We start from the raw sequence: 256,491 nt of genomic DNA, 5'->3' as shown, positions 1-256,491 counted from the left end.
GTCATGCCCCCAGGTGCCATTTAGGCCTGGTATGCCACTGCATCCATGACACAGAAGAACAGCCCCCTCTTTTTCTTTTGTGCAGGTGCACTAGAATTTCTGCACAATTACACTGAAGTGACAATTTTAAATATGTCTCTGCCTCCATTTTTACCATTGAGAAAATGGTAACCAGAACAATTCCTAAAGTGGGCACTATTATCTGAAGGAACTGAAACGCTAAATTCAAAATTCTCCCAAAGGAACTGGAACACGTAGCCCACCCCCACCACATACACAGCAAAACACATTTTTTTCAGTTACCGGAAATTAGAGCTTCAGTAACACACAATTGATACTGTGGCTCACTCCTAACTGTGTATCTTAATCTAAGTGTAACTGTGTATCTTAATCACAGTGTATCTTAATCTAAGATTACATCGCTAGTTCAGTGTGAAATTGACAAAGCTGATCCAATCATCCCTGTTTTTTTGTTTTTATGCATCTGTGCCTGAACATTAACATGGCAAACTGTATGAAATTGACAAAGCTGATCTAATCATCCCTGTTTCTTTGTATTTATGTATCTGTGCCTGAACATTAACATGGCAAACTGTATGAAATTGACAAAGCTGATCTAATCGCCCTGCCTCTTTCATCACAAGCTCTATGTGTAACTGACAAAGCTAATCTAATGTCACTGCTTCTTTGTATCATTGTGTCTATGCCTGAAGTTTAACATTGCAAGTTCTACTTGAAACTGACAAAGCTGATCCAATTGAAAGTTCCAGCTTGTATCACTGCCCAACTGTTAAGAATGCAAGTTCTATGTGAAATTGAAAGGCTGATCTAATCACCCATGCTTCTTTTCTCTGCCTCAATGTTACATCACTAGTTCAGAATGACAAAAAGAAAAAAAATAATATTCCTTTCAAAAATATGGCTTAAGGGCAGATTGGGTGACTACACAGGGGTGTGGATAAGGGCCAGGTATTTGATGTGGCAGAGAAATAAAGACTATTTCAACATGACTGCATGCTCAAACACTCTTCTTCTTTTTTGCTTGTAAGCATTTTACGTTTTTATAATAAAATCTTTTAAACATAACATGATCACGCACTCAAGGGAAACTGGCTTGAAAGCAGATAGAAAATATTGTGGTAAAAGTGCTCAGGAAAACAATGGAGGAAAAATGAAGAAAAAACATTTCTGGAACCAAATGGTGGGGGAAACATATGGAATTCAAAGGGAGAAGGGGGCGGAAGCAGCATTTGGTGGCAGCCTGTTGTCTGAAAATCAGATGTAATAGCAAGAGGTCCCTGGCCACTACCAGGAGATTGGCAACCCTATTTCCCAGAGTGTGGGGGGCAAAGATATTTGCCCAGGAGACCAATAATTCTTGGGCTTGCCCTGTAGTCATTCAGTCCGTCCCACTCTCCCAGTCCAATACACTTGATGGTGCTGCTGGAATTCCCTGGTTTCAATTTTTCCATCTGTAATGTTTGACTGCATTATGAGCTGTACACTTACACTACCCTCACCCCTGCTACTGCCCACCTCCTGCCCCACCCCCCATTATTCTGTGACTTAGGGCCCTTCCACACATGCAGAAAAATGCACTTTCAATCCACTTTCAATGCACTTTGCAGCTGGATTTTACTGTGCAGAATAGCAAAATCCACTTGCAAACAACTGTGAAAGAAGCGGCCACGACTTACCACGGCCGCCATTGCTGATGGGGAAGGGACAGCCTCCTTGGTGGCTGCCACCTTCCCTGGTGGCCTTGCGAGCTTCCAAGTGCTCGTGAGGTTTTTTTCCGGGCCCTAGGGCGCCTAGCAGTAACGCTGGGCGCCCTGATGTTGGTGGGGAGGTGGGCCTAGGCAGCCTTTATAAGGCTGGGCCTGGCCTACAACCTCCCCATTTGCCGGAGCTCAATTGTTGCCCACCCACCTCTCCCTGTTTGGCCTTATGTTAATGCATGCCTGTTTTGTTGGAGGGTTGGCGGTTTGCGCATCAGGGACTGATCTTTAGCTTGGTGTCAGTGGGTAAAATACCCGCTTTATTGGAACCTCCTTATGAGATTTGGGGTGGAGCAAGCCAAGGGGTAACCTGCCCAGACGTGGGCTTCTATGGCTTGCGCCCCTGGCAGCTAAGAGTCTTCAAGAAGTGGCAACCGCCCATCTGGAATCTCACAGCTGCTCCAGCGTGTGATAATTTTTCATCGGCAGGCGTGCTGAGAAAAATGTAGGTGTCTGGGGGACAGCACTCGTGCTGCCCAGCACACAGATCAGACCCTCATGCTGCGCCTTACGCTTTGTTTACCGTGAACCAATTTTTGTTAATAAAATGGCTATGGCCAACTTTTTCCCCACACAAAAAGTGTGTGTACTTTCATTTATTCCAGGAATGGCAGGGAGGCCTTTAGTTACTTCCCTCAAGCAGCAAAGTGTTGTCAAAGGCTTTCATGGCTGGTTTCAACTGGTTGTGGTTGGTTTTCCGGGCTGTGCGGCCATGGCCTGGTACAGGGATCTGCAACCTGTGGCTCTCCAGATGTTCATGGAACATGCTGGCAGGGGCTGATGGGGTTTGTAGTCCATGAACATCTGGAGAGCCGCAGGTTGCAGACCCCTGGTCTGGTAGATCTTGTTCCTACAGTTCTGCCTGCATCTGTGGCTGGCATTTTCAGAGTCTGTACAGACTTCTCTCTGCGATACACCTCTGAAGATGCCAGTCACAGATGCAGGCAAAACTTTAGGAACAAGATCTACCAGACCACGCCACACAGCCCGGAAAACCAATCACAACCCCTGTGAAAGTGGATTGAAAGTGTATTATTCTGTGTGTGCAGAAGGGGGCTTTAGAACATCAAAAGATCTTTTGCCTGCTTACCTGGAAGGCAAGATGCATGAAAGCAACCAGTACCATCAGTGCACATTTGGCAACACTGGGACCTGAGATTAGGATTGTTAAACTCCAGCTGCAGTCAGGAGAGCTTCGGGTGACAGAAATCAGATTCCCTGGGGAAAAAAAATGGAAGCTTTGGAGGGCGGAACTGGATCGAGATTCCAGCCTCCAGGTAGAGCCTGTGGATCCTCTGGAATTTCAGCTCATCTCCAGATTACCGAGATCAGTTCCCGTAATTTATGGCGTCATATTCCTGCCATTGTCCTGCTCCTCCCATAACTCTGCCCCATATCTTTGCCACGCACCGCCAGGAACTTTCCAATGCAGAGTTGGGAACTGTAGCTGGAATGGAGGTCTTGCAAAACAGACAGCCTTTTTTAAACGTTTGCCCAGCCCAGGGAAATGTGTTTGAAAGCCCATTTCAAACTGAGCCTGGCGAGTTTCACCCATCACTTGTTTTACCTCATGATCTGTTCTCAGTGTAGGCCAGAGCCTGGGATCACCTGATATTTGTACTGAATCTGGCAGACTGGAACTTTTTAATAACATCCTTGTGTTTGCTCCAGTCTTGAACTTGCAAGTGCCGGCTGGTGAATTGCAGTCAGGAACTCCCCCGTCCATCTGGGCCTTAAGAGTCCGTTCCAAGGCTTCCCCTTGCTGACCGATTCAACACACACGCCTCCTTTCCCCTTCAAAATGTTTACTTTCTGCCCTCATGCTTCATCACCCACCAGCATTTCTAAAGAGAGACCAAAAGCTATTATTCCCCATTCGTCTCAGCTAATGGCTCCATGACTTCACTTCTCTGTAATTCTTTGTTCTCTTTTCCTGCATCCAAATAGTCGCCTTGATGGCTCTTTCATTGGGGCCTGGTTTCAACTGGTTTGTTTCTTTCCAAATCAGTCATGGAATTGCTCAGAATTTACCCATGGTCAGCCAGATTCCCACTTTCTCAGAAACTGTGGCCCGGAAGGTTTCTCATGCCAGTTACCTCATAAGAAACCCTTTTGAGTGTGTAGCCAGTGGACTGGACCATATTGGGAACAGGGCCAATCTAAAACGTCCTCGCTGTGACTTGGGCTGTAGCCCTTGATCCTGGACTCAGGGATGGGGTGGTGGTGGTTTTCCATAGCGCCCCCCCCCCCCCCACTAACCTTGAACCTGGTGGCAAGGGAGACTCTGTCTACCTTATAGGATACTGGTGCAGTTGACGCCTGGGACCACCGTTAGAGGTATGCATTTGGCAAAAACCAGACCGAACCCCCCCTTGAAAAATACCTTATTCCAGGTTTTTTTCACCTGAAACAAAATGGCGTCAATCAAAACACAACCTAAAAGGCGATCTCCTAATCAAGCTGAATGTTTTTGGCAAAATTCAGGGGTCTGGATTGGTCTGCTGCCACGGGGGGGGGGGGTGTCCCCTTTCTCCCCCTCCTGTCTTTCTTGCTTAACTGCTAGCTACTGTTACTGCAGGGTAACGAATTTAAGAGAATTAAGCCCAAAAAGCTCAAGCCGACAATGAATAAAATTTAAGAAAAAATTTTATTCAGGCCAACGTACGGGCAAGCTAGTATCAGAGGAGCCACACAAAATGAATGCAGTTTCTTATTTTTATAGGTTACATCAGAACAGCATTTGAAAGAATACACCCCAAAATGCAACCATCATCAATCAATCACTGTAATGGGAGGGGATCATCCCTTTCCCCAAAACATTCAGGACAGGCAAGTGCCCTTATTGGAAGATGTCAGTATCCCACCCTTTGACATCCTGTGAACTAAGGCCCAGCCTCACCTTATCAGTATTGTTCTCTGTTGCCCTACTGTTCTAGACAAAGACAAAGAGCCTAAACATTTAACCATGTTCTTGCTCTGTATCAGAAAAAGGGCAGACTCAAGGTACTAGCAGGGACAATGAGACCTCAAAAACAACTTAGTTCACAATCTCTTACATTCCCATGTAGAAGTAAGAACAAGGGGCATTCTTCAGGGTTGTTACAAATCTAGTTAGCAACAGGGAAAAGGGTAAAGAGCAAAAAGGCCTGCATGTTTTCTTGTTCAGCAGCTTTATGGATGCCAACACCCCATCATAAGAAAAGGAAATAATGGGGAGAAACAGTCTTGCTTAAATTACCTATAGGGATTGGGGAAATCCTTTTAACCTAGCTCTGTGCCTACACTACTTCCAGTCTCCACATGGGGCTCGGAGGTGGTGAGTAACAGAACTGGATGCTGGCCTCAGCTGGTGTGCAGCTTTGCTGAGCCTGCCCATCCCCTTCCCCAACCTTCACGTGGAGTTCTGAAGAGGCGGGTAACAGCTAGTCAGCAATGTATGATACCACGGGGTCCAGTCCACCCTCCAAATCATCCATTTTCTCCAGGTTTCTGTTGTCTGAAGATCAGTTGCAATTCCAGGAGACCCCACCTAGAAGGCGGCAATCCTACTCACCAAGCCTTCTGCTAAAACGGAAGGCCTCCCGGTGGCTCCATTGACTCTGGACACTTGGAGTGATGGCAGGAGAGAGAGAGAAAAAACAGCAACATCCCCCATGTCACTCCATCACTTCCTGGTATAACCTAGAAGTGGCAAAAGGTAGCTTTAGGAATCATCAGAAACTCAATGGTAAATCCAGTTACTGGTGATTCCTATAGTGACTCTGTCACTCGTGGGTTCTGCTCAGAAGTGGCATAGCGACGTCACCCCCTGTGCCCCTGTGCCCCTGTGCCCCTGTCCCAGTCCTCCCACTAGTTGCTCTGATCAGCACATACGTGATGCCATTTCAGAGCTGCCAACAGGCAGTGGCGTAGGAGGTTAAGAGCTCGTGTATCTAATCTGGAGGAACCGGGTTTGATTCTCCGTTCTGCCGCTTGAGCTGTGGAGGCTTATCTGGGGAATTCAGATTAGCCTGTGCACTCCCACACATGCCAGCTGGGTGACCTTGGGCTAGTCACAGCTTCTCCGAGCTCTCTCAGCCCCACCCACCTCACAGGGTGTTTGTTGTGAGGGGGGAAGGGCAAGGAGATTGTAAGCCCCTTTGAGTCTCCTGCAGGAGAGAAAGGGGGGATATAAATCCAAACTCCTCCTCCTCCTCCTCCTCCTCCTCCTCCTCTTCTTCTTCTTCTTCTTCTTCTTCTTCTTCTTCTTCTTCTTCTTCTTCTTGGTGGCCTTCCATGTCGGGCACAGACTGCCATCACAGGCAATTGTTTCAGGTGATAAATAAAAGATATTTGGGATGTCCTGAACAAGTGAGGTTGATTAGAACTTGGGATCATGCCCTTTAGAGTTGTCGTCCTGCAGAATCAGCTCCCCTAGACACTTGACCTACGAGCCATTTACCGACAATACCAATTGAGCCTGTGAGTTGTAGTGTTTACAGTATTGGACGAGGATATGGGAAAGCTAGATCTGACTGCCCATTCTGCCAAGGAAGCTCACTTGATGACTTCGAGCCAGTCGGTCTCGGCCTAATCCAATTCTCAGCTGTAATCGGCCATGGGATGGCAAACAGCCAAGAATTAGAGGCGGATTACTGCACAGTGGCAACTGACCTCCAGCGCGGCCAACTTCCTTGAACCAGCATACAAGGAAGTTACTGCGTACAGGGAGCGTAAGTGCCACATGGCCTCCTGCGGAAAGCAAGAGCGCTTCAGGCACAGGGCTGATGCCGCAGCGGGGCAAAGAGGAGGCAAGCTTCCCCAACCGGAATCAGCTCATATGAATTTATTTATTTGTTTCTGCCATTTTTTCAAAGCTTTGTCCACTATATAGATTGGTCACATCTGAAGTAAAATATATGTGAAGTCTTGTCAAAGGCTTTCACGGCCGGAATCATTGGAGTGTTGTGGGGTTTCCGGGCTATATGACCGTGTTCTGGTAGCATTTTCTCCTGACGTTTCGCCTGCATCTGTGAAGATGCCAGCCACAGATGCAGGTGAAACTTCGGGAGAAAATGCTACTGGAACACGGCCATACAGCCCAGAAACCCCACAACACCCCATGTATATATTGGCAATACATTCATTTTTGATGTAGAAATTCTTCCAAGTCATGAGATTTTCAGCTCAGACCATTTCTGTGACTCCTCTGGCATCTTCACCCACATTGTTTTGTGGTTATCTTTAAATGTTGTTACCATTTTGTCTGGTTTAGTTTAACCCCAAATATTTAACTGGATTTGATGTTACTATGCATCCTGTGGTCCTTCTAATATCTTCCCCTTCCAGCTTTGTTAAAAACTTTAAATTTATTTTTATCTTTTTCATGTTGATTTTATAGCTCAAAAAGATCCAAACGGGTCAAGGTGTTCTATTATATATTGCATTTTCAAGTGACATTTATGATTGACAGCACCATACCATCAGCATAGCTTTTTATTTAGAACACTTCTCCGTCTAATTTCAATCCTTTAATGTTAGGGTCTTGTATGATCTAAGTAGCCGATGCTTACAGCAATAAAGAAGAAGAAGAAGAAGAGTTTGGATTTATATCCCCCCTTTCTCTCCTGCAGGAGACTCAAAGGGGCTTACAATCTCCTTGCCCTTCCCCCCTCACAACAAACACCCTGTGAGGTAGGTGGGGCTAAGAGAGCTCCAAGAAGCTGTGCCTAGCCCAAGGTCACCCAGCTGGCGTGTGTGGGAGTGTACAGGCTAATCTGAATTCCCCAGATAAGCCTCCACAGCTCAGGCGGCAGAGCTGAGAATCAAACCCGGTTCCTCCAGATTAGATACATGAGCTCTTAACCTCCTACGCCACTGCTACTCCTAAAATAGATAGAAAAGGTGACAATTAACAACCTTAACGTGTTTTTCCCCAGTTGGTTAACATTCCATTTCTTAGAATTGTTGCACACGGTTTTGTATAAAAATACTCTGTTTCAGATTCATAAATCAGATTCTTTATTGGTAAGTCTGGGATTGTTATTCTGAGTCCCCTTCCGCACATGCAGAATAATGCACCTTCAATCCACTTTCAATGCATGTTGAAGCTGGATCTTACTGTACGGAATATGAAAATCCACTTGCAAACAATTGCAGAAGTGGGCTGAAAGTGAATTATTCTGCATGAGTGTGGTATATGCACTCAGCTGGTGGAATATGTCTTGCGCTACGTGTTTTAAAACAACCTGCCCATGTCGTGATGCTGTTTCCCTTTTCTTACTCCCAAAATTACCAAGCCAGAGAGTTGACCCATTCCATACTTATTTAGTTCATCCTTTTTAACTAACGCTGCTCCCCATTCCCTTCCCTTCATTACCAGTGAAGGGGCCGCAGCGGGCAGTCTGTTGGATTGAACCTGTCTGTTCAGGATAGTCCACCCCAACCTCATCAGAACTGGAAGCACCAAACAGCTAACAAAGGAAGTTCATTGAGTAGGTCTGCAAAGCTCTAATCAATTATCTCACTGAATTATCCATTAAAAGCAGAAATTATAGTTTGATACTTTGTGGTATATCATCATTATGCTTCAAACAGTTCTTGATTGAGAAAGAAAATACTGTTTGGGCCTCTGCCACATTTGCACTCTGATGTCACCATGAACAAGCTAAGCAGATCTTTGGATTCCACCGATGCTAAAAGGTTGGCTCCATCGTGAAGCAGAGAAGGGTAATTTTTGTAGGGGACTGGTGGGAAAATCATAGGCAGCCCAATCCAAAGTGTGTAGGGCAGAGCCGTAGCGAGGGGGAACTGTGCTTGGGGCACGCGTGCGCCCTGCGCCCCTGCCATGCCCCCGCCCGCCCCGGAACGCCCCTGCCATGCCCTTGCCACACCCCCTCACTGGTGTGTGCCCAGTGCATCATGCCCCCGTCCCCTTGGCCCTACACCACTGGTGGAGGGGGATGGAGCAGTAAAGCACAAACCAAGGATGGCACCAAAGCATCACCTCCAAAGAGGCAATTGGAAGCATGGGTGCCAGAAAAATGGGGAAAAAATCTCTTCTCTCCCCAGGGAAGCCTATTGCTGCAAATGACTTATGCTACCCTTTTTAGTGTAAGTCTATGATGCAAAAAGGGGGCATTCCCAGGCCAAAACTGCACTGCCAGCTGGCCCAGGACCATGCCAACATGGACTCTTGCAGTGGAGAGGTGCAGGCACACAGCAGCTTCTGAGATTGGGTACCATGTAGTTGTACACCGCCCTCCCACTGGCATAATAGCCCCTCTGTATTTGCCCCTTACACCAGCAGAGTAGGTACCTGTATCGGTGCGAGCCCGTACTACTTCCAATGCTCCATTTAGTCGATTCCGCACTTGAGAATCGACCTAGGTTCGACTTGGGTCCCTGAAAAGTACTGACTTAGGTTGACTCCGTTGTTATTCCCCACAGCAGCCGAGGTCGTCCCGCCAGAGTCGAGCTCAGAGAGCGGGATCACCTCACTGCCTCTTTGCTCCTCATTCCCGATTGGCTGCTGTTCTACCACGGGAAATGTGAACGTCCCTTTTTTTTTTACGTAATGGCAACATAGCCACAAAGCAGTGCTCTATGTAGCTAAAAGCAGCATGTAAACGTGTGCTATTTATATGTATGACCGTTGCTTCGTATACAAGAAGGAAAATATTTTCTATAAGGCACACTTTTCCCCATCGCGAGTCTCCCATTCTGCGCATGCCCAAAACACTGAACTGTGATTGGCTGAACGGGAGAGTCGCGGTGAGGACGATTCCCCACTTTACCGGCTTCGACCTGAGTTCGACCTAGGTGGAGTTGGAAATTTAGTTCATCCTGGTGGAATTGGAAATTTGACAGTTAGAGGGGGCAAAGCTGGGACGGACTTGCATCAAACTCAGAAACTGTGGGGAATACCAAGGTTGAACCCAGGTCGAACCTAGGTTGATTCAGCAAGTGGGGAATCGACCTATGAGTTTCTAGCTGTGAGCTTAAAGGGGACAATCTAGAAAAGGCTTCACCACCTCAGTTAGAACCTACATGAGAATATGCAACTGCCCATTCTTAGGTGAAGGCAGCATAATTTCAATCTTCTTCTAGCAGTGAACTTTAAAAAGAACCTGATTAAAGACTCTGTAGAGGATGCCCTTCGGGGATGCCCTTCGGGGATCGGGCGGTATATAAATCTAAGAAATAAATAAATAAATAATGAATCTGTTGCATTCCCTACTCCCCACACTGATACCTGTAGGTTTCCCTAACAGAATAAACAGAAAAGGATCCGGGTTCAAATGCTCCCTCTGCCATGAAGCTTACTGGATGACCTCGGGCTAACCCACATTGCAGGTAGGGTGTGCGTTTGAAGAAGAAGAAGAAGAGTTTGGATTTATATCCCCCCTTTCTCTCCTGCAGGAGACTCAAAGGGGCTTACAATCTCCTTGCCCTTCCCCCCTCACAACAAACACCCTGTGAGGTAGGTGGGGCTAAGAGAGCTCCAAGAAGCTGTGCCTAGCCCAAGGTCACCCAGCTGGTGTGTGTGGGAGTGTACAGGCTAATCTGAATTCCGCAGATAAGCCTCCACAGCTCAGGCGGCAGAGCGGGGAATCAAACCCGGTTCCTCCAGATTAGATACACGAGCTCCTAACCTCCTACGCCACTGCTGCTCCTTTGGTTGGCAAAGCCAACCAAAAATTGTTATTTAGGGGAGGTTCCCCACACCCAAAGAAAACGGTGGCAATTAAGGGAGCCAAAAACTGGTTCCTACTGCTGAATGTTTTTGGCATTATATCAGCAGCTCTGGCCCCGTTACCATTTAAAAAAAATAAACTGAGGGGAAATCCCATCTTCCCCTCCCTCTCTGGCCCCACCCGCACATGCAGAATAATGCACTTTCAATCCACTTCCAATGCACTTTGCAGCTGGATTTTACTGTGCAGAATAGCCACATCCACTTGCAAAAAATGGTGAACGTGGATTGAAAGTGCATTATTCTGCATGTGTGGAGGGGGCCCCTGTCCCCCTCACTTACCTGCTGGCTGGCTGGGTCTTAGAGGCAACAGGTGGTGCAAAGCCGAATGCTGGACCTGACTGAACTGAGCCTATCGGCTCTGCCCCACCTGCTGCCTCCATGACCCAGGTGGAGTTCAGAGGCAGTTGGGATTTTCTGGGTCTGGGTTTAATAGGCCTTTTAAAAAATGAATAGGAAGGAAGTCTTCCTTACTGGTATGAAGATTCGGCTTTTTGGGGGAGGACTTTTCAAAAAAGTCTGGTGCGCACCCCTACTTGCAGGGTTGTTGTGAGGAGAAAATGAAGGTGGGAATAGCCATATATGCCACCCCAAGCTCCTTAACTAGGGTCGTTTCCCCACTTACCTGCTGCTGCGTGTTACTCTCCCCAAGTAGTGCGGGGTCCCCCGGCACTCCCCACTACAGGGGCGGCGACAACGCAGCCTCCCCAACGCTGACGCTGTCCCGCCCCCTCAGCGCGCGTCATTCCTGGTGCTCCTCAAAATGGCACCTTTTGATGGGAAGCCCAGGAGCGTGCCAGAAATGACGCGCGCTGGGAGTAGCGCAGTGGTGGTGAACCTTTGGCACTCCAGATGTTATGGACTACAATTCCCATCAGCCCCTGCCAGCATGGCCAATTGGCAGGGCCTGATGGGAATTGTAGTCCATAACATCTGGAGTGCCAAAGGGTCGCCACCACTGGAGTAGCGCGTAACAAAGGGTGGTCGAGGTAAGTGGGGAAACAACCAGGATGAGAATTTAATTAATGGAGCAAAAATATTCAGAACCCTGTTTTGGTTGGGCACTCGTTAAAATGTGCTTGTAAGACCCACTAAGCCACAAGATCGTGATCATGAGTCAGGGCCTCCCTTTCTTCAGATGGGTATCTCTGTCTTTACCTCCTCCCTCCCTACTCCTTTGTGCCCGAAGCACAGAACGTATGATTTTCCACTCCCTCATGACATCTTTTTAGTGTCTGTCCTTCTCTTTGGTCCTCTTCTGTTCCAGTGCCCATTGGCTGCAGTGCATGATTCTAGAGGAGGGGCAGGCCCACAAAACTATCTATAATAACAGCCCCCTCTAGCTTGAAACACTTCTGCAAACTCCATCAGGCTGTGCCTGACAGCTGCTTCTCAATTGGTGCTAAAGTGCCTGGATTTCATCCGCTGACCTTCAGAGTTGATCTGTCTCACTGCACAGGGGAAGTGTCTTCACTGCAAAAGATCCTTCTTGCGAATAAGCCCAATCTCCATTTGGACTAGAAAGGTAATGGAACTGATTTCGTGGCAGGGTTGCTGCCCGCTCAGGATTTGCACAGAATGTATTGTCGAAGGCTTTCACAGCCGGAATCACTAGAGTGTTGTGGGTTTTCGGGGTTGTATGCCTGTGTTCCAGTAGCATTTTCTCCTGATGTTTCGCCTGCATCTGCGGCTGGCATCTTCCTCTGAAGATGCCAGCCACGGATGCAGGGAAACGTCAGGAGAAAATGCTATTTGCACAGAATGTTGACCTTTGGTTCTTCCCAAGTACCTGTTGTCATGAACGGAGATTTTCTGTATTGGGGTCAGAGGCAAAATAGCGCATGCCTGAGGTAAATCAGTTATTCGAACTTCCAACATTTTATTTGAGGATCAAGGCTGGTTCCAGTGGCAAAAAGAACAGCAAGTATGCTTTAAAAATAAAGGAAGGTAATTGGTGGTAGGAAAAAAGGTATATCTTAATTGGTTACTAGATAGATCTGATGAGAGGCTGGTGAATGCTACAGGCCATTTTTGCCATGCGCACTCTAAAACTTGAAATGGTTGTGTACCGGTAGGAGATAAAGAGATGTACAATAGAAGAAGAAGAGAAGAGTTTGGATTTATATCCCCCCTTTCTCTCCTGTAGGAGACTCAAAGGGGCTTACAAACTCCATTCCCTTCCCCCCTCACAACAAACACCCTGTGAGGTGGGTGGGGCTGAGAGAGCTCCGAGAAGCTGTGACTAGCCCAAGGTAACCCAGCTCGCGTGTGTGGGAGTGTACAGGCTAATCTGAATTCCCCAGATAAGCCTCCATAGCTCAGGCGGCAGAGCTGGGAATCAAACCCGGTTCCATCAGATTAGATACACAAGCTCTTAACCTCCTACGCCACTGCTTTACCCACAGGCTCCAGGCACCAAATGCAGCTGTATTGTTAAAGCCAAGGGGGTCCAGTCCTGTTATCTCACTGGCTCTACTAGAAGTCTGCCAAGTTAACACAAATAAGACATTCTTGATTTATTTGGAGGAAAACCTTCAGTGATAATCAGGAGTTAGTTCTACCACTCTTCATATAATTTGTCCTACATAAAATTGATTTTTCAACTTGGCTTCCAACCCAGTTGGAGAAGCAAAATGACTTCACTGTCGGACGCTCTACGCCAGGAGATGAACAAAGGGAGTCTATCCCAGTTCATTCTCTGGGACTTTTCAGCAGCTTCTGATAACACGGACCACAATATCTTCCTGGATTGTGAGCACGGGGTACCGCATTCTGAAGAATTCACTCCTATTGGGTGGGTGGCTTCCAGATGGTGACGCAAGGAGACTAGTCTTCGGGCCCTTCCCCACTTTATAGGCGAATACTTACGAAGCGCTGCGAATCCGAAGCACAGCTGGAGTTTTGAAGCGCGCGGTCGATGTCCCCCACTTCTGAGGCTCCGTCGGCTCACTCTCTGAAAGAAGCAGCACCTAGTGCGAGCGTCAGGATGTTTACATTTCCCCGGACTGTCATGTCGGTAGCAGATGGTCCTGGTAGGTCAGGGCGGGTCTCCAATTGGATCGGTCCAGCGATGCGGCTGATTGACGGAACAGGTCCTGATCTCCGATTGGTCTGTTAGTTTGGTTTGGGGTCCGAACAGCTCGTTTCCAGCGGGACGGGAAAACGTACAGATGTCACAATGCACATTTGTAACTGGCCTTAACTACTAATCGCTTCTACTTGGCTTTTGCCAAGAAATGAGCGGCGACCTTGGCGGGTGTCTGTCCGTCATTTGGGAGAGAAAGGGAGGGGGTGGCCTGGAGGCCGGTCTCCCTACCCTGTCCCCCGGCTGCTCTGGAGGGCGTTTAGCCTGCTCGACGGCGGCGTGGCTTCTGCAGCCCATGCCTTCCCTCCATGCCATGGTGGGGGAAAGAGGCTGCAAGAAGCCGCCGCCGCCCGTCGAGCAGGCTGAACGCCGCATAGAGCAGCCAGTCAGGCTGGGCAGGTTAAAAGCAGCCATAATGGCTGCGATCGTTCGCGGGGGGGGTGAGGGCGACCTGGGCGGGAGGGAGGGAGGGTGACCTGGTGGCTGGTCACCCTGCCCTGTCCCCGGCGCTGCTCTGAAGGCGTTTGCCCAGCCCGAGGGGTGGCGGCTTCTGCAGCCTCTTTCCTGCCATGGCAGAGCTGGGGAACTCTCAGTGGCTCTACCATGGAGGGAGCGGCCCGGGCTGCAGAAGCCGCCGCCGCCGGCTCTGACCAGGCCAAACGCCCTCCAGAGCAGAGGCTGAGAAGCCGAAAGGCAGCCTTCTTAGCTGGATGCACGTCTCGCGGGGGGGGAGGTCCACTGATGTTGTAGGGGAGGGGGTGGCCTGAAGCTGGTCTCCCCTAGATAAATGAAGACACGTATAAACTATGCAAATGGCCGCGTGCACTCCAAGCCCACCCTTGAATAAAGGAAGAAACGCGTGATGCCTGTTCAAATGGCAGCGTGCACTTTCGAGCCAGTGAATAAGGGAAGAAGCGAGTTATGATACCCGTGGAATAAAATTCATTGAATAAGGGAAGAAGCGAGTAGCGATGCAAAGCGATGCAAAATGGCAGCGTGCACTCGGAAAACCGTGAGTAGGCCCAGCTCACCCGTCAAGAAAATGGGAAAGAAATGGGGGAAGAAGCCGATGCGCATACGCACGCTTCATACTTAAGCCTGATGGTGGACCAGTGGGTCCACGTCGCCTCTCAATTATGTGAAGTCCATAACCCCGAATTGACCACCCAGGCTTCCCCACAACCCCGCGCTGGCCTGGGGTTCTTCAAACTCCCTAGTTCCGAAGAGGGGCAGAAATGCCCAGCTAAGGAGCCGAGAGGAAGGCTGACTGCGATAGGAAGCTGACTGCGTGAGTCGTTGCCCAAGAAGTAGTGGGGAGCGCCCTTGGAGTTGTGAGTACTTCAGTGGATAAACGCGCGGTATAAGGTGAGTGGGGAAGGGCCCTTCATCTCCATGTGTGGTCCTTTACAAGGTGCTTAGGAGTTCAAATTTTATCCCTGGTGTATTGGGAGGTTAAAAGGCTTCAGTGTATATCGAATCTGGAGGAACCGGGTTTGATTCCCAGCTCTGCCGCCTGAGCTAATGGAGGCTTATCTGGGGAATTCAGATTAGCCTGTGCACTCCCACACACGCCAGCTGGGTGACCTTGGGCTAGTCACAGCTTCTTGGAGCTCTCTCAGCTCCAGGGGGAAGGGCAATGAGATTGTGAGGGGGGAAGGGCAAGGAAATTGTAAGTCCCTTTGAGTCTCCTACAGGAGAGAAAGGGGGGATATAAATCCAAACTCTTCTTCTTCTTCTTCTTCTTCTTCTTCTTCTTCTTCTTCTTCTTCTTCTTCTTCTTCTTCTTCTTCTTCTTCTTCTTCTTCTTCTTCTTCTTCTTCTTCTTCTTCTTCTTCATCATCATCATCATCCCCTGCGCTATTTAGCATTGAAATGAAACTGCTAGAGGAGGTTATCCAGAGGTTTGAGTGGGGGGCACCCTTCACATTGATAGCACCGTTTCATGTACTTCAGCTACAGCTGTGGAAATCCACACCAAGTGCTGTCAGTTGAGATTTTAGCTGTCTTATTCTGTCTGTGCTGAATGGGACTGCATTCCTCCGAAAGACCAAATTTGTATCTTTAGAACCATCATTGCGGAAGGCGGCACAGGTGACATCTGCTACTTGTTGTACCTTCCATGAGCTTCATTTGGTACACCGGCTGGGACAGAAATGACCAAAGTTATCCACACGGTTGTAATATCAGTGATAGTCTACTATAATGCCATATGTATGTGGGGCTGTCTCTGGCAGATTTCACACGGGCCCCTACAGTGGCCTCCCACCAGTATATATGATGCCAGTGGAGCCCCGGGCCCGTTCGGACGCTGAGGTGCAAGGGCGCCTCCATTTTCTTTCCCCACACTTACCTTCTCTCCCTGGGAGTTCCGTAGGGACAGGGAGGCACGCCCACTGACTCCCGGGGGTCAAAGGTCAGCATGAGTGTGCCTCCCTGTCCCTACAGAGCTCCGCAGGGAGAGAAGGTAAGTGTGGGGGGAAATGGAGGCATCAAAGTGGCGCCTCCGATCCGATGCCATTTGCATGGCGCCGGCTGGGAAACGCTGTTTCCCAAAAGCCTTGCTAATTGAGCTAGGCAGAGAAACAGTGGCCCCTTCCGCACACGCAAAATAATGCGTTTTCAAACCACTTTCACAACTGTTTGCAAGTGGATTTTGCTATTCCGCACAGCTTCAGAGAGCACTGAAAGCAGTTTGAAAGTGCATTATTCTGCATGTGCGGAATGAGCCAGTGTTTCTGCCCCGATGGGGGGAAAACGCACAGGGTTGCCTCAATGCAGATGTGGTAGCCATGCGAATGGCAGCCGTGCAAATGGGGACCATTTCTAGAGTCTACTTTATGTGTGCTTACAAAAGCATACAGATGTTTTGATTAAAATTTTAAAAACAAGCCATGTTTTCTGACATCTTGGTGGGTTTTCCTTTCTTCTGTGCAGTGGCTGGGTCCTTGCTTGGAGTGCAATCCAAGAGTGGGGGTGGAGTCCTGGAAGCAGTGTGGGGATGTGCCAATGCTGGTGCCCACCCTGCCAGTGTAAGCAGCAAGTATGCCAGTGCAGGGCCATTATGCCAGTGGCGGGATGCAGTGCAACTGTAAAGCACCCAGTCCAAAAGCTGCTGCATGCACTGGCATCCCTCTGCCATGGGAGCCCATGCCAGCCTGAAGGGGGTGGTCTAGGAGCATTCTCAGGGGCAGATCCAATTTTAGGCAGGTTCCAAAGGGCTTTTGGATTGCCTCTATGTCACCCAAGACGTCCTGTCACATGTTAGTGTCTCATACCCTTTGGACAGCAATAGGGGTTTTCAGGTTGGCCAGGGAGTGTTTTCTCCCCAAGTTCCTTGCACTGCTTGAAAACCCTTAGTAGACACCACATCCCTGGCCCCAATGGATCTACACCCTCTTTTGGTTTGGGCTATAACGTCTAAAGCTCCAAATTGATTGAGCATGCAAGGAGCTACCTTCACCTCCATTACTGTGCTGGTTAATTTTCATTTGATACCCTCCTCTGCATACCTCTGCGATAAAGTGGTGACCAATGAGAAAGGTGTTTTTTTTTTCCTGTAGTGAAAATCAAACTTTGGCATTCTATCTCTGGGCATATGTGTCTGATGTCACCACTGTTTAATGCTAAGCAGCCAGCCCAAATCTGTTTTGTTCTCTGTGGTGATGTTAAGGGCCCGGTTTGCTCCAGAGGTGGGATCCAGCAGGTTCGTACAGGTTCCCGAGAGTAGGTTACTAATTATTTGTGTGTGCCGAGAGGGGGTTACTAATTGGTGATTTTGCCACGTGATTTTTGCCTTAATTACGCTCCTCCTCTCAGCAGTACTTGAAGCAGTCTAGCAGGAGGTGCACCGGTGTGTGTGGCAGGCTGCACCTGCGTGCATTCGTTTCCCGCCCAAGGACCGGCACAGCGGCTGCATCCTTGCCACAGCCCCGCCCAGGAATGCCCAGCCATGCCCCTGGAATGCCCAGCCACGCCCCCATCATGCCCCGCCAGCCCCATTGGCACTACGCCACAGTTTGAATCCCACCACCATGGGAACCTGTTACTAAAATTTTTGGATCCCACTGCTGGTTTGCTCCCTCCTCCTCTGACTCTTCAGCCTTCTCATCCAATGAGGAGTCTGCCTACTTGTCAATGACAATTTCCTGCTGCTACCCTGAGTGGTGTCAGGAGAAAAATAAAATTTAAAAAATGGCTCTCAGACTGGCGGTGTGATGTCAATTTCAGGAAAATCTAAATGTGATCCTTTTTAGAAATTGCCAAAAACGTCATGGTTTTATGGTTCCTAATGAGGTGAGATGTCACTTTCAGGTTTCCTCAAAAACTCTAATTGGAGCTCCTTTGGAACTCTAATTAGCTGAGTGGTCCAAAGAGGGAAGAGTCTTAATATGGGCAGCATAGTTACTTCTTTTATGAATGGAGCAGCTTTTCACTGTATGTTTCAAAACAAAAGATTTTGCCATAGAGACTCTGAGTCCATATAAACAACCAATGGTGGTTTTCATCAGAGGTGGGATCCAGCAGGTTCTCACAGGTTCCTGAGAGTAGGTTACTAATTATTTGTGTGTGCCGAGAGGGGGTTACTAATTGGTGATTTTGCCACGTGATTTTTGCCTTAGTTACACCCCTCCTCTCAGCAGTAGCGCACAGAACTTGAAGTAGTCTAGCAGGAGGTGCACCGGTGTGCGTGGCAGCCTGCGCTTGCGTGCATTCATTTCCCGCCCAAGGCCCAGTGCAGTGGCTGGGTCCTTGCCACAGCCCCGCCCAGCAATGCCCCACCCCTGGAATGCCCGGCCATGCCCCATCAGCCCCGCCCATCCCCATTGGCGCTACGCCACAGTTTGAATCCCACCACCATGGGAATCTGTTACTAAAATTTTTGGATCCCACCACTGGTTTTCATCCAAAAACCTGAAGTTCCAACTTTGTGCACTGCTAGTCTTTGTCTGATTCTGTCAGTGACTCTAAATGTTTATAAGGTCCACCCATGTTCTGCCAGCCTCAGGGTAGAAGTTATTAACCCATAAGGAAGTCTCTTCTACTTAAGGAGTGTGACTGATTACAACTGGATCAGGGTCTTTTAAGCTGTGGCCCTATAGAATCAGCCCGTCTGATTTCTTAGGCCATATATGGAAAATTGAAAGTTGCTATCCCGCCCCAGAGCCCTTCTATCCCGCCCCAGAGCCCTTCGGGGACGGGGCGGGATAGAAATTTAAAGTATAAATAAATATAAATAAATAAAATAAAAGTGCAGCTGATATTGTCCTTGGCGTATTATTTTGAGGATAGTAGAAGATGGAGGCTTCCATTGGGCATGTAGAGCATTCACTATGAATAGGAGCAGATCAGCTCATAGTTGGTGTTAATATGGGCTTGGGTGGGGAAAGATCAAAGTGAGGGTTCCCTGAGAAGCATTGGCCTAGCCAGCATCAAATCTAAGGTTAGTCTTTAAATTAAATTTGATTAGTTTGATAGAACTCATTCTAGATAATAGCTACTTTAAATTTTTGGATGATTTCTTCTTACAAACTAGAGGATTAAGTTGTCTGCAATGAATTGAAGACCGCAATATTTATGAATGAACTTTTGTGATCAACTGCAAGAACATGGAATTTGAATGAATGTGGAAGTGTAACCCCCATGCCCAGAATGGGCTGAACCAGTAAGGGGGTGGAGACTCAGAGCAGCAGAAAGGCTGCAGAGCTCTTTGGAGAAGACAAGGCTACCAGACTCGGACCTTGATTTCTATAAGCCCTTAACACCTTGTTAAGGTAAACTGCAATATTGTTGGGAACTACTGGGAGGGTAGTTGTTTATTTTTGCTATGTTGTAAATGTTGGAGTTTATTGTTTCAGGGTTTCTTTTTGTGGTTGTAATGGGTGAGAGTTCTCCTGGAAACCTTCATCATGTTGCATCCTGTTCATCAAGCCCTTGGAGTCTTCAGGAGCTAACCCATTTGCAAAGAAGAATTGGACTTGGCAGTATCAGTAGACTGTAACTAGAAGGACTTGAAATGCAACCTGAACAGGACCTTGAATTGTAATGTTAAATGTTGATGTTTAATGTTATTTGTAAAGAAAAGTAAACTGTTTTGTTTAAATTTGGTTCTTTGCAACTCCTTCCAAGTACTGCCCCACAGAACCCACAAGCTGAGGTTACAGAAGCACCTTTGAAGGGACTGTTTATGTTTAGATGATTGAATAGAAAAAGAGAAAAATAATTCATGTGATGATACAACAGTGAATGATGAAATTCTGTTGATATGAAATAGATATATGATTACAATTACATGGCTGCGAACATCAACAAAAGCAAAAATGTCGTGGTAATGGGCGATTTTAACTATCCCCACATAAACTGGAAAAATGCATGTTCAGGTCATAGTAAGGAGAGTACATTCCTAGATATGCTAAATGACTGTGGCTTAGAGCAGATGGTTGTAGAACCAACCAGGGGAGAGGTGATCCTAGATCTAATTCTATGTGGGACCCAGGACCTGGTGCGGGAAGTCAGTGTTGTTGAGCCGATAGGGAAACAGCTAACCACAATGCTGTCAGATTCAGTATCTCTGCATGCTAACAAGTGACAACTAATAATGTAGTTACATTCCGCCTTCAGAAAGGGAAATTTCTCAAAGGTGAGGGGGATACTGCACAGGAAGCTGAAAGCGAAAATCAAGAGAGGCAAAAAATGTCCAAGGTGCTTGGAGGTTATTTAAAAAACACAGTCTCAAAAGCTGAGCCGGAATGTGTCTGGTGAGGTTAGGAAAGGCAGCCTTTAGTCCAAAAGAAAGCCACCAATGGTTAACAATAAGGGAAGCCGAGGAAACGATTAGGAAAAAAAAGATGCTCCTGTAGAAAATGGAAGTCCAACTTAACTGATGCCAAAGAAATAACAGAGAGAACACAAATGGTGGCAAAAGAGAAGCAAGTTAGCTGTAAGGGAGGCAAAAAAGGATTATGAGGAACTTATGGCTGTGAACATCAAGACTAGCAACAAACAGTTCTTCAAGTACATCAAAAGCGCTATACGAACTAGGGAAGCGGTAGTCCAAGTAGGATTAAGATGTAGCGAACGTGCGCCGTGTGCTGTTACGACAGGGAGATTGCAGAGTGAAGTTGAATGAATTCTCCGGCAATCTGTTCTCGAATTCAAGAGGAGGTGAGGAAAATCCCTGCACCTGAGTCAAGCTTCTTAGGAGGTGAATCTGGTGAACCAGCTTAAGATAGTGGTAGACAAGGAAGAAGTTCTGGCAGCCATTGATAAACTAAATGCTACCAAATCCCTTTAAGCCCAGATTGCATTCATCCAAGAGTTCTTAAAGAGCTCAAGCTAATGAAATTGCTGATGTTCTCACATTAATATGCAACTTATCCCTGAAATCAGGCTCCATCCCTGAAGACTGGAAGATGGCCAATGTCACACCAATCTTTAAGAAAGGTTCTAGGGGGGACCCAGGAAATTACAGGCCAGCCAGCTCTATCATCTGTTCCTGGTAAATTAGCAGAATCTATCAATAAAGATAAACCGCTGTTAAACATGTAGAAAAGCAAGACCTGCTGAGGAAGAGTCAGCATGGCTTTTTTAGAGGCAAGACCTATTCCTACAAACTTACCAGGAAGTTCTTTTGAGGTGCGTAAATGACACGTGGATAAGGGGGAACCAGTGGACAATGTCTACCGACTCTCGCAAAAGGCTTTTGACCGTAAAGTTCCTCTACCAGAGACTGCTGAGAGGGCAAACCCTGCGCTAAATGAACAATAAGAGGGGAAGTCCTCCCATGGATTACCAAAAAAACTGGTTGAGGAACAGGAAACGTAGCAGGTATAAATGGGAAGCCCGCACAATGGAGAGATGTAGGGAGTGCGTCCCCTACATCCGTTTTGTGGACCAGCGCTCTTTGAACTTATTCATAAATGACCTGGAAGTAGGGGTGGGTAGTGTGGTGGCTAAGTTTGCAGATGATACCAAATTATGTAGGGTGGTAAGAACCACAAAGGATTGCAAAAGAGCTCCAAGTGGAGCTTTGATAAATTAGGAATTAGTGGGCTAAGAAATGGCAAATGCAGTTCAATGTAACTAAATGTAAAGTGATGCACATAGGGGCAAAAAATCCAAACTTCACATACACGCTACAGGGGTCAGTGCTATCAGTCACAGACCAGGAAAGGGATTTGGGTGTCTTAGTTGATAGTTCCATAGGAATGTCAACTCAATGCATGGCAGCTGTGAAAAAGGCAAACTCTATGCTGGGGATCATTAGGTGAAAAGGAGTTTTCGATAATAAAACTGCAAGGGATTGTCATGCCCTTATATAAAGTAGTGGTGCGACCGCACTTGGTATCTGTGTTCAGTTCTGGTCGCCACTATCTCAAAAAAGGATGTCGAAGAGATAGAAAAAAAAGTGCAGAGAAGGGCAACGAGGATGATTGGAAGGGCGATTGGAGCACCCTTCCTTATGAGGAGAGGGTTGCAGCGTTTGGGACTCTCTTTTAGTTTGGAGAGCAGACGTCTGAGGGATAGGATTGAAGCTCTATGGCAAAATTATGCATGGGAATTTAGAAAATGTTGTTGACAGAGAGAGTTTTCTCTCTTTCTCTGTCAATACTAGAAACCAGGGGCATTCATGCCAGAAAATGCTGGGGAAGAATTAGGACTCAATAAAAGGAAACACTTCTTCACTAACGCAAGTGATTAGTGCTTCTGGAATATGCTGCCACAGGAGGTGGTGATGGCCAAATTAACCTGGATAGCTTTCAAAAAAGGGCTTGGACAGATTTTATGGAGGAGAGAAGTCAATTCATAATGGCTACCAATCTTGATCCTCCTTGATCTCAGATTGCAAATGCCTTAGCAGACCAGGTGCTCAGGAGCAGCAGCAGCAGCAGAAGGCCATTGCTTTCACATCCTGCATGTGAGCTCCCAAAGGCACCTGGTGGGCCACTGCGAGTAGCAGAATGCTGGACTAGATGGACTCTGGTCTGATCCAGCAGGCTAGTTCTTATGTTCTTATGTTCTTAATTGTATGTGATGAGCATTGTTCCTCAATATATAAGAAATACCAAACCTACATTGGCTGCCTAGTGGGTGACATGTTTAATGTGTTAGTGTTTAAACTGAGGACACCAATTTTTATAAATTTGTGGGATTTCTAGTCCTCATGGTGGTTGTCATTTGGTCAAGCCCTTTAGGAACAATAATCAAATGTGTGGGGTGTTGTGGTTTTTCCGGGTTGTATGGCCATGTTCCAGTAGCATTTACTCCTGACATTTCATCATGAAACATCAGGAGAAAATGCTATTGGAACACGGCCATACAGCCCTGAAACCTCACAACACTCCAATGATTCTGGCCGTGAAAGCCTTCAACAATACATTGTCTATACTTTACTTCAGATGTTACCAATCTATATAGTGGACAAAACATTGAAAGAATGGCAGAAACAAATAAACTCCAGTGATTCCGGCAGTGAAGGCAGTACAGTACAGTAAACCTTTATTAGGCATAAATTAAACCTTTATTAGGCATTCGACAATACAATAATCAAATTCAATACAATAATCAAATTCGAGGCAGTTCAATGAAAGCTGAAACATGCTTGGTGTCACTTCACTTTTTAACCCAGATTCCTCATTCTTTGTCTCCCTGCTACAGGCGACATCAAAACCTGTTAGAAGCCATATTTAGCACTTCATCCCTCAAGCACTCTGAATGAGCCTTTGGTTTCCAATGGGTACTCTTCCACCTCCTCTTGTCTTCACCTCTTGCTTGGCATGCCTCATCTTGAACGTCTACAGCCAGACGGCCAACAGTTTTGGGGAGAACCCCATCTCTTTTGAGGTCCACGGCCAAGATAAAGCTTACAGTCTTATCCAGCCAGGCATCTTCCTGGACACCAAAGTCGCCTCCAACCAGTCGGGCACCTTCCTCAGAGATGCCGTCACTCCAGCCCCGCCGGTTTCCGTCATGTGTGCAAAGCGGACTGAAATCAGGCATGCTTTTAAGTACATCAACAGCTTTGTGTCCTGCACCATCTTCCTGGTGGGTATCATCGGCAACTCCACCCTTCTCAGGATCATCTACAAGAACAAGTGCATGAGGAGCGGGCCCAACGTGCTGATTGCCAGCTTGGCTCTGGGGGACCTTCTCTACATCCTCATTGCCCTGCCCATCAATGTATATAAGGTAGGTGTCTTTGGCAAGGGTGGAGAAAGGGAAGCAAGCAACCCACCTTGGGGCGGGGGCTTACAGTGCCCGCCCTTAGAAAGCAAGGCTGTGGGGCGCAAGGCAATACCACAGTCAGGTCAATGGTTCTACCTCCTCATTTGGAATATTGATTTGCCCTGTCTGAGGCAGATTCCGCACAGGCCAAAACAGCAGTGTGAAACTGGTGTGAAACCGGTATGAAATGGTTTAAAACGGTATAAAAGGGTTTACACGGTTTTCACAACAATTTCACACCACTGTTTTTGACCCGTGCGGAATCCGCCTGAGTGTTCATTGGGAGCGACTCCAACCTGGAATTTTGCAGAAGGATCGCTGTTTTAGCGATTTTCGAAAATTCCGGGGTGAGGGAAATAAAATGGGGCAGACTCATTTTGGAGACAGGACCTGCACAAAGTACCCCTCCCCAAACCAGTTTATATTGTGTCCTACGCTCGTTGTTTTTGCCCTGGGTGGAATCTACTTCTGAAAAGGGTAGCCAATAAGTATGAAAGCCATTGTGCCGTAGTTGTCAGAGCATCGGACTAGGATCCAGGAAGATCAGGCTCAAACCCCCACTCTGCCATGAGGTTTACTGGATCAGGCCAACCCCACTCTCAGCCTAACCTACCTCACAAGGTTGTTGTGAGGATCAAACAGAGGAGGGGAAGAAAATGTAGGCTGCCCTGAACTTATTGGAAGAATGGTGTGATAAAAGAATATCAAATGTGTAATTTTAAGGGAAGACACAGACCATGAATTAAAGCCACCGAACTTAAGATGAATTAAATGTTATCGTTAAAATTCAGAGACATTTTTTTAAAAAAATCACCAGATAATTTATTATGAGGACATTCCTGGAGTCATTCCTTTGAAGCTTCTCTTCACTGTGCAGCATTCACTTTGCAGCTTCAGCAGTGCTCCCCCTAGTGGAAAAGGCTAGCTAGAGCATCCCTAGAGTGCTGAATGTTGAACTAAAGCTTATGGGTAGGACAGTGGTGGCGAACCTATGGCACGGGTGCCAGAGGTGGCATTCAGAGCCTTCTCTGTGGGCACGCGCAGAGTCCCCCCCCCCCCACATCTAGGCTGGCCTGGGCTCGATTATTAACACTAAACCTAAGACCTAGTTTTGGTGAAGCAGTGTAGGTAACCCTGTTCAGCGCTGTTAAACCCCACTGATTTTCATGCAAAGAACTAAAGCGCGATCCTTTACCTGGGAGTAAGCTCAGTTGCTGGCAATGGGGCTTGCTTCTGAGCAAACCCTCCTAGGGTCATGACTCCCCCGTTGGAAGAGTTGCAAAGGTTACTTCAAAGCAAAGCCACCGACTACCACCAAACTTACTCTTGAGTAACACACACCTTCTAAACTAAAACCTCAGTATTCAGGTTAAATTGCTGTGTTGGCTCTTTGCGATAAATAAGTGGGTTTTGGGTTGCAATTCGGGCACTCAGTCTCGAAAAGGTTCGCCATCACTGGGGTAGGAGATGTCCCATAGTTCACAAATACCAGATAGGGAGGGGTAAAAATAGCAGTCTGTTCTACAAATGTTGGGAAAATGGTCTTGCAGAGGCCTAGTTGGGGAAAACTGAGCCCAGAGTAGACTCTGTGTTTTCCACCCCCCAATGGGACTCTGTGCTGCCCCCGCCCCCTGCCCCACTTCCTGGTGGGGAGGGTCACTCACTGAGTAGCATGCCACGGAGGAGGCTGGAGCGGCATGGCCCTCTCTTGGTGAGCCAGCCACGCTGTGGCCACTCCTTCTGCCCAGCTCTTGCGTCGTGGCCATCTCTCACTCCATGGCTACTCAGTTGGGCACAGGGGGTGGTCATGGTGTAAGGGGCGAGCAGATGACCTGGCCATAGCACGGAGCAGGTGCCACCCTGGCAGGCCTTGGCCCGCCCATTGGGCAGCAGTTGAGCCAGCCGAAGGGCCGAGAGCCCAGCCTGAGTGGTGCCTGGCTGCTCCACACCATGGCTGGGTTGTCTGCTGCCTGAGGGGCAGGCCAACGACCCGGCCACAGTGCAAAGCAGCCAGGCGCCACCTGGATAGACCTCGGCCTGTCCCTCTGTCAGCAGCCAAGCCAACCGACAGGTTGAGAGGCCTGCCTGGGTGACGCCAGGCTGCTCTGTGCCGCATCCGGGTCGTCTGCGGCCCAAGGGGTGGGCCAAGGCCTGGCTCTCAGCAGTGGCATAGGAGGTTAAGAGCTCCTGTATCTAATCTGAAGGAACCGGGTTTGATTCCCAGCTCTGCCGCCTGAACTGTGGAGGCTTATCTGGGGAATTCAGATTAGCCTGTGCACTCCCACACGCGCCAGCTGGGTGACCTTGGGCTAGTCACAGCTTCTCGGAGCTCTCTCAGCCCCACCTAGCAGGAAATTCTGTGTAAATATATTTGTTGTAAAAAGTTTTTTTAATTGAACAACATTGCCCAAGACTTTCAGTAGTCGTGTTGTGTTGGTGTGATAAATGCCATCAAGTTGCTTCCAACTCATGGCAACCTTGTGAATTAATATTCTCTAAAACACCCTATGGTTACCAGCCTTGCTGAGATCTTGCAAAGTGGCTTTCTTCATAGAGCCAATCCATCTCATGCTGGGTCTTCCACTTTTCTTCCTGCCTTCAGCTTTTCCTAGCATTATTGTCTTTTCTAGCAACTTGTTTCTTCTCATCATGTGACCAAAGTATGATAGCATCCGTTTAGTCATTTAACTTTTAGTGATTGTTCAGGCTTGATTTGATCTACAGCCTACTAGAGCCAGAGAGGTGTAGTGGCTAAAAGCAGGTGGATTCTAATCTGGAGAACCGGGTTTGAATCCGCACTCCTCCACCTGAGTGGCAGCAGCTTGTCTGGTGAGCCAGATGTATTTCCGTACTCCTGCATTCCTGCTGGGTGACCTCAGGCTAGTCACAGTTCTCTCAGCACTCTCTCAGCCCCCCTCCTCACAAGGTGTCTGTTGTGGGGAGAGGAAGGGAAAGGAGCTTGTAAGCCACCTTGAGTCTCCTTAAGGAGAGAAAGGTGGGATATAAATCCAAATTCCTCCTCCTCTTCTTACTTACTTGCCCTTTTGGCCATGCATAGTGGATTAAAAAGCCATAAATCAAGCACCAAGAACACCATTAGGCTGAAAATCCTAAACTTTATGGCCAGGGGTTGATTGGCCTGAACCTGTTAACCAATCAGATCTATGACTGGTGATGTCAATTAGTCATGTAACTCTGACCCACATAATCAGAGTGATATAAAATGGTGCGATTTACCTGGAGGCTAAACCCTCCCATTTCTCACAGGTTCCATAATTTCTGCTGCTTATTAAATAGAATGTGGTTTCACTCTTCTCAACCTTGAAGTCTTAGAGGGAAATCAAAATAGTTACGGCTGACACAAGGGAACTGATCTCTGGCAGCTGAAGAACATTTGGAATTCTGGGAGATCTCCAGGCCCCGCCTGGAGGCTGGCAACTCTAATTCCTGGTGTTCTTCCAAGCGGAAAATTCCTCTTTGAAGCTCCTGGATGATCTTTCTAGCAGAACAAAGCAGTTAACAAGAGTCTAGAGCCAAGGGTTGGTCAGATGACAGAAAGGCACCCAGCGAGGCCTTGGCATGTGTTTGACTGGGAGGCCTCTAGGGCAAAATATCTGTAAGGGCACATGTGTTTTGGGCAGCCCTACTCACAGTACCAATTGTTTGGGGAGCAGCCAAGTTGTCTCCTGATTAAAAGCAGTTCGGAGGCATTTGGGCTTGGCTCCAAACTAGCCATGTGGCTATTCCGGGGGGGAGGGGGTGTCGGGGGGTTGCAGGTTGTAGTGCTAGAGGGTCATGCTTTGATCTCTGGGGTCTGAGATCTCATGTCTCTTTCTGGCTGGAGTGGAATTTTTAATGAAGACAATCTCCTCTTCGCTTTGCATTTCCAGCCTGCAAGCGATAACTACTATAAACTACCAAAGGGGGGTTACTACAAAAAAAAATCAAAAAGTGTCCCCCAAATATTTGGGGGTGGAAATTGGTTGGTTAAAAAACCAGTGTTGTTGGCGATGTATGCCTCAAATTAAAAGAAACAGAAATTTTATTGGGGATTCATAGAAATGTTGGCAAAGGTCAGCATTGTTGGCAACGGTCGACAAAATGTTAGCAAAAGGTCGACAAACTTCAACAAAGCTGTTTGCTTGTTAAAGAAAATACAAAACTGGGAAGCAAGAGAGACTGGAAGTTTGATCTTTGTATGATGCAGAGTTCTGTGATCCCCTTTCTGTGCTTTTCAATTTTTTTAATCAAATCCCAACATAGCCTGGGCAAAGGGTTACCAACTGTCAGATGGGGCAGAGAGATCTCTTGGAATCACACTTATCCACAGAATAGACAGAAAATTCCCTGAAAGGAAATGGAGGGTGACCTCTATGGTGTTATACTCTGAAGGCCCTCTCTCCCTAGCTCAGGGGTCTGCAACCTGTGGCTCTTTCAGCCTTATACTGCGGCTCCGCGTGGCCTGGAGGTTGGAGGGTAGCGTGGGTGTGTCCCTCCAGCCCCCCCCCAGAGCAGCACTGGAAGGAAAGGTGAGTGGAGGGGCCGAATTGGAGGTGGCTTCGTGCGTGAGGGTACTGCTTTTCGCGTCCCCTCCACTCACTTACCACTCCACTGCTCTGGAGGACTGGAAGGACATGCCTACGCTGCCCTCCGACCCCTGGAGAGCAGCCGCCATCCCCCCTCTGCCCCATGGAGCAGGCAGCTGCCTGCTCCGTCAGGCAGAGGGGGTTTTCCTGCCCGGCGGCAGCACCTCCGCCTCCCAGCGCTGGAAGGAAAGGTGAATGGAGGGGCCGAACCAGAGGTGGCTCGGTAGATCTTCAGGACTGTGGAAAACGGGTCCAAATGGTTCTTTGGGTGGTAAAGGTTGCCGATCCCTGCCCTAGTTGCTCTAAACCCAACCCCTGACTCCATTCGCAAAACGTTTAGATCAGGGGTAGGGAACCTGCGGCTCTCCAGATGTTCAGGAACTACAATTCCCATCAGCCCCTGCCAGCATGGCCAATTGGCCATGCTGACTGGGGCTGATGGGAATTGTAGTTCCTGAACATCTGGAGAGCCGCAGGTTCCCTACCCCTGGTTTAGATGTTTCCCAACCCAGACAACCCTATATGAGTAGGTTGTGTCTGAGAACAGCAAGGGGGGGGGGGCTTAATGTAAAGACTCTAGTGGTGTACCACCAATGGGGACTTGGGGTATCCCATGTCCCTGGGCGCACACCATTTGATCAAGTGGTGGGGGGACACTGGCCGCCAGCCAGGTCCTTGCACAACCCACCCAGGGCCTGGCTGCTGCCTCTGTGCTGCTCAGCTCCTGCACTCCTTGGCCTCCCTTCTGACAGGAAGGCTGGCTGCAGCCTTGGCGCCAACCTGAGCCACCCGCTACCGAGCCCGCCACTGAGCTGCCGTAAGTGGGCCACAGGGTGGGGGAGCCAGTCATTCCCCAGGCGCCATTTTGGGCTGGTACACCTTTGGGCTGGTACACCTCTGAAAGGCCCAGACCTTCAAGTCAAGCCAGGGGGTTCCGTTTTGGTGTAAAATAACTGCTGTGAACTCTTGTGATGAGAAAATTATTTATAAATGGGGTCCGTGATTTAAACTAATATCTGTATGAATATATGAAAAACTGTGTAATAGCTGTTAGACTTCACAAGATCCCAGATGGAGTAAAGGGAAGTTTTATTTGGAGACAAGATCACAGCATCAGTTGAAATGAGCCGTTTGTAATCTTGAGTATTTAGTCTTATCTTGTAAATAAATCATGCTGTTCCTTGGAGGAACTGTTCAAAACAGGTTTACTTGCTTTGTTACATATTTCAAATTAAACCTTTTATTGGCATAATAAACAATACAGATTAGTAGTATCTCAGAGTAAAACCATCATGGTTGCAACTTAATGACACAGCACAGGTACTTAGCCACCATTTCTGAGAAAGCGGAAAATCCTTGTTTAAAAGATTTTTTAAAACTTATAAAATGGGCGATATAGGAGCATATGAATAACAAAATCAGTCTGCTTCATGCTGCAGTTCCAGATTCTGTCCTGGTAGGGAATTTCAGTCGTCTTCCTGTCGTGACAGCTGAAGGAAGCACAACCTTGCGAAAGAGAGACCTCTTCGCTGGTTGTGTAAGGTTAATTGACTCAGGTATTTGGCCTCCCTAGCCATGTTAAAGGGAATTCCTAAAAAAAAAGGAAGTAAAATTATTGTGGTTACACCATCAGGCAAATTCACACTAGCCTGACAAGGACCTTTGATCTCCAGATAGGAAGCCTTTGAATAAATTACACAAAGGAAGCTAGGAAGCCAAACAGTTGTAGATAAGAAGAGGTTGATTTACAGGGGGGGGGTGGGGAATGGAGTTTACCTGAGAACCAAGGGAGGGAACAAAGGAGAATTCTGATCCAGGCCGGGCGGGCAGAAGAAAGCAGCTCCTGATCCCAGGTCTGAAACAAAATTTGCCTGGAACAATGCTATTGGCTGAGAAATCTCTGCATCAGAACATTTCTTATTTTCTGTTTTTTTCAATAAAATCTTTGGAAAACTCAGCAGTTTTGAGTATCTAGAAAAAAAAGAATCCAGGATTTATAAGACAGGCATGGTTCCCCACAATCCTGGTCTTGTGACATCTCCCTAGCGATGTTAAAGGGAATTCCTAAAAAAAGGAAGCAAAATTATGTTAAAACTCTTAAGGTGCTTTATAGAATCAAGGTTACTAGCCTTGTTTCTCCATCCCGCCATGTTCCAGGAAATAATCAGTGCAGACGTTGACGTTAAATTCGTGTTCCATTCTGGTTGAGATGTGCTTGAGGCGGCTTTTCTTTGAAGCATCCTTTGGTTAGTCTTATTCTCTGAGCCATCCATCGAAGGCATTGGGAGGCAACGGAGTTATTCGGCAAAAATTTTAACACGCGCATCGCTGTGGAAAAAAAAATTCCTCTCTTGGCTAAGGAACCCTTAGATTGGTTGTCTGTAGTTCTTCTTTGCCAGCATTCAATTCCCGGCACCTTATCAGCCCTTGCCAGTGCTCATGTTGGGAGGGACTGATGGGAATTGTAGTTCATGAACATCTGGAGGGCCACGAGTTTGACACCCCTGCTTTAGACTGAACAGACTTGACGGAATGCGTGCTGAATTAAATGATAAAATTACCTTCTGGATCGGCTTTGTACTCTTTAGAGATTCCACCGACGTCAGGTCAATATGTATGGTCTCTCTCTTTAACAGAGTTTTTAAATGAGTTTTGGCAAGCAGCCTGGAATTCCAGGCAGGTTGATGTCCTCTGTACTTACAAATGGCCAAACAAACTTTATTTGAGGAGAGCACAAACTGACAAGGCCATTTCGTGTCTTTCTTCTTCTTTTTTTGTAGAGAGGTACCTTAATTATGCCTATATCTGGGGCCTTACGGGTAGCAGGGCATACAGTTAGGATGCCATTTGCAATTGGGCATTTGGTAGAAGAGGCACAGTTAGTTACGGACGCCGTGGTTTTTTCGTGTTTGTGAGCAATTGGACTTAGAGTTTTTAGTGAATTGCAAATATACTCCATAGTTATGGCTTTCAGCTGACATAAGTTGAATGTCTTGCTCTCCCTAAACAACTCTTCACTAATGCTTCTGTTTTCATTTCATTAGTGGGTGGAGCCACGGTGCTAGTGTTATTATTTTCGAATGTCTCTTTATCTGTCATCTGCCCCACAATACTTTCTGAGCTGGCAGTCTCATCACTGTTTGACAAGGCAGGAAAGCGGTTCGATATAAACACTTGGTTTGCGTAAAAGTCTCCTATTTTTAATTGTTTGGCAACCAGGTGAGTACATTTCTCAGATACTAGATTCATTTCTCACAATACTAGAACCAGGGGGCATTCATTGAAAATGCTGGGGGGAAGAATTAGGACTAATGAAAGGAAACACTTCTTCACGCAACGTGTGATTGCTGTTTGGAATATGCTGCCACTGGAGGTGGTGATGGCCACTAACCTGGATAGCTTTAAAAAGGGCTTGGACAGATTTATGGAGGAGAAGTCAATCTATGGCTACCAATCTTGATCCTCTTTGATCTGAGATTGCAGATGCCTTAACAGACCAGGTGATCGGGAGCAACAGCCGCAGAAGGCCATTGCTTTCACATCCTGCAGGTGAGCTCCCAAAGGCACCTGGTGGGCCACTGCGAGTAGCAGAGTGCTGGACTAGATGGACTCTGGTCTGATCCAGCTGGCTTGTTTGTATGTTCTTATGTTCTTATCCCTTCCCCACATGCAGTATAATGCACTTTCAATCCACTTCCAATGCACTTTGCAGTTGGATTTTACTGAGCAGAATAGCAAAATCCAAACAATTGTGAAAGTGGCTTGAAAGTGCATTATTCTGCATGTGCGGAAGGGGCCTCAGAGTTTCTCATGCGTTTGCGTGGGGCCATACTGACTCTGATGTTTTTAGGGTGTTATGTCACTGAGCCAAAGTATACAAACTATCCAAGAATGTCCTTGCTTGGTCCAGTTGTGATGTTGAGGAATAGGGTACACAAGATAAGAAGCCCTTGAAGTGTATATCTTGGCGTGTATATCAGTCACCCGAGTGGAGTTCTTGCTCACAGCTGTTGAGTCACCGCCATCTTCAATTCTCAAGCTCAGCTCATAAAAAATTGAGATAAAACCCAGTTTGTAAAACAGTTAAGACAGCGCAACTCTTAACAGCTATACAGCTAAAAATAGTTAATTTTAAAAATTGATCAGTTAAAATGAGAGCCAGTTAAAATTAAAATAAGACCCAATTACAAACAAAGCCCAGTTAAGATGAGTCCAGCTCAATGGCTCTTAAGATACTTAAAGTAAAGCTCAGCTTGTTAAATAGGGCAGATAAAATGTAATTGTATAGCTATGCAATTAAAAACAGTCAGATAAGAAAATAAAAAGGTCTTAATGAGCCTAAACGCCTGGGATGATGCTATAACCTTGAAAGAGACATAGCCTCATGTCCAGCAGGAACGGGGACCACTTTGTCACCTATTAACAATTAGAATATGGTGACCAGACGTCCCGCTTTTGGCGGGACAGTCCCAATCTTTTTAAAACACGGTCCTGCGCCCCGCCGTGGTTTTTTTTTGAACCAGTTCTATTTGCATTCACTTCTGGGGCACGCCTAAAAGGCAGTAGCATAAATGCGGAAGTTTCGACGTGTTCTTCTGGGGTGCTCTGCTTTCCGAAACGGGAGCCTTGGTGAAGGCAGTGCGCTCCTGCGGTTGCATGCACATGTGCGCGCGGCTGGGTCCCAGTTTACAAAGGTGACAATCTGGTCACCTTAAATTAGAAGAATGCGTAAGTAGAATTGGCAGGCTCTTTTCCATTCAGTTTTAAATAGAAGAGAAGTAAGAGGAAGTAGAGTTTGGATTTATATCCCATTTTTCTCAACTGTAAGGAGTCTCGCAGCGGCTAACAAATTCCTTTCCCTTCCTCTCCCCATAACAGACACTTCGTGTGGTAAGTGGGGCTGAGAGAATTCAGAGGGAACTGACTAGCCCAAGATCACCCAGCAGGCTTCATGTGGAGGAGTGGGGAAACAAACTTGGTTCACCAGATAAATGTCCACTGCTCATATAGAGTAATGGGGAAGTCAACCCTGGTTCTCCAGATTAGAGTCCACCCCTCTTAAGCACCACATCACACTGACTGAAGATAGTGAAACAAAATAACTCTGCCATGTCCACAAGCAGAAAACGCTGGTGGAAATGGCAGGAACAAACACTTGAAAGAGAAATGAAAGACACCAAAAGAGCCCAACCACAACCAATCGACAAAACTGACAGACAGAAGCATAACAGATTGCAGCGGGTTTTCCGGACTATGTGACTGCGGTCTGGACCACCAGATTGCGGCCACACAGTCCGGATAACCCACAACTGCCAGTTGATTCTGCCCAGGAAACCTTCGACAGAAGCATAACAATTAGAAATTCTCCCACTGTGTACTGACCCTCCTTACAATGAAAAGAGTGTTTGTAGGCAAGGATGTATAAATGCAGTATCTTGGACAACATGTTCAGGATATAAAGGAAGAAGACAGATCATTCCAGTTCTTTCAGTATCTTCTTTATGCATTGTCTCCCTTTTATTATCGTACCAACCCAGTTTTTATTTATTTTGTACATAGGCATGTAATCAAATTTTCACCGTGAATCAAACTGAAACTTGCCAATCTACTCCAAAACGAACCGGTGCGATAATTAGATTCCCAACGGAGATGTTTCATTACGAGAATGGAGAATGTTTTGACCCAAAGCGTGGGTCAAAAATTTATCTAACAGTTTGAAATGCTTTGTTCTCGTGATTTCTGATGTTAAGGTTCAGGCTTCTAACGCTTGGAAGCGAATCACTGATCTCTTAATGGAGAAATGAAAATACCCTGAATGATATTATCGAGTATTTTAAAAAATCTTTGCCCAAATGGTAGAACACTCACTTTGTGTGGAAGAGGCAGCGCTGCTATTCTTTGGGGACAGCTGAGCCCAGTTGTAGATTATATTAGCTCAGACCACCGGGGCATCAAAATCAGTACTGTCTACTCAGATTATCAGCAACTCTCCAGCGTTCATACATGGGTCTTTCACATCACCTACAACCTGTTCCCTTTAACCGGAGAAGCCAGGGACTGAACTTGGGAGGGACCTGCCTTCTGCCCAGATCTCCTAAAATGTTTTCAGTCTCCCCCTTTTGTTCGCACTCGCCCCTTTGAAACGATTCCTGACCACCATTGTGTGATTTTTCCTTGGTTTTTTTAAGTTCTGTGTTGAATCAGTGCTTCAATGCTTCACAGCCTTGTTCTGCATTCTCTACTCCTTGTTGACTGGATGCTTCAAAGATAGGCTGACCAGCCGTCCCGCTTTTGGTGGGACCGTCACGCCTTTGGACAATTTGTCCTGCGTCCCGCGGGTTCTACAAATTGTCCGGATTTGGGGGAGGCTGCTGCGCTGCCTTGGGGGCGCAAGGCAGTGCGGCAGCCTCCCGTGCGCCCGGCCGCAGGAGCGCATGGCCTTCTGGGGCTTGCCGTTTGCCGCTCTGTCACAGGGTGGCAAACGGCGAGCCCCAGAAGCCCGTGCGCTCCTGCGGCCGCACGCACGCACACGCGGCCACCTCCCCGTCCCGGATCACAAAGGTTGCGTCTTCCCCACAAGAAAGAACAAACAGCTACACTCTTCCTGACTGAAAGATGACAGGAGATTTGGCCCTTTCCGCACGGGCCATTTAGAGCGGTGAGGGGCTGGTAAAAACACCGGTGTGGAGGAGGTGTTTGCACTGCTGCCGCTGCTGGAGCAAACAGGACCGGGTGGAAGGCTGCGTTTTCCCCGCATCACTTTTTTCCGCCTCTTACCTCCTAAGCCAGGGGACATGCCTCCTGGCTTCCGTCCCCAGACGCGTCACCATGGCCATGAGGGCATGTCCCCTGGCCTGTGCTGAATGACGGCAGCCGAGTGGAGGTAAGAGGGGGGGAAAGCAGTGGCCCCCGTGTGAAGGCAACCCCGTGGGCCGCTGGGGCACTGGGGTTGTACACAGGACAATGTGTGAATGGACCCGGGGGGTGCACGGGCTGCAAGTATGCTGGTACACCCCCACTCGCAAGGCCGATGCCGAAAGGGCCTTTGTGAATCAATTTGCCATTTCCTGAACCATCTTTGTTCGAGAATGTCCCGCTTGCGTCCTTGTGTCTTGGGGACAGAACTGGCTAGGAACTAGGACCCAAGCAGAACATTCTAGAACAAAGAATGTCCAGGAAATGGTGGATGAATTCACAAATCTCCTGTCATCTTTCAGTGAGAAAGAGTATACATGCTGCAAATAAACAGGCAAGAGGAAACCGAATGAGCTCAGAAGGTGGTGCCAAGGAGAACGTTCAGGGAAGAAGAGAAGCATGGGAAACTAGTCAAATCGCACAGCAGCTGAATACATTTTCAAAACATTTCAGCCAGAGAAGCTCTGCCAAAAAGCCATGGCCCTTCCCTACTCATGCAAAGTCCAAACCCAGAGGTGGGATCCAGCAGGGTCTCACAAGTTCCCGAGAGTAGGTTATTTGTGTGTGCCGAGAGGGGGTTACTAATTGGTGATTTTGCCACGTGATTTTTGCCTTAGTTACGCCCCTCCTCTCAGCAGTAGCGCGTAGAACTTGAAGCAGTCTAGTAAAAGGTGCACCGGCGTGTGTGGCAGCCTGCGCCTGCATGCATTCGTTTCCCGCCCAAGGACCGGCGCAGCCCCGCCCAGCAATGCCCCATTCTTGCCACAGCCCCGCCCAGCAATGCCCTGCCCCCGGAATGCCCGGTCATGCCCCCGTCATGTCCCGCCCAGCCCCACTGGCGCTACACCACTGTTTGAATCCCACCACCATGGGAACCTGTTACTAAAGTTTTTGGATCCCACCACTGTGACCAAACCCTCTTTGTTTCAGGAAGATTTGCTCTCTTAACATTGCTAGATGGCTAAATTTTCCTACAACTGGGCTGCTCACCCTGTAGTCTTTGCATGGTGTTTTCTGAGCTTTATTTTGTTTGGCTGCACTGTGTGCCCAGGGTCTGAACCACCATTTGGTTGGGTTGCACTGTGTGCCAGCTGCCTTACCCCTCTTCTTGGAATTCAGCACTGACATGGGACTCGACTTCTGGACCTACTCCTCTACAAGACAGAAGTCGCTATCACCCCTTCCCACAACGGCCTACTCTACTCCAGACCTATCCCCTCATCTCTTTCTAAATCCTAGGACTCCTGAAATCCTCTTTGTGATTGTGTTTTTACCATTGTGCACGTGTAAGTTTATTATTTTATTTTATAATAAAGATTGTTAAACTTTATTTTCTGACTCACGCAGATTTCTTATGGAGAGCCACTTCCATAAAATCTGGTGGCAAAGATCGGGGGTTACTAACACCACCCCCACCCCCGCAAAGCAAGGTCTGATCCTGCTAATTCCCCATCCCAAAAGGGACAGACCCTGCCATTTTGAGTAACAACACCATCCCATCCAGACTGGGGGCAGTGTTTTATCAATGCAAATATGTATATCTGGCCTGGATGGTCCAGGCTAGACTGATTTCAGCAGTCCTCAGAAGCTAAGCAGGGTCAGCCCTGGTAAGTATTTGGATGGGAGACCACCAAGGAGGTCCATGGTTGCTATACATAGGCAGGCCATGGCAAACCACCTATGAACATCTCATGCCTTGAAAACCCTGTTGTGACTTGATAGCACTTTCCACCATCGCCATGTACATAGTAGTAGCCAGAGGCATAGCTCCAAGGGGACAGGGGGTGCGCGATGCACCGGGCGCACGCCCCTGCAGGGATGTGGTGAGGGCATTCCGTGGGCATGGTGGATGGGGGGGGCGGATGTTGATGTGGCAGGGGCAGAGGATGCACCAGTGCACCAGGCGCTTTCCCCCCTCACTCCATCCCTGGTAGTAGCAGAGGAGGTGAGAAGGCACATGCAGGGGAACTAGAAACAGCAGCAAGCTGCACATGTACAGCAATCTGTACAAAATTTGGACGTAATGCCCATCCACGCATAGAATAATTGAGAATTCTTAATGCATCAGTTTGGCTTCAGAAACCATTAATTTGGCATTTCAGCATCCGTGTAGATTATTGAGATGAGAAGAACGTTGGACTCTCCTGTATCTCTGCCGGGACCCATTCCTCGACAGAGACGGCCTCCTAACTGTTTGCTTTCTTTCCTGCAGCTGCTTGCGGAAGACTGGCCCTTCGGCGTCCACGTGTGCAAGTTAGTGCCGTTCGTACAGAAAGCCTCCGTTGGCATCACTGTCCTCAGCCTCTGTGCTCTCAGCATAGACAGGTAACAAACTGCCCACAATCTCTCGGGCCTGGGTAGTCCCTTTGGCTAGCCGCATGAAGAGCCCTGTGAAAGTGGTTGGCCTTGATCATACAAGGATGCATGTTTTGGTATTTTAAGGGGTTGGGATCCGAAGAGTTTTAATTTAGGGCATCATCAGGATTCCTGATCATTGAGAACTGATTTCAAAAAGTCACCTTATTATGGGAGCAGTAGCTTTAGATGTGTAGTACACAGGGGGCGGAGTGGGATGTCTTGCCCCGGGCGTGCACAGGTTTGGGGGTGTGGCGGGGGTGTTCCAGGGGTGTGTCAGGTGCACACACATGCCTCAGGCGCAGTTCCTTCTCACTATGGCTCTGGTCCTGTGTTGGCATAGATTCTGCAATTTGTACATGCACCAGCATTCCTGGTGGTATGTATGAAGTCTACCTGCGTAGTTTGAAGATCAACTCTGGGTCAATGTGGAACTGAAGGCACATAGGTAGAAAGAACACATGTCGATTGGGTCAAAGGATTCATTTCCCAAACTTACCTATTCACCCACCCACCAACCCCCTACCTGCATTGATTTGCTTGTGTAAAGTCTCCTGCCAGCTAATTCGGGGGTTCCCAACCCTTTTGAGCCTGTGTTTGGAATTCTCACAGGACATGGTGGGTGGCAGCACCAAAATGGCTGCCAGAAAATGGCTGCCACAGGAGGCAAAGCTGAACTTCAGCAACACAGTGCAGATCCTTGCGCTGTGAAGGTAGCAACGTTTTAGAAAACATCCGCCCAACAAGTCAAATCTCTAATAGTCAATCAGAAGTCTTGCTGGGCAGAAGCCCTACCTGACCCCGTCGACTTCTTAGAATAAGGTGACCAGACGTCCCGCTTTTGGCGGGACAGTCCCGCCTTAAACCAATCTGTCCCGCATTTTTTAACTGTCCCAATTTTGCCTTTTGGGGCGCTCCCCTTTTCCCGCCCTGTCACAGGGCGGGGAAAAGGGGAGCGCCCCAAAAGGCAGTGCGCTCCTGCGGCCACGCGCGCGCCCCCCATTCCAGTTATAAAAGGTGACAATTTGGTCACTTCTTAGAAACACTTGGTGAGTGCCAGAAAAAGCGTGAGTGGGTACCGTGCTAATCTTCTGGCAATGTGTTCATCGTCAGTTGGGTGTGAAGTGGCCAATAGGCATTGCCTTCATTTCTTATGCTTGTTTTGGCCGGTGGCAGGTACAGAGCGGTGGCTTCTTGGAGCCGAATCCAAGGGATTGGCATCCCCATGTGGAAGGCAGTCGAGGTGACTCTCATCTGGGTAGTGGCCATCATCCTAGCCGTCCCGGAAGCCATCGCCTTCGACCTGGTGAAACTGCCTTACCGTGAAGAGACCCTCTGGGTCTGCATGCTGTCCCCCCAGCAGACGACCAGCTTCATGGCGGTGCGTCTTCACTCTTGAACCTGAGCAGCTGATGATCTTGTTATGGTCACTTATCCTTTTCATCTTGCCCACTTGAGCAGACATTAGCTTTAGTGTTGGACTAACATTTGGGAGATCCAGGTTCGAATCCCCATTCTGCCATGGAAGCTCGCCGGGTGACCTTCAGCTAGTCACATGCTCCCAGCCTAGGAGCAGCAGTGGAGTAGTGGTTAAGAGCAGGTGCACTCTCATCTGGAGAACTGGGTTTGATTCCCCGCTCTGCCACTTGAGCTGTGGAGGCTTATCTGGGGAACTAGATTAGCCTGTGCACTCCAACACATGCCAGCTGGGTGACCTTGGGCGAGTCACAGCTTTTCGGAGCTCTCTCAGCCCCACCTACCTCACAGGGGAAGAAGGAGATTGTCAGCCCCTTTGAGTCTCCTTTCAGGAGAGAAAGGGGGGATATAAATCCAAACTCTTCTTATCTTCTAACCTGCCTCACAGGGTTGTTGGGAGGATAAAATGGAAGCGAGGAGAATGATTATTAGCTGCTTTGAGTCCTCATTGGACAGAAAGGTGGGGTAAAAATGAAGCAACTTGCACTCTCAGGTTGAGGCACTTTGAAGCACCGGCCTTTATCTCTCTGAGCTGTCTTCTGCCACCATCACACAAAACAGAAGATCCGCTGCCCTCCCTCTGTGTGTGTTTGTGTCTGTATTTGTAAAGTGCATCAAGTTGCAGCCAACTTACGGCGGCCCCAGCTAGGGGCTTTCAAGGCAAGGGAGAAGCAGAGGTGGTTTGCCATTGCCTTCCTGTGCAGAGCTTTCCTCGGTGCTCTCCCTTCCAAATAGCGGCCCTGCTTAACTTCCAAGATCTGGTGCAATCAGGCTATCCCCCGCTGCCTGCCCCCATTCCCTACCTCTGCTCCTTTTCTCCTGTTAATGCCAACCACAAAGACATTCAGGGTAGGGCGGGACCCCGGGTGGGCACAGGATTGATGGAAGCTCTGCTCTAAGTGTTGGCATCCCCTTGCAAAACTCAAGAGGATTAGGTGGAGTTGGGATCAGTCATTCTCTGTCAGCTAACCTTCCTCACAGGGCTGTTGTTGTGAGGATGAGATGGAGAAGGGAGAATCGCACTGTGAGCCACTTTGGGTTCCCATTGGGGAGAAAAGTGGGGTAATCAAATAAATAGGAATAGGGCAGAATTTGGGACTCTTTAGTTTGGAGAGGAGACGTCTGAGGGGGGATATGATTGAAGTCTATGAAATTATGCATGGGGTAGAAAATGTTGACAGAGAGAAAATTTTCTCTCTTTCTCACAATACTAGAACCAGGGGGGCATTCATTGAAAATGCTGGGGGGAAGAATTAGGACTAATAAAAGGAAACACTTCTTCACGCAACGTGTGATTGGTGTTTGGAATATGCTGCCACAGGGGGTGGTGATGGCCACTCACTTGGATAGCTTTAAAAAGGGCTTGGACAGATTTATGGAGGAGAAGTCAATCTCTGGCTACCAATCTTGATCCTCCTTGATCTCAGATTGCAAATGCCTTAGCAGACCAGGTGCTTGGGAGCAGCAGCAGCAGCAGGCCATTGCTTTCACATCCTGCATGTGAGCTCCCAAAGGCACCTGGTGGGCCACTGCGAGTAGCAGAGAGCTGGACTAGATGGACTCTGGTCTGATCCAGCAGGCTAGTTCTTATGTTCTTATGTTCTTAGAAGCTGGAGCCCCAAATGCTGTCTTTTTAAATGAGGAACCCCCAAGCTTCCTTCTATACAGAAGTACTTTACTCAGTCAGAGATGATTCATGCTGTGTGAGACGGTCCCTATTCAGTGGATGTTATTCTCTTCTTACAGGGGTCTGCAACCTGCAGCTCTCCAGATGTTCATGAACATCTGGAGAGCCACAGGTTGCAGAACCCTGTCTTAACACATCCGACACATTCCAAGCAGTGGTGGGATTCAGCAGGTTCGCACCAGTTCGGCAGAACCAGTTGTTAAAATGGTGCTTGTAAACAACCAGTTAAATTATTTGAATCCCACCACTGATTCCAAGACAGGCTTGGTGCCTTTCTTCAGAGACAGAGACGACCAAGGGGATCCGCAGACACATCCCAGATCCAATGATCCTACGTGCTGCCGTTAGCATTCCCCAGATTGGCTAGGCTGTGCTCTCACCTCTTCCCTTCTCTCTCGGCAGTTCTACAAGAATGTGAAAGACTGGTGGCTCTTCGGCTTCTATTTCTGCTTGCCTCTGGCCTGCACCAGCGTCTTCTACACACTCATGTCCTGCGAGATGCTGAGCCAGAGGAACGGCATGAGGATAGCACTCAACGACCACATGAAGCGGGTGAGGGCCCTCGTGCAGGGTCTGAGGAGCAGGCCTTCTTCCAGCACAGTGTGGTGGTTAAGAGCAGGTGGATTCTAATCTGGAGAACTGGGTTTGATTCCCCACTCCTCCACCTGAGTGGCAGAGGCTTATCTGGTGAACCAGATGTGTTTCTGCACTCCTTCATTCCTGCTGGGTGACCTTCCAGTTAGTTTCGCAGTGGCGAATTTTATAACTCCAGATAGCTTTGATCATACAATTCCCATCAGCCCCTGCCAGCATGGCATTGGTCATGCTGGCAGGAGCTGATGGGAATTGTAGTCCATAACATCTGGAGTGCCAAAGGTTCGCCACCACGGGGCTAGACCCAGTTCTTCAGAACTCTCAGCCCCACCTGCCTCACCAGGTGTCTGTTGTGGGGACCGGATGGGAAAGGAACTTGTAAACCACCTTGGGTCTTCTAATAGGAGAGAAAGGTGGGGTATAAATCCAAACTCTTCTTCTTCTTGGCCAGGGCAGAAAGAATGAAACCCACCTAATCTGCCCTCTACGCATTCTTGTGTACTTCAAATGGCAGCAACTCCCTAGGATTTCAGGTGGGGGAGGGATCTTTCCCAGCCACGTGACTGGATTTTCTTCAGCAGGAAGTTTCAAGTATCTGATTTGGGAAGTAATGGCTGAAAAACATGTGTTTTGCCACATGCTGTGGTCTCTCCCATGCACTGCAGCAGGTTGCCCTCCACGTGGGTTAGCTAGGGGAACATTTTTGCTGATCATACCCATCCGTTACCGTTGACAGAGCCAGCGTAGCGTAGTGGTGGAGAGTGGTGGGCTCTAATCCAAAGAACCAGGTTTGATTATTCACCCCTGCACATGAGCAGTGGATTATAATGTGGTCAGGGGCAGGGAACCTGCGGCTCAAGAGCCGCATGCGGCTCTTCTGCCCTTGCACTGTGGCTCCACGAGCCAAGCCACCAGCCCCATCCTCGCCCGCCCTGCAGGCAGCAGGGTGGGCGCACCAACTGCCCACGGTCGGCTGGGCCGCCGGCTTCCCTTCTCGCTCGCCCCGTTGGAGCGGGGCGGGCATCATCCCCGTTGGAGCCCCCGGCATCATCCTTGCCCGCCCTGCAGGCAGCAGGGCGGGCGCATCCAAGCGCATCTCAGAATGAGCAATTGTTAAAAAAAAAACCTATATATATAGTGTTATCTTTATTTTAAATGTCAAAAATTATTTGCTGCTCCAAATGTTTTCTTTTCCCGTCCAAATGGCTCTTTGAGTGTTAAAGGTTCCCTACCCCTGAATGTGGTGAACTGGGTTGGTTTCCCTGCTCCTACATGTGAAGCCTGCTGGGTGGCCTTAGGCCAATCACAGTTCTCTCAGAGCTCTCTCAGCCCCACCCAACTCACAAGGTGTCTGCTGTGGGGAGAGGGAGGGAAAGGAGTTTGTAAACAGCTTTGAGACTCCTAACAGGAGAGAAACGGCAGTGGGCGGGTCTGAAGTTTGGAGATCCTGCTGCAAAGAACAGGGATTTAGAGATCTCCCACTCTTCATATAATCCAGTTGTGGCACTCTTCAACCTCCATACTTGTGCTTGTACCTTCCAGCGCAGAGAAGTAGCCAAGACAGTGTTCTGCCTGGTGGTGATCTTTGCCCTCTGCTGGCTCCCTCTTCACCTGAGCAGGATCCTCAAGAAGACCATCTATAACCCGCAAGATGTCGATAGATGCGAGCTTCTTAGGTAGGACGATGGATGGACGCCTCGTGGTTTCTCCCTAGAGCTGACAGAGACCTTCCATAATTTGTCAAAAGCAAAGGACAAGGTTGGACTATGACTTCTTGAAGTAGGCTCGGTCCAGAATTTGGGATTACCTTCTTATTTAATTGACACAAGAAAGAGAGAAGGTGCAGATCAGTTCAGACGTGGTGACCTTGTAGGGCCGTGGTGGCGAACCTATGGTACTCCAGATGTTCATGGACTACAATTCCCATCCTGTGGAATTGTATGTGGAATTCCCATCCAGTTGGGCCATCCAATATAAATTGTATGTGGAATTCCCATCCAATTGGCCATGTTGGCAGGGGCTGATGGGAATTGTAGTTCATGAACATCTGGAGTGCCATAGGTTCGCCACCACTGTCGTAGGGGGATCAAGATAAGAGCCATATAGAGATGGTTTGCCATTGGCTGCCTCTACATACCAACCTTGGAGTTCCTTGGTGGTCTCCCATCCAAATACTGGCCAGGCTAGACTGGGCCATCCAGGTCAGAGCATACCGTGTTAACTCACCTTTTAAAAAAAAATTTGTTCAGCCTATAAACTAGTCATCAATATACAATATTTGATCAATTATTTGCTACATTTATTACCAAAGGTCAAGCATTATTTGCCGTCCTGAAAATCACCACTGACAGCCAGTCAAAAATGTATAAGATTCCTAACTTTTCGCCTGGTTTATTGAATGTTAATTGCGCTGCAGACAATCATGAGACTTGAATTAGTTCCGCAGAGCCTGTAGAATGGAGCTTTTCCGCCAGGCATTTCCATCTAGCCCAGGGGTCTGCAACCTGCCAATTGGCCATGCTGGCAGGGGCTGATGGGATTTGTAGTCCATGAACATCCGGAGAGCTGCAGGTTGCAGACCTCTGATCTAGCCAGTCGGCCTGACCAGTACTATCATTGGCCTCCCATGGGTGCAGAAAGGGAGGGGGATTTTTCACCATCTGTGATTGGTTTTGCTGTCTTAAATACTGTACTGTTGGTTACTGTTGGTTATTTTATCATTGTACTTGGATCCTGTGTTGTTGCCCCCCTGAGCCCTGTTGGGGAGGGAGGGATGTAAATAGAAATATAAATAAAAAAATAAAGGTGGTGGTGTTCCACTTCATGTTATGAAAAACTCAAGCTGCCCATCTCAGTTAGAATAACCAATTCCAGCCCTGGAAAATTCCTGGAGATTTTGAGACAATGCCTGTGGAGGGAAATTGGGGCAAGGACTTCTTCTGGGTTCTATGGTATACCATAGAGTCTGCCCTCTGAAACTTCCATTTTCTCCAGGGGAACTGATGTATGTTATCTGGAGATCAGTGGTAACGCCAGAAGAACTCTGGGGCACACCTGGAGATTAACAACCTTAATTATCCACACATTAAACTTCTGTTAAAGAGACAGGACATTTTCCCCCTGTCCACTTAGCACCCTTCCTAAAGTAAGAGTATCTCTGCCAGGATCTAGGCTGATCCTATATTTCTAGGCTGATCTTGCATTCAGCAGGGAGTTGGACTAGATGGCCTGTATGGCCCCTTCCAACACTATGATTCTATGATTTGATCAGACCAAAGGTTCCATCTAGCCCAATTTCCATGCTAAACCCTTCCCTTTTAAAGTTTCTTCTCTAGCATCTTGTTTGCCCCACCCCCTTCAGGTATCATCAGTTTTGTTTTGACTTCCCCATTTAGCTTCCTCCTGGTCATGGATTACTTTGGCATCAACATGGCCTCACTCAACTCCTGCATCAACCCAGTGGCTCTCTACTTTGTCAGCCGGAAATTTAAGAACTGCTTTCAGGTAGGAGAACATCTCCATCTTTCAAGGACCAGGGCGTGCTACCACTGACGTAGTGAGGGGGGGCACAAGGGGGACAGAGCCCCAGGCGCCACTTCCTGAGGTGCACGTTGTTGCAGCCCTGCCCCTCGCAACCGTGCCCTGGTCCCATTCGGGATCAGCGCGGGCTACACTCTCGAACTCCACGTGGAGTTCGAGCGTGGGAGCCAGGCGCCTGGCCAAGTCTCCATGAGGAGTTCGGAACAGCCTGTTTGCTGCTGGCCTGGTCCAGCTTTAAACTGCAGCCTTTCGACCTACAGTTTAAAACTGTTCCCAAGCCTCACTGAGGGAAGCAGCAAACTGAGCTCTGAAGGCTGACTGGCTAGTTTTGCACTGTTGGCTCGGTCCCTCCCCGTCCTGTCCCCCAACCTCCACCTCCTTCCTTCCTTCCTTCCTTCCTTCCTTCCTTCCTTCCTTCCTTCCTTCCTTCCTTCCTTCCTTCCTTCCTTCCTTCCTTCCCTCCCTCCCTCCCTCCCTCCCTCCCTCCCTCCCTCCCTCCTTCCTTCCTTCCTTCCTTCCTTCCTTCCTTCCTTCCTTCCTTCCTTCCTTCCTTCCTTCCTTCCTTCCTTCCTTCCTTCCTTCCTTCCTCTAGATCAGGGGTAGGGAACCTGCTGCTCTTCTGCCCTTGCACTGTGGCTCCACGAGCCGAGCCGCCGGCTTCATCCTTGCCCGCCCTGCAGGCAGCAGGGCGGGCGCATCCATGCGCTTCTCAGAATGAGCTGAGTAAAAGGTAAAAAAACCCTATATATATATATATATAGCGTTATCTTTATTTTAAATGTCAAAAATTATTTGCGGCTCCAAGTGTTTTCTTTTCCCGTGGAAAACGGGTCCAAATGGCTCTTTGAGTGTTAAAGGTTCCCGATTCCTGCTCTAGATTCCCTAAACTAGTGACGCTCACTCCACACCTTGTGGAGAGCCACATTCAAAATTGCCCTCAGTGAAAGCTCTTTCCCACCCCTGGCAACAGGCCTGCACCTGAGGAAGGTCCGTGGCTTACCTGTTCCTCTCGTGCTGGCAGTTCCAAGATGGAAGAACCGCCAACCACAGGCCATACCAGGCTAGGGCCTTGCCCACTTTCCTGACACACAATGCAGGGGCCACATTGGGGAACAGTGTTTAGAAGAGCCACAAGTGAGAAGCACATGTGGCTTCTGAGTCACTGAATATCACTGTTGTAACCTCTCTCTGCTTTGTGTCTCCCAGTCATGTCTGTGCTGCTGGTGCCAGAGACCAGCCCTTGGCATTGTGCCGACAGATGACAAAGGTTCGGTGGGTAAGTGGAAGACCAATGGGCAAGTGCTGGGTCTCGACCGGAGCAGCTCTCACTTGAGCAACAAGTACAGCTCATCTTAGGCGGAAGAACAAGAGATCAAAGGTCAATCAGGACAATGGAGTTGACCATCCTGAACTAGCCCTGGTTTCCCAGAGTCCCTCTTGAGTCCCTCTGGTTTCTTCACCTTCCTCCCACAAAAACTAAGATACCAGCCAGCTCCAAAGGAAGCCACACTTGAAGGGGCACCTCTTGGACACCTCTTATTCTCCTGGAGTTTCCTCTCTAAGAACTATTCTTTTTTCCCCCTGTAAATCAGAAGAATTGCTCGGGCCATCGAAGTTGCTGCCTTTAGCTCTAAATTTTCCTGGACGTGTAAAGAGCCATCAAGTCGCCACCAAATTATGGTGTCTTTCAAAGCGAGGGAGCTTTCAAGGCATGTGAGAAGCAGAGGTGGTTTGTCACTATCTTCCTCTGCAGAGGTGGTCTGGTGGTCACCCATTCCTTGGTGGTCACCCATTCCAAGTCCTGACCCTACTTAGCTTTTGAGATCTGACAAGAAGGGGGTATACCACACCACTTTCCCTCCTTTCCTGGATACCAGTCTTTAAAAACCTGAACATGACTGAGAATCTTCTCCCTAGTGCATTGAGAGGGAATGGAATGTCCAGCGCAGACAATTACCTCATTTCCTGAGGCCAGGTATACAGAGCAGTAGCAGAGAGTCACTGTGTGGGGACAAGCCCCAGAGCTCAGCCATTATCATCTCATTTCCCTGCCTCCTCCAGTGACAAACAAGGTCCTTCTCCACTGTAGCCAGTGGTGGGATCCAAAAATTTTAGTAACAGGTACCCATGGTGGTGGGATTCAGACTGTGGCGTAGCGACAATGGGGCTGGGCGGGGCATGACGGGGGCATGGCCAGGCATTCTGGGGGCGGGGCATTGCTGGGCGGAGCTGTGGCATGGACGCAGCCGCTGCGCCGGTCCTTGGGCGGGAAACGAATGCACGCAGGCACAGGCTGCTACGCACCTCCTGCTAGACTGCTTCAAGTTCTGCGCGCTACTGCTGAGGAGCGGAGGAGGGGCGTAACTAAGACAAAAATTACGTAACCAAATCACCAATTAGTAACCCCCTCTAGTCACACACAAATAATTAGTAACCTACTCTCGGGAACCTGTGAGAACCTGCTGGATCCCACCTCTGACTGTAGCCTCACTAGGAGAAAGGAGGTGGCTGATCTGTGGTCATCCACCGAGCTTTGTAGAAAGTGGGGACTGGAACTCGGGTCTCCCCAAGTCTTGTTCTTGATGTACTCACAGATGCCAAGGGCATTGAGAGGGGACACCAGGGGAAGGAAAAAAATTCCAGGGGAGTCCTTGGGGATCAGGTAGACCAGCCAGTCACGCAGTTTGTTTCCATACAATGGTTGGGTTGGGTTTAGAAGAAGAGGAGTTTGGATGTATAGCCCCCCTTTCTCTCTTGTAAGGAGACTCAAAGGGGCTTTGAGTTATCCACACAACAACCTTGTGCAGTAGGTTGGGCTCAGAGTAAGTGATTCATCAAGGGTCTCCCAGTACGTTTCTATGACAGAGGGAGGAACTGAACCCAGGCCTCTCAAATCCTAGTCCAGTACTCCAAATACTACACAGGCTGCCTCTATGATCATAGAAACTCAACAATTCCCAGTTGCAAACAATGTCATTGAGGGATACAAGGAGACAGATTCATTACTGTGACTGAGCATAGAAGAAGAAGAAGAGTTTGGATTTATATCCCCCCTTTCTCTCCTGCAGGAGACTCAAAGGGGCTTACAATGTCCTTTCCCTTCTCCCTCAGCCACAACAAACACCCTGTGAGGTGGGTGGGGCTGAGAGAGCTCCGAAGAGCTGGGACTAGCCCAAAGTCACCCAGCTGGTGTGTGTTGCACTGGCTAATCTGGTTCATCAGATAAACCTCCACAGCTCAAGATTGGAGTGCACCTGCTCTTAACCACTACGCCACTGCTGCTTTCTGTCAGGAATTTGCTCAGATAGGGACCATACTTCATCAGTTGTTCATACCAGCATGGCCAATTGGCCATGCTGACAGAGGCTGATGGGAATTGTAGTTCCTGAACATCTGGAGAGCCGCAGGTTCCCTACCCCTGCTTTAGGTGGTAAGGAGAAAGAGCCTGGAAAGCGTTGTGGGTCGATAGAGGCAATTATTGGCCCTGACCCTGAGACCAGCTTGGCCCTAGATTGTCTGGCAAGGAAAAGGAGAGAACATCTAGAGTTGGTCATTTCTCTTCTGTCCCCAAAGGATTTTTCATTTCTGGTTTCCCATCCGTTGTCTGAATTACATTTGCCCTTTCTTCGTGGAGAGGTCTGATCTGGACTGTCCCCCTCCCCCTGTTTATATTTGCTAGCATCTGTATTACAAAGCAACAGATTCCAAATTACACAATCCTTTGGCAAGCAGTGGGATAGCTGATCCCGTAAACGCATTTCTGCAGCTGGAAGAATTTACGCCTACCGAGCTCAGCTTTCTTTATCTTGCCACTGAGACCCCATTTTTGAGGGGGGCATTTTTTGCTGCAGCAGGAAGAGAGAAACAAGATAAATACCTTTCTTGGTTTTTAAAAAGATGCTTGCTTTACCAATTTTACTTTCTGGCATCTGTAGTCTCTGAAGTCAGCATATGACTTCAACCTTTAATTTGCACTGAAACTTTGCTTTTTCTAGGCCGCTGCAAAGATAACTTTGTCCTTTTGTCCAAATGTATCCTTTTATTTCTGTAGGTCATGCCTAGTAGGACTGATGTTGTTCTCCTGTGTATCTTGTAAAAATCTGGTTCTCAAACTTCTGTCCACCTTCCCATGAATTTTCAGATGTGACTGTCATGAAATTAGTATTTCTTTCACTGGACGAAAACTGAATCGAACAGCTTCTCGGGACACTGTTTTCCCGTATCCGTCACTGCCACGTGTATATATTGTACAGAAAGTTACTTAGGCTGGGGTTTCATTTAATTAATAGTTAACAGAACGATGTAGCGTCTATCATGCATTCAGGATCAAGTCAGCTCTGAACTAGTCAAGGGAATGTTAATGCCAGGCAGGGAAAGTAACCAGTGCTTCCCTCCCAACATAATGTAACCGATCCTCAATCATAGCAGGCAGACCGGGGGGAGACCCAATACTATGTGGACCCAGGAGACCCGTGAATATAATCAGGGCCCCAACAAGCTAGTCATCCTCACTGCCACATGCCTGTAACTTCTTTTTCAGGTCTTATTTACTGGGTGGAGGGTGGGGAGGGATATTATAACGGACATGTAACAGAATGAATTTATCATGATTTTGCCTTTCCTGTAGATTATATAGCCATTAGTAATGTTGGATTAAAGTTCACTGACTGTGTCACAAGTTTGCTTATGGCTGCAAGGGACAGAAGAAAAAGAGTTGGATTTATATTCCCCCCTTTCTCTCCTGCAAGGAGACTCAAAGGGGCTGACAATCTCCTTTCCCTTCCCCCCTCACAACAACCACCCTATGAGGTCAGTGGGGCTGAGAGAGCTCCGAAGAACTGTGACTAGCCCAAGGTCACCCAGCTGGCGTGTGTTGGGAGTGCACAGGCTAATCTGAATTCCCCAGATAAGCCTCCACAGCTCAGGCGGCAGAGCGGGGAATCAAACCCGGTTCCTCCAGATAAGAGTACACTTGCTCTTAGCCACTACGCCACTGCTGCTCTTGCATAAGGTACGCCAAGTACGCCAAGCCAATCACTACCTTAGGAGAGGCTTCTTTCCAGCTTTGTGAAGTTCCTCAGCTGTTGCTTGAGACAGGGTCAAAAACCGGGGGCCTGTGCCTCTCGAGACGGCTGGTTGTCTTCCCAGATCTGCTTTCTATTTGCCGAAAGGATTGGCCTTTCATCCAAGAGAAAGTTTGGAGATGGTGTGTGGCACCGTGCTGCTGAAAGTTGCTGATACCCCAGCCGGACCACTGGGGCTCTGTGATGCACGAATGAGCAGACTAGACTACAGCATCCCTGGCTTTGCAGATTTTGAACTGACAAGCAAGAGAGGAATGTATTTCATTCTCTCCATTCATATCAGTCCTTCCTTGCAGCTCTCAATTGATCAATTTCCTTTAATACTGTTGCAAAAGCACAATGGGTCTGTGCATCCCCCAGTGAAAAACCTAAACAAAAAGAATGCAGCATTAAGTACATAACTCAGATCCCTGAAAAAAGAGTTTTTTTGGGGGGTGGGGGGTGCGACAAGCTTCTAGTCCTTATAAATACAAAAATAGGCTTGGAATCATGTGAACACTACAAGGCAAAATCAGGTGTAACTGATTTATGTTTTTTCCGAGGACAAAAGATGGCTCACCCTGGCCACTAGAAACAGAAGTGCAAAGTAAGTAAAAAAAACTAGAAAGCTCTTTAGTGTGCATGATTAGCAGGAGTTCACAAGAATTACTAGCTGGCAAACATTTTGATTATCCCGCCTGTGCTTATGTTGGTAATCCATGGCCCAAAAAGGAAACACAACAAAGGACCAAAGTTTGCAGCTTCCCTAGCTAGTCACCTGGTGGCAAATTCGTACCCAGGGTAACCAGACAAGTGGCTGTTTACAATCCCGAATTAATATTTCAGAATTCTGTCTGTCCGATGCAGATGGTTCGGTTTTCAGTACAGAGACCTGAATACAGAAGCAACCTGTGAGGTTCATCTCCACGGTTGTACCACTTTTCTTCTGAGGGTTGTCTGTTCCCCTGAAAATATATTGGTAGCTTGCTTTTCAACTACAATTCCTGCAGCAGCTACATGACTAGTAAAATGCAACTTTCTACTTAAAAGACAAGCATGCTTTTCAGTTCAAAAACTATAAAAGTGGACACCCATGAGAAAAAATTGAGAGGAGGAATCAGGGCGACAGTTCTTTTAAAAATAGAAATGTCCAAATTCTGAACTCAAATGTAAAACACGACAAAATGTAATTAAAACACACATGAAAATGGAAAACGCTGAAGAGGGGGACAAGCGGAAGAGGCAAGCCCTGAGCTAACAACAGGCAGGTGAGGGGGGATCTTTGCTCGTCTTTTTCTCCTGCCTGTAGGTCACAGGTCGGTTGGTCTTACAGATGAGCTAGGACAGTGATGGCAAACCTTTTCGAGACCAAGTGCCCAAATGGCAACCCAAAACCCACTTATTTATCGCAAAGTGCCAACCCGGCAATTTAACCTGAATACTGAGGTTTTAGTTTAGAAAAAACAGTTGGCTCCGAGGTGTGCGTTACTCAGGAGCAAGCTTGGTGGTAGTCGGTGGCTTTGCTTTGAAGCAACCGTGCAACTCTTCCAACGGGTGAATCACGACCCTAGGAGGGTTTACTCAGAAGCAAGCCCCATTGCCAGCAACCAAGCTTACTCCCAGGCAAAGGATAGTGCTTTAGTTCTTCGCATGAAAATCAGTGGGGTTTAACAGCGCTTAACAGGGTTACCTACACTGCTTCCCCAAAACTAGGTCTTAGGTTTAATGCTAATAATCAAGCTCAGTGGCCCAGGCCAGCCTAGATTTTTTTTGGCAGGGGGGACTCTGTTTGTGTGTGCTCACAGAGCGGGCTCTGAGTGCCACCTCTGGCACCCATGCCATAGGTTCGCCACCACTGAGCTAGGACATCTGCTTTGGAGGAGTCATAGGCAGGTAAAAATGTGGAGCGGGGAGAGATGTTGAGTGGAGAAATTGCTGGGGAGGAGGGCTCAAATAGCCCCTCCCCACAATCCGCCACTCGGCCTGAATCCACCTCCAACTGTTTTACAAGGTAAAATAAAACCCACGAGGGAGAAAAATAGTCACTAAGTTACCTGTAGTTGGCAGTTCCAGCGTAATCTTTAAGAAAAGTCACCCGAACTGTATCGTTGCCCCCCGTGACTAATGGCATAAGGATCAGGAGGGAGCCTCATTAAGGAATTCAGGGATCAGCAGACTTCCTGGCTGAACGCCAGCAAAAGCCACCAACCGCTGACCCATCGCCAGGAGCATGTCTGTCAAATTTGTAGGGGAACTGACTCCTGGCAAACAGTGACACTGAAGGCCTTTGCTCTTCTCCCAGCTCGGCATTAATAAAACATGTTCACATCCCAAATGCATAATGCCCTTCTTATTCTAACAAGGTCTAACTAAACACTTAAGGAGAAGAAGAAGAGTTGGATTTATATCCCCCCTTTCTCTCCTGTAGGAGACTCAAAGGGGCTGACAAATTCCTTTCCCTTCCCCCCTCACAACAAACACCCTGTGAGAGAGCTCTGAAGAACTGTGACTAGCCCAAGGTCACCCAGCTGGCATGTGTTGGGGTGCAGAGGCTAATCTGAAGTCCCCAGATAAGCCTCCACAGCTCAAGTGGGGAATCAAGCTTCCAGATTAGAGTGCACCTGCTCTTAACCACTGCGCTTAACCACTGCATTCCGTTACCCTCCATCATATGCTTCTGGAAAACACAGGCAACCCCACAAATCTGTGTGGCTGAAATATGAGGGACACAGCTGACTGCATACCCTCTGTGCAGGTACTGTGTGACCAAACGTTTGCAGCAGCTCCCTTGCCTTGAGCTAGGGGGTTGGCCTATCTGGCCCGGAATGGCTGGCTCTGGCTGGTAGGAACCCCCAGAAGTCTCTGGCTCTGACCAAGATCCTTCCGCAACTGCTGGTGCTGAGGATTGAACCTGGAACCTTCTGCATGCAAACCATGAGCTCTGCCATCAAGCTAAGAATCCTCCTCCCTACCAGGGTATGGAAACAACAGTATGTAGGTCTCCTCTGCTTATTCGCACCACGATGTCACCAGAGCTGTAAACATTTGCAGTATGTTTCAGGCCATCTAGGCCTCTGCTTTCTCCATTCGTTTAACCCTGCAACCCAAGGTAAACTGAACTCATTTTTTAGATATTTATACTGTTCCCACCCCCCACAGTGTGGCTTATCACATTGTCGTCTTCTCCATTGTTACCTAACAACCTCCCTGTGAGGTAGATTAAGGTTGAAAGAGAGGGATTGGTCCAAAGTCACCCCCAAAACTTCCACTCAGCAAGTTTTGATGGCAGAGTGAGGATTTGAACCTAGGTCTCCCATTTCCTAGTCTGATACTGTAACCACTATGCTACTCTGGCTCTCAACCTGGAGATATTTGTTTATTTGGGACTAATTCACCTGCCCCGCCTTGCTCTATTATCACTTCCCAGCTTGGAAAATTCCACAAAATGATGGTGGTGTGTGTGTGTGGGGGGGGGGGGGTGGTTGCAGCTGAGATTCTCAGGATGCTAAATTTTGGGCCCCAGTATCAACGTTACTTTTGTTCAATGCAGCCATTTGGGCAGCACAGAGATCTAAGGAAACTTTGACTTACCTGAAGTTATTGCCTTTCAATGAAAAAAAGGAGGAGTTCAGGCAAACTCCACAAGATTACACATAGTTTTGCGTTACTTTAGTTAAGCCTACTAAACGGTAGAACATGAATCATACTTTGTTTTTCTGTTTTGGACCAGCACAACTGCAAACAGCTTTTGACCATCCTTAGATGTCAGGATTAACCCCTGACGGGACAACCTGCTGCCTTAAAAAGATGCCCCTCTAAACATCAAACCGCCTCAACAGCCTCTGTACTCAGATTATACAATCAAACAAATCATGCCTGTTGTGTTGACAGAGTATCCACTTTGTTATTCATTCACCACAAAAATGATAACCAACATTAAATGTCAACAACCACAAGCAAAAAGACTGTCAACATTTCCCAGTGAATGTCAACCATCACTGGGGAAAGGACAGCCAGCATTTCCTGGTGAATGTCAACAATTGTTTGTTTTCAACCCACAGCAACATGTACGAGTTTTTAAAACCTATGCCAGTCACTTAACTCATGATTATTTGTTACAGAATGTGTGATTTTAGCATAGAATTTTCCCCAAAAAAACCATTTTTAACATACGCTGAGAATGAATGAATGAAGATTTGGATTCCATAATTTAGTTTTATTAGGAAAATCCACCCCAAGTCCATAAAAAATAAAGCCTTGCCCCCAAGTCACAACCCAACAACAGTCACTATGTACAATGCTGCTTGCCATGCAGCCTCCGCCAGGTTACTCCATCTTTACGTCCTCCTGCGCCTTGTATGCCTCCACGCTTGCCTGCGAAAACAGAAAATCTGAACGGTGAAGATGTGATCTATGCTCTGTGCACAACTCCTCTTGGGGGTCTTGTTTAGGAGATTCCAAGAGATTCCTGCACAGGAAATCCAATGCGCGGTATTTGCGAAGGAGACCCTGAATTTGAAAAAAGGCACCTTCCATGCCCAGGGGTCTTAAGGGATTATTGCCGCTGTGTTGAACAGAATGGGATGTTGTTCTTCTAGTTGACACAAGATCTCATATTCCAAGGGCAGCAAAACCCATGCCCACTTCTGACAGGGGAGAATCATAAACCTTTATCTGGGGAAGGGAGGGTAATCTATGAATTGACCTACCTCGAATTTGCTAAGCACATGCTGGCAGACACCTGTGAGTTCCTCCAGCCCCTTCTGGAATGCCTCGAGAGCAGACAGGCCTCCTGTAAGAGAAGGGAAAAAGCACTCAGACTGGAGGACTGAGATCGAATTGCGTTTTTATCCTATCATAGCTCCAAGAAGTTCCAAATGATGGACACTTTATGTTTATAGGCATAAAAAACAAACCAGAAAACTGCAGCTTAGGACCGTGGTGGCGAACCTTTGGCACTCCAGATGTTATGGACTACAATTCCCATCAGCCCCTACCAGCATGGCCAATTGACCATGCTGGCAGGGGCTGATGGGAATTGTAGTCCATAACATCTGGAGTGCCAAAGGTTCGTCATCACTGAGGTTTCCCTGCTCCAAGGCTACCCAGCAAGTTAAGTGGGGCACTGGACCTGGATCACACAGTTCCTAGTGCAATGCTCTAACCACTACACTGTGCTTCCTCCCTCGGACCTGTGCCCTGTTTAGCTGTAATCAAAAGCTACCCAGGAAGCCTAGCTGTTGCCAGGCAACAATCCACAACGATACCACTATGCTGCTGTGGTCTTCAACTGTCTAGAGAAGGTGTCCCATACATTTTTAAGTTTGTAGGCACCTCTGGAATTTTGATGCAGGGCACAGATCACAATCTCAGAATGGCTGCTGGAGCAATCAAAACCAGCCACAAAAAGTCAAGAAAAGAGGTTGCCAACTAATAATTCTTCTGCATTTCAGACAGAAACTCTGATAGAATACTTTTTAATCTGCACAACCAATCAGAAGCCCTGCTGGGGGAAAGCCCTACCCGCTTTCTGAAAACACTGGGGGGGCGGGGGAGGGCACCAGGAAAGGTGTTGGAAGGGGCCATGGTGCCCTCAGGCCCCGTGTTGAGGAAGCTTGGTCTAGACACTGCCAGGGGTCTGCAACCTGTGGCTCTCCAGATGTTCATGGACTACAATTCCCATCAGCCCCTGGATCTGTAGTCCATGAACATCTGGAGAGCGCCAGGTTGCAGACCCCGAGTCTAGAGGTTAGTTTTCTTCTACACAAAACACACTTGCTCCAATGACTGATGATTTCTGAGGGTTGTAAGAGGCCCAGAATGCCAAGAGGCTAAAAGGCAGATCTCCAGAAAGCCACAAAGGTCCTGGTGACAATGCTGGCTGCACATGGGGAAAAGTGTGCATATATCGTGTGGCTGATATCATGGCGGACAACCAGCCCATTCAGCACAGTTCAGCCTACTCTTTCTGGCAGTGGCTCTTCAAGGGTCAGGCTGAGAAAAGCCTTTCTTTGCATCCACAACCTGAGATCCTTTCAAACCCAGAAAGGCACTCCAGACTGCAGGCTTTACCTCTGGTCTGGATCCGGAAGTTGATTTTGCTTTCGGAAGGATGAGTGATGCTGTAGCCACAGAACTCCACTTCAGGACTGCGAAGAAGCAGGTGCCCAAAGAAGAGAGAGGAGACAGGGTGGAATCATCAGTGTGGGCTCGTAAGGGCCAGGGAGGCCAAGGTCTATAGTAGAACAAGAAGCTTCCCGAAAAGCGGGGTCACATGCATGGTACACTGAGAAAAAGTGTACATCCAGAGTGTACATCAACATCAGCTTCTACATCCAAAAAGGCGCTGAGCCTACCTACCTGTACAAATGATGCAAAAAACCCACCCGAATATAGCAGTCTAAATTGTAGAACAGCTGAGCCCATTAAAAATCAGCATTTTCAAAAGTCTGCTTGCTCAGATCGTAAGAGTGTACAGGATCTAATCCACCACGCTACTATAGCAAATCAAATGCCCTCCTTGCTTCTTGTCCAGGGCCCTTTGAAAGCCATCCAAGGCACTGTCTACATGAGCAGACAACAGAATGAGATGCATCACTGCAGAAAACAGTGGGTCGGGGCCATGTTTATAATGCGCTGTGTAAAATCTCCCTGCAAATTAAACACAAAACAGCACAGACCGTTTCTGGCTCAGCACTTTGTGTGTTGGACTAGTTTGCCATTCACAGGGAATTAGTAAGTGCAAGAGACTGTTGAATAATGTAATCTCTCCGCTGTAGTCTGTAATGGTACAGTCCATTTGACCACTTCAATCTACTGCATATTCTCTTTATTTATAACCCTCCTTTGTTATTGAGACTCAAGGCAATTACAAGATTAGAAAAATAACGCAATAAAGAAAAACAGAGAAGAGAGAGCAGAGGTGTCAAACTCTGACCCCTCCAGGTGTTCACGGACTATGACTTCCATCAGCCCCTGCCTACTGGCAGAGGCTGATGGAAATCATAGACCATGAACATCTGGGGGGCAGAGTTTGACACCCCTGAGATATACAAACCATACAACAACTGGAGGACAAAAAATGAGAAAACAGTGAAATAAAAAATGAAGTAATACGTACAATAAAGCGTGCACATAAACTACAACCCTATTCCCTTTATAAAAAAATACCCTCTTCGCTATTTAGGCTACAGTGGCTATCATCGCATCCCTGAGTAGGGAATTCCATAAACTGGAGTTCATTAAAACCCAATCACATAATGGTCATCCATTAAAACCAAAAACGAATAAGCATTTCCCTAAAGCTTCCTTGCCTGGCCATCTTGAGATGAGTCTTGTATTTTTTCAAGGAACCTTGCTACTTGCAAGCCAGGTGTACAACAGGCTTGCTGACATTCTGAGCCTGGTAGGAACCCGGGGGTCTGCCATGGGGTGCCTGTCATTTCGGCAAAGGCGGGTGTTCTCTTCAAATGGCGATGATTCTATTAAGCATCTTGCATTCCTGACCTCGCCCCAGATGCCCCCATATTTCTGCATGCAGAACCCGACTTACTCTTTCATGATCATGTACCGAAGGGAGTTGCCCAGGGTGTGGTCCTCGTTGTGAAGCACGAATGTGACACAGCTCTTATCTGCCCCATCAGCTCGTACCTGCCGAGGTGGGATAAAATACCCATCAGACGCTTGGAGGCCTTCCACACTGGAGGTGAGCTAGTGTGGTGTTGTGGTTAAGAGCAGTGGACTCTACTCTGGAGAACTGGGTTTGATCCCCCACTCTTCCACATGAGCGGCAGATTTTTAACTGGTGAATTGGATTTGTTTCCCCACTCCTATGCATGAGGCCTGCTGTGTGTCCTCGGGCTAGTCACAGTTCTTCAAAACTCTCCGAGCCCCACTTTCCTCACAAGAGGTCTGTTGTTGGGTGAGGAAGGGAGAAGTGTTTGTAAGCTGCCTTCACCTTCTCCTTACACAGAAAACGACGGAGTATAAATCCAAACTCTTCTTCTTTAAATCCAGCCCATGAGGATCTGGAAGACCCAGGCTGAAATCCCCGCTCTTCCTTGGAAGCTCTCCGAGTGACCTTATAACAGTGCAATTCTAAGCAGTTCTAAGCTATACTCTTCGACGTGCAGTGAAATAAACTCGCTTACAGTGCCGTCCTATGGAGAATTCCTCCAGTCGAAACCCATTGACTTCATTGGGCTTAGGCTGGAATAACTCACCATAGGACAGTGGTGGCGAACCTATGGCACGGGTGCCAGAGGTGGCACTCAGAGCCCTCTCTGTGGGCACGTGCAAACAAAGTGTTCCCCCCCCCCACACACACACACACATCTAGACTGGCCTGGGCTGCTAGGCTCGATTATTAGCATTAAACCTAAGACCTAGTTTTGGGGAAGCAGTGTAGGTAACCCTGTAAAGCGCTGTTAAACCCCACTGATTTTCCTGCAAAGAGCTAAAGCGCGATCCTTTACCTGGGAGTAAGCTCGGTTGCTGGCAATGGGGCTTGCTTCTGAGTAAACCTTCCTAGGGTCGTGATTCACCCGTTGGAAGAGTTGCACGGTTGCTTCAAAGCCAAGCCACCGACTACCACCAAGCTTACTCCCGAGTAACACACGCCTCGGAGCCAACCGTTTTTTCTAAACTAAAACCTCGGTATTCAGATTAAATTGCTGTGTTGGCACTGCGATAAATAAGTGGGTTTTGGGTTGCAATTTGGGCACTCGGTCTCAAAAAGGTTTGCCATCACTGCCATAGGATGACACTGTTAGAGAAGTGGAATTGTGTAACCATTGTGATTTCTCTGTTTGAAAACTATACAATTGGTTTGCCTTAGGTATTGTATATTGGTTTTATGTTATGTAATTGTTCTGTTGTCTTGAAATATAATAACAATAATAATGACAATGACAATGAATCCCTCATGGACGCAAGGGGCTTGCGTGCTTCGATGATGTTGGAAGCTATGCTAGAGGAATACTGCCAGAAGCTAGCTAGACAGATCTCAACCAAGAAATCAGACTTAGACTGTCCACCAACCCATACAATATGGTGAAACAAATAAAAAAGTATTCCATATCGCATCAGTCGTTGTGCAGGTTAACAAGGGCCACAATGCATGCTGAGGGCCCTGAGCATGCGACAACAAGTGAGCTACAAGTGGACCAACCATCAAAAAGAAAGTATAGTGTGCAAGAAAATCATGCCATCATGGACTGTTACTACAACTCAAGAGTTGAAAAAAAGAGGATACTCGAAGCAAATGCACGAACTGTGAGAAGGTCACTAAGTGCCATGATTCTAAAACTGAGATTCAGCCATTATAGCATAAAACAGCTAAGGTCGTCCCAGTGGTAATCCGCACCGGGGCGCCATTAAGAAAACACTGGGGTGGCACTTGAAACATCTTCAAATCAACAAAAGGAACATCTGTCAGCCCTGCTGGGAATTGCATGAATACTATGCCCATACGTTACAATTTCCTAGTTCTCTGGGGGAGGCTTCAATTGTAATGAAAAGCCAACCACCAGCTAAAGGACTGGCCGCTTAACAGCCCTGTTTATCCACACTGTAAAGTCTCCGAAGGGTGGCGCAACTGTCCCCTCCACGAGACCACTTTCCCGTCACCCCGACGGTCACCACGTGGAAGTCTTACACCGGCATCAGTAGCCCTAACCGAATCTGCTGATAGCTGAAGTCACACAGCCATAGGATCTGGGCGACCCACCAGGTCACAGTGACGATAATGCATGAAGGAAGGGCCCCAGATGTAAACATCACCCCCACGCTTCACCTGTTGAACTTCAGTCTACCTACAGAGACATCCCCCCTCCCTTCCCCGCTCTCAAACATCACCCACCATCTGCAGCACGCGCGGCTTCGCCGTGCCCTCCTCGTCGCCCATCTCTCATGCCGCCGTTCCACGCGCGAAGGACCTTGGGAGCCGTAGTTCGCAACACGCGCGAAGGATCTTGGGAGCCGTAGTTCGCAAGAGCCCTCAGTTCTACCCTCACCTTCGAAAGCCACGAATGTAATTTTGTCAAGATTCTGAGAAATAATAATTAAAAAATATCTTGTGAAGGGGGAAAAAAGGAGGAAAGAACGACTGAGAAAGGGCGGACGCGGCTTCCTCGGCCATACAAACCGGCTCTCTATCAGCGGCTCGTCTTCCGGGCAGACGTCCCGCGGACGACTGCAATTGCTCCCCCGTCGAACTCCATTTCCCAGACACCCTTGCGGTCGGGGGCGGAAGTTCACGTGCTGCTGGCTTATCCGGGGAGAGAGGCGACGCTAGTAAAGCGGAGAGGAACGGGGCTCCGGGTGGGCGCCCAGCCAGGTAGGGTTGGGGGGCGGGGGCTTCGTCGTCGGGGGGTGACAGTGAATGCCCCCATCCTTATTAGTTATAGCGACTGTTTGGTGCCGCTCCCGCGCGAGGAAAGGCCTTGGTGGGGTCGGGGGTGGTGGAGGGCAGGTCCAAGGCTCCTAGGCCAAGGAGGGGACAGCTGTAGTCATGGCAACACGGGGGGTGGGGGGTGTACAGGCCTCTCCTCGTTCCCAGCCACCACCCAGCAAGGCTATTGCAGGACCTCCATGGTCATTGCCTCACGCTCCCTTCCTTAGGGTCGTGGCTTTCTATGGGTACAGTTCCAGGTTCAGCCTTCTGTTCTAAAGGGTCTCAAGTAATGGGGGAGGATGAGACTTTACTCTGCTTGGGAGCCTGGAGAGCTGTGGCTGCTTAACGAGTTTGTCAGCTTCGGAGGGAGAAGAAGGGTTTGGATTTAGACCTTGTCTGTCTCTCCTGTGAGGCTTACAAACTCATTCCCTTCCTCTCCTCACAACAGACACCTTAGGAAATAGGTGGGGCTGAGAGAGTTCTGAGAAAACTGTGGCTAGCCCTAGCTCCCCCAGCAGGAATGTAGGAGTGTAGAAACACATCTGGTTCACCAGATAATCCTCCGCCACTCAGGTGGAGGAGTGGAGAATCAAACCCGGTTCTCCGGATTAGAGTCCACCTGCTCTTAGCCACTACACCATGCTGGAATCCATGCTTTTGGTGAGGGGCATGACCCAGTGGGGTAGAAAATGGTATGCCTTCAGGAGGCCTCTGTTTCAGCCCTTGGTAGGTCCAGTAGAGCGCTGGTTCCCAGGAATTTTTAGTATGGTGACCCACAAGCCTAAATGTACTGGGTGTGGTGACCCATTTAATGCAACAATGCATCATGCACAACTGATTAAAACTACAAACTCCTGAGACCCATTTCCCCAGGCTTTGTGACCCACTTTTTGCTTTGGGACCCACAGATTTGGGACACTACTTAGGGAATATTGGTGAGTAGGGGTGGTTGCTGCTGTGGATCTAGAGCAGTGATGGCAAAACCTTTTTGAGACCGAGTGCCCAAATTGCAACCCAAACCCCACTTATTTATTGCAAAGTGCCAACCCGGCAATTTAACCTGAATGCTGAGGTTTTTGTTTAGAAAAAAAACGGTTGGCTCCCTCTTCCTCCGCCCCACCTGCTCGAGCAGGGGCCAGCCTGCTCAAGCCTCCAGCAAGTCCCAAGTGCACCGCTCTGTGCCTCTCTAGCATCTCTGCCTCCGCTGCGCCCCCCCCCCCCCTCAGGCAGCAGCCACCTGGAGCACAGGCACCAGCCCCGTCAGCTGAGTCCTCCTTGCTCACCGCGGTGCGCGCACATTGTACTCAGTGGCCCAGGTCAGTCTGTGTGGGTGTGTGTTTGATTTTCCGCCCCGCACATGATGAACTCTGTGTGCGCGTGCCCACAGAGAGGGCTCCGAGTGCCACCTCTGGCACCCGTGCCATAGGTTCGCCATCACTGATCTAGAGAATGGCTGCTAGTTAGAGTGCACAAGGAGAGAACTAGATGTATTTATAATGTTGTTTTATAGAGTTTACGCCATGCCTTTTCACCCTCCTATGTCATTAGGTTCACTGACTGGGTGTAAGACAGCTTCATGCGTTCACCTGGCCCTGTTGCTGGTCTCCTGCTGTATTTCCATCAGTCACGAAGCTGTCAAAGAGCCAGTGTGGGGTGTCTGGTCACCTAAGACCTGGGCAGGAAATCAAACCAAAACTCCAATGTAAGCGTGGCTGTGTGGGTGAAAGAGAAAGGGGAGGGAAAAGAGAATCTCAAGGGGGTTTCCTGTGACTTGCTTTGACACTCATCTTTGGCATCAGCCTTGTAAATCCATTCTCTGCTGCGCTGAGGGGGCCAGCTTGAATTTGGGACAGAAGGAGAGTTGTGCTGTTTATTGGGGTTGATGTCACAGGCAACAGGTGGCTCTCGGGACTCTCGTGGCACCATGTGCTTATCAGATTGCAAGCACAAATATCCTACCAGCCCTTTCTTGAGATAATGTCTTCCAAGAAATGTGCAGCAACTTCGCTGAATAAGGAGATTATGTGGCAATGCTCTTAAACTGAAAGGTAAATATCATGCTGGGAAAGATCTTTCTTGGCTGTATCCTGTTGAGCAACAAAGCTCTCTTTAGCAGTTTGGGAGACAGGAGGGGAGACCAGAAGACAGTTAATGTGGTATTGTTTCTGTGGGCCTCTGTGCAAGAAGCACGGCTTACTGAGAGCCACGGCTGTAGGTCCTCCATTGTGGGACTTGTGTGCATCGAAGAGTACCTGGAATAGTAATAAATGTTAGAACCTGTCAAAAAGACATGTGTAGATGAGCAAAATCTATATGACAGATGTGTCCACCCCTAGACAGGTTCCATGTGCATAATCAGTGCCAAGTGCAACAATAGTAACGTGTGTATAACTGATAAGACCCGTACACCTGATTGGGATCTGTGTGGTATATAGTTAGCAAAAAGAACACAGAGGAGTGTGCCTGCAAACACCTGTTGTCTGGCGAAGCACTTTGATAGTCGTAGCAATAAATAGAACTTCTGCACCGTGGACTGTGTGTCTGTCAGTTGTTTCTGCATTGCATTCTACAAGGTGGTCTACTCCGAGTAACCGCTGCTTCAACAATAAATAGTAGGGTTCTGTTTGAATCAGTGAGAGAGAGTGTGTGTGTTTTCTTATTGCCATATCCGAAGGTTAAGACGGACTTCCTGTGTGTCCAATAGCTGAAGTTGTAGTCTCTGGGCATGCTTGGACATCAGCACCTCTTCTTGTTTTGAAATCTAGCAATGGAAAACTCACGTTTTACAAATGATGGTGGCAGTTTAATAAGACTCTGCTGCCCTTAAAGAAAATGTATATATCCCCCCCCCCCCCCCCACAAAGTCCCGGGACAAACTCTGAATACAGTTCTGCGGTTTATTTTCTGCTCTGTAGCAAACTGTATCATGACAGTAAAACGTTCCTACTGGCAATTGCAGTTGATGTTGTAAATCCATCCCCATTTTTTGTTAGGTGAAGGGTGAGTAAATAAATCTTTGTGTGCTTCTTAAAAGCAAGGTCAGATTGTTCATGTCTTGTAAAATGGGTGTGTGTGCAGAACTGAGGGCTGGCTTGCCAGTCCAGTGTGCAACTTTTTGGTATGCTTATATCACTGCAGATGAAGTCTTCTCATGATTAAATAATATAGGTCTTCATGCGTTTTCCTGGTTTTCGTTTTTCTGTGTTTCGTCTTGGAGAAGCTATGGCGAGCAGGATGGTGGTGTTTGTTCCCTTGGTAACAAAGTGAGTGGAGAGAGCTGTTTAAATGGCCAGTTCATCTGCTCCTGTCCAAAGATAAAAAAGGAAAACGCATGTGCTGATTATACAGTTCTAAAATGAATTGTGAGTGCAGGAAGGCCCTGACGACGATAGCGTGACATCTAAAGTCATTGGTTTGCAATAGGCTCGTTAGAGTAGGCTGCATAGAGATGTATTTTCTGTGGATCTCTTCTCCCTTTGCCAACCTCACTTAAAAGAGAATAATCGGTGCATCTGTGCATAAGAAAAGTAAATTAGTTGAACTGGATTGCATGGGAGCTTTTGGAAGTTAGGGAATGGACAAGCTAGATGTGTAAGTAATTTTGTGGTTGTCATGGCTTTTACCGCCAGAATCAACTTGCTGTGGTTGGTTTTCTGGACTGTGTGGCCATGGTCTGGTAGTTTTTGCTTGTAACATTTTGCTCACCTCTGTGGCTGGCACCTTTAGAGTCATGTCACGGTGCCACGGAGAGAAACAGATCTTACTATGGCATGCCTCTGAAGATGCCAGTCATAGATGCGGGTGAAACATTAGCAACAAAAACGATCAGATTTCGCCCACATGACCCGGAAAAACTACAACAGTCTTGTTTCCACAAAACTACTTTTGTACAAAACAACCACAGAATTGTTTTGTACAAAAGTAGTTTTGTGGCAACAAGACTGTTCAAAACCCAGCACTATGGAAGGCTGAGCAAAGGGGGGCTCGATTGTTCACTCCATGATGAACTTCTGTGCCTGTTGCTACTCTTGTGACTGGCTTTTTGTCTGAGCTTCGCTTGCAGGAGTTGCTCTGCAAGTATATTGAGCAGTCAGGTGATAAGCTGGCCTGAATCATGTGCTCCCTTCATGCCACACAGATGCTGCTTTGTAGGGCTGGAAAGGCACTTCTTCATCTTTGTCATGAAGGCGGGGGCGGGGGGGCAGTGGGTCGAGACCGAGTTACTTGCAAGCTGTAATTGCAATAGGGGAAGCTTATTGTAGCGCCACAAATACTCCGGCTCCTAAAAACAGTGTTGCGGTTGTAGTAGTACAGAGTAAATGGATAACAGGCTGGTGCTACAGCCGGCTTCTGCTGGTTCTTGAAAAGAGTCAACAAACGAAAAACAGGAAAACACATGAAGACCAATTCAATTTATTACAGTCAAAGACCAGAACATTCTCTAAAAGTTCACACAAGTTTGCAATTCTGTCGCTGCGCTGCTGTTCTATGTTTTATTGTTTTAACCGTCTTACCCCATATGTCCCAAGTAGGCCTCTGCGTTCTGCAGAGGCAAATTTACTGGTGGTCCCCCACCCCTCAGTGATGCGTTGAAAAGCCTCTACCTGGGCCAGGGCTTTTACGGCCCTGGCCCCTGCCTGGTAGAACACTCTTCCTCCAGCTGTCCAGTCCCTGCAGGACCTTGGTGAGTTCTGCAGGGCCTGTAAAACTGAGTTGTTCCACCAGGCTTTTGGGGAGGCTGGCCGCGGATTGCCTGCCCCCTCTTCATGCCCCCTGTACCATATTATATACCATCTTCGGCATTGCCGCTATTAAATGTGGGTATTGTGATGCTGCTGCTGTTTTTTATGGGATTTTAATGTGATTTTATAGTTTGTATTGTATACTATTAGTTTGTTTTTTGCTTCTGTACATCGCCCAGAGCCCTTCGGGGATTGGGCGGTCTATGAAGTACAATAAATAACAACAACAACAAGCTGAGTGTGGTGCCCCCTTTCTGCCCTTCTGCATCTGGGTAACCCTCCTATGGAGGGGTCCAGCCGTTCCCCCCTTTTTGGGGGAGGGTTTAAAAATAGGTTTACCGGAAGCCTTTTATCGTATTAACCGCTGTTTTAATGGAATTTTAGTAAGTTTTAATGATTATTTAAATTGATGGAGCCTATGTAATATGTTGTTGTGTACTTCTATGGTTTGCTCCCCAATCTAGTATTGTGTTGATTTTATGTTGTACACCGCCCGGAGCCCCCTGGGGATAGGGCGGTATAAAAATCTAAATAATAAATAAATAAAATTGTATTATATTTTGAAATTGTATTATATTTTAATTGTATTTCAACCTGGTTATGGGTTGTACACTGCCCTGAGCCCTTTTCCAGGAATGGGCGGCCTAGAAATCTAAAATAAATAATATATTTTTAAAAAAATTCTCAGCATAAATTGAATAAAAACATACAACATCGAATAAAATCAGTACCTATGCCTATTTCTAAATTATTCCACTTATTCATTCTGTTACTTAACATTAAAATGCAACTCTCACATTAAAATTGTTCATACATGCGTGGGCTTACCAACATATTAAATTATGGCCCGTCTTCCCTCCTATTTGTTCAATTCTGAATTTAAAAATGATTATGAAGCAGTATGTCACAAATACAGTATCTGCTGCCTCCTCCCTCATCTGCATTCCTGGATGACAAATATACAAAATTTGACAACCAATCTAGACCAGTCTGGATTTTCATCTTCTAGGAGCTTCTTTATACGTATATTTTCTAGATAGCCCCTCAGATTGTTTAGTATTGGGTCTAACGTCTTAGCTCAGGGGTGTCCAACTCTGGCGCTTCAGATGTTGGCCATGCCAGCAAGGGCTGATGGGAATTGTAGTCCATGAACATCTGAAGCGCCAGAGTTGGACACCCCTGTCTTAGTTCTTATTTCTCTGAAATGGGGGCAGCGGAGAAAGGGTGTGACCTTTTATATCCTTTTCCTCTAGATCGCAGGAACAGGTCTTTCCGAGACATATATTTAATAATGTACCATTTAATAATGGCCATTAATATCACGAAAATCTATTATATTAGAGATCCGTAAGCAGCTGGGGCTATTATTTTATTTGGGGTCACGATATAATAGCACGGCTGATTCTTGAAAACGTGCTGCTCGATGGCCCTTCACACAAGAGAAGAAAGCGCTTGATCGCCAAATACAAGTTTGTTCAAATAAAAAGCACAGGGGCCCGAGCAGTCTAACTGGGTCCTCACTAGTAAATTTAGGATTAGCTGTTCAGGGGGCTGGTGCTGCTACTTTTGCGTAAATTTGCATACCTCTGAATGCAGGAGATGGGAAGACTTTTAGCAAGGAGGTGGCTAATTGGAAGGCGACAGACTTTGCCCTTTCTGGCTGAACAGCCAGGATAGATGACTGCCCCAAGGTAGCTTAGCTGGTCCACCACTTCACCTTCACAGTTGCCAGAATGATCGGATGCTCTTCTGTGGGATCTGCCCTGCAGGGCTGAATCGTCAGCCTGGCTCCAGTCATTTTTGCGAATCGCAGCTGTCAAATGAGGGAAGTTTGAAAGTTGCCCTAAGCCCGTGGTGGCGAACCTTTGGCACTCCAGATGTTATGGACTATAGTTCCCATCAGCCCCTGCCAGCATGGCCAATTGGCCATGCAGGCAAGGGCTGATGGGAATTGTAGTCCATAACATCTGGAGTGCCAAAGGTTCGCCATCACTGCCCTAAGCAGTAAATTCTCAATTTACTGAGCTCCCAAAAGGTGAGCTCCCAAAGGCACCTGATGGGCCACTGCAAGTAGGAGAGTGCTGGACTAGATGGACTCTGGTCTGATCCAGCAGGCGAGGTCTTATGTTCATATGTTCTTGATTTGCTTCTCACATTCATGCACAGTGGTCACCGGGAAATTTTTAGTTGTCATGATTATTGTTGGAAATACTTATAACCCGCCTCCTCTCCCAATAAAGCTGCTGTGTGGGGAATATAATCTAGGAACATTTAATAAAAAGACAAGCACTTCACACCATCCTCAGGTGTGGAATGTGACCTCCCTCTGGTGGCAGTAAGTTGCAAGTGGTCTTCTAAGGTGGGCTAAACAGGATTGAGTGATTGATTGATTGATTGATTGATTGATTGATTGATTGATTGATTGATTGATTAAATTTGGTATAACTCCCACCCCCAAAGGGCTCTGAGCGGTGCACAATATACGTAATAAAACTTTACCGTTTAAAACCAGTTACAATAACACAAAACCATACATAGCCTATTGATGTACATAAGTCAGATGGCACAGATCACATTCCATTTCAAGTCACGAGGGTTGGTCCAGATGACATAACCATATCCAGTCGAAATACAGGTAGCTGGCAGATGTGGGGTAGTTATTCAGCCTACAGCAATACCGTCTGACCCCATGACTGTTTTTCGTAAGCAACTGGAACTCACCCCAGGATTACTGTGACTGTCAAGCTGAGCTGTCTTCTGGGATCTCAGTAGACGTGCCAAGATTCTGTTCTCCAAGACATAGAAAGGAATGTTGCCCATGTTCCAAGTCATCAGCTGGTTGGGATTATGTTTTTGACTGCTTTAATGCGTTTATAAATTGGTTTATTGTGTTTATACATTATCGTGAGCTGCCCTGAAGGGCGGCATATGAAACTAATAATGAAGTCTGATAGGCATTCCTGGTCTTTGACTGTCACACTAGCCAGCAGTGACAAATCAGATGATAGAGCCATCCAGGAGCCAGTGCCTGGTATTGACTGCATCAAACCAGTATAGCTTTGCGGCTGCTGACTTCCCTGAGTCAAGGTGTCTTAGCAACTCCCTTGAACTCAGCTCTAACTCAACGTTCTTTAGAGTAGATGCAAACACTGTTTGTTTTAGGTGAGGGGAAGGAAGGAAGCCTGGTTGCAAAGTTGTTCTTCAGAATTAGTAAGCCTACTGTGTGAATGTATCCCAGTGATGGCAAACCTTTTTGAGACCGAGTGCCCAAATGCAACCCAAACTCCACTTATTTATTGCAAAGTGCCAACCCGGCAATTTAACCTGAATGCTGAGGTTTTCGTTTAGGAAAAAACGGTTTTCTCCCTCTTCCTCCGCCCCACCTGCTCGAGCAGGGGCCAGCCTGCTCTAGCCTCCAGCAAGTCCCACATGCACTGCTCTGTGCCTCTCTAGCATCTCTGCCTCCTCTGTGCCCCCCCCCCCTCGGGCAGCAGCCACCTGGAATACAGGCCCCAGGCCCACCAGCCGAGTCCTCCCTGCTCACCGTGGTGAACACATGTCTTGCTCAGTGGCCCAGGCCAGCCTAGGTGTGGGGTGTGTGTGTGATTTTCCGCCCTCCCCATGACGAACTCTGTGTGCGCGTGCCCACAGAGAGGGCTCCGAGTTCCACCTCTGGCACCCGTGCCATAGGTTCGCCATCACTGATGTATCCTGACGACAGTTAAATGGGGCTGAACTATTTTTATTGTAAGCTGCCTTGAGTTGTAGAGATATGGCGGGGTATAAATGTAAAAATAATTAAACTTTTGGGTGCTGTGTGGTTTCTGGGCTGTTTGGCCGTGTTCTAGCAGCATTCTCTCCTGACGTTTCGCCTGCATCTGTGGCTGGCATCTTCAGAGGATCTTCTGAAGATGCCGGCCACAGATGCAGGCGAAATGTCAGGAGAGACCATCCTTCGACAATAAATTAAACTTTTACCTGACAACTGGAAAGGGGGAGATGGGCCCTCTGTGGTTCTTTCCCCATGCTTACACACTGACGATTCAGGAACAGTGGTTTGACTCTGGCTAAGTAATTGACAAGATGATATTATTGTTGCTTAGCTGTCTAAAAAAAATGGGGGGGGGGGCGACATCACAAGCCATCTCATATTCATTATTCATTTGGTTCTATTGTCACCATATGGGTAAGCTTCAGATACACACATTATCTGATGAAGTTGTTTGGCAGCGAAACAGGTGAGCTCCAGATTTTCCCATCTGCCACTTACCTGAGAGTTAGCTGCTTCAACTTTACATGTGAGGACGCCTTGGACATCCTGTATTGAGACTCCGGTGCCAGGACTATTACACATTCTGTACTTGCCAGTTGGCTTGCTTTTGACTTCCTGTATGCGATGTAATTGTTGCATTCTGTATGTTGTGCACTTTATTCACATTTATGAGACAGTTGCATTTAGAGCTGGTTTACTTGTAGCCTGCAGTCTAAGTTTGGTAGTTTTTTTCCTGTGTATTTGGGCAGGTGGCAAGCTAGGAGAGGGCCTTCTCAGTTGTAGCAAAACCCCGAACTCTCCCTGGAAAGATTCCTACGTCTCCTTCTGTTGCCATCTTCAACTAGCAGGCAAAGGGTTTTTTGTTTAGCGTTCCCTCAGTGATTCCTCCTTTCTGACCAATGGGTAAATGGTAACTGTTGGGCTTATACCCCCTTATATGCATTTTAACTCTGGTTTTAATTGTTCTAATGATGTCTGTGTGCGTGTTGGGGGGAGGGTTTTAACAAGAGGTTTTATTGTGTATATTTTAATTTGTTAGCTGCCTTGGTGGCCCTTGTGAGGCTGCCAAGGGGAGTAGGGGTGGGGAATATATATTCTGTAAAATAAAGGGGTGTTTGTATTCTCTCCCTGCTGTCCTTCTAGCCAGCCTGCAGCGATGGCGATCCTCTTTGCCGTTGTCGCCAGGGGCTCCACGATTCTGGCCAAACATGCCTGGTGTGGAGGGAACTTCCTGGAAGTGACAGAGCAGATCCTGGCCAAGACCCCTTCAGAGAACAACAAACTCACCTACTCACATGGAAAGTGAGTACTGCTCTCTGTGTGGGTGTGGGGGCGGGGTGTGGGAGTCAAGGAGAAGGCAAACCAGATCCTTCACACTGGTCCTGACTGTCAGATGAATGCACCTCGGTTGTTTGCTTTTCTCAGCAGCTTGCCAAACCTTTGCACATGTAGAACCATCTGACACGGCTCTAACACTTTTGGGGAGAAACTGCTGAAGGCATACTGCATCTGCTCCTTTTGCCTGTTGGCGGGCTAGACTCTTTTTTTTTAACCGAAAATGAACACCATTGTGGTCTCTAAAATTTGACTTTTTAAAGTGGAAAAACTAGCTGTGTTGGACATAAAATATAGTGCAGTTTGGCCTAGATTCTGCTGTGTTGCAAAACCTCTTAAGTGGAGTGTGGATTGAAGGTACTGGTGAGTGAAAAGTTTTGGTATAATTACCTGGGAATATTCTCTGCAGCCTCAAATGCTTGCTGAAATTCTTCTGCAAACTTCAGCTTGCATTTTGGACTGCAGCAGGAGGTGAAAAAGTCATGCTTAGTTGTTGGAACTCCTTGCAATCTGTGAAAGCACTCCAATGGAGCCAACCCACAAATTGACATGCCTTTTAAACATGACATAATGGATTCAGTTACAGTCTGGGCTCTGGTAGACCTGAGTTCAGATTCCCCCCTCCCATTCAGCTTGTTTGGTTAGCTTGGGCCTTTCAGCTCCTCAGCCTAGCCTACAATACTGGGTTGGTGTGGGGATAAAATGGAGAGGCAAGAACCACATATACCGCCCTGACCTTCTGAGAAGTAGAGTGGGTTAAAAATGTAATGCGGTTTTGAGACCTTCAGAATTAAAAGAAAAGGTCTGTTTGGTGACTGCAGGAAACTTTTACGCATGTGGAGACAAGAGCATGTGATTGGTGCTTGAAATATATGTTTAGCGCACGATGCAGTATGTCCTAGACGTAGCTAGTTTAAAAGATCTCTGCTCTGCCTATCTAGCTCCTGTAAACATGTTCTTGTATCATGTCTTGCCCTAGCTACCTATTCCACTATATCTGCGAAGACCGGATTATATACCTCTGCATCACTGATGATGTAAGTATGCAATAAAAATTGAGGTGTGTCCTATTGTGAATGCTTGCATTCTTTGAAATAGCTGGAAATCCAGTACAGGGCTAAAATCCACCGGATGTGATCTCCAGGGGATGAAGCAAGGTTTGAGCTCCACACTTAAGGTCAAAAGAGTGTCGTACTTCTATGTTGAACGTAGCTTGCCTTCGGTCCTCGAAGATATGTCTCTGTGTATGGAGTTTCTGTTTTAATTGTTCTGCGTAGTAACTGTTGATTTGCCTCCATCAGTTTGTTTACCTTAGTTTATCTTCTTCTGCCTTTAGAACTTTGAGCGTTCCAGAGCTTTCACATTCCTGAATGAAATCAAGAAGCGGTTTCAAAACACCTACGGTTCTCGCGCACAGACAGCTCTGCCATATGCCATGAACAGTGAGTTTTCCACTGTCCTGGCTGCACAGCTGGTAAGACTTGGTGATAACAGTTTGCTTATTGCATGAAGTTCTAAAATCCCCAATGAGTAGTCTTTTGGCTGGTCTTTCCATGCCATTTCTTTTAAAATCATACTTTGAAATCCATTTCACTTCTACACCCCAAAAGTATATACAGCTAGAATAAGTTACCTGATCCCTAAGGAGCCCATTTGCTATGGTTCTGTATGAGTTGCTGTTCTTGCAGCTGTGAGCTGACCATGACTTACGCTGAGACGTATCAGGCAGCTTCTTCTCTGTCAATGATCTGGCTTACAGGAGCCTTTAAGTTATTTCTTTGGTTGCACTAAGTTGTCCCCAGCACATAGCGTGGGAATTATGGAACTAAATACTATGCAGTGAAGCCCCAAGTTCGAATTGGAGAGCAGAGGGAGATAATAGGTGAACAGGAGAAGCAGCGGGGGGCGGGGGGCGCCCTGGCCCAACTCCCACTGTAGGGATTCAGCCTTTTCCTTGGAAGGTTTTTTAGACTGTGCTATGCAGGTTGGCTTCATCCTTTCCCAACCCTTCCCTTTGCCAGATTATACATTTGTGTCTTAACGGCTGTTTCCTCCTTGCAGAAACACCACTCTGAGAACAGGGGCAATGACCAGGTGACAGAGACACAGGCCCAGGTGGACGAACTCAAAGGGATCATGGTCCGCAATATAGGTATTTGTGCTGCTTGCGTGTAAGGATGCAGCCAGCCCCCGCAGGCGTGTGTGTGTGAGGGGAGGTAGCTGGGCTATGAAGTTCAGCATGCATCAGCGTGTTTCTGCCTGCCATCTGTCTTGCTTGCGGGAAGGAACAGTAAAAGAAAGGGGAGATCATCTGGCCTGGGAAAATCCCTGTGGCATGTGGGGTTTATCAGATGGGACAAAATACCAGGTTCATTCTGCTAGCTCTGTCCTTGCCCTGCACCAGCAGGCAACCCAATTGTTCCCTGGTCAAGCTGTTTGGCCCTCACTTGTCCCCTCTCTACTTTTAAAGGAGCTCTTATTTTCGGCAAACCTTCTGTGTGTACTTAAGTTCATCAAGACTTGGCCAAGGGACTGAGAGCATCATCTTCTGGGCTTAATTTCCTAATTGGCTGGAAGCAGGAGGGGAGCTTCTTTCCCACTCGGTTTCTCACTGCCGTTGTCTTCTCATTCTAGATCTGGTGGCCCAGAGAGGAGAAAAGCTGGAATTGCTGATAGACAAAACTGAAAATCTTGTGGATTCGGTAAGTTCCAAAAATAGGACAGGTAGCCATACATCTGAATCCCTCCGAGTTCCTCTCAAGAAAATGTGAGCATGCAGAAAATACAGGGCTGGAAGGGAAGAACACTCCACCCTTGTGGACATGTTCTATATATGGCTGTCACAACCAAATAGAATAGTAGTAGGGAAAGCTCCAGAAAGAAATTCCTTGGACACTTGGCTCCTAAGCAGATTGGACTAGCCAGTCTTTAAAATTCTAGTTGCAGATTTGCAGTATACTTCAGAGGAGCAAAATAAAGCAAACGTTCCGTGGCAAGGGCAGTGAATCTTCTGCTCTTCTAAGCAAGGTAGTAGTTGGCAGATGCCATCCTCAGATAGCTGGGTCTTGTGGAGAAAGCTCAACAGGAAAATATGTACATGCGTTTTGCATACTGGACAATAAACCTACTCCCAAATAGTCATGGAGTACATTGAAAGCCTGGCCAAGTACTTCTGTTGGTACCCAGCAGAGGGAGCCAAAATGCCTCTGCTCTGCCATGCTAGGTCCAATTTCCTGGTGTTACCTACTCTCAATTCTTTTGGAGGCTGTTGTGTGTTACATAAGGGATCCAGCTGAAAATACGCAGAATACACTTTTCTATCATGAAATTATTGTACCAATGTCCCTTCAAGGAATTTAGCATGATGCAGACACTAGGAGGTCACTTCTTGTAATTTTTGTAGACTGGCAAAGACATCCAGGTGGAGTTGCTTGTCAAGCTTGAAGGCATTTGGCTAAAATCATAAGAGTTGCCCAAGGGCCATCCAGTCCAACCCCCTGCCATGCAGGAACACACAATCAGAGCCCTCCCGATATATGATCATCCAGCCTCTGTTTAAAAACATCCAAAGGAGGAGACTCCACCACTCTCTGAGGCAGTGAATTCCACTGTCAAACAGCCTTGACAGTCAGAAAGTTCTTCCTGATGTTCAGGTGGAATCTCTTTTCCTGCACCTTGAATCCATTACTCCGTGTCCTAGTCTCTGAGGCAGCAGAAAACAAGCTTGCTCCCTGTTCGACATGACATCCCTTCACATATTTAAACGTATCGATCATATCCACCCTTAACCTTCACTTCTCCAGACTAAACATCCCCAGCTGCCTAAGTCTCTCTTCGTAGAGCAGGGATTCCAGACCTTTTACTATTTGGGGAAACTCGGGCTGTTTCTGCAAAACTCCCTAAAGTGTTTCTAAAATGTTTTCAGACTTACAACAATGTATGTCTGCAACTCACCCCCTCAAAACAATTCCAGGCTGTCATTACATGATTTTTCCTCTTCTATTTTCAGCCAGAGAATTGTTTTAAAAGGGGGCTCATTTAAAACATTTTGAGGCTGGACATAAAACTTATGGGGGTAAAAACAATGCAGAACTCCACAGAGGAAACGTTTTATTTCCTGCCTCAAAATTTTTTGAAAGGTTTGAGTGGAAAGGGCTTCCCCCCTCAGCCAGCAAAACTTGTCACTTGCTCTGGCTTAGCTTAATCTTCCTCTCAAGGGTTGTTGGAATAAAACGGAAGAGGGGAGAACAATGTTGCCAGCTGGTTTGGGTCACCGTTGGGGAGAAAGAATATAAATATTCAACCCCTACTTTGTGCTCTTTGGAACTTTTGATCTATAGCTAGCCGTTGTCAGCTGTCCTAACTGGCTTAAAGATGGAGCGTGAACATTTGAAACAGTACTTTAGGATTAACTTCAGCAACTCTCCTATGCCCTTTTTGCAGTCTGTCACCTTCAAAACAACCAGCAGGAACCTGGCCCGGGCCATGTGTATGAAGAACCTCAAGCTCACCATCATTATTGCCATAGTCACAATTGTAAGTTTTCTTGCCTCCAAGGGGTGGATGGAAGATTTCTGTGATTCCCTCTCTGGTTCTCTTCCCTACTATCATTACCCCCTCCCATATTTCCCCAGACTTTTCTGCAAAAATATCGTAACAAAGATGAAATGGAGCACACTGGCCCTAGAAAATACTGGATGCTTTTCATATCCTGGAGCCTTTAGCGTTACACTCCCTGCCCAAATGCAGGATACCTATCGCTTAGCAAGGCAGAGTACGTAATATCTCTTTTAGGTCATGCTTTAGGAATTCCCAAAAATCTCCATGATATAGGCTATAGAGACAGGAGGAAAAATTCTAGAACATCACTATGGAGGCATTGTCCAGCTATTTTTATCTCCTGCTTCTCAGTTAACGAGGGTTGGGGTTTACCTGTAGCAACAAGCCAATCTAGCTGAGGGCGATGGCTGCTCCTTAGAACACCCAATAATTAAATAACACGATTTTAGATATATTGAGATATATCCTATGAGATATATTCTGTGAATGCTGAATAGTTTTTATTGCATCTAGATTTTATCGTTGTTAATGAGAATTCTGTATGTCGTGTGTTAGAAACCGCCCCAAGCCCATAAGCGGGTAGGTGGTATAAAAATTAAATAATACTGCCACTGCCAACCTGGAAGCAGCCTTGGCTGAAATGCAACAATGCGGACTAACGAGGACCGTATACCCTGGTTGAAACCGCTAAGCCCATTCTGCCCACAGGTCGTCATCTACATCATCGTGTCGGCTGCCTGCGGAGGGCTTGCGTGGCCGAATTGTGTAAAGAAATAGCCATCAGAGCCAATCGGCAACATGTAAGAAGAGCACATGTGATCACGGACTTACGTGAAGGAATGACCCTCATAATATGAACTCAGACCTCCTTGCTCTTTCTTCATCCTTCCAGGACACTTGAGTCTTTTTTGCCTTATCACGCCCAAAAGAGTCTGCAGCCCCAAGTCACAGCCTTCAGGGGTGGCATCTCTTTCTATTAAAACCTACTTGAAGAGAGTGTCATTTGTCTTGACTGCAGAGCTTCCCCAGGTGGAGGACAGGCTGTTGATGTCGTGAGGGTCTATGCATAATTCTGTGTTATCACGCTTTGCACTTTACTGTCCCAAGGCCCTGGTTGAGGGGAATGGGAAGAGCTGAAGGTGACTTTTCCATAATTTGGTCACTGGGAGGGACAGGAAACCACTGGATCCAAACAGGTTCTTCTGACCATGTATTCTGGTCCAGATAGAAGTGATAATTGGTTCCCTCCATGCTTGCTTTCCCAGTGGTGCCTTTCCTAATTTCCTGTTTGGATATAATTTGTCTATGAGGAGGAGCCCCCTTGTGACCTAGGGAACGGGGCTGTCTATTCTTGGGCATGGTGGTGGGGTCTATTTTGTGAGTTAAATGGTGTCTGTAAATGTCTAATGTTGCTGTAACAATCTGCTTGTTTGTGGTTTTGAAGAGCTCTTCTGTTGTGCCTGATTTCTGTGTGTAATAGGGGGCTCATCTTTGATTTCACTAGCTGGGGCAAACAAGGGGGCTATAATGGTTGCCCCATTGGTTTAAATCCTAAAGGAAGTGCTACAAAATGCATAAGGGATGCATTTATTTAATTCTGAATACAAGGAAACTATGGAGCATAGCTGGGCAGGAGTAATTTCAGCTTTCCTGCCATAAGATTTAAGGGGTGGGTGGGCCATAAGCTGCTATGTATCTGGGGAATGGAGTTAGAGAAGCTGAGAGTGTTGAATGATTTGCGAGTCCATTTCAGAGAAACGTGCATGCTATTGCCATAGGTGGATAACTTCCAAAGTTGTGTCGAGGGCAATTTACTTAAAAGCGCCTGTTCAGATTCAAAGTTGCCAAACCTTTTAACTCAGATGCTTGATCCCTTTGGCCTTTTGGGGGAAGAGATCAGAACGACAAGCAGTAAGAAAACGAGTGTGGGAATTTCGTTAACCACATCCATTCTTTTTCTTCCACTGCAAATCACTGAGGTATGAACCCCACTCCTACTCACGGGAAGGTTTTTAGCAGTCCACTCTGCAACCTGTCCCCACCCCCAGCAGCGCCTTTCTGATACTCACTGGTGAGCATTGCGGTTTGTCTCACCCTTCCCTCTCTTCTCTGGTGGGAAGGAGTGATCTTCTGGCCCGACTCAACAGCCAAGCTCTGACACAGGCTTCTGTCTGAGAACGGAATTCGCCTCCTGTTTTGTCCTTCACCTCTCAGACATGTCAATGTTGAATTAATTGTGCATGTTTTTAAGGCTTGTTGAGTAACAATTTTCTATGATTTTGGTTGCCTTTATGTATCCTAAAAGAAATGGCTTTCTTCAGTTTTAAAAATGCACTGATGCATTGTTGTAAAATAAAGTTAACGTATTTGAATAAATTGATGGTTCTGACAACAGTTGATGTGAACCTTCTCATCAGATAGGAGTGGGAAAAGGCTACTGATTACGTTCTCTTGCTGTGTCTGCTTCCCTTAAAGACGATCCGTTCTTGGCCACTGCAGTTTTCCTTCCAAGGTAGAGATATAAGTTCTTAAAACTGCTTCAAAGCTAAAACTGCTTAACTCAAATTGGTAGTACCTGTAATTGAACATGAATTTCAGTACCCTTCTTGAAGCAGGGAAACTGAGGACTTGAAAGGAGACTGGTTCTACTACTACACACTATTTTTCAGGCTGCAAATTAACCCACATTTCCTTTCACCTAGTGCAGTGGACTGTATGGATATTTCTGTGTTGTCATCTTAATCCTTTCATCGCAGAGGCCAAAACCCAGTTCTGGTACAGCACTGTAAAAAAAGCTGATTTATCACTGTCAAATCATTCTTCCAAAGAGATGATGTGAACTCTGTGTTTTCCGCCCCGCCGCTACCCCACCACCAACACACATACTTATCTTCGTTCAGCTTGAAAGTGAAGACTGGAAAAAACGGCCTGTTCACTTGTGGCTGAAAACAGCCTGGTAGGAACTACACTTCCCAGGAGACCTAGTTCCCACCAGACCGTTTTCAGCCTCAAGTGAACAGGCCGCTTTTCCAGCCTCCACTTTTAGGCTGAACTAAAGTAAGTGTGGGGGCAGGGGGTGGGGGAGCTGGGAGGGGCAGGGGCAATTTTTCACACACCCTGGTGCAATGCACACCCCTCTGTCCCCTGGTAGCTCCGCCTCTGGTGAGATGTAACTAGGCTTAGAACTAAAGGGAAGACTGCCAAGGCCAATTACCTTTCTCTGAGCTGAAGTATGCACTAAGGTTATATAGCAGCTTCCAGTTTGAGTAGGGTTACAGTAATCAGTTTGTTCTATCAATTCAATTATATCAATTCAACCACTGCTGAAACCCATCAAGGAAGTAGCACCTTGTACATTGCATTTAAAGCAAGATTTGTAATTTCTAGGACTTCATAATTTCCCCATATACTGTGAAAGAAATTTGACCTCTTTTCTAATTTGTTTGTTTTAGTAGTACAGTTGAAGTTTCACTATAATCCTATCCCCCATACAGATTAACATACTCAAAAGTAATTTGAAGGCTTTTAAAATGGGTTTTAAGTCAGCCTCTTTCTAGAGCAGATTTCTACTCTTGCATGTTACATAATGTTTGGAGGAAGCTGTACTTAGTAATTAAGAAATAGCAAGGATGCTTCATATTAACCTGAAGAGCTTGTTATCCCCACAGCTCGGAAGGAAACTGAAACCATATTAAGTATTCATTACATATCTTAGTCAAGTGATTTTAATGGGTGAGCTCTGATTTTGTCTGATACAACCTTCATAGGCTGCTATTCTCCTTGCACTAAGGATTCTCCCCATACCAAAAAAGTGTACACAAAGATAACATGAAAGTGTCAGACCAGGCAGGAAAAAACTATTTTGCTTACATATCCAAACTGTTTTGTGTAAGGCAAGTTCTTTGGAGGATAAACCACCCCATGACCAAAATTACATTAGGCCAGTGAAAGAAAGAAGCAAGAGACACTTTGCTACTAAAGGCAAGGTATTACTAGCTCCTTCACATTTATTAACTACAATATCAAGTCACATTGGTGGCAAAAGTAGGGCTGGCAGGCCAGTTTGAATTCTCGGTGTGATTGTGATCTTCAGCAGCCACTGATTTAGTTTAAAAACCAAGTTCCTTCATTGAGAAAAAAAAACACAGTAGAAAAGATTTGTACAAAAGCAGAACAGAATGCTTTAGCATCTGGGATCGGGTGAGGACAACGGGAGAGAAATACCTCAGATGCGTGATCAGTTTTTGGGGGAAGTGGCACCATGCCGACACCAAGGCCTTGCCCGGTTCAAGAGAGAGCAAGTCAAGTACAAAAGAATTCACAACAACCCCGCGCACACAACGGCACAAAAGTCTCACTGGTGGTGGTGCTGGTTTGTGAGCTGTATTACTGATAGATATAAAAACCTGTTTCACTCCCCACAATAATAAAAAGTAGTGAAGAGACACCTAATATAGGACAAGTTTTTTTAAAAAAAACCTCTCTGAGTCTCCATGAGGAAAAAAAAAAGATGTTCCAGGTGACATTTTCAAGAGTAATTTCTAATTCTGCCCCAAAAGTGCCAAGGAATTGAAGCTTCTTGCTCGTACAAGAGCTGCAAGCCACACTGCTTTCCTCTGCAAGCACATGGAGAAAATAAGTTCAAGTGTACACATCAGGCTGCCTTATATACTTAAAATACAGACGCTACCATAAAACAGTCATCTGGGGCTCAGCAGCAAGAACGCAACAGCAGGAACAAAAAGGCAGTCCATTTCCACCATCAAGTTACAGCAGAGGCAAGAGGAGGTCTGAGTTCAAGTCAAGATTGTCCAAACAGTTCAAGTCTGATAGTGATGGGAAGGGAGTTTCCACAATCTTCTGCCCAGCCAGCTGGGCTTCGGTCCACCTACCTCCTCATCAACATCTGGGTTTCATCACCATTTCTTCACATTGGCTCAGTAACACCCGTCCTTCCAAGAGTCATCAACAGAAACACTGGCCTTTGGAAATCTGCTGGAACACAGATTTGGTACTTTAGACAACTCTTTTTTATTTTTAGAATTGTGTGACATTACTTCTATTCCATCTTTCATCAGAGTAGCATACATAGCTCTCTTCTCTGTTTCACAAGCCCATGAGGGGGGATAGGCTGTAAGAGATCAAGGTCACCCAATGAACTTCCTGTCTCAGCAGGCTATTAAACGAAGGTATGACAGGGGCTGATGGGAATTGTAGTCTATGAACATCTGGACAGCTGCAGGTTGCAGACTCCTAGTCTGATGGATTGTAGTCCAACACTATATAGGTTATACACACCACACTGCCTCTCAGAAAACAAAAGTTAAAACTATGGTGTTGGGAATTTATGCTCCAAACTTAGTATTGATAGGCTTATAGAATTTTCCTACACAAGTTAGTGCCTGTTAGCAGACTGGAATAGAATAATAATGCCACAAATGGGCAGATTTTCTAAAAATAATATTAAATAGTATTAAAAATACACAAGGTAAATTGCCAAAAGCTTTTTTTTTTAATTTGACGGACAATTTGGGTCTTGTTAACATATGGTTAACAAGGAGAATACATTTTTTCCAGAAAGACAGATCTTTTTCGAAAAAAAAGATATGATTTGTGGCATCTAAGATATCCAAAGTAGAAATCTTACCAAGGACTTTCAGACTATAACCATGTAAGCATGATATGTAATAGAAAACTGAACACTTTTAGATGGAGACTAAATGATACTCTACTTCAAAAGGACGCAATTGTACAGGTTTGTAAGGAAAAATTAAAAGATTTTTTAAAAAATTTAATTTGAATAAGGGAACAGCCTTGAGAATGATTTGGGATGCAAGTAAAGCTTATATGAGAGGTTACCTGATACAAGATCAGTGTGAGCTTAAGAAAAAGAGACAAGAGAAAATGTAGAAGGTTTGAGGAGATCAAACAAAAAGAGGAAGAGCTGAAAAAACATCCAAGAGATGACAGATTTTGCAACAAATAAATTTTTTACAACAATTGTCTATGTTAATAGTGAGAGAAAAGGAAACAACTGAAATATGCAAAGCAAAAGAATCTTGAACTTGCAAACATACTGGGAAAATGGTTAGCCTATAAACAGAAAAAGAAAGAAAATGATATTGAAATGACAAAAAGGGGACAATATTTTAGAGGGCAATGTGTCGAATCAAAAAACTATTATGATATAAACTTTTATAAGGGACAGGTGATTCCAGTGGTAAAAACAGAAGACTACCTTAGAAATCAAAACTTACTTAAGATTACAGAAGAGCAGAGGTATATTATGAATGGTACCATAATAGTACAAGAAGTGATGAAGGTTATTAAAAAAACCAGGAAAGCTCCTGGGTCCAGATGGCTTGTTGAGTTTGCATTATAAGTGTTTCGAGGTGAAATTTTACAACTTTCACAAAATACAATGAACTCCATCTTGCAAGGAGGAAAGACACTAGAGTCATGGAAAGAGGCGAATACAACATTAATACCTAAAGAAGGGCAAGACTTAACTTTGACAAGAAATTATAGACCAATAATGACTATAAACTGTTTACTACAATTTTAGCTTATTGAATTGTAAGAGGTTGTTCATGAAGATCAGTGTGGATTTTTACCTAAAAGGCAGTTAAAAGACAAGGTCAGAACTGTACTAGATATTCTGGAGTATTTGGAGAAGCATAATGAAAAGCAAACCACTTTGATTTTTCTAGGTGCAGAGAAAGCATTTGATAATTTGAACTGGTCTTTTTTTTAAAATGTTTTGGAAAATATGAATTTGAGAGAATTTTTACCCCCAATCCTCTCATCAAGTTTTTAGTCCCTATTCAGTACTTCCAGATGATTTTGATGGGGGTCTCAGAAAACACTAAGCTGCACTTTTAATGTCAAAACTGAAAGCATTTGGTGCATTAGCAGGATTTAAAATTAACAAATAGAAAACAAATGTTTTAACAAAAAATATGAAATTACAAAATCAAATCGAGTTGATGAGTAAAACAGCTTTAAGGTTGAAAAGAAGGTAAAAATATCTGGGTATTATGTTGACAAATATGAACTGTATGTTCCCACAAAGGTTAGCTTCACACAGCAGCACAATTCAAACATCCCTTGTTTCATTCATGACACACATTCTTCCATCATCACAAATATTCACTCCCTGTTTAAAACAGAATGATGTGAATGATACTTCACCTAGTTCAGCATCAGCAAAACTGATGGTTTACTCACACCTGCTGTAAGCTCCTGGAAATGAGCATTCAGTTAATATTATGGCTAAGCACAGAGAGTAATGCTCACTTTGCAGGGTCACCATCTTTTCACTTACCATGGCATGCTATTTGGTTCTTACCTCTTAGTTGGCTGATTTAGCTTGCTTTTTGGAGCAGCTGCTCCCCCTGCAGATGTTCGGGTCTTAGCCAGGGAATTCTTTGTTCCAGAGGGTACACAACTACTTCTAGCCACTGAACTGCTTGTGCCTGCAGAACCTGGGTTGAGGGGAGAAGGCTGCAGCTTTCGAACTCTTCCAGAAGGACTGGCATAGCCAGTGGCTCTAACAGGCTGCCGTGGTGGTAGGAGAGTACTTGCACAGGCACCTGCTTTCATTGGCTGTCGGACTGTTAAGGAAGCCTGGGCAGCACTGGAGGAATAGCGAAGCTTGCTTGGTGCCAGACCTTGAAATGGAGTGAGAAAGACGGCATAAAGAAGTCAGTAGGACTTTAGGCAGAAAAGCAAATGAATCACAAGAACAATCACAGCTTACTGCCTGAAGGTTGCTGCATCCTGGAGAGACGATTACCAGGAACCTGGAGATCTGACTCCAAGCTGCGGCTGTTCCTTACAGACTCCAAGGAACGCAGGCCTGTTCTGGCCAGGTTAGGCATGCTGTGACGCAGCTCCTCTGTGAAGAAACAGAAGTGATGAGGAATACATCTGCTCCCATTTATATTCTCTCTCATAAACATATACCCTACTGGCTAAAGCTATGCACTCCAGAACTGGGCAAACTTGACAACTGTTATCACAGACCTTCATTCCCAGAGTATTTCAGTTTGTCTTGCAGAGGGCTTTGCATTGTTCTCCGTGGGGGCCGAATCCGTGTGCCCGTCACCCTGTCATAGTCTGTGTTTGTGGATGGGGATTGGCACCGTGGAGAGCTGAGTGGGGATGGGGAGTATCTGTGGCTGCTGTGATAGGAAAGGGAACAGTCGTCATCTTCATCCTCCAAACTGTAGGTGTCGAAGTCCTGGTCACTGTAGGTGCCTCTGCGCAAAGAATGCAAGGAGGCACTGGAACTGCGCCGAGAAACAGAAGCGGAGCTGGACGCACAGTCCTGACGAAGACCTAAGAATGGCCACAGAGGACACAATGTTTGCTTGATCATGTTACCTGAAGTTCTCAACTTCTGCTCCTGTTCTTTTCCTGTAATCTATTTAGAGGGCAATTCAAGCTGTAAATAGAGGTTTCCTCAGTTCAGATTCAAGACCACAACCCAACCTTCTGTGCTGAAGAGTGCCCTGGCTCTAGAACAACTGCAGCAAGCTTGACAACCAATTTTTACCCAGCCTTAGAGATCATCAGGATAACATTAATCTTGTATTGTTGAAGGCTTTCATAGCCAGAATCACTAGGATGTTGTGGGTTTTCTGGGTTGTATGGCCATGTTCCAGCAGTATTTTCTCCTGACTTTTCACCTGAATCTGTGGCTGGCATCGTCTGAAGGTGGGAATACAGCCATACAAACCCGGAAAACACACAATATCCTAACATTAGTCTTCTTACATCCCACACAACAAGGACTTTTAATCAGCAAAGTCATTCAATTGTCCAGGCTAACTGGTAAGTTTGTGCAGTTATTTAAAATGAAACAGAAAAGAATAAATGGCAAATAAATTTATTTTGGCATATATGGGCTTAAAAATATCCTTGCTGAAAAAGGCACCCCTATTGTAGAAAAGCAATTAAATGGCTTTCACGTACTTTCTTCCTGTAGGCGGGCCATAACTTGGACATCAGTCAAATCCTGCAGTTTGTATCCCATTGATATGGAGTCATCTGATGTACTGAGTTCACTTTCAATGGAGGACTGAGAGCTTAATGCTGAATGCATACTCAAATAACCTTTCAGAGGTAGCAGGAGAGAAACAGAAACCAGTGTTTCAGACAGTGCTCTAAATATTCAGTCATAAGTAGCCCCCTACTAAATAAACAATCCGATTTTTAAGTGAAGTGAGACTTCAAAATAAACTAACCAAATTTACCAGTGGAACTATCCAGAAATGGCCTAAAAAATGCAAGGGTTTTTAAAAACTCAAATTAAGGAGGAGGAAGATTTCTATACATAACATTCTCTTTGCATATGTGATAAGCCCAGACGCTGTGGTTAAAAGTTCTTATCTCAGGACACTGAGAAAGGCTTCTACTTCCTATTGGGGCAGGAAACAACTATAGCTATGACAGCCCTGGGGAAAAACCCTAGAAAAACACCCAATACCCTCTTACTATCCCGCACTTTATTTTTTCAAGGGAAAACCTGGATATTTTGTGGCTCGTTAAAAGAACATCTGTATTTTCCCTTTCAGCATGGTCTCCAATTCAGGCTGTACTCAACTGAAACAAGATGCATGAAGATTTTTATTTCTGACTATCTACAACATTAGACTATTTCGGTACATACTGTAGACCCTAGTATTTAAGGATATATTTATTGTTTAAAAGTTCAAATTTACTGTTTAAAGCCACAGTGAAAAGTTGTAGCATATACAGTAATATTCAACAGTGCTCCAGCTCAACATTACAAAGTTTAATATCCAAATATGCTGCTAGTCTTATTGTGCCTCTATAAGACTGTTATTGCTCAGACACACCTTTTGGTGTGCTACAAAACTTGTTCCACTTTCAACTTTTTCCCTCAGCCTTTCAGATGGCAAATTCTATGGTAGAAAAGGATGCCGCAGTTTCCAGCTTTTCAGTATTTAGTAAATTTGCTCACAGAAAACAGAAGCATTATACTGTTAAATGTCATAATTATGTCACACTACAGTTTTAAATCCTAACAGTGTAATACATGAGTGGGGGTGTGTGTGTGTGTGTGAAGCTATTGTGGAAGGTGCATAGCCTTGCACTGACACGGATGCTCCTTATACCAGCACAAAGGGCAAATGCCGATGGGAGGGCTTTAGGGCTTTCGGCCCAGGAACACTCCCTATGCTGCCCATCTGCTGACACCATGTTTTAGTGTGGCATAGTTCACTGTGTGGCAATAGAGGTTTTCGGGTTGGCTGGGGACTTTTTAGTTTTCTAAGCTCCCTGCAATGCATGAAACCCATTAAGAACCACTGCAGAACTGCTCTCCCCCTCCCCCACCCCCAGTAGATTATAGTTATAAAACAAGCATTTTATGTTGTTAATACTGTAAAATAAGTTTACAGCTTGATAAGTGATTATTGCACATATTTCCATTTTTCTCCAGATTTTCATTCCTCTTAAAAAACAGGGGGGGGGGGTGCCCCTCCCAGGCTCCAACATTTAAAAAAGTTAACATCTTCAAGAGACTGCTAGAAACAGTTTTAGCTTGGCTACTTCATGCATCTCTCCAGGCAAACCTGCCTGCCCTTGGCCACTTTGTCATGTAATACGTCAGAGAAGGGACGACAGGCCATGAAGAAGGTTAGACAGGCCTGCAGTTGGGCTACCACATCACAGTGAAATTCCAGTGAAGATCCTAGCAGCTACTCTCACTGCCCACCCCAAGTACAAAAAAGTTTTCAAATGGCAGATGCTGCATTGTAAATTAAAGAACGGGGCAAAGCAGCATTAGCGATTTTTAGGGAGCTGATATTAAAAAGGGATCGTATTGTCATTTAAGAGCAGATATTTTCAAAGTCGAAGTGAGACATTTTAATATAAGTTGACATTTCATCTTGTATGTTACAAAAGACACTCCTCTCTTAGCCAAAGACAGGCATACCAGTACTTGAAAGGGACTAGCTCTACCCATCTAAGCTCCATGTCTGGAAGTGTGATTTCTATGCCTCCACTCATCCAACTGAAATGCTTCCCTATGAGGAACCAGGTCTCCAGGAACAGCATGAAGGAAAACCTGGGAGACCAAGTACAACTGAGCACAAATTGGCAACAATCACCCCTCTCCCTATGGATCTTTCTGACAGGATCCAACCCTAAAGTTTCCTGAGTTGTAGGAATTAAAAATCTTCTGCTGAAGTTTGGACAGGATTTCTTTAGATTATCTCCTCCTTTGAAATTGAGACAGAGAATGGACCAAGCCTAAGACTCAAGATTTTACAAGTGCTTGAGGGGGCATTTTTGGCTTTAACATCTACACTTACCAAGGAATTAAACATAGGCTTGCTGCTTGAGGGCAATTCTTACTTGTTACATACAAGAAGAGTGAGTAGCTATTTACCGAGAGCAACGATTCAAGGAAATGGGAGTTTGCTCATCAAGAAGAAACTTATGTTAATTATAAGGCAAGATCTATATCGAAGCAGGATGTGCATTTCACTCGTCTGATCAGTCTTAACTTTACAAAACCATTAGTTCCAGCAGCTGCTGTTATGTTGACTCCACAGAATAAAATTAAAATTGCTAAGGCTACATAGAAGCAGACTAAAAGGCAATGCATTGTGCTACCTGCACTCCAAATTCCTGCTACACTGGCAATGACAGAGCGTGCCAAATTTAGGAACAAGACTGTTTTTCAGTTTTCAGAGTTCTGTATATTAGTTAACATAGTTTCCAAATATTGCTACCATGAAACCTAATCCTAACTTCTTAATTTTCTTGAAATTATTGAGGCTGTACAAAAGTGTACCTGGTCTGGTTGTCATTGCTGCTAGACCCAAACTTCTCTCCTATTTCTGATAATTCCGTTATTGCTTTAAAAGCTCAGTCTGTCTGACTATTAGAGCCAGTATAGAAAGCAACTGGTTAAAAATGATTTTTTCTATCACTACTGAACACGTAAAGTCAACAAGTTTTGTAACACTTGTTGTTCACCGCCCAGAGCCCTTAGGGGATGGGGCGGTATATAAATACGATAATAAATAAATAAAACATACAAACTATGACAAGAACTTCTAGCATCTGCATTTTTATGCTACAGAACAAAACATTGTGTGAGGTGATCCAGCTTTGTACTTCTCACTGAGACACTACAATAAAATGCATCGTTAAAAATACTAGGTGCCATAGTGAAATTTCTAGGCATCATGGTGATCTAGCGCTTGGAATTTGTCAAGCCCTAGATTAGGAAAATCCAAATTTGAACACATCAGTCTCCCTCTCAAAGCACTTCAACCAACTCATTACTCATAAACCTGTCTTTCTTCATCTCTCCTAAATCCACAACATTAAACTAGAATTTGGCACAACAGGGCGAAGAGGCAGAATGTTAATAGCCTATTCATTCATCTCACTAATCCCTAAAACAAGCAAGAGGCAAACTTCCTATCCAGTACAAGTTTAACTGCAGGGAAAGCAAAGTGCCAAAGATCTGAACCACGGATTTAGCAGGCAAGCGAAAAGTCCAATGAAAGAATTCAGAAGAGTTTTCAGGAGCTCCTAATTTGCTTCTTGTACATTGACAATGTTTGCATACTGCTTATTAGCTATTAAAGACATTTCCAGAGTTAAGGTTGGCTCCTTATGGATATGTCCCCAACTCCTCCATCACTGTAAATGCCCACTGATCAGAGATTCCCAAGTAACTAGTCTCTTAAAAGACAATGTATTAGCATGTGCCATAAATGTCAGATTTTTATATTGCCTTTTGACCAAGGTGGTCTTCAGATGAAGTTACAAAAACAAAACAAGTACAGTGAAGCAGATATTTTGCTGCTTTTCCTGTATTTAAGATTGAGGCAAAAAAAAAAGAAAAAGAAGGATCACTATACATTCAAATACCAAAGGTAAGTGAAGTGACAATGAGATATCATAGCTTCAATGTCATTACCCGCCCCCCCCCATGCGTTCCTGACACAAAAAGCAACAAAGGAAGTTATACAATGGCTACTTTGACAGTAAAATCCCCATGACAGTCACTGGATTACACCAGTCCATCAATTTTTTGAAGCCTGCCTTGATCGCAAAGATCCAAGCAATTTTCTGGGAACTGTAATTATGAGCCTCTCTTTTGGTACTGGATTTTGAAAATCAAACACAGAAGAATGTAACTTTTAAATATCTGAACTAAGTGCAACTTTTTAACTCTAAATTAATTGCTCACCTGCATCTAGTAAGTGAGCATGCCAAGCATTGTCTTAAGGTTTACACCAAGGTCATCATTAGGAAAGTTGCATGGTTAAATTGCTGCAATGTGTACACAGTAATCACGCCTCATGGAAAAGCTAGTAACCAAGTATTTTCAAACCACCACCACCCGGCACATTTTACTTATTTGTGATTGCACTTGCCAAACTGATCCTCAAACACAGGAACTATTGTACATGCAAGTAATATCAACAATTCTTTGCACAAAATTGAAGCAACAGATGGCATTGAAAGAGCAGAAACCCCTGGCTGAATAGGCAATTCTGCCAGGGCTTTATCCTAAGGACCAATAAACACCCTGCGAATGAATTATAGTTTGCTGCATCCCAGTCATTTGAAGTTTTCAAAAGCGTAAGACAAAGAAGGACATTTGAGCTAGAAAGCTTTCCTGAAGCATTGGATGAACAGAGAACCTCAGTAATCATATGCAGTCTCACCTCTTCCACCCCCTCACCCGACCCCATGCATTTCCCACCTCCAATCCTCCAGAAGGGACCCCCGCCGGGTGCCATGCCATACCTGAGCTGCCACAGGTTAGTAGCGGTTTGTTAGTTGATTTGTAGTGCCCAGGAGAGTTTAGTGCATTACTACAGGACCCTGTGTCTGTATTCTGTTATAATAATTTGAGACGCTTAAAGGACTGCGCAATTGAAGGTGGGATTTGGAATTCTACTGGCTAGAGGAAGATATAACAAAGCCATGAAACACCAAGTTAAACACACGTACAAAGGAGAGGAGAGACGCAACATATCAAGTGATCATTTGCATGCATTACATGCCAGACGCACTCACCCCCTGAACCAGGATACAAACCAGTCATTAGATTTCCAACTATGACTGGCAGATTAAAATGTCTGCAACTGAAAGAAAGATGACAATTCTCAGTTCTCCACTTGTGGCTCTCTTCCTTAACATGGCAGGCCTGCAAATGTCAGCTTAACTACGTGGTTTCTATTGCCTTGTGTTACCCATCTCACAAGTCCTCCAGACAGCTTGATGGGCTACACTCAGACCACAGCTGTACTGCCTCTTCCCAGCCTTCCCAAATAACATACAGAAGGAACAGATGAAGACACTCAGTACAGAGATAACCAACTCATCTGCCCCATATAGGAAGCACACAACACCCCCTTCAAGTTATCCTTAAAGTAGAGAAAGACAACGTATGATTCCCAAGTAAGGTTGCCACCATTTAAACAGATCCCTCTAGCTTTTCCTTTAATATCAGTTTGATCTTCAGTATTGGTCAGGTGATGTTATTTAGCTCCACCCTATGAGAAGCTTTAATTGCAAACTTCTGCATATTAAACCTCTACTGAAGGGCCAGGATTTTTCCCCTGGCTAGTTGGTAACCTAATACCCAAGATGCAAGCAAGCCTCATTACAGTGCAATGAACATCAGTACTAGCATATAGTCAGCCTTCTCTAGGCAACTAAAAGCAGTTTTGCTCCTCTCCCCCTATGCAATATAAAAGAACTAATGTTCAAACACAACACATACTGTATGAGATGTAAAACATATGTACAGCTAGTGTTAATCAGCTATCCTACCACGCACTGGGACCACACAGTGCCATGACAGTTTCCTCTATGAACTCTGCAGGAAAGGAGTTTAGGCTGTCTCCTCTTAATTTTCTTTAAGGCACTTCCATTTAAAGTGCAAGAAATAGTTTTGGAAGAGCTGCTACCAATAACTACAAAAACCACATAGGTGCATGGCACACAGATGCTATATTAGAGCAATTTCCCATTGCCATCCATGGCTGAGACCTAAGAGCAAGAGTTGAAAGAGGAATAGCGTTATTAGACCATGGAATAAATCAGGGCTATATTCTGAAGAATCTTTAAATCCTTGGATTTAAAGCTGCAACCCACACACAGCATGGGCATTTAAGATTCTCTGGATGCCAACTGAATGCATTCTAGAGTAGCCAAACTGGCCATAAAATGGAAAGGAGAAGCAGAATACACAAACCAGCTTTTATTTTCTCCTGCTTCATCCTCCCAAGAATCCGGTTCCAGGGTACAAATACAGCACAAAAATATTTTACAATCTTCCCTTAAGCACCCACTTTGGCAGCACCAGTTGGAAAAAAAGGTTATGTTAATATTTTGCTATAAAGCACTGAGGGGTTCTACTACACTTCTGCTTCTCTGAACAGTCTGACATGATGACAAGTGACAAAAATAATCTAACGAATGCTTGAAAGTGCACAGATTAAGTCAAGAAATAAACTAACATGTGAAAAGAATTGATAAGCTTGTTTCAAGTTGTGCAAACACTCCATTGGCTGAAGTCTAATGTCAAAGTGAAAGTTCAAGAAAAGAAACGAGGGAGCTTTCAAAAACTGAGTAGAACTGAGTAGTTCCAAGTAGAGAAAAAACTTGATATACAGTATACCAGGACTGAAATCCAATAAAAAGTTCATCATCTTAATTGACACTTACATAGCAAGTGTCACAGTATAGTAGAACAACACTACAATTTCCAATAATATTATATAATTTACTATTCAAATTTACTATTCAAATGTATTGCTACTCTTTAATTACATTATATTACAGGCATGCCTATTTTCTGAGCTTTTGCCCTGTTTTCAATTTTCAAATAAAAATGCTAAGGTTAATTATATTGTCTCTAATTTTAATATGTAATTTGATGGTTTTATTTTCAATTTGTCTTTGTTTTAGCAGTTAGGAAAGTTATAAAAGGTTATTTACGATGTGGCCACATGAAGCACCCTCTCAAATGACTGTTGTCATTATCTATTATCTATTTTGAGGCAAATTAACTGCTTTCATTTAAAAGAGCTGTATATGAAGCAAATAGACTGCAATAGCTGTTGCACACGTGAAATCCATCACACAATGCTGTTGTTTCTAAATGATGACATATGAATCTTAAAACAACATTTTAGACACTGACTTTGAGAGGAAAACTATTATAATCCTACCAGAGTTTCCAGAGAAAGGCAACATGATCTTTCTTCAACAGAAAATATTTCCTTTAGTCGCTGCAGAACTTTCACTGCAGAACTTTCGCTGCAGAAATTCACAATTAACTTAATATTTCTGGAAATATCTGCCTATGAACGGGGGTGGTATCTTAGGGTCATTTTAACGTCAGAAATCCTCATCAGATTAGGAGGACTGTATCCAAGGATCATGCACACCATCTTTCTTACAGTAAGCTTACAGTAAGATTATCTCCATGGCACCCTGCCCAGCACTTAATGCTAATGCTATCTGGATTAGCCAGCTGCAGCAAGAAGTCTAGAGATCAAATCAAGAAATCAGAGCTTTTGGCTAAGCACACTCTACGCCCAAATTCAGAATATTTTACATGGAAAGAACTGAATCCTCCAATACTTTTCTCTAACCGCTCAGGATACCTTAATCTATGCTGCATGCTCAACAAATCCTATGATATGCTAATGTTAGCATTTTGGCCCTCCTGTTTCTCAAAGTGCACACAATACTACATAAGGGGAATCAATCAGTTCACTTACCTTGGTCAAGTCTGCTGATGAGGGTCTGGCAGGCTGCTTCTGTCTCAGGGCTTGGATGATCCAACACCTGCCTACACCATTTTAGGGGAGACTCCTTTTCATCTATAGATGCCTTTCTTGGTGAAACATACAACCTTAAGCAGGAGAAAGAAAGTTCAACGTCTTTTCAACAACCAAATATAATAACTTTACCAACACACCAAACCCCATTGAGTACTTTGGCTGGCCAAATGCATTATACTTTGCTTTATTACAGTCAACCAAAACAGTTTCCAAAACAGTTAACATGATAAAATTGAAACAGTAATAAACGAACGTATACCGGAAAAACTCCTAATCAAACAAAAAACAAAACGAATATGAAACATGGTAGAATAAACCTTTTAAATTTTACTAGCAAAGCAGGAAAGTTATTGCCCAGCTGTGAATAAACTTCCAAGGGCAAGGGGTTCTACAACATGATGGAGATCTTACACGAACCATACAGGATTTCACTGGTATTAAAATATGTGAGGGTTTATTTGGTAGCAGACACCTTCTAAGCTCATCTGGTCCCAGAACTGTAAAAGAAAACCAAGACTTTGACTTGAGACTGGAAATATATTACAAACCAAAAATGATGAAGCACAGATTAATCACTCTTTTGCTAATTTCCAGCTAGACAGGTGGCAGCATTTTTGACAAACTGCAGGTTCTGGACTATCTTCAAGGGCAGATCCACACATAGCACATTATACTGCTCTAATGTGAAAGGCACAAATGATAGTGGTCATTCTTCTTCAGCAGCAGGCATAGTTGGCTAATCATCTGAAACTTGACAGAAGGTATTTCTAGACAAAACCACTAATGGGCATTCCAAAAGGAGGATCTGGAGAACCCCAAAGTCAGGATCCCAATCATGCAGGAAGAGTGTAATTCTGCATAAGTTTCGCTAGCCCTCACCTACCTTACTGGGAATGCTACATATTCATCATGTGCTGCAGCTGAGAATTTCAGTTTGGAGGAGGGGCAGGGCCTAGAAGGTTCCATGAAGACAGGTCTGTTATTGGTTGTGGGAAGTCACCAGGTTACAGCCAATTTTTTCCATAAGTATAGCTAGTAAGAAGAACAGTTTCTTTTTCACTTTCTCTGCTGACCACCCACAACTTGTATTAAGCTCTGGAAACTTTATGCCTCATGAACCAACTATGCCTGCAGAATGTTAGGGGGCAGCCTAATTCAGAGGATGCCATGACTGGGGATGGCTCTGCCACCTGGCTGCATCCAGAGAGCTTTCAGGCTGCATTAGAAGGCAGCAAAGATAGAAAAAAGCCCCGGCCACTTGGAAAGCTCTCCATAGGAGTCTACAGAGTTATGCCACCCTTTTGAGTGGTGTAAGTCTGAGGCCCGAACCTCAGAGTTTCTGGCTCAAAAGTTGGCTCCACCCCCAGCAATGCTCCACCCCCCTTGCACTGACATCTGCTCAGACGCCAGTGCAGCTCCATGACAGTGCCCACTTCTGGGTTTGGCTGCCACACAGCTAAGGGGCACATTTGCTCTCTCCACAAGAATAGGTGTCCCTTATATCAGCAAAGGGGGCAAACACATTGGATTAGCCCTCCACCCACAAACAATGCCCCCCCCCATCTTGATCAGGTCGTTTGTTATTTTCCTATTCACTCTGTCATCACCAAACTGTATGCCGTTTTAATATCTTTTCAAATTTTCTCTAATAAAGCTTTTTTTTTTAGCTTTTCATGGTGTGAGTTTCCTGGGGCCAAGCCCAGGTGAGCATGGTTACATTATCACTCCACAGTTGGCCTGCCATAATAACTTGCCTCAAATGAAAGGGAAAAAATCTGGATGTCAACAACATATTAGTGCCACTATCCTTCAATGATGTCTCCTGCTGGTCCATGTAAATATGGTAAAAGTCTATGGAACCCACAGATATAGCCTATGGAGAAGAATAATATCTAAAGCACCACCTCCTGAGATCTACCCTGCAACTCCTCTCCCAAGAAAATCCTCCCAGAATTTAATGCACAGCATTTAACTCTCAGTTCCAAATCGAAAAGATTGTTCACAGTATTGGACAGGAATGAGATCCAGAACAATCAAGAGGGCTGCACAGTCTAATCTTTTCCCCTAGGGAAAACCAAGGTGACCAAAACACTCAAACTCAACTGACAGTGATCCAGATACAGGAAGCTGGAGTGGGCCTCTCATCATACTCTTAAATACTTAGTCTAAAGACAGATTAGATACTGGCCTTTAATTGCGTAAGCGTGGTTCAGAGGTGGATTGTCATTGCTTGTCTCCATGGGGACTGTGAGAATTCTGAGAGATTGGCCCAAGGTCACCCAGGAGACTTCATGTGGAGGAGTGGAGAATTCAACTTGGTTCTCCAGATTAGAATCCACTGCTCTTAACCACTACACCACGCTGTTTTCTTAACAAGGGCCGAATCGCTGCATCTTTTAAGGCAAGTATGACTTATTCCTCAGACAATGTTGTCTGCAGCTAAACTACACACAGACACATTTACTGCACTGCCAATTAAATAAAACAAAGGCCACTTAAAATATCTTATGTCATACTCCTTCCTTGTGATGTTATTGGAAACTGAACGTTTGGTAGAGCTCTCAGGCAAGTGTACTGCTGAGATGGAAATGATCTGGCTGCAGCTTTTCCCCACTCACACTGTTCATGGTTACAGCAGATAAGCCATACTGAACATGCTTCTCAGTAAGACAGGCAGGGACATAATGTTAAGTCCTCTTTAAATATAGGTTCAGATTAAGAATATAAAATTACTCATCAACAATTGCAAAGTAAAACACATCTACAAACAACAGGAGAGCTGTGGCATTGGAAACAAGTTAACTTCAAGTCACAATGTTGGTGCCTAGTTCTCTAAAAGTAACATTAAAAAAATTAAATTAAAAGAAATTTTTTTAAAAAATTCTTCATAAGATCACTGGAGGGAGTTAAGCATGGTCATAATGAAGAATTTGCAATTTTGCTTCCAAAAGCAGAATTGTCTACATTCGTAATTGAAAACGTAAAATGACAGATATCATAACTTAAAGATGAGTGCTATCTTCATGCCCCCAAAATACACTATCAATTTGTATTCGAATCAAATAGTATTCAAGAACTGGTATCCTGAAAAATAACTGAAGGGACAAAGAATAAAGATACATCCCAAAACCTAAAGGTTTTGGCTCAAATTCCTGACTTCTTGCTCGAATGGCCCGAGCCTCTCATTAGCTCAAATGTTTATTTTGCTAGTAAATAACACAATAAGCAAGGAAAACAGATGCCTCCTAACAATCATGTCTAAAATAGACATGTATTGAAAAGGAGCAGATAATGAATATGCATCTTCAATAATGAGTTAATCAAACCCAAACCTATTTGGAAGATCAGTCTCGGTGTTCTTACCGGTAGTTATCCATAATAGATCAATAAATACGACTGAAACTTTGACCCTCTTCCACACACCTAGTCATCTTTCAAATATTACAAAATTGCAAATTCTCACAAAAAACACAACATTCTTTTTACAACCAATATAGAGACCTATAAATATTTCTTCCACAGGAATGTTAATGTTTGAACTGCCAGATTACAGATGTTCACAACTCAGCAGAATGTATGTGCTAATCAGAAAAAAACTACACATAATGGACTCCCCTCTTTTCCCAATTACTTTGATCGAGTCATTCATTCATGAAAAAACTTGGCCACTGCACATGCTATATTTCAATGCAAGTATGACTGACACAAACAAGTCCTGAACACAACTGGATGAAGACAACAAATCTGGGAGGGGACGCTTAAACTTCTCATACATATTCCCAGTCAAAATCAGCCTCAAAATCAAGCTGAGGTTGGGGGGTGGGATGGTGGTTTACAGGCACAATATGGCCACTAACCTGGATAGCTTTAAAAGGGGCTTGGACAGATTTATGGAGGAGAAGTCAATCTATGGCTACCAATCCTGATCCTCCTTGATCTGAGATTGCAAATGCCTTAGCAGACCAGGTGCTCGGAAGCAGCAGCAGCAGCAGGCCATTGCTTTCACATCCTGCATGTGAGCTCCCAAAGGCACCCGGTGGGCCACTGCGAGTAGCAGAGTGCTGGACTAGATGGACTCTGGTCTGTTCCAGCAGGCTCTTTCTTATGTTCATAATATAGGTATCAGCCCTGCTCCCCCTTCCATGGGCCTAATAGTTGCTGGGGGAGAGGGTGGATGGGAGATGAGCACTGCATTTAGGAAAATGTGTGTGTCAAAGATGCTCTCCCGTGTTGCCAGTTCCCTCCTCCACTGGGCTTCTTTTCTATAACATATGCTATAAAACATCTGAGAGAGGTCTAGGCCCCAAACCCTTTGGCACACTCCTCCTTCACAATGATAAATTTCAACTTGAGTTTACTGTAAGCACCTCTATTTCTCTCATTACAGCCTGTTGTGTTGGCAGCTTTGGGGAAATGCTTGTGGTCTTCTTTATGGGTGCCTCCTGAGACCATGTCTCACTCCAAACCTATAGTGAATAATCACAGACTGATAAACTGCCGACATTATAGAAGGATCTTGGATTGGTCTTTCTGGTAAAGGCTAACAGCTTTGTTACTTTCATCTCATCTAAAAAAAACCTGCTTCAGAAAAAAGACAAGTAGACCAGTCCCCTCCTTTTAACATCAATATTTTGACACCCAGCATTTCATGGCACCTACCAGCTGTCCTCTTCATCAGCTCCATTCTCAAGCTCCAGCACTTCTACCTCATCCAGAGCTGTCTCGTTCAAAAGGTCTTCTACGTCTGTACTCTCTTCACTCATTCTCAGCATTGGCTCAGCACCTCTGATGGCAAAGTTTTCCACCTTCACTGTGCTGCTACAGTCCCAACTGGATAAGTCAGCGGTACCATCATCGCTGCTCTGCCTTTTTGCACTGCTCGCAAACTGTGTGTTGGAAGACTCTTTCCCAGGAGCAGTGGCACAGCTATGCTGCACTGTGGCCTCTAAATCTTTTTTCAGACATTCTTCTCTTTCTTCTGCTTCCGACTTCATTTTACTTAGTGCTGAGTGCAGGTCTGCCACTATTTGAAGCTCTTGCTTATCCATCAGAGCATTGAGGCTATTATTCATTTCCATCCCATTGAGCCTGGAATTGCAATTATCTACCCCAGCATCAGATTGGCTCAGCAATTTTGCCTCAGGCACACTTCGGAGGCTTCTAGTTCTCAACTGCTGATTCTGGAGCTCAAGTCTTCTTACAAGTTCCTGCAGCTTCCGGACCTCCTCCAATTCAGGACCCACTTGATCGGCAATTGGTTCTGCATCTGGACCCATTGAAGAACCTTCTGTTGAACCTCTGACCAGCTCCGTTCCAAGACTATGGTCTGGCTGAATTACAGGGGCACTCCCAGGAACAACCATCTTCACAGAGCTCCTGAAGAGTCTTGCTAGTAAAAGGGTTGTAAAAGAGGCAGGTTAAAAGTATAGTAAGCACACGTACCAACTATTCCAACAACTGCATGCCCTCAAAGCAACTGGTGTTTACATTGACAATACAGAGAGCCAAGCTTTAAGGAGTCTGAAGAATGCTTATGTTAGGCATCAACCACATTTGTCCAGTATAAACAGTCTTCCACACTGCTATGGAAAAAGGCAATTAAACTATACCCAGTGAGTAAGCAGTTGTCAGTAATGAGTGGCAATATAAGCTGAGTGCTCTGTTGTTCTACTGACTGCACAAAGAACTATCCACATAGAAGTGTTTTCAAGCAGGCAGCTTTAGTGCTATGAGATCAATTTGGAAAGAATAAATGCACTGCTAACTTATTCAGCATTTTTGCACAGCAAAATGACAAAAGCAAGCAAAAAAAACCACCAGGTGCAGACATTTCTGTAAGCTCATGCTGAATGAAAGACTGAGACACCAAGGAAATGATCTCTCAGCCAAATCCCGAAGAATCTTTAAGAGCCAGCATCTTGTAGTCCAGGTTTTCAGTATTTAACAGAAAATGCAATTATGACAATACATCTGTCTTGCTGAAGATATGAAATGCAGACTTACTAGATCAGACATTAAATACTTGAGTACTAATATTACATTTAATAACTGGAAGACAAAACACTGTCCAGTAATTACACAAAATGGCGATTTGTGTAACTATACAAATCACCATTTTGTGTAGAAACTACATCAGTCCTCTTACATTTAAAATCACAGCTTAGTACCTATACACACAGGGGATCTGCTACCAAAGCCAGAAAATGAATGAATTGTCTGTGTCAATGAAAATGCCAAACAGAAAGAGATGCTGCTTTCCTAAATTCTCACCCATCAGATATGCAGATATGCACCAGAAAGGCCCATAAACATGCCTCTGTAAAAGTTAACAAATTACCTTAAAGTAAAAGAAACATAGTTCACTAGCAGCTCAGTCACAGGGCTGTACATAAAGCTGATCATAGAAAATCTTTTAGTACACTCCCCCTCCACCCTCCTATGGCAATTCAAAAATGTCAAATGCTCTAGCACAATCAAGAGAACAAAGTACCTGGGACTGAACTTACAATGTACATAATGATTGGAAAAAACAAACATGCCTAAAACTTTATTGGTTGGTTTGTAGACATCTACACAGTAGTTATGTTTATACAGACATGGGTGTGTATGAAACTACTTGTCAATTAGCTTTAAACAGAGTACACAAGTATATAGACTCACATGAAAGCTAACAGTAATGCCCATAAGTATGTGCTAGTCTTTCATTATTATAATTCCCTGTTATTACAGAGGCTATGCACCACAAACTATGGTATGAGAAAAACCAAATACAATATCAACCCAAGCTTCTGTATATCCCATTAGTACTTAAAGTTACACACTGCAATCACACACCAGTCAAGAATGATACACAGAAAGAGTCATCAGAACATCTACTTACATTATTATAATGGAAAATAGCCTTACACTAGTAAAGTTTTTATAGGTTTTTCAATGTTTCTCTACTCAAGTTTACAAGTTTTGAAAGATAAAATGGATGCTATCCCTATGCAAAAGCTCTCAGTGACACTGCAAATTTTAAAAACCTTGCACAGCATGTGAAAAATCACTTGCCTCTTATTTTCATGATGGAAAACACTGCTCTACAAGTAAATTCATTATAAACAAAACATTTTTTTAAATAATACCTAATGTGTAGGGTAATCAGATTACTTGATAGATCAGTAGAAACAGCAGCACACTTACAGTTAAATAACACTCAGGAACAAAAAGGTTTAAAATAGGCCTTCAAATTCATATCCACTCTCTAACATTGCACCCCTACTCAGAAGTAATCTAGTCTAAGCCCTCTGGTTTCAACTAGCTCAAATGGAGAAACTCTACAGATCTGCACTGTAAGAGACTATAATTCCTGAGAGGTTCAACCGAACCCAATGACCCAGGAAAAATCATAGCAGGAGTTCAACCAATATCCAAAGGAGCTGAGCCCCTTTGATTTAAGAGTAAGGGAATCCCAATTACCGTAACTAGGGAGTAAGTCCCACTGAACTCAGTAGGGCTGACTGAGTGACAGCATTGTACATGGTAAGAGTGTCACATGAGACCAAGGTTGAAATCCTTATCTGTCAATGGTGTTGGATGACCCTGGGCCAGGCACACAGTCCCCACCCTATTCCACAGTCTTGTGGTAAGGATAAAACAGAGGAGAGGAGAATGATATAAGCCACTTTGGGTTCCCATTGGGGAAAAAAGGATGGGTACAAATACAGTAAAATAAAATGACACAAGGCAAAAACCAGTTCTACAGTTGCTGCAGATGACTGGTTTTATTTTGTTGAAATGTCTCCCATAAGGCCTTTCACAATACTTTCCACAGGATATGCCCCTCTTTCTTTGCCTATTTAACAGACACACAATATGAAGAAAGACCCTGCTATATTTGCGAAAAGAAATGCTTGAAAAAGAGCACTGATGGTCTCAAAATATTTGGGGACATTTTTTAAAAAAACTAGGAGCCAAGTCTAAGATTTGGCTTTTCTGATCCTAGATCTCAATGCCCACAAAAGCAGAAACTGGCAATACATTTCTGTTCCCTCCTTACGAAATCAACTGCAGCTCCTGGCACCCATCTCCTTATATTATTATTCACAAGCAGAAGTCCTTACCAGTGCATCTGTCAAAAAGGAGTGCAGCAGCCTGGCCTGGATCGATGACCTCATAAACCAACAGAGGGGGAGCAGCAGGAAGCTCTGAAGAGGAAACCCTCCAGACACAGCGAAGAGTAAATTACTGAGGGAAAACAGGAGCTAGGTCAGTCACCAAAGGTTGAATTCTCCAAAGTCCCTTCACAGGAGAAATGCAGAAGCCTTTTCTTCTCCCCACTCTTGCAACAACTAGGAGAGCAGGGCATCTCCCTCCCAGGACAAAACCCCTCAGCACAACCTTCTGTTTCCACTCTAGCATCCTCCCTTCCCCTTGCTTCTACTACATCCAAGAACCTGTCACTCAGTGCAATCGTAACAGCACTTCCCCGGGAGCAAGGTCCATTGCACGGACTTAAGTAGGTGCCTGAGCAGACCTGTCGAGAATTGTCCTCCCTATTAACTCAGTTCATATCCTTCTCCCTTTTACCCTCCCTTCTACCCTCTCCATGGAACTGGAGACTTGCTAGCTCCTCGGGACAGAGCACTTGCATCTTCGCTGGCTGCTCTTCCCTAAGCTCACATATGGCTTCGCTGAGAACGACCGCCAGAAAAGAGGGGCATGGGCCAGCCCCCCCCCCCCCTAGAGGTGATAGACAGGTACCCCTGACCTCTATCTTTCTTAAAGCATCAAAAGACGGAGGGGGGATTCTCCTCAGCAGGAAAGGAGGAGCACAGAACCGGGGGGGGGGGGTTCTGCTGGCTCTCCCCTCCTTTCCTCCCGCTTTTCAGGAAAGCTTGGGAATACCCAGGCAAAACCAAGTCCCCCCCCCCTACCCCACAGCACACACGATCAATGCGGGGAAGAGGCTGTTCTGAGGCGGGAGCGGCCCCAGTCAGGCAGCGGGCCTCACCTGCCCGTCCTCGGCGTCGGAGGAAGAGCCCAGGAAGGTCCTCCAGGCCCAACGATGGAGAAGCCAGCAGAGGACCCGACCCGCCTGAAGAGATGGAGCGCCCTCAGGGCGCATGCGCAGCCGTTGGGCGCTTTTATAGTCTCTCCATCCCGTTTCCCCTCCTCCCCGGTCAACAGCGCGCGCGCCCTACCTGCCACTCAAGCGCGCGCGCTGGAGCTCCCGTCGCCTGGCTGCCCTGCCTGTTCCCCAACCCCGTACGGTTAGAGTCTTATTTGCATAGAAGATGGCAGGAGGCCAGTCAGAAAAGAGCGAGGAAGGAGGGTGGGGGCCACAAACCACGCCCACCTCCTGCTTTTAATCTTGATCGGCTCGCGCTGCTTTCCAGCTCTGCGCTTGCGTGGATGTGTCGGGTGCAGGGTATTTTGTCAGTTAGCAGTCAGCCACCTGCTGGGGAGGAAGAGGGTGGGGGTTGCGATTGGCTGTGTACGAAACGGCGGGAAAGTAGCCTCTGTGTTCCTGCTGTAATCTGCTCATTCTTGGCTACAAACAGTCTCAATTGGAGGCCTGGGGAAAATTAAAATATAATAAAAATGACTGCACTCTGGCTTGTCAAACAAATATGAAATTGTATTGTCGAAGGCTTTCGTGGCCAGATTCAAAGGTGTATCAAAGAGGGAAGTCTGTCACACAGACTTCCCTCGATGATACACCTCTGAAGATGTCAGCCACAGACGCAGGCGAAACGTTAGGAACAAGATCTATCAGACCACGGCCACACATTTCGGAAAAAACCTGCAACAACCAAATATGAAATTGCTCCAACAAATTAACACACCTTTAATTTAAACACAACAATTTTATATCAATTAGAGATAATAGTGCAGTTATGTGTGTATATATAACACAACTCAATTATACAAAAACTTCATTGCCTTTGAAGAAGCACTCAAAATGGTCACAATGACTAACAGTACCCGGTGAATAAAGAAAAGTGAGAAAGTCCACACAATTAATAATGCAGGGTTATAGCACAATTCAATAGGGGTGGAGCTGCCAGAGGAACGTGTGGGGTCACATGTCTCTGGGCGCCACCCATTTGATCATATGGGGGGGCACAAAATCATGATCAAGCTGCTGCTGGTCCCCTGTCTCTATCGGAGGCTGCACCTGCCTCACTTGAGCAAGCCCAGCCTCCGATGGGGGGAGGGGGGGGGCCGCAGCAGCCAGTCTGGGCCATCGAGGCACCCTGCAGCAGGCTCTTGACCCGGCTGTTGCCTGCCACCCCCCCCCCGGCACCTCCATAGCGGGCATAGTCTCTGATGGAGGTGGGGGGGGTGGCCTGGCAGTAGCCAGCGCCAGGTCGGGAGCATGCTGTGGGTTGCCAAGCACCCCTCACTGAGCAGGTGCAACCTCTGATGGGGGGGGGCAACTTGGCAGCAGCCACCACTACTACCTAAGCCATGGCGAAAGGCTTTTGGAGGAGCGCTTTGCTGACTTCAGCCCTTTCTTTGGCCGCTCGAGTCCGGCCTTGGTGGTTTTCAATTGTGCCTTGGATCACCTGGAGCAGGACTGCTCACCTCACGCTTGGGGTGGCCACTTGGTAGTCAACAGCCAGCTGCAGGCTCCCCAGCAAAGCGACTCTTGGCTGCTGAAGCAGTAAATGGGCCCGACAAAATAAGGACTTGCCCCTGTACCATTTTCCACCAGTATGCCTCTGCAACTGAATTATACAAAATCTTCAGTGTTTTTCAAGAAAAGCGCTCAAAATAGTTACAGTGACTAACAGTACCCAGTGAATAAAGAAAAGTGAGAGAGTCAACACAATAATGCAGGGGTTTTTGTCCCGTCTGTTCTTCTGCATAGGTTGTAGCTGCTGACAGTCTTTCTTCAACTTGGGCTTGTAAAAAATTAAGCCATTCCCTCAGCTAAGCTGTGGGCCTTCCTTCTCCTGTTGCAGGCTGGATCAACTGAGGAGGGCGGGTCAGTGGTGGGATCCAAAAAATTTAATAACAGGTTCCCTCGCCAGCCCACTCTCAGCAAAGGGGGCAGAGGCGTACCTAGGCAAACCTGAGCCCTGGGCAAAACCTGAGTTGGATGCCCCCCCATGGGCAGCCACCCCACCACGACTCCAAAAATTTTTTTGCACCAGGTCATTTCTAAATCATCATCACATTATAGAAAATGCCCCAACTCACAAATCTGAACAGAGCAATGGTGAAACACACAGGTTCTTTGATAGAGACTGGTGAGATAAAAGGTACGAAAGGCTGAGAATCAATGAATTGCAGTACCTGAAAGGGATTAACCCAGTTCAGGGAGTTACATTATTAGTCGCAATTGCTATATGGAACCTTCACGTTCAAAGGCAGTATGCCTCTCGGGGAGATGAGGGCATGGCGATGGAAAAGCGGACCCAATTAGTAACCCCCTTTCGGCACACACAAATAATTAGTAACCCACTCTCGGGAACTGGTGAGAACCTGCTGGGTCCCACCTCTGGGGCGGGGGCTCTTGCAGTTGGTAATACAGCACTGCACATGTTCATTGAGCTCTTGCCCCCAAGATCCAACTAAAACACAAATACTAAAATGGCATGGGTTACATTGACATCCTCCCTTGGCCGGGCTGGGCTGTGGTTCAGATTGATCTGCGGACGTGCTCAGAGTCTTGTGGCATCATCAAGTCTGATTTATTGTGGCAAAACCTGTCGTGGACTGGAGCTAACTTCATCAGCCGTCATGAAGTTGGATGAAGCGGGTTGTCTTGTGCAAACGCTTCTGCCACATTAAATCACTTCAGGCTTGACTGTGCCTTCTTTTTGTTTTTTTGCAGCCGGGAACTGAAACGACACCTCAGAAATCTGTTGTTTTATTTTAACCAACGAAGAAAAATATTTGCTTTTTAACTGAAAGCTTCAGCGCTGGTTACGTCATGCACATCGATTTTGCTTCTCTGGCCTAGTAGCTCTTTGTGCATCTGCAAATCTGTTTTGCTCCCAATACCATTAATCCAATTAAGTCTGGAACGTGTTCACCTCTTGTGTAATGTCATGTTGAGACGCTTCAACAACAGACCGGGTGCTCTTTCTCTATCATGCCTTGAAACATTTCCCCACCCCTCGGTTTTGCACACACCTTGTGAAATATTAGCTGGTCCTAATAAGGCATTACATTATTTGGTTTGGAAATTGGCGAGGCAGAGGGGAGGTGATATGCATAGCACACTTCCTTGGGATGTATTCGTGTGGTAGTGCAGGCTGGCTCTAAAATAACAACCATGACTCCAACATCCTGTGCAAAGGTCTTTCTGCCCTCTCTATCAGGTGGGGTTACTCACAAGCAGAGGTGGGATCCAGCAGGTTCTCACAGGTTCCCGAGAGTAGGTTGCTAATTATTTATGTGTGCCGAGAGGGGGTTACTGATTGGTGATTTTGCCACGTGATTTTTGGCTTAGTTACACCCCTCCTTTCAGCAGTAGCGTGCAGAACTTGAAGCAGTCTAGCAGGAGGTGCACCGGCGTGCGTGGCAGCCTGCGCCTGCGTGCATTTGTTTCCCGCCCAAGGACCGGCGCAGCGGCTGCGTCCTTGCCACAGCCCTGCCCAGGAATGCCCCGCCCCTGGAATGCCCGCCCACGCCCCTGTCATGCCACACCCAGCCCCATTGGCGCTACGCCACAGTTTGAATCTCACCACCATGGGAACCTGTTACTAAAATTTTTGGATCCCACCACTGCTCACAAACCTCCCTAAAACAGTTTGTTGCTGTTATCCAGTAAATGCACACTTGGACTAGTGCACTTCTGTTGTGGGGAGGTCACATGTTTTGATTATTTGGGACACAGTTCCAAAGGAACAGCATTTTTCTTTGTGGTGGGGCATGTGTGGAGATTTCTGCTAATTCCCTCCTTCCACTTTGAACCCCTTCTTTACCTCTCATTGTGGTCCTAAGGGGTTGGCTGATCCCCAGGGAATAAATTTCAAGGAGGAGGGGTTAGTAGACTGCTGCACGGGAAAGGACAAAGTTTTACTAGACAGAATTTGTGGATGGTTGGCTATGCACCCATATTTTGTGTGTGAGAGAATACACTGCCATATTTCTCTTTGGTGGATAAAATATTTGCATCTCTTGCAAATCCTTTCTCTCCTCACCCTCTATGTAAAACTGTTTCTACTCCACTGTGAGTTCCTGTTTCCAATAACCAAAATTTGACCTCCATGCAATGGCGTAGCACCAACGGAGCAGGCGGGCACAACGCTCCAGGCAGAGCGGCGGCGGCAGCATGGCTGGGCAGTGGAGGGGGCATTCCAGGGGCGTTCCAGGGCAGGACAGGGGCACAGAGCGCACACGTGCCCTGGGCGCAGTTTGTCCTCGCTCCACCCCTGCCTCCATGTAGCTAACCAAATCCACACAATGGGGCCAGATACAGCCTATAATATAGGGTTCCTCTGGTGTTTGTAAAAGAAAACAACCCTCATGGGTCATGGAATGACCCTTTGACTGTGCCTGATGAACTGTCTCCTGTCCTGCAATCTTGCTCTTTGCTATGCCCCCTGACTGAGTTTCTTGGAGTATTGGGAATGCCTGAGAAGAGGGTGAACAAGCCAGCCGTTCCGTACACCCTTCCCACAAGATAACTGTGCATTTTTTCATTTGTTCTGGATTTATTGTTTTGTAATTGAAATCTTTCAATCTATGGTGGGTCACTGGGTTTTTTTGAGGGGGGGGGGTAGAAACATTGTAAATAAGTAATTTAAATAAACTTGCCCTCTGCCCATTTTATATCATTCTTCTTTAACCCAGGGGTCCTCTTCTATACAGTTGCAGAGTTCAAACAGTCATGCAGTGTTTGGGTTGGATTTTTCATTTTTGCAAAGTCACAAAAAGCTGCAAAGTTATTCCCCTTTCCAACCATGTTGCACCGCCCTGAGCTCTGCGGGGAAGGGCGGGTTATGAATCAAAAGATAAATAAAAATCTTACTTTTTTTGCTTTCCTTTCTTGGAACATTGCAATGGAACAATAATTTCCAAACATGCTGAGATTTGCAAACATTTAGAAAATGCTCACCAGGTGTTTCAGCTTTTCACTTTTTACTTCCCAATTTTGCTCCAAGGAATTCAAGGCAGCCTATGTTATTCTCCCTTTCTGTATTTCACAGTAGCACTGTGAAGTAGGGTTCGACCCAAGATCACCTTGTGAGCTTAATGGTAGGGTTGGGGGGGCGGGGGGGGTGGATTTGGATTTCTTTCTTCCAATTCTGAAGCCAATTAGAACAGCTGCAATATGAACTTGCCATTATTGTTATTAAGGGGTTTTTTTTTAGATTTTTGTCTTTCCAGACCACCAAGAGGTAAATTACACAACTGATTAAATGAAAAACTTGGATCCACTCATTGTGCATAACACTTTAATGTTTATTAGAACAGTATGTGGTTAAGAATTTATTTCAAAGAAAACAGACTGGCAAACCAAGACAATGAAGCTAAAATCTACAACGCCCTCCCCCCCAGACAGTCCCTTCCCAAAGCAGTTTATTGAGGGAATTAAGCAATCCATTAGTCAGCTTCTAAAATTTACCTATTGCTGGGAAAAAACACAAAATCAGATTTTAAAGGAGAGGGAGGCCTGCAGAAAGGAAGTCTGCCAAAATGGTAAATATTGACCAAAGATGCAAACAAGATGCACAGTTACTGAGCTTTTTATCTCCAAGGTCTGGTGATTTTGGATGTTCTGGAGATACCTTGGAAAGATCTGAAGACCAAATGAAAGGAGATCAAAGTTTTGTCTTGAAAACAACCATCAAAGTATGGCGGTTATTTCTGTCAATATATCATTTCTCCTTTACCAAGGACTCTACTGGAGTTTGGACATTTGTATGCCTGTTTTATGATGAGCCTCCTTGAAGGAAGAGAATCAGAGTTAAGCAGAGCTAGTTTACAAATATATGTCCAATGCTTGATGACCTTTGTTTCCGGCACACTCCTTGGCTTGCAGCTAGATGCCTAACTCAACTCGGTTAAAGCCACTGTGTTTCAAACGATGTCAGCTGAGACCCATGCGGGGGCCAGGGGAGGGAGATAAATGGGTCTACTTTAGTGAGACCTGAAATTGCTAAGCTACAGTTTCTCAGTAATCATAATTCTGATAAACGTTGCCCTTCCCCTGGAAACATAAATGTTAACCTTCCCCCGGAAACTGCACGCACATTACTATTGTTGGGTCTACTTATAAATACAGGAGTCTAGCAGCATCATAAAAGATAACAAAGTACAGTTGAGCTGCCTTCTGGACGCCTGGGTCTCCTTTTCCTCCCCATTTTCTCTGAAGTCCCTCCTAATTAGGAAACTACTCCAAGCAGCCAAATCACACCAGCTCCCTTTGGTGTAGTGTCCACTTTTGTGTACTCCAGCAGTCAATTAATGAGGACAGAAAGATGCCGAAAGAAATCCTGTCTGATGTCAAGTCCAATTACCAAGGATATCCAGGCAAAACACCTTTGGTTACATAAAAGTTACAAATCAGAGCAGTCGGCAAGCCGCGTTTTTCTGTTCGTCGCGATCTTGGCTCCTTGTCTCCAGGAGACAAGAACATTTATTCCAGCGTGAGCTTTCCAGAGTCACAGCTAGAATAAATACCGTTAGTCTCTCAAGTGCCACTGGGTTCCTGTTTTATTTTGCTGCAATAGACTAATATGGCTATGCTTATATCAATGCAAAAATGAAGGGTTTTTCCTCCTGCATGATTTTTGAGTGTGCATGCATGGAGGCAGCGATGGTGGTGACACAAATTGGTACTAGGCCCAGAAAAAGGACGCTGGAGCACTGCATGCCAATCACCTTGTGGGGCTTGAATCATCATGTGATGAACCTGCACAGCAACTAGTCTTACTGATGCTCAGCAATGCAGAAAATTTCTCAGTGGTATCCCACTTGGAGATTAGCAGCCTTCTCTGAGCTTAACTGTGAGACTGGCCAGCTGATCTTCTGAATTGTCTGATCGACTTGGCCATAAACACGCACGGTTCAGGAAATGGAGAGGTGGGGAGGCCGGGCACAGGTTTAAATAGGCCGCCCGGCCCCACCTCCCAAGCCAAAGCCTCGCAAGCATAGCGGAGCTCGCAAGGCAAGGGGGAGGGGGCAGCACCACGGAGGCTGTCCCTTCCCCATCAGTAATGGCAGCCGCGGTAAGTCACGGCTGTTCCTTCCCTTTTCCTATCAGGGGCTGCAGGACAAAACAGATATTGCAGGCCCAGGCCGTGTCAAAGAGATTGAGGAGAAAAGACCCAAACAGAGTGCAGTTGCCAGTTGAAACACTACCTATACTGCAAAAATATACTGTATATCTTTTTTTCTTCTTCTGCAGGGAGAAAAGCAGTTTAGGAGAGTGATTTGGATAGGAAAAACAGCCCAAGGGAATAGCACTAAGCATCTCTCACACCACTGCTCCTGTCAAATTCAGAGTTCTACCGCAGCAGTGCTAAAGCAAAATGAAAAACAATCGGGGGCCACTCTCTGGGGTATTCTGCTGTGCTGGTTTCTGAGAACGGCTGGGCACCACAAATCGCCCTAAAGGCAAATCGTCTGCCCAGTACCTTAGAATTTCAGCCATTTCTTTGGCAAGTGCCTCTCTTTTGTGTGTGTGTTTGTTTGTTTCTGTCAGGATCTGCCCTTATTCAGTAAACTAGTGGACGTGAATCACTTTCCCAGGGGAAAAGGTGGCAAAAAGATAAATCCTAAATGCGAACAAATGCTGCTAAGGCACTGGAAATATCCCGGCTCACGGTGGGGCTGCAGGCAGTCTTCTTTCTGGCTGCCACTTCTGACCAGGAAATCCTAAGGGGAAAAAATTGGAGAAGGAATAGATGAGCCGATCTGAAGATTAATTCCGCAAGCCATGGCTCAAGCCAGAAGAACAATGAATGGGGCATTACAGAATGGTGGTAATAGGCCACGGGCAGAGATACATGCAGTTTGTTGCAAAACCCATCTGCCACCGTAAACTGCCAGCCAAGGAAGGGTCCATTCTGGCTTATGCCATGAGCAGCGTAGGAGGGAGAGAAGAACTGGTGATTTTGGAGAGAGCAGCCGGAAGCATCCTCGCCGTTTGCCGCCTCCGTACAGATGTTTCTATATGACTTCTCAGAATGTTTAGAACGCTTTAGAGTGTTCAAAGTACGTTGCATCCATTATTTCAGTAATCCTTATGATCACCCAGCAAGGCAGGCAGGTACTATTATTTGCCTACTGCCAAAAGCAAGACTGAGCTATCACATGACCAAACACTACTGCCCGCAAAGAAGAGGCAGTTAGGAAGGCAAGCTGCAGCCGAAACTTAGGCTCATTCCGCACATGCAGAATAATGCACTTTCAAACTGCTTTCAGTGCTCTGTGAAGCTGTGCGGAATAGCAAAATCCACTTGCAGACAGTTGTGAAAGTGGTTTGAAAACGCATTATTTTGCGTGTGCGGAAGGGGCCTTGGTCTGGCAAAGCCCCAGCAACTCTGGTTTGGCCTGTAGGCTATTCCAGTGTATTCTTCCCCACCCCTGCCATGCTTACCCAAGAGCAGCCTCACTTACTTAGAAGAGCTTCTCATAGCACTTGTCGCAGTGGACAATGTCACGGTGAATAAAGATTTTGTCCAGCAGGTCTCCCATCGGTTTGTGGCAAATCCCACACTACGGACAGAGAAAGAGAGGCAGTCACACTTTAGTCACAATTTAGACATTGATGTTCTTCAGCAGGGTTACAACAGTTACCTAGCCCACAATACCAAATTCTGCATGGCTGTACCAAGTTCCTGTCATGATATATATATATAAAAAGATAAAGGTTCACTAAAAGGTCATCTTCTAAGTTAGCAGAAGTTTGCAAACCCAAAGGCCGGAGACAGTCAGTCTAGGGGCAAGAAGTAACGACAGTTAACCTTTAATATGATTGGTTAGTTCAACTGTAACTCTAGACCAATGAGAGGCTGATGCCTGGGCGGGGAAAAGTATCCTGTTGGATGTATGCATTGTAAATGCTATGTTAAGTTCAGATAGTTGAGATAGAGACTGTGTTGAGTCTAAGTTCAGTATGTGTTCAACTTTGTTATTGCTGAAGAGTTCTGTATAGTTTAATAGTCTTGTATAGAATAGACTTGTGTAACCTTGCAACTGCTAAAGTAAAACCTTCCTATGGAAATAACATCTTGAGTGAAGAGTATTCTTTTCCAAGTGTGGTAGAAGGTTGCAGTGAGTGCAAGAAGACTATTAAACCTTCGCATCTTACCAGAGTGACTCCGCTTTCAACTCCGCTGATAGTTCCAATGTTCTATCACAGTGATGGCGAACCTTTTTGAGACCGAGTGCCAGGGGCAGAGAAAGGGGAAGCTGCATCCAGGGCACACGTGCGCTCTGTGCCCCTGCCATGCCACCGTCCGCCCCCATCCTGCCCTGGAGTGCTCCTGGTACGCCCTTGCCACGGCCCCACAGGGGCATGCACCCAGTGCGTTGCACACCCCTCGCCCCCTTGGCGCTATGCCACTGCCGAGTGCCCAAGCTGGGACAACAGCATGCATGCCCACAAAGAGGGTTCTGAGTGCCACCTCTGGCACGCGTGCCACAGGTTCGCCACTACTGTTCCGTCAGATCTTAAAATGGGAACAGGTTTTCCATCTGGAGAGGGTAAGTGAATTTGGTTCCCAGCTCACTTCTCTTTCCAGCATCATTCTGCGTGGATTTTTACCCAGCCCGGGGACTTTGATGATGGGGTGGGAAACAAGTGTACAAATAAATACATTCAATAAACAAAAGAGGGCCCTTACCCGGAAGCAGAATTCATGGCAGCAAATGTTCAATTTCTCAATTTTTATCTTAGGGCAGTTGCGGATCTCCCGGCCGCAATAAGTGCAGATGTCTTCAGTGGGCCTGACAAGAAGGAGAAGGTGGAGCCCATGAGTCAAGGGACCACAACGATGTTTTTCATCAAGGCCTTAGCAGCATGGCCAGCTCATCACCCAAGTGGCTCCAGATATAGCTTAGAGAGCTACAACCAAAAGAAGGTGCCTGTTGCGGGCATATGGTTTGTCTTGCTCCCAGCTGGGAATGGTGTAGGACAGTGGTGGCGAACCTTTGGCACTCCAGATGTTATGGACTACAATTCCCATCAGCCCCTGCCAGCATGACCAATTGGCCATGCTGGCAGGGGCTGATGGGAATTGTAGTCCATAACATCTGGAGTGCCAAAGGTTCACCACCACGGGTGTAGGAGGAGGAGAAGAAGAAGAAGAGTTTGGATTTATAACCCCCCTCCTTACCTGCAAGGAGACTCAAAGGGGCTTACAATCTCCTTTCCTCCCCCCTCCCACTCACAACAAACACCCTGTGAGGTGGGTGGGGCTGAGAGAGCTCCAAAGAGCTGTGCCTTGCCCAAGGTCACCCAGCTGGGAGTGGTGTAGGAGGAGAAGAAGAAGAGTTTGGATTTATAACCCCCCTTCTCACCTGTAAGGAAACTCAAAGGGGCTTACAATCTCCTTTCCTCCCCCCTCAACAAACACCCTGTGAGGTGGGTGGGGCTGAGAGAGCTCAGAAGAACTGTGACTAGCCCAAGGTCACCCAGCTGGCGTATGTGCAGGCTAATCTAGTTCCCCAGATAAGCCTCCACAGCTCAAGTGGCAGAGCAGGGAATCAAACCCAGTTCTCCAGATTAGAGTGCACCTGCTCTTAACCACTACGCCACAGATGTCAAACTCGCAGCCCTCTGGAAGTTATGGACAACAGTTCCCATCATCCCAGTTCTGCCTGTTGTTCAGCATGATGCTGGCAGGGGGTGATGGGGACTGTAGTCCATAACATCTGGAGGGCTGCGAGTTTGACACCTATATGCCATGGCCTATGCCAGGGGTGTCAAACTCGTGGCCCTCCAGATGTTCATGAACTGCAATTCCCATCAGTCCCTCCCAACATGAGCATTGGCTATACTAGCAAGGGCTGATTGGAATTGTAGTTCATGAACATCTGGAGGGCCGCAAGTTTGACACCTGTGGCCTATGCCCATAATTGCATTGCAGACCTGTGCTATTACTAGGCCCCAAGGTCAGCCTCAGAGGCACTGTCCATGGTGCTGGACTCATCTTGCTTCTAGCGGAGTAGGAACAGCAGCCACGTGGCACTGTTGGGCACCTTCATGTGGCAGAAGACTTCTAGTTTGCCCTGTCCACTTTGCTCAGAAGCTCCAAGAGGGCCAGATGCTACAAGTCCTATGACTGGATATCCAGTATGGATGGATTCCTCCCTCCCCCCTCCCCGCTCCCTAGCAGCTCAGGGAGTTTCAATACAGTGAGGGAAAAAGGATTTAATTTCTCCCCTATGTGAGTGTTCCTGCCTTCAAACAGCCCCCTTAGAGTTGCTTTTCACCTCACTGCAGACGCTCTGTTCATTTCAGGATGAGCAGGAGACAAAAGGGGCCATTTGAGGTCAGGGAAGGAGAGAGGGCCGTTAAAACCATTCTTCCCATGCAGTCCAGATATGAATCCCAGAGTCTTTAGTTGATATAGAACGAGGTATGTGATGTGTTTTCATGTCTGAGTGCTAGGGAGGGCAGAGGGAATCTTTCGCCTGTGGGGTTGTATCAGCATTTGGCAGACCTGAGCCTCATCTTGCCTTATCTGGGAGGGCATAAGAGGAGACTGCTACACACTCATCATCCCCAACACCTTGCTCCAGGCAGGTCAAAGAAAAGACTTTTATTTCAGTGCAGCAGGAAAGCTTTCTTTCTGTGCAGGGCCACCAGCCCTCCCTGTCTCTGATTTGCAACTGCCCCCCGGCTTCTCTGCCTTTCTGCCTGCACCTCCCCCCGCCCCTCGCCAAATAAATCCTCTGAACATCTAAATATAGCAAAGGCAGCACATCTTGCCCCAGAAGAAAGACGATGAGAGTAGGCATGGCCGTGAGTGGCCTGAGAGGGAACGGGTATTGAAACGTGTGACGCTGCACATCTGTTCAAATGCACGAAATGCTATTCCTTCGCTGTAATAATGGTTCAGGTTTTGTTCTTCATAAGTGAGTTGAGAGTTGGTTTCTGCCCCATCAGTTTCACACGTGTGTGTGTGTGTGTGTGTGTGTGTGTGTGTGTGTGTGTGTGTGTGTGTGTGTGTGTGTGTGTGTGAACGACCCTCTTACCAAGTGGGCTGGCTGCACTGCATGTAGCTGCCGCTGCCGCTGCTGCACTTCGATCTCTCCAGTGTAGACAAGTCAACCATGCTGCGGCTGGAGACGGAAGGCAAGAAGACATGCGCCTCGTTTTTAATTTCGCTCCATTTGTACCCCACTTTTCTTCTCCCCATTAGGAACCAAAGCTGTTCACAATGTTCTCTTCTCCTCCATTTTATTCACACAACAACCTTGTGCAGTAGGTTGGGCTCAGAGTAAGTGATTCATCAAGGGTCTCCCAGTGCGTTTCTATGACAGAGGGAGGAACTGAACCCAGGCCTCTCAAATCCTAGTCCAGTACTCCAAATATTACACAGGCTGCCTCTATGCTCATAGAAACTCAACAATTCCCAACAAGTTGCAAACAATGTCATTGAGGGATACAAGGAGACAGATTCATTACTGTGACTGAGCATAGAAGACGAAGAAGAGTTTGGATTTATATCCCCCCCTTTCTCTCCTGCAGGAGACTCAAAGGGGCTTACAATCTCCTTGCCCTTCCCCCCTCACAACAAACACCCTGTGAGGTGGGTGGGGCTGAGAGAGCTCCAAAAAGCTGTGACTAGCCCAAGGTCACCCAGCTGGCATGTGTGGGAGTGCACAGGCTAATCTGAATTCCTCAGATAAGCCTCCACAGCTCAGGCGGCAGAGCTGGGAATCAAACCTGGTTCTTCCAGATTAGATACACGAGCTCTTAACCTTCTACGCCACTGCTGCTCCTACTCTGCTCACAAGTGGCCGATCTGTCTATCATTTGTTCACTTAAACACGGCTGAGCCATTTCTACAGTCCTGTGGAAATGTCAACCCATGCAGCCCAGTTTGGTGCCCAAATTACCCCAAATGATCCATTTAATCCATCCTGTTGCCCCCAAAAACTCACACAACAGGCAGAACTGGCATATAAATGCTTCTTAGCTTTATGTACGGCTGTGATTCTCATGAACCCACCCGTCCGTTCCCCTTGAGTTTCCTTACCTGTTGTAGCGCGGTGTGGAGGACATCTCTGTGCTGTTGATGGACTCCTTCACAAAGAGGAGAGCTTTGCTGTAGAAGAACAGAAATGGCTTCAGAGGTGGTTGCATCAGAGAAGCGGATATAGAGTGTACACACAGCATATGCATGGGTGCGAATCATTCAAAGGACTTCTGGTGGCAATGCATATCACAAAACTGTTTAGAAAGCCAATGGCCCCGTGTGAAAAAATAAGTAATTTTTTGAAAAAAATACATGGAAAAATTGAACAAATATTAAAGATAAAATTTACAAGGTCTCCTGAATTATATCTTTTAGGCTTAATAAGAAACAACGAAATGAAAAAAAACATAATTATCTAATAATACATTTAATTACTGCAGCTAGAATTCTAGCAGCAAAACAGCAGCAAAATTCTAGAAACAAAGAAATACACCAACTATAATGGATTGGTTACACAAAATGTGGTCATACATGGAATTAGACTTATTGTCTTTATCATTACAGGCAGAGAGGAGCAGGAAAGGCAAACAGCTATGGCAGTGGTGGCGAACCTTTGGCACTCCAGATGTTATGGACTACAATTCCCATCAGCCCCTGCCAATTGGCCATGCTGGCAGGGGTTGACGGGAATTGTAGTCCATAACATCTGGAGTGCCAAAGGTTCGCCACCACGGAGCTATGGAATCCTCTCAAATAATTTTAAAAAAATTACAAAAATGTATAACTTTAAGAAAATATACAACAACGAGAACTCATCTTGATACATTCATGTTTAGAATAAGGTATGTATTGGAATGGAAGTAAACCTTTTCTCTTTTTTCCCCTATCTTACCAAATATTATCTTCAGATTAACCATTTATTATTATTATCATTATTATTATCATTATTATTTAAATTTGCTATACCACCTACCCCCAAAGGAAATTAGAGGAAATTCATCTAGAATTTATTTACGCAAATGGTGCAATGATTAATCAGTTAAGACCTTGAGAAAATAAGTACTATTATTTAGTAGGATAGAGTTACGTTCAATTTCTTAGCCAACTGATTATCAGAAGTCACATTTTAGGTTTAGCAACAAGGATTTCTCTTCTGCACTGTTGTTTGTTTATTTAGTTTTTCTTTCTTTTTAGTTCCTATTTTGCTGTGTAATTACTATCGACTTGTGTATGTGAACCTCACGAAGTTTTATTTTAACGAATTGTGAAAATATCAAAATAAAGTTTATGTTTTAACTTAAAAAAAAAAGAAAGGAAGTCAAAGGCCGAGCTACGTGTGACACCCAAGTTCATTAGAACCCCATTTAGGTAATTCAATCAAAAGCAGCCATAAGGTGTCAAGTGGATCAATTAGGGCTTTGGCATGAAGCAAGGGGAAAGGCCTCACAGTTTCATGCTATTCCCCTCCAAAATCAAAACTGCTCCCCCTGGCTGTTTAAGACCCAGTGAGGTATTTGATCAAATAAATAATAATCACATACTTATGCAGTAACAGCTTAGCACGTGGTCGCTTCAGCTGCGTGGGGAAGGCAGTCACCTCAACTATCACTGCTCAAGCCCAGAATGAATTCCAGTGCAGCAACTTGTATATTGATTTCCTTAACCACAGACTTGAGAAACAGCCCTTCCCTCCCTCCCTCCCTCCCTCCCTCCCTCCCTCCCTCCTCCACTCTTTACCTTGATGTGGTGGGATCCGAGTCATAGCCAGAAGATGAGGGATACCTGGGCTGAGGGGGAGGGGTTGAGAAGCTGGAGGTGAATACAGGTCTCTCCTCTGGCCGTGGCAAATATCTGGCAAGAGAGAGGAGACTGTGTGAATGGAGCTATCAAACATTCAGACCAAGCGTTCTTCTTAGTGTGTACATTTTATTTATTTCCTTCGTTTACACCACTTTTCCCCCGTGGGGTGGGGGTGTGTGTGTGTGTGTGTGTGTGTGTGTGTGAGAGAGAGAGAGAGAGAGAGAGACAGAGACAGAGAGACAGAGAGTGAGAGAGAGAGAGAGAGAGAGAGAGAGAGAGGGAGAGAGAGAGAGAGAGAGAGAGAGAGAGAGAGAAACACTGTCAAGTAACTTCCAACTCATGGCAATCCCATGAATCAAAGTCCTCCAAAACATCCTAACTTTAATAGCCTTGCTCTGGTCTTCCAAACTGAGGGCTGTGCCTTCCTTTATAGACTCAATCCATCCCATTTTGGGTCTTCCCCTTTTCCTGCTGCCTTCCATCGTTCCTAGCATCAGGGGTCTGCAACCTGCGGCTCTCCAGATGTTCATGGACTACAATTCCCATCAGCCCCTGCCACCATGGCCAATTGGCGGACTGCTAGTGCGATGTAGTGGTTAAGAGCAGGTAGTTGTAGTCCATGAACATCTGGAGAGCCGCAGGATGCAGACCCCTGATTCTAGGTACTCTGACTTGACTAGCCCAGACTAGCCCAGTCTTGTTAGATCTTGGAACCTAAGTAGGGGGAGCCCTGATTAGTATTTGGATGGGAGACCACCAAGGAACATCAGGATCACTACACAGAGGCAGGCAATGGCAATCCAACCTCTGAACATCCCTCGCCTTCAGAACACTATAGAGTTCCGACTTGATGGGGAAAACGCAACAGCTCTGGATATGCTTGGGACTATATAAATGAGTGTGCTGGATGACAGCAGCAAAGAGAACAGGTGACATTAGAAATAGATGAAGCATGCTTGCGGTGGCTCAGAATCGGGGTTAATTCCTGCTCCAATCTTACCACATTTCATTAATCACCAGGGATCAGTTGTAAAAGAATTATACTAATTGCTCTTCCATTTCGGGAAACAATTTGAAATGTCCTGACTATTTGGAAAGCGAAGCACGTAAAGATCGGCTTGCTCCCATGCGAGCTGACCTGTGAATTGGAGACAATGGGCCTTTCCCCATTCTCTACGACCCCCCTATGCCGCGCGCTGCTCTTAGCGCGCAGCATCCCTGGTGCACGCCCGGGCGTCCCCGGGGTCATCAAAAGGCGCCATTTTCTCCAGCGCCAGGTATGCCGCGCGCTGAGGGGGCGCAACAGCAGCAGCATCGGGGCGGCTGCACTGTCACCGCCCCTGTCGTGGGGAGTGCAGGATAAGGTGACCAGCTGTCCCACTTTTGGCAGGACACTCACGCTTTTCCGCAATGTGTCCCACATCCCACGGGGTTTTAAAATTGTCCTGATTAGGCAATGCGGTCAACCGGGGAGCGCCGCAAAAGGCAGTGTGCTCCTGCGGCTGCCTTTTGCCTTTACTGCCTTCTGCCTTTTGCCTTTACTGCCTTTACTGCCTTCTGGGGCACTTCCCTGTTTCCTGACCGGGGAGCGCCACAAAAGGCAGTGTGCTCCTGCGCCCCCGTTACAGGAGTAAAAATCTGGTCACCTTAGTGCAGGGGGACCCCACACTACTTGAGGAGAGTAGCACGGGGCTTAAGGTAAGTGGGGATGGATTGAGTCTATAAAGGAAGGCACAGCCCTCAGTTTGGAAGACCAGAGCAAGGCTATTAAAGGCCCACTGTCTGCAGAGGCCCCAGAGGAAAGATGAGGCGAGGGACCACCAGGGACTGGGCCTTTTCCACAATCACACATTGAGTACGGAATTCCCTCGCACCAGATTTCTGCAGGGCATCTGATCTTGTTCGTTTCAAGTGCCGATTGCCGAATTAAGGCCTGCTTATTTGGTTTGGCTTTGATCTTGTTTCGGTATTCTATGATAGTGGTTTATTTGGAGAAGAGATTAGTGTGTGTGTTTGTGTTGTTGGCTTAAATGATTTGCTTCCCCGCCCCCATCAGTTGTTCTTGTTTGCTACTGTTGTTTATTTAAAACAGTGGCTCCCAACCTTTTTTTGCTTGAGTACCACTTGGTAGCCCATTTTCCTTAATTGTACTTCCATATTACAATTAGAATTGAAAACTTAAGTTCAAACTTGACTTAAAATGATTTTTTTAAAAACTGCAGTTCACAGAGAAAATGCAGAAGAACTACCTCCCTGAACACTGCACAAACAAGGAGGAGGAGGAGGAGTTTGGATTTATACCCCACCTTTCTCTCTTGTAAGGAGACTCAAGGTGGCTTACAAGCTCCTTTCCCTTCTTCTCCCCACAACAGACACCTTGTGAGGTAGGTGGGGCTGAAAGAGTTCCCCAGACCTGTGACTAGCCCAAGGTCGCCCAGCAGGAATGTAGGAGTGCGGAAACCCATCTGGTGAACCAGATAAGCCTCTGCCACTCAGATGGAGAAATCAAACCCGGTTCTCCAGATTAGAATCCACCTGCTCTTAACCACTACATCATGCTAGCAGTCCACACTTGAAAAGTTCACAAAGCAGAGCAGAGAGAGAGCCTGGGAAGAGGAACGCACACACTGCAGAGGTCGGCTCGCCAAAACAACAAAGCGAGGGATTGCAGGCTTCTCTCGGAGTTAGATGAAGAAAACTTGCACCGCCACTTGATAGAGCACTGAATTAATTTCACAACTTTTGACTTGTATTTTGTCTTACACTGCTGACATTCATATACCTTTCTCCTCCGCTATATAATTTTTTCGCATACCCGTAGATGTTCTGCCGCATACCGCTGGGGTACACGTACCCCAAGTTGGGAACCACTGATTTCAAGTATCCTTTTTACAGATGGTTTTAAATAGAAACTGTGAGTTAAAAGATATAGCATATGCATATTGGCAAGCTACTGCAAACCTGCAGCAGCGCATGGGGTGCTTTTAATAATTTTTTAGTGCCAAATATTATTTATTTACAGCATGACTAACAAAGGGCGTTTCCCCACTCTCGAGGATCCCCCCTATGCCACGTGCTGCTCTCAGCGCGCAGCATCCCTGGCGCACGCCCAGACGTCAGCGCGGGGTCATCAAAAGGCGCCGTTTACAAGAGCGCCAGGGATGCCGCGCGCTGAGGGGGCGCAGCAGTGGCAGCATCGGGGCAGCTGCGCTGTCGCCGCCCCTGTCGTGGGGAGTGTCGGGGGACCCCGCGCTACTTGAGGAGAGTAGCGCGGGGCTTAAGGTAAGTGGGGAAAGGCCCAAAATCTGCTATGAGCGTGGTATAAAATCAGCACTAGATGGACAGCCATAAAATGTTCCTATACAAGCCAGATTCAGCATACTTTTATTCATTTCTCTGAAGAGAGACAGCATCCTGGTGCCCTCCACCCCAGGGATTTCTCTGTTGGGAAGTAACAGAGACATGTCCTGTAATTGCAAATACCAGGGGAGAAACTTCCTCATTGCATCCAAGGTTCCTGTATGTCTGGGACATGGGGAGAAGTTTGGGGATGGGAAGCAGAGAGTGATCGGAGGGTGGACTCTCAGCCGATAGTTGGCATTCTGATCCCGCCCGCCCTTGGAAACTTGCTGGGGTGGCGGCGGGTAAAAGATCAGAATGCAAGGTCAAGGATCAGCTCCAGTGGAGCAGATTCTAGCCTTGGGATGAACAACTCAGCTCTGCTGCCTCGTATGTAGCGTAAAACCAAGAATGAAATCCATGTAATACCGTTTATTAGGGCTCATCCACATTTTACTAAGACCCTGTCAGGAACGGGCCGCTGACATCAAAGCAGACTGCAGCTGGGAAAGCAGGATCTATGTCATAAATGTCAAACTCGCGGCCCTCCAGACGTTATGGACTACAGTTCCCATCATCCCCTGCCAGCAATGTGCAGGGGATGATGGGAACTGTAGTTCATAACATCTGGAGGGCCGCGAGTTTGACACCTATGATCTATGGGGGGGTGGGGGGGGGGGGGGGTGGGGGGGGGGGGGGGTGGGGGGGGGGGGGGGTGGGGGGGGGGGGGGGTGGGGGGGGGGGGGGGTGGGGGGGGGGGGGGGTGGGGGGGGGGGGGGGTGGGGGGGGGGGGGGGTGGGGGGGGGGGGGGGTGGGGGGGGGGGGGGGTGGGGGGGGGGGGGGGTGGGGGGGGGGGGGGGTGGGGGGGGGGGGGGGTGGGGGGGGGGGGGGGTGGGGGGGGGGGGGGGTGGGGGGGGGGGGGGGTGGGGGGGGGGGGGGGTGGGGGGGGGGGGGGGTGGGGGGGGGGGGGGGTGGGGGGGGGGGGGGGTGGGGGGGGGGGGGGGTGGGGGGGGGGGGGGGTGGGGGGGGGGGGGGGTGGGGGGGGGGGGGGGTGGGGGGGGGGGGGGGTGGGGGGGGGGGGGGGTGGGGGGGGGGGGGGGTGGGGGGGGGGGGGGGTGGGGGGGGGGGGGGGTGGGGGGGGGGGGGGGTGGGGGGGGGGGGGGGTGGGGGGGGGGGGGGGTGGGGGGGGGGGGGGGTGGGGGGGGGGGGGGGTGGGGGGGGGGGGGGGTGGGGGGGGGGGGGGGTGGGGGGGGGGGGGGGTGGGGGGGGGGGGGGGTGGGGGGGGGGGGGGGTGGGGGGGGGGGGGGGTGGGGGGGGGGGGGGGTGGGGGGGGGGGGGGGTGGGGGGGGGGGGGGGTGGGGGGGGGGGGGGGTGGGGGGGGGGGGGGGTGGGGGGGGGGGGGGGTGGGGGGGGGGGGGGGTGGGGGGGGGGGGGGGTGGGGGGGGGGGGGGGTGGGGGGGGGGGGGGGTGGGGGGGGGGGGGGGTGGGGGGGGGGGGGGGTGGGGGGGGGGGGGGGTGGGGGGGGGGGGGGGTGGGGGGGGGGGGGGGTGGGGGGGGGGGGGGGTGGGGGGGGGGGGGGGTGGGGGGGGGGGGGGGTGGGGGGGGGGGGGGGTGGGGGGGGGGGGGGGTGGGGGGGGGGGGGGGTGGGGGGGGGGGGGGGTGGGGGGGGGGGGGGGTGGGGGGGGGGGGGGGTGGGGGGGGGGGGGGGTGGGGGGGGGGGGGGGTGGGGGGGGGGGGGGGTGGGGGGGGGGGGGGGTGGGGGGGGGGGGGGGTGGGGGGGGGGGGGGGTGGGGGGGGGGGGGGGTGGGGGGGGGGGGGGGTGGGGGGGGGGGGGGGTGGGGGGGGGGGGGGGTGGGGGGGGGGGGGGGTGGGGGGGGGGGGGGGTGGGGGGGGGGGGGGGTGGGGGGGGGGGGGGGTGGGGGGGGGGGGGGGTGGGGGGGGGGGGGGGTGGGGGGGGGGGGGGGTGGGGGGGGGGGGGGGTGGGGGGGGGGGGGGGTGGGGGGGGGGGGGGGTGGGGGGGGGGGGGGGTGGGGGGGGGGGGGGGTGGGGGGGGGGGGGGGTGGGGGGGGGGGGGGGTGGGGGGGGGGGGGGGTGGGGGGGGGGGGGGGTGGGGGGGGGGGGGGGTGGGGGGGGGGGGGGGTGGGGGGGGGGGGGGGTGGGGGGGGGGGGGGGTGGGGGGGGGGGGGGGTGGGGGGGGGGGGGGGTGGGGGGGGGGGGGGGTGGGGGGGGGGGGGGGTGGGGGGGGGGGGGGGTGGGGGGGGGGGGGGGTGGGGGGGGGGGGGGGTGGGGGGGGGGGGGGGTGGGGGGGGGGGGGGGTGGGGGGGGGGGGGGGTGGGGGGGGGGGGGGGTGGGGGGGGGGGGGGGTGGGGGGGGGGGGGGGTGGGGGGGGGGGGGGGTGGGGGGGGGGGGGGGTGGGGGGGGGGGGGGGTGGGGGGGGGGGGGGGTGGGGGGGGGGGGGGGTGGGGGGGGGGGGGGGTGGGGGGGGGGGGGGGTGGGGGGGGGGGGGGGTGGGGGGGGGGGGGGGTGGGGGGGGGGGGGGGTGGGGGGGGGGGGGGGTGGGGGGGGGGGGGGGTGGGGGGGGGGGGGGGTGGGGGGGGGGGGGGGTGGGGGGGGGGGGGGGTGGGGGGGGGGGGGGGTGGGGGGGGGGGGGGGTGGGGGGGGGGGGGGGTGGGGGGGGGGGGGGGTGGGGGGGGGGGGGGGTGGGGGGGGGGGGGGGTGGGGGGGGGGGGGGGTGGGGGGGGGGGGGGGTGGGGGGGGGGGGGGGTGGGGGGGGGGGGGGGTGGGGGGGGGGGGGGGTGGGGGGGGGGGGGGGTGGGGGGGGGGGGGGGTGGGGGGGGGGGGGGGTGGGGGGGGGGGGGGGTGGGGGGGGGGGGGGGTGGGGGGGGGGGGGGGTGGGGGGGGGGGGGGGTGGGGGGGGGGGGGGGTGGGGGGGGGGGGGGGTGGGGGGGGGGGGGGGTGGGGGGGGGGGGGGGTGGGGGGGGGGGGGGGTGGGGGGGGGGGGGGGTGGGGGGGGGGGGGGGTGGGGGGGGGGGGGGGTGGGGGGGGGGGGGGGTGGGGGGGGGGGGGGGTGGGGGGGGGGGGGGGTGGGGGGGGGGGGGGGTGGGGGGGGGGGGGGGTGGGGGGGGGGGGGGGTGGGGGGGGGGGGGGGTGGGGGGGGGGGGGGGTGGGGGGGGGGGGGGGTGGGGGGGGGGGGGGGTGGGGGGGGGGGGGGGTGGGGGGGGGGGGGGGTGGGGGGGGGGGGGGGTGGGGGGGGGGGGGGGTGGGGGGGGGGGGGGGTGGGGGGGGGGGGGGGTGGGGGGGGGGGGGGGTGGGGGGGGGGGGGGGTGGGGGGGGGGGGGGGTGGGGGGGGGGGGGGGTGGGGGGGGGGGGGGGTGGGGGGGGGGGGGGGTGGGGGGGGGGGGGGGTGGGGGGGGGGGGGGGTGGGGGGGGGGGGGGGTGGGGGGGGGGGGGGGTGGGGGGGGGGGGGGGTGGGGGGGGGGGGGGGTGGGGGGGGGGGGGGGTGGGGGGGGGGGGGGGTGGGGGGGGGGGGGGGTGGGGGGGGGGGGGGGTGGGGGGGGGGGGGGGTGGGGGGGGGGGGGGGTGGGGGGGGGGGGGGGTGGGGGGGGGGGGGGGTGGGGGGGGGGGGGGGTGGGGGGGGGGGGGGGTGGGGGGGGGGGGGGGTGGGGGGGGGGGGGGGTGGGGGGGGGGGGGGGTGGGGGGGGGGGGGGGTGGGGGGGGGGGGGGGTGGGGGGGGGGGGGGGTGGGGGGGGGGGGGGGTGGGGGGGGGGGGGGGTGGGGGGGGGGGGGGGTGGGGGGGGGGGGGGGTGGGGGGGGGGGGGGGTGGGGGGGGGGGGGGGTGGGGGGGGGGGGGGGTGGGGGGGGGGGGGGGTGGGGGGGGGGGGGGGTGGGGGGGGGGGGGGGTGGGGGGGGGGGGGGGTGGGGGGGGGGGGGGGTGGGGGGGGGGGGGGGTGGGGGGGGGGGGGGGTGGGGGGGGGGGGGGGTGGGGGGGGGGGGGGGTGGGGGGGGGGGGGGGTGGGGGGGGGGGGGGGTGGGGGGGGGGGGGGGTGGGGGGGGGGGGGGGTGGGGGGGGGGGGGGGTGGGGGGGGGGGGGGGTGGGGGGGGGGGGGGGTGGGGGGGGGGGGGGGTGGGGGGGGGGGGGGGTGGGGGGGGGGGGGGGTGGGGGGGGGGGGGGGTGGGGGGGGGGGGGGGTGGGGGGGGGGGGGGGTGGGGGGGGGGGGGGGTGGGGGGGGGGGGGGGTGGGGGGGGGGGGGGGTGGGGGGGGGGGGGGGTGGGGGGGGGGGGGGGTGGGGGGGGGGGGGGGTGGGGGGGGGGGGGGGTGGGGGGGGGGGGGGGTGGGGGGGGGGGGGGGTGGGGGGGGGGGGGGGTGGGGGGGGGGGGGGGTGGGGGGGGGGGGGGGTGGGGGGGGGGGGGGGTGGGGGGGGGGGGGGGTGGGGGGGGGGGGGGGTGGGGGGGGGGGGGGGTGGGGGGGGGGGGGGGTGGGGGGGGGGGGGGGTGGGGGGGGGGGGGGGTGGGGGGGGGGGGGGGTGGGGGGGGGGGGGGGTGGGGGGGGGGGGGGGTGGGGGGGGGGGGGGGTGGGGGGGGGGGGGGGTGGGGGGGGGGGGGGGTGGGGGGGGGGGGGGGTGGGGGGGGGGGGGGGTGGGGGGGGGGGGGGGTGGGGGGGGGGGGGGGTGGGGGGGGGGGGGGGTGGGGGGGGGGGGGGGTGGGGGGGGGGGGGGGTGGGGGGGGGGGGGGGTGGGGGGGGGGGGGGGTGGGGGGGGGGGGGGGTGGGGGGGGGGGGGGGTGGGGGGGGGGGGGGGTGGGGGGGGGGGGGGGTGGGGGGGGGGGGGGGTGGGGGGGGGGGGGGGTGGGGGGGGGGGGGGGTGGGGGGGGGGGGGGGTGGGGGGGGGGGGGGGTGGGGGGGGGGGGGGGTGGGGGGGGGGGGGGGTGGGGGGGGGGGGGGGTGGGGGGGGGGGGGGGTGGGGGGGGGGGGGGGTGGGGGGGGGGGGGGGTGGGGGGGGGGGGGGGTGGGGGGGGGGGGGGGTGGGGGGGGGGGGGGGTGGGGGGGGGGGGGGGTGGGGGGGGGGGGGGGTGGGGGGGGGGGGGGGTGGGGGGGGGGGGGGGTGGGGGGGGGGGGGGGTGGGGGGGGGGGGGGGTGGGGGGGGGGGGGGGTGGGGGGGGGGGGGGGTGGGGGGGGGGGGGGGTGGGGGGGGGGGGGGGTGGGGGGGGGGGGGGGTGGGGGGGGGGGGGGGTGGGGGGGGGGGGGGGTGGGGGGGGGGGGGGGTGGGGGGGGGGGGGGGTGGGGGGGGGGGGGGGTGGGGGGGGGGGGGGGTGGGGGGGGGGGGGGGTGGGGGGGGGGGGGGGTGGGGGGGGGGGGGGGTGGGGGGGGGGGGGGGTGGGGGGGGGGGGGGGTGGGGGGGGGGGGGGGTGGGGGGGGGGGGGGGTGGGGGGGGGGGGGGGTGGGGGGGGGGGGGGGTGGGGGGGGGGGGGGGTGGGGGGGGGGGGGGGTGGGGGGGGGGGGGGGTGGGGGGGGGGGGGGGTGGGGGGGGGGGGGGGTGGGGGGGGGGGGGGGTGGGGGGGGGGGGGGGTGGGGGGGGGGGGGGGTGGGGGGGGGGGGGGGTGGGGGGGGGGGGGGGTGGGGGGGGGGGGGGGTGGGGGGGGGGGGGGGTGGGGGGGGGGGGGGGTGGGGGGGGGGGGGGGTGGGGGGGGGGGGGGGTGGGGGGGGGGGGGGGTGGGGGGGGGGGGGGGTGGGGGGGGGGGGGGGTGGGGGGGGGGGGGGGTGGGGGGGGGGGGGGGTGGGGGGGGGGGGGGGTGGGGGGGGGGGGGGGTGGGGGGGGGGGGGGGTGGGGGGGGGGGGGGGTGGGGGGGGGGGGGGGTGGGGGGGGGGGGGGGTGGGGGGGGGGGGGGGTGGGGGGGGGGGGGGGTGGGGGGGGGGGGGGGTGGGGGGGGGGGGGGGTGGGGGGGGGGGGGGGTGGGGGGGGGGGGGGGTGGGGGGGGGGGGGGGTGGGGGGGGGGGGGGGTGGGGGGGGGGGGGGGTGGGGGGGGGGGGGGGTGGGGGGGGGGGGGGGTGGGGGGGGGGGGGGGTGGGGGGGGGGGGGGGTGGGGGGGGGGGGGGGTGGGGGGGGGGGGGGGTGGGGGGGGGGGGGGGTGGGGGGGGGGGGGGGTGGGGGGGGGGGGGGGTGGGGGGGGGGGGGGGTGGGGGGGGGGGGGGGTGGGGGGGGGGGGGGGTGGGGGGGGGGGGGGGTGGGGGGGGGGGGGGGTGGGGGGGGGGGGGGGTGGGGGGGGGGGGGGGTGGGGGGGGGGGGGGGTGGGGGGGGGGGGGGGTGGGGGGGGGGGGGGGTGGGGGGGGGGGGGGGTGGGGGGGGGGGGGGGTGGGGGGGGGGGGGGGTGGGGGGGGGGGGGGGTGGGGGGGGGGGGGGGTGGGGGGGGGGGGGGGTGGGGGGGGGGGGGGGTGGGGGGGGGGGGGGGTGGGGGGGGGGGGGGGTGGGGGGGGGGGGGGGTGGGGGGGGGGGGGGGTGGGGGGGGGGGGGGGTGGGGGGGGGGGGGGGTGGGGGGGGGGGGGGGTGGGGGGGGGGGGGGGTGGGGGGGGGGGGGGGTGGGGGGGGGGGGGGGTGGGGGGGGGGGGGGGTGGGGGGGGGGGGGGGTGGGGGGGGGGGGGGGTGGGGGGGGGGGGGGGTGGGGGGGGGGGGGGGTGGGGGGGGGGGGGGGTGGGGGGGGGGGGGGGTGGGGGGGGGGGGGGGTGGGGGGGGGGGGGGGTGGGGGGGGGGGGGGGTGGGGGGGGGGGGGGGTGGGGGGGGGGGGGGGTGGGGGGGGGGGGGGGTGGGGGGGGGGGGGGGTGGGGGGGGGGGGGGGTGGGGGGGGGGGGGGGTGGGGGGGGGGGGGGGTGGGGGGGGGGGGGGGTGGGGGGGGGGGGGGGTGGGGGGGGGGGGGGGTGGGGGGGGGGGGGGGTGGGGGGGGGGGGGGGTGGGGGGGGGGGGGGGTGGGGGGGGGGGGGGGTGGGGGGGGGGGGGGGTGGGGGGGGGGGGGGGTGGGGGGGGGGGGGGGTGGGGGGGGGGGGGGGTGGGGGGGGGGGGGGGTGGGGGGGGGGGGGGGTGGGGGGGGGGGGGGGTGGGGGGGGGGGGGGGTGGGGGGGGGGGGGGGTGGGGGGGGGGGGGGGTGGGGGGGGGGGGGGGTGGGGGGGGGGGGGGGTGGGGGGGGGGGGGGGTGGGGGGGGGGGGGGGTGGGGGGGGGGGGGGGTGGGGGGGGGGGGGGGTGGGGGGGGGGGGGGGTGGGGGGGGGGGGGGGTGGGGGGGGGGGGGGGTGGGGGGGGGGGGGGGTGGGGGGGGGGGGGGGTGGGGGGGGGGGGGGGTGGGGGGGGGGGGGGGTGGGGGGGGGGGGGGGTGGGGGGGGGGGGGGGTGGGGGGGGGGGGGGGTGGGGGGGGGGGGGGGTGGGGGGGGGGGGGGGTGGGGGGGGGGGGGGGTGGGGGGGGGGGGGGGTGGGGGGGGGGGGGGGTGGGGGGGGGGGGGGGTGGGGGGGGGGGGGGGTGGGGGGGGGGGGGGGTGGGGGGGGGGGGGGGTGGGGGGGGGGGGGGGTGGGGGGGGGGGGGGGTGGGGGGGGGGGGGGGTGGGGGGGGGGGGGGGTGGGGGGGGGGGGGGGTGGGGGGGGGGGGGGGTGGGGGGGGGGGGGGGTGGGGGGGGGGGGGGGTGGGGGGGGGGGGGGGTGGGGGGGGGGGGGGGTGGGGGGGGGGGGGGGTGGGGGGGGGGGGGGGTGGGGGGGGGGGGGGGTGGGGGGGGGGGGGGGTGGGGGGGGGGGGGGGTGGGGGGGGGGGGGGGTGGGGGGGGGGGGGGGTGGGGGGGGGGGGGGGTGGGGGGGGGGGGGGGTGGGGGGGGGGGGGGGTGGGGGGGGGGGGGGGTGGGGGGGGGGGGGGGTGGGGGGGGGGGGGGGTGGGGGGGGGGGGGGGTGGGGGGGGGGGGGGGTGGGGGGGGGGGGGGGTGGGGGGGGGGGGGGGTGGGGGGGGGGGGGGGTGGGGGGGGGGGGGGGTGGGGGGGGGGGGGGGTGGGGGGGGGGGGGGGTGGGGGGGGGGGGGGGTGGGGGGGGGGGGGGGTGGGGGGGGGGGGGGGTGGGGGGGGGGGGGGGTGGGGGGGGGGGGGGGTGGGGGGGGGGGGGGGTGGGGGGGGGGGGGGGTGGGGGGGGGGGGGGGTGGGGGGGGGGGGGGGTGGGGGGGGGGGGGGGTGGGGGGGGGGGGGGGTGGGGGGGGGGGGGGGTGGGGGGGGGGGGGGGTGGGGGGGGGGGGGGGTGGGGGGGGGGGGGGGTGGGGGGGGGGGGGGGTGGGGGGGGGGGGGGGTGGGGGGGGGGGGGGGTGGGGGGGGGGGGGGGTGGGGGGGGGGGGGGGTGGGGGGGGGGGGGGGTGGGGGGGGGGGGGGGTGGGGGGGGGGGGGGGTGGGGGGGGGGGGGGGTGGGGGGGGGGGGGGGTGGGGGGGGGGGGGGGTGGGGGGGGGGGGGGGTGGGGGGGGGGGGGGGTGGGGGGGGGGGGGGGTGGGGGGGGGGGGGGGTGGGGGGGGGGGGGGGTGGGGGGGGGGGGGGGTGGGGGGGGGGGGGGGTGGGGGGGGGGGGGGGTGGGGGGGGGGGGGGGTGGGGGGGGGGGGGGGTGGGGGGGGGGGGGGGTGGGGGGGGGGGGGGGTGGGGGGGGGGGGGGGTGGGGGGGGGGGGGGGTGGGGGGGGGGGGGGGTGGGGGGGGGGGGGGGTGGGGGGGGGGGGGGGTGGGGGGGGGGGGGGGTGGGGGGGGGGGGGGGTGGGGGGGGGGGGGGGTGGGGGGGGGGGGGGGTGGGGGGGGGGGGGGGTGGGGGGGGGGGGGGGTGGGGGGGGGGGGGGGTGGGGGGGGGGGGGGGTGGGGGGGGGGGGGGGTGGGGGGGGGGGGGGGTGGGGGGGGGGGGGGGTGGGGGGGGGGGGGGGTGGGGGGGGGGGGGGGTGGGGGGGGGGGGGGGTGGGGGGGGGGGGGGGTGGGGGGGGGGGGGGGTGGGGGGGGGGGGGGGTGGGGGGGGGGGGGGGTGGGGGGGGGGGGGGGTGGGGGGGGGGGGGGGTGGGGGGGGGGGGGGGTGGGGGGGGGGGGGGGTGGGGGGGGGGGGGGGTGGGGGGGGGGGGGGGTGGGGGGGGGGGGGGGTGGGGGGGGGGGGGGGTGGGGGGGGGGGGGGGTGGGGGGGGGGGGGGGTGGGGGGGGGGGGGGGTGGGGGGGGGGGGGGGTGGGGGGGGGGGGGGGTGGGGGGGGGGGGGGGTGGGGGGGGGGGGGGGTGGGGGGGGGGGGGGGTGGGGGGGGGGGGGGGTGGGGGGGGGGGGGGGTGGGGGGGGGGGGGGGTGGGGGGGGGGGGGGGTGGGGGGGGGGGGGGGTGGGGGGGGGGGGGGGTGGGGGGGGGGGGGGGTGGGGGGGGGGGGGGGTGGGGGGGGGGGGGGGTGGGGGGGGGGGGGGGTGGGGGGGGGGGGGGGTGGGGGGGGGGGGGGGTGGGGGGGGGGGGGGGTGGGGGGGGGGGGGGGTGGGGGGGGGGGGGGGTGGGGGGGGGGGGGGGTGGGGGGGGGGGGGGGTGGGGGGGGGGGGGGGTGGGGGGGGGGGGGGGTGGGGGGGGGGGGGGGTGGGGGGGGGGGGGGGTGGGGGGGGGGGGGGGTGGGGGGGGGGGGGGGTGGGGGGGGGGGGGGGTGGGGGGGGGGGGGGGTGGGGGGGGGGGGGGGTGGGGGGGGGGGGGGGTGGGGGGGGGGGGGGGTGGGGGGGGGGGGGGGTGGGGGGGGGGGGGGGTGGGGGGGGGGGGGGGTGGGGGGGGGGGGGGGTGGGGGGGGGGGGGGGTGGGGGGGGGGGGGGGTGGGGGGGGGGGGGGGTGGGGGGGGGGGGGGGTGGGGGGGGGGGGGGGTGGGGGGGGGGGGGGGTGGGGGGGGGGGGGGGTGGGGGGGGGGGGGGGTGGGGGGGGGGGGGGGTGGGGGGGGGGGGGGGTGGGGGGGGGGGGGGGTGGGGGGGGGGGGGGGTGGGGGGGGGGGGGGGTGGGGGGGGGGGGGGGTGGGGGGGGGGGGGGGTGGGGGGGGGGGGGGGTGGGGGGGGGGGGGGGTGGGGGGGGGGGGGGGTGGGGGGGGGGGGGGGTGGGGGGGGGGGGGGGTGGGGGGGGGGGGGGGTGGGGGGGGGGGGGGGTGGGGGGGGGGGGGGGTGGGGGGGGGGGGGGGTGGGGGGGGGGGGGGGTGGGGGGGGGGGGGGGTGGGGGGGGGGGGGGGTGGGGGGGGGGGGGGGTGGGGGGGGGGGGGGGTGGGGGGGGGGGGGGGTGGGGGGGGGGGGGGGTGGGGGGGGGGGGGGGTGGGGGGGGGGGGGGGTGGGGGGGGGGGGGGGTGGGGGGGGGGGGGGGTGGGGGGGGGGGGGGGTGGGGGGGGGGGGGGGTGGGGGGGGGGGGGGGTGGGGGGGGGGGGGGGTGGGGGGGGGGGGGGGTGGGGGGGGGGGGGGGTGGGGGGGGGGGGGGGTGGGGGGGGGGGGGGGTGGGGGGGGGGGGGGGTGGGGGGGGGGGGGGGTGGGGGGGGGGGGGGGTGGGGGGGGGGGGGGGTGGGGGGGGGGGGGGGTGGGGGGGGGGGGGGGTGGGGGGGGGGGGGGGTGGGGGGGGGGGGGGGTGGGGGGGGGGGGGGGTGGGGGGGGGGGGGGGTGGGGGGGGGGGGGGGTGGGGGGGGGGGGGGGTGGGGGGGGGGGGGGGTGGGGGGGGGGGGGGGTGGGGGGGGGGGGGGGTGGGGGGGGGGGGGGGTGGGGGGGGGGGGGGGTGGGGGGGGGGGGGGGTGGGGGGGGGGGGGGGTGGGGGGGGGGGGGGGTGGGGGGGGGGGGGGGTGGGGGGGGGGGGGGGTGGGGGGGGGGGGGGGTGGGGGGGGGGGGGGGTGGGGGGGGGGGGGGGTGGGGGGGGGGGGGGGTGGGGGGGGGGGGGGGTGGGGGGGGGGGGGGGTGGGGGGGGGGGGGGGTGGGGGGGGGGGGGGGTGGGGGGGGGGGGGGGTGGGGGGGGGGGGGGGTGGGGGGGGGGGGGGGTGGGGGGGGGGGGGGGTGGGGGGGGGGGGGGGTGGGGGGGGGGGGGGGTGGGGGGGGGGGGGGGTGGGGGGGGGGGGGGGTGGGGGGGGGGGGGGGTGGGGGGGGGGGGGGGTGGGGGGGGGGGGGGGTGGGGGGGGGGGGGGGTGGGGGGGGGGGGGGGTGGGGGGGGGGGGGGGTGGGGGGGGGGGGGGGTGGGGGGGGGGGGGGGTGGGGGGGGGGGGGGGTGGGGGGGGGGGGGGGTGGGGGGGGGGGGGGGTGGGGGGGGGGGGGGGTGGGGGGGGGGGGGGGTGGGGGGGGGGGGGGGTGGGGGGGGGGGGGGGTGGGGGGGGGGGGGGGTGGGGGGGGGGGGGGGTGGGGGGGGGGGGGGGTGGGGGGGGGGGGGGGTGGGGGGGGGGGGGGGTGGGGGGGGGGGGGGGTGGGGGGGGGGGGGGGTGGGGGGGGGGGGGGGTGGGGGGGGGGGGGGGTGGGGGGGGGGGGGGGTGGGGGGGGGGGGGGGTGGGGGGGGGGGGGGGTGGGGGGGGGGGGGGGTGGGGGGGGGGGGGGGTGGGGGGGGGGGGGGGTGGGGGGGGGGGGGGGTGGGGGGGGGGGGGGGTGGGGGGGGGGGGGGGTGGGGGGGGGGGGGGGTGGGGGGGGGGGGGGGTGGGGGGGGGGGGGGGTGGGGGGGGGGGGGGGTGGGGGGGGGGGGGGGTGGGGGGGGGGGGGGGTGGGGGGGGGGGGGGGTGGGGGGGGGGGGGGGTGGGGGGGGGGGGGGGTGGGGGGGGGGGGGGGTGGGGGGGGGGGGGGGTGGGGGGGGGGGGGGGTGGGGGGGGGGGGGGGTGGGGGGGGGGGGGGGTGGGGGGGGGGGGGGGTGGGGGGGGGGGGGGGTGGGGGGGGGGGGGGGTGGGGGGGGGGGGGGGTGGGGGGGGGGGGGGGTGGGGGGGGGGGGGGGTGGGGGGGGGGGGGGGTGGGGGGGGGGGGGGGTGGGGGGGGGGGGGGGTGGGGGGGGGGGGGGGTGGGGGGGGGGGGGGGTGGGGGGGGGGGGGGGTGGGGGGGGGGGGGGGTGGGGGGGGGGGGGGGTGGGGGGGGGGGGGGGTGGGGGGGGGGGGGGGTGGGGGGGGGGGGGGGTGGGGGGGGGGGGGGGTGGGGGGGGGGGGGGGTGGGGGGGGGGGGGGGTGGGGGGGGGGGGGGGTGGGGGGGGGGGGGGGTGGGGGGGGGGGGGGGTGGGGGGGGGGGGGGGTGGGGGGGGGGGGGGGTGGGGGGGGGGGGGGGTGGGGGGGGGGGGGGGTGGGGGGGGGGGGGGGTGGGGGGGGGGGGGGGTGGGGGGGGGGGGGGGTGGGGGGGGGGGGGGGTGGGGGGGGGGGGGGGTGGGGGGGGGGGGGGGTGGGGGGGGGGGGGGGTGGGGGGGGGGGGGGGTGGGGGGGGGGGGGGGTGGGGGGGGGGGGGGGTGGGGGGGGGGGGGGGTGGGGGGGGGGGGGGGTGGGGGGGGGGGGGGGTGGGGGGGGGGGGGGGTGGGGGGGGGGGGGGGTGGGGGGGGGGGGGGGTGGGGGGGGGGGGGGGTGGGGGGGGGGGGGGGTGGGGGGGGGGGGGGGTGGGGGGGGGGGGGGGTGGGGGGGGGGGGGGGTGGGGGGGGGGGGGGGTGGGGGGGGGGGGGGGTGGGGGGGGGGGGGGGTGGGGGGGGGGGGGGGTGGGGGGGGGGGGGGGTGGGGGGGGGGGGGGGTGGGGGGGGGGGGGGGTGGGGGGGGGGGGGGGTGGGGGGGGGGGGGGGTGGGGGGGGGGGGGGGTGGGGGGGGGGGGGGGTGGGGGGGGGGGGGGGTGGGGGGGGGGGGGGGTGGGGGGGGGGGGGGGTGGGGGGGGGGGGGGGTGGGGGGGGGGGGGGGTGGGGGGGGGGGGGGGTGGGGGGGGGGGGGGGTGGGGGGGGGGGGGGGTGGGGGGGGGGGGGGGTGGGGGGGGGGGGGGGTGGGGGGGGGGGGGGGTGGGGGGGGGGGGGGGTGGGGGGGGGGGGGGGTGGGGGGGGGGGGGGGTGGGGGGGGGGGGGGGTGGGGGGGGGGGGGGGTGGGGGGGGGGGGGGGTGGGGGGGGGGGGGGGTGGGGGGGGGGGGGGGTGGGGGGGGGGGGGGGTGGGGGGGGGGGGGGGTGGGGGGGGGGGGGGGTGGGGGGGGGGGGGGGTGGGGGGGGGGGGGGGTGGGGGGGGGGGGGGGTGGGGGGGGGGGGGGGTGGGGGGGGGGGGGGGTGGGGGGGGGGGGGGGTGGGGGGGGGGGGGGGTGGGGGGGGGGGGGGGTGGGGGGGGGGGGGGGTGGGGGGGGGGGGGGGTGGGGGGGGGGGGGGGTGGGGGGGGGGGGGGGTGGGGGGGGGGGGGGGTGGGGGGGGGGGGGGGTGGGGGGGGGGGGGGGTGGGGGGGGGGGGGGGTGGGGGGGGGGGGGGGTGGGGGGGGGGGGGGGTGGGGGGGGGGGGGGGTGGGGGGGGGGGGGGGTGGGGGGGGGGGGGGGTGGGGGGGGGGGGGGGTGGGGGGGGGGGGGGGTGGGGGGGGGGGGGGGTGGGGGGGGGGGGGGGTGGGGGGGGGGGGGGGTGGGGGGGGGGGGGGGTGGGGGGGGGGGGGGGTGGGGGGGGGGGGGGGTGGGGGGGGGGGGGGGTGGGGGGGGGGGGGGGTGGGGGGGGGGGGGGGTGGGGGGGGGGGGGGGTGGGGGGGGGGGGGGGTGGGGGGGGGGGGGGGTGGGGGGGGGGGGGGGTGGGGGGGGGGGGGGGTGGGGGGGGGGGGGGGTGGGGGGGGGGGGGGGTGGGGGGGGGGGGGGGTGGGGGGGGGGGGGGGTGGGGGGGGGGGGGGGTGGGGGGGGGGGGGGGTGGGGGGGGGGGGGGGTGGGGGGGGGGGGGGGTGGGGGGGGGGGGGGGTGGGGGGGGGGGGGGGTGGGGGGGGGGGGGGGTGGGGGGGGGGGGGGGTGGGGGGGGGGGGGGGTGGGGGGGGGGGGGGGTGGGGGGGGGGGGGGGTGGGGGGGGGGGGGGGTGGGGGGGGGGGGGGGTGGGGGGGGGGGGGGGTGGGGGGGGGGGGGGGTGGGGGGGGGGGGGGGTGGGGGGGGGGGGGGGTGGGGGGGGGGGGGGGTGGGGGGGGGGGGGGGTGGGGGGGGGGGGGGGTGGGGGGGGGGGGGGGTGGGGGGGGGGGGGGGTGGGGGGGGGGGGGGGTGGGGGGGGGGGGGGGTGGGGGGGGGGGGGGGTGGGGGGGGGGGGGGGTGGGGGGGGGGGGGGGTGGGGGGGGGGGGGGGTGGGGGGGGGGGGGGGTGGGGGGGGGGGGGGGTGGGGGGGGGGGGGGGTGGGGGGGGGGGGGGGTGGGGGGGGGGGGGGGTGGGGGGGGGGGGGGGTGGGGGGGGGGGGGGGTGGGGGGGGGGGGGGGTGGGGGGGGGGGGGGGTGGGGGGGGGGGGGGGTGGGGGGGGGGGGGGGTGGGGGGGGGGGGGGGTGGGGGGGGGGGGGGGTGGGGGGGGGGGGGGGTGGGGGGGGGGGGGGGTGGGGGGGGGGGGGGGTGGGGGGGGGGGGGGGTGGGGGGGGGGGGGGGTGGGGGGGGGGGGGGGTGGGGGGGGGGGGGGGTGGGGGGGGGGGGGGGTGGGGGGGGGGGGGGGTGGGGGGGGGGGGGGGTGGGGGGGGGGGGGGGTGGGGGGGGGGGGGGGTGGGGGGGGGGGGGGGTGGGGGGGGGGGGGGGTGGGGGGGGGGGGGGGTGGGGGGGGGGGGGGGTGGGGGGGGGGGGGGGTGGGGGGGGGGGGGGGTGGGGGGGGGGGGGGGTGGGGGGGGGGGGGGGTGGGGGGGGGGGGGGGTGGGGGGGGGGGGGGGTGGGGGGGGGGGGGGGTGGGGGGGGGGGGGGGTGGGGGGGGGGGGGGGTGGGGGGGGGGGGGGGTGGGGGGGGGGGGGGGTGGGGGGGGGGGGGGGTGGGGGGGGGGGGGGGTGGGGGGGGGGGGGGGTGGGGGGGGGGGGGGGTGGGGGGGGGGGGGGGTGGGGGGGGGGGGGGGTGGGGGGGGGGGGGGGTGGGGGGGGGGGGGGGTGGGGGGGGGGGGGGGTGGGGGGGGGGGGGGGTGGGGGGGGGGGGGGGTGGGGGGGGGGGGGGGTGGGGGGGGGGGGGGGTGGGGGGGGGGGGGGGTGGGGGGGGGGGGGGGTGGGGGGGGGGGGGGGTGGGGGGGGGGGGGGGTGGGGGGGGGGGGGGGTGGGGGGGGGGGGGGGTGGGGGGGGGGGGGGGTGGGGGGGGGGGGGGGTGGGGGGGGGGGGGGGTGGGGGGGGGGGGGGGTGGGGGGGGGGGGGGGTGGGGGGGGGGGGGGGTGGGGGGGGGGGGGGGTGGGGGGGGGGGGGGGTGGGGGGGGGGGGGGGTGGGGGGGGGGGGGGGTGGGGGGGGGGGGGGGTGGGGGGGGGGGGGGGTGGGGGGGGGGGGGGGTGGGGGGGGGGGGGGGTGGGGGGGGGGGGGGGTGGGGGGGGGGGGGGGTGGGGGGGGGGGGGGGTGGGGGGGGGGGGGGGTGGGGGGGGGGGGGGGTGGGGGGGGGGGGGGGTGGGGGGGGGGGGGGGTGGGGGGGGGGGGGGGTGGGGGGGGGGGGGGGTGGGGGGGGGGGGGGGTGGGGGGGGGGGGGGGTGGGGGGGGGGGGGGGTGGGGGGGGGGGGGGGTGGGGGGGGGGGGGGGTGGGGGGGGGGGGGGGTGGGGGGGGGGGGGGGTGGGGGGGGGGGGGGGTGGGGGGGGGGGGGGGTGGGGGGGGGGGGGGGTGGGGGGGGGGGGGGGTGGGGGGGGGGGGGGGTGGGGGGGGGGGGGGGTGGGGGGGGGGGGGGGTGGGGGGGGGGGGGGGTGGGGGGGGGGGGGGGTGGGGGGGGGGGGGGGTGGGGGGGGGGGGGGGTGGGGGGGGGGGGGGGTGGGGGGGGGGGGGGGTGGGGGGGGGGGGGGGTGGGGGGGGGGGGGGGTGGGGGGGGGGGGGGGTGGGGGGGGGGGGGGGTGGGGGGGGGGGGGGGTGGGGGGGGGGGGGGGTGGGGGGGGGGGGGGGTGGGGGGGGGGGGGGGTGGGGGGGGGGGGGGGTGGGGGGGGGGGGGGGTGGGGGGGGGGGGGGGTGGGGGGGGGGGGGGGTGGGGGGGGGGGGGGGTGGGGGGGGGGGGGGGTGGGGGGGGGGGGGGGTGGGGGGGGGGGGGGGTGGGGGGGGGGGGGGGTGGGGGGGGGGGGGGGTGGGGGGGGGGGGGGGTGGGGGGGGGGGGGGGTGGGGGGGGGGGGGGGTGGGGGGGGGGGGGGGTGGGGGGGGGGGGGGGTGGGGGGGGGGGGGGGTGGGGGGGGGGGGGGGTGGGGGGGGGGGGGGGTGGGGGGGGGGGGGGGTGGGGGGGGGGGGGGGTGGGGGGGGGGGGGGGTGGGGGGGGGGGGGGGTGGGGGGGGGGGGGGGTGGGGGGGGGGGGGGGTGGGGGGGGGGGGGGGTGGGGGGGGGGGGGGGTGGGGGGGGGGGGGGGTGGGGGGGGGGGGGGGTGGGGGGGGGGGGGGGTGGGGGGGGGGGGGGGTGGGGGGGGGGGGGGGTGGGGGGGGGGGGGGGTGGGGGGGGGGGGGGGTGGGGGGGGGGGGGGGTGGGGGGGGGGGGGGGTGGGGGGGGGGGGGGGTGGGGGGGGGGGGGGGTGGGGGGGGGGGGGGGTGGGGGGGGGGGGGGGTGGGGGGGGGGGGGGGTGGGGGGGGGGGGGGGTGGGGGGGGGGGGGGGTGGGGGGGGGGGGGGGTGGGGGGGGGGGGGGGTGGGGGGGGGGGGGGGTGGGGGGGGGGGGGGGTGGGGGGGGGGGGGGGTGGGGGGGGGGGGGGGTGGGGGGGGGGGGGGGTGGGGGGGGGGGGGGGTGGGGGGGGGGGGGGGTGGGGGGGGGGGGGGGTGGGGGGGGGGGGGGGTGGGGGGGGGGGGGGGTGGGGGGGGGGGGGGGTGGGGGGGGGGGGGGGTGGGGGGGGGGGGGGGTGGGGGGGGGGGGGGGTGGGGGGGGGGGGGGGTGGGGGGGGGGGGGGGTGGGGGGGGGGGGGGGTGGGGGGGGGGGGGGGTGGGGGGGGGGGGGGGTGGGGGGGGGGGGGGGTGGGGGGGGGGGGGGGTGGGGGGGGGGGGGGGTGGGGGGGGGGGGGGGTGGGGGGGGGGGGGGGTGGGGGGGGGGGGGGGTGGGGGGGGGGGGGGGTGGGGGGGGGGGGGGGTGGGGGGGGGGGGGGGTGGGGGGGGGGGGGGGTGGGGGGGGGGGGGGGTGGGGGGGGGGGGGGGTGGGGGGGGGGGGGGGTGGGGGGGGGGGGGGGTGGGGGGGGGGGGGGGTGGGGGGGGGGGGGGGTGGGGGGGGGGGGGGGTGGGGGGGGGGGGGGGTGGGGGGGGGGGGGGGTGGGGGGGGGGGGGGGTGGGGGGGGGGGGGGGTGGGGGGGGGGGGGGGTGGGGGGGGGGGGGGGTGGGGGGGGGGGGGGGTGGGGGGGGGGGGGGGTGGGGGGGGGGGGGGGTGGGGGGGGGGGGGGGTGGGGGGGGGGGGGGGTGGGGGGGGGGGGGGGTGGGGGGGGGGGGGGGTGGGGGGGGGGGGGGGTGGGGGGGGGGGGGGGTGGGGGGGGGGGGGGGTGGGGGGGGGGGGGGGTGGGGGGGGGGGGGGGTGGGGGGGGGGGGGGGTGGGGGGGGGGGGGGGTGGGGGGGGGGGGGGGTGGGGGGGGGGGGGGGTGGGGGGGGGGGGGGGTGGGGGGGGGGGGGGGTGGGGGGGGGGGGGGGTGGGGGGGGGGGGGGGTGGGGGGGGGGGGGGGTGGGGGGGGGGGGGGGTGGGGGGGGGGGGGGGTGGGGGGGGGGGGGGGTGGGGGGGGGGGGGGGTGGGGGGGGGGGGGGGTGGGGGGGGGGGGGGGTGGGGGGGGGGGGGGGTGGGGGGGGGGGGGGGTGGGGGGGGGGGGGGGTGGGGGGGGGGGGGGGTGGGGGGGGGGGGGGGTGGGGGGGGGGGGGGGTGGGGGGGGGGGGGGGTGGGGGGGGGGGGGGGTGGGGGGGGGGGGGGGTGGGGGGGGGGGGGGGTGGGGGGGGGGGGGGGTGGGGGGGGGGGGGGGTGGGGGGGGGGGGGGGTGGGGGGGGGGGGGGGTGGGGGGGGGGGGGGGTGGGGGGGGGGGGGGGTGGGGGGGGGGGGGGGTGGGGGGGGGGGGGGGTGGGGGGGGGGGGGGGTGGGGGGGGGGGGGGGTGGGGGGGGGGGGGGGTGGGGGGGGGGGGGGGTGGGGGGGGGGGGGGGTGGGGGGGGGGGGGGGTGGGGGGGGGGGGGGGTGGGGGGGGGGGGGGGTGGGGGGGGGGGGGGGTGGGGGGGGGGGGGGGTGGGGGGGGGGGGGGGTGGGGGGGGGGGGGGGTGGGGGGGGGGGGGGGTGGGGGGGGGGGGGGGTGGGGGGGGGGGGGGGTGGGGGGGGGGGGGGGTGGGGGGGGGGGGGGGTGGGGGGGGGGGGGGGTGGGGGGGGGGGGGGGTGGGGGGGGGGGGGGGTGGGGGGGGGGGGGGGTGGGGGGGGGGGGGGGTGGGGGGGGGGGGGGGTGGGGGGGGGGGGGGGTGGGGGGGGGGGGGGGTGGGGGGGGGGGGGGGTGGGGGGGGGGGGGGGTGGGGGGGGGGGGGGGTGGGGGGGGGGGGGGGTGGGGGGGGGGGGGGGTGGGGGGGGGGGGGGGTGGGGGGGGGGGGGGGTGGGGGGGGGGGGGGGTGGGGGGGGGGGGGGGTGGGGGGGGGGGGGGGTGGGGGGGGGGGGGGGTGGGGGGGGGGGGGGGTGGGGGGGGGGGGGGGTGGGGGGGGGGGGGGGTGGGGGGGGGGGGGGGTGGGGGGGGGGGGGGGTGGGGGGGGGGGGGGGTGGGGGGGGGGGGGGGTGGGGGGGGGGGGGGGTGGGGGGGGGGGGGGGTGGGGGGGGGGGGGGGTGGGGGGGGGGGGGGGTGGGGGGGGGGGGGGGTGGGGGGGGGGGGGGGTGGGGGGGGGGGGGGGTGGGGGGGGGGGGGGGTGGGGGGGGGGGGGGGTGGGGGGGGGGGGGGGTGGGGGGGGGGGGGGGTGGGGGGGGGGGGGGGTGGGGGGGGGGGGGGGTGGGGGGGGGGGGGGGTGGGGGGGGGGGGGGGTGGGGGGGGGGGGGGGTGGGGGGGGGGGGGGGTGGGGGGGGGGGGGGGTGGGGGGGGGGGGGGGTGGGGGGGGGGGGGGGTGGGGGGGGGGGGGGGTGGGGGGGGGGGGGGGTGGGGGGGGGGGGGGGTGGGGGGGGGGGGGGGTGGGGGGGGGGGGGGGTGGGGGGGGGGGGGGGTGGGGGGGGGGGGGGGTGGGGGGGGGGGGGGGTGGGGGGGGGGGGGGGTGGGGGGGGGGGGGGGTGGGGGGGGGGGGGGGTGGGGGGGGGGGGGGGTGGGGGGGGGGGGGGGTGGGGGGGGGGGGGGGTGGGGGGGGGGGGGGGTGGGGGGGGGGGGGGGTGGGGGGGGGGGGGGGTGGGGGGGGGGGGGGGTGGGGGGGGGGGGGGGTGGGGGGGGGGGGGGGTGGGGGGGGGGGGGGGTGGGGGGGGGGGGGGGTGGGGGGGGGGGGGGGTGGGGGGGGGGGGGGGTGGGGGGGGGGGGGGGTGGGGGGGGGGGGGGGTGGGGGGGGGGGGGGGTGGGGGGGGGGGGGGGTGGGGGGGGGGGGGGGTGGGGGGGGGGGGGGGTGGGGGGGGGGGGGGGTGGGGGGGGGGGGGGGTGGGGGGGGGGGGGGGTGGGGGGGGGGGGGGGTGGGGGGGGGGGGGGGTGGGGGGGGGGGGGGGTGGGGGGGGGGGGGGGTGGGGGGGGGGGGGGGTGGGGGGGGGGGGGGGTGGGGGGGGGGGGGGGTGGGGGGGGGGGGGGGTGGGGGGGGGGGGGGGTGGGGGGGGGGGGGGGTGGGGGGGGGGGGGGGTGGGGGGGGGGGGGGGTGGGGGGGGGGGGGGGTGGGGGGGGGGGGGGGTGGGGGGGGGGGGGGGTGGGGGGGGGGGGGGGTGGGGGGGGGGGGGGGTGGGGGGGGGGGGGGGTGGGGGGGGGGGGGGGTGGGGGGGGGGGGGGGTGGGGGGGGGGGGGGGTGGGGGGGGGGGGGGGTGGGGGGGGGGGGGGGTGGGGGGGGGGGGGGGTGGGGGGGGGGGGGGGTGGGGGGGGGGGGGGGTGGGGGGGGGGGGGGGTGGGGGGGGGGGGGGGTGGGGGGGGGGGGGGGTGGGGGGGGGGGGGGGTGGGGGGGGGGGGGGGTGGGGGGGGGGGGGGGTGGGGGGGGGGGGGGGTGGGGGGGGGGGGGGGTGGGGGGGGGGGGGGGTGGGGGGGGGGGGGGGTGGGGGGGGGGGGGGGTGGGGGGGGGGGGGGGTGGGGGGGGGGGGGGGTGGGGGGGGGGGGGGGTGGGGGGGGGGGGGGGTGGGGGGGGGGGGGGGTGGGGGGGGGGGGGGGTGGGGGGGGGGGGGGGTGGGGGGGGGGGGGGGTGGGGGGGGGGGGGGGTGGGGGGGGGGGGGGGTGGGGGGGGGGGGGGGTGGGGGGGGGGGGGGGTGGGGGGGGGGGGGGGTGGGGGGGGGGGGGGGTGGGGGGGGGGGGGGGTGGGGGGGGGGGGGGGTGGGGGGGGGGGGGGGGGGGGGGGTTGGGGGGGGGGGGGAGGGGGGGGGAGGGGGTGGGGGGGGGGGGGGGGGGGGGGGGGTGGGGGGGGGGGGGGGGGGGGGGGGGGGGGGGTGGGGGGGGGGGGGGGGGGTGTGGGGGTGTGGGGGTGGGGGGGGTAGGGGGGGGGGGGGGGGGGGGGTGGGGGGGGCCATGCTGGCAGGGGCTGATGGGTATTGTAGTCCATGAACATCTGGAGTGCCATAGGTTCGCCACCATGGAGCTAGACTAACTTCTAAATGTTAGAGCTAGGCGGACAGAAAAGATCCTGGGCTGAGGGAGGAGTCCCGTACAAACACACATTAGTGGTTTCCACACAGCTCAAATATAATGGGCTGAGGAAGCTATTTATCCTGTTTGGGGAAAGAACTTTGCACAGGGCTCTTCCCCCAAAACAGGTTCAGCCCGTTATATTTCCCTCAACTTGGGTTTTGCACAAATCGCTAAACTAGCGATCTTTCTGGAGAAACCAAAGGAACCACGGCAACCCAGACTGTCTGCCATCGCTTCCTGGAGGGATGAAATCTCCAGCACGAATGCAAACAGGGGAAACCAGGTTCATTAATAACATGTTACACACGTTATTAGTGTGCTGCGCAGAAACCATCCTAGTATATTGTGCAGAGGGAGCCAGATATCCTCTTTCCCAGAATGCAGTTTTCTTTCTTGAGGCCTGTCCTTGGACAGGTTTAGGTTCAAGTTCTTCCGCCCATTAAAATCAGCTGAAGGGGGTTTTTTTGTTTTGTTTTTTTTAAGGCTGAAGAAGCTTTTTGTAAACATTTCAGTGACTGGTGCTGAGCTTTGCCCCACGCAGAGCTGGCACAACTGGGGTGAGTTTAAAATATGCTAATTACATTTAAATCTATGCATGCAAGATAGGATCTGCAGACTTTGTATGAATGTTGGCCTCTTTTTGTGACCTCTTTTTTTCCCCAGGGGGCAGGGATCGTCCATAGATGGCTATCATTAAGAGACAGAGGAACCGAATGTGGTGGTTCTGACCTGCCCTAACCTACACATGTTTGTTCCAATGTGGACACTGCACCTAACTGTATGGGTGTAGTCCATGTCCCCATGCTCAAGAACTCACAGAAAGCACTGTTCCTGGGCCCAGATCCTCAGTGTAAGCAGTGTGCACAGATGTGGACACGGGGAGAGAATACACTGGGGATAGGGCCAGCTTACTCAGACCCGTCCCCTGCAGGTGCATCGATCCTACTCCCACATATGTTTCTCTCACATACATATGCCCTAAGGCAGTGATGGCGAACCTATGGCACGGGTGCCAGAGGTGGCACTTGGAGCCCTCTCTGTGGGCAAGCACACACAGAGTTCATCATGTGGGGGGGTGGAAAATCACCCCCCCACACACACATCTAGACTGACCTGGGCCACTGAGCACAACATGCGTGCACCGCAGTGAGCAGGGAGAACTCAGCTGGCAGGCCTGGTGCCTGTGCTCCGGGTGGCTGGTGCCTGGGGGAAGGGGGCGCAGAGGAGGCAGAGATGCTAGAGAGGCACAAAGCAGTGCGCACGGGACATACTGGAGGCTAGAGCAGGCTGGCCCCTGCTCAAGCGGGTGGGGAGGAGGAAGAGGGAGCCATCCAGTTTTTTTCTAAACTAAAACCTCAGCGTTCAGGTTAAATTGCCGGGTTGGCACTTTGCGATAAATAAGTGGGGTTTGGGTTGCAATTTGGGCACTCGGTCTCAAAAAGGTTCGCCATCACTGCCCTAAGGTGATAAGGTCTGGATTCCATGCCCTATGAGGAGCGGCTTAGGGACCTGGGTATGTTTAGTCTGGAGAAGAGAGGGCTAAGGGGCAACATGATAGGCATGTTTAAATATTTGAAGGGCTGTCATGTTGACGAGGGAGCAAGCTTGTTTTCTGCTGCTCCAGAGACTGGGACAAGGAGTATTGGATTCAAAATGCAGGAAAAGAGATTCCACCTAAACATTAGGAAAAGCTTCCTGATGGTAAGGGCTGTTTGACAGTGGAATATGCTGCCTCGGAGTGTGCTGGAGTCTCCTTTGGAGGTTTTCAAACAGAGGCTGGGTGGCCATCTGTCGAGAGTGCTTTGATGGTGTGTTCCTGCATGGCAGGTGGTTGGACTCAGTGTCCCTTGGGGTCTCTTCCAACTCTATGATTCTATAGAAAGTGACAGAGGAAGTTCCGTTCCTCTCGCACCCGCTGTCTTTTCACTGTACAGATCAGCCCCCCTTCCTGCTTCATTAAGTTGACCAGATTGTCACCTTTTAAAACTGGGACCAGGGTGGGCATGTGCGCGGCCACAGTAGTGCACTGCCTTTTGAGGCGCTCCCCGGTTTCCCACCCTAACCGGGAGCGCCCCAGGAGGCAGTGCGGCAGCCTTCCAAAAATCGGGACAGAAAAAAAACCCACGGGACGCGGGACAAATTGGTTTAAGGCGGGACTGTCCCGCCAAAAGCGGGACGTCTGGTCACCTTGTGCTTCATATATGAATAAGTACAGACCTATGATCAAAAAATTATCTGACTCTGTCCTGCATAGTTCTTCCCTGTGCCTGAACTGAATAATTTCAGGTTGTGATGGTTTGTGTGTGATTGGATGCTTCCTTGTGAGAAAAGATCGTGAGGGTTCATATAGCCAAACCGCAGAACATTCCCAACATTTAGATTTCTACAATGAAGGAATGACGTTGCTTTGGGGGAGCACTGCAACACATTGAGTCCCCATCCACACTCTGAAGTGGTACAGAGTCGATGGGGTTGAGAACCAAGCTGTAATACAGAGGTGTCCAACTCTGGTGCTTCAGATGTTCATGGATTATAATTCTCATCAGCCCCTGCTGGCATGCCCACATCTGAAGAGCCAAAGTTGGATACCCCTGCTATGATAGAACCATTTTGTTCCTGATACTTTCTACCCAGGATCTAAACTGTAGTTATCTTAAAATAGCAGTGTGGAAAAGGGAAAAAACAGCTCCTTTTAACCATATTTGTTAAAGTTAATGGCTCAGGCATATGCACAAGGGTGGCGACTCTGACGGGATACCTCTTTTGTTGCTCATCTGGAGAAACGGGAGGATCTATGTGATCTGGAGCTGTGTCTCTCTTGACAGTGTAGGGAGCTCTGGAGCAAAAGACAGGGAAAGAGAGGCAGGTCAAAGGCTGTATTTCTTATACTGGCAGTAGACCCCAAACCAGCGATAGTGAGAAAAATTCATTAGGTACAATGGCCCCTTCCGCACATGCAGAATAATGCGCTCCCAGTTCACTTTCAATGCACTCTGCAGCTGTGTGGAATAGCAAGATCCACCTGCAAACAATTGTGAAAGTGGATTGAAAGAGCTGCAAGTATTATGAAACCCTGAGGAAGGCAATGTCATGTGCCAATACATCCAGTCCAATATATACACAATATATACATCCAGTCCACCCCCGAAACACACACATATATATAAATCGCAGTTTCCACAGGCTTAGTTTATGAGTACCACCAGTGGTGGGATCCAAAAATTTTAGTAACAGGTTCCCATAGTGGTGAGATTCAAGCTATGGCGTAGCACCAATGGGGCTGGGTGGGGCACGATGGGGGCATGGCCGGGCATTCCGGGGGCAGGGCATTCCTGGGCAGGGCTGTGGCAAGGACGCAGCCGCTGCGTCGGTCCTTGGGTGGGAAACGAATGCACGCAGGAGCAGGCTGCCAGGCACACTGGTGCATGACTAGCCCAAGGTCACCCAGCTGGCGTGTGTGGGAGTGTACAGACTAAACTGAATTCCTCAGATAAGCCTCCACAATTCAAGCGGCAGAGCTGGGAATCAAACCCGGTTCCTCCAGATCAGAGTGCACCTGCTCTTAGCCACTGCTCTTAGCCACTACGCCACTGCTGCTCCTGTTGGTATGCCTCTCTGGTAAGAAATATCTTTTCATTCCGGCAGAGTGAGTGGAGTTTACCCAGGCATGTGAGTGAGCTTGGAGCCCATTCACACTAATAAGAGGAGTCTTCATTAATGAACTCCATTTCGGATAGAAAACTGGCGAGATGGGTTCTCTATTCTAATCTAACTAGCCGGATGGTGAGGGATGCTGTCTGTATCTCTCTGCACCCATTGTGCGAGATGGAGGAGTGCGTGCAAGAATGAAGGAGAATGGAGGAAAACAGGAAGTTCCCTGAGAGTTGCAACCTACATATCATAAGGATGGCGTCAGAGCAGTAGAGAAAAGGTGCCCAGCGTCTTGACGCCCTCTAGCTATCTGTCTCACTGATCAGCACCCCTCTGTCACTGAGGGGGGAGACAGGTGCAACCCTTCACTTCCAACATAACCAACCTACCTCCAAGCTATAATTTGTCCCTCTGAAATCTCTCCTCAGGCTGCTAAATGGTTCTTTAACTGCCATGTGACCCCCTGAGCTAGTGTATTCTAGTAACTGAGAAGGCAAGAATGTCCCTGGTTCAAATCTTGCCCCAGGTGAGTAACCATTAGGTGGCCTGAAGCCAGCCATTGACTGCATTCTGACATAACAACAAGCTGTAATTTGCTGTTACGAGAACATGCCTTGGAAGTCCTTGGTTTCTCTCACTCCCCCTTTCTCTTCCTGTCAGCAGCTGAGGACTGTGGGGCTTTAGGATTTTTGAGTGAAAAATAATAAAAATCATCTTTTCCCCACTGTGCTATTGCTTTTTTCCTCTTCTTTGCATTGGTGCCCCCTGCACTTGTAACAAACCAGAGTTTCTCATGGCACCTGAACCACAAACTATGGTTTGTTTCCTTTCAATCAGGATTTCAGATCAGGATTAAACCACTGCCAAAAGCCAAGGTTAAACTGCAATTCGATCATGGAACAAGAAACAAACTTTAGTTTGTGATTCGGATAAGATAGTAAGGTTGCCAGCTGCATGCTGGGAAATACCTGGAGATTTTGGGGGTGGACCCTGAGGAGGCCAGGGCTTGCGGAGGGAAGGGACTTCAATGGGGCATAACGCCACAGAGTCCACCTTCCAAAGCAGCCATTTTCTCCAGGGGAATTTGTCACCTGGAGATCAGTTGTAATTCCATGAGATCTCCAGACGCCGCCTGGAGGATGGCAACCCTACTTGACAGCAAACTATGGTTTGCAGAGAACCTAGATGTCTTCAGTCTCCAAGATGCATGTGCGAGGAAGACAAGGGAATGGAGGAAGGAAGAAGCGCACCAGCCTAAGGTTCATTCTTGTAATGAAAACCATGACTTACTGTTAGATGTGAATGCAAATACAATCACCGATTAATCCTAGCTTCCTGTCCCATATTTTGAGTGAAGACTATCTAGGAAGGTATATTTTATCCTACCCTTTTTCCAAGGTGTACTTTGCTCTCCCTTCAGGCCAGGGACGTAGGTAAGGGGGGATTCATGGGTTCAACCCCCCCCCCCATTACGTGTCTAAAGTGCCTCCCCGACCCGTGCCCCCCGTACTCCCCCCGCCAGCTGGACTCCCAGCCGGCAGCTGGCAGTCCCTTATGCCCTTCCCTCCAGGGAAACCAGAAGAGACTGCGGTCCCCAGGCTTGGAGAGCTGCTTTTATAAGCACTGAGGCTGGGGCTCGGGGGTGGGGCCACTCCCCTACCCACCCCGCCCCATGAACCCACCCCACAAAAAATGTATACCTATGTCACTGCCCTTTGCCATTTTATCTTCACAACGATCCTGTGAGGTTGGCAAGGCTAAGAGAGGAAGCCTGGCCAAAGGTCCCCCTCCACCACAGTGGGAGAATCTGAACCAGCCTGACACTCTGTCACTCCACACTGGCTCGCAGGGCTACATAAAGCTGATTATTTCACAGCTTGGGGATCAAACGTGAGAGATGTTCAAATGAGAATTATGCCAACTATGCTTGAAATATGCCTCTCCTTTTCCCTCTTTGAACAGATTTTAAGCCAAGTCCTCCAACTGCTCTTTGAATTCATAGGATTTTAAAGAGCAGTTTGAGGGCTTTGGCGTACGCCTGCTTTGACCCACGAGGATCAGGATTCTTCTGCTTCGGGATTCTTCATTAATGAGAGGAAAACCCTGATTGGCACACTCACAGTTTCTTATAATCTTCAGTTGACATCTTGTATCCAAGAGTAGAGCTGGCATTCTTGGCACTGAAAGCAAAAATACCCAAAGATCATCAGAAACTTGGACCACCCACCAGGCTTATCGTCTAAAGCAGTGGTGGCGAACCTTTGGCACTCCAGATGTTATAGAATACAATTCCCATCAGCCTACCCAGATGTTATAGAATACAATTCCCATCAGCCTACCAATTGGCCATGCTGGCAGGGGCTGATGGGAATTGTAGTCCATAACATCTGGAGTGCCAAAGGTTCGCCACCACAGGTCTAAAGTGGCACCCATTGTAGAACAAGGAATTTGGACAGGTTGCAGTTTTAAACAACTGTGATTCGGATCGTAGCATTCTGAGCTCCTCTACTTCTCCCGAGTCATGAGAAATTCCAGGAATAATTCTGCCAGGATTTCAGAGGGTAACCATGTTGGTCTATAGTAGAACAGTTAGATTTAAATCCAGTAGTACCCGAGAGACCAACAAGATTTTTGAGGCCTGCATCCTATCACTGCACTGTGCAGTTTCAAACAGTGGTGGGATCCAAACATTTTAATAACAGGTTCCGATGGTGGTGGGAATTCAAACAGTGGCGCCGCCGCACACACGCACCTCCAGTCCCTATTGGGCAGGGAGGCTGCTTTAGTAACCCCTTCTCGGCACTCAGCAAAAATTAGTAACCACTTCTAGAGAAGTGGTGAGAACTGGTTGGATCCCACCTCTGGTTTCAAACCTTCCTCTGGTCCAAGGAGACTTCCTCTGACTTAAGTGGTTCTCTCTCCAGCAGAAGAAAAATGAGCCACTTAAGCTTTTTAGCTTGCAGAACTTCCTCCAGCCTAAGGTAGGATACAGTACCCTATAGTTCCCATGGTTAAATTTGAATTTTACATCACTACCTTTAACCCTTTGTTTGCTGCTTTACATGGCACTTTAATCTTGCTTTTTTCAACTTCCTCCCGCTACTTCCCAAACTCACAGATATATGCCTGCCCCATGAGGACTCATATGTATCTGATGGGTTCAGTCTAGTGCATGAAAGTTTGGTGGTGAGAGCCAGCGTGGTGTAGTGGTTAAGAGCAGGTGGATTCTAATCTGGAGAACCGGGTTTGATTCCCCACTCCTCCACCTGAGTGGCAGAGGCTTACCTGGTGAACCAGATGTGTTTCCACCCCCCTGCATTAATGCTGGGTGCCCTTGGGCTAGTCACAGTTCTTTGGAACTCTCTCAGCCCTACCTACTTCACAAGGTGTCTGTTGTGGAGAGAGGAAGGGAAAGGAGCTTATAAGCCACCTTGAGTCTCCTTACAGGAGAGAAAGGTGGGGTATAAATCCAAATTTCTTCTTCTTGAATGCTGTCAAGTCACAATCTAGCCAACGTATGGTGGCCTTGTAGGGTTTTCATGGCAAGAGACAAACAGAGGTCATTTGCCATTGCCTGCCTCTGCACAGCAACCTCGGACTTCCTTGGTAGTCTCCCATTCATATCAACCAGGACTGACCCTGCTTAACTTCCAACATCTGACAAGATTTAGGCTACCATGGGCCATCCAGGTCAGGGCTCACAGTGGATGTGTGGTGCCCCCTGCTGGCAAGGATCCTGGGCTAGCTGCTCCTCCCGATTGTTCCTCAAAGCCTCAGAAGTGGAGAGGAGGACTCACTGGTCGCCTCTCCCTTGTGGTCTGGGCAGCTTCCCAGTTCTACAGGGATTCCCAGGCAGTAACTTTCTTCCCTAGCCTCCAGCCCTTCCTACTCTGATAGAGGTGGTTCTGCCCCGAGGGCCAATCCCTTCACTCAGGGCTTCTGGACTGGGCCAAGCCTGCCCTGCCAAGCCTGCACAGCCTTATGGGCTGTGCTGCTTGTCTCTTCAGGCTGGGCTCCACCCCGTTCGGTACCTTCCCTGATGCCAGGACCTGCAGCTGCATCCCGGCCTGTAATGCTGTGGCCTGACAGCTCCATGTGCTGCTCTACAGCTCCTTCCCCCTCGTGGGCAAGTCTGATCACCCTTGATGTGGAGAAGCTGGGAAAGATGGTGTGGAGCTGCTCTTGGGAGCCATGGGGCGCTCGGCATCATCTCCTGAGGCGTGTGTGCTCCCAGGCGGCTTTCAAGAGCCACAGGATGCTTGGCACTGGCTCCCTCAGGCAGGGGTGCTCCCGTCTTGCCTCCAAGAGTTGAGCCATGGGGCACTCGGTGCTAGGTCTGCGAGGTGTAGAAGCTCCCAGACTGCCTCCAAGAGCCACAGGGCGTTTGGTGCCAGCCAGCTCTGTGAGGCGTTGGGGGGGGGGGACTCACAGGCTGTCTCTGGAAGCTGAGGAGGTATTCCTGAGGAGGTATTCCTGGCCACTGCCTCGGGGCAGCATGCTTATGATAGACCAGTGATGGCGAACCTTTTCGAGACCAAGTGCCCAAATTGCAACCCAAAACCCACTTATTTATCGCAAAGTGACAACACGGCAATTTAAGCTGAATAACCCCCTCGAGCCTGCTGTAGCTTCCAGCAAGTCCCACATGCGCCGCTCTGCGCCTCTCTAGCATCTCTGCCGCCTCTGCCCCCCTCTCTCCCCGGGCAGCAGCCACCTGGAGCACAGGCACCAGGCCCGCCAGCTGAGTCATTCCTTCTCGCTGAGGTGAACACACATCAAATCTAGCAGTCCAGGTCAGCCTAGATGTGTGTGGGGGGGCAATTCCCCCCCTACATGATGAACTCTCTGCGCGCGTGCCCACAGAGAGGGCTCTGAGTGCCGCCTCTGGCACCTGTGCCATAGGTTCGCCACCACTGTGATAGACTGAAAATACGTTGGTCTTTAAAGTGTCACACAGCTCCTGTTTTTTTATGTATTGTAGAATAAGATTTCATTCATTTTTATGGTGAGATTCCTTTCCCCCCTGTGCTTTGTAAAAATTGCTTCATTTACAAATATACACATGGGAAATTATTGGAAACCAAGAAGCCCACCCACAAGGCAGCAGGTCTGTCACCCAGAGAGGAAGAGATCCCCCCACACAGGTACACACTGTTCAGTTGATTCATGGCTCTGACCCGTTTTTAGCTTTGTTACTTCCAAACTCACACTGCAGATGGCCCTTGTGCCTGCGGGCACACAAGCATGTGCACGTACACACAGCTGCTCCCTCCCCTCAGGTTGGGTGGGAGGAGTCAACCTCTCCCAGCTCGGATACCTCCTTTAATAAGAGAGCTGTCTGGAAGCCGTCTCCTGAAAATTAGCCCCTTTTGAGAAAACATCTGCAGCCATTAAGAAGAAGAGTTGGTTTTTATATCCCTTTTTTCTTTATTGTAGGCAGTCTCAAAGCAGCTTACAATCGCCTTCCCTTCCCCTCCCCACAACAGACAACAGACACCTTGTAAGGTGGGTGCGGATGAGAGAGTTCTGAGAGAGATCTGTCACTGGTCCTAGGTCACCCAGCAGGCTTCATGTGCAGGAGTGGGGAACTGAACCTGGTTCTCCAGATTAGAGTCCACCACTGTTAATTGCTGGGCCATCCTGGCCCTCAAAGAACATTAACATTCTATGGTCGAAGGCTCTGACTCACCATTGGCTGCCACTTTCTCCAGGATCTCGTGGGTCCTTGAATAAGAGAGATACCTGAACCATCTTCATACAATTAGCTCCCATTGAGAAACCATTTACAGACACTAAGGAATATTAACGTTGTGTTGCCCAAGCCCCACAACTCGTCATAATGATAGAACCCCTTCGGGAGCAAAACGTTTTGGGGGATATAGGCTTTTGAGAGTCAAAACTCCTTTTGATAGCGACCACTGGGTTGACATGTCTAAGGAAGGGAAGGGTGACGTTTTAGAAGCTTCTACCAAAGAAATGTTGTAGGACTCTAAGGGGCTACTGGACTTGAATGTAGCTGTTCTACTACAGAAAAAAAAAGTTCAAATCCCGTATAATGCAACCAAACAAAGCAAAACAAAAAACAAAAAAACCCAACAGCACTGTTCTGCTGGCTACAGTAATGTGCATACTATGTGAATATACATGTGAGATGTTTAATTTAATTTGCAGCTAGCCAACATGAAATAATAACAGCGACAAAGCAATCCAAATTATGAATATACTAAACTGTCCTCAAAAGACCAAGATGTATGATCCTTACATAGTCCATACGAGACCAAGGGCGTTTCCCCACTCACAAGGATCCCCCTATGCCGCGCGCTGCTCTCAGCAAGCGGCATCCCTGGCGCGCGCCCGGGCGTCCCTGCCGTTTTCTCAGCACCAGGGATGCCGCGCGCTGAGGGGGTGCAACAGCGGCAGAGTCGGGGCGGCTGCGCTGTCGCCGCCCCTGTCATGGGGAGTGCAGGGAGACCCCGTGCTACTTGAGGAGAGTAGCGCGGGGCTTAAGGTAAGTGGGGAAAGGCCCCAAGATGAAGATTTGTGTATGATGAACAATCCCCAAGACAATTTTCCCGGTAGTTATTCCCTGTTTTGTAGGGCAGAAGCTTCCATTTCTTCAACCAATAAGTTGAAACACTGCCTTGCCCAAAGAAATTGCCCAAAGAAGGAATCATTGCACGCAAAAAATACTTTCAAGCTTATTTTCAAAGTATTAGCACGTCCTGCTCCGTCTGGGCAGCAAACACAGTCTGACTGATGCTGCAATATATTCTTTCCATTATTTGGATCACTTTGTCATTGCTATTTTTTCATGTGGTTCATAGCTGCGCTTTAAGTTAAATATCTCCCATGTATATTCACACAGCATAGGGATTACTGTAGCTGACTGTTCTACTGCAGACCAACGTAGCCAAAACCCATCTTGACAAGACTCAAGCGCAGCAGTCATTCAAGTAGTCATCTTGCAGTTATAGGGGTCCATGAGAACATCAATATGAAAAGCCATTGGGTGTTAAGGGGCAACCCAACCAGACTAACCTCTTCTGTAAGCCATTGGAGACGTTGTTTGAAGGAGCATTCTTATCAACCGTCTTGGTAAAAACTCCTCTGCAGGGACGAGAGAAGGAAAGTTAACTCCAACGAGCCACATTTCCCATCAGCCCCTTTCTTGCCCTTTTCATTTTGGTAGATTTACCTGATAAGATAACCAGAAGGTGATGTTGTGTGGTGGGACCTGAATGGAGAACAAAAATAAATGTTTTCCATAATGGATAAAAAAAGATGTTAATAGTGCCTTCCTGAACAGAATTACATCAAGGGGCTCAGGAGGGTATAACACTGCTTAGGATGGAACAGCAAGTCCTTGGGCTTCTCCATTGGAGAAATAAATCCACAGTGGAGGAAACAATCCCAGGTGTTCACCCCTGAAAAAGGTCTGTTGTTGGCGGACCACAGTATTGTCCCAGCGTTCAAAATGCAGGAGACCTTTTGCAGTTCCACTAGGATGGTGGCAAGGGTTCCACAGCTGGCTACTCAGATTCCACAGGCTCCTACTGGACAGCACCCATGCCATCTCTAAAGACCTCCACTGTTTTACGGAAGTTTAATCGTTGTGTTTTATTCTCAGTCCTTGCAATAAGAACTTTCATAGGGCATGAACTCTCTGCACTGAACAGTAGAAGTGCTGGTACTGCCACTTAAAAGAAAATCCAGTTGTGTACACCAATAACATTCCCAGCATTCCTACATTTCAGGACTCTCTTTTATTGTCCTTTATAGACGGTATGTTGCCTGTTGTCAGTGTTGAAGCAGGGCTGCTGCAGTTCTCCTGTCTCTGTTGTTAAAAGGAAATGTGCCACACACACACACACACACACACACACACACAGACACACACAAACATAACCTTATCCCTGTTTCAGCATGGCTTCTACCCCACCCTGTCTACAGACCAAAGACTGTAGAGTGGGGTCGATTGTTGTGCATTAGTCTGCTAAGCTTTAAATGGAGCCCATCCAAACTTTGATTAATTGTCAAAGTGGGGAAACTTCCATAGGAGGAAGAGTCTACAGCATAAGTGTCAAACTCAGACCCGCCAGATGTTCATCGACTATCATTCCCAGCAGCCCCTGCTTGCATGGCCAATTGGCCCTGCTGGCATGGGCTGATGGGAATTGTAGTCCATTAACACCTGGAGGGCCTGAGTTTGACACCTATGGTCTACACCAGGGGTTTTCAAACAATGGCCCTCCAGATGTTCATGGACTACAATTCCCATCAGCTCTGCCAGCATGGCCAAGTGATAGGGCTCATGGGAATTGTAGTCTCTGAACATTTGGAGGGCCATAGTTTGAAGACCCCTGGTCTACACTCTACAGGGTTCTGTAAGGATTGTCCAAATACCAAAGACCAAAAAAGTTGTCATTTTCTTACATTACTTTGCCAGCTTTCTACAGTTTGACCTTCCTGCTTATCAAGGCATGAAAAAATTCACACCAGCGCCCTCTACATTGAGCAGCACATACTGAAATGCGCAGATATAACACGCAGCTCAAAATATTTTCGAATCTAGATCTAAGGAGGGTTATCTTTCCGACTAAGTTGTAGTGTATTTCTGGCCATGCAAAAGGCAACTTACTTTTTGGGAGGTTGTTTTGCCACAGGGAACGGTTGTTCAGACTGAGAAGACAGTTCCTCAAAGACTGCCCTGGAAGAACAGAAAAACAATATCACCAGAATAAGGATATCAACAAAACGGAAGCATAAAGCATCGCAAATGCATGACAGAAAAGGTATGCTATGATGTTGTGTCAAGAGAAGAGACCATTTTTATGTAAACAGAGACTCGCTAAGCAGCCTTCGATTGCTGGAAGGTTGCAGAGCTATCAGCTGCTGAATGAAGCACGTCAACATCTGGCCACTGAGTTCAGCCCAGCCTCCTTTGACAGGTAGGCACTGCCCAAGTGTTTAAACAGAGACTTCCCCCAGCTTTGCTACCTGAAATTGAGACTTCAGGGGCTGGATGGATCTGAGGCCTTCTAAATCCAAAGCATGTGCTATATCAATGGATGATGGCCACTCTGTGTCTGGATGGGGCAAGGAGAAAGCTTTCTTGCATGATAGCATATTGGTGTGTAGGTAAGCCTGTTATGTTTCCTTCTTGAACAAAGGGAAATAGATCAAAGGCCATTAAGTAAGCATGAAGCTATGCAGAAGCTTAGAGGCCATAATCTCTTCACTGCACACACCATTATGACAGTCCCATTAAAATACGGAACATTCCAATCCAGAAAGCTCTTTTGGCAAGTGTCTAATCCAGACGTGCAGAGTAGAAAGAACAAGGTCCCAGAGCAAACCAGTGATCTGGTTCTGATTTTGCTTCTAGAAAGGGCAACACAGATATTGATGGCTGTCTAATTTTATCCTAAGAACTAGAAGGTTAGAAAATATCTGCCATCACACTTGATGGCCTTTTCTGCATGCACAGATTTTCCCAGTGGTCAAACCATGTGTCTTTGAAAAAAAATTGTGAAATTATTCCACACCACGTCCTTTCTCTGTGTCGTTTTGGGCTCCCTCCTGCTTATCTCCACAATTGCATTTATTTCACACACTACCGCTAAAAATGTATTATTCCTGATGATGGTGGGATGTCATCTCTCCCACCCCCTTTTTTTCCCCTTCTGTCCAAATGCTCTATTGTTTCTGTGCAGTTACATTTGAAAAGGCTGTCAGGGTACCTTATACAACCCTGGGGATGAAATCCACCAAATCCATGTCCAGTAATGCTGCCACCAGCCCTTTGATCTATCCCATCAATCAGAAACTAACAGGTAAACTTCCAGTCTTTCCAGGAGTACAAACAAGAATGTCAGTCTTACGAGACGGTCCACCTGCAGAATGAACTGCCCCAAAATAGCTAACCTGACAGTTTGTAGCCAAGGGAGTCAGGACAAGATTTAGATTGAAGCCAGCTGAAGTCAGAAACAACTTCAAATATGATTTTTAATACATTTCTTGTGCAAATTTAATACATTTCTTGTGCAAATTGTGTAAAAATACAAATAAGAGAACATTGACAGTGAGGAATAAAACACAGAAACCTACTCTCAAGGAACTACCGTGTTTCCCCAAAAATAAGACAGTGTCTTATATTAATTTTTGCTCCCAAAGATGCACTATGTCTTATTTTCAGGGGATGTCTTATTTTTCTGTGTTCTGTTCGTCGGGCATGCTTCCAAACAAAACCTTTGCTACGTCTTACTTTCGGGGGATGCCTTATATTTCGCACTTCAGCAAAACCTCTACTACGTCTTATTTTCAGGGGATGTCTTATATTCGGGGAAAACAGGGTAGCTACATAATAACTGAACTGGTTCAGAGCCAAAGTCAGAGCAAGATCTCACCAAGACCAGGCTGTTCTTCAGCTTGCAAAGAGACCACTCAATCCAGAGCAAAATTCCGATGTGTCAGGCAGCCAGAGCTTCTGGCACACTTATCAAAAACCAAAATGGTGAATCTAGGAACCTGTTGTAAGGCTCAAAGAAGCCCAAATTGCTAGGTCTGGTAAACTGTCCTTGCAGCAAACAGTTGAGGTGGTCAGCAAACAGCTGAGATGACCACTCAAATGGATGCTTCATAGCCTAAGGGGCTTTCCGCACTACAGAAGGGAGCTAAGGTTGACTCGGTTCCCTTCAGTGGGGGGCGATTCCAGGCTGTCCGCACAGCAACTTACTTGGCCCCCTGGAACCGAGCTAAGTGGGCGGGATCATCTTGGTGCCTGTTTCACTCCTCGATCATGATTGGAGCTTGTGTTACCATGGGAAACGGGAGTGTTCTTTTTTTTACAGTTTTTACAGTTTACAGTTTACAGTTACATGCCCGCCACAACTCTCCCATTCTGCGAATGCCACAAAAGCTGCTCCTGATTGGTTGAATGGATGAGGTGTTGTTTCGATGCGTCCGTACTTCGAAACTTTGAAGCGGTATCAACCTTGTTCCAGCAGAAAGGTGCAGTTCATAACTGCGACAGGGATGTCGCAGTTCTGAGGGGAGGGGGGAACTGAGACAAAACAACGTTGAGCTCAGTTGCAGTGCGGATGCACTGAGGTGAACTTAGATAGAAACCAGTACAACCCTGTCAGTGCAGAAAGCCCCTAAGATAGTTACGTACTAAATTGCTGTCCAGGTGACCTTAAGGGTCATGGTGTAAAATACAAGACATGTGCTCTGCAGCCATAAACCCTCCTTTCTTATGATTACAATAATTTAATAAGCTTAATTGCCTGGAATGCGGCGCCAGTTTTTATGACTGATGATGACTGATGACTGATGTTTTTATGACTGATGCACAGAACCATATTTTTAAGTTCTAACATTTGGGGTTCTTATCAGTTGGCAGAAGGTCAGAACTCTGTGGTATTTTGTTAATGCACAGCACAGTTGAATTCTCTCTTATATTTTATATCAGGTCCCAGCCTAAACCAGGCTTTGAAAGAATAAGAAACCACAGTACATCTCAGTTTCTTGGCAGCCACAATTAAAAAATGTCTCAACCTCCATCTCTACTATTGAGAACTACCGAGCAAAAACAACTCCTGGAGCAGGCACCATTACCTGAAGGAAAAGAAACACATCTCCCTTCCCCTGCCACAAAAGAATCACATTTTTCAGCAAATCTGATCTGTCCCTGATTACATGCAGCAATTACTCCTTGTACTCTTTTCAATTGCCCACAGTTTGAAAATCACTTTCTGCCCTAAAATTACACCTGTAGTTCAATATGAAATTGACAAAGCTGGTCCAATCAACCAGTTTATATCTCTGCCTTAATGCTAACATCACAAGTTCTATATGAAATTGACAAAGGTGATCCAATCAACCATGCTAGTTTGTATCTCTGCCATCACTAGTTCAATATGACAAAGAGAATTTAAAAAAAATTGCTTTTGACAATGGAGGAGGAGGGAGAGGAGAAAATGGTTGAAGGTGAGATTAGGGTGTAGATAAGGGCCAGGCGTTTGCACAAAATGGAAGCAACCCGCCCCCCCACCACCTACTGGAGCAGGCACCATTACCTGATGGGAGCCACCCAAGCACACAAACTTTAAGAACCATATTTTTCAGCAAGATTAGAGTTGGTGCAGACACTGGTTTCTCTTCAGATTGTATACATCTTTCGCCTTTTACTAAGGATTTCAGTGGATTAGAGCTGCAGTAACACACAATCATTACTGCAATAGTCCCTTGTCAATTTCCTCCTACAAAAGCAACTTTCCTTGTCAATTTCACTGCTGATATAATCGACCTGGCTTGGATCTGTGATCTAGCTTTACATCACTAGTGCAATACAACAAAGAGGGAGGGGAAATTAAAAATTTATTTTAAAAACAGAGGATGACGGGGGAGAAGAAAAGGGGAAGTTGGGCAACTACATGGGGGCATGGAAAAGTGCCAGGTATCTGGTAGGGTGGAGAAATTGTTTTAACATAATCATAAGCTCAAAAAAGGTGGCTCAGAAACAGATTTTTTAAAAAAAATGTGGTAAAAGTGCTTGGGAAAACAATGGAGGAAAAATGAAGGGAAAACATTTCCGGGACAAAGTGGAGGAAAGATGTGCAGAATTAAAAGGGGGAAAACCATAACATTGAGTGGCAAAATACATTATAAACGATTCATGTGGGAAAGGGCACATCGAGCATCCCTAATGGATAGTTCCCTTCCAATCATGAAGGAGGTGAGGTCCGCAAGATGTCCTCAATCACCTGTGATTTAGAGGTGAAACTTTTGGTGAGATAGATGCTCTCTCGCTGGTCTTCCTGCTCCGTAATGGTGAATGCCTGACAGGAAGGATAAAGAGGAGAAGAAAGAGAAAATAAATATATTACTACAATAACAAAACTGTTCAAACATGCTTTTTTCTTGAGTTGGACACCAGCATTTCTGGTGAACAAACTTGTTTGTGTGGCATGAGAGTTTGGAAGCCCACAGGACTTTAGTGAGTTACTTTGCTTGAAGGGTTCAATGCTGCTAAGGCCAAGGTACACTTAGGTTGTTTCCGCATGGTCAAAATATCTGTCTGGGCTGAGCAAGAAAAATATCCCTGTGCAGCTGTAATGTTCAACGGTTCCCGGTCCTCAAGCAGGTTTGCCCCACGATATTTCCCTCATCCCTGGGTATTCAAAAAACACTAAATTGGTGGTTCTTTTCAAAACTCCTGGGGTGAGCCTGCTAGAGACTGCAACCATGCAAACACCAATCAGGAGCAGAACCGGTTAATTTTCCCGCCCAGCCTCCTGATCTCACCGCTTGATGTTCATTCAAGCTGCCACTCAAAAACAACAGCCAATCAGAATGGGGGACGCCGGGAATGCTTAGATATACTTGCAGCTTGCAGCTGCCATTCCGAAACAACAGCCAGTCAGAACGTGGGACACCAAGCATGCTCAGATATGCTTGCAATGTAAATACAGAAATCCGGGGCTCTTGCAAAAGAAATTGGAGTTGTTCCTCATGGACTTCACTGGATTCCTTCACAAAATGGGCAGCCATGTGAATGGAAAAACCAGAATTAAAAAGACCAGGATTATAAGGAACTGGTGCTACACAGGTATGATTCTGCCATGCGAAAACTTAGCCTAAGGGTCAGAATTTAGGAAAACTCTTGCAGATGCATGAACAGCTCTTCCCAGCATCTTTTCAAACTCAGTTGCATCCATCTATTGCAGTGGTTGTCAACCTGGGGGTAGTGACCCCATTCACAGGGGTCGCCTAAGACCATCAGAAAACGGTCTTTTTATATTTTATATATACCAATTTTATGGTTGGGGGTCACTACAACATGAGGAACTGTATTAAAGGGTTGCGGCATTAGGAAGGTTGAGAACCACTGATCTATTGTGTAGTGCTGAAGTTAAGATGTTGAACTAGAATCTGGGAGAGTCTGGTTTAAATTCCCCCGCTTTCATAAAATTAATTGAGTGGTCCAATCATTCTCTCCTATTACACAGGGTTGCCATGGAGATGAAATGTGAAAGAAAGAAATGTGTATGCTACTCTACATCCCTACATTGGTCCTGTGCTTTGGGAAGGACGCAGTTTGTGGACTATGTTGGGGACTGCCAAACAAATTGACCTGTGACCTCTGGCATAACTAGTGTGACCCTCAGAGCAATTCAAACAGGTGAATCATTAGGAAGTCAATGATCCTAGCTATGTCTGCACTTCCAGAGAACTATCTTCATTGCTTCAGATGGTCAATGACTTGCCAACCTTCTTCCAAGAGATATTGGCTGGCCTCTTGTAATCAGGACTGTGCGTAAACCATGGAACTCCGCACAATTCAGAGTATGTTGCTTGAGCCCTTAAAAACTTCTCTTTGGAATGCAAAGATGAGATGGAGATGTTGTTATCCTATGGCAGCTTCTCAATAGGTAGAGACTCGATCATGGCAGATGGAGCCACAATCACACGAGCGAATCCTGGTGAGTGGCTGTTTCTACTCACAATGGACTGTGGTTCTTTTCCTCCTCCGAATCCGATTTCTTCTGAATCCAGCTCTTGTCACTTCTGAGTGTCGTCTTCACTTTCATCTGGGTGAGGAGCTTCTTCCGGTCTTCCTCGCTGGGTACAATGGCGCCATCTGTTGAACAGACAAAGAAGAACATAAGAACATAAGAACAAGCCAGCTGGATCAGACCAGAGTCCATCTAGTCCAGCTCTCTGCTACTCGCAGTGGCCCACCAGGTGCCTTTGGGAGCTCACATGCAGGATGTGAAAGCAATGGCCTTCTGCGGCTGTTGCTCCAGATCACCTGGTCTGTTAAGGCATTTGCAATCTCAGATCAAAGAGGATCAAGATTGGTAGCCATAAATCGACTTCTCCTCCAGTTGTGGACAGTTGGAGCAGACAGTTCAGCAAGCTATTTGTTGGCCTTAAAAGCAAAGCAGGATCAAACCATTGAGTCCTGTATTCCGGTTCCAACATGCCCAGCCAGGGGCTTCCAAAAGGCCCGCAAGCAGGGCATGAAAGCAACCGTCCTCTTCCACTCTTTGCTGCCCAGCATTTGCTTATCCAGAAGTAGATTGTTTCTAAACATGGTTGTTAAATTTAGCTGTTACGGGTGATGATGGACCTATCACGCTTTTAAACAGGTTATCACTGATGCCTTACCTCTTCGATACAAGTCATTCTGAATGTAGGAGAACATTTACATTAATGCGATACAATGCTCTCCTGTCAACATGGATAAAAAGAAAATACAAGAAGCTCCCATTTCGGGAATGTTATGTGTATTTGTCAGGATGGAAATATAGAGGCAACCCAACATGTGATATTTGATTGTGGTATTATATAATCAAATCCGCCAAGGATTATTACTACCCATACTGCCAGATTTTATAGAACTGATGGCAAAAGGGATGGCAAAAACGCCGTCCCCAGGGAGCTGTTCGCATGGGGGGCGCAGCTGCTTTGCAGCCACGCCGCCCTCGCGCCTCCCGAGCAGCACGAGGCTGCTGTTTCCCAACCTCGCTCTCCGAGTGAGGTTTTTGGGAAACAGCGGCTTCCAAATGCTGCCGTTCGAACAGCAACGGCTGGAAGGCGCCAACCCTCCCCCCCATCCTTATCAACTTACCTTCCCTGCAACCATCCGGCACACCCCCCCCCCCCCCCCTGCCCTGTGACTCCGGTGTGGTCGCACAGGGCAGGGGGGCATGTCCCCTGGCCTCGGCGACGCGCCGGACGGTCGCAGGGAAGGTAAGTCAATCGGGCGACGGCACAGCACGGCGCCGTCGTCCCGGTAGTTTCTGGGACCGTTCGTGCGAACGTACATGACGCCGACCCAACCCCCACCGTGGCCGTGCGGAAACGGCCAATGTGTTGTTGAAGGCTTTCGCAGCCAGAATCACTGGAGGTTTGAGGGGTTTCTGGGCTTTATGGCTCTGTTCCAGTAGCATTTTCTCTTGACATTTTGCCTGAATCTGTGGTTGGCATCTTCAGAGGATGTGATCGTAGTAAAGTTACTGCCATCAAGTTACTACCATCAGATCCTCTGAAGATGCCAGCCACAGCTAAGGGGAATTCTTTTGGATAGGAACAATGAGCTGTCTTAGAAAGTTGCTAAATAGGCAAGGTTGGCCCTCAAGTGCAGAAGCACCTGGCTGAATTTTTACTAGGGAAACGAATTATTTTATGGCCCACAGAATATTATTATGAGTAAATGTATTTTAAATTTAGTTAGTTACACCGTCTTGTGCATTTTGAACTGTAATGGCCTGTAATGACTTTTATTACATGTAATAAATATTATTATTGTACTGTAATGACTGTAATAAATATTATTACTGACTGAACGATCTTTGGTGAATGTGTCAAACATCCTTTTAAGGCCCTCTATGCTGCAGGCGATTGCTACCACTTCATATGTCTGAAAATTCCACAGCCTAGTTATGCCTTTTGTGAAGAAGTGACTTGGTTTTGTGTGTCCTCCATCTACTGTTCATCATTTCACAGAATGATCCTGAGTTTTACTGTTATGACCAAAAGATGGCTGGGTTCGAATCCTGGGTTCAAATCCCGCCTCCACTATGGACTCATCATATGCCCTGAGGAAAATCAACATTTCTACCTGTTTAAAGAAGAAGAAGAAGAGTTTGGATTTATATCCCCCCTTTCTCTCCTGCAGGAGACTCAAAGGGACTTTACAATCTCCTTGCCCTTCCCCCTGCACAACAAACACCCTGTGAGGTGGGTGGGGCTGAGAGAGCTCAGAAGAGCTGTGACTAGCCCAAGGTCAACCAGCTGGCATCTGTGGGAGTGCCCAGGCTAATCTGAATCCCCCAGATAAGCCTCCACAGCTCGGGCGGCAGAGCTGGGAATCAAACCCGGTTCCTCCAGATTAGATACACGAGCTCTTAACCTCCTACGCCACTGCTGCTCCTTGAACATGAACGTGAAAAATATCAAGGTGTAGAATACATGGCCAGGAGAACTTTTTCCACCATCCCAGTCCCAGTAAGGCAGGGGTGTCCATCTCTGGTGCTTCAGATGTTCATGGCCAGCAGTGTCTGATGGGAATTGTAGTCCATGAACATCTGAAGTGCCAGAGTTGGACATGCCTGCAGTAAGGCATCTAAATCATCAAGAGGGCTGTCAGGGGAGGAGCTTTGTCCATCACTGTCTTGTCCACACCTCCATTTGCTGCCCCTCCTGGGTCCCAGTGTGAGGCAGTGGTTAGAATACTGAACCAGGACGAACTCAGGAGGGCTGAGCTGAGATCTCCCTTCCGTGAAGCTCGCTGGGTTACTTAAACTGGCCATTCCCTTTCAGCTCCATCTACATCACAAGCAGTGGTGGGATCCAAAAATTTTAGTAACAGGTTCCCTCGCCAGCCCCCCCCCCCTCAGCAAAGGGGGCAGAGGCGTACCTAGGTAAACCTGAGCCCTGGGCAAAACTTGAATTGGATTCCCCCACCCATGGGCAGCCACCCCACCACGACCCCCCCCCCAATTTTTTTGCACCAGATCATTTCTAAATCATCATCACATTATAGAAAATTCCCCAACTCACAAATCTGAACACAGCAATGGTGAAACACACAGGTTCTTTGATAGAAACTGGTGAGATAAAAGATACGAAAGGCTGAGAATCAATGAATTGCAGTACCTGGAAGGGATTAACCCAGTTCAGGGAGTGACATTATTAGTCACAATTGCTATATGGAACCTTCACGTTCAAAGGCAGCATGCCTCTCAGGGAGGCGAGGGCATGGAGATGGAAAAGCGGACCCAATTAGTAACCCCCTCTCGGCACACACAAATAATTAGTAACCCATTCTCAGGAACTGGTGAGTGTTGAAGCAGCGGCTTACTCGTGAGTAGACCACCTTGCAGGATGCAATGCAAACAAGAACTGAAAGACACACAGTCACCAGTGCAGTTCTGTTTATTGCTAACTACTGTCAAAGTGCTCCGCCAGACCACAGGTGTTTCCAGGCACACATCACCCTGTTGTCTGTGCTTACTATATACAATTGAGGTGCCAATCAGGTGCCCATGTCTTATCTGTCTTTGCACACGGTACACAGTTGTGCACACAGCCCTAATTATGAACACAGCACCTGCTGGAAGGAGGGTCCACCTGTCATCTAGATTTTGTCCATCTAAACACATGTTCTGACAGTGAGAACCTGCTGGATCCCACCTCTGATCACAAGGTTACTGTGAGGAACAAAACTGGACCATCCCATCCCACCATACAACTCAACTGAGGTTCTTCAAAGAAGGATAGGATATAAATGAATACTGAAAAGTTCCATCTCAGAACCCAAAACATGCATTGATTCTAAACCCGATTGTGTTCAGCGCCAACGTGCCAAGCTCAAGGCATCTACCCCTTTGAGGAGATTTTCCCAAACAGCATCCGTAATTTGGAATATTAATAAACTAGTGTTAGCCAGCAAACGTGAGCTAGAATTATCCATTTGTCTCAGCTTCGGGGATGCTTTTTTCCTAGAACATTTCCTGCTTTCCACTTAGCCTTGCACTTTTCAAAATGTTCCCAAATGCGAGCCATTATAATCAAGTGCAATTAGGCAAATTACACAGAGGCACCTTTGCACAAGGGCAGAATCTGTGTTCCCTTAGTATAAAATAACGCCTGATCCTGGTTATTAGAGCCAAACTAAGATTCCACAGAGCAGACGGAGAGATTTCTCTGACCTAATTGTAGGCTTGTTCCGTCTCAATTTGCCTTGGGACTGTGCAGGAAAGGGAGAGAGAGATTAACCCTTTAGCCTTCACTAGGCTTTGCCATTGACTGGGGCTCCCCCTCCCATCCTACTATTCATATTTTAACAGAGAAAAGCACACATTTTCCCCCTTAAATCTGGGTGGAAGCTGAAGGGTTAAAGCCTTTCACATGGCCCCAAGACAAACTGAGGTTTCAGGAGCCTGTAATTTAAAGGAAGGGTGTATATAATCTGCTGTTTCTCACAAATTGTTAACAGAATGGCCAGGGGTGATCTGGATATTATTTTCTTCTGCAAGGCCAGGGGTGATCTGGATCTTCTTTTCTCCTGCAAAGACTAATGCCAGTGTTTGCATGTAAGAAAAAAGAAAGTCAGGGGAATCTGAATCCAGACTCAGAGGCTGACTATCCAGCTTTGCTCTGTTTTTTGAGAATCCTGACGTTTTCTCCACATTTACAAGCAGAGAGAGCTGGAGGAAACAGACATCACACACACACATTTCTCTCAGCCAGAGGCTTCCAGCCTTTTCTTAGAGGCTAATTCGCCATAGAAGGGGGACGAGCAGGAGAAATTGCTCCGCTTTGTGTATTTTAAAAGCAACCAGACACTGCAAATTTCCAGAATTGTATCATCTTCCTCCCTGTTGCTCTACTTCTGGATTTCTCACCACTCAGGGACACTCAACAATATCCCTTACCTTTCATACTGCTGAGAGACAGCATGGTGCTCAGTGAGTTCCTTTGGCCTCTGCCTCCAAAGTTTGCAGCAGCAGGTACAGCTGGAGAGGAAAGAAAGAAATTCGTTATTAATGGGATTATGGGCGTCTTCTGGGAAAAGCAGACATAGCATCCATATTCCCAATGGGTTTGCTAAGGAGAATTTGCTTGGGGGCCTCCTATTCTTTGCTGGCTAGGTGATTCTTAAAGGTACTGGCATTGGATGGTGTAATACCCAATGGTATAGAAATGTAATAGGGATGGTGGAGGGGATCTGCCCCAGCCCTGCAGCTGACTTTTGCTGTATGGAGGAGGAGGAGGAGGAGGAGGAGTTTGGATTTATATCCCACCTTTCTCTCCTGTGAGGAGACTCAAGGCGGCTTACAAGCTCCTTTCCCTTCCTCTCCCCACAACAGACGCCTTGTGAGGTAGGTGGAGCTGAGAGAGTTCCAAAGAACTGTGACTAGAACAAGGTCACCCAGCAGGAATGCAGGAGTGCAGAAATGTATCTGGTTCACCAGATAAGCCTCTGCCACTCAGGTGGAGGAGTGGGGAATTAAACCCGGTTCTCCAGATTAGAAGCCACCTGCTCTTAACCACCACAACCACACTGGCAAGAGACTAACAGACATGATTTGCCATTACCTTCCTCTGCATAGTGACCCTGCTATTCCTTGGTGATCTCCCACCCAAGTTCTAACCAAGGCCAACCCTATGTAGCATTGGCTGACCAGTTCAGGGCCAATATGTACTAGGCTTATTAAAATATCAGGTTTCTTAATGTAGCTGCCTCCCTGATGACAGTGACAGCATCTTGACAATATAAAACAGGCACCGTGCAAAATTTATTCCAGCATAAGCTTTCTTTGGTTAGGCCTCACTTCATCAGGCGTATTGAAGTGCAAATGCATCGGGCTGGTTTTATATACACCAACAGAAAGGTAGTGGGGAGGACATTACAAAAAGAGGCGAGTTCAAAACAAGTTTGAGTTCAAAGCAGTAATCAGTCCACTTAGCACAGGCAGGAGATGCTTCCCACTGCTATTAGATAAGCAAGGATGATGGGATGGAGGAGGGAAGTGATAAGCATCCTGGTGATGTCCGCATTCCTGCCTTGGTGGGGGTAGGCCAGGGGAGGATGGGATGGGAAATACACCCTTAAACATGGATTCGGTTGTGAAATAATTCATTTGGAATGAAATAATGTATTTGCTCGATGGCAGGTTACAGGCAGCACTTGGCAGAATCTGGAGACGGCATGGCAATCAGTCCTGATGGAGGCACACAGTGGCATACCGCCCATTGGGCAAAGTGGGCAGTTGCCCAAGGCGCAGAAATTTTTCGTCACATGGGGGCACCTGATTTCTAAGCCCCACTCACTCTGGCAAAGCCCCGCCCACTCTGTACGGTGGCCCACAAGCCACCAGTGGCAGAGCAGGACAGGGAGCTCCGCCTCCGGTGACCTTGGGCTGCTGGGGCCGTCTGGGAAGGGTGAGTGCCACAGCCGGGCTGCTCCGCCCATGGGGGGGCATCAAACTCAGGTTTTGCCCAGGGTGCCTGCATATTCAAAAAGAGCGTCCCTCTGAATGCCAAGAGCTGGGGTGAACCCACAGAGGAGACTTTTCTTCTATACTTTGTTCATGTTGTGCCAAGCAGCCCCAGATGTTGCAAGTGGAGGACTACATGCTGTCTCTACCTCAGACTTCAGAGGAGAACATAAGAAGAGAGATAGAGAGGTAAAGACACTGGGCATTCTTTTTTTGCTGCTCTGACATTATTCCTTTCAAGTGTAGATTGCTATTCTCAGGGAGACTTCCTTCCTTCCTCCTTTTATACCTTCTCTCCGAACCACTTCTCCTTGTTGGAAAAGTGAGGTCCTGTATTTCCCTCCATCCTAGTTAGTTAAAGTAGATTAGGAAACTATACTTACTCCCTCCTCTCCAGAAACGGAGTTCCTACAATAAATGGAGTGGATTAGTTTGAATAGATGAACGATGTCTCTAAATAACATTGCCACTGGCACACTCAGAGATGGGCTATTGCAAAATTGCCAGATCCAGAATGTAACAGGTTGAGGGACCATATTCTGAATCTACCCACACCAAATCCTGCCAATGTCCGTTTTAAATAGGTAGCCATGTCTGTCTGTAGGAGACGAGCAAGATTCAAGTTCACTGGCACCCTAAAAACCAACAAGGTTTCCAAGGTTTTGAGAGTCAATGCTCAACTTGTCAGAACAAAGAGAACTTCGACTCTTGCAGGCTTATACTCTGGGAATCTTGTTGGTCTCCTAAAGGTGCTCCTAGATTCAAGATGCTAGCTATGGCACCAGTGTTCCCTGTAAGTCATGCGGCTGCACAGAAACCATATTAGTGCAGCGACATTCAGGTGGCTGCTGGCAGGGGGAGCTCCTGCAGGTGGCTCAGTTCCATGCAGGCCATTTCTGCACGGTCAAAATATCCCTGGGTAGAACCAGGATCTTACATACCAGGGCTATTTTATCCTGGTTTCTGCCTCCATACAGCTCCCCACTTCTTCCCAGGAGCTGAGGTAGGACCAGGAGGTAATATTCCAGTTAGTTCTGTACAGCCCGGGTCTTTTGCATTTACCCTAGTTCTGCACAGCCCGGGTCTTTTGCATTTACCCTTGCTTTAGGTGATTTGAATATATGTTGACAAAAGACAGAAGGAACGGCTCTCCCTCCCACCCCAGCTTTCAACTTCTGACCCGATCCACACCTCACCACTACTGCTGTTAGAGAGACCATTGTATGGCACTGCTTGTACCTGTTTGGTCATGGGATATCCTATCCTCAAAGTTGACATATTATGGGCAAGAACCTTGCAAAACTGGAAACAGCTTTTCAGGCCTGAATTGCAGTTACTCATGAGAATGCCATTTCCCTGACCAAACCTATAAAATGCAAGTCCGGTTGTGCAAGGTGAGATTTGAACCAGGGATTTCTCCACTTGCAGTTTTTGCTAGACTGGAACATGCACTCAGAGCATTTGGGGTTTTATAGGTCAAAAACCCTGCACGGCGAATGATCCTGTCTCTTTTCCAGCTGGCCTTATTTATGTCCTCTGTTTCCTGGGCTCTGTCTCTGTCAAGCCCTGTCCCCATTCTTGCCCTGTTGAGAGATGCCTTGTTAAAAATGAGTGTGTGAGTTGCTAGAGGTGTCATTATTCCTCTGGAATGTGGTTGAGATGCATCATCCCTAATGTCAACTCTTGCACAGACAGACTAAGACCTCCTACGGTACAGTATACACAATGACGTGACGGAGCTGCACTCTGAAATGCCGCCCTACCTGTTACAAGACAAAGAGGTTTTTCTTGTATGTCTTTAAACAAAAGAATATACACTCTCCTAGCTTTGAAATCGGCGCATAATGCAGTGCAGAGAGTGCTGAGAACAGCTCTCGGCGGTGCTGAATGACGCCTCAGGAACTGCTCCCAGGTGCCTATTTTTGCCATTGGGAATGAGTTATCCTGCCGGCATCGATCTCAGGTTGCAAGACCTCACACCGGCACCTTTATTCCACTCATTCTCCTTGTCTCGCTGCAGCTACTGCAGGCCTCTAAGAGAATCACAGTCAGTCTCTTTAAAAGTATCTGTACCCACCTCCTTACATCAACCAGTGTCCTGGGTATGAGCGCTGAGACGTTAAAGAAGAAGAGGAGGAGCAGCAGCAGCAGCAGCAGCAGCTTTGATTTATATCCCCCCTTTCTTTCCTGCAGGAGACTCAAAGGGGCTTACAATCTCCTTTCCCTTCCCCTCTCACAACAAAACACCCTGTGAGGTGGGTGAGGCTGGACGAATTCCCACTGAAAATTTAATTGAGATACAACCAAGTTTCAAAAGAATCGGCACCTTTTCATCCAGGTTCCAACATCCTCACTGCAGCATGTTTCTAGTGAAGGCGTCTAGGCCTGCCCCTTGGCGGGGTACCTGCTGTCAGGAGTCTAATTGTTAAGCTAGCAGCACCAAAATTTCAGAGTATCTTTAGGAGGCACTCATGATGATATCACCCAGGTTTGGTAAAGTTTGGTTCATGGGGGCCAAACTTATGAACACTCAAATGTGTAGCCCCCATTTCCTATTTGCTCCCTTTGGAAACGATGGGGGCACCCCCTTTGGGAGTTCATAGCTTTGGACCTCCTGGACCAAACTTCGCAAAACCTGGGTGGTATTAGTAGGAGACTCTGATGATGATACCACCCAGGTTTGATGAGGTTTGCTTCATAGGGGCCAAAGTTATGGACCCTCAAAGGTGTAGCTCCCATCTCCTATTAGCTCCCATTGGAGTGTTTTGTTTTTTCCCCAAAAAGTTGCATACACAAGCAGGTCCAGGAAAATCCCATGATAAGGGGGGGAGTGCCAAAAATGGGACTGATCTGTGTTCTGCAGTTCGGCAGTGGGGAGATCATGAGGGAACCTGGATATTTCAGGTGACTATCCCAGGATTAATCGCCAGTGGGAAATCGCCCGCTGAGAGAGCTCCCGAAAACTGTGACTAGCCCAAGGTCATCCAGCTGGCCTGTGTTGAAGCGCACACACTAATCTGATTCACCAGAGAAGCCTCCACAGCTCACGTGGCAAAGTGGGGAATCAAACCTGGTTCACCAGATGGGAGTGCACCTGCTCTTAACCACCATACCACGTGAAGAAGCACGACCCTACTGAAATGTTACAGGGTATGACACCCACAGTGCAGCAGGAACGTGCTTGGCTACAGAAGGCACAGAAGGCCGCAGGTTCGATCCCCAGCAACCCCAGTTTAAAGGATCAGGTAGCAGGTGCTGGGAAAAACATTATCCTGAGACCCTGGAGACCAGTTACAGTCAGAGCACACTATACTGACCTTGATAGACCACTGCTGTGGTCCAGTATAAGGCAGGAATATGTGTCTATAACAGTGATGGCAAACCTTTTTAAGACCAAGTGCCCAAACTGCAACCCAAAACCCACTTATTTATCACAAAGTGCCAACACGGCAATTTAACCCAAATACTAAGGTTTTAGTTTAGAAAAAACGGTGGGCTCCGAGGCATGCGTTACTCGGGAGTAAGCTTGGTGGTAGTCGGTGGCTTTGCTCTGAAGCAACCGTGCAACTCTTCCAACGGGTAAATCACAACCCTAGGAGGTTGCAAGCCCCATTGCCAGCAACCAAGATTACTCCCAGATCGTGTTTTAGTTCTTCGCATGAAAATCAGTGGGGTTTAACAGCACTTAACAGGGTTACCTACACGGCTTCCCCAAAACTAGGTCTTAGGTTTAATGCTAATAATTGAGCCCAGCAGCCCAGACCAGCCTAGATGTGTGGGGGGTGGGGGCGACTCTGTTTGTGCGTGCCCACAGAAAGGGCTCTGAGTGCCACCTCTGGCACCCGTGCCATAGGTTCGCCACCACTGGTCTATAAGCTGTCCTCTTCTACAAGGACATTCCCTCCACCCTAATAGTCTATTGAGTTGTTGTTGTTGTTGTTGTTGTTGTTGTTGTTGTTGTTGTTGTTGTTGTTGTTATTTATTGTATTTATAAACCGCCCTCCCCCGAAGGGCTCAGGGCGGTGAACAAAACAAATAGACAGAGCACAGATAAAATCAGTAAATAATCATTAAATATGGCTCTATATGTTAAAATCAACCCCATTAAAATGCAGCATCCTAATCAAATATACTGATGGCGTCCTACTAGAAATCCCCTAACAAAAAGGGGGGAGGGAGGGAACAGCAGGGTCCACAGATGTTATGAAAAGGAGGAGGGGGGCATCAGCGGCCGGACTCCCCAAAAGCCCGGTGGAACAGCTCCGTCTTGCAGGCCCTGCAAAATTCATTAAGATCCCGCAGGGCCCGCGTAGCTGGAGGTAGAGCGTTCCACCAGGCAGGGGGCAGAGCTGTAAAAGCTCTGGCCTGGGTGGAGGCCAGCCGCATCATTGAGGGGCCAGGGATCACCAGCAAATTTGCCTCTGCTAAGCGCAGAGGCCGATTTGGGACATGTGGGGCAAGACGGTCCCTTTCTTTCCTCCTGTCCCCTCTTTCTTACAGAGCTGTAATAGTCCAGACATCCAGCCTGGAAAAACATGACGGGTACAGCAAAATTCTCATCAACAAATCTGAACCACCGAACCACCTTCCCCCCCCCCCCCCTCATTTACATTTGGAATAGCTCATCGCTGCCATTCAAGCTACACTGGAATTTCTGGCTTTTCAGATTCATGCAAACCTGGGCATGTTGGAGGCACTTGTCAGGTATGGCTTTGGGGAGCAGGTAATCCTTCCCACCAGTTATTTTTCTGACTGACTCATGAAACAACAATAATCCCTGCCTTTTCTTGACAGTTTGCTCACCGCATGGCACAGGGTACAAAGATCTTGCTCAGAAACAGCAAAGAGGGGGGCTCTCCAAAACAGAGGAGCCAGAATGAGTGAGGAGATGACAGGCCAAAGGAAATCAGCCTGAGGTAGCCATGGCTGTTGGCTTATTTAAGCATTTGGAGCCTGCTTTTCTCCACAAAGTGGTATAAAGCAAGCGAGATAACGTGACTAAACCAGGACACAACAACCCAAACGAAACCAAAAAAGTGCGTCTCAGGCTGGTCCTGGAATCCGTGACTGCTTGAGTGAAGACAGGCTGCAAGGCCCAGGCTAAGAGCAGCAGTGGCAGAGTGGCTAAGAGCAGGTGCACTCTGATCTGGAGGAACCGGGTTTGATTCCCAGCTTTGCTGCCTGAGTTGTGGAGGCTTATCTGGGGAATTCAGATTAGCCTATGCACTCCCACACATGCCAGCTGGGTGACCTTGGGCTAGTCACAGCTTTCCGGAGCTCTTTCAGCCCCACTTACCTCACAGAGTGTTTGTTGTGAGGGGGGAAGGGCAAGGAGATTGTAAGCCCCTTTGAGTCTCCTATAGGAGAGAAAGGGGGGATATAAATCCAAACTCTTCTTCTTCTCTAAGAGCCTGTGAGCAGAAGAGGAGTTTGGATTTATACCCCACATTTCTCTCCTGTGAGGAGTCACAAAGCAACTGACAAACTCCTGCCCTTCCTCTCCCCACAACAAACACCCCGTGAGGAAGGTGGGGCTGAAAGAGTTCTGAGAGAACTGTGACTAGCCCAAGGTCACCCAACAGGCTTCATGTGGAGAAGCAGGGAAACAAACCCAGTTCACCAGGTTATTGTTGGCTGCTCATGTAAAGGAGTGGGAATCAAACCTAGTACTCCAGATTCGAGTCCACAACCACACTGGCTCTCATTCATGAAATTTCTCTGTTCACGTGTAGAGCAGGGGGGGGGTGTCTTTGTCAGTGTGTCTTTTGTACTTTTTTCCTAGTCCTGCACACTTTTAGCAAATGGTCACTCCCTCCAGCTTGGGAAACGTCTGGATTGGAAGCGATGCCTGGGAAGGAGGGAGATCAGTGGAGAAGTGAGGCCGTAGAGTCCATGTCGTCCAGAGAAAACTAATTTCTGCAGCCTGTTGGTCGGTTATAATTTGAGGAGAATCCCAGGAGCCAATTGAAACTTGGCAACCCAGTAATCCAGGGTCAGAAGCAGGCTGAAGGAGGGGGGGGGGTGTTTTGTTGAATGAGTTGTGAGCAACTTTGAACCTGTGTGCAGGGAACGGCAGGATTCTGACGGTCTAAAGCCACATATCGTAGTGGTTAAGTGCTTGCACTGCCACTCACATGGTCAGGAGTTCGAGCCCCCTGTGGGTCAGATATCCTGGCAGCTGGCTCATGGTCAACTCAGCCATCCATCCATTTCTTGGTTGGTAAATGAGTACCTGGCTCATAGCTAGGGGGTAAAGAATAGCGGGGGAAAGCAATGGCAAACTACCCCACAAAAGAGGCTTGCCTATGAAATCACTGCTCACAGTGGTACCCCAGGCTTGGACACGACTGAAGGGGAAACTTTACTTTAACTTTGAACCCGTGCACAGGGAATGGCAGGATGCTGACGGTTTAAAAGTAACCAACACATCATTAAGACAATGGACGTGTGGCTGTTCGTCTTCCCTTACTTGAACATCCATTATGGTGTGAAAATAAGACCCCACCACCAGTGGTGGGATTCAAATAATTTAGCAACCGGTTCTGGTGGTGGGAATTCAAATAATTTAACAACTGGTTGTTTACAAGCACCATTTCAACAACCGGTTCTGCCGAAGTGGTGCGAACCTGCTGAATCCCACCACTGCCCATGACCTTATTTGTATGAAACCCAGGCAAATATATGAACAACCATCATGGCAGCCCCTAATTTGTCCCCCAAGAATATGAAGTCTGGCAGAATAACTGGGATGAACAGGTGAATGGAAGCGAGCTGGCAGCCATCAGAGGGCAAAGCAGCAACGCCCTCTTCCATTGGTTTATTTTAGTCATTTTTATCCCACTTTTCTCCCCAAAGAGACCCAAAGCGACGTTCTAAAAGGAACCACAGGGAAACCAGAACACAAAACAGCCAAACAGCAGACTGCATCTCAGGAAAGGGTTGCCAGGTTCCCCCGTCAACGGGTGGGAGCTGCAGGGTAGGGTTACTAGATCCAGGTCGGGTCCCCTCTGGAGATCTGGGATGGACTTAATTGGGGTACGATGCCATAGAGCCCACCCTTCAAAACATCCATTTTCTCCATGGGAACTGATCTCTGTAGTCTGGAGATGAGATGTAATTTCAGGGGATTCTCGGGTCTCACCTGGAGGCCGGCATCCCTATCTTGAGGTGGTCCTGGATTTCTATGTTGGCTCCTCTGAAAGCATGGGCTAAGCAGTAGCAGTAAGTAGTAGTAGCTATGCAGTAAATGCCAAGGGGGTGGGGGGTGCATGACGCACCGGGCACGCACCCCTGCGGGGACGTGGCGAGGGCATTCTAGGGGCAGGGCGGGAGTGTTCCGGGAAAGGGTGGGGCAGGGATGCAGGGTGCACACGTGCCTTGGGCGCAGTTCCCCCTCGCTCTGCCCCGAGGCTAAGAGCCAAAGGTCTATGACAGTGATGGCGAACCTATGGCACAGGTGCCAGAGGTGGCACTCTCTGTGGGCACGCACAAACAGAGTTCATCATGTGGGGGGTAAATTGCCCCCCCACACACACACACAACTAGGCTGGCCTGGGCCACTGGGCTCGATTATTAGCATTAAACCTAAGACCTAGTTTTGGGGAAGCAGTGTAGGTAACCCTGTTAAGCGCTGTTAAACCCCACTGATTTTCATGCGAAGAACTAAAGCATGAACTAAATACAAAGACCTGGGAGTAAGCTTGGTTGCTGGCAATGTGGCTTGCTTCTGAGTAAACCCTCCTAGGGTTGTGATTCACCCGTTCGAAGAGTTTCATGGTTGCTTCAAAGCAGAGCCACCTTCTACCACCAAGCTTATTCCCGAGTAACACACGGCTCACAGCCAACCATTTTTTCTAACCGAAAACCTCAGTATTCAAGTTAAATCGCTGTGTTGGCACTTTGCAATATATAAGTGGGTTTTGGGTTGCAGTTTGGGCACTCGGTCTCAAAAAAGTTCGCCATCACTGGTCTATGAGGCCTTTGACCTCTGCCCCTTGGCTTGTGCCTAATACCGAAGGGCTCATGCCTCAGGGTGTCAATTGGCTCCTCCCCCTCCCCAACCATGTCCCCCGGTAGCCATACTCAGCATCCTGCCTTACTCATAATGTAAATTCAATGCACATGAATCTGCTGGTTCTTCTCTTCCTTCCCGTTTGCTTTCCCTTTTTTCCTCCTGTCCATTAGATCAAAAGTTGCTTTGGCAGGGAGCGTTCCAGTGGGCAGCCATAGTCCGCAGTGAAAGAGGTGGTCTAGCACGGATCTTACTGCTTTGTTCTCTGCTCATTGGAATTGTAAATCACGAAATCCTCACCATCCAGTAGAAAGGGATGGGAAAGTCGGGAGGTATGTGATTAGAAACAAAATTATGCGCCAAGGAGAAAAAAAAAACCCTGACAAGTTATGCAGATTGAACATTTTTGCATTAATGCCCCCCCCCCCCCCCCCCCGCTCCTAAATTTATTCCTCCTGCTAGTCCTGAGAAGGGACAAAGATGTATAGGGCATGGAAACTCTTGTGACCTGAATACTGGACATGCTATTCAACTATGGCCCCTTCCACACATGCAGAATAGTGCACTTTCAATCCACTTTTACAATTGTTTGCAAGTGCATTTTGCTATTGCGCACAGTAAAATCCAGCTGCAAAGTGCATTGAAAGTGGACTGAAAGTGCATTATTCTGCATGTGTGAAAGGGGCCTATCTCTTTTCTGTCTTTTTTGAACTGGTGTTATTTTTTTTTGAACTGTGGGAATGCTTCCAGAATTCTCCTTTCTGAATGTCTCCCTGCATCTGGGAATTCAAAATTACTTAGGACTTATTCTTCCCATATGTCCCCAAGTATGCAGCAGAGTCTTCAAACTTCCATCTTCTGGCTGCTCCCTCAATCAAGGTGGCTCAGCTGACATCAACTGGAACCTGTTGATTTTCCATTGTGACTCTCATTCTGTGGAACAGGCTCCCAGTGGAATGGTGTTACCAAGTTCATGAGAGGGGCTGTAGATCTCCCAGAATTACAGAGGATCTTCAGTTGACAGAGATTAGTTGTAAAGAAAATGGCTGCTTTAGAGGGTGGCATTTGCCTTGCTGAGGTATATTTGGTCATTGACCGTAAATAAAGATGACGACCTCCTCCTCCTCCTCCTCCTCCTCCTTCTTGCTGAGGTCTTTCTCCTCCACAAATCTTGTCATTATTCCACCCACAAAATCTCTCGCCCAGAGCTAGCTACCCTACAAAAAATGTGAAGGGAATACCTTCACTAGACATCTTTAGGCAGCAATGCTAGATCGCTTTGACTATGGTTTTTAATGAAGTCTAAGGCCACTTCCGCACACGCAAAATAATGCGTTTCCAAACCACTTTCACAACCGTTTGCAAGTGGATTTTGCTATTCTGCACAGCTTCAAAGAGCACTGAAAGCAGTTTGAAAGTGCTTTATTCTGCATGTGCGGAATGAGCCTAAGCTACAGGAAGCTTTGGGAGTAAATGGTATCTAGGGTTTTAATTTATTGGTTTTCAATTGTAATGTTTTAAGTGTGAGATGAAAGCTGCTGTGAGCCATAAGGAAAGTGAACATATATATTTTGATGTGATCTGATGTATGATTGCAACGAGACACAAATTTGTACAGTGTTTTACCTTTGCATATGATGCACTTACAAAACATAAAATAGCAAACTTATATGACAGGGTTGTATCAAGATTTTTTTTGAGTAGTGTTGAAGAACATGCCAGAGCAACTGTGGGCATCGGTGTAACACCAGACAAAAAGACACTCATTCATCTAATCACATCAAGGCCAATTATTTGTTGCAATGTTTTATAGAGTTCCCAGCTGCGTATGTACATTGGGTAGTGTAAGGAGGTGCAAATAGGCGAAATGGATAAAAAGCTGCTGCACATTGCTCTTATTCAAATTCTGGAATTAATTTTAGAAATGCATCCAGTTAACAGGAATACAGAAGGAATGGATGCAGGGTGGAGCAAACCCACAGAACAATAAAGGAAATAATTGGGGAAATCCACTCATCCTTATTGTGCGCATAGTTTCAAGTCTGTTTTGAAGCCTTAAGGCACCTCTGCAAATAAGGTTCCAAAAGGTACTACTCCAGACAAATGTTCAGAATGCTGCCACACTACACACACCTATGTCTTTTTGACACTTTACAAGAGCTTTCTTCACAGCAGTGGTGTAGCGCCAAGGGGACAGGGGGGTGCGTGATGCACCTGGAGTGTGCCAGTGCGGGGGTGTGGCAGGGGTGTTTCGGGGCGTGGAAGGGGTGAGGGGCACACTCTTGCCCCAGGCACTGTTCCCCCTCACTCCGGCCCTGCTTCACAGGACACATTTATATTGTCTTTATATTGTTGCTTACATAATTCTTATGCATATATTGTAATATTTGGAACAACGGATGGGTCATCATGATCTCTCGATACACTGCTGCAATGGCAAACACATTGGATTAATTCCTAATCAAGGTAATTGCCTATGTTCTTCTTTCTATCAATTATGTATAGATGTTTGATAATATTGGATTCTGACCCATAATTGTATCCAGTGAATTTGAAAGTGGCTGTTACTGTTAACATGACATGTAATGCTACCACTTTTTCAGATTTGTGTGGCATGACATGAACCACTTATTTTGTCTCTAATTATTTCTTTTTGCCATAAAGTCACAGCCAACGTACGACAATGCTGTCAGGTTTTAAAAGCAAGAGATGTTAAGAGATGATATGAGGTGGTTTGCCATTGGCTGCCTGCATCCTGCCCCTAGTATTCCTTAGGGGTCCCCGATCCAAATATTTTCCAGGGTCTAGTCCAGTGTTTCCCAACCTTACCCTGACCTCACTCTTCATATCTCACGGTACCCCTGCCACCACCCTCCACTGTCCCCTCCCATTGCCCCTGCTTGCCACACCCCCAACCTTCCCCTCCCAGGGTAAAGGGAAGCACCGGGGGTGGTGGCAGTGGTGGGATCCAAAAATTTTAGTAACAGGTTCCCATGGTGGTGGGATTCAAACTGTGGTGTAGCGCCAATGGGGCTGGGTGGGGCACGACGGGGGAGTGGCCGGGCATTCCTGGGCGGGGCTGTGGCAAGGACGCAGCCGCTGCACCGGTCCTTGGGCGGGAAGCGAATGCACGCATGCTAGACTGCTTCCAGTTCTGCGCACTACCGCTGAGAGGAGGGGCGTAACTAAGGCAAAAATCACGTGGCAAAATCACCAATTAGTAACCCCCTCTCGGCACACACAAATAATTAGTAACCTACTCTCGGGAACCTGTGAGAACCTGCTGGATCCCACCTCTGGGTGGTGGTGCTGGCTGCTGACCTTGTGGCAGGCCCTGCCCCATGGGCCAGCTCCATGTCCTTGCTGGCGCCAGAGGGAGTCACCACAAAAATGAGGGGGGGCAGTAGTGTTGCCGCGGTACCCCTGGGACATGCTCATGGCACCCCAGGGTACCACGGAACCCTGGTTGAGAATGGCTGGTCTAGTCTGAGAGTGTGTGACTAACCCAAGATCACCCAGCAAATTTCCATGGCAGTTTTGAACTTGAGTTTCCCAGATCCAAGTCTAACACCTTAACTACTACACCACGCAGACTTTCATCCTCTAGTTAATGGAAAGATTTAAAAGAAACTGAAAAAGAAACTTTTCAAAATGAGTAATACCTGAGAGCTCATCTTATGCTTATGCAATTAATGTAACAAACTGTATTTAAGTGCAGTTTTTAATATTGTCACAATGCACAGGGCATTGTTATTATCTAGCGATTGGTTACATTTTTGAAGCATTTGTGGGACATTTGTTTGTTGTGGGACATGTTATTTGATACATATATTTGGGTTTTTGTGCTTTTCACATGAATATATGCACATAGTATATTTAGGTATGGTTCTTTTGTTTACTTTTTGCAGAGGACTTGATTTTGTAGTTCTCTTGGTTGCTTGCTTTTGTATAGGGACCTCTTTCCCCTTTTGGTTTTTACTGTGTGTCAGACCTTTCCTCTATCAAGAGCAGCACTGTTGACTCTGACTGGCAGCCGCTCTCCAGAGTCTCAGGCAGAGGGCTATCACATCGCTTGCTATTTGATCTTTTTTAACAGGAGATGTCAGAGACTGAGCTTGGGAGCTTCTACCTGCAGGTCAGGTGCTCTGTCATCGAACTACAGATCCTCACCTGCCCAGTCTATAATCACCACAGGCAACCAGGTGCATGGCTATTTGCAAGTTGATTTCAAGGGATATGGAACCAGGGATATGGAACCATTTTAGCCTGTGTTAGGGTTACCTAGCAACCAGCAAGAGACTTTGACTGGGGACATGGGGGGGGGGGTCAACCACAGCATGATGCCACTTCTGGGTTTCATGTTGTTGGACTGATGGCCATTTTTTCACTTTTCTTTTGTCCACATCCCACTGAGGGTTTGGCAACCCTAGCCTGTGTGGCACCTCCCCGCGCCGTCTACATCGCTATGCTGGCAAACATGGCGGGTGGGGAACGAGGGCAATACTTAGCCAGAGCAATGCAATGGTGGTTTTGGAATCTCGGGGGTTTGCCTCAGTTGCATGGGCAGAGCACTGGCCCTGCATGTGGAATTAAATGGTCTGGTGTACCACTGTTTGGCACACGGGTCAAAGGATGCCTACTCCAGGTCTCTAGGTTTGTTTGTTTGTTTGTTTGCAATGAAAGCTAAGATCCTTAGGATTCTGCATCCAATATTACTTTAGGTATCTGTGCAATGTTGCTAAAAACTACCGGACACACATATCTTCTCTATTACAGCCAAGATAGTAGATGTGGCACCTCCCATAAGCGCCATTTCTGGTATTTAGAAACTGGAACATTTGAAGAAAGACAGGTGGGGATCCCAACCACACACTAAAACAAACACCTGAGGATCAAGCTAATTCCCAGAGTTTAAACGGAAACCTCTCTTTCCTGCTTTCCCAGTTCTTGACACCTTACTCTGACAGAAAAAAAAATGTATTGTGACAGGGAGATAAGCAGACACTGAAATGTACAGAGGAGGACCAGGATGCCAAATGGTAGACGGGTAGGGACAGGAAATGACATCATCCTTGAGCAACAACAATGGCAGATTACTGTTTCACCTGCTCTAAAAGTGATCCATCCAGATAAAAATATCTAATCTGGAGGAACCGGGTTTGATTCCCAGCTCTGCCGCCTGAGCTGTGGAGGCTTATCTGGGGAATTCAGATTAGCCTGTACACTCCCACACATGCCAGCTGGGTGACCTTGGGCTAGTCACAGCTTCTCAGAGCTCTCTCAGCCCCACCTACCTCACAGGGTGTTTGTTGTGAGGGGGGAAAGGCAAGGAGTTTGTAAGCCCCTTTGAGTCTCCTAAAGAAGAGAAAGGGGGGATATAAATCCAAACTCTTCTTCTTCTTCTTTTTCTCACGGCTGTACCTAGGATTTTATTTGCTGCCGAATCTCCTCAGAAGATCTCAGCTCAGGTGTTAAGAACCATTTATTACAAGGTCTTTAACACTCCCAGTTTACCAGGGATGGGCCCTAAGTTCTGGAACAGGTCCTTGTCAAATCACTGTGCCTATTGTTATTTTTTGGGAATGCCTTGTAAAAATTGTCTTCGTGTGGGTTGTTAACTTTCTTATTCCTTCAAGGTTCACCTGCTTTTTTGGAGTCTCCAGAAGTTACATCACAGAACAACAGTTTCTCTCCTCTAGCTTTCATGCATGTCAGTACATGTGCATAGACATTAAATTGCCTTATGGCAGTCTGCCTGCCATTGCACATGTTGTTACGACTCATAATTAGAGACAATACCCCCACCCCTTTACTATATTTATTCAAGCTAAAGAACATTCAGGACAGACTATGGCACAGCAAAAGAATACACCAGCTTGCAGTTTGGTAGAGCAACTTCTTCAATGTGCAACTGGGCACATCTTTGGTCTGAGAATGGGCTTGTTAGAAGACTCTTCCTATTTTCATCTGAGAAAAGCTGGAGGTTTGGAGCTCAGGGATGAAGCCTGGCTCCAAACAAACCCTGGATTGAAACCTTCAATCTCTATCACCACGGATCATCTGTCAGTCTTATATGACCAGCCTATTTATCAACATTAGGTTGTGACTAGGGGAAAGCCAAACATTCCCAAAGGGGTCTCCTTGAACACCCCTTCTGACCCTGACCCTAACCCTAACCCACGTCCTGGCCCACATAGCTAATAAATACTCCAAGAACAGCTCTTCCAAACTAAGTGTGGCCTTTTTGGATCTCAAGGGAGCATTCGACTCGGTGAACAGAGAAAAACTCTAGAGAAAACTTGCAGCCCTTAACATCGACCCAAGACTTCTCTTCCTGATTAAACAACTGCACACCCAAAACTCATGCCAGGTGAAAGACCTTAGGGGATTTCTATCAAACCTGGTCCAGGTAAAAAAGGGAGTCAAACAAGGCTGCGTTTTAGCCCCTTTACTGTTTAACATCTTCTTGTACAATCTCCCCATAGCCCTGGCTCTAGTGGACGGGCATAGCCCTAAGATTGGCTCAAAGCATGTCCCTCTTCTGCTATTTGCGGATGATGCAGCCCTACTGTCCCTCACAATCCCTATCACCACGGATCATCTGTCAGTCTTATATGACCTGCCTATTTATCAACATTAGGTTGTGACTAGGGGAAAGCCAAACATTCCCAAAGGGGTCTCCTTGAACACCCCTTCTGACCCTGCAAATCTATTTCTCATTCTTTGCATCTCTATTCACAAAGAAGACCAGGAAGAATCATCAAAGCCAGTTCAGACTCTCTGCTGATTGCAAAATGGTGTTTCTTGATGCTTCTGTCTACACTTTTGACTGGGGGGGATGATAGTTCTTGATAACTACCTTCTCCTTTGCTCTACAGTGCTGAATCAGGAACCCAGAGTCTCCCTGCCCATGAAGCCTGGAGCATCAGTGGCTGCAAGCAACCTCTATGCTGAGCTCAGCACCCCACCTACAGCTGCTTTCTCCTGAGTGACATCCTCGTAGGCAGATCAGCTGACATTTAAAGCTCTGCATCACCTCCAGTCAAAGCCCAAGGTGCTGAATCTTCCTGACAGCTCAAAAGCCCTCGGGAAAGATTTAACTATGACAAGAAATTATAGACCAATATCATTACTGAATAATGATTATAGGTTGTTTATGGCAATTTTAGCTGATAGATTGAAAATAGTATTGCAAGAAGTTGTTCACAAAGATTAATGTGGGGGGGGGGGTTACCCAAAAGGCAGTTGAAGGACAAACTTCAATGGACATTTTGGAATATCTGCATAAGTATAATGAAAAGCAAGCCACTTTGATTTTTCTAGATGCAGAGAAAGCATTTGATAATATAGACTGGTCTTTTTGAAGGTTTTGGAAAATATGAATTTTGGAAAGCATTTTATAAAATGGGTGAAATTGATTTGTACATTGCAATCAAAGGATCAGTTATTAGTTGAAGGAAATACTTGTAACTGGTTTTCCTATACACAGTTACTAAAAAGATGTAAAATAGATAAAAGATCTCATGGTTTTGAAGATTCTAAGACTGAATTTGAAGTGGAGCTATGCACAAATGACCATTATGCTATTGCGAAAATGTATGAACTCTTGTTAAGATCTGACCCAGAAAAACAATGTATGACGAATTGGGCCATTAACAATGTGTATAACATACAAATGGAACAATGGGAGAATGCATGGTTAAAAGAGCTTAATTTCACATTAACTTCCAGTCTTAAAGAGAATTTGTATAAAATGATGTATCGTTGGTACCTGTCATTAGAGAAACAGACAAAGATGTGTTAAAATGTTTTGAATGTACTGGAAATGGGATTATCATAAATGGATTTTTTACCATTTATGGTAGACTTGAAACAAAGCTAACAAATTTTGGATACACATGCATTCAATAATTCTCAAAGACTAATATACAAAGAAAACCAGAGGCTTTCCTTTTGGGTCTTATGGACAGACAGCTTGAGGGGTGAGGGGTGGAATGGAACTTTGTTTTTATATATGACACCAGCAGCAAAAATACTATAAGTGCAAAAATGGAAAATTTCATCTGTACCTCCCCCAGAATAATAGTTGGTGGAGTTGGTGGAGTTGGCAAAGATGGCGAACTTACTTCTTTGGTTAGAGAAAAGAACTTATTCAGATCCATTGATCACTGGAAAGCCCTGATAAACTTTTTGTGTAAAATAGAAACAAATGGATGATTTATAGCACTGGGGAACAGAAGAACAAGAAAACAGGTACAGTAGAGAAAAGTGTGATGCTTAATAGTAATAATAATTAAGAATTAATTTTACAACTGTAACTAGAGAGCAAGTAGTAAACATTTTAAGTACAGACAAAATTAGGAACCCTCCCTTTCCCACTGTTATATGTACTTTTAATATTTTTCTCTCTTTTTATTTGTTTTACCTCTGTATATTCTTAAACCCTTAATTTTTTTTAATCTCCTGGAAAACAAAAAGAAGCCCTCAGTGTGTGGTGAGTTGCAGTCAGTCTCTGGGGTATGTTTGTTACAAGTCAATTTAAGGATAAAACTGTGTGCTAAAACGCCTGCCTCATTATGTAAGGAATAGCCTCAAATTTTTAGAACCTTTTCTAGTTAGATCATATTCCCCATGTCTGCTCCTTTTTTCATCTGGGGTGATTTGGGGATGCCTTTCAGAAATCTTTGGTATGCCCACTTTCACGCATGCCTCCTTGAGTCAGCCCAGCACCTTCTTCTAGAGTGGTCCTTCTTTTGTGATTGGTCCAAGGGGTTTTTAAGAATAACAGCCTTCTCTACAGCCACCACTGTCTGAAATAGCCCCCCAGAAGTAGGACGCAGGGCACCATTTTTGGTCAAGTTTTGGAAACTGTGTTAAACAACCTCAGTCCAAAAGGCTTTTGGCTTGTGGTAATCGATAGTGCAGTCCTAAGCAGCATTAGATCCTTCTAAGCCCACTGATCCTTCTGATCCTTCTAAGCCCAGTATGAGATCCTTCTAAGCTAAACTCTGTTTAGCACTGCACAGCAAACATACTAAGCTCCATGACTGCTAAATCCCATTGCTGTGGGGTTTAATTAGCTGATAGAGCAAGTTGGTCTTTATGGATTTTTTCTTCTGCTGGTAGCCACATGTGGGGTTTGCACGAAGTCTGCTGGGTGACCTTGGGTTAGTCACAGTTCTCTCAGAACTTTTTCAGCCCCATCTACCTCACAGGGTGTCCGTTGTGGGAAGAGGAAGGAAAGGAGTTTGTAAGCCGCTTTCAGATTCCTTTTGGTTGAGAAAAGAAGGGTATAAATCCACACTCCTCTCTTCTTTCAATGGCCATCAGAGGAGCTATCAGGAGAAGATACAGCCGCCAGATACCTTCCATAATGCCTGGACGCAGCGCTATCATGCAGAGTGCTGACATTTCCTCTCATACCTCATTACCTCTTTTGCGTTTCAGATACTTTGTTTTGCCTTTTTTAAAAAAAATGTAAACTGGGGTTTTTTTAGAATACGTATTGAAAAGGGTACATGAATATCCCAAGTAAATAATACATACATACTTAACGCACACCCAAAGCTACCTCTGGAGATAGTAAATGTTGCAGAGCATGTTTTAAGTTGCTGCTATTCTACAATAATTACAAGCTGGTCCCTGGGGAGATGAAGCATACATTTTCTTCTCCCGATAAAGAAACAGTGAAGGTTGGTTGACTAATCACACTGACTTCAAACAGTTCAAAAGAGGCTACAGCAGAGAAAATGAATTCGGGGTAATGAACACATGATGGAATAAATGTAGAGTAGGCAAACAAGAATCTGAAGTCTGGATGTTGTTGTATTTAAGATCTTCTTCCTCACCTTCCAACCCTGGACTTCAGTCATGTTTGGGATATAAGTCTCACCTGGAGCTACAAGGACATGATAAGCAGCCACCAATTCCTGAACTTCCATGCCCGATAATAATCAGAAGCCTTCAAGAACAGAGATTGGGAATCTTTGCAAAGTCCCGCAATTGTGTTAATAACTCCTCCTTTCCGAAGGCCATAAAAAGATCTGATAAGACCAACAAGATGTCCAATTCCCTTAGGCAAAGATCATCGAGTGATGTAAAAACCAGTGTCCCAAGCCAGAAGTGAGGCACACCACACACTAAGAGAGTAATCTGTGTTCTGATCTCACTATGTTTTTATTTTTAGATAAAAGCATCTGCGGGAGGTCTTTGATGGCCTTAGAGCCGTGATGGCGAACCTATGGCACTCCAGATGTTCATGAACTATAATTCCCATCAGCCCCTGCCAGCATGGCCAATTTGCAGGGACTGATGGGAATTGTAGTCCATGAACATCTGGAGTGCCATAGGTTTGCCACCACTGCCTTAGAGTGTTTCTGACAGTCACAATAGACAATACTAGACTGGAGGGATGAATGGTCTGACTCCATATTTCAGAGGCCCCAAATTTCATTGAACCTGTGGATACTTTGGGGAATGGAGGAGTGGGCAACACCACAAAATGGCTGCCATGAGAACTGGGGCCAATCACGATAGGTTAGAAGGTTTCAAGCCAAACATCCTCCAATGATGGAGGCGGCTGTTTTTGAATGGGAGTTTCTCTCAGACATAAAGGTGGTACCTCCAGAGATCTTCTGAAGCATTTCCTGCTCCAGTTAGGTAGAAGAAAGCCAGGATTAGCTCTTTGGTTAAGAGAAGAGAAGAAGCAAATAGATTCCAGCACACCTATCAACAGCTATCACATCGACCAAATAGGGTTGCCAGCTTTCAGGTGGGCCCTGCAGATCTCCCTGAATTAAAACTGATGTCTAGACAACAGAGATCAGTTCTCTTGGAGGAAATGGCAGCTTTGGCAGGTGGACTCTATGTCAGGATATCCTGCTGAAGTCTCTTCTCTCCTTAAATCCTGCCCTCTCCAGGCTCCATTTTTAAAATCACACAACACTTCCCAGCCTAGAAGTTGATGATCTTAATGCATGGACAATATTTGTTTGTTTGTTTGTTTGTTTGACTTCATATCCCGCCCACCCCTCCTCCCACTAAGGAGATCCCACTGGCATAAGAGCAAGACACTGCTTCCACAAAATGGATGCCTCTTAGATGGTTTTGGGATCAATCTTGTGGGTCAAGCCTGGGCAGGAAGGCTGATCAGAGGTGGGATCCAGCAGGTTCTCACAGGTTCCCGAGAGTAGGTTACTAATTATTTGTGTGTGCCGAGAGGGGGTTACTAATTGGTGATTTTTGCCTTAGTTACACCCCTCCCCTCAGCAGTAGCGCGCAGAACTTGAAGCAGTCTAGCAGGAGGTGCACCGGCATGCGTGGCAGCCTGCGCCTGCGTGCATTCGTTTCCCGCCCAAGGACCGGTGCAGCGGCTGCGTCCTTGCCACAGCCCCGCCCAGGAATGCCTCGCCCCGGAATGCCCAGCCATGCCCCCATCGTGCCCCGCCCAACCCCATTGGCACTAAGCCACAGTTTGAACCCCACCACCATGGGAACCTGTTGCTAAAATTTTTGGATCCCACCACTAAGGCTGATGTACTTTTCCCCCAGGCCCTAAGGTGTGCCTTGCTGGACAACGGCCTAATCTCCACTGTGTCACCCTAAGATGAAACAAGCAGTGCTTTGAGCAGACCTTTACTCACCCTATCTGCACCCATCCCAACAATCAATCAGTATTTACGAAAATAGCCCACGCAGTCTCTTGGGCTCTAACGACTCATCAAGCCTCTCCCATCATTGCCGTAATCTCAGAAAAGCAATCAATTCCTAGTCTCTGGCTTCCCTGCCGGGTTTCTGCATATTGCCTCAGCACCCATTTTGGGGTATACATATTGGTCCTTTGGCCATTCTCAGTGTGTGGGTCTTCCGTGCATCCTTGCACACATTCCCTTGCGTGTGAGCTCTTCTCTTTGCTCCTGAAAACGCTGGTCATTTTCCTCTTCAGCACTGTTTTTCCTGGACAGCCTTCAAAACTGGAAACTATTACCCATCCTTGAAACTATCTAACTTTCTCCCTTTTCTCTCAGCCAGCTCTTGTATGCAGTGGTGTAGCAGCAAGGGGACAGGGGGTGCGATGCACTGGGCATGCGCCAGTGTTGGGCGTGGCAGTGTGGGGCGTTCTGGGGCATGGCGGGGGCAGATGGGGATAGGGCAGGGGCGCAGGGTGCACACGTGCCCCGGGCGCAGTTCCTCCTCACTCCGGCCCTGCTTGTATGCTTTGTGTGTGTGTGTGTTCAATGATTAAAATGTATTTCTTGTCTTACTATTTTTATTCTTTTAAACCCCCCAATTTTAACTTTACCACTGTCTGCTCAATTAAGAGTTTTCACGCAGGACTATCCTGGTGGACATAAGTTATCAATCCCAATTACCCACTCTAGCTCTCCATCTCCTGCTAATTCTCCCCAACCATTGTGGAGACTGTCTACTTATGGTAACAGATTGGAGATCACTGCAGAACAGGGCAGCTTTATATGTACATTGCTATTGTTCCTTTTTCCCCAGTGATTCAACTCCTCACCAAAAATGTCATGGGCCAGCCTGTGGGCAGTTACCTGGACTCAGAGGACTCAGATGCAGAACCTGCTAACGCTGGGCACTCAAAAGTGGCTCCTCACAAGGAAGCAGAAGGTGAACACACTGTTCAGCCAGAGCAGGCTGCTTGTGAGGAAGTTCAGGCAGCAGAGTCGGCTACCAACCCTTCCTCACCTGTTACCACACAGCTGAGAGAACCTGCACAGTCCTCCACCAAGCCCTATGATGAGACAGCAGTGCAACGGAGGTGGAGACAGCAGCAGCAGCAGCTACAGAGCCAAAGGAGGAGTGCTCGTTTCTCTGCCAGGTATGGCAGAAGGCTCTGAAAGATGGAGGAACCTTGATCTGAAGGGGGCTGAGCTCTTGCAGGATCTCAGCCTTAGTAAACAGAGGTGGCATGCAAGGGAAGGGGAGGGAGGGGTGGCATGCAAGGGAAGGGGAGGGAGGGGTGGCATGCAAAGGAGGGAAGGGAGGGGTGGCATGCAAGGGAGGGAAAGGAGGGGACCCGGCATCTGGACCTGGCCCACCCACCCTAGCAGAGGGAGGGAGAGGGGAGGGAGGGGTGGCATGCAAGGGAAGGGGAGGGAGGGAGGGGTGGCATGCATGGGTAATAATGACCGAATGAAATGGTAGAATCCAAGGCCATCTTCCCTTCCAATCCAACAGAAAACTCTTATGGCACAAGACTGTGATAGAATGTTAGCCGCCAGAGAAGGTGCTGTTTGGACTTCCAAGGTTTGGGGTATCAGCAGACTTAAAGTGGAGCTACTTAGAGTAGAGAAGAAGGTCTAGTAGTCTTCCTGCACACACTGCAGCCTCCTATCACTTTAGGAAAAGAAAACTGTCCACGCAAGATGTTCTTTCCAATCAGGAGGGCTTTACTTAGCAGTTGCAAGGTTACACAAGACTCTACTAGATAAGACTACAAGGCTATGCAGAACACTTCAGCAATACTATAACACTACGCTAGAACAGACTAGAAGAGAATAGAAGAGCAAATAGAATACTGCATGTATGCAATGCACAGCTTTATACATTCAAGCTAGGTACTTTTCCCCGTAGCAGTCTCCCATTAGACCAGAGTTACAGTTGAATGCACCAATCACATTATGCCTAATAAAGGTTTTTGGATTGATTGGATTGGATTGGATTAAAGGTCAACTGTAGCTGACTGCCCCCAGACTTCCAGGCTCCTGGTTGCTGGGCAAACCTTTTGCTGCCTAGAAGATGAACTTGTGAACTTCTATTTTATATATCATGACATGGGGCAATGCCTTAAAAAAAAGCCAGAGACAAGACTGAAGGAGATATAATATTCCTAAAAGGTGGCACAGAGAGTTGAGAGGAAAAGATTCAAATACACAGTTAAGTGTATTGCAAATTCTGTGTTTAAATCAATCATAACAAAAATAAAAACCTTCCCTCCTTCACTGTTTGCCTAAATAGTCCACAGCAACATTGAAAGCTGATGAGGTATTAAAAGGACTGTAGTCAACGCGTGGCTTGAACTCAGGTTGGCACCAGAAATAGTTCCCCCGGTGACATCCCCCTTCTAAGCGAAAATTTGATAGGCAACTGTCAGAAGTAATTCTGGTCTAGAAAATTCCTACCACTGCAGGAGAGCTGATCTTTGAGACACCTGCAAATATTTTTTTGAAATAAATATACTGTACAGTTAGGCAAATCCACCTCTCTCTTGAGTATAAATAAGTCATTTCATCTTATTTTTTCCTCTTCAAGGGAGAGTTTCATAAAATGTAGACATTTTTTGTGCTGCCGGCAGGCAGGGCATGGTCAGGTCCAGCCTCACAGGGCAACGTGGCGGCAAGCACAAGCGTGGCCAGATCACAGTCCAATGAGGCAAGGCATAGTCAGGTCACAGTCCAATAGGTCAAGGCAGGGGACAGGCAAGACATAGCCAGGTCACAGTCCAATAAGAACATAAGAACTAGCCTGCTGGATCAGACCAGAGTCCATCTAGTCCAGCACTCTGCTACTCGCAGTGGCCCACCAGGTGCCTTTGGGAGCTCACCTGCAGGAGGTGAAAGCAATGACCTTCTGCTGCTGCTGCTCCCGAGCACCTGGTCTGCTAAGGCATTTGCAATCTCAGATCAAGGAGGATCAAGATTGGTAGCCATAGATCGACTTCTCCTCCATAAATCTGTCCAGGGCAGGCGTGGGCAGACAGCCCCAGGTCCAGAGCATGGGAATCCAGGCAGACAGACTGGCAGCCACAGCAAGCACGGGAAGACCCAACAGGAAGTGCACTCAATGCACACAAGGCAAGGTTTATATAGTGTGACTTTCACCATGAATACATTTGAGAATCTAATTTATCCCATTTGACTCTGACAATTAGATGTGAGTCTGGCCTGTTTGATTTGCTACTGAACAACTTGGAAGCCCGACAAACAGGTTTGCTTCAGGTATTTTCAAAACTGTGCTTAAACTAAAAGAGCGCTGGTTTAAATGGATCCTCAGCTTTCAATGTTGCTGTGGACTATTTAGGCAAACAGTGAAGGAGGGAAGGTTTTTATTTTTGTTATGATTGATTTAAACACAGAATTTGCCATTCACTTAACTGTGTATTTGAATCTTTTCCTCTCAACTAGAGCAACATGGGGGGGAGGAGAATCAAACTCAATCGGGCTGTGAGAGAACATGTGAGCATGTAAAGCCAATTGAGCTATGCTATATTCTTAGGAAAGTATATAGTGATGCTATCTGCCAAAGAGTGATGAATAATTCAGCAAACAGGTGAACAGCTCCTTGGAAAAACCGGCTGCTGATTCATGGCTGGTGAACAGGGAGTCAGCCAAACTGGTGTGTATTCGAACATCAAGGAATATGTGGATGTCAATGGCAAAAAACTGCCGAGATTCAACCCATCATGTTTTGCATGAACCACTCATGGTTTGCCTGTTTCAGGGCTTGCAATATTTGGATAATTTCGTTGTTGTTTTTAATTGATTTATGGTTTCAATAGTGGCATGGAATATATGTGTGTAAGTTGCCTTAGGCCTTCTTAGGAAAGGCAGGCTAGAAATGAATCAGCAACGACTGCTTCACAGCATCCTGCGGTTCATGACTGTGATCCAGCAACTCTTTTAGAGCCATTCAACACAGTCCTGGAAATGTGCCGTGAAGCAAATACACAGTGCGAGCAGGCTCAAGAACGGACACCACTTGCTATTTAACTTCACTAGATTTCCAGATAAAGTCTGACATCCTGATTGATTGGTGGGTCTCCATGAACATCTCCTGAGCCCAAGCAATTTCATGTTTTCTATTAATTCAACAATTTTTTTTATCTTAGGAAGTGCTACTCCAAACAGGACGTTCCTGCTACTAAAATGGCTCTAGGTTTTCTCTCTTTCATTAATGCATTAATGAATGAATGAATGAATGAATGAATGAATCAATCAATCAATCAATCAATCAATCAATCAATCAATCAAGTAATTGATGCATTAATTAATTAATGCATTAATTAATTAATGCATCAATTACTTGATTGATTGATTGATTGATGCATTCATTCATTCATTCATTGATGCATTCATTCATTCATTCATTCATTCATCAATTAATTGATTGATTAATGCATCAATTAATTAATTGATTGATTGATGCATTCATTCATTCATTCATTCATTCATTCATTCATTCATTCATTCATTCATTCATTCATTCATGGAATGATCATTTGGTGAACATGGAATCCTGCAACAATTGATGTTCTTTTTATGTCTTTGCTTTTCTAATAACAGGAATTTCGCTTTCGACAATTATTGAGGAAGGCACGATCAGAGCTTTTCCCATGGTCTGATGAAGCTGCCGTATGCTGAATTAGAACCTTAGTCCATCAGCATCAGCGTTGTCAAAGACTGGCAGTGGCTGTTCAAGTTCTCAAGCAGCCAGAGTGGTGTAGTGGTTAAGAGCATATGGATTCTAGTCTGGAGAACCCGGTTTGATTCCACCCTTCTCCACACGAGACACAGACTTTTAACTGGTAAGCTGGATTTGTTTCCTGGCTCCTATACCTGAAGCCTGCTGAGTGACTTGGGCTAGTCCAGGGGTCTGCAACCTGTGGCTCTCCAGATGTTCATGGAGTACAATTCCTATCAGCCCCTGCCGGCATGGCCAATAGTCACTGTTCTCTCCAAACTCTCTCAACCCCCCCCCCCCTCTCTTCACAAGGTGTCTATAGCAGGGAGAAGAAAGTAAAGAGTCTGTAAGTTGCCTCGAGTCTCCTTACAGGAGAGAGAGGTGGGGCATGAATCCAAATTCCTCCTCCTCCTCCTCCTTCTTCTGAAATCTTGCACATCACCTATTACTTGGTCCTTTTAATAAGAGATGCCGGGGATTGATGCCAACCACATGTTCTAACACTGAGCCACAACCCCTACACAAGAAGTGCTGCCGGAAACTTGATTGAACATGCCACAGGTATGATGCACAGTTCAGAGTCTGCAGCCTAAAGAAGCCGACTTCGTAAGGAACTCCACTACTTATCATGACCACACAATTCTTCCCCAGGACTAGCCAGAAATCAAGAACACACTAACTTCTGTCCTACCACTTTTGCTCAGCAAAACTGGAAGCCTTTCTCCAGCTCATCAGTACATAAGGTATGTTGGTTGGGTTCACTGGTTGAGTCTGGAGTCCTCACTCAACGTCAGTCAAGCGTGAGTTATGGGCGCCCTTCAGTTCTCACGCATGCCACAGCTGCCATAATTACATGTAAAGCTATATCTCGTAACCTGTTCTGAACTCTTGGTTACAAGCATTCCAGATTATTTTCTGCCGTGCTTCCAAATCAACGCTCATCAAAAAGGCAACCTTTCCCCCAAAAGAAACAGCTCTCGGGCAAAACCACCACTTGCAGGACATGTTTTGTACACATTTAAAAATGGTCCCTTGCACCTGGACTCCGAAGTAATAAAGTTCATTTATCACCTTGGGATCTACCATCTGATATGGTGGCACGTGTAGCCCCAGGTTTCAGCTGGGTTCACACAGCCACGAAACTGAAATGGGAAGAGCCCTGGAGGGGCAGAGCAAACTTTAACCCTTTAGATGCAGGTGGTAGACTCCAGCTTTGCCAAGTCCTTCATGTTACAAGCCCCACCCCCTTCAATACAGTAAACCAGGGGTGTCCAGCTCTGGAGCTTCAGATGTTCATGGACTACAATTCCCATCAGCCCCTGCCGGCATGGCCAATTGGCCGTGCCAGCAGGAGCTGATGGGAATTGTAGTCCATGAACATCTGAAGCTCCAAAGTTGGACAGCTCTGCAGTAAACTGTCATAGCAGGGAGAAAGATTCTCCCCCCTCCCCTTTCCTTGAAGTACTGCTTTTCTATTTGCAAGGAACCCTTTTAAATGTGGGAAAGCATTCCAAAAGAGGAATCTTACAGGAATCTCCTCGCACAGTGTGAAGTGGCGTAGAACCTTCTGCAGTGTCGTGCTCAGCCATGTGCAGATTAGGGCTCAACAAAGCCACCAGAGACAGGGAGGCAAGGAATATGAGGGGTCGCCAAGAATGCGGAACTGAGCGTCGTTGCTGAGGAGACATCCCTAAAGCTCCCTGGCACAAGGCAAGGGAATGAGGTCTTTGCCGTTTTGACAGGTGGGACCAAAAGGGTTGTCAGCCCCAAGGTAGGGCATTCCTGGAGATTTGAGGGGGGAGGGGGCGGAGTCTGGGAAGACCAGAGTTTTGGGAGGACATAGGTCTCAGCAGACATGTGATGCCATACAGTCCGCTCTCCAGATGGGATTGTCAGGGGGTAGGGTTGCCAAATCAAGGTTGGGAAGCTCTTGGGGATTTGGGGATGGAGACTGGGGAGGACAGAGACCTCAGTGGGATACAGTGCCATAGAGTCCACCCTCCAAAGCAGCTGTTCTCTCAAGGGCAGGGGTCTTCAAACTATGGCCCTCCAGATGCTCATGGACTACAATTCCCATCAGCCCCTGCCAGCATGGCCAAGTGTTAGGGCTCATGGGAATTGTAGTCTATGAACATCTGGAGGGCCATAGTTTGAAGACCCCTGCTCAAGGGGAACTGATTTCTGTAGTCTGGTGAGCTGTTACTCTAGAGCAGGGGTGTCCAACTCTGGCGCCCCAGATGTTCACCTTTTGTACCCCCAGATGTTCAACTCTGGCACCCCAGATGGTCACCTTTGGCACCCCCAGATGTTCAACTCTGGTGCCCCAATTGGCCATGCTGGCAGGGACGAATGGGAATCGTAGTCCGTGAGCATCTGGAGCGCCAGAGTTGGACACCCTTGTTCTAGAGCACAGGTGTCAAACTCGCAGCCCTCCAGATGTTATGGACTACAGTTCCCATGATGGGGGTTGCAATCCATAACATCTGGAGGGCTGCGTGTTTGACACCTGCGTTCTAGAGGCATCTTTAAGTCTTACCTGGAGGCTGTCATCCCTACCTCCAAAGCTTTTATTTCCTTCACAAAAAACTGATCTCTATACAACAGGGACCAGGGGGAATTCCCGCCCCCACTTGGAGGTTGGGAATCCTGGGGGAATATTTGGCAACTTCTGTTCCCTGCCCCCAACGGAGGCTCTGTGCCTTTATGCCAGGCCAAAATTCCTACTGTTATTATTGGCACTTCTGCCATGCCTCACCCAATTCTGCGTAATGGTAATTATTGCTGCTCCATACAAATAATTGCAAATGACTATTCAACAGATTCTGCTTAACAAGGAAGGAGACCCTGTGGCTGCAAAGCCCATGAAACAGCTTCGGCAAACAACCTCCCCAGCCACGGGAAAATTCCCAGTATAGGGCATCAGCAACTCAGTCGGAGAGGATGCAAAGGGCATTACTCATCTTAGCTTCAAAAATCTGTAGTGTCGAATTCTTTCAAAAAGCCTAAGACAGACTGCTGGGAAGACTGTGGCTGTATTCAGATACTCTGACAATCAGTGGTTTATTCACCATGGTTGGAGCCAACCTTGGTTAGCAAAAAGAAGACAGCCGTTTAAGATGTTCTCCCACTGAGAGCATCTGAATGCAGAGAGACAAACAAGGTTGGGTGAGTTGGTTGGCGCCAAGGAGGGATTTCAACTACTGCATGTAATACATAATTGTGAATCTGAACTTGCAGATCACAGTTTATCGTATGGCACTGTCTTTTGTGGCTCCTTGCCCACAGTTTCTTTGATGACAAAAATTCATTATGGTACATGCTGGAAAACTGAACATTGCTATTTGAAGATTTGTTCTCATTTTGTGAATTCTGCAGTTTAAGAACAGGTGTAGAAAGGCATGAGGAAGAAAGGAAATTAGGGGAAAACATGTTTTAAAGAAACACTTTCAATGGATTTGACCCAGCTCTGTGGAGTCCAGCAGGCCACTTCCAACAATGATCATTTGGATGGGAAACTCCTGAGCAAAGTTGGGAGCTGATGTCAGTTCCTTTGATTAGCTTATCACAGGCACGCATTACTACTAAACATCAGTATGCAGCTTAGCTATGCTAGCGAGAGCCAGCGTGGTGTAGCAGGTGCACTCTAATCTGGAGAACAGGTTCGATTCCCGGCCCTGCCACTTGAGCTGTGGAGGCTTATCTGGGGAACCAGATTAGCTTGTGCACTCCAACACATGCCAGCCGGGTGATGTTGGGCTAGTCACAGAGCTCTCTCAGTCCCACCCACCTGATCTCACAGGGCATTTGTTGTGGGGTGGGGGGGAGGAGGAGGGAAAGGAGACTGTAAGTCCCTTTGAGTCTCCTTGCAGGAGAGAAAGCGGGGGATATAAATCCAAACTCTTCTTCTTCTAATCAGTGGAGAGTTTTCAGACCATGCTGAGAATCCGAAACTCCTCTTGCCCAAGAAAATGGCAGGCAAGGGAAAACAGGCATTGTATCCTAAGAGCTCCCGGGACTTGGCAGTGGGCCTCATCTAAACCGTGTCTGACTTAGCACCAAAACGTGGAGGGTGACTTCATTCTCCACCTCTTGAGGCTATCTGGAGGACTTACGTTAAGAGTGAATGTGGCTGAGTCCAAGGTCTCATAGTCCCATAATGGGTCTGAGGCTGAAGTGTGAAGATCAAGCAAGATCCTTCCTCTTTGGCCCTCATCACTGGGATACGGTGGCCTGAAGGAGCTCCAAACCCTTCCACCTTGGTCAGCAGAGTATCTGTGCCTGCATGCTGCATTTTGCTGACAAAAGGGGTTTTTCCCCCTGGCGGCACAATTCAACATGCCTGTACACCCCTCAATCCAGGACAGCTGTGGGAAGAGTATTATAAGATCATTTTCTCCATCTCCACTCTTGAAAAGAAATGGACAGTTTTGGGGACAGGGAGCAGCCTGCAAGAAACCTCAGCGGCTCTTAGAAGCGTAAACAGGGTGATCCCCCCTTTTTCTTCTAACCAACTTGCAGCGTCCTGAGCCTCCAGGAGCCTACTCAGTCTCCCTCGGGACACTCCGGGGTGAATTTGCAAAGTCAGATTTGTTCTGCACATCCAAGGAGTATTTAGAAATAATTACCCCTGCTGTGGGTGGCCTGGTTTCGCTGCTTTCCCAATTGGCTCTGGGCCCCAGCTCCTTTGTCATTAGGTATGAGGGATAACTGGCGACAACCTGTATAAATGTGTCTGGCCTTCGTTTGGTTTTTTTAAAAAGGCATCTAAGCATAATAGCAAACAGAACGAGCTGAAATAAACACGTAAAGTTCGCTGGTAGCCAAATGAACGATGACTCTTCTGCAAGTCACACACAGAGTTGATCCGTTCGATTAGGTACAAGTCAGCCTCAGCATGAGTGGAAGGGCTCATGGACAGCGGTACCCATGATGGAGTCAGCACCATCCCAGGTACAGGAATAGGAAAGGTGGAGGGATGACGCTGCAGCAGGTAAATGCTGCAGCAGGTAGCAGACATGGGGAGGATACAAACCTAAAAAGAGCAGAGGATACTCTTGGGCTGACCAAACTGCTCAGGGGTAACCCCCCCCCCTCGAAGCTACCCTTGGAACAACCGCAGTTTTAATAAGCACATTCCTTGCTCAAGTAATCAAGTGCTGTGACCCGTGTAAATGCTACACAGTGGCATCTGTCGGCTCATTTGCATATGCTGGCTTCATTTGCATAATGTATTGCAAATGAAACAGGAAGCAACTGGGGTACTGAAACCTCCCCAGCGCGCCCGTGGAAACCCGACCGAGATCACGCCAGATTTTCGAGATCCTCCTTGCCGACAAGAAGGACTAGAAACTTGCCGATTCAATTAGGCGTGCAATATCAATTAGAACATTATGCAAAATCCTAGATCAAGCCACACACATCACTTTCACCCATGGCGTGTTTCCTCACACTCCACTGAACAAAGTTTGAAACCTTTCCCCAGCTTAAGGAATTCTTCCTTGGACTTAACATGCCAGTTAAGGGGAAGGGAGGTTCTTGAAGTCTAAGGTAAGAAACTTGCCTTTACCTGCACCTAATAAACCCAGAGGTCTGCTGTGTTAGCTAGAAGAAAAATGATGTTTTTTTCGCCCTGGAAGCTGACAGCTGTGGAAGGCACCCTAACGGAAGCCAACTTCCTTCATGCTTGAGTCAGTCATAAAACGAGCACTCACGCCTCTTTGACGGGGTGACAGCTAGAGGCGTTGGGTGCGGAGACAGAGATAACTGGGCTTGTGGTCAGGTGGGAAATTGGACCAAGGGAAGGGCTCAACAGCCTGGTTCCTATTGTTGGTTCCTTCCTTTTGCAAACATTTCCTGCCTTCTAATCAGGATAGAACCTCAACCGAAATGGTGAGACGACCGCTGCATCGGATGCTGCGTGAAGCAGATCTCCCAAGCATCAACCCACAGAGGTCCAGCACCTGTTCTGCAGACGGAAAAACTTTTTTTTTCCTTTCCACAATTGGAAGTGCACCTGTTGTACCTGTTGGAAATGCAACAGGTGCTGCTGTTAACATTATCCCCGCCTCAGGAGAACTGCACCAGTGGAATTCGCACTTGCTTTAAGACGGGCATCATAGTCAATCAGTATTTGCTGGTAAACCCTGAAGGTTGGCTATTAAAAGGTCTTTGGACAGAGTTCTATGTTACCCAAACAATTTATGGCTAGCCCATCTGTCTGTAAGTTACAGAGAGCATTTGATGCAGATTTCCTTGCTGCATCCTTGGGAAAGTAGTAACATCTGTACATCATATATAGTTGTCTGGCTGGAGCTTCTGACAAGTTGGAGGACAAAGTAGCATTAAGAAAGTCAGCAGACCTCTCCGGTCACCGTATCTCAGTATAACCTACATCACAGGGCTGTTGTGAAGTTTCAAGGTGGAGAGGGGACCTAAGCCAGTTGCTATGAACCCCTTGGAAGATGAATGGGATAAAAAGCACGGCAGAGGGGTGAAAATCGAGATGGAGTGGTTAGCTGGACTGCGACGATCCGGATTCAAAAGGTGCTTTCTCAGCATACCCCTGCCTCACAGGGTTGAACTGGAGGCGAGGACAAGAATGTCAGGAAAAGAAAAAGTGGAAACTATTGCAGAGGAAAGCAGGATGGGCCAGGCAGCCCTACTTCACATTTGGATTGCTTTTCAGCTTCAAAGGCTGAAATACCTCAGGCTCCTTCTAAGGAGCAGTTTTCCAGTCCCCTTCCCAGACTGTAGGAGCACCTCTGTGTCTCCACTTGGTGTAAACTTCAAGGGGACCGAACAAAACAAAAGAGAGAGGAAGGACTGAGAAAGAGCAGTGGAAGGCAGTGCGGTACTTACATGTGTCAGCCCCCTCTGCAGCGTTCCTCTCCCGAGGCCCTCAAGCATTTAACAGGACTCTCAGCTGCGGCTCAAGCACTCTCTCCGCCAGCCCTGCGCTCTCCCCAGCAATGTGGGCCGGGGCGGAATGAGCCTCTGCCAAGACTGCCTTGCCAAGGCCCAGCCTTGTTTTGGGCGGGAGATGACACTGTGGGCGTGTGTTTTTGCCCTGCAGGGGATCAAACTGGTTTCTCCATCCACAGCAGAAAGACGTCCCCTCCTTCCTCCCCCACACTTCGGTGAGGAGGTGCCGCCGCTCCCCTGGCACATTCTTCGCATTCCCTGCCGGGTGTCGCTCAAGACATCCTGGCAAAGCGCAGGTCATTTGCTTCTGCCAAATTCCACTGGGGGTCAGGGGCTCAGGGCCTGAGTTTCCAGAAGGGCTCACTCACAAGACCCCTTGCTTTGACACCCCCCTTCCACAGTGCCGCCTGATCCCCCACTCCACAGTTGTGACCAGCGTTTACAATTTGACAGCGCCCAGTGGGTGACACTGCCGTGCCTCCCTTATGACCCATCCTGCACCAAAGGCAAAAATTTTCCTTTCCTTTATTAGCAATCGGATCCTTCGACCAGAGGTCTTGAGCCAGACAATAACATCACAGTATGAATTATCAGTAACAACTGCAGAATGACTGATAAAAGAAAATTGTGCTATTACCCTGTTTCCCCGAATATAAGACATCCCCGGAAAATAAGACGTAGTAGAGGTTTTGCTAAAGTGCAAAATATAAGGCATCCCCCAAAAGTAAGACGTAGCAAAGTTTTTGTTTGGAAGCATGCCCGACGAACAGAACACAGAAAAATAAGACATAGCGCAACTCTGGGAGCAAAAATTAATATAAGATACTGTCTTATTTTCAGGGAAACACGGTAGTAGAACTGTGAGCTTGTCATATTAATATTTAGCAGGAGAGTGTCTCAAAGGTATTGTAAGAGATGAGAATTTGGCCACAGATCACAGGACTAATGTTAGCCAACAAACGGAAGGATAATTCCTAAAGTAACAATAGCCCGGTACCTTTTCTAGGGCCTGCTACAATGGCACAGAGGTGCAAGTAAGCATTCCAATTGAGAAAAAAATTGGGTTCAGAAAACCCATTCTTCCCACCCCAAAAAAAGGGTGGGGGTAGGGGAGATGTTACTTGGGTGAATGAACCAGCTTTAATCCACTGCTTGTGACAGGCTTAAAGCGTAAGGAGAAACATTAGGCAAATCACGTTCAGTGCAAAAGATCTCTAGGGTTACACTTAAGGTTGCAGGGATATAGAGAAGCTTTTCTTGGGTATCTAAAAACATACAGTTGTTTCACACTGTCTGCAGCCTTTTTCTGAACTCGTGGGTCCTTTGGAAGAGAAAAGAAAAACATGACAGATTTGATATTCACAAAGCCGGATCAGGAAAATTCCTAGCAGGCAGACTGGCAAACAAAGGAACAAAAGAGACAAAGAGATTTCAGACGGTGTCTAAATCCTGTCTTAATAGTATGCCCCTATTCCCCACCACCCATTTTAGGTGACTACTGGCAGCATCACTATATACCAAAGGAAAGCACCGATCTGTTTTTGGCATTTTATAGACAGTTTGAGAAAAAAATATGGAACTTTGGTTTTTTACATAGTATCAGCAGTGAGAATATTATTTGTACCATGCGTACAACAGAGGATTGGCACAGGAAATGGTTGGAACTGGCCAAGGTAGTGAAACTTGCCTCATTGATTAGAGAAACAAACATCTAAATTCACAGATAACTGGAAACCTTTGATTGACATTTTGTGCAAAGTAGAAAAATGAAGTGATGATTTGCAGCTTTGAGGAGTAGAAGATCAAGAGAAAGGATACAAAAGTGTGCATTGTTCTAATTATGTTAATTGAGAGTTAATTTCCATTTTGACTGTAAGTACAGAGCAAGTGGTAAACATTTAAGAGTGAGGATATTCAGTGCAGAGGAGATCAAAGCCTTTTTGTGTATTGGTCTTTTTTGTATTGTGACTTCCTTTTTCTCTTTACAATACTTCTTTTTATGTTATTTAATAAGTCTTAATAAAAATATTAGACCCCCCCAGAGGAAAGCATGGATTTGCCAGTGAGTATTTCTATGATGCAACAAGTGATGTTCTGATACCAGGTTCATCTCAATCTTCACATCTTATAGCCGCACATGTGAGGTTTACCAGTATCCAAAGTTCCGAATAGTCAAAAGCCAGACAATTGTGCAAAGTAATATTTATCCACATCTGCTTTAATAGATGTGAAATACCAGCTGCCCAACTAACACATTTGCCAATAAAAGAGATTTTTATTCCTCTGCCCATTGTTTTTTTCTTTAACATTTTGGATCTTCTTTGTGAGCTTTGGAGCACCCCTTTCCTGCACCCCATAATCACTGGCCAATTACCCACTGGCACTCTGGCATGCAGTGGAATCAGAAGCATGTTGTGGCAGGAAATCTTGTCCCGACATGCTTCTCTTTGCAGCATGCTGAGAAAGGAAGTATGTCAGGGCAAAAAATCTGACATGCTTTCTCTTTGTGGTGCGCAGAGAGAGGAGGCGCATCGGGACAAGATTTCTTGTCTTGACGCGTTTCCTATTGCCCAGAGCCCAGGAAAAGTGAGAGCACTTTTGGAGTGACTTTTTGTGTCAGAGTGGGGCAAGGGTGGGGAACAGGCTGCAGTGGGTAATCGGCCATTGAGGGTCCAGCAAAACATGCAGTTCACACAAAGCCAGAAAACCAAGGTCACTACCCTGACTATCCCATCTTATCCTGCTAGGCAGTTCATACCAGGCCTTTGCAACCTATAATTCTTGGGGCCTTAGTTCAGTGATAGACCATCTGTGTTAAATGCAGAAGGCTGCAGGTTTAGTCCCTGGCAACTCCTGTTTGAAGTTTCAGTAAGATGTGACATGGAAGACCTGGGCCCATAACCCATGTTTTACTCAGGGCTGGTCATTCCACAGTGGGGTATAGTGGGGTCTCCTCACATTTCTCTGTTTACATGCAAGGAGGTGCCCCACTGCCTGCTGCATGGTTTGCTTGCCCCCATTTCTGGGTTGCTGCTTATCTTCACAAGATTGTCAGCTTAGTTTTTACAGCCCTTAAAATGTTTAAATTTGTATTTCTGTGTTATATTGATATTTCTGAGTTATCAATATTTCTGTGTTATATCAACATTTCTGTGCTTTTTGCAAAAGTCAGCTGCAGATTCTCTCTGAAATGCCTGCAAGGAGTGGGGGGCAGGAGACAGGAGGGAGTGGAAACCCCAAAGTGGGGGAAAACATGATTGGATCCCTGCTCTCACTAACTGTGGGGCTTTCAGGATCTGTGGCGCCGTAACACAGAGTGCATCAGTACAAAAATCTCTGCCCCCGAGGAAATATTCCCTCACTGTGGGGCAGAGAGACAGTGCAGAATCGGCCCTAGACTTGAGATTACAGAAAGCCACTCTAAGTAGACAATATTGTTCACCTCTAGCACAAGATCATTTATAAACAGATCAACTAATACCCACCCCAATACTGATCCTTGTGAAACCTCACTGCTCGGTTTCCTCCATTGTGAGAATTGTCCATTTATTCCTGCTCTTTCCTGTCGTTTAACTGATCTTAATCCATGAGAGAATTTGTCCTCTTATCCCATGATGGCTAAGTTGACTCAGTAATCTTTGGTGTACCAACCATCACGTTCCTCAGTGAAAGCAGACGAAGAAAAATGAGCTTCTCTGCCATCTCCCCACCTGCCTTTAGTAATCTCTCTTTTCCTTGATCATCCAAAGACCCAACTGCTTCTCTATTTCTCAGACAAGAGGATTCTACCCAAGTCAGAGGTGGCTGGGCCAGGTAATTAAATTATGTGAGTGGGAAAAACTCCTCCCACAAGGCAGTGCAACAATGCACATGTGTTAAATAGCTTGGTTAGCACACTTAAGTGAACACCAAATGCTAACGCTTTAAACAAAAACAGAGTTTATAATCACTGGCTGGCTGATTTATTCACTGTTCATATTAAGTGAAGAAGAAGAAGAAGAAGAAGAAGAAGAAGAAGAAGAAGAAGAAGAAGAAGAAGAAGAAGAAGAAGAAGAAGAAGAAGAAGAATTTGGATTTATATCACACTTTTCTCAATCATAAGGAGTCTCAAAAGCGGCTTACAAACTCCTTCCCTTCCTCTCCCCACAACTGACACCTTGTGAGGTAGGTAGGGCTGAGAGCGTTCTGAGAGAGCTGTGACTAGCCCAACTGTGACTAGCTCAGCAGAGTTCATGTGTAGGAGTGGGGAATCGAGCCCGGTTTTCCAGATTAGACAGCACTGTTCTTAACCATTACATCACGCTGGCTCTAAGGAAGAAGGATTTCCATTGGGTTGGGAGAGAAGGTGTATGCAGGAAACAATGCTGACTGCACCGTAGTTAGTGTTCTTTTTGAGAACATTAAAAAGAATGTAACAAACTAATCTGAAGTGTTCAACAAAAAATTGCACCACATTCACAGCTGGCAAACAGACTGTGAGCCAAACAGGCGTCTGAGCATCCCCATCCAAAACGTGGTTGGGTGCCCCCCTGTCTTCTGTTACAGTCAATCTCCCATCAAGCAGAAGCGAGCATTCCCTCCCCCCCCCTTTTTTTCAAGCAGGGTGGCTAAAGATGGAAGTCAATAAGTAGGGTGTGGAGGTCAAACCACCCATTTCATGCAAGAGAACGAAACTGGTTTTTCACGAGTCACCACTGCTCCTCTCCCCTTCTTAACTGCAGCTGGAAGGCAGAACGTGGTTCTCTTGCCAAGGCAGACATGTAAGGCAAAATGCCCTTGGGGAGGCAGGATTGCTGCCAAGCTCCCACAGAGCACCGAGGGTTGTCGTCGCCTAGTACACATACGCAATTTCATCTGTCGTTCCGTGGCACAGTTACCTCGTTTGGAGAGATCCTGCAGACACTTCTGCCAGCTCCGTGGAACGTGCAATAAATGTGACACACAAACCCATCGCCTCACATTTGATCGAGATATTCTCCTTCAAGAAACAGCAGGTGGATACCAGCCGAAAGGAGTCCTTAGTTTCATTCAGAAACTAAATTAAAAATAATTTCAACCCCATTCTAACCTCTGGAATCGTCCATCATCCATCTGCCTTATCCCCAAACCACTGAGATGCTTAGCTAATACTTAACCATTTTCTTATTTATTTACTTTATTGACACCCTACCTTTCTCCAAGATCTGACCATCCGGGTTTAATCCTGACTGATGTCACCCACAGCAGCAGCTGAGACCTCAGATGGACCCACGATCCTCTTGATCTTTAGGCAGCAGTGTGTAATCTGGGGAGTCCTGTGGAGAAATGTGCACACATCATGCCTTAAAGGAGCAAAAGGTGACAAACCTGAGGCGTACAGTGGTGGGATCCAAAAATTTTAGTAACAGGTTCCCATGGTGGTGGGATTCAAACTGTGGCGTAGCGCCAATGGGGCTGGGCCGGGCATTCTGGGGGTGGGGCATTCCTGGGCGGGGCTGTGGCAAGGACGCAGCCACTGCGCCGGTCCCTGGGCGGGAAATGAATGCACGCAGGCGCAGGCTGCCCACGCACGCTGGTGCACCTCCTGCTAGATTGCTTCAAGTTCTGCGCGCTACCGCTGAGAGGAGGGGCGTAACTAAGGCAAAAATCACGTGGCAAAATCACCCATTAGTAACCCCCTCTCGGCACACACAAAAAATTAGTAACCTACTCTTGGGAACCTGTGAGAACCTGCTGGATGCCACCTCTGGTTCTGACCCTTTCTCTACCATCTGCAAGAACTATTTCAATGGCTTGTCACATATTTCCCTGGTTTGGGGCAAGATCACTCAATAGCGATGTTGTCTTCAGAACGTTACATGTTCAATCCCTGGCTTCTCCAGGAACTCGTACAGCAGATAATGGGTAAGGCCTTTTTTTAATGACCCTTTTTAATGACCCTTTTTTTAATGACAATACCATGCTACATGGATCAATGGGAAAGCATGACAATTCCTTGCATGCTCCCTCCCATGGGTACTGGGGAGGACTGGTAGCTCTTGCCACACATATAAGGCTGCCAAGAAACCCCATGGGCTCCTCAGACAAAGTTTCTCTTTCAGCTCCCCATTACACCCCCCACACTGAACCAACCCCTCTCCCGAAATAAATATCATGTCTTGCCCAGCTCTGTGGGCTCCCCGGGCCTCTGGAATTCTGTGCTTGTCTTCTCTGGGTGCCCCTATATGTATAAGTAGCGTCCTTTAAGGGAAGACCCAGAGGGAGTCTCCGGGAGTGCCGTTTCAGCCCTGCGCCTTTGTTTTAAAGCAGTGGCAAATACGGTAGCTATGCTGTCCTCTGCCAGTCCCACCTGTACAGAGATACTGCACATTCTTCCACAACAAAAAACAGCCTTCACCTGGGCCTTTTTTTTTTTTTGCTACTGGGTGTGCCCGTTGTAGAGCCTTACTCTAACTCTGACTCATGGGAGAAGACTGCACGGAATTCCTCACAATATAAAGTTGCCCCGTACTTCCTTCAGCCCCTGTATCGCCCGAGCACAAAACCTCAAGGGTTGACTGCAATGCATTGCTCCTCCCTTGAGACTACCTGGCCGCTTCACCACAGCACGAGGCCCTTTGGACGTTTCCCCTTTTCTCGGGTATCGATGCTCTTTGTTCAGTTGTCTGTTCCTGAGAATCCAGACCGTTGCATTTCTGGTTCTCCAGTCGTTACCCCAGGTTTTTTAAGACGTGCTGACTGTACAAGTTTTGGAGCTTCCACTATAATTATAGCCTAATTCTTTTATCTGGTGTGAGCTGATGAAATCACACTGTCTTGCCCTACCAGTGGTGAACCCACAAGCTGGATTGTCAAAGGCTTTCGCAGCCGGTCTCCGCTGGTTGTTGTGGGCTTTCTGGGCTGCGTGGCCGTGGTCAAGAACAAGATCTACCATACTACGGCCACGTAGCCCAGAAAGCCCACATCAACCACACACAGCTGTCTTCTGTTAAAATGCCTCTCTGCTTGTTCCCAGTTCTGGATGAATGTCCCAAACACAAGTTAGAGAATCCACGTGTGTCTACTAGGATACATCTGCAGGGGAACGCATGTGGTGACACTACCAGCAGCCTGCCAGCGTATTTTACATCCCATAGTGCCTGATTTTTTAATACTGAAGATGGTGGGGGTTAAATTTAGGATCTTCGGCCTGCATAAGGGATGCTTCTACTCCCAAGCCACAGCCTGAGTCTTGGGGTTTGTTGTGCACTTAGTGATGATGCATAACCATTCCATTAGGTTAAGGCAAATGTACACCCCTGTGCATTACATTTCATTTATTCGATTTATACCTTGCCCTCCCCTGTCGGGCTCAGGGTAGCTTACAACAAACAAATAACAACCAAACACTAATCAAACCTTTAATTTAACCTTGAAGGCTATAAGCGGTCTTGGGCCTATATACTTGAGGGACCACGTCTTCCCCCTATTGCCCTGCTAGGACCTTCCAGTCCTCGGAGGAGTACCTATTAAAGTCCCTGGCCCAAAACACAGCCGGCTGGCCTCTACTAGGGCCAGGGCCTTTATGGTCCTGGCCCCTCTCTGGTGGAACAAGCTCCCTAGGGAGACCAGGGCACTGCGGGACTTGTCGAGCTTCTGCAGAGGCTGCAAAATGGACCTGTTCCACCAGGCATTTGGCCAGCCGGGCTGGATGTGATTCCACCGTCCCGGCCTCCGGTGGGCTTTTGGGTGGGGGGGCGGAAGGGAGGGTTTTTATTGCCATCTGAGTTTTCAATTTTGAATTTATTGATTTTATTATAATGTTGTTTGTTGTTGGTTTTAATATCGCATACTAATTGTTACTATGTATTCACTGTGTTGTACGCTGCCCTGAGCCCTCCGGGGGAGGGCGGCTAATCAATTTAAAGTATAAAATAAATAAAATATTGAACAGCAAATGTCAGAACAGCAAACATCAAATCACCACGGGGTGACATCACAGCATATTTACTAAGCAGACTTTGTTTATAGGGTGGTTTGGCATTGCCTTTCCCAGTCATGTATACTTTACCTACAACAAGCTGGGTACTCATTTTACCAACCTCGGAAAATGAAAGGCTGAGTCCACCTTAAGCCAGCTACCTGGAACCAACTTCCATCAGAATCAAGCTCAGGTCATGAGCAGAGCTTTGATTGCCATACCGCAGTTTACCACTGCACCCCGGGGTTCCTCCTAACCATTCCATTACCTTCTGTAAAATGTGGTTCAAACCAGAGGTGGGATCCAGCAGGTTTTCACAGGTTCCCGAGAGTAGGTTACTAATTATTTGTGTGTGCTGAGAGGGGGTTACTAATTGGTGATTTTGTCACGTGATTTTTGCCTTAGTTACGCCCCTCCTCCGCTCCTCAGCAGTAGCGCGCAGAACTTGAAGCAGTCTAGCAGGAGGTGCATGGCAGCCTGCATTTGCGTGCATTCGTTTCCTGCCCAAGGATCGGAGCAGCAGCTGCGTCCTTGCCACAGCCCCGCCCAGCAATGCCCCGCCCCGGAAAGCCCGGCCACACCCCCGTAGTGCCCCGCCCATTCCCATTGGCGCTACGCCACAGTTTGAATCCCACCACCACAAGAACCTGTTACTAAAATTTTTGGATCCCATCACTGGTCCAAAGACTTGGAACTGTCGTCCATACTGTCAGTTTCTCCTTCCTGTGCTCTGGCCTGGTAGAGCCCCCTCTCTGATGAGACCAGGGCCCTCTGGGACCCTGTTCCGTTCCGTGCAGCCTGCAAAACAAAGATATTCCACTGGGCTTTTGTTTGCCAAACCCTTCTCCCATCCTTGCTCTGTTCTTTTTACTGTTCCTCCTTGTCTTATAGTAAGATAAATTGAGATTGGGAGGTATCAGGAATTGGGAAATCGCTTAGTCTGTCTGAGGAGCGCCATCTCAATGATGATTGACACTGTTCTTTCTTCCCTTTTTATACTGACTCCTTTGAACACATCTTGCCTAAGTATAACAGCTGTAGGCCCGACTTCTCTGCCTTAACCTCTGTCAGGTTCTCAGACCTTCCTATCAATGCAAAAATGACTTTTTTGCTCAACAATCCTGATGCCGAAATAACCGAAACTGTAGTCAAATTCCTGCTGCGCTGTTTGGATTAGATTGCCTTGGCTTCTGCTCACATTACTCACACTGTCCTTTACTGGGTTTACTCTTATCCTTTGTCCCTGTGTTGCATATGCCTAATAAAGGCCTCTGAATCTATCTAAGAGTTAGTTTAAATGCTTTTAATGGAGTTATAATATTTGTTAGACATTGTATGGAATGATTTTATCGTTGTGATTTTTTTTATTGAAATGGTTTTATTGTTAGCTCCTCTGAGCCCGCCCTTGTGCCAGGGTAGAGTGAGGTATTGTAACCCCCCCATGCTCAGAATGGGTTGACCCAGAAAGGGGTGGAGACTCAAAGCAGCAGAAGGCTGCAGAGCTCTTGTAGTTTGGAGGAGACAAGGCTACCAGACTCGGACCTTGATTTGTAAAATCTTAACTTTATGTTTGTAATGGGTGAGAGTTCTCCTGGAAACCTTCATCATGTTGAATCCTGTTCCTCAAGCCCTTGGAGTCTTCAGGAGCCAACCCACTTGCAAAGAAGAATTAGACTTGGCAGTATCAGTAGACTGTAAATATAAGGAACAGGACCTTGAAGTGTGATGTTAAATGTTGATGTTATATGTTAAGAAAGTAAACCATTTTGTTTGTTTGTTTTAATTTGTTGTTGCAAACTCATTCCAAGTTCTGCCCCACAGAACCCACAGATAGAGGTTACAGTATCACATTCAATCAAACAAACAAACTCCAGGACTCTGCCCTCTGAGCTCATCAAATGGCTGTGATAGTGACACCCTCCCTAAAAACCTGCATTGCTTCCACCTCATCAGCTTCCGTTTTGTGTGTTATACCACAAATAATAACATTGGTGGGGTCAGGAGATATCTGGGGCATCAACCTCTAAATGACAACATTCCTTCCACTCCAAGCTGGTGAGCTTTCCATTCTCTGTTGCAAAAGAGAAGAAATGGAGCCAGGATTGCCAGGAATGGGTAAGAAACACCTTTGCCTCCCCGGAAGCAGGGTTCTTCATATGCTCCCACCACAAAGAAACCTTGCTCCATCTAGATCAAATCTTCCTTAGCAGCTGCAGGGAAAATGTCCAGTGGCCTAGAGCTCAGCAACAGGGCTTCCCTTGCTTTTCAAAAGCCTCTTACAATTCCTATTTTGAAGAAGGTGAGGTAACAGCTGAGCTGAACAAGAAACTTCAGAAAGGTGAATGCAAGAACTAGCATTACACACTGGAGCAATATGTGCCGGGAAAAGGCTTCACTCCAGAACCAGCTGATGTTGCACAAATCATTTATGGCAGAAGTCCAGACCTATGGCTGGCTGCTGAGCACCATCTAGAGGCCGAAATTGACACAATGCACTGCATCTATCACAAAGAGGCTTTACGTGTGTTAAAAAAACCCTCAAGTCACTGCCAACCAGAGGTGGGATCCAGCAGATTCTTACAGGTTCCCGAGAGTAGGTTACTAATTATTTGTGGGTGCCGAGAGGGGGTTACTAATTGGTGATTTTGCCACGTGATTTTTGCCTTAGTTACACCCCTCCTCTCAGCAGTAGTGTGCAGAACTTGAAGCAGTCTAGCAGGAGGTGCACCGGAGTGCGTGGCAGCCTGCGCCTGCGTGCATTCATTTCCCGCCCAACAACCGGCTCAGCGGCTGCATCCTTGCCACAGCCCCGCCCATAAATGCTCTGCCCCAGAATGCCCGGCCACACCTTCATTGGGCCCTGCCCAGCCCCATTGGCGCTACACTACATTTTGAATCCCACCACTATGGGAACCTGTTACTAAAATTTTTGGATCCCACCGCTGCTGCCAACTTATGGCAACCTGTAGGTTTTCAAGGCAAGAGACCAACAGAGGCATTGCCATTGGCGTCCTCTGCACAACAACCGTGGCATTCCTTGGTGGCCTCGCATCCAATTACTGATCCGGGCTGACCCTGTGTAGTTTCTGAGTTCTGACAAAATCAGGCTATCCTGGGCCATCCAGGTTTTAAGTGGTTCTTATTTCATTTGAGCTTCTAATGTAATTGCAAAACTTAAACCATATAGAACCCAACTGCATCACCGATGCCGCTTTTGCAGTTTCCAGAACATTTTTGACCCTCCCCCCATGTTTTGAAGCATTAACTGTATTGCCATGATCATTTATTTATTAAAACATTATTCCCTATAAACTGCATGTTTTGCTGGACCCTCATTCCCTATTCCCTATTTATTTTGTGGCCCAAGGTTTTAAAGTTAGCTCAAGCACTCCTTAGCTGTATTGTCGAAGGCTTTCACGGCCGGAATCACTTGGGTGCTGTGTGGTTTCCGGACTGTATGGCCGTGTTCTAGCAGCATTCTCTCCTGACGTTTCGCCTGCGTCTGTGGCTGGCATCTTCAGAGGATCCTCTGAAGATGCACCAGCCACAAGCGAATTTGAAGCTAATATCAGGAGAAGAATGCGGCTAGAGATAAACCGCTATTCCAGCTCCCACACAGCACCCACTCCTTAGCTAATTGTTTTTGCCTTTTTTAGGGTATAAGGCAAGCTAAACTCCACGAGAAGAGAGGTCGATGGGAGGGGGATTCCTATTTAAGCATGCAATGTAGCAGTAGGTCCTTCCAAAAAGCATGTCTGTCCTATAGGGGCTTGTCACCTAGCAGGTGTAGTAAACTACAACCCAAGGGCTATTGTTTATTTATTTCAATTATTCCCTCCCTCCCTTCCTCCCCAAGAAGCAACTGAACTCCTTCTTCTCTTCGGTATTCTAATTCCTACAGCCCTGCGAGGTAGTCTCACAGGTGTGAGAGGGGCCATACGGGTTTTTTCTAACTTGGCATATTATTCCAGAAGCTCTCTGCCCCCACATGCTCCCCTCTCTCCTGCCCCCTTCAGCCCTGGAGTAGGCCAAGGGCCTTGTTTGGCTGCCACCACTCTGATCTAGGGCACAGGTGTCAAACTTGCGGCCCTCCAGATGTCATGGACTGCAGTTCCCATCATCCCCTGCCAGCATGATGCCGGCAGGGGATGATGGGAACTGTAGTCCATAACATCTGGAGGGCCGCGAGTTTGACACCTATGATCTAGGGGTTCTTCAAACTAGGGCAGGGGTAGGGAACCTTTAACACTCAAAGAGCCATTTGGACCTGTTTTCCATGGGAAAAGAAAACACTTGGAGCCGCAAATAATTTTTGACATTTAAAATAAAGATAACACTGTATATATTGGGGGTTTTTACCTTTTACTACGCTCATTCTGAGAAGCGCATGGATGCGTCCGCCCTGCTGCCTGCAGGGTGGGCAAGGATGGGGCCAGCAGCTTGGCCTTGCCGGCCGCCAGGAATGCTCCCGCCCTGCTCCAACGGGGCAGGCGAGAGGGGAAGCCAGCGTAGTATGACCCAGCTTGTAGCCGGGCAGTTGAGGTCGCGCCAGGCGAGCAGGCAAGGATGGGGAGCGGTGGAAACGTTTCGGCTCCGGTGGAGCCGCAGTGCAAGGGCAGAAGAGCCGCATGCGGCTCTCGAGCCGCAGGTTCCCTACCCCTGAACTAGGGAGAGCCCAGAGTATTGTGGCTAGCCCTTCCCTTCGCCCTTCCACACAGCACCCCTCTACTGATGAGGGCATTGCCAGGTGAATGGTCAAGCTTGAGGCATAAAGACCCGGGCACATTAAAACAAACTGCTTTACTGAACAAGGCGGGTTATCATCAGATGCGGGGGACAAAAACACTTGTGAGCAACAGCTTTAATAATGGATATATTTTCAACCATTAAGGACAAAATTAACTCCAGCAAGAAGAAGAAGAAGAGTTTGGATTTATATCCCCCCTTTCTCTCCTGCAGGAGACTCAAAGGGGCTTACAATCTCCTTGCCCTTCCCCCCTCACAACAAACACCCTGTGAGGTAGGTGGGGCTGAGAGAGCTCCGAGAAGCTGTGACTAGCCCAAGGTCACCCAGCTGGCGTGTGTGGGAGTGCACAGGCTACTCTGAATTCCCCAGATAAGCCTCCACAGCTCAGGCGGCAGAGCGGGGAATCAAACCTGGTTCCTCCAGATAAGAGTGCACCTGCTCTTATCCACTACGCCACTGCTACTCCACTGCTGCAAGAAATCAACAAAGCTTCCTAATATGGTTGTTGTGGGTTTTCCAAGCTGTGTGCTGTGGACTGGTAGTCTTTGCTCCTAACGTTTCGCCCACATCTATGGCTGGCATCTTCAGAGGCATGTCATGGTAGGATGTGTTCCTCTCTCTGTCACAGTACAGAGTGATTGCATGGTGGGGTATGTGTTTTGTCCACAAAGGAAGGTGAGACACATTTGCATGTGTCTGGGTGGAGTTCATTTACAATTGCCTTTGAAGTTGCATTTGCAATCATATTCACAACTGCATTTGCAATTGTACCTGCTGTTGCATTAGCATGGGTCTGGGTGGGGTTTATTTGCAGTTGCATTTGAATGTTCCTGATTTTTGTTTTGGGTATTTTTTTAGAACCGGTAGCCAGGTTTTGCTTATTTTCGGACTCAACACATTTCTGTTGAAACTGTCCCACTGTTTGTGGATCTGAGTGGCTTCCCCATGTAGTCTGCCACACAAACAACTACAAAAAATATATACTGAATCAAACAACTAGAAGAGGAAAAAGAGGAAGAAAAGCAGCAATATACAACAAGTGAGAGTGAAAAACATACCCCAAGACATGCTAAAAAGAAGCTGAAGAAAGCATGCTGCAACTGGAGAAACAAGGCAATTGACAGCATGAGGTGTTAAATACCACAATACGTTATGAATAATGCAAAAAGGCATTACAATGCATTTATGATAAATAAGCACCAAAACAAGACATACTTTAGAAACATTTAAAAGGCTAATTTATAATCCCAAATTCTAAAAAGGTCAGGCAAAAGTAATACATATTTTGTATTACTCTTAGAGACTAGACTGAACCCACCGGCACTCTCAATGGCCTAGTAGCGGACTGGAATGCCCGCCTTTCAGATGCCATCGAGATTATTGCTCCCGCGGCAGCCCTCTTGTTGATGGCTCTCGGCTGGCTCCAGTGAGTATGCGAAGGAGGAGCTACGCTGTTTGAAGCCAGGGAGCTTAAGGCGGCTAGAATGAGTGTGGAGGAAGTCTGCGTTAGCTGAGGGCTGCGCCTGAGGAACATCTTATGGGAGGCGGCTTATGAAGGCCTATGAGGATGGCGGCGGAAGCGAAGCGAGTTTTCTTCTCCTCCTCGCTTCAAAAGCGTCCTGCTAGCGTCTCGCCCGGCACAACTGTTTAGCATCATTAGATCCCTTACACTCTTTATCAGAGGGGTTCAAAAAAAGCGATCAATTGAAGCCATTTAGCTGCTAGAGGCTTTTATGGAAGGGCTATTTTTGCTGAAATAAAATCGCGTATTAATCGCTCATGGGACCTTCCTGCCTTACCTTAGGAGAACAATTATTTAAGCAGACTGGAGGCTCCCTTGCCGTCTTCTGGCCTTGCATGTTGCCCAGTTTTCCCTGCTCTCTGAAGGCTGATGTTGACAGAGCCCTAGCTGCTGTAGACAACCTACCCTGTCCTCTGGATCCAGAGTGCCCCTCCTGGCTTATTAAAGCGTAATGGCCGGGAGGGAGTTCTGACCCCACCTGTTGGCTATTATCGAATTGCTCCCTTGAGCAAGGAGTTTATCCCGGAGTGGGTTGGAAGGAGGCAGATAGTCCATCCACTCTTAAAAGACCGTGGGTGAATCCTGAAGTAGTCCGGCCAATTTACCGCCCCACGTTTAGATCTTTTCGTTTCTGGGGAAAGGTGGTGAGAGAGTAGTGCTGGAGCAGCTTCAGAAGGACCCTCTGGAGGCCTTGTATTGCCGCTGATCCCTTGCCAGTCGGCTTCCGTGCTGGGCATGGGGCGAGAGACTGGTCGTCGCTTTAAACTGTCACGAATGCGCTCCATTGTTATGCAGCTTTCTGACGAAGTGGATCCGAGGCTGCTGGAGCTACTGGATCTCACACTTGAAGCGTTTGATGCTCAGTCGATACGTGCCTTTTGACCCACCCGCCTGGCGTTCCGAAGTGCGGTGCACAATCAGCTTCAATGGGTTGCCTTGTTTCTCCGGGACCCGAGTCAGCAGAATTAAGTGAAGATGCGGGGACTGAAGCTTCGGAGGTGCCGCTTCGCCTAGCAGTCGCCTCAGGAAGCGTTGGTAGCTATTTGGCTTAACATCTATATCACGACCCTTGCTCAGCTGAGTACGGGCTTTGGGCTGGAAGTGCCATCGAATGCAGCTGTTGACCTGCAGCTCGATTTCCTACCATATGTCGATGGAGAGCGAGCAGGCGCGCCGTATACAACTCTACAGCATTGTTTGGAAGCGGTTGCTGGATTTGGATTCTGATGCGACACGAGTTAAAACTAGATCAAGGCGAAGCGGAAGTCAGCTGGCTGGAGTGATGCTTGGGGGGGGGGGGGCGGAGGCTTTCCAGCAGCGCCCGGTGCGTAGGAGAGACTATTGGCACCGGCCCCTCAGTTAAGCAACCACAAGAGTCCACCTGGATTCGTCTCTTTCTGGGAGACCAGGTGGCCCATGTAGCTTCCGGGTTCGCGTTCCACACACCATCTTACCGCCATCCAGGCCAGTATTCTTGCCCCTTCACCTCTCCAGGCGGATCTGGCCACAGTGATTCCATTACAGCGGTCACCTCCAGATTAGACTATTTACCTTCGCTCTCTGGCGGGCCTACCCTTGAGGCCCCGATCCGGAAGCTAGAACTAGTCAGCGACATCTGGCCTGCGTCTGCTCCCGCGGGTGGTGCCTTTAGAGATCATATCCGCACCCGTGGTGCACCGCCTGCACTAATACCAGTTGAATTCCAGTGCGTCGCTTCAGAATTATTTGGGTATTGGCCAACCTTTGGGCAAAGATAACCACGCGGTCTAGGACCCTCGTTACATAGGGACCGATCTGGCCCCATATATGTCCCGCGATCCCGGTCTCTGGGGTCGGCCAGAGGCCAACCTACTGGAGATCCCCTGCCCCCCCCCTCTATAGTGCGGCTGGCAGCCTCCCGCAGGGCCAGGGGCAGGGCTTTTCACGGCCCTGGCCTGCTGCCTGAGTGGAATGCTCTTCCTCCAGCTGTATCCCGGGCCCCTCTTGCCAGGACCTGCAAAGGTTCCACTTGGGAGACCTGTAAGACTGAGTTATTCCAGCGGGCTTTTGCAGGAGGCCGGCTGCTGATGGAGTGCCCATTAATAACAACTAAGACCAGCTGTTCCCCCCTCTTAGGGGAGGCGGGGGGGGTATTGTTAATAGCTATGCGCCATCTATTTTAATTGTTTTTAACTGTTTTACAGAAGTAGGGAGTTGCTTTTAACTATTACTTGAAGAGTTTTAGTATTTTTATTTTATTGTTATTCACTTGCACCAATACTACTTGATGTGAACCGCCCTACCGACCCAACCCCTAGAAGTGAGGACATAAAAGTGAAAAACAAAACAAACAAACAAACAAACAAATAAATAAATAAAATGCTCCTCCCAGTTTGTTAGGGAGGGCCGGAAGCATCCATCTTGTTTTAGAGATTCTACAGCGTCTAAGAGGACTTGATGCCCTTCCTAACACCTGCACCCCCCACTTACTTTGCTTGTGTGCCTCTGCCCCGCCACCCCTGTTTCTCCAGTTAACTGGGGTTTCCTTGGATTTTTCTTTTAGAGAGTATTGGTGTACATTTTTTGGTCTTGCTTGTTGCATGTTTCTGCTTTTCTTCCTCTTCTTGTTCTAGTTGTTTGATTCAATACATTTTTCTGTTAGTCATTTGTGTGGTAGGTTATTTTTAATGTTTGCTGATTCGTTCGTTTCACAACACTGTATATTTTGTAGCTTCTCTGTATCGTCTGACATAGTAGCCCATGCGGCTGCTTCACTGGTCTTCACAGGGGTTGCCAACCTCCAGGTAACACCTGCAAATCTCCCACTATTACACTTGATCTCCAGGCACTCCCTTGGAGGAAATGGCCAGTGAAGAAGAAGAAGAAGAAGAAGAAGAAGAAGAAGGAGGAGGAGGAGGAGGAGGAGGAGGAGGAGGAGTTTGGATTTATATCCCCCCTTTCTCTCCTGCAGGAGACTCAAAGGGCCTTACAATCTCCTTGCCCTTCCCCCCTCACAACAAACACCCTGTGAGGTAGGTGCAGGAGGCTAGAAGAGCTCAAGAGCTGTATTCTTAAAGGTCACTTGTGGCGTGTGTGGGGTGTACAGGCTAATCCTAATTCCTCAAGATAAACCTCCACAGCTCAGAGGCAGAGCCAGCTAGGAATCAGAGCCAGTTCCTCAGATTAGATACAAGCTCTCTCACCAACCAACCTCCAACGCCACTGCTGCTCCATCTCCCCAAATCCCCAGGTATCTCCAAACCCAGAGCTGGCAATCTTAGTTTTTACTGTTCTTGGTTCTTCCAGGGTCTAGCCCACCTTCCTTAGGTGAGGGATCCTCCCCTTGTAGCAGCTTCTCTGCCACTCAAATTCTGGGTGAACACCTTTCCTTATGTTGGCTCTACTGGCCCAGCTTTCCTAGGTGATGGCCCCGAAGTCTTCCCTTTTCCTTCAGTTTCTCAAACCTGCTTCAGACTTATAGGTGCATGCGGGAAACGGAGGCCCACGGGGAAAATCCCAGCAATTCCCTAGGCTTCCAAATGGGAGAGAGAGGCTGCACAGAGGCCTGCAGAAGGGGGAAGGTAGTATCTGATTTGTAGCACAGGAACCCAGATTCATGGCAGGTAAGTTAGCCTGACAATGTGCCTGACCCAAAGCCATGCACCAAGTTTCCACCGAATTTGAACCTGGATCTCCCAGATACTGATCGGACACTCTACACCATGCTGACTCTCTACAGCTGCTAGGCTTGCTAATGCCAATCTAAGAGAGACTTTTGGCCCCAAGTTCCTGACCCAGAACACAGCAGCCAATGGCTTTTCCTGCCCTTAAGAGTGGATCAAAAGAAGATCTGGGAGAACAGAGATCAGATTTTAGCGTTTTAAATTCCATAGGCTGCTGCTGCGCTGGGCCAGACTTAGGTCTGGAGTTACATCAACAGATTGTTTCCTGGATTAGAGCCTCCCTTCTCTAGCCCTTTGGAGTGGGAGAGAAGAATTTTTTATTAATACTAAGAATGCAGATGGAGAGTTAGTTTCAAATCACACATGCAATTTGTCCAGTGGAATTTAAGAGTTAGACAAAAAACTAAATGCATGGGGCGTGGACAGCAGGAGGATCCCCACTCTCCACCCCTAGGTGGTCCTGAAAGCCACTACTGTGGGAAGCAGCAACAGGACATGAATTAAAAATAAGTAGAAAGCCTTGTCTACTTACAGGAAGCTCTTACCATAGAGTTTCTGGCAGTTCCTAGAGATACTCCAAAGTGGCACAGAACAGGCCTAAGAATCACTGGAAATTCTATAGTATACTTACTTAAGTAGTGTTGCTTTCCCAGTGCCCCACTGGCTGGCTTGGCCTCCCACGCCTAGCCATAGTCCCCAAAGAGTGCCCAGCACTAATTGCCTCCTCGATATACTTGGCTACTAGTAGTAGGAATCCTAGTATCTGAGTCAGATAACAGAAACTGAGTTAAACCTGGCAAAGAAGAACATAATGTATAAACTAAAAACTACCCAAAATATTTCTGCCTCAAATCTCCTAAGTCAATAAAATATGTTTGCAGTCTCGATGTGGCCATCTCCACATTCACACTTTCTATCTGAACAGAGTTACCATCACTTCCTTTGGGTGCAGTGTCCAAACTTAGGCTCTCGGATGTTGCGGGACTACGATTCCCATCATGTCCCCTGCCAACTGATGCTGTGGGATGACAACTTATCTTGAAATTATAAGTTATTTCCTGTAATTTATCCTAACTAGCATGAAAGCCCTTCTGCACTGAGGCCTTATTCAATTGAAAACGTATTGTGGAATAGCGTTTGGGTGAACCGGGACATGAGTCGCTGCTGAGCAAACCTACCGAGCTCTCTCCTGTATACTTCTAATCGAGAGACGTCACCACTAATTTCATTTCATTCATCTCAAACACCTTATTTGAATCAAAGCCAAGCAGCTGCAACCTGCTTGCCATAACTTTTTCCCCCAAAAGGAGTTTGATCTTTACCAATGAGGCTTATAATCCCCTCGTTGTATGTAAGCTTCTTACGAGATATCAGGCTCTTTGCCAAGCAAGGGCTTCCAGAGATTTTGGGGGGAATTCTACGGTAAGAACTTCCTGTAAATAGATTAGGCTTTAATTTTATTTTTCTCTCAGGACCCTGTCCCACACACAATCCTCCCACTGGCTACCAAACTCTACCTGACAACTCAAGGGGGAACAGTTCTTGTGCCATAGCAATTCCCACCTTCAAAAGAAGGCCCTTTTGAAACTGCTATTGATCCTTTTTTTAAAAGACCTGGTGATATCCATTTAGGCATCTGCTGGTATCTCCTCTAGTTTAGTCCCTTGGATCACAACACTTGCAAGGCAGAATGAGAACATAAGAACTAGCCTGCTGGATCAGACCAGAGTCCATCTAGTCCAGCACTCTGCTACTTGCAGTGGCTTACCAGGTGCCTTTGGGAGCTCACATGCAGGATGTGAAAGCAATGGCCTTCTGCTGCTGCTGCTGCCGAGCACCTGGTCTGCTAAGGCATTTGCAATCTCAGATCAAGGAGGATCAAGATTTGTAGCCATGGATCGACTTCTCCTCCATAAATCTGTCCAACATCAGCACTGAGTTGCCAAACCGCTCTTCCTTCCAAAAACACAGTCTGAGCACCTACCTTTCCCATGCCAGCTCCATGTGACAGGCAGAATTCTAGGAAAGTCGCAGCACTGGGCCTGGTGCCTAACTAGCATGCCCCAATTATCCCAATTACATATACAGAGCTTAATTGCTCAACCAGTGGGGCTGGGGAGAAACCCTTGGCTCTTGCTGCCAGGTCCCCAGTAGATCTTGGCATATATCATTACAGACCAATGCACGCGAATCAAGGTCAGCGTGCTGGCTCTTTCTACTGAATCATATTGGTAAGGAAAGATGTTCTAACACAGGAGGACCACAGCTTTTCTGGCAGCAAAGAGGCCACTTAGTATTAACCTACCAACTGCAGTTTATACAAGTAGAAGTCCATTTAAACAAGATACTCCCAGGAAAAGAAAAACAAAGCTTCACATTTTTATTTAGGAGACACCTCTCCAAGTCATTTTTTTTCCTGTTACATGGGTACATACTGTTAATCCTGTTGGTTAAGAAGCAAAGTTCTTCTAGGGTCAACGTTTCAGACAGAAAAAGCTGCAACTCCACCAATGCAAGCCGAATACCCTGTAGTTCCTTGCAGTGGTTAACATCAAAACAAGACAGATACTCATTTACGCCTTTGCTCCAAGTTCAACCTTATTCTGATAAGGAAAGCAGCAACGCCACCCCCAACAGTGCAAATTATTATTATTATTATTATTATTTATTTAATTTGTATACCGCCCGATCCCCGAAGGGCTCCGGGAAAGTAGGTGGGGCCATTGTGAAAGGCAGAACCAAATTAGGGAAACTATAGGAAGAAAAACATGCCTCCCATGTGCTTTCCCGCCCTCTTAGAGCAGGGAAACATGTAGACGTGGAAGGAAAGTTGGTAGTTGGTCAATCCAACCTCTCATGGTTTGAGAGATGCTGGTCACAGCGAATCAATCAGAGGCATTTCATGGTGTAAAGTCATCCCAGATAGTGGCCTCCAAAGTACGCGCCAGAGGAAAAGGCAAGAGCCCAGAGGGGTGATATTCTGTTGATGCACTCTTAGGCTTTTGGTAGCTACTTGGCACGGTAGAGGTGCGGGTAACTCTGGATAGTCTTCACCACAGCTTCATCTAGGCTGACCAGGGGCTTGTAGCCCATGTCCCTCTTGGCTCGCTCACAGCTGTAGTAGTGGAACGTGCCAGCAAGCGCCACCCGCATGTGGGGGGGGCAGAAGTGGGAGTTGATTGCTGACAAAGGGGACTCCTTGTCTAACACAATAAGAGGGATGAGGAAGACTGAAAGCCAGGTAATGTCCAGCCAGTAGGGGATGTGGTACTTGGGAGCCATAAGTGGTCTCAAGGCCTGTCAGGATCCGAGACATGAACTCCCAGAAGGGGATGGGCTCATCGTTCGTAATGTGGAATGCCTGTGAAACAAAACACAAAGCAGAGGGCATGGTTGGTGGGTGGTGGTTAATCATTTGGATGCTGCTTTTCCGCCGGGTAAATGTTTAACAGAGATAAAGGGGTCCAAGCCTTGCAAGCAAACAGTTTTGAGCCCATGAAGCCACCAGGTTGAGTCAGCCTACATCCGTGGTGGCAAACCTTTGGCACTCCAGATGTTATGGACTTCAATTCCCATCAGCCCCTGCCAGCATAGCCAATAGGGCATTCTGGCAGGGGCTGATGGGAATTGTAGTCCATGGCATCTGGAGTGCCAAAGGTTCGCCACCACTGGCCTACATAGTTCTGTATCGTCCACTCTGCTTTGCAGCTGTTAACCAGGGTTTCAGGCAGAAGCTTTCTCAAAACTTGCTCTCTGAAGCCCCTTCCGGACACACAGAATAATGCGTTTTCAAACCACTTTCACAACTGTTTGGAAGTGGATTTTGCTATTCCGCACAGCTTCAAAGAGCACTGAAAGCAGTTTGAAAGTGCATTATTCTGCATGTGCGGAATGAGCCTGAGATTCTTTAACTGGAGATTGCAACTGTAACTTTCTGCAGGCAAACTATGCTCTATACTAGTGGTTCTCAACCTTCCTAATGCTGCGACCCTTTGTTCCTCATGTTGTGGTGACCCACAACCATAAAATTATTTGTCTCTTGGTTCCTAAGACCAACAAAAATATGTGTTTTCCATTGGTCTTAGGTGACCCCTGTGAAAGGGTCGTTCGACCCCAAAAGGGGTCGCAACCCACAGATTGAGAACCGCTGTTCTATACTACAGCCCACAGTTCCTCAACACGGCGCCCTCAGGCACTGTGGGACCTGCTGGGTACTTCGGGAAAGTAGGTGGGGCCATTGTGAAAGGCAGAACCATTTTGCATATTTTATCCTCCCCTTTCCACCCATGATCTAACAAGCATATTTTATTCTCCTCAACAGTTTTTTGTGTGTGCTTTATCCTACCTCAGGGGTCTGCAACCTGAGGCTCTCCAGATGTTCATGGACTACAAATCCCATCCGCCCCTGACAGTATGGCCAATTGGCCATGCTGGCGGGGGCTGATGGGAACTGTAGTCCGTGAACGTCTGGAGAGCCTCAGGTTGCAGACCCCTGTCCTAGCTTGACTGCCTTTACCTGCATGTGTATTAGCCTCCCTTTTCGCCTCCTTTTTATATAATCCTTTGCTTTTAATAGATAACTACTGAATACTAGCCATTATTATTATTGTATAATATTGTTTTTATATAGTCCTTTTAACAAATACCCACTAACCATTATAGAAACTGCTAATTATTGATTACTAGCTCAGCCATAATATTAACATTTCTGTTATTATTATTATTAAAATTCAGCAATAAAATAGCGACAGACATCCAAGCCACCAGTATCGGCATTCCAGTGGGCAAAGGCTGGAAGGAAGCCAACTAACATTGGCTCCGCCCCTTGGCCCCTCAGCAACTTTTATGCGCCGGTGGGCATAGGCGACAGTAGTGGCTTCTGGGTCAGGTGCTGCGGAGCTGCACGGCCACCACGTTAAGTAATTCCCACCCTGCCGGTGCAGGGCTGCACCAGTTCCAGAAAGAGATTTGCCCTCACTCTGGAGGGGGCTGTTAATCTTTTATGTGTTTTTGCCTACATTTCCAGAAGTCTACTTCTTATTACATGTATATTCTTTTGATTTATATATTTCCTCTCCGATTTCCCAGTCCATAAATAGCTATGTAATTCTTTCTAATATTTTATTTATCTCTTCCAACCTGGGGGTTTTTTTTTACTGCTATTGCTATTAATTTTCCTCCCATACAAGCTTTACTCATCTGCCAAATCGTCGTTAACAGACATGCCCTCTTCTAAATCCTTCTTACTTTTCTCCACAGTATCATCTTGTAACAAAAAGTTATCATTCTAAATCCATCTTCTGCTCTTAACCCATTGCCACATCCCTTCTATGGGATTGTGAACTACAAAGACCTTTGGTTGTTATCTTAGCAGTCTCTAAGTTTATATGCAAGGCTTTTGAAATGTTTGTGTGTGTATTACTCTTCTTTGATCCTTTCTATCTGTGTGTTTTTCCTTCTTGTTCTAGCACTGGTCATCTTCGTCCACATGTGTGTTATCTCTCACTTGGACGTCTGTGTTTCTGTTTATATACCTCATTCTGCCTTCCTCTCGTATAAGTGTACTTGGTTCCTCCTACTGTGGTGTCTGCCAACCTGCATTTCTTAAATCTGCCACCCTGCCATACCAGCATTTCTTAAAAGAGTGGGGACCACAGCAGAACAGGAGGAAGCAAAAGACACCTTGCAGCATTAGTGGGGTATTTTATAAGCAACACTCACTATGTAAAACAAAAAAGTTGGCCTCACCTTTCCACAGAGGGGAGAGTCTTTCTGAAGTTGCTCTGCAGCCAGTATGTGTCCATGAACCACGTTTTCCACAAAGGTAAAATCCACCAAGTTCTTTCCATCCCTGCCCAGACAAAGAAGAAGGGGGTTCACGTTAGAACCATCTTATTGCCCTGACCTAGATGGCTCAGGCTAACCCAGGGGTCTGCAACCTGCAGCTCTCCAGATGTTCATGGACTACAAATCCCATCAGCCCCTGCCAGTGCTGCAGGTTGCTGACCCCTGGGCTAGCCTGATCTCGTCAAAGAATGGCACAGCCCCCAATAATTCAGCCAGCTTTTGCCTTCTCAGTCATGGCTTTAGCAGACTGAGGGCAGCTCTGGTTTGTTCCCCAAGCAAAGAACCCCGTGCAGTGCCTGTAGTTACAGCACGTTACAATGAAGGCCAACAAATTTGTAAGGCCAAGATAAAGAAAGAACTCCAAGGAGCTGTTAACCACTATGTACTGGCAAAGCAGTTTCTTACTAAAGTTTCTGCTTTGGTGTAGTGCAGTGGTGGCAAACCTTTGGCACTCCAGTTGTTATGGACTACACTTCCCATCAGCCCCTGCCAGCATGGACCTTTGGCACTCCAGTTGTTATGGACTACACTTCCCATCAGCCCCTGCCAGCATGGACCTTTGGCACTCCAGTTGTTATGGACTACACTTCCCATCAGCCCCTGCCAGCATGGCCAATTGGACATGCTAAGTACTGGCTGATGGGATAAATGTCAATCCCATAACATCTAGGTACCAAAGAGTCCTCCCTGCATCGGTGTAGTGGTTATGAGCAACAGACTGTAATCTGCTGAACCAGGTTCGATTCCTCACTCTTCCACTTGAGTGGGACACTCTAATCTGGTGGACCAGGTTTGTTTCCCCACTCCTCCACATGAAGCCTGTTGGTAACCTTGGGCCAGTCACAGTGGTCTTAAAGCTCTCTCAAATCCACCTACTTCTCAAAGTATCAGTTGTGGAGAAGGGAAGGTGATTGTAAGCTTCTTTGAGACTCCTGAAAGGTTGAGAAAAGAAGGGTATAAGAACCAACTCTTCTCCTTCTTGAAAAGGTGAGCAGAGTTCTGCTCCATTCAAAGTTCTGCTCCGCTATCAAACCTGCTAGCAAATCCATCGACTTAAAAAAAGAAAAGAAGTTTTGTAGAGTATATCAAGTCTAGTTTGATCCTGGTGCCCCTCAGTACCCCTTCCTACCTTTTCAAAAGGACAAAATGTGTCTGTTACATATACCAGACCAAATATGAGAGATCTATGTTTTAGGCTATCTGTTCCCCAGGGTATTATGCACACATCAGATTGTCCTGGGCAGCATGATACTCTGTCACAATGTGGACACACAGCCTGCCACTCGAGCAATGCATTTTGCACGACCCAGAAAGGCGCTTGGCCCCACTCACCCAATCATGAACTTCATCTTGCCACTCCGAGCTGCCTGGACAAGGATGGGAACCAGCTGGGGATCCCGGGGTCCAAAGATGCCGTGGGGGCGAATAGCTGCGGTGAAGAAATTCCTCTCTGGATCATTGGCACTCAGCACTTCCTGGAGGAGACCGAGAATCAACGGAAGGCCTTAGCAAAGCAAAGCATCTTGTAACAGAAGAAAGGAACCCCTGAAGGCAGATTTTTCAGCTCCAGTGCTGCTTTCCTCCAATCTTTTCTTTTGGGTCCCTTGGCATAGTTGGGGTGGGAGGTGCGGCAGTGTGGTGCAGCGGACAGAGACTGAGCAGACCCAAGTTCAAATCCCTGCTCCGTCACACAGGCCATTAACAGTGCAATCCTAAGCAGAGTTACACCTTTATAAGTCCACTAACTTCTGTGAACTTAGAAGGGTGTAACCCTACATAGGACTACACTGCGAGTTAATATGGCTCAGCCTGATTACATTAAAGGGGATCCAACCGAGGAACCTATTGGGATATTATTGAGGAAAAGGTGGGATATAAACATGTTGCTAATACATCTCTCTTTTTTGCCTATATATTTACTCTGGCTTGCCCAAGCATCTCCAGTTTTCAATTTGTGTGGTCCTCTTAACTTTAGCTCAACCACCAATAGCCCATGGGGGAAAACCATGGATTGTGATGCTGCTATATAGCATTCATGGAACAACAGCCCTCTATGAGCAGGGCCCATGTCAGCTTGGAGGAACAACCCGATGCCCTTTCGAGAATGGGCAGGGTATAAGTTTAATAATGGCTGGGGCAGAAGTTTAATAATAAATCATTATTAATAATAAATGAAAAATAAATAAATGGTTGGTTCAAGTTCATTTGTCACTTAAGAACAGAGAGTAACAGCTAAGCAAGTCCTGTTTCTCAGCACAGCATCTATTCTTCCAACTGTACAATCCCCAAAGGGTGAACTCAGACACCTTCTCCTGCAGAATCTTGGTTTCTGTATAGTAGTCAATTGGCTTCTTTGCGTACGGAAGATCTTCAGTTCCATTCTTGATGTCAGTGCCCTCAAAGACGACGCTGGCACTGCTGGTCAACACCAGTTTCTGTCATGGGATGAAGAAAGGAAAGAGGCATCTCACAGGATGACACAAAATACTAGGAACTCCGATTGCAGATCCAAAGCCAAGCATTTGTAGCAGGGAAGCCTCAGAGAACATGATACATCCAGCACATTTTCCCTTATATGCATGAAAGGAAAAGGGTGAAAGATTTACATTTTTGGAAAGTGAAAACTGAAGATTCAAGAATTGGGGGGAGGAATTGTGGATATTTGTGGGAGCAGTACATACCACCCCACCCAGTGATCACTTTTCTTTGCATTATTTTTGCAGTCATCCATGGCTGATGGAAAAGAATTCCGGCCTCCACCCCATTAGGGATTTTGGTCATGGGGTTTCTATGGGCAGACTGTCACTGCATGGGGGTCGAGAAAACAAGCAGAGATCCAAGAGGTTCCAGGTTTGAACACTGATGTTGCCCAATCCAGCACACACCTTGCTTAAGATCAGCCTGCTCACCCAAAAATCAAGCACATTCAGTCTAGCATCTTCCTCCTGTCATTCATGTGCCTTAGACTTACTGCTCTGCTCTTACCTGGACACCTGCTTCTTTGCAAGCCTCAATGACTGCTTTTGTTCCCAAGTAATTGACCTTGTAGAAAAGCTCTCGGTTGTTGCTGGAAGGGGCTGGCGATGCACAGTGAAATACCACAGTTACCCCTTGTAAAGCCGGAAGCAAATCCTGAAGGTACAGAGGACTTGGTTAGGATCACAACGCTGTAGCAACAGTAACAATGGCAACGGAGGGTCAAACTGGCTTTTAGCTGCCCCGCTGTTCATATTATTATGCTGGAACAAACAACTGCAGATGAAAGGCAGTTTTTGTGCAGAAACGCAAATCTCTTTATTCACTGAAGTCTGGGGTTAAAGAATTTAAAACAGCCAAAAGGTATGGCAGCACATGGCCATGTTATAGAAGAACAAGGAAAGGAAGAGGGGGGAAAATAATCTGCAGCCGTTTACTGAGATAATAAGGCCACAATCATAAGAACATTTTCCTAGGAGTAAACTCTATCATGTAAAATGGAACTTGTTCCTGAGCAGAACATTTGGGTTTATCCAGCAGTCTGAAGGAATTCTGAATTATACTGCCCTTCCTTTTGAACAGTTTTGGGTCATTTCCAGAGGCTCACGGGAACGTGTGGGGTCACGCCAGCTGGTCACGTGGGGGGGGACAGAGAATTGCACCCCCCAAACCCCTCCCCATGGCCCGTGGCAGGCTCCTGCCCGCAAAGGTAAGTGGCACGTGGGGGACTCCTGGAGCAGGTGTTGCCCCAGGTGCCATTCCCCTGCCCCCTGATGCCTCTGGCCATTTCCAAAGCCCAAGGAACTTTTGTGTGGTTCAAACTATGGCCCCTTCCGCACATGCAAAATAATGCGTTTTCAAACCACTTTCACAACTGTTTGCAAGTGGATTTTGCCATTCCGCACAGCTTCAAAGAGCACTGAAAGCAGTTTGAAAGTGCATTATTCTGCATGTGCAGAAGGAGCCTATGTGACTGACACTCAGCCCCAAAATTATAAGGCTGATTCACGCATCCTTTATATTTCTCTCATTTCCTGAATCTACATCCCACTTTCTTCCCCAACAGGGTCCCAAAGCTGCTTATACCACCCTTCCCTCCCCCAACAACCCTGCCAGGTATGCTAGGCTGAGATGTGTGACTGGGCCAGCATGCTTCCATGGCACAGTGGGGGATTAGCACCTGGATCTCTTAGCTCTCTTTGCCCCAGAAACCCTAACTGAGCAACCTGCACATTTGGTTTCAACCAAGAATGATAATTGCCCACATCAACCCTAAACGGGATAACGAGCTTTCAGCTGAGCATGCCCTAAAATCCACCACGTCTCTCTCAACTTCTGCATTCTTCCCAGTTCAGCCTGGCCCATACCTCTTTGCTGCAGAGATCTCCCAAGAAGAACTGCACCTGGTCATTCTCAAAGCCCTTCCGGATATCGAACACATTGACCGAGTAGCCTTTCTCCAGCAGGCGTTCCACCAGGTGCTGACCCAGGAACCCTGAGCCACCTATCACGGTGCATTTCTTAAGGGCCTGAAAATAAGAAGACAGGAACGGGTGGGGCGAGGCCAAAGAGTCATAACTGACTGCAGAGATGTTTCTGTGTGCTCACAGCTCTTAGGGCTGAGAGGATATCATTACAGAAGAGCTTGACCCATTGTCAACCCTGAACAAGAAGCAGCAAACCTTTCTTCCTAAAACATGGGTACAAGAAAAAATGGGCTTTGTGCTCAGAGAAAAGAAAAAGAATACTATACACAGCATTTGAAGAGACATCTCTGTAATGAAGCTCATGTGAAACGTGTAGGGGTATACAGACAATAAATAAATTCCTGCAAGCACCATTGTTTTTTGCTTTTCCTTCTCAAATTATACCTAAATTATACCTATGAGAGCAGCAGTGGATGAGAGCAGCAGTGGCGTAGGAGGTTAAGAGCTCGTGTATCTAATCTGGAGGAACCAGGTTTGCTTCCCCGCTCTGCCGCCTGAGCTGTGGAGGCTTATCTGGGGAATTCAGATTAGCCTGTACACTCCCACACACGCCAGCTGGGTGACCTTGGGCTAGTCACAGCTCTTTGGAGCTCTCTCAGCCCCACCTACCTCACAGGGTGTTTGTTGTGAGGGGAAGGGGCAAGGGAGATTGTAAGAACATAAGAACATAAGAACAAGCCAGCGGGACTGCACCAGAGTCCGCCTGAAGTCCAGCTCTCTCTGCCACATCAAAGAGGGCCCACCAGGTGCCTTTTGGGAGTTCACATGTAGGATGTGAAAGCACCGCCTTCTATGCTGTTGCTCCCCGAAAGCACTCCCGGACTACAAGGCATTTAAAAATCTCAGATCAAAGAGGCCCCAAGATTGGTAGCCATAAATTGGTTCTCCTCCCACAAATCTGTCCAAGCCCCCTTTTGTGCTATCCAGGTTATGGGCCACCACCACTCCTGTGGCAGCATATTCCAAACACCAATCACACGCTATGCGTGAAGTGTTTCCTTTTATTAGTCCTACTCTTCCCCACATTTTCTAACAAATGTTCTGTCTTAGTGATAGGAGAAAGAGAGAAAATTTCTTCTCTCTGTCAACATTTTCTACCCCATGCATAATTTTATAGACTTAAACGAGTCCCCCTTTCAGACGCCTCTCCCTCTCCAAACCAAAGAGTCCCAAACGCTGCAGCCTTTTCCTCATAAGGAAGGTGCTCCAGTCCCTCAATCATCCTCGCTGCCCTTTCTCTGCACTTCTTTTTTTCTATCTCTTTCAATATCCTTTTTGAGTATGGTGACCAGAACTGGACACAGTACTCCAAGTGTGGTCGCACTACCTTGCTTTATATATGACATGACAATCTTTTGCAGTTTTACACAATTCCTTTTCCCTGATTATCCCAGCATAGAGCTTGCCTTTTTTCACAGCTGCCATATACATTGAGTTGACATTCCCATGGAAACTGGTCAATTAAGACGCCTAAATCCCTTCTCTTCCTGGTCTGTGACTGATAGCACTGACCCCTGTATGGTATGTGAAGTTTGATTTTTTTGCCCTCAGTATCACTTTTGCATTTTGCTACATTGAACTGCATTTGCCATTTCTTAGCCCACTCTCACCTAATTTATCAAGGTCCGCTGACCTCCTTCGGCAATCCCCTTTGTGGTTCTCACCAATCTCTACATAATTTGGTATCATCTGCAAACTTGGCCACCACGCTTACTCCCACCCTACTTCCAGGTCATTTATGAATAGGTTAGCATACTGGTCCCAATACGGATCCTGTGGGACACCACTCCCCACATCTCTCCATTGTGAGAATTTCCCATTTACACCCACTCTTGCTTCCTGTTTCAACCGCTTTTAATCCATAGGAGGACTTCCCTCTTATTCCTTCATTGCTGAGTTTTCAATAGTCTCTGTGAGGAACTTGTCAGCCTTTTTGAAATCCAAGTAGACACAACCACTGGTTCCCCCCTATCCACATGCCCATTTACATCCCTCAAAGAACTCTAGTAAGTTTGTAAGACACAGGATTTGCCTCTGCAAAGCCATGCTGACTCTTTCAGCAGGTTTTGCTTTTGTACATGTTTTTATAATTTTTATCTTTAATGACAGATTCTACCACTACCAGGAACAGATGTCGTCCTGACTGGCCTGTAATTTCCCTCGGTCCCCCCCTAGATCCTTTCTTAAAGATTGTGTGATTGGCCATCTTCCAGTCTCGATGGAGCCTGATTTCAAGGATGTTGCATATTAAAGAGAGAACATCAGCAATTTCATGCTTGTGCCTCATGAACTCTTGGGTGAATGCAATCTGGGCCAGGGACGGTAGCATTTAGTTTATCACTGCTGCCAGAACTTCTTCCTGTCTACCACTATCTTCGCAGGTTCCTGATTCACTCCTACAAAGCTTGGTTCAGGTGCAGGAATTCTCTCACCTCCTCTTTGGGTGAAATACAGCAATTCATTCAGCTTTTCTTGCAATCTCCTGTCATCTTAGCACACCCTTGTTCCTTTGTCATCTAACTGGCCTACCGCTTCCCTTGCTGGCTTCCTGCTTTTGATGTACTTGAAGAACTGTTTGTTGCTGGTTTTGATGTTCACAGCCATGCTCCTCATAATCCTTTTTTGCCTCCCCTACAGCTAACTTCTGTTTTCTTTGCCACCATTTGTGTCTCCTCTGGTATTCTTTTATCAAAGGCTGTTGGACTTCCATTTTCTAAAAGACATCTTTTTTTCCCCTAATACCTCACAACGCCCCTTTGTTAACCATGGTGGCTTTGGACTGGGCTGCCTTTCTAACCTGTGGGAACACATCCCAGTTGAGCTTTTAAGACTGTGTTTTAAATAACCTCCAAGCATCTTTGGACATTTTTGACTCTCTCTTGATTTTCCCTTTCAGCTTCCTGCTGACTATCCCAATCTGAGAAATTTCCCTTCTGAAGGCTAATGTAACTACATAGAAGTTGTCACTTGTTCGCATGCAGAGATATTGAATCTGACAGCATTGTGGTCGCTGTTCTATCGCTCAACAATACTGACTTCCAAGCATCAGGTCCTGGGTCCCACATAGAATTAGATCTAGATCACATCTCCCTGGTTGGTTCTACAACCATCTGCTCTAAGCCACAGTCATTTAGTACATCCAGGAATGCTCTCTCCTTATTATGACCTGAACATGCATTTTCCCAGCTTATATGGGGATAGTTAAAATCGTACCATTACCACCTTATTTTTTGCTTTGTTGGCCTCTCTAATTTCTTTTTCCATCTCAGAATCCTCTTTTAGGCATGGTCAGGGGACTTGCTAATATATTATTCCTAATGTTAAACTATGCTTCACCCCTGGTATTGATATCCACAGTGCTTCTGTAGAGGAATCAGCTCCCCCTGCATTGTCTATTTTATGTGACACTATGCTCTCTTTGATGTAGAGGGCCACCCCACCCCCAATACGCCTCTGTCCTATCCTTCCTGTAGAGAGCCTGTAACCTGGGATAAATACAGCATCCCACTGGTTCTCCTCATTCCACCATGTCTCTGTGATGCCTCCACTATATCACTGTCCTCCTTCAAAACTCTGTACCTGTAGCTCTTATATTTTAGGTCGAAGTTTTACTAGCATAGAGACACTTGTATACTCTGTCTCTGTCCCTAACCTGGGATTTATGTGTTTTGCCCTCTAGCCTTTTGTAGACACTATCACTTATCACATTGCTATGTTCATTATGTTATGTTCAATATGTTCATGCTATTGTAAGCCCCTTTGAGTCTCCTACAGGAGAGAAAGGGGGGATATAAATCCAAACTCTTCTTCTTCTTCTTCTAAAGAATCAGAGGCAGCTTGACTGCAAGACAGGTTGAAAGTTAGGGGAAAGGCAGGCAGCATAGGGGGTGTTATTTAGGAAGGCCTGTACTGCATTCACCCAGCACAAAACCAGCACCATTGCATGCTAGTACCACAGCATTCTATTACCTTCAGTAGCCAGCCAGCGAGAAAGCGCATACACAAGAGATGAAGGAACCATGCTTTATATGCCCTCCAGCATTTGGTATTCAGATAGACTGCTGCTAATCATGGAGAATTTATTTAGCTATCACAGAACATTCTCAGGAATGTTACCCTCCAGGAATTTATATTATTTTCTGGGAAACAAGACAAATCAGCTGGTTCAGAGCCAAGATCCTTCTAGCCCAGGATCCTGTCTCAGTGGTCAGCTGGATGATTCTGGGAAGCAGAAATGAGCAAAATATCCCTTCCCCACTGTTTTCTTCCAGAAACTGGAAATTCAGCAGCATGCCTTCTCTGAATATGGAAGTTCCATTTAGTCTTCATGACTAATAGCCATGGATGGATTTCTGTCCCATGCTTTTTAAGCCATCTATACCCACAGCTGTCACAACATCTTGTGGCAATGAGTTCCATAAATTAGTTCCCTTCTAGGCAAAGCATCTGACCTATCGCAATAAAGCTAACACAGCATATTTCAGAAAAATAAACTTACCGGCCTCAGTCGTGTGGCCATACTGGGAGCCTTGCAGCCGTCCTACTGAGCACTATAACTCTTCAGTTTCCTTTTTAGGTCCAGACATCTGCATGAAGCACAAAATGAACACAAACAGGTGTGCGGCATGAAACTAATTAACCCAAGAAATTGCGCAGCACACCGGCTGGCTGGTAGTGAAAACATAAACAATTATGGTCAAATAAATAATCTACTATCGTCTCAAAAACTCAAATGTATCTTATTGACATAAGTTCTTAAACTATTGATACAATTGCATCACAATTCTTAAATATATAGAGAGGTATAGTTCACAAGAAGCTAGATTCCTTATTCAGTGCTATGTATCAAAAACAGCAGAATGCAAACCACAAAAGTCCATAACAGAATGTGGTGCCAGCAAATTCTTGCCAAAGAGTTCGAGTGCTGCTCAGCTGTTGCGAAATTCAAGCGTCACTGTTTACAAACAATTAATCCATCCGCTGTAGCAATGCAAGCCTCGATTAATGATGATATGAACAGTTCAATTCAAACGCAATCGCGTATTTGCGTTTTCAATCATCCATCTTCTTCAGGAACATGCAATTTATTATAAATTAATTAAGCCAACCGGCTGTAATATTAGACAAGATGTCTTAGACCTCAGCCTTTAGCTATCCATGTGTTTTTGATACATAGCACTGAATAAGAACACAAACATCCATTCAAGCTGTTTTAACCTTTACCACATTTCTCTGCTGGGGGAAGAGAAATAGATCCACTGAATCTGCCACTCAACTCGCAAAGATTTGGAGACTCCCATCAAAGAGTGAGGAAGGGATAGAATGAGCTGCTTGCCCTCATAGTTTTCTCCAGTCCGCTCTATTTGAGATTGACATGCACCATTGCTCTGTGTCCTGTCCTCAGATGTAAAACTTAGGAGTGTTGCTCTCACGTATGCTGCAGCTAATCTTGCAGCTTAAGGCCCTGATCCTCTGAATATGTAAACCCGATTTATTCAACAGAATAAAGTCTGTACACAGCCCCATTGGTCCAATGCAAAACTTTTATAATATCTTTTATTAGGACCAGCCAAAATGATGCACACATCCCAGGCCTTGATCTCAAGACCTGACAGAATTTAGCCTGACAAAGAGTTGGATTGAACACGAAAGCTTCCGTGTCAGTGTACGCCATTTTTTCACGTGGTCTTAATAAAAGACATTATGCGAGTGGTGTTCTTGTCCTCCTATTTACTCCAAGGTAGGCTACACATATTTATTTATTTTTGCAGCTTATACCCCACCCTATCCCGAGGTCTTTGGGCAACTTACAAAATTAAAAACATCATATCAAACAATCATTCAAACAATCATAAAACACCCACATACGTCCCCTTCCCCCCCCCCCCCACCCGGTAGCTGGCAGAGGAGGCATCAAGCGGGTCAAAAGCCAAAAGGCTACCAAAGGTAACAAGGCTGTCAATTTCCGACCTCACCATGCCTACTAGGCAGCAAGTCTAAAGATTCCACGGGACTTGCTCCCAGATAAGCGAGCAGCTCCCCACGAGCATCTCTTACCTGCTAACATGAAGAAATCCCAGCAAATTCCTGCACACCTGTAGAGACTAGAATCCCCCAAACCTTCCCTACTAGACCACGCCCAGTTGCGAAACTCTTCCAATCAACGGACGACATCCTTCGTGCCTCCACCCATTCCATTAGCTCCTCCCCTCCCGCCCCTATGCCGAGAATCGGCCGAGAGCCGGACCGCTCTCTCATTGGCCGCTGGGCGTACTCTCAAGGAGCCAATCGGCTCGACCATCAGAAAGAGGCTCCACCCAGAGCGCTCTTTTTCGCTTTCACCAATCGTCGCCAAGGGCCGTTCTCGCGCGTCGGGGTTGGTACCCAATGGCAACGGCGGTTGCTATGGCATCGGCGTGGGGCTAGCTGAGCCAATGAGGAGGCGGCATATTGAGCGGGGTGGCTGGTAACCGTTGAGCTCGCGGTCTTTTCCTTTTGCCTCGCGACCGGATCGGCTACCAACGGTGGCTGCACGGGATGGTCAGTATGGAGTGGTGGCGGTGGCGGTGGCGGTGGCGGTGGCGGTGGCGGCTCAGGGGGAATAAGGCGGGACAGGGAAGGGTGACTAACCCTACAGATACTACCGGGGTCAGCTGTTCCCCGCTTCAAAACCCTGTCCTGGTTCAAAGCATCCCTCATCCCTGTTCCTAGAAAGCTAGCTTGGCAGCGCAGAGTTTGTAACCCTGGTGTGCTAGTTTTGAAGCAATGCTCTCCATGATGTGAAATTCTGCCTGACGTGGTCATGCCTGGGTATGCACCTCAGCGAAAACCAGGCCTAAAAACCAACCAAAGGAGATGTACTGGGAGAGCTATTGAATCTTCCCTGCACGTGTGTTTTTAAAAGTAAAGGTAGCAGCACAGGGTAGCCAGATTCTCAGAAGCTATCTTATTAACACAACAAAAAGGGGGTATGTGCAACTGGTATGAAAAATAAATCAGTATTTGCAGAATTGATGGCTTTCAGCCGTGATCAACTGAATATATTTCCAATTTATTTGAATTAATACATGTACACATTTTACAAACAAAGATATTCATCAGGCTTTAGTCTGCCTTCACAGGTCAATAATGTCTACGCAGTGGGTTTAAGTGTTGATGCAACCATGTCAGTTTCAAATGAACAAACAGTTTGTCTGGTAAGCAACACTTCTTTCACCTGTTTATTAAACAATGCTTTTCTGAAAGAAGTGCAAAATATTAGTTCAAGTAAATCGGAAAAATATTCAGTCTGTCATGACTGGTCCAGAAGCTAAGCAAGATTGTTATGCAGAGAAAGGCCATGGCAAACACCCTCATTCATCAATGATCTAGATCATTTGGGTCGGCAGTTTATAAATCTCTCAGTATCTCATCTGGTTTGCACTGCTCCCATTGTGGTCAGCCTCCATTCTTCTCAGCCATGCTCTTAACTGGAAATGGTTCCTTTTGGCTGTATGTCTGGGCAGGGAAATCATAGGATTTTAGGTATTTCTGGTTAGAAAGGATTCGTGTGACTTGCATGGGCTCTTGACTGATTGGGCTTGTCTTGGAGTCCCCCCCCCCTCCCAAATGATAAAACTATTTCCCAACTATTGACAGTTTATGGAAGGGCTTACTGGAAAATGGGAGTAATTCTTTTTGTATTTTCTTCAAACAGAAGAAAAAGGTAAAGGTTCAATTCTGTGCATTTCTGCTACTAAACCACAGATCTTTTTCATCCAGTGTTTTGATTGAAAACCTGTTAGGTGAGAGTTTCACTCCATGCAGACTTGTACTGGAGGCTGGAAAAATATTTCTGTGGTGGATGTTTAAACTATCTTAAGCTAGCTTAATGATGTCGTAGCATTATATGTTTGACTATTTAGGTGCTGATGAGGGAATCAGACATATTTTGTGTACAGCATTTTAAGTTACTGAAAGCATAGTGCCTATATAATATTTATGATTTTACAGTAGCTGTGTAAGGTAGGTCAGTATTATTATCCTTGTATTGCTGAGCAGGAAGATAATTACTTGTTTAAGTCTCCCCTCGCCCTGTGTATTTATGCAGGGAGGTGTTTCTCACCAAGGTTTTCTTGGTTTGCAAATCTCTACTGATTAGCCATTATTAGTCACTCATTAGTTTCATAGAATCATAGAGTTGGAATGGACTGTACAGACCATCTAGCCCAAATTCTTGCTCAATGCGGCATCAACCTGGCATCCTAGACAAATGTTTATTTAGCCACTGCTTAAAGACTGCCAGTGAGGGGAAGCTCACTACCTCCCTAGGTAGCTGACTCCTCTATGGCAGAAGTTGTACTGTAAAATCTTTTTTCCTAATATTTATTTATTGCATCATACTTATAACCCTCCCTCCCCCAAAGGGCTCAGGGCGGCATACAACAACAGAATAAAATAACACTGACATATAAAACAATTCACTAAAACAGTTCCAATATCAGATGGCAACAAAACCCACCCCCCAGTTGGTACCTTATCCAGTTGGAACCTTTCTGCCTTTAATTTAACCCCATTATTGCAAGTCCTATCCTCTGCCTCCTTCTCTGTGACAGCCATTCACATACATAAGAGAGCAATCATGTCCCCCTTCTTTGGAAATTGTATATGATATAATGGCTGTGGATATTGAGACTTGGTTCTGCACAGCACATTAAGCTATCCAGGTGACCAAGTCACTTCCTTTTGGCCTTGCCCTAGTTCAGAGATTTTGCTAGGATAAAACGATAGAATCCCAGGTATGTGCTGGACTCCTTTCAGGAAAGACAACATAAATGGAATAAATATTTGATAAGAAGTTGGTAGCTATCTGCTTCTTGAGGGAAAACCATAACTAAATCATATGTTAAATGGAAGGATCACCCTGGTATTGTGGTATGGACCAAAGAGGGCTACAACTCTGTAGATGTCAAAAGATGCACTCCACAACTTTTTACTGTTTCTTTGCGAAGAGTGCTTGAGATGCTGCTCAATCCCTGTTTCGAAAGGCTGGTTTAGAAAAATTCTCTTCCACAAAGACTCTTGTAATTGTTTATTACATTACCTCAAGTTACAAAGCAAGAAGTTTTTTTGCAGCCCTAGCTTTGATATCCGCTTATGTTACGTTGACATGTAGTAGGTTAAGTGGGAGATATTTGGGTTTTATAGCATATAAAATTTCCTTTTCTAGGGGAAACGTTCTTTCTTTGCCAGCTGAGCTTGTTTGAAGAAGGTTTGGGTTTTTGTTTTATATTTATAATAAATGTAGAATTGGAATGCTGAGTTTCAGTTTCATCTTGTTTTGTGTGTCTGTGTGAGTTTGGGGGTTTTTTTAAGACATAATTGTTGTGGTTAATAGGGTTTTGCAGAAGCGTTTGGCTATGCGGTCCAAGGGTGTGTGTGTGTGTGTGTGGAATCTTAACTTGACATCAGAATCCTATTTGTGAATTGACTAAATAATTGTGCCTTTTGATCTATATTTCAAGGCCTCCAGCTACAAGAAGACGACATTGGCGGCTCCTTCTCAGAGGAAGAAAAGTGCGCCCAAAACTGAACTCACTGAAGAGCAGAAGCAAGAGATCCGGGAGGCCTTTGATCTGTTTGATACTGATGGGACTGGGAATATAGATGTGAAGGAACTGAAGGCAAGTTGCAAAACGTGGTTAAGTTGTTAAACATGGACCATAGAGTCTGAAGTGATCTAGTCTCAGTGTGAGTGCTGGCTCAGAGGGATTGTTTTGTAGTCCTCCTTTCCCTCTCTATTACTGCCTCTGTTTCCTTTATGGATTCTGTCCTTTCCTGTTTCTTTTAGAGCTTGGGAAAGGATCTAAGAGGCACAATCAAGAATGTCTTGAACTGATTGTTATTGGAGTAGAAGGGAGGGAAGGAGGAGGAGGAGAGATATTCTTTGTAACTCCTGCCAGTGACACGTGAAATCTTTTCTTTATGGTTCTTGACAATCTTGGAGGATTAAATTGCACAGGAAACAGAGCAGTATGTATACTATGTTTTCCAAATGGTTCAAATCCATCACCTGAGGTAAATGCACAGTAGAAGGCACGATAAGAACAAGACTTCTCTTAAAAATAGTTTAGTGTTGGGATTTTAGTTTTATTTTAAATAAGTTTCTTTAGTCTAACTATTTCTTAATTATACAATTTTGGTTGTAATTGCTTTAGTAAGACCTTTTGTGTTGTTCCTCCAGCATTTAGATTCTGCCCATTATTTTCTTAGTCTGCTCAAGTTTTTCTTTTTCTTTTTTTGAAGCAATAGCTCCCGTTCCACTTTATAAAGCCTTTACTGGCTTCCCCAAATCATGGTGACATGTAGGTGCTTATCAGTCAAAGCAAGTTCCTCTAATCTAAAAAATTCTTCTAGATCTTTACTGCATTTTTGCAGTAAATTATCTCCATCTTCTAACACAGTTTTTTGCTAGGTTGTTACTAGCAGGTTTTAGATTTTTTTGTCCTTTCGTTTTCCTTCAGCGATGTTATCCTGCTTTCCTTGTTTACAGGTTGCCATGAGAGCGCTTGGGTTTGAACCCAAGAAAGATGAGATCAAGAAAATGATCTTAGACATTGATAAGGAAGGGACTGGGAAGATTAGCTACAATGACTTCTTGGGAGTGATGACCCAGAAAATGGTAAGTTGACTTGCTGGGCAGCTTTGCCTAGGAGCCTGGCCGTTTGATGATGTCCTAGGGGGATTTTCAAAAGGGAATTCAAATTCCTCATGTCAAATGCTGCATCCAGCCATACACAAGTTGTGGTTTCAACAGCATTTTATACTGCTGCAGACATCAATTTCATGAGCTAACTGAGATATCTGTAATGGGGCCAACTTTGTGTCTTTTAGATACTTGTGTTGCAGACAGGAAAGGCCTGCAGGTTAAGGATTCTTCTTTCTGCCTCTGTAGGCACAGATTGCCTTGCTATTGTGCACTGGTTGCAGATACGGTTGGAATTCTGTGAAGGAAATAAAAATCCCAACTCTGCAAGGGTCAGGAGATGGATGTTGCCTCAGAAAGGTGTTGCTAGACCTATCTGGTTCTACTTCCTGTGACTAGGCTGTGACTTGTAGACATTTAGCCTTCCAACAGATTAGTGAAAGAGTGAGATAATGGGCAAAGGCAAAAGTTGCACATATGGGGGAGCGGCTGGGGTGAAAACTAAGTGCTGATTTCTATAATAAACTAATCATTTTTGGGGTCTATAATAAACTAATCATTTTTTCTGGTGCAAAAAGAGGTGGAATGGTCGTGCCAGCAGGAACCTGCCACTTCATCTGTCTTTGCACTGCTTTTGAGAATCTGTAAAGATCTAAATGTACTGATTATAACCATCAAAACAGTTACTATGACTGAGGGACTAGCTAAATGTTTAACTTCAGTTCCCTAATTTAATCTGTATTTGATTTTGATATCTTCAGTCCACAGGAAAGAACTAGCATTTTGATTTTTCCATTGCGGATTGCTCTCATTAACATGTGTCCATTGTCTGAAACATCTACTGTGATTTTTTTTTCCCATAAGGCAGAAAAAGATTCAAAAGAAGAGATCCTGAAAGCTTTCAAATTTCGTTTGATCTACTCTGATCGAATTACAAGGCCAAGAATCTTCGCTCAAAAGGAAACCCCAAACAGCATTAGGGCCATAAAGAACTGGGGGAAAACCTCACGGATGAGGAACTACAGGTACGGAGCACACCAGTGACTGAGCCCCTGTTTCAACTTTTCCAATTAGAGATTTATTAGAGTTTGGATTTATATCCCCCCTTTCTCTCTTGTAGGAGACTCAAAGGGGCTTACAATCTCCTTGCCCTTCCCCCCTCACAACAAACACCCTGTGAGGTGGGTGGGACTGAGAGAGCTCCGAAAAGCTGTGACTAGCCCAAGGTCACCCAGCTGGCGTGTGTGGGAGTGCACAGGCTAATCTGAATTCCCCGGATAAGCCTCCACAGCTCAGGCGGCAGAGCAGAGAATCAAACCTGGTTCCTCCAGATTAGAATGCACCTTCTCTTAACCATTATGCCACTGCTGCTTCTTGACCAGGGGGGGGGGTCCCAAACCGACGGGCCCGGGGCCAAATGTGGAAAACCCCCTGAGAGAGCATTTCTAATATCCAGCCCGCTTCAGGCATGGCCAGCTGATGAAGCTCCCATTCTATGTGCAGTGGGGGCTTTCGAGAGGAGAGGAAGGAGAAACTGCCCCAACGGCTGTTGATTACTGCAAAGTTACATGATGGCACCCCCAAATCTCCAGCTTGCAGGAATTTTTTCTCTGGACCCAGAAAGTTGGAAAAAACCTACATGTGGCAACGCCTGCTCCACCCTTCCCTCTCGGCTACTCCATGTGTTGCTCTCAGGCTTTCTGTTCCGCCTCCCTCCCATTGGCATCAGCCAGGCTGGTGAATCTCTCGCTGGCTGCTAGGGAGAAAAGAACCCAGGAAGATACCTAATCCCTGGAGTTAGATGGAATGCTGGATTGGGAAAGTTCTGCTTTTTTTTAACAGGGGAAGGTATTCCACAGCCTCCCCAACAATATTTGGAGCCCACCCTGTACTTGACATACTTTGGTCACTGTTCTAAAAATAGACCATGACAGAAAGGCTGAAAGGTGAAATCAAACATTTTACAATCATTTGTGCATAGGAATTTGTTCATAGTTTTTTTTAGTCTGGCCCTCAAACAGTCTGAGGGACAGTGAACTGGCCCCCTGTTTAAAAAGTTTGGGGACCCCTGTTCTTGACAAATGAAGTGTTTGCGCCAAGTCAGAAAAAGCTTTACTTGTTCTACATGACTTTGGTTTAAGTTTTATTAACTTATGGTAATTTATCCCTCTTCTTCCTCCCCATTGGGGAGCCAAAGCAACTTATGTGGTTCTCCTCTCCATTTTATCTTCACAACAACCTTGTGAGGTTGGTTAATGTGGGAGTTAATCTGACTAGCCCACGTCACCCAGGAGACTTCCATGGCAGAGTTGGGGCTCAAACCTAGGTCTACCGAATCCTAGCCTAATATTGTGACCACTCCACCACACTCACTCTGTCTTACTTACTTTAAAACACACAGGAGCAGGGCCAAATCTTTGAAGCCCTCCTAGGGGTTTGCTGGCTAGTTTAAAAGACAAGGAGTGGAAGGTCGGAATAAATGGAGAAGTTTATAAAGTTTTGGTTGTGGGAGTTCTATTAGGATTCATAGTGGAATTGGTGAAAGGCATCTTCCTTATAAATAAATAATAAAATAGCTGATTGTGCTAAGAATATGAAACTATTCTGAATGCAGAGGTGCCAGGCAATATGAAGAGCTTAAAAGGATGCCCTAGCACAGGGTGTCCAGGTAACAGCATGGAATGTAAAATTCAGTCTGTGTGCAGACTGGGACAATATATATCACTGGGACAATATATATCAATAGCAAAAAGTAATATACATTGGGCTACCTTAAGGACCCTTTCCTCTGTGTCAGACCTGCTTAGGCACTGTTAGTCCCTTTGGGTCCCCTTTGCAAGGAAACCATGTCCCCCTCGTTGCACTTCTCCCATAACCCCCACTTTAATTCACCAGGTCTGCCTTTTGATTTCTTGTCACACTGCAGGAAATGATTGACGAAGCCGATCGGGATGGTGACGGGGAGGTCAATGAGCAGGAATTTTTGCGTATCATGAAGAAGACCAGCCTGTACTGACATCCTTGGTGTGTTCTCTCTGTGTTTTGTCAAGTCTCTTTCTGTCCGTAGACGAAGTTCAGCCTCTCCTGGAGCCTGTTTGGAAGGGACGAGCAGCCACCCGGAACTCACCAGCTTTGTGAGATGACCCTCACAGCAGACTGTTTTTTTCACCATCATAATATGTGTTGACTCCTCCATCTGCTTGTCCTGTGCTGTCTTGTAAAAAATATATATATTTTATATTTGCATCAGTCATGTGAGGTGGCCAACTGGATTAAGCTGCCTCTGGAGTTGGTTATGTGCCCAGGAGTTACCCAGGTGCTTTTGCCAATGATAATTCAGGCATTCTGAGAAACAAGGACAATTCTTTATAACTCGTTTAGGAAGGTTGAGGCTTGCATTGTATGGCGCTAACTACTTGCTAAATTAAAAGAGATCAGAGAGCGGGTGGCTTCCAGATCTGCTTCTAGTCCCAACCTGCTTTGATCGGTCTCTGCCTCTGCTACTCCAGACCTTACTCTGTTCTGAACCTGGGGTTTAGAACTTGAGGTTGAAATGCAGTGCCTCAGCCTTTATTTTCAATAATCTGTGTACTTATTAGCCTTTGTACTTTTTCAAGAACGTTGAATATGAGTACATCTTTAATGCCTGAACCTTCTGGAAGCAGCTTGTAACTATTTTTTTTCCACATTCCTGTGTCTTATCTTGTTAACCATGACTTGTAACAGTGACTATCAAGACCATTTTTTGCAGCAAAGTTCCTGTTTCCTTCACTTAAATGTTGTGCTTGGACTCGTCCATAATGCACAGAACTGGTGTAGTCTCCCATTATTATCCCAGTCAAGCTACCTTGCTGCGTTCACAGCAGGAGTAAACGAATGCTCTGTGGGAGCAAAATGATGTCCTTATACTTTCTGTAGTTGAAATCATCAACAGAAGACCCCCGGGGTTTTTTTTTTGTTTGTGGTTAAAAAACCGACAGGAGGGGCCCTTCAAGAGGTGGAAGTTAAAGCAATAGCCAACCAAAGAGATCTTTTCTCCTTGGGAGGCTAGTTGCTGACCAGAGCGACACAGTTCTGCCTTTATCGTGAACGTAATTCATTTCAAAACATGCCATTGTGTCTTGAAGGTCAGACTGCCTTAATGGCAACTGAGGTAAGTATCCCTTGCCCAGGAATCCAACCCCATTCTGTTCTCTCTGCCAGTTCAGCCAGAAGTGCTGCAACACTAGTCTCTGTTGCTTAGTCTTACCGCGCTCTAGCATCTCAACTCCACACAAGGGTTGTCATGTTATTCTTTCCAAGGTGTGGGCAAGGAAGGTCCCGATGTGGTATCCCAGCAGCCAAAAGAACATAAGAACATAAGAACAAGCCAGCTGGATCAGACCAGAGTCCATCTAGTCCAGCTCTCTGCTACTCGCAGTGGCCCACCAGGTGCCTTTGGGAGCTCACATGCAGGATGTGAACGCAATGGCCTTCTGCTGCTGCTGCTCCCGATCACCTGGTCTGTTAAGGCATTTGCAATCTCAGATCAAAGAGGATCAAGATTGGTAGCCATAAATCGACTTCTCCTCCATCAATCTGTCCTAGCCCCTTTTAAAGCTATCCAGGTTAGTGGCCATCACCACCTCCTGTGGCAGCATATTCCAAACACCAATCACACGCTAAATGGAAGGAAAGTGTTTCCTTTTTATTAGTCCCTGAATTCTTCCCCCAGCATTTTTCTGCTAATGGAATGCCCCTGGTTCTAGTATTGTGAGAAAGAGAGAAAAATGTCTCTCTGTCAACATTTTCTACCCCATGCATAATTTTGTAGACTTCAATCATATCCCCCCTCAGCCGCCTCCTCTCCAAACTAAAGAGTCCCAAACGCTGCAGCCTCTCCTCATAGGGAAGGTGCTCCAGTCCCTCAATCATCCTTGTTGCCCTTCTCTGCACTTTTTCTATCTCCTCAAAAAGGCTATGACAGGTCCCCAAACGACCCTACAATCTTGTATGTGGTTTATTGGAAAATAGGGGTACAGGAATAAGTTGTCCTAGTCCAGGGATAGATCTAGCTGATCTATTTATTCAAAATCTTTAAGACCAAACTGCATGTTAACAGTCAAAATGTTCCTCACTTAAGCTAAAGGTAGAATATTTTAAGAGCCTGTGGTATTCGTGCAGGCCTAATGTTCAAACAGCTTTTATATTCCATGATGTACAACCTTTTGAATGTTTAAACACTCCAGGCTCCACTAATTTAGAACTTTTCTTATATCTTGAACGTACAGCTAATGTACATTCTTAATTAGAAATATTTCAAAGCAGAAACAAAAACTAGATGCTGGAAGAGTATAGTCGCAAAGCTAGGAGCTTTGGGGGAATGTTTAGTCTGGCTGTGATCTTTAGCCAGTTCTTGTTCAAAAACCAGAGAAAGGGAGCTGTCTTGGCTGGGGGCACCCCTGATCAGCTGTACGACTTAGAGGTGGTAGCCGCAGCACTTGATTTATGCCCCTAAAAGCAAGAAAATAAACCTCAGCACTAGAAATAAATCTCCTGGGGGTTGCATCAGTCCTCTAATGTCCGCTGTGGCGATCAAGGTTCACATTCTCTGGGGGGGTTTCTTCACAATGGTAAATTACCCAGCTTTTTAGACTGGTTTTCATGGACTGGTTTTTATACATTTGGGTATCTAGTTGGTTTAATCCTGTGAAATGCTAGGCTGGATCAAGTACAGGTCCAAGCAGTACCCTGGCATCAGTACAGGTCCAATCAGTACCACTAATATGTACTGTCTAAGGAGCAGGTGCCTACCAAAATGTTAGTGTAAGAAGATGCCACTAAGCCTGGCTTTCTTCCGTTTCCCTTGTTCAGTGCGGCTGTGTTGTAGTCTGAACCTTGTGAGCTGATGATCATGCTCGAGCGGGAAACAACTCTAGTCAAAAGAAAGTGAGAGAGAGCAGGATGCATATCAAAGGACATGTGAAATCCTGATGTGGACCTGAAAATGCATTCCCTTAAGGTGGGGAGGCTGGAGCTTTTTTCTCCTGAGATTTTCTACAGGCAAAGCAGGTGCTCTGTCACAGACCCGTGATTGGTTCTGTGTACCTGTTACCAATCAGCGATTACCTGAGCAAATATAAAAGAATCCACGGAACTGGTGCCATATGTTCATCTAGGCAAGTATCAAATGCAACACCCTCAGGATCACAATGTGGCAACCTCTGTATGGTTGGCTGCCAGCTGGAGCATAACCATACACAGAGGTTTCCATAAACGAGCACTTCCGCAGGTGTGTCATGCATGCAGCCATCAGAGTGGTGGTCCTTTCGCGTGCCATTCCTCTTAGACAGTGTGAGTGGTTGCATGGTCGGCTTTCACAAGCAGGTGCTGATTTATAGGCGTACAAACGGAGTTTGTATATTAAGCTGAAATCCTGTGGTGATCCTCATTCTTTTCTGGTGATAAGCATCGGGTGGCTTGCCTAGCTTTCCGGTCAGGCCTGGAACTCCTGCCTTCCAGCGTAACAGCTGTCACTCAGTCTTTACGCCTGTGTTCTTTTGAATGTTTTAATTCAGTGTCCATTTAGACACCTCGTGAAAAGCAAACGAAACGGATCACAAGATTTTTAAACAACAAAGCAGATAGTCCACGGGATCCAAGTAGAACGATTTCCAAGGGTAGACTTTCTGGTGACTTTGTGTATTTGTACTTCTCAAGTTGATCTCGATCATTTTTTTTTTACAGTTCAAAGAAAAGTGGATCTTACTGTTATCAATTATCATTTGTCAGTAAAGCATGTTTCCAAATGACACGCTCTAACTGTTTTGTATTTTCCTCATTCTGGTCTGTTTCATGTTAATGCCGCTAGAGGGCATCAAAACATTTTCATGGAAAGGAGAGCCTCTTCAAGGGTATTCCCAGGGTACCCGTCTCAAGTGCGGAAAGCAGACCGTGCTGTCCCCACAAAAGCCACCAAATATAAATGATCATAGACTTCTGTGATGATGTGCAAGAATATGTGAATAACAACAGTGCCTTCGCAACAGAATCACGGGACATGGGTTCAATTAAGATTTCTTTAAAGTTCCAGAGACTGAACAGGCAACCATTCCTATGATTGACATTTCCTTGTATGCAACTGTGAGCCTTTTCCCATCCATGCGGCTGTGGTTGTCCAATCTGTCACGTGTTGCTACATTTATGCAACTATCTCTTGATTTCAGTGTAAAAACCAATCTTCTGTCTTCTATGGAAACTGATGAGAGACCCAGGTCTGAATCCTCAGCCATAGAAACCTGCTGACTGACCTTCAGCCAGTCGCATTCTCAGCCTAACCTACTTTGCAGGGTTGTTGTGAAGATAAAATTGGGGAGATGAGAATTTATGTCAGCTGCATTGGAGAGGAAAGCAGGGAAGTAAATGCATAAATACATTATTTTGATGGTCTTCTCTAGACGAGGCATTCCATAGAATAGGTGCCACCACAGAAAAAGCTTTGCTCTTTGTCTTGGTTAATATGAAGATAGACCAAGTGCAAGTTTTCCCAAAACCAGCAGAATCAGGAAAGATGTGAAATGATCTATGCTCAGATATCAAACTAGAAAATTGCACCAACCGCTTGCATCTCTTGGAAAATCAAATTACCTTGATTTAAATGTCATGTTCAAAAATACCCGCATTCATTTATTAGCAACACTCACCCAATCTGGAATGAGGAATAACTAGGAAATCCAATTGGCCACCCTATTTCAGGCCTCTGCATAGATTCTGCATTTCATCTAATTTGTTCCAAGATACAGGATTACTTACCGTTATAGGTGAAAACATGCGAAGCCGTCACTATGTTATTAAAACAGTTCCTTGGTATAAAGTGATCTGTTCTTCACTCAGCTTTGGGCCATTCCATCTCCTCTTGCATTTCCTGATGTTGGCCAAAATAATGCCTGTTGATGCTCTGCTGCTGAAGAAATAGTAGTCGTCATAGTAATAGTAGCGGCGGATTTATACCCCACTTCTCTACCTTTAAGAAGTCTCAAAGCTGCTTATAAACTACTTCCCTTCCCACATCAGACACCTTTTGAGGTGGGTGGAGCTATGAGATCTTACGAGAGAACTGTGACTTGCCCAAGATCACCCCATGGACTTATGAGCCGGAGCAGGGAAGCAAACCCCGATCCCCAGATTGGAGTCCATACCTCTTAACCGCTGTACCACACTGGCTTGTGGGCACATTTCCTTTATACATTTCTCAAGCTGGAGAACAGGTGTAGAATTCCCACGTAAGTCTAACCTCTTTCCCCTTTTTAACCTTCACATATTTAACTCCACTTTACCGCTCTGTGTTCTGCTGAATTGCGTGTGAGTGTTTTTAATCTTTGAAGTATTTAGATCTTTTGGACTTCTTTGGGGAAGTTTTCTTGACTGCTTTATCTCCCATTTCATTCCCTTCCAAACCCGCACAAGCTGAGATCTATACAAAAATGTCATTGTTGTCGTGACATACTGCCATATTACAGACATCAATAATTTCCAAAGCCAGACCCTCGCTGGTGATTGAAATTTCCAGGATGATACCGATGGCACTTAAAAGATCTGGGGAAGTGACAGATTGTAAAGGTTGCACTTTAGCAATCTAATTCAGTGCCACGAGAACGTCAAATAACTCAGCGATATAACCTGATAAGTAATCTAACAGCCCAGCTGCCTTAAGAGAAATTTACACATCTGGGCAGCTTCCTATTTGCAAATCCAGGGAAAAGAAAGGACGAATTCACATGGGGATGTTTATCTTTTGATGATGGCAGCATCTGAGTTTGACAGTCTTGTGTGAACGGTCTGCACGTGCAGCAGAATGAGGTGAGGGTGACGTTTGGTTGCCAACTCGGGCACAGAAAATTCCTGGAGATTTGTGGGTGGAGCCTGGGCAAGGCAGAATTTTGGGAGGACAGAGAGTTCAGCACGGGATCATATGTAATTCACCCACCAAATCTGTCATTTCCTCTGGGACAGGGGTCTGCAACCTGTGGCTCTCCAGATGTTCATGGACTGCAGTTCCCATCAGCTCGGCCAATTGGCCATGATGGCAGGGGCTGATGGGATTTGTAGTCAACAACAACAACAACCTTTATTTGGCATTTAAAAATAGGTTCTAGAGCGTTGCCAGACATTTTTGAAATACAAATCAAGAGTACATTCAAAGCGCAGACAGGAAGACTGTATATAGCAGTATACATTACTTAGAAAGTTCTGTCACTTGTAAAAGAAATTTTGCTAGTTTTTCCAAGAGCATGACATCTGTGTTGCTTAACAGAAGCTCCACAACAGAACAGTCAGAATCACTTTCAGATTTGTCTAGGGCCAGCCTGGGAGAGAAATTCCTGATGCCCACATATCTCGGACAGTCAAGAATAATGTGAGCAAGAGTCTCCACTTGATTTTTACAGTGTGGACAAACCCGATCCTGGAGAGGGAGGATTTGTAGTCCATGAACATCTGGAGAGCCGCAGGTTGCAGACCCTGGAACTGATCTCAGCTGTCTGGAGATCGATTGTAATTCAGGAAGAACTCAAGGCTGCCCCTGGGGGATGGCAACCCTCCAGCAAAGTGGTAAAGATCAAAGGAGAGGTTTCAGGGCTAAACAGTGTGGTCTTATGCTGTATTAGTTCTGTCCAAACTCATTGGCTTAATTTAGTATACAAGAACAGATTGAAATCAAAATAACATGAAATAAAAATCAACACAAAGCGTCAACTATTACAGCACAGCAAAAAAAAGAAAAGAAAACCCGCACAAAGAAAAGTACAACCCATCAATCTTTCTCAGAAAGTAAGGTTTTCAGGCAATCCAGAAGATCGGTGCATCTTTAGGGTGGGGAGGAGTTCTACAATTGAGTGTGGGATGGCTGAAGAGACCCTTCTCTCTCTTTTTTTTTTAAAAGCTTTATTGAAAATTATTTTAAAAGAGACCCTTCTCTAGGTCCCAGCTGGCCACACTTTGGCCCTTTCCGCACGGGCCAAATACAGCGCCCTGGGCACGGCAAAAACGCCATCCTGGTAGGGGAGCTGTTCAAGCATGAGCGAAGCTGTTTCGCGAGCCGTGTGCATCTAAGCCGCTATTTTCCCCAACCTCCAGCTCCCGAAGCCGAAAGGAGTTGTTGGGGCCCAGCGGGCTTCCAACCGCAGCAACGTCTGAATGGCAGCAGCTGGAAGGCGCCATCCCTCCCCCCCGTCCCATTCGACTTACCTTCCCTACGATCGTCCGGTGCGTTGCTGAGGCCGGGGGACACGCCCCCCTGCCCTGTGACTCCAGAGCGGTCGCGCAGGGCAGGGGGGGGCGTGTCCCCTGGCCTCGGCAATGCGCCGGACGGTTGCAGGGAAGGTACGTCGATCAGGCGACAGCGCGGCACGGCGCTGTCGTCCCGGTAGTTTCTGGGACCGTTCGTGCGAACGGTCCCAGGGGGGTTGGGTCGGCGTCATGTATGCTGACCCAACCCCCACCATGGCCGTGTGGAAACGGCCTCTGTTTAGTTAATGTTGTTTAGTTTTGTTAATAACTAGAGAAAGACCTTGGGGGGGACAGGGACCTCAATGGGGTACAATGACATAAAATCGAATCTCCAAAGCACCCATTTTCTCTAGAGGAACTGATTTCTATAGTCTGGAGATAAGCTGTAATTCAAGGGGATGCCCAAGGTTTCACCTGAAAGCTGGTGTCTCTTGCTTAGGCAACTCTGGAAATCAAAAATGGCTGCTGCAGCTTCATTTCAACATGTGAGTTGAATGGTAAAAGAATGTGTGGGCAGGCAGGCAAAACAAGTCAAGGAAAGAAGAGCGACGGGGTGGGGGAGGAAAGAAAAATTGAGGAAAGGGGTGACATGAGGAATAAAGAGTCAAGATAGGAAAAACAAAAGGTGCAAGAGGAAAAGAACACAAGCAAACAGGAGAAAGTGGCAGATGGGATAAGACAGGTAGCTGGGAGGGAGAGAAAGGTGGAACCAGGAAAAAGAGTGAATCTTTGGAGGGGGGGTGATGAGGAAAGAAAGAAGGGGGAAGGAGGTGAGTGGTGGCAGGGGTGGGGGGCAAAGGCTGCTCCTTCCAGGTAGCCAGTGACCACTATATGCAGTGGTGTAGCACCAAGGAGCGGGGGTGGGACGTGATGCACGGGGCACGCGCCGATGCAAAGGCGTTCCAGGGCATTGCAGGGCAGGGCGGATGGGGGCGTGGCAGAGGCGTAGGGTGCAGGCATGCCCCAGGCACAGTTCCTCCTCGCTCTGCCCCTGACTATATGCAACAGGATAAGGGACTAGAAGGAACTAGAAAGAATGTTGGTTGGATCCAGCAGGGATCTTATTTTCAGAGATCTTATTATTTGCAATATTGGCTTTACTGATTGTGGGTGTTTTTTAAAAAAATTATGCTATGTCTTGTGCATGCAGACAAGATGTGCATGCAGACAAGATTGGCTTTACTGATTGTGGGTGTTTTTTAAAAAAATTATGCTATGTCTTGTGCATGCAGACAAGATGTCCTTTTCACACAGTACAAGCAGACAGCGAGAAATTATTTTAGCACTTCCACTTGTGCAAAGAACTCTTGCGTATGCCGAAATCTTCCACGCAGCCCTTTATAATATGTTCGAATTCTGATAAGGTCAACAGATGCTAGAGGTATTTTGGATATCTGCTGGATATGCCACAAGAGGCATGTCCATACCTAACATAATGCGTCTGTGCCTCTTGTTGCACACATACTGAATATCCAATATAATGCTAACATCTGTTAACCTTGCTATAATATCAGCTTTCTGTGTGCAGTCTCTCACTCATAACAAAATCATTATATCTATACAAAATCATTATGTACATACATACATATAGGCAATGCTGTAAAATTCTCTGAGTCACAATGAGCTAACTACTTCCAGCTTTATTTTTCAGAGGCTATCAGTTAAAACTAAAGTATGTTAGAGTTTTTCACTGTCTATAAAGGCAACACATAAAAAGTCCTTATTACAGAATGCTTTATTAACATCAGCAGACAGTCTTACAGTGTGATCTATGGTTGATCGATTTGCCTGAAAGCCACTTTAATACGGGGGAAGAAGATTGTTCTTCTCCAGAAAGAATGACAACCGACGATAAATCATCTCGTCCATCATCTTGCAAAGCGATGAAGTTGGGGGCCAGCAGATCGTAGGGACCTAAATCAGAATATGATCCTATTTTCTTTTTGAAATTGAAAAATAAAAAAAAGATCTTTCAGCCATTCTTGAGACAAAACGGCAAATACAATCATTGCTAGGGCTGAGCCGAAACTGCTCACAGTTTCTCACAAACGGCCTTGAGAAACGCTTCCCCTTCTCGGCGATTCTTGGGGCATTCAAAAATGTTCACAGATACCGGTACGTTGCCCTCACTCATCCTCGTTCTCAGTTGCCTTCGCCCGCCGGTGTTGACATCACAACTTAGTCAGTAGTAACATGGTGTTTTGATGTCATCTGTTCGCCGCCTAATTTCTGATTGGATGTGTTTGCCATATGACTAACGCAGGAAGAAGTAATAAGCAGCAGATGGAGCAGATGGGGGATGCCCCAGAAAGTGCAAGAACCAGACACAATGGTGCAATCTACATTAGAAAAGGCCATTCACAAAATCAGAGCATCTTTGGAGAACAGTTTTTAGCCAACACACATGCTTGTTTCTGTTTGAAAACTAACTCTGGAGTCTGGAGAACATAACTCTATTTTAATATGCTGAATCTGACAAAAATATATTCCTAGGCCCTTTCCGCACAGGCCTCCGGGCGCCCTCACACCGGCAAGAATTCTGCCGGTGTGGGGGTGGAGGCCGTTTGCACGCAAGCATGCGAGCGGCCCCAGCAGAGGCCGGCGCAGGAGAGGCGGCTCCGCATGGAGCCACCTCTTCCCGGTCCCTCTCTTACTTACCTTGTCGCTGTTGTCGCCCTGCTGTCCTCCTAAGCCCCGCCCACGCTGCCCTCCGACCTCCAGGGGTTGGAGGACAGCGTGGGCCGGGCTTAGGAAGGACTTAGCGAGCGGCTGCTGACGGCTGACGAGGTAAATAAAACCTACACTCACCAAGCACACGCACAGAATAATGCACTTTCAAACTGCTTTCAGTGCTCTTTGAAGCTGTGCAGAATAGCAAAATCCACTTGCAAACAGTTGTGAAAGTGGTTTGAAAACGCATTATTTTGTGTGTGCGGAAGGGGCCTAAGAGAGGGACAGGGGAAACAGCGTGTTCCCGGTGGTGCCATTTGCACCGCGCCGCAGGGAACACGCTGTTTTCTGAAAAACAACCCTTTAAACGGGTGTTTTTGAGGACGGCCTGACGCCGCCCTGAGGGAGGGGAAGGGGAGCCAGGTCGGCGCTGCTGCGTTTCAGCAGCGCCACCTGTGCGAACGGCGGCCTGGGGGCGGCGTTTTTGCCGTCCCCAGGCCGCCTTTTTTGGCCCGTGCGGAAAGGGCCCTAGTGACATTCAGACCATGGTCACTCTGGATCCCAGAATTCTTAGTAACATGCATCTGACTTGAGGGATGTGTTTCTCTTCAGCTGCTCCCAAGCTACAGGTACTTTTTCAGGGATAGATCTTAGGAAAATATCTGAGAACAGCTGGGACAATTCTCTTGCTTTACAAAGGCAGAAAGAGAAGACATTGTTGTAACAAAAAGCAGTCCATTCCCAGTTCTTTTGTTGCAGTTATATAATCAGCCACATAGTCAGGCATTGTTTTAAAGTCTTTTTTAAAAAATCCTTTCTGGATTTATCACACTAAAAAGCTTTATTGAGGTTTTGATTTTCTCTTATCTTAATGCAATAAAGCCACTTAGCATTGCCTTATCAAGTGCAACTAATTAACAACAACAAAAAGGATATTGTTTGCCATAATCATTCTATGATCAGTCATATGAATGCTGAATTGGCTTTTCCAAGTCTCATTCAATACGCTCCCTTTAAGTATCATATAGATTTTCTTCTTTCAATAGCATGAGACTGTTATACAAGTTAATAATGCATATGCATCTGACTGGAAAATTACGTCTTCCTGAAGACCCATCAAACCTGTCTGCTGACATTTTATAGAAATTAAAAGTAAGAAATGCTTCTCAGCTAAATGGCGAGATGGCTGGAGTCTTCTCTCGCAGGCCTTGAGAGGACAAAAGAACTAACCAGAGAAACCTCTTTCTGCCTCATGAGGTCTAGAAACTTGGGCCCTTTCTGCACAGCAAATTCTGAGTGTGTTTCAGCCGGGATAAACAAACCCGGCATAGCCCCGGGCCATTCGCATGACTGGCTGTGCTGTGGACAGCCAGCGCATCAGCCAGGGCACACAACTTCGCACGGAGGCGCATCTTTTATTTTTAAAATAGCAGCAGCAATACTGCTAATAGGAGCAGCAGTGGCGTAGTGGTTAAGAGCAGGTACATTCTAATCTGGAGGAACCGGGTTTGATTCCCCGCTCTGCCGCTTGAGCTGTGGAGGCTTCTCTGGGGATTTCAGATTAGCCTGTGCACTCCCACACACGCCAGCTGGGTGACCTTGGGCTAGTCACAGCTTCTTGGAGCTCTCTCAGCCCCACCCACCTCACAGGGTATTTGTTGTGTGGGGGGGGGGCAAGGAGATTGTAAGTCCCTTTGAGTCTCCTACAGGAGAGAAAGGGGGGGATATAAATCCAAACTCCCCCTCTTCTTCTTCTTCTTCTTCTTCTTCTTCTTCTTCTTCTTCTTCTTCTTCTTCTTCTTCTTCTTCTTCTTCTTCTTCTTCTTCTTCTTCTTCTTCTTCTTCTTCTTCTTCTTCTTCTTCCTACCTTCCACCGATGTGCAACTACACAGGCAGGCTCACAGGCTTCCCCAGAGCCTTGCTGGAGCCAGAAGTGCCTGCATGGCTCAGCAGGTGAGAGCCAAGAGGTCCAAAAAACCCCAAGCACAGTTGTATAACTAAAGAATCAGACATATCACGATTCTTGTAAAACTTGGGGGGGGGGGGGACTTGGGGCGAACTTGCTTTAGGAGTGAGATCTATGCAAAGTTTATTGTCCCATGCTGAAAGGGCCTTGGTCTGCTTTTAAAAAAAAACAAACAAACCTGTGACCAGGCAGGCTGGAACCCCACAGCTTGACAAGGTGCAGTGTTTTCAGTTTAACCATAGAATTTAGGATGAATCCTAGAGGGTTGCCCTGCCATGGTGACATAATTTCCTGTTCGGTGACCCAAGCGATGTTGCGTATCAGCCCAATGTTGAATCCCTTTTTCCACTCCCTCCGATTTCTCTCATCGGGGTTCCAGCTGGGACTGGCGACCCTTCCCGAGACCTTAAAATTTGCTCTTGGATTCTGCTATGTTTTCACCTTGAGTGCCCCCTTCCTTCTCTGACAATGTCACCTTCCAAGAGAATGATATTCTTGGCACCAGTTCTACAGACTGATGGCAGGAGCATAAACTAACACCGTCTCTACTTAAAACTGAAGTACAGCGATTTCTACTTTTAAAAGTAGAGCACACACCATATGTCACATGTGTCATTTTTGAAAGGGCAATAAAATAGAGCTATAGTCAAAAAGGCCACTGTCAATTAAGCAGAGAATGGCTTTGCTACACGGCTTCTTCAAGCTCATCCAGAAGTTGAAATGTTCAATCATTCCCTGTTAAATATGCCCCCTTTTCTTTCCCAGTGTTCTTGTACCTGTTAGAGACACTGTCTTTAATTGTGCGATTAAAGATCATGTAGCCAAGATGCACAACCTGGGTTTGTGGTTGTCCTTACTTAAAAATGTCTGAAAAGCTAGCTTTTAAGTAAACTATGTGACATTTTATCTTGTCCTCACACCAAAGATCTCAAGAGAGCTGCTTCCCTCCTCCATTTTGGGAGAGAGATGAGCTGAGAGAAAGAGGGCTGTAGCTGGGAATTTAAACCTAGACCTCCCCAGTCTTAACCAGACTAACCAGTACACACACAAAAAGGCTTTATTCTGAGGTTTGATGGAATCCGTTCAAAAATTAGGGTTTCTTTTTAGAAGAAGGAAATGTCTAGTTTGTTTTTTAAATGATGGCAACGGTACAGGAAAATCAGCATCAGAAGAAAGGCAGTTTTATGTATGTATGTATGTATGTAAGTATGTATGTATCTATCGATCTCTCTCTCTCTCTCTCTCTCTCTCTCTCTCTCTATCTATCTATCTCTATCTCTCTATCTCACTATCTCTCTATCTCACTCTCTCTCTCTCTCTCTCTCTCTCTCTATCTATCTATCTATCTATCTATCTATCTATCTATCTATCTATCTATCTATCTATCTATGTACTGCCCCTCTCCCGAAGGGCTCTGGGCGGTGAACAACATAATACAGCAACAAACAGAGGGAGCACGTAACAAAATACAAATTATAAATAAATAAATAATATAGACTCCATGAACCATAAATTACTAAAACCCCATTTAAAAGACAGCGTTCCATTCAAAATTATCAGCGTCCAACATTAAAAACCCTCAGTAAAAAACCCTCCCAGAGGTGGGAACGGTGGGTCTCATTGATGTTAAGGAGACCCAAGATATAAAGGAGAACAGTCATAGACCTTTCCAGAACTTTCTGGAAGTCTTAGCAATAAGATGCATCACTGGAGGCAGAGCCATTCCCTCACAGAATGATGGTAGAAAGGACCACTTCATTGGGAAATCATAGAGGAAGGCTAAGAAGTTTGTTTCAAGGAAATCACTGAACCTCCATTCAATCTTTGATGTTCCTGCCTAGAAATATAGCAGCCCTACCTAGGAGAGGAAGCTACAGCCCCGTGTTTAACATACTTTATTCTTTGGATGAAATCATACTGTCATATATGCTCCTCACCCATTACATTTATCTATTACATTAGATGTTTATCTGTGACTGAGTTCCTTATGACTGTATTTTTAAACATATGTTTGCAGTTCATACAGGGAACTTGTATGATGGTGCTGGAATAGAGAGCTAGAATAGAGTAAATCAGGGGAGGAGCAATTCAAGTCAGCATGGTGTGTAGAAGAAGAAGAAGAAGAGTTTGGATTTATATCCCCCCATTCTCTCCTGCAAGAGACTCAAAGGGGCTTACAATTTCCTTGCCCTTCCCCCCTCACAACAAACACCCTGTGAGGTAGGTGGGGCTGAGAGAGCTCCGAGAAGCTGTGACTAGCCCAAGGTCATCCAGCTGGCATGTGTGGGAGTGCTCAGGCTAATCTGAATTCCCCAGAGAAGCCTCCACAGCTCAGGTGGCAGAGCGGGGAATCAAACCAGGTTCCTCCAGATTAGAATGCTCCCGCTCTTAACCACTACGCCACTGCTGCTCATGTAGTGGTTGCAAGTGGTGGATTCTAATTTGGAGAACTAGATTTGTTTCCCTGCTCCCCCACATGAAGCCTGCTGGGTGACCTTGGGCTAGTCACAATTCTTTGGGACTCTCTCTGCCCCACCTGCCTCCTCTGCCCCACCTGTCTATTGTGGGGAGAGGAAGGGAAAGAGTTTGTAAGCTGCTTTGAGACTTCTTACAGGAGAGAAGGGGTGTGTGTGTAAATCCAAACTCTTCTTCTTTTTCTTCTCCCTACTTGACAGCCTCCAATGAGAACCACATTTTCCATGTGCATTCTGAGTCCTATGCAAGATCATAACAATCCAAGGTCACAACAGCCCTGCTGGCGCAAGCTGAAGGTCAATATGGTCTAGCGCAGTGGTGGTGAACCTATGGCACGGGTGCCAGAGGTGGCACTCAGAGCCCTCTCTGTGGGCACGCACAAACAGAGTGCCCCCCCCACACACACACACATCTAGGCTGGCCTGGGCCACTGGGCTCGATTATTAGCATTAAACCTAAGACCTAGTTTTGGGAGGCAGTGCAGGTAACCCTGTTAAGTGCTGTTAAACCCCACTGATTTTCATGCGAAGAACTTAAGCGCGATCCTTTACCTGGGAGTAAGCTTGGTTGCTGGCAATGGGGCTTGCTTCTGAGTAAACCTTCCTAGGGTCATGATTCACCTGTTGGAAGAGTTGCATGGTTGCTTCAAAGCAAAGCCACCAACTGCCACCAAGCTTACTCCCGAGTAACGCATGCCTCGGAGCCAACCGTTTTTCTAAACTGAAACCTCAGTATTCAGGTTAAATTGCCAGGTTGGCACTTTGCAATACGTAAGTGGGTTTCGGGTTGCAATTTGGGCACTCGGTCTCAAAAAGGTTCGCCATCACTGGTCTAGCATCTTGTTTCTCACAGCGCCCAACCAGGTGCCCCCCCAGAAAGATTCTGCAGTTGGCTGTCAGAAAGTGACATTCAGTGGAACAGTTCCTTTGCATACGGAGGTTTCACTTAGATATCATGTCTAGTAGCTGTGAATGGATCTAATTTCATAATCCCCTTTAAAAGCCACCTATGCTAGCAAGGCATCCTCTTACCTGGTGGAGTGAATTTCATGAGCCAGTGAGAAACAAGGTTGGACAAACATACTTATCTTGCTTGTTCAGCCCAAAGCGGTTTGTCGAAACAATTTCCTTTAGTCAACCCAGCCAATAATTTTTTCATCATTTAAACCCACATATTAATCGGAGCTTCATTAATGGGCAATAACCTGCCTCCCTGCCCCAAATGTGTAAATTTGAATGGAAACACTCTTGGGATTATTTGAAATTGGAGCATCTTGTGGCCGATGTGATGTGACGCCATGGTTATTAACCAGTCAGAACTCTTCCATTATGGAAAATGCTTGATGCTGTGGAATGCAGGTAGTGTCATTCCTGGAACTGCCTTCCATACCACACCACTAGAAAACTACCACAGCTTGAAGCTGTGACAGCTCCACATCTCTCCTTCAATGCTCCCCTCTATGCACCATGCTTTGATTCTGTGGCTAAATAGAGGTGTCCTTGCACATTGAGGATCAGCCTGATAGTTCCCGCCCCACACACTGGAATGCTTTTTGGTTCACTTTCTACCTGTGCCTAACTTCTTTCACCCATGCTTGCAGAAGGCAGGCCCCTCAAATCCTGGGCCGTTTCTGCGGCAGGAAACGACTCTCCACCACATAATTCATGCCGGTGGAGCTGTGGGACCACTCACACGGTAACGTCCGGGCAGCCCCGAAGCTGCTGCGACCCACAAAGGCGGGTCTGCACAGAGCCGCCCATGGGTCATCCTGTTTACTCACTTCTCCTTCCTGCGCAGCTCTGGATGGCCAGAGTGACATACCCACGCTGCCATCTGACCCGGTCAAAGGGCAGCGTGGGTGTGTCCATCCAGCTATCCAGAGCTGCGCAGGGAGGAGAGGTAAGTAAAGGGGGAACCAGAGGGGCCAAAAGCAGCACACCCTCATGCCGGTGCACTTCGCACTGCGCCGGCGGAAAGACACCGCTTTTGAAAAACCTCGGTCAGGGAGCGAGGTTTAAAAGCAGTGTCTTTGCACCAGTTGGGGGGCGAGCATGGCGCTTCTGTGATGCAGGAGTGCCAGCTGTACAAACAGCGCCCCAGGGACAGTGTTTTTACCATCCCTAGGGCGCTGTTTTCTGCCTGGGCAAAAACAGCCCTGGTGTTCTGAAAGATCCATGGGCCACTCCATAGCTCCTGTCCTGCTGAAATGGCTCCACTCGTAAGCCGCCTCCACCCTAGGAGCCTGGGATCCTGTCAGGACTGAGCCTGTCAATGCCAAATGGCAGGCAGGGCAGGGGGAGGAAGTTTACCATCCTCTGATATGGGGCGAAAGTCCGGTGTCTTCCTCTCGGCACCCCAAGGTATCCCAAAAACAGATCTTATCAAAGGAAGGTGTGAACACTTCCCAGGCTTGCAATGCTTTGTAGTTTGTAGAGGGGAGTAGGAGTTGTTTGGCTCGGTGGGAGGGGGCAATGGGATATAGGTGGTGGGTTTGCGTGGGAATCGCCAGATTCCTCTTTTGATGAGGCTACCTACGCTCTGAAACAAAGGCTTTAGAACAAATCTACAGTTTCCATGATTTCCAGATCCGAGGTTTAGCAGCTCCAAGATAGTGATGAGACACACGTATTTGTTTTCCCCCCTCGAAAGATAAGCTTATTTTCTGCTTTTTGCTTGGATTTTAAATAAATAATTAATTGGTTCCTGGTAGAATCAAATAGAGAGAGCTAAAATACTTTTAGTTACTACCATTGTTTTGTACCATTGTATTACTGGCATTTGGAAATGAGAGCGAGAAAGTGTCAGCTTGCTTCATCAAGCTTTCAAGGTCAAAAGCTGAGCAAACGAATTAAAATATATACGTTTTATTATAACAGTGTAACAGGAGTTTTTAAGTAATATTGAGCTTACAACTTCGCCCTAGCTACCTGGCTTCCTCTGAAGATAGGTACATGCCAGCCACGTTGCGTCACTGTAGGAATGCCAGCCTCCAAGTGGACCCTAGGTAACGTTCCTTGTGCGGCTACCAGACACCTTATTGGTGCTGCGCAGATAGGTGGCCACTGGCAGGGAGAGCCGTTCAGTGGTAGGGAACTTCTGTGCAGTTCCCTACTATGGTTAGAGGGACTATTGGCCCTGGTTATTCCCCGGAATTACAGCTCATCTCCCGATTACAGAAATCAATTTCCCCTGGAGAAAATGGATGCTTTGGAGGGTGGCATCTATGGCCAGAGGTGTACTGCCCATTGGGCAAAGTGGGCAGTTGCCCAAGGTGCAGAAATTTTAAGTCACATGGGGGTGCCTAATTTCTAAGCCCTGCCCACTCTGGCTAAGCCCCGCCCACTCTGTACAGTGGCCCACAAGCCACCGGAGGCAGAGCAGGAGGATGGGGAGCTCCGCCTCCGGTGAACTTGGGCTGCTGGGGCTGTCCAGGGCAGCGGCCCGGCCGCTCCACCTAAGGGTAACAACCGGGGTTTTGCCCAGGGCACCTGTTTGTCCAGGTACGGCACTGTCTATGGCACTGTACCCCACTGAGATCCCTGACCTCCCCAGGCTCCACCTCAAATCTCCTGGAATTTCTCAACCTGGATCTGGCCACCTTTACTTCTAGAGCCTTACTTCTGTTTCCTGTTTGCCAATGCCACCGGATTGCCCCTGAACAGTTCCAAAGAACAAAAGTTCCAAAGATGAAGCTGTAAAGCGGCCTCCTATCATCCCAGCAGAGAACCTGAATGATCAATGAGATGAAAATGGGAGTGACTTTTGAGGAAAAGCCGTATCCCGTGGGTTGCTTTGTGAGATCATTATTTTTTTTACGGCTCCCTTTGAGCGAGGCACAAACCTCAGGCTGCCGCATCTGACAAGTTTTAATGTTTTGCATCAATTCTTGGTCGTTATACTTTTTGGAAAAATAAAAAAGTTCCATTTTGGTGGAATCCACAAAGGTCAGGATGTAAAGAAGATACATTTCCCCAAAGAAGAAGAAAGGTCAACGTGGTTATTTTTTTTTTTAAGCACACTTCCAAGCCCAACCCGAGTACGAGGGATGACTGTTCTGCATACAGGGAGGAACACCTTGCGAAAAAGAGCCCAAGAAGGTGCAAACTGTGGTCTTTTCTGCACGGACGCTTGAAAACCTTTCAAGGCAGGAAATAAAATGTTTCTTCCACAGAACTGCTCATAGTTTTTACCTCAAAAATGTTTCATTTGCTTCCTTGAAGCCTTTTAAACGAATGCCCTTTTTAAACGATTCTTTTGTTGAAACGTTTTCAAAGCAGTTTCATTTGCCTTTGCCTTAAAGGCTTAAGACATTTGCCAAGTTTTCCTGCCTTCCCTGCACTTTCTCATCAGTGCCATTTTCTCCGCTCGCGCCTTGCCCCTTGTCTGTTTTTCGGGCAGGTTTCTTTCTTCTGAGGGGACCAATCATTGAAGGATGGACTGTGTAAGGTGCCGAGAACTGCAGCACTTCACTGTGAAGCATAGAAATGTTTTCAAACAAAAAGGGAGAAATCACCAATTGACAGCCAGGA

General features: G+C 50.0%; 7 protein-coding genes across 14 annotated transcripts; 3 read left to right on the top strand and 4 right to left on the bottom strand.

The window, feature by feature from the left end:
- The first annotated feature begins 11,879 nt into the window (after positions 1 to 11,879).
- On the top strand, positions 11,880 to 47,125 carry LOC125442778 (endothelin receptor type B-like). Of its 2 annotated transcripts, none has more exons than XM_048514467.1 (8): positions 11,880 to 12,037; positions 23,252 to 23,782; positions 37,532 to 37,644; positions 38,851 to 39,055; positions 41,240 to 41,389; positions 42,974 to 43,107; positions 44,827 to 44,935; positions 46,178 to 47,125. In XM_048514467.1, the coding sequence occupies exons 2-8, from the start codon at positions 23,309 to 23,311 to the stop codon at positions 46,325 to 46,327; spliced, it is 1,335 nt and encodes a 444-aa protein (XP_048370424.1). In that variant the 5' UTR covers positions 11,880 to 12,037; positions 23,252 to 23,308; the 3' UTR covers positions 46,328 to 47,125. The 2 variants fall into 2 exon arrangements, with proteins under 2 accessions (XP_048370424.1, XP_048370425.1); XM_048514468.1 differs by lacking the exon at positions 11,880 to 12,037 and adding an exon at positions 19,328 to 19,368.
- A 7,104-nt stretch (positions 47,126 to 54,229) lies between these two features.
- LOC125442842 (DNA-directed RNA polymerases I and III subunit RPAC2-like) lies at positions 54,230 to 60,259 on the bottom strand. Its single transcript, XM_048514590.1, has 6 exons — positions 60,179 to 60,259; positions 59,894 to 60,081; positions 57,587 to 57,684; positions 56,107 to 56,183; positions 54,744 to 54,826; positions 54,230 to 54,408 (listed from the first exon to the last, which is right to left on the bottom strand). Exons 2-6 carry the CDS (start codon positions 59,936 to 59,938, stop codon positions 54,361 to 54,363), a joined length of 351 nt encoding a protein of 116 aa, XP_048370547.1. The 5' UTR covers positions 59,939 to 60,081; positions 60,179 to 60,259; the 3' UTR covers positions 54,230 to 54,360.
- VAMP7 (vesicle associated membrane protein 7) lies at positions 60,252 to 77,230 on the top strand. 2 transcript variants are annotated; one of them, XM_048514589.1, is made up of 9 exons: positions 60,277 to 60,370; positions 61,976 to 62,129; positions 70,085 to 70,243; positions 71,256 to 71,313; positions 71,613 to 71,750; positions 72,338 to 72,428; positions 72,911 to 72,978; positions 74,720 to 74,812; positions 75,545 to 77,230. In XM_048514589.1, exons 3-9 carry the CDS (start codon positions 70,098 to 70,100, stop codon positions 75,611 to 75,613), a joined length of 663 nt encoding a protein of 220 aa, XP_048370546.1. In that variant the 5' UTR covers positions 60,277 to 60,370; positions 61,976 to 62,129; positions 70,085 to 70,097; the 3' UTR covers positions 75,614 to 77,230. The 2 variants fall into 2 exon arrangements, with proteins under 2 accessions (XP_048370544.1, XP_048370546.1); XM_048514587.1 differs by lacking the exon at positions 61,976 to 62,129 and having other exon boundaries at positions 60,252 to 60,370.
- Positions 77,231 to 78,809: 1,579 nt separating this feature from the next.
- Positions 78,810 to 100,959, bottom strand: LOC125442699 (SLAIN motif-containing protein-like). 6 transcript variants are annotated; one of them, XM_048514294.1, is made up of 10 exons: positions 100,691 to 100,813; positions 99,801 to 99,924; positions 96,355 to 97,084; positions 91,633 to 91,766; positions 83,813 to 83,953; positions 82,862 to 83,176; positions 82,596 to 82,733; positions 82,185 to 82,506; positions 80,696 to 80,716; positions 78,810 to 79,831 (listed from the first exon to the last, which is right to left on the bottom strand). In XM_048514294.1, exons 3-9 carry the CDS (start codon positions 97,056 to 97,058, stop codon positions 80,707 to 80,709), a joined length of 1,764 nt encoding a protein of 587 aa, XP_048370251.1. In that variant the 5' UTR covers positions 97,059 to 97,084; positions 99,801 to 99,924; positions 100,691 to 100,813; the 3' UTR covers positions 78,810 to 79,831; positions 80,696 to 80,706. The 6 variants fall into 6 exon arrangements, with proteins under 6 accessions (XP_048370251.1, XP_048370250.1, XP_048370247.1 ...); XM_048514293.1 differs by having other exon boundaries at positions 78,810 to 79,828; XM_048514290.1 differs by lacking the exons at positions 80,696 to 80,716; positions 100,691 to 100,813 and adding an exon at positions 100,881 to 100,959.
- Positions 100,960 to 106,080: 5,121 nt separating this feature from the next.
- On the bottom strand, positions 106,081 to 195,859 carry ZNF185 (zinc finger protein 185 with LIM domain). The gene is made up of 15 exons (XM_048513803.1): positions 195,659 to 195,859; positions 162,802 to 162,882; positions 157,862 to 157,997; positions 156,121 to 156,195; positions 151,995 to 152,063; positions 150,552 to 150,590; positions 150,395 to 150,463; positions 145,477 to 145,536; positions 142,464 to 142,541; positions 115,533 to 115,646; positions 113,856 to 113,924; positions 112,849 to 112,935; positions 110,493 to 110,595; positions 109,264 to 109,362; positions 106,081 to 108,519 (listed from the first exon to the last, which is right to left on the bottom strand). The coding sequence occupies exons 2-14, from the start codon at positions 162,824 to 162,826 to the stop codon at positions 109,264 to 109,266; spliced, it is 1,023 nt and encodes a 340-aa protein (XP_048369760.1). The 5' UTR covers positions 162,827 to 162,882; positions 195,659 to 195,859; the 3' UTR covers positions 106,081 to 108,519.
- Positions 195,860 to 216,336: 20,477 nt separating this feature from the next.
- On the bottom strand, positions 216,337 to 230,082 carry NSDHL (NAD(P) dependent steroid dehydrogenase-like). The gene is given in 9 exon segments (XM_048513676.1): positions 216,337 to 216,879; positions 216,881 to 216,952; positions 219,340 to 219,442; positions 220,771 to 220,913; positions 221,745 to 221,873; positions 222,424 to 222,570; positions 223,782 to 223,943; positions 228,400 to 228,487; positions 229,959 to 230,082. Coding segments are annotated over 8 exon segments (1,056 nt in total). The 5' UTR covers positions 228,421 to 228,487; positions 229,959 to 230,082; the 3' UTR covers positions 216,337 to 216,600.
- A 207-nt stretch (positions 230,083 to 230,289) lies between these two features.
- LOC125442768 (centrin-1-like) lies at positions 230,290 to 238,395 on the top strand. Its single transcript, XM_048514447.1, has 5 exons — positions 230,290 to 230,441; positions 233,405 to 233,563; positions 234,433 to 234,561; positions 235,450 to 235,610; positions 237,512 to 238,395. The coding sequence occupies exons 1-5, from the start codon at positions 230,439 to 230,441 to the stop codon at positions 237,516 to 237,518; spliced, it is 459 nt and encodes a 152-aa protein (XP_048370404.1). The 5' UTR covers positions 230,290 to 230,438; the 3' UTR covers positions 237,519 to 238,395.
- The last annotated feature ends 18,096 nt before the right edge of the window (positions 238,396 to 256,491 follow it).

The sequence above is a fragment of the Sphaerodactylus townsendi genome, linkage group LG13 (genome assembly GCF_021028975.2).
Source record: "Sphaerodactylus townsendi isolate TG3544 linkage group LG13, MPM_Stown_v2.3, whole genome shotgun sequence".
NCBI lineage: Eukaryota > Metazoa > Chordata > Lepidosauria > Squamata > Sphaerodactylidae > Sphaerodactylus > Sphaerodactylus townsendi.
The sequence above is the reverse complement of the archived record's forward strand: the minus strand, read 5'-3'. Positions and strand labels throughout refer to the sequence as shown.

Excerpts from the sequence above, each read along its gene's own strand:
- LOC125442778 (XM_048514467.1), top strand. The coding sequence starts at position 23,309 with ATGAGCCTTTGGTTTCCAATGGGTACTCTTCCACCTCCTCTTGTCTTC. Across the intron at positions 23,783-37,531 it reads TGCCCATCAATGTATATAAG|CTGCTTGCGGAAGACTGGCC; the intron begins GTAGGTGTCTTT and ends TCTTTCCTGCAG. Across the intron at positions 44,936-46,177 it reads AATTTAAGAACTGCTTTCAG|TCATGTCTGTGCTGCTGGTG; the intron begins GTAGGAGAACAT and ends TGTGTCTCCCAG.
- LOC125442842 (XM_048514590.1), bottom strand. The coding sequence starts at position 59,938 with ATGGGCGACGAGGAGGGCACGGCGAAGCCGCGCGTGCTGCAGATG. Across the intron at positions 57,685-59,893 it reads AGCCGCGCGTGCTGCAGATG|GTACGAGCTGATGGGGCAGA; the intron begins GTGGGTGATGTT and ends CCACCTCGGCAG. Across the intron at positions 56,184-57,586 it reads CGGTACATGATCATGAAAGA|TCCTGAAGTGGAGTTCTGTG; the intron begins GTAAGTCGGGTT and ends GCTTCTTCGCAG.
- VAMP7 (XM_048514587.1), top strand. The coding sequence starts at position 70,098 with ATGGCGATCCTCTTTGCCGTTGTCGCCAGGGGCTCCACGATTCTGGCC. Across the intron at positions 71,314-71,612 it reads ACCTCTGCATCACTGATGAT|AACTTTGAGCGTTCCAGAGC; the intron begins GTAAGTATGCAA and ends TTCTGCCTTTAG. Across the intron at positions 74,813-75,544 it reads TTATTGCCATAGTCACAATT|GTCGTCATCTACATCATCGT; the intron begins GTAAGTTTTCTT and ends TTCTGCCCACAG.
- LOC125442699 (XM_048514290.1), bottom strand. The coding sequence starts at position 97,058 with ATGGTTGTTCCTGGGAGTGCCCCTGTAATTCAGCCAGACCATAGTCTT. Across the intron at positions 83,177-83,812 it reads GGCCCGCCTACAGGAAGAAA|GTCTTCGTCAGGACTGTGCG; the intron begins GTACGTGAAAGC and ends GGCCATTCTTAG. Across the intron at positions 79,832-82,184 it reads CTAAATCAGCCAACTAAGAG|CAGATTTCCAAAGGCCAGTG; the intron begins GTAAGAACCAAA and ends TCTGTGTTCCAG.
- ZNF185 (XM_048513803.1), bottom strand. The coding sequence starts at position 162,826 with ATGCTGTCTCTCAGCAGTATGAAAG. Across the intron at positions 145,537-150,394 it reads TCCAATGGCTTACAGAAGAG|TGCCAAGAATGCCAGCTCTA; the intron begins GTTAGTCTGGTT and ends TTTTGCTTTCAG. Across the intron at positions 142,542-145,476 it reads ACTGAAGATTATAAGAAACT|AGCTCCCTACACTGTCAAGA; the intron begins GTGAGTGTGCCA and ends CTTTTGCTCCAG.
- LOC125442768 (XM_048514447.1), top strand. Across the intron at positions 233,564-234,432 it reads TAGATGTGAAGGAACTGAAG|GTTGCCATGAGAGCGCTTGG; the intron begins GCAAGTTGCAAA and ends CCTTGTTTACAG. Across the intron at positions 234,562-235,449 it reads GAGTGATGACCCAGAAAATG|GCAGAAAAAGATTCAAAAGA; the intron begins GTAAGTTGACTT and ends TTTTCCCATAAG.